At 39.4% G+C, this 259,800-nt stretch overlaps 2 protein-coding genes across 6 annotated transcripts; both read left to right on the top strand.

The window, feature by feature from the left end:
• Window positions 1–24,681: 24,681 nt before the first annotated feature.
• PPP2R5E (protein phosphatase 2 regulatory subunit B'epsilon) lies at window positions 24,682–183,841 on the top strand. 5 transcript variants are annotated; one of them, XM_082619905.1, is made up of 15 exons: window positions 24,682–25,260; window positions 27,735–27,898; window positions 109,901–110,097; window positions 142,539–142,640; window positions 148,946–149,038; window positions 164,663–164,793; window positions 164,976–165,035; window positions 166,230–166,338; window positions 167,782–167,835; window positions 167,938–167,988; window positions 169,722–169,841; window positions 174,112–174,239; window positions 176,341–176,442; window positions 181,366–181,433; window positions 183,434–183,841. In XM_082619905.1, exons 2-15 carry the CDS (start codon window positions 27,742–27,744, stop codon window positions 183,457–183,459), a joined length of 1,398 nt encoding a protein of 465 aa, XP_082476031.1. In that variant the 5' UTR covers window positions 24,682–25,260; window positions 27,735–27,741; the 3' UTR covers window positions 183,460–183,841. The 5 variants fall into 5 exon arrangements, with proteins under 5 accessions (XP_082476031.1, XP_082476032.1, XP_082476033.1 ...); XM_082619906.1 differs by lacking the exon at window positions 183,434–183,841 and having other exon boundaries at window positions 176,341–176,427; window positions 181,366–182,743; XM_082619904.1 differs by lacking the exon at window positions 183,434–183,841 and having other exon boundaries at window positions 24,683–25,260; window positions 27,738–27,898; window positions 181,366–182,743.
• A 56,377-nt stretch (window positions 183,842–240,218) lies between these two features.
• Window positions 240,219–245,038, top strand: GPHB5 (glycoprotein hormone subunit beta 5; the record flags this gene model as incomplete). The annotated part of the gene is made up of 2 exons (XM_082618850.1): window positions 240,219–240,422; window positions 244,850–245,038. The coding sequence occupies 2 exons, from the start codon at window positions 240,219–240,221 to the stop codon at window positions 245,036–245,038; spliced, it is 393 nt and encodes a 130-aa protein (XP_082474976.1).
• Between the last annotated feature and the right edge of the window lie 14,762 nt (window positions 245,039–259,800).

Below are 259,800 nucleotides of genomic sequence, written 5' to 3'. Positions count from 1 at the left end.
AAAAACAGGTGGTTTGGGCTGTGTTTTTTAAGCTCAATTTTTTACATCTTCATTATTTATAAAACCAATTCAGACTGTTTCTTCATTCGAGAAGCTCCTACTTGCTTAATACATATAGATTACACTGGCATATTTAAATATAAATATTCTAATGAGTTTAAATAGAATTAAACCTTTTCAGAAATAGTGATTTGCATTTTTTGAGAAAAGTATATTTAGTAAATATTTGCATCCACACTTTAATATTGTTGATTAAACAGTAAACAGGTGTTTCACTGATGAAGAGGAAATTACCTTGCAAAATTCTTTTTGAGACTCAAAGTGAATATACAAAAACAAAAGTATTTATGATAGTAGAATGACTTTTTATTTCAAAATATTGCAATATTTTGTGATAAAATTTTCTTCTATAGTGTATCATCCATCCATAATTTTAAACTTGAATTTTTGTTCACTGCTAATTTTTCCATCCTTCCTTTTAAATATTTCTCTAAAGAATCTTAATTAAAAAGTTGATCCCTCTAAAGGTTTGGTATCTTATCTCTGAGACTGTAGCACTGGGGGAAATTTTTCTATAGAACATTTGTAACTTATATTTAGATATGATTTAGCCTAACTCAAATGAGCCTGAACAACAGGTAAGTTGTTGTTCTATTAAATATATTAAAAATACATGTTTCTTATTTGGAGAGATTCAGCTATTCTTGGTATTGTCCAAACCATAAACCTGAGGGTAATATAGTACTTTTCCTTTTTCCCTTAACCAGTCAATCACCAAGTCCTGTGCCATTCCACCTCCTAAAATCTGTCAGCCTGTTCTTTTGCCTTTACCCCCCGGCACTACTGCCTTAGATAAGACTTTCATCATTTTTCTCCTAGATTATAAACTCTGTCTCTAATCTGCTCCAGTTCATTCTTCCTACTACTTCTAGACTGAACATCGAAAACACAGATTTGATAATGCCTCATGCTGCTTAAAATCTTTGATACATTTTGACCTTTTGATAGAGGACTGTTTAAAATGAAAAACCATGTTTTCAAGATATTTAGGATATGAGACAATGCTGACTATGTTGTAAGTGGGAAAAGTGGTAAAAAAGACTTTCAGAGACACTGCATTTATGCAATAACAGGAAAGGCAACAGAAGTTATAAAACAGCAGAGCTCTTAAAAATATTTAAAATTCAGAAGTAATTATTAGAGCTGTAAGATGCAAGTGAGGAGATACCTCTGAAAGAGACAGAAAGTGAGAGAAAAGATAAAGGCCGCAAGAGAGGTCTAATATCAGACTGATGGTGTTAGAAAGTGAAAAAAAAAACTTTTTAAGGGGTGGGAAGGGATTATTAAAATGAAATAACATAAGAGCCTATCCCAGAACTTCATTCTTTAGGTTGAAAGGCCCAACAAGGGTGTCAAGTGTAATGAATGAAAAAGACCCACACCAAGGCATAGCACTGTGAAGTTTTAGAACTCTAAGAATAAAGAGAAAATCTTAAAAGTTTTCAAAGAGAGGGTAAAAATACAATCACTTAGGAACAAGAATAACATCTGCATTAGACTCAGCAAATCTGGATGACAAAAAATGGTAGATCAATGCCTTCAAAGTTCTGAGGACATATTCCTGCTATCTGAACTTATGCTCTCCAAATTCATGAAGATTACAGTAGATTCAAACTATTCAATCTAAACTCGGATTACAATAAATTTTTTTGACACATCCCTTGCTAAGTGAACACTTCCTTCTTGCTCTCTGAAACTCAGGAACCAAATTTATTTAGCTAACAGTATTCGTTGCTAACCAAACTCAGTGGCTGAACCTAGGAAATAAAAGAGATTTGGATTTCAGGAGATACTTGCTTTTCCAACCTATAATTCTGTGACCAAACTACCCTCATGTTTTATACTTCAAGTTTAAAACATGAAGAGAAGTTTAAAACATTTAAGACATACAAAATTTTAAACTTTAGTTTCTATGCAGCATTTCTCCAAAGAAGATATACAGATTGCCAACAAACACATGAAAGAATGCTCAACATCATTAATCATTAGAGAAATGCAAATCAAAACTACAATGAGGTATCACCTCACACCAGTTAGAATGGCCATCATCAAAAAATCTACAAACAATAAATGCTGGAGAGGGTGTGGAGAAGAGAGAATCCTCTTGCACTGTTGGTGGGAATGTAAATTGATACAGCCACTATGGAGAACAGTATGGAGGTTCCTTAAAAAGCTAAAAATAGAACTACCATACGACCCAGCAATCCCACTAGGCCTATACCCTGAGAAATCCATAATTCAAAAAGAGTCATGTACCACAGTGTTCATTGCAGCTCTATTTACAATAGCTAGGAGATGGAAGCAACCTAAGTGTCCATCGACAGATGAATGGATAAAGAAGATGTGGCACATATATACAGTGGAATATTACTCAGCCATAAGAAGAAACGAAATTGAGTTATTGGTAGTGAGGTGGATGGACCTAGAGTCTGTCATACAGAGTGAAGTAAGTCAGAAAGAGAAAAACAAATACCGTATGCTGACACATATATATGGAATCTTAAAAAAAAATTGGGAATAAACACGCAGACCTACTAGAGAATGGACTTGAGGACATGGGGAGGGGGAAGGGTAAGCTGTGACAAAGTGAGAGAGTGGCATGTAGATATACACACTACCAAATGTAAAATAGCTAGCTAGTGGGAAGCAGCCACATAGCACAGGGAGATCAGCTCGGTGCTTTGTGACCACCTAGGGGGGTGGGATAGGGAGGATGGGAGGGAGTTGCAAGAGAGAGGAGATATGGGGATATATGTATATGTATAGCTGATTTACTTTGTTATAAAGCGGAAACTAACACACCATTGTAAAGCAATTATAATCCAATAAAGATGTTAAAAGAAATAGAAAAAAACAAAAATATGAGCACTTGCAAAATAAATAAGTTGTTAACTGTGGCAAAAAAGAAAAAAAAAGGCTCATCTAGGAAAAAAAAAATAAAAGTCTACTGGAGGATGTAGTCCACAAAAAATAAGGGAGTAAATCAAGGGAGGCAAGAGATACCAGAAATCAGTGCCCCAACCCAGTATAGTGGCAGGATAACATTTGCAGCAGGCCCACAATATTCAGTCCAGATTGGAGGAGGATGAGCTATGGGGAGGGAGATGTCCAGGGAAAAAAATGAACTGACAGGTTACCCAATGCATTTGACCATGGGGAAAATGGTATAAGCGGATTAAACTCAATTACAGGAGATCCTATATTGAAAAATTTTAAGTGAAAACCTTTAAAAATAAAAGTTTTTAAAAGATTAAAGAAAAGAAAAGCAATAAATAAGATTCACTTAAAGGCATAAGTTAAAAGGATGAGGAAAGGTATACCAACCCACAGAATGGTAGAAAATATTTGCAAATAATAGATAAGAACTTGTATCAAGAACTTATTAAAAAAAATCAAAAAAAAACCTTGCCACTCAGTAATAAGACGACCCAGGGACTTCCCTGGTGGTCCAGTGGTTGGGACTCCATGCTTCCACTGCGGGGTGTGCAAGTTCAATCCCTGGTCAGGGAACTAAGATCCCACATGTGGCGCCGCCAGAAAAAAAAAAAAAAAAAGGAAAAAACAAATCTATTAAAAATATAATAAGACACCAATTTTTTGACTGGTCAAAGGATCTGAATAGACATCTCTCCAAAGAAGATACACAAATGGTCAGTAAACACAAAAAGATGTTTAACATCATTAGTCATTAGGGACATGCAAATTGAAACCATAATGAGATACCATTTCACACCCACTAGGGTGGATATAATAAAAAAATATTGGTGAGGGTGTAGAGAAATAGAAAGCTTCATATACTGCTGTTAGGAATGTAAAATGGTAGTTGCAGTCTGGCAATTCCTCAAACGATTAAACAGAGTTGCTATTTGATACAGCAGTTCCACTCCTAGGTATATGCTGAAGAGTGTTGAAAACAGTCCACACAGAAACTTGTACATGAATGTTCATAACAGTATTCATAATAACCAAAAGGTGGAAATCCAAATGTCCCGTCAACCGATGAATGGGTAAAAGTATATATGTACAATGGAATATTATTCATCCATAAAAAGGCATGAAGTACTAATACAAGCTGCAGCTTAGAGGAATCTTGAAAACATGCTAACTAAAAATAGCCACAAAAGACCACATGTTGTATGAGTCCATCTACATCAAATGTTCAGAATAGTCAAATCTATAAAGAGAATATATATATATATATATATATATATATATATATATATATAGTGGTTGCCTAGGGCTGGGAGGTGGAGGGGAATGAGAGGGTGTGAATGATAGCTAAAGGGTATAGGATTTCTTTTGGGGGTGATGAAAATATTCTAAAATTGATTGTGGTTATGGTTGCACAACTCTGAGCATATTAAAAACCATTGAATAGTACACTTTAAATAGATGAATTGTATGGTATGTGAACCATATCTGAATAAAGCTCTTGCCAAAAAAAGAAAAAAGTATATACCAGACAAATATGAACCCAAAAGCCCAGATTGCAATCTTAATTATTGACAAAATAGAATTTAAGGCTAGTGTTGATTTCAAAACCAGACGAAAATGAAGAAAAAGGCCCATTTTGTTTATGAATATATATTCACAGTTAAAAATACTAGCTACCAAATCCAATGGTGTATTTTAAAATACGTGACCAAATAGGATTTATCTCAGGAATACCAGGATGACTCCACATCAGAAAATCTATCAGAATAATGGACAAAAAAAGAAAAAAAAGCGTGATTATCGTAAGTGATATAGAAAAGCATATGGCAAGGTTTCACACCTATTATGAAAAATACAGCATCAAGCCAGCAATGGAATAATTTTTTAACTTGGTTAAGGTTTATATATAAAAAATCTAAACTAAATGTTATTCTTAGTGGAGAAATGTTATTAGATTAAATGCATTTCCTTCAAGACCAAGACAGTGGGTAAGCCTATCATAGTATGGATTCTGTCTAATACCATAAGGAAAGATTTTTTAAAAACTATAATATGTAAGGATTGTAAGAGAAGAGGGGAAAAAAACTCTGCAAAAGATAAGTACCTGAAAAAATCCAACAATCCACAAATTATTTGAACTATAAAGAGGTTCAGCAAAGTTGCCAGAAGAAAGTCAGCCTATAAAAATCCAAACATCATTTCACAATAGCAAACGTTAAAAACTATCAAGGAATTAACCAAGAATATAAGAGATCTATTTGGAGAAAACTCTAAAATTCCAATAAAGACATAGAAAATGATCTAAGAAACATTCCATGCTTCCAGTGAGATGACAATATTAAAAAAGTGAACATTCTAAATTTACTCTTAAAAATTAATCCCAACCAAATTCCAGTTGAATTTTTTGCAGAATCCAAACTTACTTTAAAATTTGTATGGAAGAATGAGGTCCACAAATAACTAAGTAAACTTTAGAAAGGGGGATTTTCCCTATCAGATATTAAGATATTCCACAAACTCATAGCAGTGAGAACTGATATGGCCATAGAACAATGCAAATGAATAGAGCTCAGAGACAGCATGGATATATGGCAACTTAATATTTGTAATAATAGAAAAGGAGAGTTTTTTATTAAGTGGTTTTGAGGATACTAGCTCACTATATAGAGAAAAATAAAGCTAGATTCCTTAAATGATAGAATTAAATGATAAAAGGTTATAACTATAAGTTTACAAGGAAGCATGGGAGAATATCTCTAACTTAGAGGGTGGCAACTGGCTTCTTAAACTTCAAAAGTATGAAGTATAAGACAAAACAAAAGGAATTTGATTATATCAAAATTAAGCATTTCTGGTCACAGAACATCTATAGATAAATGACAGAATGGGAGAAAAGATACTTGAAATCAATGAATGATTAAATGTAGACTATAGAAGGAATTCTGCAAATCAATAAGGGAAAACAATACCAATGGAAATATGAGCAATGAATATGAAAAGGCAAATTTCAGAAGAAACCAAAGAAATCATCAAACTCCTTAGTAATTAGAAAACTGAAAAAATAATCACCTTGTATCTTTTAGAATTACAAAAGTTAGGAAATTAAATGATACCAAGATATTGGAGACGTGGGCATATAGGAACCCTCATGCACCGCTGATGGGAGTGTAGACACACAGATACAGCTATTCTGGAGAGCAAAAACGTGTTCATCTACCCTCTGACCTAGGAATAACACTGCCTGTTGTGATATCCCAAAGATATTTGCATACAGGTCCATTGTCACTCATTAGTTGTGATGTCATGGAGTTGGAGACAACCTGGATATCCATCCCTGGGAGACAGGTAAAAATGTGGTGGATGTACACAATGAAGTACTCTGCAATACTTACAAACCACAGACTAGATATACTTTAGCCATATGGCTTGATCATAAAAATATAGTACCAAATGAAAATAGTAAGAAATTGAATACATGTGTGGGGAAAACCATTTATATACGTTTAAAATATACAAAAAGCAATTCACATTTTGCAAGAATATACAGACAATTATACATGTTAATCACGTTAGGGTGGTTGCCTGGTATGGGGAGAGAAGGGAATGGAAGTGGGTTTAGAAATAAAAGAGGAAGAGAGAATAAGAGAGGAAGGAGAGAGAGATAAGACAATAATTTTAGTAGGAAAGAGAAAATCTCTTTGAAGGGATAGTACAACCCCACTGGAGAGTTTGAGAACTAATCATAGGCATATGGAAAACCATGCAAATGAAGAGGCAGGGGATAATTTTTAACTCCAAGTGGGGAAAAATTGTATGAGAAAAGAAATGGGATCGTAGCGTACTGCTTGACCCCGTCGCGAATAATATTTATGTGGTCATAGTGTAAGGACAATATTGATTTAATCAAAACTTGTAAAACTATATTGAGAGCAAGGAAGGAAAGTGAAAGGGGTGTGCAAATGCTTAGCTTTCCTTTTCCATTGTAAAAAGTCAGCATTCTTTCTATGGATAAGTCAAGAAAATAGCCATATAAACATATGTTTTTAGAAGTATGTAAGTAAATCACCTGCCAAAACAGAAGAGTTGAAAGTGGTTCCCTCTGGAGAAGAAAGGCAGAAAAGAAAGGATAGGAGACTGCTGTTTTTGTTGTTCTTTGATTTTTGTTATATGCATACCTTCTGGTAGAATATCAGGATACTTTTGGCTGCAAATAACAGCTCAATTCAAATTAACCAAATAAGGAACATATTACCTTGCATAAGTTCAGGAGTGAAGCATTCCCAGGGCTGGTTGTTAGCAAGAATGCAAATTCTTTCCATTTTTCTGCTCTGCCAGTTTTCATCTTGTCAGGTTCAAGTTCACAAGATGACTACAATCAGCCAATGAGCACATCCATACTCAACAAAGGTTTTTTTTTTAATATATAAATTTATTTATTTAGTTTTGGCTGCGTTGGATCTTCGTTGCTGCGCACGGGCTTTCCCTAGTTGCGGCAAGCGGGGGCTACTCTTTGTTGCAGTGTGCGGGCTTCTCATTGCAGTGGCTTCTGTTGTTGCGGAGCACAGGTTCTAGGCATGCAGGCTTCAGTAGTTGTGGCTCATGGGCTCTAGAGTGCAGGTTCAGTAGTTGTGGCGCATGGGCTTAGTTGCTCCACGGCATGTGGGATCTTCCGGAACCAGAGCTCGAACCCGTGTCCTCTGCATTGGCAGGTGGATTCTTAACCAGTGCGCCACCAGGGAAGTCCCCTCAACAATGTTTAATGGAGACATTTGCTTGTGATTCTTTTTATTAACGATTACACACACTTTCTGAGAAGCCGTGCAGCAAGTGTCATTGGCAGAAATTTCATTATGTGCCCAAGCCAAAAATAGTCACTAGCCAGAGAAATAACAATCACCACCAACTGACCCAATCATGACTCACTGCCTGTGGTTTTGTAGATAACATATGCCCCTCTGAAGCACATGGGTTCAGAGACGAGTATGGAAAAGAAGGTTGGAGTTGATGAATAGTTCTTCTACAGGTACTAACTACTTCAGTTATGTGTATGTGTTACTTCAAAATATTTTTCACTTTATCATTGAATCAAATAAGTAAATGTAAGATATTTGTGAGGGGAAAAAATGGTTCTGAAGAACCTAGGGGCAGGACAGGAATAAAGACGCAGATGCAGAGAATGGACTTGAGGACACAGGGAGGAGGACGGGTAAGCTGGGACGAAGTGAGAGAGTGGCATGGACATATATACACTACCAAATGTAAAATAGATAGCTAGTGGGAAGCAGCCGCATAGCACAGGGAGATCAGCTCGGTGCTTTGTGAGCACCTAGAGGGGTGGGATAGGGAGGGTGGGAGGGAGACGCAAGAGGGAGGAGATATGGGGATATATTTATATGTATACCTGATTCACTTTGTTATAAAGCAGAAAGTAACACACCATTGTAAAGCAATTATACTCCAGTAAAGATGTTAAAATATATATATTTGTGAGATGATTAACTTGCACTGTTGTAGTGATCAACATGCATTAAATGCAAACTATTATATCTATATATCTATTATATCTTTATTGGACTATTGTTTAGAAGAGAGGTAGACATTTAAAAAATTGAAAGGAAAACTACTATATACAAAATAGATAAACAGGGACTTCCCTGGTGGTCCAGTGGTAAAGAATCCGCCTTGCAATGCAGGGGACACGAGTTTGATCCCTGGTCAGGGAACTAAGATCCTACATGCCGCAGGGCAACTAAGTCTGCGTGCCACAACTACTGAGCTCCTGCGCCTCAACTAGAGCCCACATTCTGCAAACTATAGAGCCCACGCACTCTGGAGCCTGCACACAACTAGAGAAGAGAAAACCTGCACGCCACAGCTAGAGAGAAGCCTGCGCACCACAATGAAGAGCCTGCATGCGGCAAGGAAAGATCCCACATGCTTCAGCAAAGATCCTGCATGCTGCAGCTAAAAATAAATAAATATTTTAAAAATATTAAAGTAAAAAAATAAAATAGATAAAGTCCAACTGTATAGCACAGGGAACTATAATCAATACTCTGTAATAAACTATAATGGAAAAGAATATGAAAAAGAATATATATGTATAACTGAATCACTTTGATGTACACCAGAAACTGACACAACATTGAAAATCAACTATACTTCAAAAAAAAAATTAAAAGAAAAATTGAAAAATGTGCCAGATGATTTTTGTTGTCTTTTTCGCAAAGTTTATGTAATCTGCCACTGCAATCAGTAATATCATATTGAATTAGTTTATTATTCAATTACTGTCTCATTAGTAAATCCATCTCTCGGATCCACAAACCAATCTCAATTGTCTGGCTTTGAGATTACTCACACATTATGTCTTCTGCACTTTAGTGCTGCCTGGGTTTTGTGCTTTTCACTGCCCATTATCTTTTTGATCACGTGAAGTGTCAGAATTAAAATCATACGACTTTGCAGCCTTATCACCCTCCATTCCTCCCACTCTTACACCTTATGCATAAACCAAAAGAAATTACTTGAAATCCCTGAATACCCCATGAAAATAATGCAACCACACTTTGCATCAGTTTTGTTATCTGAAAAATAAAGATGAGTATGTGACAGAACCTGCTAATTGTCTCCCATTATCTGTTCTCCCTTTCCATACTTATGGAAACCCCACATTTCAGGTGGGGATGTAACGCCCGGAATAAAGATTATATTCTCCAGAGTCTTCTGCAACTGTTTGTGGTTATAAGACTATGTGGGGTTGGGAGTTCCCTGGTAGCCTAGTAGTTAGGATTCTGGGCTTTCACTGCCATGGCCTGGGTTCAGTCCCTGGTTGGGGAACTGAGATCCCACAAACCACATGGTATGGCTAAAAAAAAAAGACTATTTTGGGTTAGTGAGACATATGTAGAACCTCCATAAAATGACCATTGAGTTCCCTGTGCTCCCTCCTGCCATCTGGAATGTGGATGTGATGGCTGGAGCGTTAGCCAACATCTTGGACCAGGAGGATGATGGCCACAACTAGCTTCTAGAGTAGTTGGCTAAAAGGAGCCTGGGACCCTGAGGTTTTGTGGAGAAAGGAACTATTAAACTACTGCTTAAGCCACTGTTATTTTAGGTCTCTGTTGCAAGCAGTGGAACCTAACTGATAACATTGTATAAAGTTTTTAAGATTGTTCAAAACATTACGTGAACTGATATATGTCAAAGCTCTTAGAGCACTATCAGCTCTTAGAGTGAGTGCAAAGTAATATTTATAATGTTATACTATTTCCATGCTTTGGTAAGGTTGTTCCCTCTGCCTAGAGGTTTATTTGGCAAACTTGTATTTGTCCTTAAGCCCCAGAATAATCATTTCCTTCTCTCTGAAACTTTTTCTGATCCCCACCTGGGGAGTTAATCCTTCCTTTGCTTTATACTGGTTCTTAATCTTGTGTCTACTTTTATAGCAACTTGATATTTCAGTTTACACATTTGTCTCCCTATTAAACCACTCTTTCTCATTCAAAACAAAACAAACAAAAACAACTGGAATTCTCTCTCAATAAACATAAAAATCTCATGGCTCATGTAGATTCTGATACTGCCCCTAAACCTATTTAATATTTTACAATATTAATATGCCAATCCTGCAAACCCCTCCTCACTCCCCGCCCCTGGACCCCTGCCAAAAGATCCTGATGCACCACCCTTAGAGGAGACATACCCCTCCTCCCCTCTCCTGGCCGATTCAGTTGATCAGTTAGGATAAATATCTATTGGACTGGGCACTGTAGTAGATGATGCTGGAGAAAGAGATTTGGTCTCTGTCCTCACAGGGCTTGCAATGTGCTAGATGAGATAGAGTCTCTAATAATGATAATACGATGTACAGAGTGCACAAGTAGGAGGGATGGGAATATGATTCATTCTATTCTCAGGCTCAGGTTAAGAATAGATGATGCCTGGACTGTATTTTGAAAGAAAAATAGTTTACCTGATAGACTGGAGAAAGGGGAGAAAAGAGCAACAGAAGATAAAATGGGCAGAAGGAACAACATGTGCACAGGCGCAGAGGCACAAAATACGTGGTTAATTTTAGTCATGAGCGTCGGACTCAGGTCTTCCTGAGTTTCTCTGCAAACACGTTCACAAAACACTTCTTAGGGTGAGTTACCTCCACAGATGGCTCATCGCATCTCTTACGTCTTGATTTTTCACTGTTTTAATTCTGAGGACTGTGTTTCCCTGAGCCTGTTTCCTAGCCTCAGTACCACTAGATAATAAGTGTAGTTGTTAATACTACTCTTCTGGTTCCAGTTCAGGGCCTCGCCGTTGACTCATCCTGCAATTGTGCACATTCAGAAGCTCTTCCTTCTGAAGGCTCATGCTCATCTCTGACATTCAGAACATTTGCAAGATTGCTTTGTAAAAACTTCCTGGTTAGTTTTTAGCTTTTTGTTTCTAGTTAATGCCAGGTTTGTTAGTTTTCTACCCTCTGTCTTTAGTCCCTAGCCTAGGGGGCAATGCTGCATTCATTTAGCTTCAGTCTTCTTGTTTATCTGTTTTTTGGTTCCAGTAGCCTCCTCATTGATTAAATTAGACTGTATTTACGAAGTGGCTTCTGTTCTGAAAACTGGTAACATCCTCTCGGTTGTCTGTAGGAGGCAGTAATGTGATCTGTGTGGTTAAGAGTGTGGACTCAGATGTCAGATTGCCTGCGTTTAAGTCCTGGCTATGTTAATTATTGCTTCTGTGGATTTGGGGGGCAAGTTACATAACCTCTCTGTGCCTGGGCTTCCTCATCTGAAAAAAATGGAGCAATTAATAGCCTTTGCCTTTTGGGTTGTTATAAGAATTAAATGAATTAATATGGGTGAAGCACTTAGCATAGTACTTGGGACAAGAAAAGTCCTCGGTAAGTGTTAGCCATCAACATCATCATCATCGTCGTCACTGGAACCGAGTTCGTCAGGTGGCAGAAGTCAGATAAAATGAGGCCCACGGCCATTAGTCACTGATCACAAAAATTTGTGCTTGCACAATGTTCAACAGTCTTCGAAGACCTTTCACATTTATTATCCCGCCTGATTCCATCACTCTATTGGCTGGTATAGCCAGTTATGCCATCTTCATTTTATGGATTCATTCAACACTACTTAGAGAGGCCTCTTATGTGCCAGGCACTGTTATGTTCTGAAAATTCAAAGATGGAAATGTATGGTTCCTGCTCTTTGGTTATCAAGAGCTGTCTTTGGGAGTGGGTTTTGAGAGCCCATTTTATTTTCTACACTGTGTTTGAATTTATATGATAAAAGTATATTAATTTTACAGTCAGAAAAATAAAAGGTGTGGTGCAAGGGAAGAGTCTAATGGTGAGGCAGGGATGCAAATTACTAATTATAATACAGTTGTCATTGTGGAGGTACAGATAAGGATCAGTGGACATATAGGAATTCCAGGAGGAAGGTCAGAGGAAAGTGGCACTTAAGCTGGGACAGGAATGTTGAGAAGTTTGCCAAGTAAATGAAGAGAGGAAGGTATTCAAGCAGAGGAAGCTTAAATGACTATGGTGTATCTTGAGGAAACTACGGACCATTCAGTGTTGCCTGTCACGAAGTGAGGGGCAAATGATGTAAGTTAACGCAGGTTAGGTAAGCAGGAGTCCGATAATGAAGGGATGTACTAGACAGAGGTGTTCAGAATTTGCCCTATAGGTGATGGGAGCCCATAAAGAATTTTATGTTAAGGAGTGACAATGATGAGATTTGTATCATTCTGTTGGCAGTGTAGACAAGGGGGACTGATAATTCTCTGAAGGGCTAAAGTGGTCAAATCAATACCAATATCAGAACTCAAGTCTTTTTGACCCAAGTTTAGCAGATTTTCCATTAAACCATGCTGACCCCTCTATAGAGCAGTGTATAAAATGTCCCACTATTTACTGTATTGATTTGCTAGTGTGAATTTAAATTCTTAACTAAGAGAATGGGAAAAAATTTCACAAAATCACTGAACAACGTAACCTTGTCTTTCCTCCCTTTGGAAAGACATGCCTATTAGAAGATACTTTTCTCTTGAATTCCATCTCCTCATTAAAATGGAAGAGAGCTACAATTCATTCATTCTTCAGACATGTGCAGAGCACAGATTCCACTGAGCAATTTGTTCTGGTGCCTCTATCCTTTATAAATTCGTGTAATTTTTTAAGTCTAAATTTAATTTTCATTGATATAGTATAATCCCATTTCTCCTTTCATAAGATTATATGTTAAATCCAAAGATGTATGGACAGCAGCCTTTAACAGGAGAGCTTGCTTTCTCATTGAGACAATAACTACCCTCAGTGTGTTTAATCCTCTCTTTGCTTCTACACCCCTGTCCCCAATAGAGGGCATCAGTCAGCCTAATGCACAGCAAGCTGGCCAGCAGAAAATCTTCCGCTTGGGGTGGCAATGCTTTTGCTTCTGATGCTCTCTACCCAGGGCTCATGCTGTCTGGCAGAAGAGCAGGGAAATACAGTCCTGCACTATTAGTACCCTCTGTTGGCTTTTCCTACCTAGAGCACTGTCCCATCAATCTGGCAGACCTTAGAATTCCAAGGGTTCTCTGAGCTCCCCAAGTCCTCTGAGCTCCCCAAATCCTTGTGGTCAGTATGATCCTACATTATCAGCAGATATTTAGTCTTATCAGCAGAGATTTAGTCTGAATTCATCCTAGGGATGTTATCATCATTCTGGCAAAATTCATGTCATTGAGTGTTTCTTTGCCATCTATGTTCTACTTCCTGCTTGCTGGAACAAGAAGTGCTAAACTATTCTCTCTCATCAAAGACAACACCCACTTCTGGGTTAAGTTCAATTTTTCAAACTATACCCAGAAACATGGTCTTTTGTTCATGTACTTATTCATTTATCCATTTTTAAATAACATTCCGTTTTTTGTTTTTGTTTTTTTAAATTTTATTTATTCTTCACTGCTGCATGCTAGCGGGGGCTACACTTTGTTGTGTTGCGCGGGCTTCTTATTGCGGTGGCTTCTGTTGTTGCAGGGCATGGGCTCTAGGTGCATGGGCTTCAGTAGTTGCAGCACGTGGGCTCAGTAGTTGTGGCTCGTGGGCTCTAGAGTGTAGGCTCAGTAGTTGTGGCGCACGGGCTTAGTTGCTCCACGGCACGTGGAATCTTCCCGGACCAGGGCTCGAACCTGTGTCCCCTGCATTGGCAGGTGGATTCTTAACCACTGCGCCACCAGGAAAGTCCCATTTATCCATTTTTTGAGTGCTCATTCTATTTCAGCGACTGGATTAGTTACTTCAAGCACAGTATTGGACAAAACAGATAGGTCCTTCCATCATGTATCTTCTGATCTAGTGACCCTGATAATTGGGGGGGAGGTTATTAAAAGTGAAGAGTGGCTTGTCAACTGAGAATGGGAGGAAATGGAAGTGTCTACAGTTGCCAACATTGTAATTGATGCATCTTAAGTAAGAAGTTTAAACATACTGTAATGGTTGTATATGAGCATGATTGCTATTTTCAATTTAATTAGAGGGAAGGCAATATGCCGCCTCTTAACATGTTGCAGGAGAGTCTGTGAGAACGGGGCTATTTGTTTACAAGATAACTGGTTCCTTAAAAAACTAAATATAGAATTACCATGTGATCCACTTTTGGGTATATATTCCAAAAGAATTGAAAGCAGGATTTTGAAGAGATATTTGCACCTCTATGTTCATTGCAGCATTACACTATTGCCAAGAGGTGGAAGCAGCACAGGTGTCCATGGACAGATGAATGCATAAAGAAAATGTGGTATAAACAAACAATGGAATATTATTCAGCCTTAAAAAAGAAGAAAATCCCATCATATGCTACAACATGGATGAACTTTGAGGACATTATATTGAGTGAAGTAAGCCAGTCACAAAAGGACAAATACTGTATGATTCCTCTTATATGAGATATCTAGAACAGTCAAAAATCATGGAAACAGAAAGTAGGATGGTGGTTGCCAGGAGCTGAGGGCGGGGAGGAATGGGGAGTTGTTTGATGGCTAAAGAGTTTCAGTTTTGCAAGATGAAAAAAATTCTAGACATCTATTACAGAACAAAGTGAATATAGTTAACACTGTTGAACTATACACTTAAAAATAGAGGGAAAATTTTATATTATGTGGGTTTTTTGCCACAATTAAAATTTTTTAAAAATAATTTTAGGGGACTTCCCTGGCGGTCCAGTGGTTAAGACTCCATGCTTCCACTGCAGGGGGCATGGGTTCGATCCCTAGTTGGAGAACTAAGATTCTGCATGCCTTGGGGCTCAGCAAATAAATAAATAAAGATACTTTAAAAAGTTAACACAGTTATCACGGAAACAACCGTGGGTGTGATAAAATGAGTGGTGAGAGGGCTTCCCTGGTGGCGCAGTGGTTGAGAGTCCGCCTGCCGATGCAGGGGGCACGGGTTCGTGCCCCTGTCTGGGAAGATCCCGCATGCTGCGGAGCGGTTGGGCCCGTGAGCCATGGCCGCTGAACCTGTGCGTCCGGAGCCTGTGCTCCGCAATGGGAGAGGCCACAACAGTGAGAGGCCCGCGTACCGCAAAAAAAAAAAAAAAAAAGAGTGGTGAGTAGGTTTCAGTTAGAAGGCTGGAGTTGTAGACCTAGCACTGCCAATTCCTAGCTGTTTGACTGTGACCTTGGAATTGCATTAAACCTCTAAGTCTCAGTGTCCTCCCTGGTAAAATGGAGATCATGTCACTACTTCAAAGAGTTTTTCAGGGTTAAATGAGATGATGTGTGTGCAAGTTGGCAGACCCTAAAGCACTGTTTTATGGTGATGATGTGGATTTCTCTATTATCTGGCTTCCCCACTGTTGCATCTGGCCATACCCAGGCATGGTGGGATGTTGAAGCACCATGAGAGATGTTGAGCTTCTGTCTTCCATTTGTCCTGCTATTTTCTCCACTACCAGATTACAGATTTTAAAAGTGGAATGCCTAACCTGGTTGCTGATCCTCTTACCAGCAACTGTTCTTACCAACTTCTCTCCAGGCAAGTTCTACTTGCCTCCCTTTTCTTATTTTAGTTAATGCAATCATAGAATTGGAGAGACTAAATACAAACACATGAGAAAATTGAATTGCAATGCAAGATAGTGGGATAACTCCTGACTAGGACTCTTAGAGTAGTTAAGACCCCTTCCTTCTTCTTTGAAGGAAGGAAAAGTCTTGAATAAACAAAATAAGGGAACGGAAGGAAGGGTTAGCATTTCTGGCGGGAGGGAACCTCATGAGCAAAGTTTGGAGATAAAAATAGATGACGAAAGCTTAGGGGACAAAGAGGACACAGGCCTGCTTAAAATGATGAGCCTGAAAGTTGAGAAGAGATTACAGATATTGGGGGGACTTCAGTAGTGGTTGAGGATACTGGATTTTGTGCAGTGAGGAGTTTAGTCATTTCAGTTTGACAGTGGAAGAATGATCTGTTCAGTGTGGGTTTTAGGCTAAAATAGTTCTTGGGCCTAATGCAATTGCAATCAAATCTCAGTGAATTATAATATTTAGGAGAGCTCTACAACATGATACCAATATTCAACTACACGAGTCATCAGGTGAGAATAAGGAAGAAAAAGACTTAAAAGTGTAATGAAGAAAGACTTGTGACAATAAATGATGGTGGGAAAATTGATTATTTATAAAAAATCAATTTAGGTTCTCATTTTACACCATATACCAAAATTAATTCAAGCTCAAATGGTATAGTGTAAGAGAAAAATTTTTAAAAATTAGAAGATAATGTAGATAAATGTCCACATTCTGGATGCGGAAGGATTTTTTTGGACATCAGAATCTCCTGTATACTGCTGGTGAGATTGTAAATTTGTACAAACATTTAGGAAAGCAATATGCTCCTATCTTGTGAAGTTGAAGAGCACATACCCTATGACCTGATGCCACTTCTAGATACACACACTGGAGAAACTACTGTACACAAGGAGATGTTCACAGCACCACTGTTCAAGATAGTAAAATGCTGGAAACAACCCAAACATCACAAAATAAGAGGATGAATAAACTGCAGAACATTTGTAAGTAGAATGCTATATAGCAGGGAAAGTGAATGATCCAAAGTACCTCTGTCAACATGGTTAAATTAAAAACACATCATGTTGAATGAATAATTATGTTACAGAAGATAATGTACAGTATAACACCAATTGTATACAATCATAAAATATGAAAAAAGTACTACATGCTGTTTAGGAAAATGTACTTATTTAGTAAAAGTATGACATCATGGGAAAAATAAGCTCCAGATTCAGGGTCATGGTAACCTCTGAGATAGAAGGGATGTGACCGGAGACTGTTACATAGGAGACTTCCACCAGGTTGGTGTTTATTTCTTGAGTCGTGTGGTTACACTATTGTTATATTACTCATCATGGCTCTTTGTAAGTCTAAAATGTTTTGTTAAATAAGATTTAGGATGATGCATATTCCTTATACAAATTGAAACAGTATCTCAGTATATAATTTAATCTTTACTACCTACCTCTGACCCATGCCCCAAAATATTCACTGTTAACAGTTCCAAGTATATTCTTCCAGACTTTTTCTAGATATTTACCTTTTCTAGATATCTATATATCTAACTATACATCAGGTTTCTCCTAATATAGAGTACTACTTAACCTAAAATTTTGTAATTCTTGCTTTTTTCACTTAATGCCATAGATACCTTTCCATATGAGTACATATACATCTCCCGTATATTTAACGGCTACATAATATTCCATAGTATGAATGTACCATAATTTATTTTACTATCCCTCAACTGATACATATTTAAGTTGTTTATATTTTTTGTTATTAAAATTCTTCAGTGAATATCCCTGGTAAACCTTAGGAGTATTTTTGTTTGAAATATTTCCAGGGGGAGGAATTTTTAAGGCAAAGACTTTCTAAGAATTTATGCTTAGCAATGAAAGAAATCCCAAAGGAAATCTGGTATACTCCTGTATGTAAAAATCAATGTGTAGAAAGCTCATGTAAGTAAATCACAAAAGCATTAAAACTGTAATAGAAAAATAAGCTATGAATGCTAATAGACAATTTGCAGGAAAAGAAATATAAATGACTACTAAATATGTGGAAAATATTTTAACTATTTTAGCTCTGTAATTAAAGAGATGAAAGTTATGATTAGTTTCAAATTTGGGGCCTATCAACTTAGACAAGATGAGAAAGGGAGTGAGAGTGTTGGCAATGTGGTGGAACTTAATCAAGGACTTAAGGAATATTCTTATCCCTAGACCATTAATTCCACTATTATAAATTTAATTTGAGGAAAAAAATCAAAGACGTCCTAAGTAGACAATCATTGCATGTGTTCTGGGGCAATGGCTCTTTTTCTTCTTTTTCTTTCCCAGCACACATCGAAACAGCAGAGAGCCCCAGTCACTCATTTTGTGCAACACGCCTCTGATGTCCTGACCATAGTTGATTGGACCAGACATGGGTACCTGACCTAGGCTGGACCAAAGCCCCCTATCCAGGGATTCTAGCCTAACTTCTGGATGCTCTCTTAAAAGGAGCCAATGAAAATGTGAGAGCTTGATCTGCTGTTTTGCACCATGTAGCCTTGTCCTCAGAGAAAACCCCTCTTTAATGAAAGAAAAAGATAGAGTACAATCACAGCAAGGGACAGAGACAAAAAAAGACCTCAGGGCTTTCCTGTCCTGCTGCTAGTCCCTGCTAGCTGAGGCTGTGTGTCCCTGCCCAGAATTCTAACAATTCCTCCCCTTTGCTTACACCAGCTAAGTCCCTGGTAAGGCTCCTGTTGCTCTGACTCAAGAGAGAGAGCCCTAGATTCTGCCCTATCCCTCAATATCCCGGCACACAGAGAGTGAAGGGTCATGAGTATCCTAATTCTTAAATCTGAAGGTGGCCTAGGGAAGATGTGAAGGAATGGAAGGAAGAATTCAACCCCGGTTGAGCACTTATTAATAAAATGAAAATAATCTATGTGACTCATTTGGATAGTTCCTGGCCTATAGTAACGAATAAACAAATGAACAAATAAGATGTCAAGCCAGGAGTGAATGAGAGCTCTGAGTGTCACAAGGTTCAGCTTATATATCATGCCCTCTTCTTCCTTTAAAAATTTTTTTTCCATTTCCCCCTCCTGGTCACAAGGTATTACACTGGGCTCTGGGCTCCCATAATAATTAGCTCTTGATCATAACATCTTGTAATACACTAGAGTGATAGTACTTATTATGTCTTATTCATATTTGAATTTTCCCAGAGCACAGAGTAGTTACTTAAATGTTTGGAATGAATGCATGAGGGAATGATTAAGTGAAATAATGAAAATTTGGTTAGGAAAGTTCTCTGATATTAAATGTTTGAAAGGCTTATTGAAATGTACTCACCATGATGATCATGATGATTTCTCTTGAAGCTGAGAACTTGCTCCCATTTGCCTCTGAGGCCAGTGACTTTTAGTTAATTATAACTTTTTTCCTCTAAAGGTCAAGAGAGCTGGAATTTTATACTTTGAATGAGTCTCTTCCAATGCTTGTTCTTCAAAAATACTTTTTCATAAATAGTTTGTTCCAGTTGCCAACTGGTTTGTTAACCAGGTCACTAACCATCCAAATCTGAGAATAGAAGTTTGTTTTGTTTTGTTTTGTTTTGTTTTGTTTTGTTTTGTTGTTTTTGGCCGCACCTCATGGCATGCAGGATCCTAGTTCCCCAACCAGGGATCAAACCTGCGCTCCCTGCAGTGGAAGTGCAGAGTCTTAACCACTGAACCTCCAGGGAAGTCCCAAGAATATCAGCTTTATTGACTTTGAAACCCACCAGACAGAACATTTTCAAATACTACAGGTGACTGCTGCCATTATCCCTGTTTCAAAGCTCTTTAAGACTAAGTTTTCCAAAACAAATCTCTTCAATAACAAGAAGGTTGATTTGGATCCACACTGCAACCTAACTCCACCAGCAAAGTGTGCTTCTCACCAAAGACATAATGGGGCTTCTTTGTTATTTTGGAAAAAGGCTTAAATATCCAGGGAAATGAGCTAGAAAGGTTTCATGTTTTCTACATATTCTACACAGCACTGTATACAAACCAGATTGTATAGACCATTTCCCAGGGGGGACAGGCAGTAAAACAGTTTTGACTTTCAGTGCCTGTCTTCTAGTCTTAACTCCTGCCCAAATTCTGCCACTTACTAGCTGTATGACCTTCGAAAAGAAAATAAGCTTTCTGTATCTTAGTTTCTGTACCTGTAAAATGGGATAAAATTACTTACATTAACAGGTTCTTTTAAGAATTAAGAGAATACATGTAAAATGCCATTTTTCCTGGCTTATAGGGTGGGAGTTCATGTTGATGATGATGGAAGACTTGGCCCATCGTTTATGCTTTTTTTTTTCTTTATGACATTGTATAGGACATTTAACCTCTGTATCTTATTAGTCTTTCCTTCTGTAAGATGGAGAAAAGAGTAGCCTCATATTCAGTTACTTGGCCATATCATTAGCAAACAAGGATTTAAAAATAGAGGTAACTTGGTACAGTGTGAAGAGGACTGGCCCTTGGAAGAACTGGATACAAACTGTGGTTCTACTAGTTACTAGCTGTGTGGCACTGGAAAACTTCCCTAATACTCACTTTTTTTATATAAATAAGAAAATAAACAATAAATAAAATGGAAATAATATGTATCTACAGAATTAAGGTTCAATTAAGTATTGCATAGGAAAGTGAGCTAAATTGCTATGCACATGTTTGCAGTTATTATTACCAGCACAAGATTGGATATATTGTCCTTATTGTTTTTTATTGTTGTTGTTGCTTTCTTGCTTGTTTTAATAACAGTGTATTCAGATTTCAGTTCTCACCCTCTTTTGGTTGTCTTGCCCCTTGAGAACATTTTAGCAGTGATTTACCTTATGTTCATAGGTTTTACCCAATTTTATTGATATGTTAAAAGCAATGTTTGCTCTCTATGATAGATAGATAAGAACCTTAGATGCAATATTTAATCATAGGCTGCACCTTCTAAAATATGGCCTTGGTGTTTTAAGTGATACAGTAAAAATAACCTAGTGAAAAGCAGCAGTTTGCTAAGAATAAAGTTTATTTTCGTGTTTGGTAGGTCACTTCACCATCTCTCCTCATGTAAGTGTATTCTAGGGGAACTTAACTCTGTAGGTGCAATTCTTAAGAATATCTGCCTTGAGTCTTTAAATAAAGCCCAACAAATAAACTCACCTTGATAAATTACATTAGGAAAGAATTTCTAGCAGGGTCACTTTAAATGGTTTTCTTTCATGCTTAGAATTAGATTTCACCTAAAGATTTCATTTAGTTCAACCAGTAGAAAACCCCCGATTCAGGGCCTAAGAGTAAACTGAGGTTTGGAGAGGTTTAGTGACTTGGCCATGCATTATTAGTAAGGATTTTTTTGGGTGTAGGTTATAGACATTCGACTCCAAAGTGGCTTAAACAAAAAACGGAATTCACTGGGTCATACAACAGAAACTAGCTTCCAACATAGCTGAATCCAGCAGCTCCAATCATGTTCTTAGAACTCAGCATTTGCCAACGTTTTCCCCACAGTATTGGCTTCCTACAGTATGGAGGAGAGGGAGGGAGATGGTCATAAGTAGCTCTAGCTTACATCATTTCTATGGTTTATGATCCAAAAGGAAGAGAGGCATCTCTCTCCCAGCTTTCACAGAGCAAATTTCGTGGAAGATCAAAGTGATCCCCTTGGATCCAAGAGAGATAACCCATCACTCTTGGTCAACAGTCCCACCAGGATCACATGAAGTGAGGATTGTGGTCCTCAGAGGGAAAGTGGGGATGCGTGGGAAGCAGATATCCACCACACCAAGGCTAGGGCATTATTAGGGTGGGGCTAGGACTCAGTTCTAGTGCCGTTCTGAAGGTTGCGGTGAGAAAGAGAAATAGGTAAGCTTAGAGCAAAATAGTTTAAGCCTCTCTTAAAGGTGTATGAATTAGAAATGAAGATAAAGCTCTGAAGTGATGTTAAGTCAAATGACCATTTTTTTTCTTTTACTTTCAAAAGTATATGGATATTGTAAAATGCAAATCCCTGTTATTGCTAATGAATGCTCCTACACGCACTTGATAATTTAGTGTGGAAGTGGATTGAAAGGCATGCCTCTCATTTCCTTGCTCCTTGTTTTCTTCCTGTCACAGAGGGGTATTCCGGAATATAATTTTGAGGGGAAAAAAAAGACAAAACTTAAAAGAAAAATTTCTAAGTGGATAAAAAGTATTAAAATGTGAAGAAAATAGGGCTTCCCTGCTGGCGCAGTGGTTGAGAGTCCACCTGCTGATGCAGGGGACACGGGTTCGTGCCCCGGTCCGGGAAGATCCCGTATGCCACAGACCAGCTGGGCCTGTGAGCCATGGCCGCTGAGCCTGCGTGTCCGGAGCCTGTGCTCCGCAACGGGAGAGGGCACAACAGTGAGAGGCCCGCGTACCGCAAAAAAAAAAAAAAAAAGTTTTCTTTTTCGATTAGAACTAAGCATAAATAGATGTCCTCATATTTTCTTCTCCTGCATCCCAAATGGACTGACTTGCATTCTTCCTGGAATATACATACCCCTGGGATGCACTGCATGGACCTCCTTTAGAAACTATTGGTCCAAGGAAAAATCTCTCACATAGGCAAGGATGTTTCCATTTAAAAGAGACCTACTCGTTTCAGTTACTCAGCCATTTTACAGAAAGTGAAAGAGTTTTGAAATGAATCATCTTCACAGAGATTCATAATTTGCCAGCAAAATCCCCACTCTACAAAATGTGAAATGTTCTAAGCAACAGCTGTGAGCATTTCAAACGTGCACTACTCTTGGACAATTCAATTGTTGCCAAGGGAAATTGAGTTGGCTTTAAAATCTTCCTTGGTTTGAATTCTGCATTTACCCTTAATCAGAAATTGAGCAAACAAGTTCTGCATGGCTGGGGCACTGAACTTTTCATGAAGACTGGTATGGGAAACTGAGATGTGGAAATGTAAGTTCCTTGAAGGTGGGAAGGAGACTGGTATTCTAGCCAGTTTTGTAAGGCCTAGGGGAGGTGAACTTTTCAGAGCAAACACAGACACTATCTATACAGTGACCAATCACCTGGAGTCAGTAGAGGAAGCCTGCTTCCATATAAGAGCACCATCTTTTCCTGTTTCCCATTTCAGTTCAAAACAGGAATTAAAAAAAATTTTAATGGCACAAAAAAACTTCTTCAAGATCCATTTCTGGGGATGTGCATAGAAATTTGCAACACCTGAGTGCTAAATAACACAAACGAGAAATAACAATGCATTTTTTGGTTATTGTCAGTTGTATATATGTTAGTTTTATTTATATATAGTTCTATTTCCTAACTGTATAGAAAACATGATATAATGCGAAGGGGAAAAACTACAGAACGGAATACACAATTTTAATGAAAAAAATACTGGACAGAGGTACACCAAAATGCTAACAGTGGTTATCTCTGGGTTGAAGGATTATAAACGTTATTTTTTGTACTCAGCATTAAGAATTTCTTCCTTCCTTCCTTTTTTTTTTTTAACCCTCTCAAAAGACATACGTAGAATCCACTCAAATAGAGCAAGAGTCCAAGAATATTCTCTGGAAATGCACCACTTGGCCTAGGACTCACTAAGGATGCAAACATATCTCTAAATATTTTATCACTTGTTCTAGCTAGAGTTAAGTGAAGCCTTCTCCATAAACTCTTTCGGATCCAACTTGCCAGTGAAGAGCTCCCAAGCTCCCGCAGTTTGAAGCTGGGTTTCCCTGAGCTCTGTACAGCGGGTGGGCCCAAGAGGTTGATCTCAATAAATGATCACAGAGCGTAGTGACCGCGTTCCCACCTGCACAAGTTACACCGAACTGGCCCCAACCAGGCTTGCAGGAGCTCCAGGGAGCTGATATTCAAAACAGAGGTTTAGGGAAAAGGAGACTAGGCGAGAGAGAATTCGAAGCGATACCCAACCCTTGGCCGGGCTCCAAGGGTTCAGATTTCCGTGCCAGGCCTCCCACAAGGTGGAGCGGAGAGCGACTGCTGGGGGCTTTACAGCCCCGGGCTGCGAGGGGCCCATCTACAAAGGCAGCGGCGCACGGGCTGCCTTTCTTTCTATGCGGCGCTGGTTCCCGTCCGAATGGGATTCCTCGAGTCCAGAAGGGCCAGCCTCGCCGCTGAAAGGGGCGGAATCAAGGGCCAGGGACGCCCCCACCCTTAGCCGACCCTTGCCCTGGAATCCTCAGGTTGCAGACTGCCGCCGCCCAGAGGATCCGCACAGCGCGGAAACCCATCGCACTGGTGTCAAGCGCACCCCTCCGGGTTTAAGGAGCTCCTCTCAGGCCTGGCGGCGGCGGCGACTCCCCGCTTCAGCCTACCCCACCGCCTGGCGGAAGCGGCGGCAGCGCGGCCGGAGATCGCGGTTGCATCCGGGTCCCTCTCGCCTCAGCCCAATCCTCGGCCTCCTCTCTTCCCACCCTCCTGTTTCTCCGCCCCCCCGCCGCCAATCCCCGATCGGGTCTCAGCCCAACATGCTGACAAGGGAGTGAAGGCGGACGCCGGCCAATGAGGCCTCGCTTCCCGTTTGAAGCCTCCAGTGAGTGGGCGCTGGAGGCGGGCGCTGCTGGCCAGAAGGTTCGGTTGCGAGTGTGCCATGGACTCAGCTGCCCGGTGATATTGACAATAGGAGTGAGAAAGGGGCATTGACGGGGACCTACCGCGGGCACCGAACGGCGGCTCTGGCAGCGGCGGCTCCAGCCCCAGCGGCTCCTTCTTCTCCTTCCTTCTCCTCCTGCTGCCGCTGCGGCTCCAGTCTTCCTCCCTCCCTTCCCCCCTCCCCTCGTCGTCGCTGCAGCCGCCGGGTCCGGGGCAACGAGCAGAGGCGCCGCCCGCCGGGAATGTGAGCGAGGAGCCACCGGCGGAGCCGCAGCGGGGTCGGTGCCGATTTGATGGGACGGGCCCGCGGGGGAGGATCGTGAGGCCGCCGCCGCCGCCGGAGCGCTGAGGTTCAGGTCCGGCCGTGAGGCCTAGAGGCGCCGCTGCCGCGGAACCGGAGGGACGCCGCGCCGGACAGCCGTCGCCCCGGGCTCCCTGCCGCTGTCCGGACCTCCCCCCGCACGCCCCGGTCCCGCCACCCGCCCCCGCTGCGGCCCTCTCTCCCGTCTCCCGCCCCTCCGAAACCACAGATCATCTTCGGATTCTTCTCCAGAAGCTTCAAGGTAACTTCGTCCCTCCAGCACCGCGGCTCGTTTGCTTCCTTTCCTCCTTTCCTGCCTCCTACCCGACCTTCTGGGGAACCTGCAGGGCACCGGCTTGGGGAAGGCCTGGCCTGGGCCGGCGAGGGGTGCGATGGGGTGAGGTGAGGGAGAGGGAGCGCCGGTCCCACTTGTCTGATTTACCTGCAAATGCTTCTGAAGATGCCTTTCATTCACTCTGCCCTCCACCCCCCTTTTTCTCCACCTTCCGGCATTGGAGGCGTATTCTTGTCCCCCTTTATCCACTGACGGGGGCGGGGGCGGGGAGGAAAGGGGGATTGGTGTAGTGAGAAGGATTCTGTAGCAGCTTATCTTCTCCAGGGCTTGGGGTGGCGCGGGGTGGGGTGGGGTGGGTGGGAGCAAACGGAGTATGTGAGCATCCCTACAGACCAACCTCTTCTCTGTCTTTCTCCTCCACCCCAGTACCCCCTTTGGGTTATCCTGTGCCATGGAAATGCCCCGTGCCCAATGCTTAGAGGATGATAAAGCTTCGGGCGTCCTAGCCCAGGGCGAAACCTGTTTCCCCGGGCTTTGTACGGACCCGCTGCTACTGCACGTTCAATTCTGCAGCGCTTTAGGGTTGAGATCCTTGACGTTTACCCTGGGCCGCGGGCAAAAGGGGCAAATGATTAAAAAAAATTTTTTTTTGCTACCAGTAAATCATCTTTAGAGATGGGAGATAAAGAATAAAGGAGAGACAAAAAGAGTGGAGGAGGAACAGGATTTACGGAAATCTTGTGTTGTGAGGGTTAAATGTAGTCTAAATAATTCACATACCAGATTGGAAAAGCAGCCCCTAAATTTACAACATACAAATGTGATGTGGAGCTTCTTGCAGATGCAGTGATTATAAATTTTTAAGTCATCTTACTTCTTCTATAATCATTCATGGTTTGCAATTCCTTTTTATCTATCACATTTTATTTAAGGCTAAATTAGATTGCTAAAAACTTTTTTAAAAAAGAGTACCAAACAGGACTTCAAGATTCCAAACCTCAACGTCATATGGTTTTGTTTGTTTTTTGTTTATGTTTTTGTTATTTTTACTTTGTCAGAATCCAGCTAATCCAGGTAACTTTTTATTCTCACACATTCAGGAAGAAACTCCCTTACTCTTATTTAGAGGTTAAAAAACACTTATGTTATGTATTGGAATGACAGGTGAGTAATTGCATTTCAGCATTTCCCCCATGTGCGTTATTTCTATTCAAGTCTGCCATTAATCTTCCATGGAGCATGGGGCCTCGAGCCTCAGTGCCATAGAAGTGATGGCATCTGTTTAAATTGGTGAATGAAACTGAGCTTAATCCTTGTTACTTTTAGGAAATAGCCTTCATTTTAATGATTTGAGAATGTTAAAAAAAATCCCAAAGAACTGTTCAGTTTCATTAGTTTGATAGAATGAAAATTAATATTTGATGATGAACTTCAAGGGAACTCAACTTGGTTGTCTAAGTAGGCTGTGAATTTGTTTTTATTTCAACTTTGGTGTACCATTTCATCATAGTTTTGTTTATTAAGCTTTAGTAACTTCAGATGGCTTCATTCAAAAAGAAGACTTCTTTGAAATGATTTTAATTATGCCTTTTATGTGTTCTGTTTAAAGTAACCTAGCTTGTCCTCCTTTGTGGTGTGGTGTAGTTTATCATAGCTAACACAGCACATTGCATTAGAAGTCATGGTAGTTGGTAGTTGAGAATGTCTTGGTAGTCTTGGTAGTTGAGAAATTGTAAATTTCACCTTGCTGTGATACAGCGGTGTAGACTCTTGAAGTACCATAAGAGTTTCAACTCTAGAGCCCATTCATAATATTAACTATCTTGGGAAAATGTTTGGATGGAAATTTTGTAACTGCAGAATAGTTCCTCAATTACTTCAGGATCTCAAGATGAGAAGAGCTGTGCAGTTAGAAAATGAGTAGATGTTCAAGTATAAATGAACATCTTTTTTTGTTTGTTTTTTTGTTTGTTTGTTTGTTTTGCGGTACGCGGGCCTCTCACTGTTGTGGCCTCTCCCATTGCGGAGCACAGGCTCCGGACGCGCAGGCTCAGCAGCCATGGCTCACGGGCCTAGCCGCTCCGCAGCATGTGGGATCTTCCCAGACAGGGGCACGAACCCGTGTCCCCTGCATCGGCAGGCAGACTCTCAACCACTGCGCCACCAGGGAAGCCCTAAATGAACATATTAAATGCATATCGTAGTGGGAGTAGCACAATGCATTAGCATTACAATATTGCTTATACAGTACTTATATTCTATTTTCCACCAAGTTTTTCTGTTTTCCCATTGAACATGTGACTGCTCTTAATTGGCTTTATTTGCTTTCTTTTAAACATATTCCCATTTTCAAAAATAGTGTATGGGAATTTTAGAATTTGAGTAACTCACTTGTACGCTTCTACCTCGGGAATGTGTTGATGATACTTCTTTCTTTTCAGTAGGGATATGTCCTCAGCACCAACTACTCCTCCATCAGTGGATAAAGTAGACGGATTTTCTCGGAAGTCCGTCAGAAAAGCCAGACAGAAGAGGTCGCAAAGTTCCTCACAGTTTAGGTCTCAAGGCAAGCCTATTGAGTTAACACCTCTGCCGCTGCTAAAAGGTAAGGCTCATGACCAGGTGATGGATTCCTTTTCAGTTGATCTTTTTGTATCTGTATATAATTTTCTTTTTTGTAGAGTTCCATATTTGTTAAAATTCCGTGTTGCAAATTGAAGGGATGGGAGGTTTCCGACATGTTGAAGTTATTGGTGTGTGATACACCCACTCCCCCTTTTAAAGGGTTCAATTTAATATAAATAGCCATGGGCAAATGAAAAGAAACTTATGATCAGAGAATCTCTCACATTGATAAGTAGAAAAACTGAATGCCACAGAAAATTTATGAGGTCTGGGTCTGTGTTTTTCTTATTGTCTTCTGCTGACATTTAGATGTATACATCGTATGCAGTGACAACTACAAATTGTACAGTTTTAATCACAGGAGGTAGACCTAGTAGAGGAGATGGTGCCATTAACTTACATATAGAAAATGATGTTTGAAATAATTCATTTTTTTAAAATGAGAAAAAATTATCAGTAATTGATTACATGCATTTTTGTTTTCAGATAGTACAAATAGAAAAAGTATTTGATGATCGTATTGTTTATGGAATTAATATGAGACCTTTTTTTTCTAAATTAAAGCTTTTACCTTTTGTTTGAGTATGTGGGTACTTTTTGTTCCTTTTAATTTTTATCTATTTACTTTATGTTTATGAACAAGCATTGTTTGAAATGTATCCGAACATAGCATTTATAGCATGGAGCTATTGGAATCTATCGTTGAAGGTAGATTTTTGTCTGCTGAACACTTAAGAGTGAGGAGAAAGGGGACGTGAACAATACAATGCGCTTTAGTGGCTCAGAGGAAATCAAAAAACTTGGTTGCTAGTTAGTTAGTGAACATTTATTTCTGTAACAATTTGTGAAATCAGAAGGTATTAAAAGAAAAACTGGAGTGTGACTAGAAAAGATCCTCAAAATGTAGCCTAGGATATTTCAAACTTCTGTTTTTCCCGTATGAACATTTTTTTTTAAGGGAGGGAGATTCATAAATGAGATTTCCATGTTTATACTTGAAATTGGTAAACATGAAATGAATACTATTTACTGTAACGATGATATATCAACAGTTAATGAAGATGAGCTCATATGAGTTTGCGGGGAGAAAATTTTGACTAAAGTTTTTGCTGGTAAAAATGAAAAGAGTCTTTATGAGGCTTTGGAAGAAAAATGAAGGAAAAACTCGCTAGGGATAAAAGCAACAGTACTTGAAATACAAAGTTGGGAGGTATATTGGATTCTTTAGTAGTTTATTTAATCTGAAATAGACATGTAATAGCTATTAGCGTCTATATCTGGCAAAGGACTTTATTCTGAGGAAGCAGTATAAACTTTCTTAGGGTTAGAACAAATTTAAACTTTGTTATATTAATTTCTTGGGGCCCATGGTAAACATTTAAATTAGAACTTAACTGACCACTCAGAGCCATGGTGTTGGTTTTGTGGATAGTGAAAGAAGCATACATGAGAAGAATTTGGCACATGTTTTAATATTTTGTTGTTTCTTATCTCATTTTAAAAAAAATTGTAATATATATATATAACATAAAATTGACCATTTTACCTATTTTTAAGTGTGCATTAAGCATGGCATTAGGTACATTCACATTGTTGTACATCCATTACCACCACTCATCTCCAGGACTTTTGATCTTCCCCAGCTGAAACTCTGTGTCCATTAAACACTAACTCCCCATTATCCCTCCCTCTAACCTCTTTGCAACCACTACTGTCTCTGTGAATTTGAGTACTCTAGGTATCTCCTATAGGGGGAATCCTACAATGTTTGTCTCTTTTGTGGTTGGCTTATTTCACTTAGCATAATGTCCTCAAGATTCGTCCATGTTGTAGCATGTGTCAGAATTTCTTTCCTTTTTAAGGCTGAATAATATTCCATCGTGTGTGCGTGTATGTGTATGTATATATATGCCACATATTGTTTATCCATCTGTCAATGGATACATGAGTTTCTTCCACCTTTCAGTGATTGTGAATAATGCTGCTATGAGAACATGGGTGTACAAATATCTTTTTGAGCCCCTGCTTTCACTTCTTTTGGGTATATACCCAGAAGAATTGCTGGAGCATATGTTTAATTTTTTGAGGAATTGCCATACTGTTTTCCACAGCAGCTGTACCATTTTACATCCCTACCAGCAATGCCCAAGGCTTCTTCCAATTTCTCCACATTCTCACAGACACTTGTTATTTTCTTTTCCTTTTTTTTCTTTTTGATAATAGCCATCATAATGTGTATGAGGTAGTATTTCGTTGTGATTTTTATTTGCATTTCCCTAGTGATTAGTGACATTGAGTATCTTTTCATGTGCTTTTTGGCCATTTGTATATCCTTTTCTCATATTTTAAGTGGAATCTGATAGTATTGTAAAATTTCCAAGAATTCTGCTCTCCAAGAATATGATTTCTGTGAACTTGTATGTTTTGCCAGCATAGGAGCATTGGAGAGCAACAAGATCATATAATACTAGATACATCCACAAGCTTAAATTCCAGACAGACTAAAAGTGATTCTTGTGTAATAAGCACGTTCTGGGAAAATATTCCGGGAAGCATTCCATAGATTTCCATATCTGTAGAATAACAAAGAAGTACAATCATGTATAGACTTTAGAAATGTGTATTTGTTCTTGATTATTATAGTGAATGTAAAGAGTTTGTTGAATGACATTTGTTTTCCTTACAATGGATTGACTTTTATTTGTGTGCCTTCTCACAACTTTAGGAGGTGGTTTATGAAATATAAGGAAAACATAAAAGGAATTTTTTTTTTTGCCATTTCCTTAGGAAAAACCAGAGTAAATTATATATGCATGCCAAAGGGTAGTTACTGATTTAATTTTCTATAGAATTGTTTTGACTGAATTGGAAGGTTTAAGTTAATTTTATTTGGGGGTACAATATAAACTGTAGTTGAATTTTGGGGGTTGCTTTAAAGAGTAAAGAAAAAACATGTCCTTAAGGTCTAATTTTAGGGGAGTTTGAAAACGGAAATTGTGTAAACGTAGTAATTATGTAGCTCATCTTTTTAATATGTAAGTTTTGAAAGCTCAAAAATTAGGTATTCACTAATGATCACTTGTTTTGTGTGTCTGCCTTATAAGAATGCTTATTATATGCATGGTAATATTTGACTGACTTATAAGTAACACTGCCATTATTTCTTAACATTTTAAAAGTCTCTTCACTTGCAGAACTGTAACAAAGTGAAAGGAAAGTTTCATCTCTTTTGCTCTTTTCCTAATAGGTGGGGTTTTGAAATTTGTATCAATGATGTTATTTTTCTGTAGACAGCAACACCAGCATGTAGTTCTGTGTAAATATATCAGAGTGACCTGGCTTTTCCTGCAATTTTGAAATTGCAGGATAGTCCTTGACATGTAGACATTTGAGTTTTCTCCGTAAAGTACTTCTGAACATATTTTCAGAAGGTCCTAAAGTTTTTGAGCTTGAAGGACTTTTACTCATTTTCCTGATAAGGGAAATTCAGTAGAGGTTGAGTGCCTTATGTGCTTGATAAGAAAGTAAAGACTTGGATGCTTTCTGGGTGCCTGCACAGCAGGGCATAAAGCAAGCTTTGACAGTTACCTAGGTAAGTCGCTGAATAAGGACAAAATAAACACTTAGGCAAATAGACACACACACATTAATAATAATAGCAATAATAATAATAACTACTAGGGGTAGTCGTATCTGTTTAGGCGGTTTATGTTTTCTACCCACGCCGTATTTCCTTCTCTTTTTAACTTTAAACGATTATATAAGTTTAGATTTGAGTGAGATGTTTTTGAAAGCTACCACCTCTTTGAAAATGGGATTATAGTGAAAGTGGCATCATTGTTGCTAGCCTCACCATTCATCATGTTTCAAAAGCATTTTGCTCATAGTTTGGACAGTCAGTATCAAACATTCCAAAAACTTTGATGGCTGGAGGTGCTGTTCAGCAGAAAGAAACTCTTTGCCCCTTGGTGTTGAAACCTTTAGATTGGTAACGTATTTCTGTAACACTAATTCTCTGATGTTTTTTAACTCTACACCTATGATTCAGCTTACATTTTTATTTTATAGGGTGACAGTTTGTAAGGACTTGAAAAATTCTAAGTTAAAACTAGTTTGTGTGCTTTTAAAATTATTGGATGGGATAATTCATCTCTTTCATCTTTATCTGCTTTGTGTAGTATAAAGGAGCATACAGATAGAATTCCCAGTTTTATAATGGACTAGTGCTCTAAACTGTATTTATAATGCGAATGATCTAAGAAATAATGTCCTCGATTTTGGTGTTCACTGTCTTCCTTGTAGGTTATGCCGCGGTGTCTCATGGGAGGAGGTACACGGGCTTTGTTGCCTGCAAGAGTCCTGGCTAGCTCACTAGCTGTGTTGCCTGGGGCAAGCGAGTTAGCCTTGGAAAGCTTGGTTTTCTTGTCTGTCAAATGGGGATGGTAATAAAAATCAAGAGACGCGGCAGTACCACATTCAATATATTACTAACTGTTGCCATTTAACTGGGATTTCAGAAGTTACAATATGAATAATGTGAAATTATTATATGACTTTTTGTATTTTCCTAGCAAAAAAGTTGAAACTGGAGATTTCTCTGAAAATTATGAAACAAGAGCATAGTTTTGAGGTCATGAACCTTTTTCAACCCCCAAATACGAAGAAACAGTGTGCAAATGTGTTGAATTTAGTAGACTAGTTATTTTAAACATCTTTACGTGGCTGTTTTTCACCTTCTGCATTGGTATCCTGCCACATTTTTTAGTGTAGTGCTTTTTGACTTATTCGTTTTTTGAATAGATAATACAGTTATATGGTTCAAATTCCGAAAGATACAAAAGGATGTATAATGAAAAATCTTCCTCCCAAGTCGGTTTTCCTAATTAGCTCCCCTTCCCAGAAACAGCCAGTCATAATATACTTGTATTGTAGGTACAGGCATTCTTAAACCCTTGAATGAATTTGAAATGCATTGAGCAGGCTGAAATTATATGTACATTTTGTATGCATTTGTCCATTTTTAAGTGGGATAATTCCATAGCATTTTCAAATGCTCAAAGGGGTGTCTGAATCAAAAAAGTTAAGAACCATTGATCTAGTTTGTACCTTAGATTAACGATGTATGTTCTTTTTTTTCTTTCCCATTATAGTTTATTACAAGATATTGAATATAATTCTTTGTAGGACCTTGTTGTCGTTTATCTATTTTATATATAGTAGTTTGCGTCTGCTAATCCCCAACTCCTGCTTTATCCCCCCCTTCCCCCACCTGTCTTCCTCTTTGGTAACCATAAGTTTGTCTTTTATGTCTGTGAGTCTGTCTCTGTTTTGTAAATAAGTTCAGTTGTAATTGATGTATATTCCTTAGGCAACTAAATTGTAGTGTGAGTGTATGCGAATGTGTGAATGGTTTTAAAAAAATAATCATAAGCTTTGCTTTTGAACCAGAAAAACATCTGTAAGTTAATAGGTGTTAACATTCAGCTTTGCAGCCTTTGAAGCAATGTGGTAATATATTTCTTTGGGGGAAGAAATTATAAGATCTTGCACAAAACCAGTATCAAATGACACTGTATCATGTGTGAAAGATTATACTAGTTGTAGTGAAGAGGCATTTCATTCACTTTTAGGTGAGAATTTTATATATCTGTATCTCCTAATAGTTTGTTTCTGTGGCATAGAGAAAATTCCCATACAAAGTCTTATGTGGGCCAAAATAAATTGAGAGTAACCGTTCCTGATTCGTGAATCATTTAAAAGTAGGGTAAGCAGCTTGCATTCATATCTGTCCCATCTGAGTGTGATAATTACTGCTTAGTTCTTAACTTAGGGTTCATGGATTTCTCATTGGGGATAGGGTGTGTGCATCGTGGATGGGCTTCAAGTTTCTAAGAACCTCCTAAAATTATATGTAAAGTTTCTTTGTAGGTGCATTTGGGTTTTTTTTTTTTTTTTTTTTGGAGGATAGAGTTCATTGCTTTCATCAACTTCTCAAAGATTTAGCTCTACCATTCCTGCTCTTTCCCCAGAGTTAAGAGCTTTTGGCTTAGACCAAAAGATTGGGAATTATTATTATTATTGTTTTTCCTGAGTATCATGTTAGCTTTATGTGTGCGCAGATGCATTGGATACTTACCAATAAATATTGTAAGCTTTAAATAGAATTCATCATAAAATGGGTCTCTCCAGGATATAACCCATCCAGGGCAGAAAAATTTTAAGGTGCCAAATGAAACCTCTCCTAAGGTGAGGTGGTCCTTTTCTACTTAGAACTTTCTTCTCTTGACTTTGTATCATTTTTCAAGTTTCAGCACAAATGGGACCTTCTTAGGGACCATCCTTCATCACTTTTAAAAATAGTCTCCTTTGACGTTTCTATCACTGTTGTTTTCTGCATCATATTTATAATCTGAAATTACTTTATCTTTGTTCACTTGTATGTTATCTGTTTTTCCTCCCCAATGAGAATATAATCTTTGGTGTGGAAACCTTGTTTCTCTTATCTCTAGGGGCTAGATCAGTGCCTCATACATAGTTGGTATTCAATAAGTATTTGTTAGTAAATGAATGAACATTGTTAGTTGAAAACATCGAGGTTATTAGTAATAGCACTATAGACATTTATTTTTCCTTTCTAAATATTAAATTTTGCCCCCCAAACCCAGGCCATGCAGATTTTATTTTAACTAGTAATTTACACAATTTTTTTTTTTTTTTTTTTTTTGCGGTACGCAGGCCTCTCACTGTTGTGGCCTCTCCCGTTGCGGAGCACAGGCTTCGGACGTGCAGGCTCAGCGGCCATGGCTCACGGGCCCAGCCGCTCCACCGCATGTGGGATCTTCCCGGACCAGGGCACAAACCCGTGTCCCCTGCATCAGCAGGCGGACTCTGAACCACTGCGCCACCAGGGAAGCCCTACACAAAATTATAAACTTGTTTAATGAAGACTTTTTATTTTTAAAGGATCAAATTGCTGAGTGTTCACTTAAAAAGCTGAGAGTGGTTTTCTTCTCTGGTAATTCTGCATGTTTCAGGTTAAAAACAAGTGCTATCTTGTGGAGAGAGGATGGAGTGGATTTTATGTATGACAGACATTCCTTTTACTTAGGGGATTCATCACTTTCATTTTGTAGAAGTTAAGATATTAAGTATAGTGAAATTTCTTTTTTCTGCTGGTGTTTGGGGACTGAATTACGGGCTGATCAGATCACCAGGCTTTCTTTCTTTATATAGTTTAAGAGAGAATAGCATATCTGATATTATAATGGACTTTCAGAGCAGTGTTTTATGGTCAAATTTTCTCTTGTCTTTAAAACTTTTATAATAATGTAAGCTCTTAATATTAACTAGATTTTGTAGTGCTTGAAAAAAAAACAGTAAAGTTTCTAGATATTACAAAAAGGCTAACTAAAGGAGTTCTTTGGTTTGTTTGCCAGTAATGACACTCTCTTTTACCACTTAAAAATATTTTTCTACCTTTTGTGTTGTAAGATTTCAAAAAAAAAACAGGGGTCTTATTTTTATATTATAGTAGAATTATGCATAAAGGAACTTATTAATTAAACAGTATAGTATATTATTACCTAATATATAACAGTATATACCTAATATATGTAACATATTACCCGAGGGAGGCAGGTGGCCTCTCTGATGTAAGAATGGAGACTCTGGGGTCACACACACGTAGGTTCGAATTCTAGGTCCACTCACAGCCATGTGACTTCCAAGCATTGGTTTGTTTATTTCCAAAATTGGGAGAGGAACCCACTTAATAAAGTCAGATTAAGTGCTATCAAGCAGGTAAAACATTTAGCTCAGTGCTGACGATGCTGTAGGAGTTGAAGAATATTAACTATTATAATTATAGGAAGAACTGTGTAGTGGAAAATGTATACCAGTGTTCTTCAGTTGATTATTTCTTTAATACATTACATGAATTATTTACACTTAAGGAAGAAAAATATGGAGTATGTGGAGCTGTGAGAATTAGACTTTGAAAGCAAAAAGGAGAACTGGTTCTTGTGGAACAATCTCAGCATTACTGTTTAGTCAACATTAGTTTGAAACTGACTTCTCATTTCAGGAATAAGAACTTAAGGTGGCTAATGTGATTATTTTCAAGGGAAATTCCATTTGTGGAGAGTTAACCAGGAGAAATTATTGTTAGGTAAACTCATTTTGGAAGTTGTCTAGTAGGACAGGATCTGCAAACTTTTTTTGTGATTGCTTACTCCTATCAGTAAAAATAATGTATATTTCTGTTTTTATGTTGTACACACGTGCTATTATATGAATATCTAATGCGTGTTAAGAATATACACAGACATAGAAAGTTAAAAAGGATGATACTGGAAAATAAAATGTGTAGATGTTCTTAATACTTAATTTTTTTACCTCCTTTTCCCTTGCCCACCCTTCCAGCACATTCACTAACCCTGAACACATCTTTGTTTTGACATTTTGCTTCATAGAGAGAACCTTCTCTTCAGGTTTTGAGCCTCGTTAATTTTGTAGCATTCTGTTTTGAGCCAGAAAGAGTTGACATTGGAGCCAGATGTGGAGAGTGAATGAGAAAACTTCTTTCTTTATCTTCTTGAAGTTTTTGTCTAGGCTTTTGAATCTATTGCACCTTATAGAAACAAAATCTGAATTGAGGATTTTGCCAGTTTAAGGAGTATCATAGAAGGTTCTTTGTCGAGGGCTCTTATTTTGCTGTTGATGGGTGGGTTTCAGAGTGTCCTTAACCCTCTTGAAATTCCAGGCAGTTTTTGTGTCTCTGTGCAGATTGACATTTTTTGGGGGCAGAGGGTTTAGAGCTTTCATGAGATTCTCAAAGGAGTTTCCCTAAAGGCTAGCAACCATTGCCTTGGGTCGTAGGTGTCAGTTTCCTCACTCAGAGCAGAGAGAGAGAATTTGTCACATAATTCCTTTCTGTAGAAGGGAGATCTCATGTCAGGAGGTTTCTCCTGCATGTGTTTTCTGATTTTTAATTCTTTTTGATACCAAACAGAACTTTAAAAGGTATTTGAGGGTAGAAGTTACTACATGACTCCAGTGTGGTTGTTTGGAAATTTTTGATCGGTGTCATTTGAAAAATTAAGCTGGTTGAATAGAACTACCATTGGTAAAATTGAGAGTGCCTGTAAAATAGCATTTTCTCTGGAACAGCTGTGGACCTGGAAGAAGTCGGGAGGAGAAACTCAGGTTATCTTTGCTGGTGAAGAAATAATTTAGTAACCGGTGAAGGAGAAGAGAAGCAGTATCTCTTGGTCCTGCTATGTGCCAGGTGAGGTACCACATGGTGTCGCATTGAAGCTTCCCAACAACACCAAGAACAAGGGATGTTTGCTCTTGACTGCGGGTGGAGAGAGCCTGAGTTGGGACCCCAGTTCCATCTGTTCCAAAGCCAGGGCCTTTTCCATTATGTGCGTTAGTGGTGGATGAACACAGGTGAGCACTGGAGCTAACAGCCTTCTTGCTCATGCTGTGCTGGGATGATTTATTAAGTGAATCATCTTACTACCTCTTGTAAGAACCCTGAAAATTGTGAGGAGACTGAGGTGATGAGAAAGGGAAGTGGAGAATAGAAGCAGGGGGAGCAGCCAGGCTGGCAGTGGCACTGTGGGTGGTGGATGGTGACAGGGAAGAGTTGAGGAAGAGCAGCAGGCCTCACAGACTCAGCTCCTTGGAAAGGCCAAGGCAGTGCCACCAAGAGGCAGACAGGAAGGATAGCCAGCACCTCACGTTGGCAGGGAGGGGGAGCTGCCTCTCTGGACCCCTGTGGGACACAAATGCTGTCACCATAAAGGTGGGAGAGTTAGAGTTTGGTAAACAGGTAGCATTCTGGCAGTGGTATTTTTTACCATCATCTTCCCATCTTTGGGAACTAGCATATTGTAGGAAAGGATATGGGTTCAAGCCTGGGTGATAATTCTACCTGTGTGATTTGAGATCAGGTATTTAACCTCTTTGGAGCTTCAGTTTCCTCTTTTGTAAAATGGGACTCATACATCCCAAGGTGGTTGTAAGAATGAGATAATGTGGGTAAACTGCTAATGTGTGGTCCGTGGCCTAATAAATATTCCTTCCCTTGTCTGTCTGTTTGCCATTGATCTTTCTTTGAGTCACTCCTGTGGGCCTGCATCGTATTTCAGAATACACAGTGTTGTGAGGGAAGGGGTCTGGCAAAAGTTCATCCATTTATGTAGGCACCATGAAGGACTTTCATCTTAAGGTGAGGTTACATTTTATGTAATTAACTCGCCGTTGCTAGTGCCTGGAACACTGTTCAAAGTAAAACGTTAAAACATTAAAAAGAACGTGGAGAAAATTGGGACTTGCCACCATTTCAGGAAAAGTACTGTCTTCTGACAAGGAAGATGAATGCTTTGGAATTAGCCTTTCACCAAAGCAAGCCCAGAAGACAGTATCTGGGAGTGGAGGGGTTGCACCTTTGCCATACCTAATAAGGATATACAGTGAGAGTTCAGAGCAGTTTCAGGCTCCAGAGGACCTCTCATACATTCTTACATTAGCAGTTTGGAAATCACAGCTACATTGTACCTTCCACATTATAGGCATGTACCACTTTTCTTTTTGAATGAGTATTTTGAATTCAAGAACATTTGTAGCAAAAATGAAGCTTCTTTTGCGGGTCAGAAGGCTATTTCAACATTTGACTCATCAAGTTAATTTTTCGGAAAGATATAGTGATGAATCAGAAGGATTGGTGATTTTCCCTAATTTGTGAGCAAAAGTCAAAATGACTTGAAAGCAGTTTGATACAAGAGACTTTCTAAAAAGTAAAAGGATGTTTCAGTACTCTCTGTTCTGCCTTGTCTTGCATGCATTCATCTGTGTTTGCCTTTTCAACTACATCTACAAGTGGTATAACTAACTGGTGTTTTTAACGATACCTAATCATTTAGAAATAAATAAAGTTCATTTCACTTTAAGAAAGCTTAAAGATATTTTAATCAATAACAGTTAAGATGAAGTTCTAAAACTTAGTTCCTTCAATTTGGGATGTGGCTGGTTCTTGGAGGTTTATAAGTTTTTAGCTATGAGGAACCTTGATGTAACCTTTGGCTGTTGAGAAAACCTTGTGCTTTACTAGCTAGAGTCAGTTATTTCCTAAAGATTTTGGATAGAGCTATATTTTATTGTGTTTAGATTTATATTTTGACATTGTAAAAGACATTTCAACTAATGGTGGAATTTGTTTAGGCATTTCTGGTTTAGTGGTATGTTCTAGAAATGGTATATACTTTAAATACCCTTGAGCTTAGGAGTGGTAGACCCTGTACTCCTACTCTTGAATTATGGTGAGACTCGAATGGAATAAATGGTGTGCAAGTATTTTTCAAAGTATATATGAAGCAAATAGCTATGAAAGGAGTCTGCATATGACCTGGCTAAATCAGTCACATCCAAAGGCCTTAAATTCTCATTTTTGAAATTTTTCTGTGGGCTCTGTAATTGAGTTCATTCATTCATTCATCAGATTTCTACTGTGTGGTGTGATGTACTAGGCACTGTCCTGGGAACACAGTGATGAGCAAAACAAGAAGATTGATGAGGTACTTCTGAAAAGGCCATTGTAGCTGGAGGTCAGAGACTGATGGAGCTATTTAGGTCGTTGGGCCAAATCATCCAGGCTGGGTTAAAGTTTGTCCTTGACCCTGAGGGCATTTGTACATAGCCGTAAATATACAACGACAGAGTATATAAATCACCCACAAACCTCCTACCTAGTCATGAGTATTTTTCCCTCATGTTTATATATTCTTGTGTTATGCTTTAAAAAATTTTTGTTATGTGTAATGATTAATACCATTTTAATTACTTTGAGATATTCTTATTATTGGAGTTGGAATTTTAAAAAGTTCTTTTTTCTTGTTGTGGTAACATCATGCTTGTCATCTTATGATACTGAGGTTTCTTTGAAAACTAATTGCTTAATCATTGCTTGCTTTTTGAAAATTATTACCAATGTACTTTCACTCTATAAACATGAAATGTACAAACTGTAAAAAAAAGATATCAAGTCCTTTAAAAACTAAATAAAATGCATCTGTAGGTCCAGCTACATACTCTGTAGATGGCACTGTGTTATTAAAGTGCATGATCTTAAGTTTTCATGTGTTTTAATTCACTGTTTTATGAACTGCTGCTTGGAATAGTGGGGAACATAATACATTAGATTTAATTCATTAACAGAAGAAAGGTTTAGAAAGATCCGAGCTAGAACTATTGTCAGCACCACTTAAAGTTCATTAAATGAGAATGCAGGCAACAGTCAAACCAGTTAGGCAAAGCAATTAACATTAGTGTTATGGTTACTGTAAAGATTGAGAAAAATAAATAATTGAAAGTATTTTAAATTTGACAAATTGAATGAAGTTAAAAATCGAATCCACCTACTTGTCATTTGCTAATTTAAAATTTTCCTGAGCTATTATGACTTAAATTATTGAGTGTTATCTGTGCTGCATTCTGTAGGTGGTGAAAATTGAGCGGAGTGAGTGCTTTTCAGTACCAGTGCTTGAAGCAGAACTGAATTTGTGATGGTTTACATAAGGAAAAAGCATCATCTGTGATTATCTCAGACTGTGACTTGTGGGGAAATCCAGCAAAATAAGTAAAAGAACTGTAGAGTCTGGAGTTTTTGACAGTCAGGGCTTAAAGGACCACTCTTGGACCTTAGTGGTTAACGAATTTCAAAATGATTTTAGAATCAATGTGCACACCTCTAAGTGCAAATCTATATTTAATATTAATATACTCTTGGTAAAATTATATTTTTTTACAGTTTTACTTAATGGAATATTTTCTTTTATGTGTTAAAGTAGGTAGGACACTTTACCCACATACATTTCCTGGCTAGAAAGATATCCTTTTTTTATTTTGTACTGTCTTTTAAGAGAATAATTTTACATCATAGCATCATAGTTAATGATTTATACTCATTTCTCCATAAATGCAAGGATAATTAAGTAGTTATTTGCCTCTTTCTTGGTGAGAAAGTCGTGATGTTTTGCTTGACTCATTTGGAAATGATGAGAGATCAAGAACTTCTCCACAGGGTGGTTTTGAGGATTGAATGAGTTAATATAGCTAATGCTCAGAGCAGGGCCCAGATCATGGCAAGTATTATATAAATGTTAGCTATCTTTGTCGTTGTTACTGTTATTATCATTTATTTATAAATACTACTTAATTGTTTGTATCTTAAGGCTTGGGTTTCAAGTGGATCCTGTAAAGATGATCTATTTTTGTATACTATGTTTGGGAAGTGGGTGTTTTGTTTTTTAAAATCTATTTAGTCTATACATAGACAAAATTGTTTAAGTAAAACAGTATAGCACTATGTATTCCATTTGCTAATGGACTTTAGAGAACATTTAAAATGAATTTTTGAGTGAAGTAACATTTGGAAGCTGTCAAAAAAAAATTACTGAACCCAAGGGCTGGTCTAGCCAAGAGTGAGCTGCATTGGGCTTCCCTGGTGTCGCAGTGGTTGAGAGTCTGCCTGCCGATGCAGGGGACACGGGTTCGTGCCCTGGTCCGGGAAGATCCCACATGCCGCGGAGCGGCTGGGCCCGTGAGCCATGGCCGCTGAGCCTGCGCATCTGGAGCCTGTGCTCCGCAACGGGGGAGGCCACAACAGTGAGAGGCCCGCGTACTGCAAAAAAAAAAAAAAAGAGTGAGCTGCATTGCATTATGTTCACCTAGAGCACTGTGTTCACCTGTCTTCCCCAGCTGGTGCTTTGCGGGGAGTGTGGGTTGGGGAGTTGCATGTGTGTGATGACACTGAATGAACATTGTCCCTGTGAAACATTAGGAGGGACCGTAGGTGGTTGCTAAATGGAGTTAAGATGTTGTTGGATGCTACCTGGACAGATAGGAAATAGCTATCAACCTAATGTCTTTCATTTAGTGGGAACACTGAAAAATTGTAAAACAAAACAAAACACCAATCCCCGCCCCCCACCGCCCACCCCAATCTAAAGAGTTTGCTAGGAGTTTTGCAAAAGTATCTTTGGAACAAGTGGCTTAGAATATGAGTTTCATGTGTATTAGAAGTTTTTCTTCACCTGTGAGTTTTTACCTAAAGCTATTTTTATGAACTGAAATTATGTATTTGTTGTGCATGTGTAATTTTGATTAACAGTGAAACCTGTATTTAGTCTTTATTCAGGCCTAGACCTAGAAAGTTTTCTTTTTCCCCCATGGGAAGTTGAGGTTATTACAATGTCCAAAGCACTCTTTTCTCAAACTTAACTCAAGATAATGAGTATTCTCATTGATATGTCTTCAGTTTCTGTTCAGAAATAATGAATTCAAATAAAATAAGTGATCGTGAATTGAAAATATTCATAAAAGCAGAGTGTACATACATTTGAAGTAGGTATATAATGAGGGAAACCAAGGCTCCAAGAAATCACTGGCAGTTCAAAGTTGAATTGGAATGTTCATCAGAAAAGAACTCTCTCTTCCAAGTTACCTATCTCCTTGAGCTGGTAGATGCTGCTGTTTCTGTTCTACTTTGAATTTTTACTTTTTATCTTAAAGATTTAAAATAAAGACTCAAAGACTGAAAAAAAGAAAGCTTCAGTCAAGGCAAGGCACTTTATGTGTATACCATACTGCTTGACTTCAGCTTTATTGAAGCTTGAGACAGTTCCCAGACTTTTTTTTCCCATCTGTTTAGAAAATTTTTAAAAACAAAATTTCAACATTTATTTTTCATTCTCTGTTTCTCTTGCTTAGTTTTTTTCTTCAGGTGGGTTTACTTTAGGCCATATTGAGCTATGACCAGGTCAGAAGTACAGAGGTAGCATGGGAAGCTAGGGAGACTGATGATTAAAACACAAAGATGTTGCATGTCTAGCAAGGTAGAGTTAATGGAAAGAGGGTAGATTTGTGAGCCAGCAGCCAAAAGTCTTGGAATTCCAGTCAGTTTTCCTTGCAAACTGGGTGACTGTGGACAGATGACCTTCTCAGAGCCTCAGTTTACTCATCTGTAAAGTGATAATATCTGCCTTGCGGGACTAGTTAGAGAGGCCATGTCTGTGATATGTCTAGACCAGTACCTCATACATGGTAGACACTTGGTAATTGACACTCGTCATGATATTTCCATCCTTGGGGTCAGGGACCATGTCCATTTATGATTGTATTCCCATTGCCTAGGATAGTGCCCCCCCCACCCCACATCTTCCCTGCTCATTGAGTACCTGTTGACTGAAGCCATCCTTCAGGTAGGAAAGGAATTCTTTATGTATGTAAAGCAGTGCTGACTCATTGCTTTTTGTTTTCTGATTTGTATCTTAAATATTCTTTTAACAAATGTATATATCAGTATATATTTTAATGTGTAATGTAGTTGTCTAATAAACTGAGCATAGCTTTAAAGACAAATGTTTATGTAAGTTAACCTTAAAAATGCATTCCAGTATACATTAGGTGCAAGCAAATCCTGTTTGATTCCACTTATACGAGGTACCTAGAACAGTCAAATTCACAGAGTCATAAAGTACATTGGTAGATGCCAGGGGCAGGGGTGGGGGTGAGGGGGTAGGAAGAGGGAATGGGGAGTTAGTGTTTAATGGGGACAGAGTTTCAGATTAGGAAGGTAGAAAATTTGGGAGATGGATGATGGTGAGAGTTGCACAACAATGTGAATGTACTTAGTGCCACTGAACTGTACAGTTAAATATGGTTTAAAATCATATGTTTTATATTATGTGACTTTTACCACAATAAAAAAAAACAAACAAAAAAGACAAATGTTTATGATTATGGCCCACTCTGGTTAGCTGAAAAGGTGCTGCTTTGGACAGAGCACAGTCTCTGAAAGGATTATCAAAAGTTGCTAAGTGCTGGACTTCCTTGGTGGCGCAGTGGTTAAGAATCCCGCCTGCCAATGCAGGGGACATGGGTTCAAGCCCTGGTCTGGGAAGATCCCACATGCTGTGGAGCAACTAAGCCCGCGTGCCACAACTACTGAAGCTCGCATGCCTAGAGCCCGTGCTCCGCAATAGGAGAAGCCACCGCAATGAGAAGCCTGCGCACCGCAACGAAGAGTAGCCCCCTCTCACCGCAGCTAGAGAAAGCCCGCGCGCAGCAATGAAGACCCACCACAGCCGTAAATAAAATAAATTTATATTTGAAAAAAAGTTGCCAAGTGCTTTGAAAGGCTTCCTCTTCTGGTTTTATCTTCAGTCTCTGCAGCTGTGATTGAGAGCTGGCTGTGACATGGAGTGAGTGTTTATAGAATGAATGAATATGGTGGTCGTTAAGATATCAAAATTTCGTGGGGTCTTCACTGGGTGATTTTTATTTGATCAGCTTTGAAAAGCAGAAATAGTATGCAAACATTAAATGAATTTTAGTACCTCCTTGACAGTAAAACCAACTCAGTTTCCTGTCACATCTCGGGTTTGGACCAAACAGAGATTTGCTGGTTCACAGTAATTGCTGCTGGCACTAACCTGGCACTTTGCTGCTCTCCTTAAAATACACCATAGAGAAATTTCCCCTGGGCTAGAACCTAGGACCCGAAAAGCATCACGTGTGTATAGTCTCCTCTGGATGGGGGATGTTTGAGTGAAAGAGTGAGCTGCGGGAGAGAATGTGGATGTTCTAGTCTTTTCTCTCACTTTGGCCCCTCTTGCCTTGTAGGGATTTATGTCAGCTCAGACACACCGGTTCTGGCTCACCATGATTAATGAGAGAGAAGTGCTGTAAAAGTTACTACGCTGGTCCTCTGTGTAGTTTCTCTTTCCTCTTAGGTGGACTTTTTTCTTCACCCAGTCTGTCTTTACTTTTGTTTGGTGTGTGTTCAGGAAATCTAAAAAGCTTATTTTAGTTCTAGCCTTAAGCAAACATAATTAACAAGGAAAAGTTTCTGTTGGCTGTTGCAAGAAGCCCTCCCTGCTTCTACCCCCTGCCTCCCACCCCCTATATATGTTTTTTAATACTCAGGAAGAAGTGAATTTTAGGTTATTCATGTTTCTATCCCTTCATTAGTGAGTATAATTAAGAGGTGCAAGGATTTGATGTGGCTTGCTAAAGTTTTAAGTAACATGAGAAGCACACTTCATGGTTCATATTTTTGAAAATCCGTACAGTATTTGGGAAGATTTTCTTTTACTAGAAACCTCATTTTCTGGGCTCTTCATTTTGCTATGCGTACTTTGATAAGACTCAATGTATCTGTCCTTGTCCTTTGTACTTGAAAGGAGATGCAGTGTATATTCTGAATAGAGCAGTCTGTGACCCTAGGAGGCCTTTCTTTGGTGAGCATAGCTTCAGAAACGGAGGTAATCAGGATCTGTCACCCGGAATTTCCTTTCTTCCTGAAGCCCCATTTCCAAACGTCAAACATAAACTAAGCCCCTAAACTCTGGCAAGCTCTTTCATTTAACCATCTAAACAGTTTCTGTTTCAGGTCCAAAAAAGGTGATTTGCCATCACCCATTAAAGACTTAGGTTTCAATTTTTTTTTTTTTTTTTTTTTTGCGGTACGCGGGCCTCACTGTTGTGGCCTCTCCTGTTGCAGAGCACAGGCTCTGGACACACAGGCTCAGCGGCCATGGCTCATGGGCACAGCCGCTCAGCGGCCATGGCTCACGGGCACAGCCGCTCCGCGGCATGTGGGATCTTCCCGGACCGGGGCACGAACCCGTGTCCCCTGTATCGGCAGGCGGACCCTCAACCACTGCGCCACCAGGGAAGCCCAGGTTTCAAATTTTTAAAAAAATATTTTGTGAGCGAGAGTGGACTGTTAACAGTGATTATCTGTGGGGAAATAGGAATGGTTTCACTTTCTACCGTGACATTTAAAAAAATTAATTAAAAAACAGAACAGTAGTCCTGTGTCTGTTTTCCAAACTAGTGAAAGTAAGCAAACTAGTGGGAATAAAATGATCCATTTAACATTAGTGATCATTAGATTAAGCCTAAGTAGTACCGTGAGAAAATATATTCAGGAGTCTTTCCGTACAGCATAAATGTTTATACTGAAGGTAATTAATAATCGAAAGTATTATTGATGTATATATGTCTGTCCTTCCATCCTTCCATCGTCCATCCACCCATCATCCATATACCCATCTGTCTGTATCAGTCAAGGAACTGTGACCTCAACTTGTGATCTCTTTAATATAATGGGTTTCTTTTGTATAAGGAAAGAACTTTAATTGCTCATCTACCTGGATAACCTTGAAAAAGCATTATTTTTAACGTTTAGAAGGAGGGTAAAGTACTTGGTAATTTTCAGAAATGGTCTGTAGGACATTCAAAAGATAAATTCTATCCGTGTGAAATCTTTTATTCTCACAGTTTTCTGAGATTCTTATCTTGGTGATTTTATTTCACAAAGAACTCAGCTCCCTGGCTGTCATACACCACACTTTAATGAGCTACACAGTAATTTGTGACTTGTGCTCTCTCCTTTTCTAATCAGCTTATCAGCTGATCAACATCATACCCACTCTGTATCAATTTACTTTATTTATTTTTTTTACATCTTTATTGGCGTATAATTGCTTTACAATGGTGTGTTAGTTTCTGCTTTATAACAAAGTGAATCAGTTATACATATACATATGTTCCCATATCTCTTCCCTCTTGCGTCTCCCTCCCTCCCACCCTCCCTATCCCACCCCTCTAGGTGGTCACAAAGCACTGAGCTGATCTCCCTGTGCTATGCGGCTGCTTCCCACTAGCTATCTATTTTACGTTTGGTAGTGTATATATGTCCATGCCACTCTCACTTTGTCACAGCTTAACCTTCCCCCTCCCCATATCCTCAAGTCCATTCTCTAGTAGGTCTGTGTTACCCCTAGGTTCTGCATGACATTTTTTTTTCTTAAACTCCATATATATGTGTTAGCATACGGTATTTGTCCTTCTCTTTCTGACTTACTTCACTCTGTATGACAGACTCTAGGTCCATCCACCTCACTACAAATATCTCAATTTCGTTTCTTTTTATGGCTGAGTAATATTCCATTGTATATATGTGCCACATCTTCTTTATCCATTCATCCGATGATGGACACTTAGGTTGTTTCCATCTCCTGGCTATTGTAAAAAGAGCTGCAATGAACATTTTGGTACATGACTCTTTTTGAATTATGGTTTTCTCAGGGTATATGCCCAGTAGTGGGATTGCTGGGTCATATGGTAGTTCTATTTTTAGTTTTCTAAGGAACCTCCATACTGTACTCCATAGTGGCTGTACCAATTCACTTCCCACCAGCAGTGCAAGAGGGTTCCCTTTTCTCCACAACCTCTCCAGCATTTATTGTTTCTAGATTTTTTTGATGATGGCCATTCTGACTGGTGTGAGATGATATCTCATTGTAGTTTTGATTTGCATTTCTCTAATGATTAATGATGTTGAGCATTCTTTCATGTGTTTCTTGGCAGTCTATATATCTTCTTTGGAGAAATGTCTAGGTGTTCTGCCCATTTTTGGATTGGGTTGTTTGTTTTTTTGTTATTGAGTTGCATGAGCTGCTTGTAAATTTTGGAAATTAATCCTTTGTCAGTTGCTTCATTTGCAAATATTTTCTCCCATTCTGAGGGTTGTCTTTTGTTCTTGTTTATGGTTTCCTTTGCTGTGCAAAAGCTTTGGAGTTTCATTAGGTCCCATTTGTTTATTTTTATTTTTATTTCCAGGTCCCTAGGAGGTGGGTCCAAAAGGATCTTGCTGTGATTTATGTCATAGAGTGTTCTGCCTATGTTTTCCTCTAAGAGTTTGATAGTTTCTGGCCTTACATTTAGGTCTTTAATCCATTTTGAGCTCATTTTTGTGTATGGTATTAGGGAGTGATCTAATTTCATACTTTTACATGTACCTGTCCTGTATTCCCAGCACCACTTATTGAAGAGGCTGTCCTTTCCCCACTGTACATTCCTGCCTCCTTTATCAAAGATAAGGTGACCATATGTGCGTGGGTTTATCTCTGGGCTTTCTATCCTGTTCCATTGATCTATATTTCTGTTTTTGTGCCAGTACCATACTGTCTTGATTACTGTAACTTTGTAGTATAGTCTGTATAGTCTGAAGTCAGGGAGCCTGATTCCTCCAGCTCCATTTTTCTTTCTCAAGATTGCTTTGGTTACTTGGGGTCTTTTGTGATTCCATAAAAATTGTGAAATTTTTTGTTCTATTTCTGTGAAAAATGTCAGTGGTAGTTTGATAGGGATTGCATTGAATCTGTAGATTGCTTTGGGTAGTAGAGTCATTTTCACAATGTTGATTCTTCCAATCTAAGAACATGGTATATCTCTCCATCTATATGTATCATCTTTAATTCCTTTCATCAGTGTCTTATAGTTTTCAGCATATAGGTCTTTTGTCTCCTTAGGTAGGTTTATTCCTAGGTATTTTATTCTTTTAGTTGCAGTGGTAAATGGGAGTGTTTTCTTGATTTCACTTTCAGATTTTTCATCATTAGTGTATAGGAATGCCATAGATTTCTGTGCTTTAATTTTGTATCCTGTTACTTTACCAAATTCATTGATAAGCTCTAGTAGTTTTCTGGTAGCATCTTTAGGATTCTCTATGTATAGTATCATGTCATCTGCAAACAATGACAGCTTTACTTTTTCTTTTCCAATTTGGATTCCTTTTATTTCCTTTTCTTCTCTGATTGCTGTGTCTAAAACTTCCAAAACTAAGTTGAATAAGAGTGGTGAGAGTGGGCAGCCTTGTCTTGTTCCTGATCTTAGTGGAAATGGTTTCAGTTTTTCACCATTGAGGACGATGTTGGCTGTGGGTTTGTCATATATGGCCTTTTTTATGTTGAAGAAAGTTCCCTCTATGCCTACTTTCTGGAGGGTTTTTCTCATAAATGGGTGTTGAATTTTGTCGAAAACTTTCTGCATCTATTGAGATGACCGTATGGTTTTTCTCCTTCAATTTGTTAATATGGCGTATCACATTGATTGATTTGCATATATTGAAGAATCCTTGCATTCCTGGAATAAACCCCACTTGATCATGGTGTATGATCCTTTTAATGTGTTGTTGGATTCTGTTTGCTAGTATTTTGTTGAGGATTTTTGCATCCATGTTCATCAGTGATATTGGCCTGTAGTTTTCTTTCTTTGTGACATCCTTGTCTGGTTTTGGTATCAGGGTGATGGTGGCCTCATAGAATGAGTTTGGGAGTGTTCCTCCCTCTGCTATATTTTAGAAGAGTTTGAGAAGGATAGGTGTTAGCTCTTCTCTAAATGCTTGATAGAATTCGCCTGTGAAGCCATCTGGTCCTGGGCTTTTGTTTGATGGAAGATTTTTAATCACAGTTTCAATTTCATTACTTGTGATTGGTCTGTTTATATTTTCTATTTCTTCCTGGTTCAGTCTCGGCAGGTTGTGCCTTTCTAAGAATTTGTCCATGTCTTCCAGGTTGTCCATTTTATTGGCATAGAGTTGCTTGTAGTAATCTCTCATGATTCTTTGTATTTCTGCAGTGTCAGTTGTTACTTCTCCTTTTTCATTTCTAATTCTATTGATTTGAGTCTTCTCGCTTTTTTTCTTGATGAGTCTGGCTAATGGTTTATCAATTTTGTTTATCTTCTCAAAGAACCAGCTTTTAGTTTTATTGATCTTTCCTATTGTTTCCTTCATTTCTTTTTCATTTGTTTCTGATCTGGTCTTTATGATTTCTTTCCTTCTGCTAACTTTGGGTTTTTTTTGTTCTTTCTCTAATTGCTTTAGGTGCAAGGTTAGGTTGTTTATTCGAGGTGTTTCCTGTTTCTTTCTATTTTTTTTTTTTTTGCGACACGCGGGCCTCTCTCACTGTTGTGGCCTCTCCTGTTGCGGAGCACAGGCTCCAGACGTGCAGGCTCATCGGCCATGGTTCACGGGCCCAGCCGCTCCGCGGCATGTGGGATCTTCCTGGACCGGGGCAGAAACCCATGTCCCCTGCATCAGCAGGCAGACTCTCAACCACTGCGCCACCAGGGAAGCCCTCCTGTTTCTTAAGGTAGGATTGTATTGCTATAAACTTCCCTCTTAGAACTGCTTTTGTTGCATCCCATAGGTTTTGGGTTGCCGTGTCTCCACTGTCATTTGTTTCTAGGTATTTTTTGATTTCCTCTTTGATTTCTTCAGTGATCACTTCGTTATTAAGTAGTGTATTGTTTAGCCTCCATGGGTTTGTGTTTTTTACAGATCTTTTCCTGTAATTGATATCTAGTCTCATAGCGTTGTGGTCGGAAAAGATACTTGATACAATTTCAATTTTCTTAAATTTACCAAGGATTGATTTGTGACCCAAGATATGATCTATCCTGGAGAATGTTCCTTGAGCACTTGAGAAAAATGTGTATTCTGTTGTTTTTGGATGGAATGTCCTATAAATATCAATTAAGTCCATCTTGTTTAATGTATCATTTAAAGCTTGTGTTTCCTTATTTATTTTCATTTTGGATGATCTGTCCATTGGTGAAAGTGGGGTGTTAAAGTCTCCTACTATGAATGTGTTACTGTCAATTTCCCCTGTTATGGCTGTTAGTATTTGCCTTATTTATTGAGGTGCTCCTGTGTTGGGTGCAGAAATATTTACAGTTGTTATATCTTCTTCTTGGATCGATCCCTTGATGATTATGTAGTGTCCTTCTTTGTCTCTTATAATAGTCTTTATTTTAAAGTCTATTTTGTCTGATACGAGAATTGTTACTCCAGCTTTCTTTTGGTTTCCATTTGCATGGAATATCTTTTTCCATCCCCTCACTTTCAGTCTGTATGTGTCTCTAGGTCTGAAGTGGGTCTCTTGTAGACAGCATATATATGGGTCTTCTTTTTGTATCTATTCAGCCAGTCTGTGCCTTTTGGTGGGAGCATTTAATCGATTTACATTTAAGGTAATTATTGATATGTATGTTCCTATTCCCATTTTCTTAATTGTTTTGCGTTTGTTATTATAGGTCTTTTCCTTCCCTTGTGTTTCTTGCCAAAGAAGATCCTTTAGCATTTGTTGTAAAGCTGGTTTGGTGGTGCTGGACTCTCTCAGCTTTTGCTTGTCTGTAAAGGTTTTAATTTCTCCATCAAATCTGAATGAGATCCTTGCTGGGTAGAGTAATCTTGGCTGTAGGTTTTTCTCCTTCATCACTTTAAATATGTCCTGCCACTGCCTTCTGGCTTGCAGAGTTCCTGCTGAAAGATCAGCTGTTAACCTATGGGGATTCCCTTGTGTGTTATTTGTTGTTTTTCCCTTGCTACTTTTAATATGTTTTCTTTGTATTTAATTTTTGACAGTTTGATTAATATGTGTCTTGGTGTGTTTCTCCTTGGATTTATCCTGTATGGGACTCTCTGTGCTTCCTGGACTTGATTAACTATTTCCTTTCCCATATTAGGGAAGTTTTCAACTATAATCTCTTCAAATATTTTCTCAGTCTCTTTCTTTTTCTCTTCTTCTTCTGAACCCCCTATAATTTGAATGTTGGTGCGTTTAATGTTTTCCCAGAGGTCTCTGAGACTGTCCTCAGTTGTTTTCATTCTTTTTTCTTTATTCTGCTCTGCAGTAGTTATTTCCAGTAGTTTATCTTCCAGGTCACTTATCTGTTCTTCTGCCTCAGTTATTCTGCTATTGATCCCTTCTAGAGTATTTTTAATTTCATTTATTGTGTTGTTCATCATTGCTTGTTTCCTCTTTAGTTCTTCTAGGTCCTTGTTAACTGTTTCTTGCATTTTCTCTATTCTATTTCCAAGATTTTGGATCATCTTTACTATCATTATCCTGAATTCTTTTTCAGGTACACTGCCTATTTCCTCTTCATTTGTTAGGTCTGGTGGGTTTTTATCTTGTTCCTTCATCTGCTTTGTGTTTTTCTGCCTTCTCATTTTCCTTATCTTACTGTGTTTGGGGTCTCCTTTTTGCCGGCTGCAGGTTCGTAGTCCCCGTTGTTTTTGGTGTCTCTTCTTAGTGGCTAAAGTTGGTTCAGTGGGTTGTGTAGGCTTCTTGTTGGAGGGGACTAGTGCCTGTGTTCTGGTGGATGAGGCTGGATCTTGTCTTTCTGGTGGGCAGGTCCACATCTGGTGGTGTGTTTTGGGGTGTCTGTGGACTTATTATGGTTTTAGGCAGCCTCTCTGCTAATGGGTGGGGTTATGTTCCTGTCTTGCTAGTTGTTTGGCATAGGGTGTCCGGCACTGTAGCTTGCTGGTCGTTGAGTGAAGCTGGGTGTTGGTGTTGAGATGGAGATCTCTGGGAGATTTTCGCCATTTGATATTACGTGGAGCTGGGAGGCCTCTTGTGGACCAGTGTCCTGAAGTTGGCTCTCCCACCTCAGAGGCACAGCACTGACTCCTGGCTGCGGCACCAATAGCCTTTCATCCACACGGCTCAGAATAAAAGGGAGAAAAAGTAGAAAGAAAGAAAGAAAGAAAGAAAGAAAGAAAGAGGATAAAATAAAATAAAGTAAGGTAAAATAAAATAAAGTTATTAAAATAAAAAAATAATTACTAAGGAAAAAAATTTTTAAGAAGTAAAAAAAAAACGGATGGCTAGGGGCTTCCCTGGTGGTGCAGTGGTTAAGAGTCCGCCTGCTGATGCAGGGGACACGGGTTCGTGCCCCGGTCCGGGAAGATCCCACATGCCGTGGAGCGGCTAGGCCCGTGAGCCATGGCTGCTGAGCCTGCGTGTCCGGAGCCTTTGCTCCGCAACGGGAGAGGCCACGACAGTGAGAGGCCCGCGTAATGCAAATAAATAAAAAACAAAACAAACAAACAAAAAAAAACGGACGGATAGAATCCTAGGACAAATGGTGAAAGCAAAGTTATACAGACAAAATGTCACACAGAAGCATACACATACACACTCACAAAAAGAGGAAAAGGGGAAAAAATAAACCTTGCTCTCAAAGTCCACCTCCTCAATTTGGGATGATTCGTTGTCTATTCAGGTATTCCACAGATGCAGGGTACATCAGGTTGATTGTGGAGATTTAATCCGCTACTCCTGAGGCTGCTGGGAGGGATTTCCCTTTCCCTTCTTTGTTTGCACAGCTCCGGGGGTTCAGCTCTCGATTTGGCCCCGCCTCTGCGTGTAGGTCGCCGGAGGGCGTATGTTCTTCGCTCAGACAGGACGGAGTTAAAGTAGCCGCTGATTCGGGGGCTCTGGCTCACTCAGGCCTGGGGGGAAGGAGGGGTACGGAGTGCGGAGCGAGCCTGCGGTGGCAGAGGCCGCGTGACGTTGCACCAGCCTGAGGCACGCTGTGCGTTCTCCCGGGGAAGTTGTCCCTGGATCCTGGGACCCTGGCAGTGTCGGGCTGCACAGGCTCCCGGGAGGGGAGGTGTGGATAGTGCCCTGTGCTCGCACACAGGCTCCTTGGTGGCGGCAGCAGCAGCCTTAGCGTCTCATGCCCGTCTCTGTGGTCCGCGCTGTTAGCCGCTGCTCGCGCCCGTCTCTGGAGCTCGTTTAAGCAGCGCTCTTAATCCCCTCTCCTCGCGCACCAGGAAACAAAGAGGGAAGAAAAAGTCTCTTGCCTCTCCAGCAGGTCCACACTTTTCCTCTGACTCCCTCCTGGCTAGCCGTGGCGCACTAGCCCCCTTCAGGCTGTGTTCACGCCGCCAACCCCAGTCTTCTCCCTACCTCAGACCGAAGCCTGAGCCTCAGCTCCCAGCCCCGCCCGCCCTGGCGGGTGAGCAGACAAGCCTCTCGGGCTGGTGAGTGCTGTTCGGCACCGATCCTCTGTGCGGAATCTCTCCGCTTTGCCCTCCGCACCCCTGTTGCTGTGCTCTCCTCCATGGCTCTGAAGCTTCCCGCCTCCGGCACCCGCAGTCTCCGCCCGCGAAGGAGCTTCTAGTGTGTGGAAACCTTTCCTCCTTCACGGCTCCCTCCCACTGGTGCAGGTCCCGTCCCTATTCTTTTGTCTCTGTGTTTTCTTTTTTCTTTTGCCCTACCCAGGTACGTGGGGAGTTTCTTGCCTTTTGGGAGGTTTGAGGTCTTCTGCCAGCGTTCAGTAGGTGTTCTGTAGGATTTGTTCCACGTGTAGATGTTTTTCTGATGTATCTGTGGGGAGGAAGCTGATCTCCGCGTCTTACTCTTCCGCCATCTCAATTTACTTTAGAATTGAAATTTTCTTTTTGTGTAATGCCATTAGAGAAACCAAGAGAGGTTAGTGGTTTGTTTTCGATTTGTGGGGGGTAAAAAGATATTGAATCAGCTTTTGCTGTTTAATAAACCATTCCAAAACTTGGTGGCTCAAAACACAGCCCGTTATTTAGCTCACCAGTCTGTGGTTTGGCCGCTGGGGCTCGGTTCCGCGACGTGATGGTCCTGGCCTCTGCTGGGCTCACTCTTGCACCTGCAGTCAGCTGGAGCATAATGGTCTCATTCACATACCTGATGGTTGGCTGACCGTTGATTGGCTGTGGCTACAGCGGTGTCTGGGCTGTGTGAGTCTCAACATTTGGCAGGTTAGCCTGGTTTTCTTTACGTGGTAAGTTGCGGGGTTCTGTGAAGCAGTGAGGGAGGGCAAGCTTTAAGGCTTAAGTACTTTTCAGATCTCTTGCGTTATGTTTGCTGTTATCCCACTGGCCACAGCAAATTACAAGCGAGCTGAAATCCCAAGCGTGGAGAAAGACTCCACCCCTTTGTGGGAGGAGCTGTAAAATTATACTGCGATGTCATGAATACAAGGAGGAAAAGAATTTGTGGCCATTTTTGCAGTCTGCCACAGATACTCTGAGGACTTCAGATCTTGGTTCAGTGGATATTGTCTCCCTTTTGAAATACACGTAGAATCTACCGCCACTTCTCACCACTTCTGGTGCTACCTCTTAGTTCAGTCCATGATCACCTTTTGCCTCCTTACAGGTCCCTTGCTTCCACCCCTTCCCCCTGTGCTGTACACAGCCGCCAGAGCAAACTTTTGGAATAAAAGTCAGATCATGTTCAAAACCTTCCATTCGCTTCCTATCTCTTTCAGAATAAAATTTAAATTTCTTACTAAGGCTGCAATACTACACGATACAGCTCTTTCTCTGACCTCATCTTACATCACTCTTCTCCTCACTTATCCTATCCTATCCAGCTACACTTCCCTTCTGGCTGTTTCTCAGATACACTAAACGTGCTCCTGTCTCAAGGCTTTGCGTTTGCTGTTTTTTTCTGCCAGATATCCTGCATTGCTCCCTCCTTCACTTCTTTTAGGTTTCTTTTATGTGTCACCTTCTCAGAGAGTCCTTCACTGATATCCCTACGTACAATAACAGTCTTTCCTACCAATCTCTGTCTGGCTTTATTTTACTCCCTAGCACTTATCACCACCTGACGTGTTTGTTTTCTCTCTCCTCCAGTTAGAACGTGAGCTCCTTGAGGGCCGCAACTGAGTGTTTATCCACAGTGACTAGAACAGTGCCTGGTGCAGGGTATATGCTCCCTGAGCCTCAGTGGAATGACTGTTAAGTGAAATTCATCACCTGGTCTCAGTGGTGGCTCTTCCCTAGAGCTGGTGATACCTGTGTCCTATCGTTGCTGGGCTAGAGGCAACGTCTCTCCTCCCCTTGCCCAGTGCTCAGCTGGACTGGTGCAATGATATTCAATGAAGTTTTTATTCTATTTCCCTTAGAAATTTTTAAACAATTGAGATTTACTGGTTTTCGGATCATTTTTCTTTATAAATGTCTATCTTCATGGACTCAGAAATGTAATTATTCTATTTTATCCTGATGGCTTAGGTAAATACATAAATACTTATGTTTTTTTGCAGAGGGTGGCACACAGCAAACTCACTGGGCTAGATGTGCAGGCTCAGTTGTTGTGGTGTTAATACCTTCTTCTTGTACTCTTGAAATTCCTTCAGTCCCCAAGCCCCTTTTTCTTAGGCCTGTGTACCAAATTCAGGTCCTACTGGGCTAGGCTTCCCCTGAGCTTTAGCTAAGCCAGGCATAGGGTTGCTGTCCTTCAAGTGTAATTTGTCTCTCAAATGGCTTTCCTGTAGCTGCCTCTCAGGCCTTGAATCTGAATTGTTAGTCCACAGGAGTTTACCATCTGCAGGTATGTGTTTGTAACATAGAGTCAAACGTCTAATTTGGAATAATGAGATGGGACGGGAATGAGTAGGAGGAAGGGCAGTCTGGCTTAGTGAAGCCTCCAAATCACAGAATACTTAAAGACAATTATATGATTTTTAAATTATAGTGTATATTATAGACTAATATGTAACTGAGACATAATGAGCTGTGCGAGCAGCAGTATGGAAATATTCACAATTCACAACAGGCCTACAGAATAAGCTAAGAATGGTAAGCAGCAAAGTCTTTGTGAGGGTTATTTGACTCAGAATTTGAAGGCTAATCCAAAGAACCTGAAGAATCATAAATTTCCTGAAAGCTTTGATTTGAAAAAGTTACTGATTTTTGTATAGAGCGTTCCCAATTAGTGAAGACCTGAAAGTATGCAGGTACAGATGGACTTGTACTTGATCATAATCACATTCTTCAAGATTAAAGTGGAAATTTGGAAGAGGAGGAGCTGTGACAGGAGGTCTCACTGCCTCACCTTCCTTCCTTGGACGTTCAGGTAATCCTCTGTGGAAACATCTTCTCCCATCCTAGAAAGTGGGTGGATACATATTAATTTCTGTTGCCCCAAAGCTGGTTGAGTTAGGAAGTTGGAAAGCAAAACAAGAGGAATTTTAAAATAATTTAGTGGAAAGAGTGCTCATAAATGGCAGCAGGGATTGGGGGACTGTTCTGGTCTCTGGCTTCTTTTTTTTTTTTTGCGGTACGTGGGCCTCTCACTGCTGTGGCCTCTCCTGTTGCGGAGCACAGGCTCCGGACACGCAGGCTCAGCGGCCATGGCTCACGGGCCTAGCCGCTCTGCGGCATGTAGGATCTTCCTGGACCGGGGCACAAACCCGTGTCCCCTGCATCTGCAGGCGGACTCTCAACCACTGCGCCACCAGGGAAGCCCATGGTCTCTGGCTTCTTGTGATGGTATGGACAGGGTTAAGAACATGCACTTTGGAGACAGACTAAGGTTTTAGTCCAGATTTTGCCATTTACTGTTTGAGTGATCTTAAATTATTGAACCTCTCTACATCTCAGTTTCCTTTGTCATAACGGGGGTGCTGATAGAACCTATATTTTAGATTTTTTGTAAGGAATAAGTGAAGTTAATGTATGCAAAAGGCTTAGTACTAGAAAGGCACATAATATATACTCAGGAAATGTTAGCTAATATATAGAGAAGGAATACTTTTTCAAGAATTCAGAAAAATGATGGTACCAGAAGGGCTTAAACATGGGCACGAGGACACAGTCTTTTGTGACGTTTTGGCCCCTATGAAAATATTGAATATGTGCAGTTTGTGAGAGGGACAGGGCGAGTGGTGACAGGGAGAGGGAAGGGGTTGTCATAGCATTACAAGGCCTGCAGCTGGGGTGGGTAGCTAGTGGTTTAGCGAGGACTGGGCGGGGCCTTTGATGTGTGCAAAGTGGCTCCATAGAGAGGAGTGTGGGGTTGTGTGAGGAGGGAAAAGCGTATGTGTGGTAGTGGGGGCAGAGAGCTACAGGGGCAGGAGGAGAGCACTGGTGTGTTGTGTAGGAGTGTGTTGGGGACCGGGTGGGAGTGGAGTAAGGACTTGCAGGCTTCAATCTGGCAATTACATTTGATGGCAAAGGCATTTAGGAGCCATTCAAGCTAGGCCTCTACAAGGAGGGATGATACAAACTAAGGCTCTCCTGTTGGTTAAAGACAGGTCAGTAGGGTAATGCTCAAATGTATCCACTCAGGTGCCACTAGGCATAAGAGAATTGCCCTTGCTACAATCCTGCAATTTCTTTGAAGTCTTGTTTTTTACTTTACAAATTCAGAGATTTTTGCATTCCATAACATATTAGCTTCTTTTCATTCTAAAAATTGGTGTTTTTAGTAAAGTTTATGGCTCCAGGGAGATGTGCCATGTTTATCCTATGGCTTCTGGAATACACTTGCACTGCCCTCCTTGGATCAGTCCAGGAGCAAGGTAATTAGTAAGTAGGGTATTTGGAATGCGAGGGCCAAGGGCCTTTAGGAGGGCTTCACACTCAACAGCCTGCAGGCAGGCAGGCGGGGTCCCTCATTTTTCTTCTTCCAGGCCTTGTAGGCCCCAAATCCTTTCTGTAAGGCATCTAGAGAGGTTTTGAAAGCCCACTAACAGTGCTTTAGTGCTTACTGCTTCCCCACCTTTTTTTTTTTTTCTTCTCTTCCCATGACCTAAGATACCCAGCCTCTTTCTTACTGCTTTTTTCAAGAAATTTTATTGAGATATAACTTACATACTGTACCGTTCTCCCATTTAAAGTGTTCAATTCAGTGTTTAGTGTGTTCACAGAGTTGTGCAACCATTACCGCTGTCTAATTTTGGAACATTTTTGTTCCTCCTAAAAGAAACTGTATCCATTATCAGTTATTCCTCATTCTCCTGCCCCCACCCCTGCCACCCCTAGTCCTTGGCAACCATAATCTACTTTCTGTGTATAGGTTTGCCTATTCTATTCACATAAATGGAATCGTACATTATGTGGTCCTTTGTGACTGACTTCTTTCATTTAGCATGTTTCCAAGGTTCCTAATGTTGTGACATGTATCTGCTTCATTCCTTTCTATGGTTGATCATATTCCATCGTAACACATTTTACTTATCCATTTGTCAGTTGATGAACATTTGGATTGTTTCCATTATTTGGCTATTACGAGTAATGCTGTGTTTTTGTGTGGACATGTTCTCAGTTTTCTTGGGTAAATACTTTAGGCATAGAATTACTGGATCATATTGTAATTCTGTGTTTAACTTTTTGAGGAGTTGCCACACTTTTTCACAGTGGTGTGCCATTTTGCATTTCCATTAGCAATGTATAAGGGATCTGATTTTTCTACATCCTTGGCAACACTTGTTATTCTTTTGTCTGTTTTTTTTTTTTTTTTGCGGTACGCGGGCCTCTCACTGTTGTGGCCTCTCCCGTTGCGGAGCACAGGCTCCGGACGCGCAGGCTCAGCGGCCATGGCTCACGGGCCCAGCCGCTCTGTGGCATGTGGGATCTTCCCGGACCGGGGCACGAACCCGTGTCCCCTGCCTCGGCAGGCAGACTCTCAACCACTGCGCCACCAGGGAAGCCCTCTTTTGTCTTTTTGATTAGCGCCATCCTGTTGAGTGTGATTTGTATTTTCCTGATGGCTCATGATGTTTAGCATCTTTTCATGTGCTTATTGGTCATCTGTGTATCTTCTTTGGAGAAATTTTTGTTCAAATCATTTGCCCATTTTTGGTTTGTCTTTTTGTTATCGAGTTGCGAGAGTTCCTTTAATATTCTGAGCGCAAGTTTCTTATCAGATACATGATTTGTAAATATTTTCTCCCATACTGTGGGTTGTCTTTAACTTTTTTTTTTTTTTTTCTTTTTGCGGTATGCGGGCCTCTCACTGTTGTGGCCTCTCCCGTTGCGGAGCACAGGCTCCGGATGCGCAGGCCCAGCGGCCATGGCTCACGGGCCCAGCTGCTCCGCGGCATATGGGATCCTCCCAGACCGGGGCACGAACCCGTATCCCCTGCATCGGCAGGCGGACTCTCAACCACTGCGCCACCAGGGAGGCCCTAACTTTTTTGATAGTGTCTTTTGAAGCAGAACATGTTTTTCATCTTGATGAAGTCCCATTTATCTCATTTTTTCTTTTATTGCTTGTGCTTTTCTTCCTGTTTTTTAAAAAATTTCCTCTTCTTTTAAAAAAATATTTATTTATTTGGTTGCACTGGGTCTTAGTTGCGGCAGGCAGGCTCCTTCGTTGTGGCATGCAAACTCTTAGTTGTGGCATGCATGTGGGATCTAGTTCCCTGACCAGGGATGGAACCCGGGCCGCCTGCATTGAGACCACAGGGTCTTAACCACTGTGCCACCAGGGAAGTCCCTCTTCCTGCTTTGTAATCCCAAGCTATTCTGTGGGATGTTGGGATAGGAACAAGAGAACCTGGGTTTTAGTCAATTTTACCACTAATGAACTGATTGACTGTGGGCAAGTCACTGTCTGTTTGCCCTGCTTACATCATTCTGTCCTCCACAAAAGAGATCTTTTTCTAAAAACTCCATGCTGATCGTGTCACTTCACTCTTCAGAAATGTCTGTGTGTTTCTTATTGCCCATAAAGGATAAAATCTAAACACTTAAGTTTGACATTTAAAGCTGGCCCTCTATTTTTTTTTTAATTAATTAATTAATTAATTAACTTATTTTCGGCTGTGTTGAGTCTTCGTCTCTGTGTGAGGGCCCTCTCCAGTTACGGCAAGCGGGGGCCACGCTTCATCGCGATGCGCGGGCCTCTCACCACCACGGCCTCTCTTGTTGCGGAGCACAGGCTCCAGACGCGCAGGCTCAGCAGTTGTGGCTCACGGGCCCAGCTGCTCCGCGGCATGTGGGATCCTCCCAGACCGGGGCCCGAACCTGTGTCCCCTGCATCGGCCAGCAGACTCTCAACCACTGCGCCACCAGGGAGGCCCCAAGCCCTCTATTTCTTTAGCACATCCTTTCTAGACATGCTGAGTATCTCACCAATGTTTAAACCTATGCTGAATATCTCACCTATGTCATACTCTTTTCCTACTTTATGACTCTGCTTGTGCTTTTTTTCTTGACTAAGAAATCTTTCCCCATCCCCTGTTCCTCTTCATGTAGTAAACTCCCTACTTAGTCTTTCAAGATCTAGGGCAAATATTCATTGTTGTGCCCATGTGGTGCCTGGTACATAGTACATGCTTAATAAGTAATTGTTGAATGAATGAATGAACCACTATATTTTCTTGAAAGCCTTGCCAGGCTTTTTATACAAAATTGTTAGTTCCTATTTTGGATTTCTAGAGTATATGCTTTTTTATGTCTGTGATAATACTCCCACACAGTTTTGTAATTTGTTTGTAATATTTTTCTCTTCCATCCAGTGATACCTTGGAAAGCAGGTGATATGTCCATTATGTTCCCAGCTAAGTTTCTCGCATGTGCAGCAGGATAGTATAAGGTGATAAGTAAATGTTGCCTGTGAATGGATGAGTTTCTCTGGGGAACTCTGTAAATTAAAGAGGGGATATAGATTGTTGATTCTCAGCTTTCAGAAACCAGGTTAGAGAAAGATTATAAAGCGGATGTAAAAGGATGTGAGGAGTTAAATCCTCAACAAAAGATATTCCTTCAAACTTTGACAGAGACTGTTTGGAGACAGGCTGGCTCCATGGACACAGCCTCCCTTGTCTGGTCTTTTGAGAGTGAGGAAGGATTTGGGGGGGAGAGTGAATGGAAAGAGTGTGTGAGGAGGTGGTTATTACTACGGTTCCATAGTCCCCACTGTTTATGTGGATTTCCTCAATTTTAAAGTAGTTACTACTGAGTTTAATTATCTTTTTAACCTTAGGGATGTAAAGCTGTTTTTGGCATCTTTGGAAATTTCCTTGGGAGTAACCAGATTACGTGATCCTGCTAATGCTATAATAAGATCTTTTCCAGCTCTAAGATTTCATGGTTCAAGACTCTGTCTTACCCATGAAGTATTTCTTGATTACTTTAGTCCTCAGTGATCTCTGTCTTCTTATCCTAAGTCATGCAAGACATATTTATGTGTACTGCACCGTATCATTCATTCATTCAGCAGACTTTGTACTGGAAATGTGCTAGATGTTGGAGTGACCAAGATGACTAAAGCAGCATCTATTTAACAGCATTTGTTGAACATATATTTTATATGATATCCTGGGGACAAAGTGTGAATAATACAGGCAAGGCTCTTACATGGTACAGGCTGTTGCTTTTCATGGGTGTTGGTTTGCTCTCCCTAATTAGACTGTAATTTGTGTGTTTTGTATTTCATTCCTGCAGTTATCTTAATACCCTGAACAAGTAGTTCTCAAGAGTTACCTGATTGACTTCTTGGATGGGGTTCTTTTGATTGCCAAGAAAAATTCTGCTTGCCAAGAAAACAGGAGGGCTGTTTGGTGAAATCAGAACTTTGAAGTTTATAATGTATACAGTGTGTCTGGGTCTCGCAAGTGGCTACCCAGGTAGTGTGATAGGAATAATCCATACCTATAGCTGATTTTCCATTTGGAAGAAAAAAAAAATTTGGAAGTAGCTCATACTCCCTGGCTGTTTACCCAGATTTCATTTCTGAGTAATGAACTTATGTTTTCAAATTTGGGACTCAGGACCCTGGCATGTGATTTTGGTGCTGCATGCTAAATCAGAACTTCAAAGAGTTTTTCTGTTTTGTTTTGTTTTTAAAAACAGGGCAATGCCCTTCCTAGTAAAGCAGAATTTTTTTGTTTGTTTGAGTTGATTGGGGTTTTTCCAAATGTTTTCCCTTGCAATCTGCTATTAATAAGGGCTTTCAAGGCCCTCATACAATTCTCACAGTTTCATTATACCTAAGAGGAGATAGACTATTTATGATTGTCATATCATTTGCAAATATTTTCTCCTATTCCGTAGGTTGTCTTTTTGATTTGTTGATGGTTTCCTTTGCTTTGCAAAATCTCTTAAGTTTAATTAGGTCCCATTTGTTTATTTTGGCTTTTGTTTCCTTTGCCTTAGGAGACGGATCCAAAAAAATATTGCTATGTTTTATGTTAAAGAGTGTTCTGCCTATGTTTTCTTCTAGGAGTTTTATGAATTCCAGTCTTACATTTAGGTGTTTAATCTATTTTGAGTTTATTTTTGTATATGGTATGAGAAAATATTCTAATTTAAGTTTTTTACATGTAGCTGTTCAGTTTTCCCAGCACTGGTTATTGAAGAGACTGTCTTTTCCCCATTGTATATTCTTGCCTCCTTTGTCATAGATTGACCATAAATGTGTGGGGTTATCTCTGGGCCCTCTGTTCTGTTCCCTTGATCTATGTGTCTATTTTTGTGCCAGTACCATAATGTTTTGATTACTGTAGCTTTGTAGTATAGTCTGAAGTCAAGGAGCAAGGAGTGTGATCCCTTCAGCTCTTTTCTTTCTCAAGATTGCTTTGGCTATTTGGGCTCTTTTGTGTTTCCATACTACTTTCGTATTTTCACCTTACTACTAGCTTTGTATGTGATTGATTTACTACCTTTACTGTGTTTTTGCCTTTACCAGTGAGCTTTTTCCTTTTGTAATCTTCATGTTCTAGTTGTGGCCTTTTCTTTTTTGCTTAGAGAACTCCCTTTAACATTTCTTATAAAGCTGGTTTGGTGGTGCTGAACTCTTTCAGCTTTTGCTTGTATGTAAAACTTTTGATCTCTCCATCAAATCTGAATGAAATTTTTTGGTTGTAAATTTTTACCTTTCATCATTTTACATATATCATGCCACTCCCTTCTGGCCTGCAGAGTTTCTGCTGAAAAGTCAGCTGATAGCCTTCTGGAAGTTCCCTTGTACATAACTTGTTGCTTTTCCCTTGCTGCTTTTAATATTCTCTTTATCTTTAATTTTTGCCATTTTAATTACAGTGTGTCTTGGTGTGGTCCTCTTTGGATTGATCCATTTTTTGTGACTCTCTGTGCTTCCTGAGCCTGAATGTCTGTTTCCTTTCCCAGGTTAGGGAAGTTTTCAGCTATTGTGTCTTCAGGTATGTTCTCTGCCCCTTTCTCTCTCTCTTCTCCTTCTGGGACCCCTGTAATGTGAGTGTTAGTACACTTGATGTTATCTCAAAGGTCTCTTAAACTGTCCTTGTTTCTTTTTATTCCTTTTTCTGTTCAGCTTCAGTGATTTCCACTGTTCTGTCTTCCAGCTTGCTGATTCATTCCTCTGTATCATTTAATCTACTGTTGATTCCTTCTAGTTTTTTAAAAAAAATTTCAGTTACTGTATTCTTCATCTCTGATTCTTCTTTATATTTTCTAACTCTTTTAAAAAAATTTCTAACTTCTCACTCTGCTCATCCATTCTTCTCCCAAGTTCTTTGATTATCTTTACCATCATTACTTTGAACTCTTTACTGGGTAGATTGCCTATCTCCACTTCAATTAGCTCTTCTTTTGGGGTTTTATCTTGTTCATTCATTTGCAGCATATTCCTCTGTCACCTCATTTTGCCCAATTTGCTGTTTTTATTTCTATGTGTCTGGTAGGTTGATTATGTTTCTTGATCTTAGAGAAGTGGTCTTTTGTAGGAGATGTCCTATGCGTGCCAGCACCCCACTTCCCTCTGGTCACCAGGGCTATATGCTCTAGGAGTGCCCCCTATGTAGGCTACATGGGTCCTTCTGTTGTGGTGGGCTGACTGCTATGGGCAATCTGGTAGGTGTGGCTGGCCCCCAGCCCAGTTGGTTGCCAGACCTTGCCTTGTGTGGAGGCTGCTGGCCACTGGTTGGCAAGGCCAGGTCATGAGGTAGCTGTCTGCGGAACCCCAGGGGGTGTCCCACAGCTAATGTTGGCTCACTGGTAGGCAGAACGGGGTTCTGGAGTGAGTGGTTACAGGACCAGTGTTCCTGGATCTAGTGTCGGCCTGCTGGTGGGTGGGGCCAGTTCTTGTCCTGGCTGCTTGTGGGTTTTGGGGTGTTCCAAAGCTGGTGCTGGCCTGCTGGTGAGTGGGGCTGGATCCTGGGGTGACTGGCTGAGGAGTTTAAGGTTATTTCAGAGCTGGCGTTTACCTGCTGATGGGTGGGGCCGGGTTCTGGGTTCCCTGGCTGCAGGGCCTTGGGGGTTCTGAAGCTGGTATCAGCTTCAGATAGTGGGTGTGGCTGCTGGCTGATGGGCCCAAGGTGTCCCAGAGCTGGTGTTGGTCTGCTGGTGGACAGGACCAGGGCCCTGGGGATCCTAGGGCTTTTGCCAGCCTGCTGGCATGTTGCATGGGTCCTGATATGTCAGTCTGTGGGGCTGCAGTGGTCCTGGGGCTGGTGCCTGCCCACTGGTACGTGAGGTTGTTTCCGGTCTAGTGCTGACCTTCTAGTAGGTGGAACCAGGTCCCAGAGTCTCTTTGACTATAAGCCTGGGGGTCCCGGAATTGGTGTGTTGCTGGTGGGTGGGGCTGAGGCCCAGTGAGTCTTGGGGTTGATACCTGCCCACTGGTGGGTGGGGCTGCGTCCTGGGCCCTCTGGTGAACAGGGCCCTGTCCTGGGGTAGCTGTGGTTTCAGGGGGTTTTAAGGCAGCCTGCCTGCTGGCGGGTGGGGCTGTGTCCCTGCGCATCTAGTTGCTTGGCCTGAGACTTCCCAGTACTGGTGCTGACAGTCTGATAGGCAGGTCCAGATCCCCAGTGCTAATAAGCTAGAGGGAGGATTCCAAAATGTTGCTTGCCGACACCAGTGTCCACATGGTTGAACAAGCTCCCAATAATGGTTGCTGCCAGTGTTTGATGTCCCCAGGGGGAGCTCCAGTTGCCTCCTGCCTCTCTGGGAGATTCTCCAAGATCAGCAGGTGGGTTTGACCCAGGCTCCTTTCAAATGACTGCCTCTGCCCTTGGTCCCAGAGCATGTGAGATTTCGTATGTGCCTTTTAAGAGTGGAGTCTCTTATTTCCCACAGCCCTCTGGGTCTTGTGGAAGTCAGTCCCACTGGTATTCAAAGCCGGACATCCTGGGGGCTTGTCTGGTGCAGGATTCCCAGAGCTGGGGAGCCCGATGTGGGGCTCAGACCTCTTGCTCCTTGTGGAGAACCTCTGCAATTGTAATTATCCTCCTACTTGTGAATTGCCCACTCAAGGGTATGGGTTCTGACTATATGGGTTCTGACTATACCGCAACCCTGCCCCTCCTACCCATCTCATTGTGGTTCTTTCTTTGTATCTTCAGTTGTAGAAGATCTTTTCTGCTAGATTCTGGTCTTTCTTATCAATAGTTGCTCTGTAAGTAGTTGTCATTTTGGTGTACCTGTGGGAGGAGGTGAGCTCAGGATCTTCCTGCTCTGCCATCTTGCCCAAGCTCCTTGAGTATGTAATTCTTGATGTATGGGGTGTACTGCTTATTGGACCATTCCCATATATTGGACTGCCTTACTAGTATACCTTTCAGGGCTCCCACGTACAGCTTCACAGATTTTACACTCACTGCATAATGTACAACCTTTTAATATAAAAAATTGTCCATTCTCTCATTAAGATTTCAGTTCCTTGAAAGTAGGAATAATCTTAGATTTTTATGTTCTCCATAGCACCCAGTTAATTGTTTATATTCAGCTTATTTCTTCTAATATTTTTATCAATTTCATATAACAAAAATATGGTGGTACTATTTTATCTTTTATTTAGGAAAGAACTGTACTAACAGAAATGATTTAAGACTAGTCACAGAGTCTTAAATTTGATGAAAGTTCTTTTTTAATTTTTAGAGTTCTTTTGCCACCAGGGCTTCATTTCCATTATAATTTAGTATGTGACAAGTAATGTTTTAATAACCATTAAAATTAAAGTACTATTGATTGAATATTGTCTTTTGGAATATACAGTTGCTAAAGGAGATTTTGACATAACAATTCCAGTTAGAAGCCTTGAGCTAAGTTTTTCTGAACCTCCCCCCACCACCCTCCAAATGTACAAATTGTTCCTCTGTGAATAGTTGAATGTGTTTTTTGGTCTTCTTCTGAAAAAGAAAAAAGGAAACTTTTTCAGAGTTATAAAAGTCATGCATATATCATTATAGAAAATACAGATGAACATTATAGAAGGACATAAAAATAATCACCTATTCTCAGCTCCAGAGATGATTACCATTTCAAACATTTTGTTGTATGTTCTTCAGGCTTTTTGGAGGGGAGGGGGTGACTCTGTGTATGGGCTCATGGTCTTGAAAATAATTCTGAATTTATTTATTTACTTATTTTAAAATTTATTTATTTTTACTTATTTGTTTTTGGCTGCGTTGGGTCTTCATTACTGTGCACAGGCTTTCTCTAGTTGTGACGAGCAGGGGCTACTCTTCGTTGCAGTGCGCAGGCTTCTCATTGCGGTGGCTTCTGTTGCGGAGCATGGGCTCTATGTGCGCGGGCTTCAGTAGTTGTGGCACGTGGGCTCAGTAGTTGTGGCTCACGGGCTCTAGAGCGCAGGCTCAGTAGTTATGGCGCATGGGCTTTGTTGCTCCACGGCATGTGGCATCTTCCCGGACCAGGGCTCGAACCCGTGTCCCCTGCATTGGTAGGCGGATTCTTAACCACTGCACCACCAGGGAAGCCCCTGAATTTATTTTTAAATTAACCCTACATTTTTTGGGGAAGGGCTAATTCTATCTTATCCACGACTGTGAGTAATTTATATTAATTTGCCTTTTTTATCAAGTTACATCAAGTAATTGACTTAGCCAAATAGTAGTATATCTCTTGGTTAGATCAGTGCTTGTTGAGCAACAAGACTGAAATATAAAGAACAGAAAGCTGTGCTACTAGAATATTAGGTCATATGTCCTCTGCTTCATTCGACTACCCATTTTGGGAACCACTGACTTTTTTTTAATATTGGAAACTGAGCCAGAACATTTTTGCTTGTAGTTTGAGGAAGGAGAGTACTCATGCTCAGCTTCTCTGCATTTTGGAGAATGATGATTTATGACATAATGTGTACATTTCTCCAGTTCCCTTCTCACCCTTCCCTCTTCCTGGCAGAAGGAATCCAGATAACTGCTGACTAATGCCAATACAAAGATTTCTTGTATTCATAGAGGGAGTATGGGGGAGTGGAAGAGAACAGGCCTTGGTGGTTTGCTGCTTTCTACCTGTGTATGACCCTTGGCAAGAACTTCACCCTTTTGAGTCATAGTTAACTCATCCATTAGAGTCTTTGCTCCAGTGGTCACCTCTGCTGTTATCCTGGCTCTTTCCTCACCTTACATTTCATTTGGTTCTCATGGCAGGTGAGGGAGTGAGGAGGATGGGTATTATCATCCTCATTATTTAGATAAGGGAAGTTGCAGGTGGTAGGACGCAGGCCCAGCACCTCATGCCTCTAGCTCTGGTACCTTCTACTTCATGCTGTGTTGATGCTTCCATTAAAGACAACAACAACAACAACAACAACAAACCAGAACTTAAAATAATTTTAGATTTAAAGTTGTAAAAACAGAGAATTCAAATTGCTTCCCTAATAGTAGCAATTTACATAACCGTCATCTCCATTTTTTTCTACTGAATATGGTTCAGTTTTGAATATATTTCCCCACCACCTTTTCTTTTTTAAACAGCTTTACTGAGATAAACAGTTGGCCCTCCCTACCCTTAGCTTCCAAATCTGTGGATTCAACCAACCATGGATTGAAAATATTCAGGAAACAAAAAATTCAGAATGCTCTAAAATGCACAACTTGAATTTACTTCATGCTAGCAACTATTTACGTAGCATTTACATTGTATTTACAACTATTTACATAGCTACTTACATTACGTATTATAAGTAATCTAGAAATGATTTGAAGTTATAGGGGACAATGTGCATATAGGTTATATGCAAATACTATGCCATATATGCAAATACTGTGCCATTTTACATAAGGGACTTAAGCACCTTAGGATTTTGGTATGTGGGTGGGGTATGTGTCTTAAAACCAATTCCCTGAGGATACCGTGGGATGACTATTATATGCATACCATACAGTTTACCCATTTAAAGTATACAGTTCACTAGTTATTTAGTACATTCACAGATTTGTGTAACTATCACCACATAATAATTTTAGAACATTTTTTAAAAAAATTTATTTATTTATGTATTTTGGGCTGTGTTGGGTCTTTGTTGCTGAGCGCGGGCTTTCTGTAGTTGTGGTTAGCGGGGGCTACTCTTCATTGCGATGCACAGGCTTCTTATTGTGGTGGCTTCTCTTGTGGTGGAGCACGGGCTCTAGGCATGCAGGCTTCAGTAGTTGTGGCACACGGGCTCAAGAGCACAGGCTCAGTAGCTGTGGCGCATGGGCTTAGTTGCTCCGCGGCATGTGGGATCTTCCTGGACCAGGGCTTGAACCCGTGTCCCTGTATTGGCAGGCGGATTCTTAACCACTGTGCCACCGGAGAAGTCCCTAGAACATTTTTATCACCTCAAAAAATAACCCTATACCCATTAGCAGTCACTGTCCATTCCTTTCTCTACCCCTTCCCCCAGCCCCAGGCAACCACTAATCTACTTTCTGTCTCTCTAGATTTGTCTAGATATTCTGGGCATTTCATGTACATTTTCCACCATCTTTGCGTCTTGTTAGCATTTCCTATACAGCCTCTAGAGCTACACTTTCTGAGTTTAAATCCCTTACTAGAATCTGACCATGAACTCATCATTTAATTTGTCTCTGCCTTGTTTTTTTAGTTTGTAAAGTAGAAGATAATGATTGTACCTACGTATGGGTTTTTTTGATATTTATTTGTTTATTTGGTTGTGCCGGGTCTTAGTTGTGGCAGGTGGGCTCTTCGTTGTGTCTCGCCAGCTCCTTAGTTGCGGCAGGCGGGCTTCTTAGTTGTGGCAGGCGGGCTCCTTAGTTGCGGCATGTGGGCTCCTTAGTTGTGGAATGTGGGCTCCTTAGTTGTGGCATGTGAACTCTTAGTTGCGGCATGCATGTGGGATCTAGTTCCCTGACCAGGGCTCGAACCTGGGCTGCCTGCGTTGGGAGCGCGGTGTCTTAACCACTGTGCCACCAGGGAAGTCCCCCCTACATGTGGGGTTTTAAAAATTAAATGAGTTAACATGTGGAAGGCACTTAAAATTGTATCTATCCCCAATAAGTACTCTGTAAATTTTAGCTGTTGTTATTGTGCTACGACCTGTCATATTTCTGATTAATTCATTTTGAAGTTTTCTTTATTAGTATTTATTGTTTCTGTGTTGTTAACAGCTAAACTTAAAGTGTATAAAAATTATTCAGGTCAGTTTTAGTATTGGGTCCTAACTCCAGAGTTTAGAATTTAGTCATTGTAAACTGTTTCCTGTCCCAGAGACTTAGTTGGTTTAAAAAAAAAAAAAAAAGCCTGCAGCATTTGGCAGTATAATTATGCATCTTCATTTGGCACCTTGATGTGTTTATTTGAATGGGAGATGATGCACCCATCTGATTTAGTTAAAGTAAAGTAAATCTAGGTCATTGGTTTCTGAAAACCAAATTGGACTTCATTAAAGTAAGTTTGTTTCTTGAAAAGTTGCATTTGAAACTGGTTTTTTGGACACATTTGTTTTTCATATGTTCTTAGAAGAAAAACTCACAGTGCCCAAAAAACATATCCACCATCACCACTTCCATAGATGGGTAAACTCTGAGGCTCAGTTTAAATGATCTGCAGGATAGTAAAATGAAGTGTGAGAAAGTCTGTTTAAAGTAGTTATCGTTGTCAAAATAATTTTCAACATAAATGCGAATCAGATCTAGATTAGGACATGTGAAAGGGATTGTGAAATACCAGATAAGACACTAGAGATGCTGGGCTAGGAACCAGAAGTTCTGGGACTACGACTTGCTGTCAGTTGTCAGCTGAGCAACCTGGAGCATGCCACTTATGTACTTGAGTTTTCTCATCTGTAAAATGAGACAGTGGGTCCAGGATAGATGGTCTCTTGGGACTCATCCAGAGCAAAAATTCTTTGGTTTATTTCCCATTTGCAGTAAACAAGATACTACCAAACATCAATCAATTCTCCGTGCATTAGTAAGGGAAGGATAGGGCAGAGAAGTCACTATATCTGTGTTTTTATTTCTCTTTTCCCCATTCTTATCATTACTACCACAGCTGTTCTAGTTTCATGGTGAGATGGCTGTTTTATGTTTGTATTTATGCATTTCTGCCATGTGTAAGCAGCCCTGACTTGTGATACCTTCAAAATCTTATTAAGATTGTAGTTACAGATGGTCTGGCCAGGCAGTGTAGCTCAGGACTAAAATCAACCTTGCCTCGGTGGTGGTAGAAATGGAAGCTGCCTTGTCCTGTGTTCCAGGGTGTCCTGAAGCCTTTTTATGAGTAATTGCATTTCTTAAAAATTGCCTATGAAGTAAATGCTTGTATGTAAATTATTTTTGTGACTAATTTTGATTTTAAATTTGGAATTGTGGTTTTAGAGGGAAGAAGCATATTCATACCTAACACAATAAATTGTCACTTCAGATTCCAAATACTTACTGTAGAGATCTATACTGTTTGCAACTAGGCAATTTTGTATTTCATATTCTCTGCCAGTGGTTCCCAACTGTGGGCTTTAAAAGATGAGTGATACATAGTTATTATAAGGGGTTCAGTCATCTATGCAAACCCCTAAGCTGCCAACTAAATAAATAGGCCTTGGGCATAAATGTACTAGTGTTTTTCAGATGTATGTAGGTGCTTGTGATTAATAAAGCACAAATTTTTTTAAAAACATGTACTGAATTCAGAAAAATCTTTTGTCCTTGTATTTTCTTTAATGATACAATTACTAGCATGTAAAGATCCACAAACACTTAAAAGCCTTCCAAAAGTTCATGTATGTGAAGCTTGGAAAACATTCTTCTCTAAAACCATGTCAAGAAGGTAGTGAAATGGTCAGCTGAACCCACCTGATATAGATTTATTTAGAAACATGTATATATTAAGTAGTTTCTGTTTTAAGTAAAACGTAATTTAAGCAAGCTTTTGCCTTTTCACTTAATAAAACCCACATTATTTGTCTGTTTAATGGATTTAGGGCATTTGGTCTCAAGACAAAAAGACAAACATTCAAATAGCCCCTCAAGACTTGGTTGATCCTAACTAAAAAAAGCTATCTAACTTATAAGGGAAAGATATTAACTTCATTTCTAAGATGATTATTTTGTTGACTGAATTGGTATCATGCTTAAAATAAGACATAAGCTATAGAAACTGAATTCAATTATTGCCAAAGGTTCACTAAATGTATTATCTTCTCCTAGGTGAATAAGGAAATGAGATTTATTGATATTTGTGACAAAAGAAATATGAACAATAGAGATGTAATACCAGGTGTTGCCACTAAAATGAGTGTGTTTCTGGCCATAAAAGGAGCAGTGTTCTATGACAGCTTGCAGCAAGCATTGAGTTACTTTCCAGTTTCTGGGTAAACTTTGAGCAGCTTCATGTGTTTCTACCCAGTTACTTACCCTGTACTCTGTTAGTTACCTTTGGAGAGTGAAGGGCTATGGTTTATCTAGAGATGGTGCTTGTCAAGAAAGAAAAGGATTGTGACCTTTTTTTTTTTTTTTTTTTTTTTTTTTGCTGTACGCGGGCCTCTCACTGCTGTGGCCTCTCCCGTTGCGGGGCACAGGCTCCGGACACACAGGCTCCGCGGCCATGGCTCGCGGGCCCAGCCGCTCTGCGGCATGTGGGATCTTCCGGGATCGGGGCACGAACCCGTGTCCCCTGCATCGGCAGGCGGACTCTCAACCACTGCGCCACCAGGGAAGCCCAGGATTGTGACCTTTTGATGTGGACTCAAGTTTTATGAAATCCCATGGAGCCAGTCTTCAGATCCAGGGTTCTAATTGAATAAAGACCTTCAAGGCTCTGTTGTCATATTGTTCCTTAAATGGAAAGGAAATAGTATCACACTCATATTTATGCATCTCTGTGTAAAATATTTAGAAATGGTATCGTATGGATGTAGTATATTTGTGATAAATGCCCGAATAAAGGTTAAAATGTCTTGGGAAAATGGGAAAGCTTAAGCAGGAGGAAATACAGTTTATTTTTATAATTTAGAATGTTCCATTTAAAAGCAGTTAAACTGGTTAGAGCTGAGGGTAGAGGGAGGGGTGCTAGGATGGTTTAAAGGCCATAGCTATTACGGTGAGTGCCTGACATTTTGTTTTGAACTGTGTCTTCTCGTTTATTGTAGAACCAGAAATTTTCTACCATGCACCCAGATAAAATAGTTTGTTATTTAAGTCTAGAATTGAGGTTTTAATTTTTATTAATCATCAGGTCTGTCAGTCCTTCACATGTTTGACTTTGGTTATTCATTGGAGATTTAAGTAAGAAAGGAAAAGCCACATCATTAAGTATTGATCATTTAGATCAATAAATTGAAAAAGAAAATTAGAATCAAATTTAAATTTGACTGCCTGAGATCAGAGTCTGCTAAATTAAACAATAAAACATTTATTAAACATTTCATAAAAGTTAAAAAAAATTCTGCTAAATTAAACTACTTCTTTCTGGATATGTTCTGAGTTTTCAACTGGTTATGGTTCAGGAGGGCAGCTTGGTGAGGTTTCTTACCTCTTTGAAGCTGGTTTGGCAAATTGAATTAAGCCTTATGTGACTTGCTTTGAAGGCATAACAATGTCAGCATAATGTTGGTGAACAAACAGTGGACACCAATACATCCCAGTGTATGATATAGAATTATCCACAAAGCTTGATTTATCGAAGAAGTGACACACAGAAAAAAAACAGGTTTTAGGCCTTAAATTTGAAAACTGAAGATAGCCCAAGTCTAATTTTAAGTCTGTGTCTTGAAATTTACTGTTAATGGCTTAAAAAAGCACATACTTGTCGAAAAAATGAAAACAAGTTGGTGTATATTCTTTCAGACTTTTTTCTTTGTCTGCATCTACACAGATATATACATGTTTATTTTTACAAACATGAGACCATACTCTTTCTCTATATATATATATATATATTTCTTTGTACATTTATTTTCCACTTAACAGTTTGTCTCATTGTTGCTTTTTTAAAGAAAAATAACTGTACAGTCTTCCAAGGTGTGAATATACAGTAATTTACTTAAAATTATTTTCTATTGACATTTGAAGTATTTCCAGTTTGTTGCTGTTGTAAACAGTGCTGTGGGAACTGCTTAATGCATACCTCTCCTCGTGCAGAGGTGAGCACATCTGTAGGATAGATTCCTAGAAGTGGAATTTTGAGTAAAAAAGTTTGGTAGATGCTGCCAAATTGCTTTGTAAGTAGCAATTTACATTCCTAGAAGGGTATCTGAGAATACCTGTTTTCCTACAGTTCCTGGATGTTCTCAGTCCTGTTAATTTTTTGCTAATTATATGGGTCACAAAGTTGTACCTTATTTATTTATTTATTTTTAAAAATACTTGGAGACTTTTTTTTTTTTTTTTTTTTTTCAGCACGAGGGCGTCTCACTGTTGTGGCCTCCCCCGTCGCGGAGCACAGGCTCCGGACGCGCAGGCTCAGCGGCCATGGCTCACGGGCCCAGCCGCTCCGCGGCATGTGGGATCTTCCCGGACCGGGGCACGAACCTGTGTCCCCTGCATCGGCAGGTGGACTCTCAACCACTGCGCCACCAGGGAAGCCCCTTGGAGACTTTTTTCTCTCTTCTTTCTTTCTTTTTTTTTTAAAATTTATTTATTTTTGGCTGCTTTGTGTCTTCGTTGCTGTGCACAGGCTTTCTCTAGTTGTGGCGAGTGGGGGCTACTCTTGTTGTGGCACGCGGGCTTCTCAATGCAGTGGCTTCTCTTGTTGTGGAGCACGGGCTCTAGGCGTGGGGGCTTCAGTAGTTGTGACACGTGGGTGCAGTAGCTGTGGCTTACAGGCTCTAGAGCGCAGGCACAGGCTTGGTTGCTCCGTGGCATGTGGGTTCTTCCCAGACCAGGGCTCAAACCCACAGGCAGATTCTTTTTTTTTTTTTGCTGTACGCGGGCCTCTCACCGCTGCGGCCTCTCCCGTCGCGGAGCACAGGCTCCGGACACACAGGCCCCGCGGCCATGGCTCGCGGGCCCAGCCGCTCCGCGGCATGTGGGATCCTCCGGGACCGGGGCACGAACCCGTGTCCCCTGCATCGGCAGGCGGACCCCCAACCACTGCGCCACCAGGGAAGCCCACAGGCAGATTCTTAACCACAGCACCACCAGGAAGTTCATGATACCTTATTTTTATTTAAAACTATATTAAAAAAAATAACAATCTGAGTTTAGGTGTTGGAACATCATGTCTTCTGAATAATTATTATTGGTTAATCTAATAAAGAAAAATGTTTACAAACTAAATTAGTTACTGAGGCAGGAAGCTTCACTTACACTGTAGTTGAAGAACCTTGTGTCATGTGAAGCTCGGCTCGTTCCGATCCCTAGAGTACTTCATTAAATTGTTATCCTTCATGTTTGGTCATATCAGAAACTTCGTCAGGAGTATTTCTTACGAGGTGCGCAAGACCAGCTGTTTGAGTACAACTTAAAACCCTACGTACAGAGAAAGCTGCCTTTGATTTGGCGACTACTGGAGCTTTTTCCAGGTGCTTTTGCTCTCTACCAATGATTCTTGGCCAGGGGCATTTTTGTCTCCCAGGGGACATTTGACAATGTCTGGAGACCTATTTGGTTGTCACAACTCGTGGTGGGGGTGTGTGGGAAGGAGATTACTACTGGTATCTAGTGGGGAGAGAGGCCATGGGTGCTGCTAAGTATCCTACAATTCACAGAACATCGCCCTCAATAAAGAATTTTCTGGCCCCAAATACCAATAGTGTGAGATTGAGAAACCCAGCTCTACACAAAGAAGTTAGGATGTTTAGCCTTAACAACTATTTGATTCCTTTTCTTAAACTGTACCCCCATTTCTTGCAGCTTCATGCCAGGTCTATCTTTAATATGTCAGGATTCCTTACTTAGAGTGACTGGCTGGCGGGTGAACCTATGGCTACCCTTAGCTACCTTTGGGGACTTTGTTAGAATTTCTAGCTTCTTCCTGTTTTGCTCAGACGTAGAGACAGGCAGAGTTAAGTAGAGCTTGACAAAATAAAGCCTGGTATAAAGAGTCGACTTCTGAGTTCTGGTGAGGACTCTGGTAATTTCTGCCTTGGAATTGGCTATTATTATTTTGCTATTATTTTCCACTCAAATGGAGAAGTAAAACAAATACTCCCCCTCCCCCAACAAAAGAACAAAACCCAAAAACCCAACCAAACAAAAAACTCCCAACAAACAAAAACAAAACACCTGGTGAACAAGGAGAGCCTAAAGTAATTATCTTTATCTCACATTTCAAGTTTGTACTTGACTTGGGCTAGCATAAAAGAAAACTAACTGGTATGACTGTCCCGAGGACATTTCCAGTGAAGAGGCTGGGAGAGTCCAAAAGAATGTTTTGAGTCATCAGATCCTTTTAAAATGCCAGATTCTTTCTGTGGGGTTAATTTAAACCTGTTGTGACCCTTTAAAAAATCTTCACAAGAGGCCTCAGAGTCGTAACAGCATGGAATACTGCTTGTTTAGTAGAAGTCTTTCTAAAGGGCACCTTTATATTTGGCCACATTTCTTACATTATTAACCATCACTTAAGAGAAAAACAGATAGGAATTTTGGGGTCCTTAACAGGAAACAACAGTTGCTTAGGGTAGATTCTCATGAAGTACATTTCCTTTTGAATAAGAAGGAAGCTCTCCCATTGGAAAATAAGGTATATTCTTCTTTCTTCCTTTTCCCTGACAGTTTAGGTTTAGGCTAAGTGTATGAAGTGTCTATCAATGTGCAAAAATTCATTGTGCTGTTTATTTAAGGTTTGCCTGCAATTCTTGTTCAGAGGTAGAAAGCTGTAAGTCAGGTTATTGAAGAACCGAGAATGGTTGGGTTTCTTTTGTGACCACAGAGTAGAAAGGTTCTGGGCTATTCCAGGTCCAAGGGAATGGGGGAAGTTTTCCCCTTTGTTTTTTGTTGTATCAATTTGTCTCTTTTTCTTTTGCTGCGTTAGTTTAGTGCTTCCCCCCCAAAATAGGATGCAAACCTCAAAGTGAACCACATACATAATTTAAAATTTTCTAGTAGCCAGATTTTAAAAAAAAGGAAAAAGAAACAGGTGAAATCAGTTTTAATAATGTTTTCTTTAACTCGTTATCTAAAATATTATCATTTTAATATGTAGCTGTTATAAAAATGAGTTATTTCTTTCTTCATACTCAGTCTTTGAAATCTCATGTGTATTTTATATTTATAGCACACCTCACTTAGGACTAGTCATGTTTCAAATGCTCAATAGCTGCATGTGGGCTACTGTATTGGACTGAACAGTTTTTTTTTTTAACTGAAGTATGATTGACAAAAGTTATATGCATAATTAAAGTGTACAATGTGCTATTTCGATACATGTGTGCATTGTGAAATTACCAGTCAGGCTAATTAACATATTCATCACCTCACATAGTTACTGGTTTTGTGTGTATGTGTGAGTGTGTGTGTGTGTGTGTGAGTGTGAGAGAGAGAGATGAGAACACTTGAGATCTATTCTTTTAGAAAATTTCAGGCACACATTATTATTAACTGTAGTCACTATATTACATACATTAGGCCTCCAAGAACTTATTCATCTTATAGCTGGAAGTTTGTTCTCTTTGACCAACATCTCGCCATTTTTTCCACCCCCTGGACAGCACAGTTTTAGTTGATCTGTTTCAACTCTGTAAGAATTTTTATTACTTATTAATTACAGGGCATTCAGACAAAGACAGTCATATACTAACACATATAATTTAAGAAAAAAAAATGTAACCACTCTTGTTTAGGATACTCCAAATGTGTCTGTCATGTTTCAGCATTGTAGTTGATGGCATAAATTGGCCTGGATTTCACTGTGTTTGCGGCTGTGCAGTTTTCCTGTGACAGGTAGTCTTTAAAACCAGTTGTAAAGCTGAGAAAAGCGTCATCTAAGGAAAAAATGACTTCTACTTGAATTAAATTTTAATGTACTGTGATAGAAACATTCTAAACCTCAGTGTCCTCAGGAACTTATTGATAATTAAAATTAAGAATTTTGGTATTTGGTAACCAGCATTGAGTATGGTCCTGTAATACAAATCCATAAAGAAGAAAATGGATTCTGCCTTTATTAAGACTTTACAAATTGAAGATAGGACTCAGTTGGATTTAAACTTACACTTCTGTAAATGAAACTCTGAGTTTTGAGACATATAATTTGTCCTGGATAAGGGTATGTGAAAGGCAGTGGCACTTTAAAAGTGAATCAACAATATTTTATGCTCATCTTTTACTTTCCGAATATTCTACAGTGAGCTTGTACTATTTTTATAATCAGAAACACCCCCCCCCCCACCAAAAGGGGAGCAAAACCTAGAAGGGAAAAGAGGCACAAAAACAAAAAACCAAAACCACCAGTAGTACACAAAAGTGAGGAGGTTTGAAGACCTGGTTCTAATCCTGGTTTTGTTGTTAATCATCTATATCATTTGGGGCAAGTCAGTTAACGTCTTTGAGTCTCTATTTCTTCACCTGTAAAACCAGAAATTAAGTTGATTAGTTTCTTTAGGTCTTTGGTCATAGAGTAATATAATTCCTTGGCAGTTTTCATGTAAGAGTTTTGGGAACATTTTTAGAAGGAATATGTAGCCTGAAGAGGGTCTTGAGAACTCCTTCTGAAGTCATACACCGAATGAATATTTATTAAGTGCCTCCTAAGTGCCATGCAGTGTCCTTTAGCTCTAAAGAATTTGGAAAACATTGTCCTAAGTAGTAGTGGTGATGGTTGAGATGGGGGGTGGAAAGGAGGAATGAAGGACAAAAATGAGAACAAATAATAGAAAAAAAAGTGAGTATGTACATAGTATTGTATAAATTTAAAAGTACTTTTTTGTTTAGTATCTCATTTAACACCATTTAATGTTTTGGAGACATGGGAGAATATATGGAAGTAGTTGGGACCGTGTAAAAGGTAAATAAATAAGGGGAAATTATTAAGAAAACCTTGAGTACTATAATAAAGCAGTATTTGGAATAATCTGAGAAAAGAATATTTTGACTGAATCTGAGAGAAGAATTAAGAAAAAATGATTGTGTTGAGCTGACAAGTTCTGAGGATGGAACCCTGAAATTAAGTGTTGTTGAATTTTAGAAATAACAGGAAAGGTTCTTCGGGACAGTAAATATAGAGAGAGTATACAGTTGATTTATTACTGAGTTTAAAGAGTTTTGAAAGCTGAATGACCAACTGGTGAAGTAGAAAGGATTAAAATTACAAATTTGTGAAGACCCTCAAAACATATTCCTCCCAGGTTCATATAGTAGTCTCTGAAATGCTTTTCAGAAACCACTGGATTGATTTCTAAACGCCCATATCGTTGGCACCAACCCTGTCCACTTATCCACATTTAACCACTGTGCTCCCCTTCTGCTTTTTGTCCTAATTAATTAATTTATCATTATTATTATTATTATTATTATTTCCGGTACGCGGGCCTCTCACTGTTGTGGCCTCTCCCGTTGCGGAGCACAGGCTCCAGACGCGCAGGCTCAGTGGCCATGGCTCACGGGCCCAGCCGCTCCACGGCATGTGGGATCCTCCCAGACCGGGGCACGAACCCGTGTCCCCTGCACCGGCAGGTGGACTCTCAACCACTGCGCCACCAGAAAAGCCCTAATTAATTAATTTCTTAAAGTTTGTTTATTTATTTATGGCTGTGTTGGGTCTTCATTGCTGTGAGCGGGCTTTCTCTAGTTGTGGCGAGCAGGGGCTACTCTTCGTTGCGGTGCGTGGACTTCTCATTACGGTGGTTTCTCGTTGTGGAACACAGGCTCTAGGTGCGCGGGCTTCAGTAGTTGTGGCACACGGGCTCAGTAGTTGTGGCTCGCGGGCTCTAGAGCTCAGGCTCAGTAGTTGTGGCACACGGGCTTAGTTGCTCCGGGGCCTGTGGGATCTTCCCGGACCAGGGCTTGAACCCGTGTCCCCTGCATTGGTAGGTGGATTCTTTATCACTGCACCACCAGGGAAGTCCCCCTTCTGATTTTTAACCATTTTCAAGCCCCTTTTCTTCTCCAAATGACTAAGCTGAAGAAGAAAATCCTCTGTTGCTCTGGAGAAAGACCAAACATTTGAGAGAGGCAGGATAAATGGTTTTAATTGTTTAATTATTTTAATTCCAAGTCTGATTTCCTTGTGGAATATATCACTTTTCTCTTATTTTAAAATGTCTTAACAACTTGAGCTAATATTTATTTTCACTTTCAAGTCATATATTTAGTTGGTGGCATTATGGAAACTGAGGCAATGTGTTAAAAATACTTAGGATACTGGTTTTGTATTACTTTTCTGAACAAATAACTTGCTTCTCAAAGAGCCGGGGTACCCGTGCAGCTTTATGGGTAGCTGTATTTAAAATAAGTTATTTGCTACAGAAACACGTGGGTTTCAGACAGCTTAGCTCTATTCATGTTACGTGTTAGTCTCATAGGGGCTACAGGGTACAAATATAATTAAATATAATTCCAAGAGGGCAGATATTATTTCATTCTGTAATCTAGTTGAGTGCAGTAAGAGAGGTACAAGCAAGGGGGCCCTGCAGTTCAAAGGAGGGGAAAGATCACATCAGGTTGAGGGAATCACCAGGAATGGCTTCATGACAGAACATTGTGAAAGTGACATTTGCAGATGGATGGAGATAGTGCCTGGAGGGGGAAGGGGCCAGAACAGGGAGAGTGAAGACTTGCTGGGGGCCTTTTAACTGAAACACAGGTAACAATTTGAATGGGGCTTGGAGTTTATATGGGATGATGGGGAAGGAGGAGGCGGGAAAGCAGAGGAGGGATAGGAAAGAAAATGGGAGGGGAAGGAAATGGTGGAGCATGGTGGATCTCATGATTTTTCCAGTTTTATATTCTTTTATATCCCAAATGATGGTGTTAGTAAACAGTTTGTGATGAGAACTTACAGTGTGTAACTTAGTATGTACATCTCAAAATAATGTTGGCAAAATGTAAAATACTAGCACATATACATAATAGATCTTTCTGTTTGAGAGAGAGGCGAAATGCGGAAAAGAGTGTGTCTTTTGGATTTGTTAGAGAACCTCTCATTTGTGCAAATGTTTCCACTTATAAGCATCTTGGAAAAAAAATTGCTTCATGGTGAAAATGTTAAAGAATGTGTGTGTGTGAGAAAGAGATTGGAGGAGTCGGAAGTTAGGAGAGGGTGAGGGGGAGAAAGGTGAGGAGGAGAGGAGAGAAGTGAAAAGAGCAGGTGGGGAGCGTAGCTAGTACTAAATGTAAAGGGGACACATTTTTTAGAGGAGATGCCTTTGGGAGCCTTCTCCACCACAGAAGTTTGTCAGTATACACACAGATTGCAAATTAATTACAAGTTATATGTTATTAAAAATGGAAACAACTATAGCCTTTTTTTTCCTACCTTAAAAAAAGGTAAGAGAAACATGGAAGAGAGCATTCACATTTCATAGTTCCTCTTGTTGAACTATGTATGTAAAAAGTATGTTTTTACTTGAATACTGTAGCAGTACCAGCTCTTCTGTGAGTCAGAGAGATAGCAGGCCAAAACCCTACAAAAGGAATTGATGCTTCTTTTGGATAGAACATTTACTTCTGTGAAAACAAAGCATGTGCAAAGACTATTTAAAGACGTGAATGGTTGAGTTTGGATATAATAATGGCTTTTTTTTTTTTTTTTTTTGTGGTACGCGGGCCTCTCACTGTTGTGGCCTCTCCCGTTGCGGAGCACAGGCTCCGGACGCGCAGGCTCAGCGGCCATGGCTCACGGGCCCAGACGCTCCGCGGCATGTGGGATCTTCTCAGACCGGGGCACGAACCCGCATCCCCTGCATCGGCAGGCGGACTCTCAACCACTACGCCACCAGGGAAGCCCAATAATGGCTTTAAGAGAAAGATTTTTCCCCCCTTCTCTTGACGTGCTGAAAAGTAGTTTTTAAAATAAGAGGTGGGGTTCCATTGTCCCTTCCTACAGGAGTGTTGTCAGGAGTGCTCCCTCTGAGGAGAGATGAGCAAAGCTGCCCAGTTTGCTGCGGGCAGCTCTGCTTTGCTTCCTTGGTCTCCTGCAAATTTAAAAGAATTTGTTGGCTTATCTGTTTTCATTGTAAATTACTGAAGTATTAGGCCATAAAAGTTGAACTTCACTGTGCCCTGGTAGTGTTTTTAAACTTCTTGTGTCTTTGACTAACCTGAGAATACTCTGAAGGGCTCAGCAAATATACTTGGCCTAGATTTAGAACATTGTTGTGTCTGGCTTTCCTGATCTTTTGAGTAGGTTCTGAAAACTTATCATTGGTTTGAATTATAACATTGTTTCTTGTGGTTCCGAAAACTGTCTGTAATAGCCTCATTCTTGTCATTGCCTCATTCTTTTTTTTTTTTTTTTTTTTTTTTTTTTTTTGCGGTTCACGGGCCTCTCACTGTTGTGGCCTCTCCCGTTGCGGAGCACAGGCTCCGGACGTGCAGGCTCAGCGGCCATGGCTCACGGGCCCAGCCGCTCCGCGGCATGTGGGATCCTCCTGGACTGGAGCACGAACCCGTGTCCCCTGCATCAGCAGGCGGACTCTCAACCACTGCGCCACCAGGGAAGCCCTTGCCTCATTCTTAAGAAATTGCTTTTTGCTTTGGGGTAATTGTGGGTGTTTGAGACAGTGCGTGCTTAGGACAAATGAAAAAAATATTAAGAGTAGTGTTGTTGCAGGCTACTTCTTTCTGAAAAAGGAAATGATTAGAAGTCGTTGGTGCTGTCTTTATAATTGATATAATCGTGTGTGTGGGGGGGGGGAGGGAGAGAAAGGAGGGGGGCAGAGAAAGAGAGAGAGAGAGAGAGAGAGAGATCCATTCTGATGCCTTCAGCTGCCCCTCCCAGGCTAGAATTTTCCCTACTCCAGATCTGCATTTCTAGCTACTCTGTGGTCCCTTTCACGGGTACCTCACATTGAGCGTGCCCCAAATCTCTCTAGGGTCTCTTCTGAGTTTCCCCATTTTAGGAAGTGGCACCTTCATCTCCATTGTGGGCCTCACTGCATCTATTTGGGCTCCGTCGCTTCTACTTATAGCTGCTCAGTAGATGTTTGAGTCTGTCCTGTCCTCTCCTTTCCCCATCACTGCCTCTGCTCTTTCATTTCTTGCCTGGTCCCATGTGAAGCTACCTTTCAGAGCTGCCTGTATGAGCTTTCTGTAGCACAGCTCGGTGGTAGAAAGCCCCCCTGCCCCAGAAGATGGAACCCCCCTGCTCTGACCCCTGCCTGCCTCTCTGGGCTGCCTCTTCCCCATCATGTACACGAGGCTTTGTCCCGGGAGGCCGCCTGCTCCCAGCGCTCTGGGATGTTGCTTCTCTCTGGGCCATGGCACATGCTGTTCTCTGGGCAAGGGGAGCCTCTTGTCCTCTTGTGCTTCTGGTCACCTTCTCTTGCTCTCTCAAAAATTGACTCAGGGGCTTCCCTGGTGGCGCAGTGGTTGAGAGTCCGCCTGCTGATGCAGGGGACGCGGGTTCGTGCCCTGGTCCGGGAGGATCCCACATGCCGCGGAGCGGCTGGGCCCGTGAGCCATGGCCGCTGAGCCTGCGCGTCCGAAGCCTGTGCTCTGCAACGGGAGAGGCCACAACAGTGAGAGGCCCGCGTACCGCAAAAAAAAAAAAAAAGAAAAATTGGCTCAGATGTTCTTTCCTCTGGGAGGCAGAATTAAGTGCCTCCTCCTCCTTCCCTCTGAGCCTTGATCAAATCTCATGTAGTATCTATCACATTGATGTCATAATTAGGTAAATGTCTGTCTTGGCCACAAGTCTATGAGCTCACCCTACTTAAAACTGTAACCACGCCGCCCTCCCCATTCCTCTTTCATTGTTTTCTTTTTCTTTTTCTTTTTCTTATTACACTTATCCCCTTTTAACATACTAGCTAATGTTCCTATTTATAATAGTATCTGTGCCCGCTGCTAGAACATAAACCCCACCAGGGCGGGGCTCTTCATCTCTTTTGTTCACCGCTGTATCATCAGTGCATAGAGCAGTGTCTGATACACAGAAAATACTCAAGAAATATGTGTTGAAGAAAATATGTCGGGGCCCAGCTCACAACAGGCATTGGATACGTTAAACAGTTGATGAATAGTTTATTCTGTTATACTTGTCAGGAGGTGTATGCCTGTGCCCTTGTCTGGTACGTAGAAGTAACTATAATTAAATACTTTTTAGGATTTTTATGCATTCAAATAAATTTGCTCTTTTGTAAAAAGCTGGCTTACTCTCTGTTAGTTTCAGATGTCCTAGGTGGTGAGATGTGTTTCGTGCCAATTTATATTGACCCCCCTTTCTTATATAAGCCCAAACTCAACAACTAAGAAAATATTTTACCAAAACTCACGCTTTCAGAATACCCTCTATATAGAGTCCAAAATCACACATACCCCATGGCAACACTTTTCAAACATTTTTAGTCATATAAACCTGATAGAATTTTGTAGAACATTGAATTTTTGAATTGATTCTGACAAGTTTATCTTGTATGTTTAGATAATTACATAGTGTGTAATTTCCAGGATATTATAAGTATTGACATTTAGAGAATGTCAGAAAGAGAAGTTTGATGATGGGTACATGGGGGTTTATTATATTGTTTTTCCTTTTGAGTATATTTTAATACAAAACAAAAAGTAAAACAAGACAAAGCACGTGTATTCCGGTGTGAGACCACTGTCCTTTGATGCTACTAATACCATTAGTCTCAGTGCTGTTAACAAAGTAAGGCATTCTCTTAGGTTGAACCAAATGAAATTGCCTATATTTCATATAGGCCTAGGACCACTTTTGACTTATAAAAATGATAGTTTTATATAATTCGACATAACAATATTTGATCGTATGTATTGTTCCCTCCATACCACTTTCATTTCACTAATTGGGACAGAGCTTGATGGCTCAGGGAGAATTTTTTTTCAGGGTCTTTAATCCTTATAGACAATTTTTTTAGTTAAAATTTGTCAAAAAGATTCTTAATTTGCTGTCAGTATGGTGCTAGGTGCTATATAGCTTGAGTTAAACATGTAGCCTTGTCTTACCTCTATGTACCAAATACTTAAGTTACGTTTTGTTCAGGTCTTTATTCCTAAGTGTGGGCAAACAAATGGGTCAGTTCATTTAGTGAGGTGTTAAGTGAACAGAAGAGAATGTTCGGGGCCAGATAGATGGAGCTGTCACCTGAATAGTACCTGACGAGTTGACTTTAGAGAGAAATTAATCTCCTAAAGAGCTCAGAGTGTGTGTCTCTGTGTTTTTGTCCTTGTTGTGAAGTATGGGAATAACAGACTGGAGATAGATCCTGTTCTTAATGTTTTCTTTAGCCAGAAGGAGATAGGGATCTAGAGAAGGTAAGTGATTTAGTGTGCTATCATGGTAAATCAGGGATAGAGTCAGCTTCTCATGGGTTCACAGTGTTGTATGCTCCATACCCTAGACTAGTTATACTCAAGAGTATGTTGCGTTAGCCAGCTTGGTCCTTGTCCCCCAAGAATTTCCTGGCTCTCTAGTTAAATGTGTTACTTTTATACTTTTTAACTTAATAGAGGATAAATATTAAGCATTTACTACATTTTTTTTTTGCCTAGTTAGGTATCATATGGCACAAATTACAACAAAACTCTGGCTTTTGTGATATATAGATTTAGACTCTGAATTTTCTTTTTCTTTTCTTTTTTTTTTTTTCTTTTTGGCCACACCGCACAGCATGTGGGATCCTAGTTCCTCAACCAGGGATCGAACCCAAACACCCTGCATTGGGAGCACGGAGTCTTAACCACTGGACCACCAGGGAAGTTCCCTGAGTTTTCTTTTTAGAAAGCTCAGTAGAGAGCTTTGCCCACAGTACAATTTGCTTTGATACTTTAGCCTCACTATAGAGAATCTCAGGCATATCATATGATGATTTTGTGGTATCTCACAAAATAATAATAATGCTCAGAAATTATCTTGAGTTTATAGTAAAGTACTTTTTGTGTTTTGGATGGGACAGAAAAGTTACTATGGTTTAGAACTGCTAAGCCGTATGACTTTAGTGTCAGCTGAGTTTTGTAGGGTGACTTCCTTGGTACAGGTTTGGATGTATGTTTCAAGTTCTAGGTTTCATGTAGGTACCATGTTTGTATTTTCAAAACCAATAGTTGGAGCTTAGGGTCTGGCAAAGATTTAAGTTTTCTTCATGATTTTTGATACACATATGTATAAAACTCAGATCCTATTTAGTTAATATACTTCATTTCACCTTTACTGAAAAATACAAGATCACATAAAAGTAGAGCTATCCTAGAAAATCTAAGATGGTGTTTTTCTGATTTTGTGCTGCCTGCAGTAAAGAATTCATTTTACAGTTTGACCACAATATATGCACATCCCCCCCAATTAATGCAACAGTGTACATGTAACCAATATAAAAGTTAAATGAAGTAGAACTTATACTTACTATGTTAGATGCACTTGTTTATTATGTTGTTTCTGTTCCACTTCATTTAAAAATACATGGTGTTGCAATTCCCTAAGTTGATTTTGAAAAAAACAATGAAATGGTACATATTGTTACTGTACGTATGGTATAAGTGCCTTTTAGAAGGAATTTTGAAGAACTGTATTGAATATCAATTCTTCTGTTCATTATTTGTGTAATCTTTCTTTCTTTCCTCCCTGCCTCCAGTATTTAATGGCTACTCTATGCCAGGCCCTGTACAATACCAACTGTCTAAGGCAGATACAGTCCTCTCCCCCTAGAAGGTTGTATTCATAATGATAACAATGATAACTGTCATCTTCTGAGCCACCTGCAAGGAGATTGGAGTAACATTAAAACCAATAGCTACCACTTATGAGTGCCTATTACTTGCTAAATATTGTACCTTCTGTTTTCTTTATTTCTCATCACAGCTTGCTGGGAGAGTGGTATAATTCTCCCGTTGGATAGTTAGTCAGTGAGGGAAGCAGGATTCTACTCCAAGTATGTCTTATTCCAGTATGCACTTGCTTTCCACTGGACTGTTTGGCTTTTTTGTGAGACTTAACCACTCTGGGTTTCAATTTCCTTATTCTTTTTTTTTTTTTTTTAAAAAGGGTTGGATGTTGGATATTAGGTTGCTGAAGACATTTGATGTTTAGCAGTTGAAAACAGTAGTCTCAGTGTTCAATTATACAGGGTAGGTGTCCACATCATAAAAATCTTTATTTGATTTTCCCTTCTTTGGTTTCCTTATTATTGTTTCAACAGATGACCAAGTATTAAATGAACCACGTATTAAATGAAATTGAGCTATGTCTTTTTTTGTTGTTATAATTTCGACATTTGAGGCAGGAAAGCAGCCTCAAGTAAGTATTGGAAGGATCTCAAGGCTAAATCAGATTGATTCATTTGCCCATGTTTTGCTTAAGAGCAGTACCAGTTGGAATTCATTGTTTCTCTCTTGTAGATTTTTGGGCTTTTAACTCTATTATACACGTTAATTAAGTGCTTTTTCTGTAGGATCCAGTAGTGGATAGATTAGAGACTTAACCTTATGGCTATTCTATACTTATACTTTCTTTGAAAGCGCCTGCCTTAAAATGAGGATTTACATTTATTTGGCAGTTAATTTTTACAGGTAATGTACCTAACTTCTCTTTCCTTCATTTTCCTTATTCCTTCTTCTCCCCTTTCCATTTCCTTCTTCTATCACTGCATTTTTTTTTTACATAAACAAATCAGTAAAATGAAAGAAAAACACATTTTATTACAAAGAGATAAACCTTTGGACAGTCATCATTGAACTTGGCCATTCTTTCTGAAAGCTTTGACTTGTTTCTTCTGGAGGTGTTATCTATGGATCTATTTCCTTCTCTCTTCCCAGTTTCCTTTTGCCTTCCTTATTCTTTTCTTCTACTGTTTTTATTTTACTTGATTGTTATGAAGATTGAGTAATATTGGTAACAATTATTAGCATTTATGGAGTGTTTATCATGTGCTAGACATTGTTCTGAGCACTTTACTTAAATTAGCCCATTTCACCTGCACACGATGAAGAAGGAACAGAGGCTCTGGTGGTGGGTTTCTTCTTGACAGCCAGTGTGACCTTAGTCTCTGGGGATCTTAGTTTCTCCGTTTGTAAAGTGTGGTGTAAGGAGGTCATTTCTGTAAACCACAGAGAACATTGCTTGGCTCTCTTTAAAGGCTCAGTAAATGTTAGCTGCTATTATTTTTTTGTTATTGTTAAAGCAGATTGACAGTTCCTGGAATGTATCAAGTGCTCAGTAAATAGTAGTTATTCATATTATTTAATATTATTGCATTGTATATTTGCTTTTAGATGGTGTATCGAGTTTGGCTGAGGCAGATGTGAAGTACTAGTAGTTTTATATGCTGTCTTAATTTCTAAATGAGATTTTATTGTTTCTTAGGAAATGATGCAGATGCTGGATCATGGCTATGATCCAAACATATTTAGTAGATATTGTGGACTTCATAAAGGATACTTCTGAGAACAGCCATTAAATTAAATGAGAAGTAGGGAGAAGATTTGATACTGGTAAAATGACATTTCAGGTTGCAAATCTAGGGCTGTTTGAATCATAATGTATTTCCATGCCCTGTGCTCTCTTATTTCCCTAGAGCAAGAGTGTGAATAGCAAAGCATTGGGGTCCTGAAAGGGGAAGCAGGAAGGCGTCTCAGTGGAGAAAGGGAGAAGAAGAGGAGCATTAAGAACAAAGTTCTGGCACCTGCTAATTTTGCCTGGAGCCTTCCTTGATTCCTTTAGATATGCTCTGTCTATTATGGTAGCCACTGTATGCATGGTACTATTGAGCACTTGAAATGAGGCTAATACAAATCGAGATGTACTGGGAAGTATAAAATACACACTGGATTTTGAAGACTTAATATGAAAAAAGACTGCAAAATATCTCATTAATATTTTTATATTGATTACATGGTGAATGATAATATTTAGATATATTGGGTTAAATAAAATGTCCTATTAAAATTAAAAAAAAGATTTGATACTTGTAAATAAGCATTTTAAAAAGTAGAGATCTATTTGATTTTTTTTTTTTTTTTGGTGTACGTATAAGTCACAAAACAGACCCTCTAATACTTTACAATCTAAATGATTCACCTCATTCTTTAATTTTCAGCTATTATTGGGCTCTTAGTTGAGTTTGTGTTAAATATATTGATATGATCTTATGCCTGAATGTCATGAATGAGTAATTTATAGATTACTTTATGACTACTGATTGTTAACGGGTTTGAAATCAGTGGAACTTCTAAGAAAGGATGGAAACACAGTGACCACCAGCATTCTTATAATGAGTTCATTAGGAAAAATAATAGCATAATGAATGAACTGTCAAAATTGGCTTTCTGATAATATACCAGTATAGGAGGGCGTCTAATGCCTCAGAACTGATAATCAATGCCTGGTTAATATTATTACTTGGGTGAATAGAATAGTTGAGTCTGTTTTAGAAGTCACAGTATTTTATGTGATATTTGAACCAATTCCAGCAGGGATTTGAAACCCTTTAATTAAAGGCTATATTAATGTAAACTTTGGTATAGGGAGAAGTGGACCTCTTGAAGCCTACAAGACATAGATTTGAATGTGGTCCCTGTTACCTCCTATGTGTATAATTTTGAGCAAATTGTGCATCTTTGGTGCAACTCAGGTTCCTCAATTGCAAAATTAGTATCAAACCTAGCCAGTCTAACTCATAGATTTGTTAGGATCACTAAATGAAATAATATATTTTAAGGATGCCTCGAAAATCTTTTGAGTACTATACAAATGTAAGTTAATGTCAGCTCTACTTTCAAATGCAAAGGTATTGTTTGAAGAGTGTTCTGGCTCCAGCTTGTGTTTATGGTTTTAATTTTTTGTTTAGGTTCATCAGTGAGAAGTGTAAGCTTCAAGTATCATGATCCTCTATTTTTTTGACCACTAATTGAAATGAAGGATGTATGCATTTGTGTCTGGCTATATAGACAGACATAAGTACATGATAGCAGTGCTGTTCATGACACTATAGTTAAGCATTTGTCAGAGTTTCCACTGTAAACTTCCCTTTAGATGTTTTTTTTTCTTCTTTTTTTTCCTTCATTTTAGCTTAGCTTTCCTGTGGGATGAAATTATAGGGCCCAAATGTTTTTGGTTGGAAACTTTTTATTTTTCCTTTTTAAAATAGGGAATGAATGCATGCTATTAAAAAACTTTTTCTTGCACTTTATAACATTTTATTGTAAAAGTTTTAAAAACACATGTACATATTTTTTCTTTAATGATTAAAAAATGTATTAGATAATTTCACTCCATATTCATAAATAGTTTTTCTTTGCTGTTGTAGTTTTTCCACTTAAAATGATCACTGTCTTCAATGTATTATCCAAGGTAAAAGAATATAAATCGTTTTTATAAACTTATGATAAGATCTAAAAACAATATCTTGAACACCTGTATGCTTATCCCAAGTTAAGAAAAAGTAAACTGCTTATAATATATAAACTTTCTTAGACCTTCATCAGTAAAAATATTCATTGATCTTTGTTTTAAATTTGAGTAAAGTATATTAGAGACAGACCAAGACTTAGAATACCCATTATATCTGCAGACCCTCTTCTAAAGGATGTCATGTAGAACCTTGTGGTCTGGTCTCAGATGATTGGATCAGTGGCCACCTGACCCAAGACCATCCAATGGATAGGCAGGCCTTTGACCCAGGCAGTAATCCTACCCAGAGTCTCTATCCAACAGATGAGAGTGATGTGTTGTATCAATCAAAACCCCTAAGTTTGAACTTGGCACAGAGCAGTTGAAGGCAGGAATAGAAGCTGAAAACACAAGAAAAAACAGTTATGTTTACAGTGGGGCCATAGGGTAGGATTCCATAAATTCTTGCTGTTGTGTGGTTCTACCTTTATTGTTGCTTTATTGAAATTTCTTGTCAAGGCCACCTCCAAATCCTGATGAACACATGTCTATCCGCAACACCTGATAGTTGTCCACATTCTCCTTGGGGAGACATACTCTTCTTTGGCTTCTGTGACACTCCTCACATTTTCTTCCTACCTCTCTCTGTTTTTTCTCATCTTCTTTGCTGGTTCTTCCTTCTCTACTCCACTTGTATGTGTTATATTTTTCAGGGCTCCTTGTACTTCACTTTCTGCACTCTCACCATAGGTGATATCATCTATGCCATTGGCTTTAAGACCATTTATGTACTGTTGGCTTCCACATTTCTATCTCCAGCTCTGACTTTACTTTAAACTTTGGTCTTGTATATACAGTTACTGACTGGACATCTTCAGGTGTGTCTCCTAAACATCTCTAACTTAACGCAGTCTCAGTGGAACACTTGATTTTCCCCCACCAAACTATTTCTTTTTTACTTAACGACTCCTCTGTTCATGCAGCTATTCCAAGCAGACAACCAATAGTCATCTTTGATTCCTCTCTGTTTCTCACTTTCAAGTCACCTTCATACCCTTCCCCCAGAACGGTTACTATCAGCAAGTACTTTTGGTGCCACGTCCAATATATATCTCTAATTTGTTCACTTTGTCTCCAGTCTACAGTCTCCAGTCTCCAGCAACAATAAGACAAACTGTTACGTGGAAAATAAATGTACAAAGAAATATATATATATAGAGAGAAAGAGTATGGTCTCATGTTTGTAAAAATAAACATGTATATATCTGTGTAGATGCAGACAAAGAAAAAAGTCTAAAAGAATATACACCAACTTGTTTTCATTTGTCCACTTTGTCTCCAGTCTCCAGTGTCCCCATCACTGAAATACATGAGCTTCCTTTATAAACCCTCTCTGATGATTCCATTTTTATCAGCAGTATCATCATTCTGTCAACCTGGAAACATTAGTAATCTTTTTTTTTTTTTTTTTTTTTTTTTTTGCTGTACGCGGGCCTCTCACTGTTGTGGCCTCTCCCGTTGCGGAGCACAGGCTCCGGACGCATAGGCTCAGCGGCCATGGCTCACGGGCCCAGCCGCTCCGCGGCATATGGGATCCTCCCAGACCGGGGCACGAACCCGTATCCCCTGCATCGGCAGGCGGACTCTCAACCACTGCGCCACCAGGGAGGCCCAACATTAGTAATCTTTGACTGTCTTTCCTTTTCATTATATCTAGTATGACCCAAAAAAATCCCTTTGTTCCCGTCTTTTAAACGTATCTCAGACTTCCTTTACTTCCATTCCTCCATTGCCATCAGTGTAGTGTAGGCCGTCATAACTCTTCATGCTTGGTTTTGGTGACAGAGTTTTGGCTAATTTAATTGCCTCTGTCCAAACCTCTCTAAAGCACTTATCGTGTTTGCTCCTGCCCAACAGATCTCTGTTGTCAGCTGCATGAAACCCAGATTACCATGTAGATTGTTATCCTTTGAGGCCAGGTCTGTTCTAATTCTTCACTCTGGTTTCCTACTCTTCCCAATCAACTATCTCCTCTATCCAGTCAGTCTTGCATATCTTCTCATATTTCCCATATAATGTGCTCACTCTTTTCTTTTGTTTAAAAAAATTTATTTATTTTGGCTGTGTTGGGTCTTTGCTGCTGCACGCTGGCTTTCTCTAGTTGCAGCGAGTGGGGGCTACTCTTCCTTGCGGTGTGCGGGCTTCTCATTGCAGTGGCTTCTCTTGTTGTGGAGCACGGGCTCTAGGTGTGTGGGCTTCAGAAGTTGCGGCATGTGGGCTCAGTAGCTGTGGCTCACGGGCTCTAGAGCACAGGCTCAGTAGTTGTGGTGCACGGGCTTAGTTGCTCTGTGGCATGTGGGATCTTCCTGGACCAGGGCTCGAACCCATGTCCCCTGCATTGGCAGGTGGACTCTTAACCACTGTGCCACCAGGGAAGCCCCAGTGTGCTCACTCTTAACCTCCATGTTCTTCCTGCCTAAAATGTCGTCTTACCTTTCCTTTGTTTATTCCTTGTCCTATTTGTGCTTCCCTTAAGTCTCATTGCCATCTACCTGCTGGATGTCCTCTTGACCTTAGGCCCTGCCAGTGATAACAAAGGGTTGAACACTCAGTTTGACTCATCTTATCAAAACATATGAAGGATCAACAAATGTCAGGTGTTCCAGAACAAAATGCAACAGCTAAACCTCTGTGTCATTACATTTCCCTGAAAAGTAAATTAAAGGCAAACGGAAAGAATGTTGAAGTCTTTAAGGTAAGGCAGGTTAGGCGCAAAGGAGAATGTTGGAAGGCCAGAGAAGACTTGTAATCATCATTTGAGAGACTTAACACCAACATAACGAGGTCCTTTAAATATTAACAGAAATAACAAGCCAGCTAGAGAATCTGTATAACCCCTGGTACTTGCATTTTGTTTGGTCACAGTGGAGATAGATCACTGAGCTCATGCCTGCCTCAGTCTATATTAAAGAATCTATTAAGAGGATTAACCTTTTCAGATGGTCCCTCTAGTGTATGTTGTAGGTATGAGATGAAAAAACAAAAGTGGTTATTGATAAGCCAACTCATGTTACTCTCTAGCAGAGGTGATACAGTGTACAGGTGCCAGATTGCCTGAGTCTGAGGCTCAGCAGGGCTCCTTTCCAGCTGTGTGACTGAGAGAAAGTTACTAAATCTCTCTGGGACTCAATTTCCTGTTATGTAAAATAAGGATAATAATGCCTCCTGCACAATATTGTAGAAAGGATTACACGAGTTAATACATGTAAACTGCTTAGAATGGTGACTGTCTTAGAGTAAGTGCTTACTAAGTTCTTACTATTATTATGTATACATGATATGGCTGGGAAAGGGTGACTCATTCAAGATTTTCAGAAAGATCTATTTATTGTGAAACAGGAAATGGCTCTTGAAAATGTGTTTCTTCTATTTCATGCCTGATCTGTCCTTGGTGATTCTTGTTTATTTTGATTTATTCATTCATGAACTAATATATTTTGACATTGTTTATAGTGTTGCAGATCCTAAAAGAGCAGATTGTCTGTAGGAGATCATGGTATTTTCAATAGAGGATGGATTTTGAAAAATACTCTAATGAGAGTTGTGTGAATGAGGTTCTCCTGGCCCATCTGGATCCATGAACAATCTATATAGATAAAGCATCTGGTTTTATTGGAAGTTGGAAACATACACATTTTAGCATGTGCTTTCTATTCCCACAGAGAATCTGGTGCATGTATATATATATATTTTTTCCAATTTAGGTAGTATGAGAATTTCCAAGCTCTGGATGAATGTCATTCAAAACTCTGCTGAGCTTGCTGCACTTTACCCTTTCAAAGAGACACTGTCGTTTGCATGCTGGCTTGGTAACTCTCAAGACTTTGGACTTCAGGGAGGGGCAATGGCTCAGAAGCTATTGCTTGGTTAACTTTGTGAACTCAGTGTGCACTAATGGTATGAACGAACAATGTAAATTTTTTTTTTTTTTTTTTTGCTGTACGCGGGCCCATCACTGTTGTGGCCTCTCCCGTTGCAGAGCACAGGCTCCAGACGCGCAGGCTCAGCGGCCATGGCTCACGGGCCCAGCCACTCCGTGGCATGTGGGATCTTCCCGGACCGGGGCACGAACCCGTGTCCCCTGCATCGGCAGGCAGACTCTCAACCACTGCGCCACCAGGGAAGCCCCAATGTAAATTTTTTAAACTTCAGAATAGATATTTCATCTTTTTAAGGCTGAGGTGAGTGAGGGTGAGGGAAGGGAGAATTGGGTGAAGGCAGCCGAAAGGTACAAACTTCCAGTTATAAGATAAATAAGTACTAGGGATGTCATGTACGACATGATAAATATAATTAGCCCTGCTGTGTGTTATATGTGAAAGTTGTTAAGAGTAAATCCTAAGAGTTCTCATCACAAGAAAATAAATTTTTTTCTATTTCTTTAACTTTGTATCTATATTAGATGATGGATGTTCACTAAACTTATTATGATGATCACTTCATGATGTGTGTAAATCAAATCATTATGCTGTACACCTTAGACATGTACAGTGCTGTATGTCAATTATATCTCAATAAAACTGGAAGAAAAGAAAGATATTTTCTCTTTTTATCAAGATGTGCTCTTTTATTCCTGCCCAAGATCTGTTGATAAGGCTTGCCTTATGATGACGTGAAAGTAATACAGATGTCGCTGGAGGGGCTCCAAGTAACTTGCCCATTTTGTTTAAAATTTCCATTTTTCAAATTAGACCATTGGATGAAGCCATTTTGTTATTGTTTATGAAGTCTTTGCAATAGTATAAATATGTTTCTTTGTGGGGGTAAACCCATTAGCCCTTTAGCATTCAGGGTAATCAACCATATTTTCAGAGGACAAGGCAGATATTTGTAAGTGTGGAAAGGTCGTGAGCACAGGGTGTGATTGTGAAAATACCGTGTGCCTTGGAGGGTTGGAGGTGGGCTGTAAAAAGGGAAGTAGAGGATGAGGAGGACAGATTGATTGCTCTGGTCTCCACATTCCTGTTGCCACATATATCTGTCCAAATTAATGTCAAAGAAGGATTCCATTTTGATGTAAAGTTATCATACCTTCTGGTTCTGTATAATGAAACTGCTTCTATACCACGGTTATTGGCCCATACTAATAAAACTGAATATCTTGCAGCCTCAGTTTTCTTACCTGTAAAATGGGAATATTAATGCCTACCTTTCAGGATTTTTGCAAGGCCTCAATGAGAGAACACGTGGAAGGACCCTGGCTGGAATATTTTAGGTCCTTGCTAAATGCTTTTACTTTCCTGTCTTTTAGTCCATGAAATTTAGGTACTTAATTGCATTTTTATTATATTTTTTGCCCTTATTTGCATATGTTAATCTTGCTTCCCACCAGACTGAATTTTTTGGAGGATAAGCAACATTTCTTTTTTTATTCTCTGCAGTATATGCTCTTATAGTACCTTGTACCTTTTCTTCATAGTGCAGCCTGTTTTATGTTTATGTATATGACCATTTAATTAGGTTTTCTTCCTTTTCGGTCTGTAAGCTTCATGAAGGCTAGAATCTTGTTTGATCTTGCTCAGAAATGTGTACTTAAGGCCTAAACTAGTGCCTGGCATGTAAAAACTGTTCTGTAAATATTTGTGGAATGAATGAATGAATGATTGATTATTAAGTTAAACATAGTAGATTCTAAGTGAATACTTGTTCTGGGAAGGCTGAAACTACCTATCATATTCCTTCCAGACTTAGCCTGAAGCCTTGTAGGAGGCTATAAAAAGTTTGCAGAATTTTAGCTAACACCTTAGATCTTTAAATAACAGTGTGTGGAAAAGAAAAAAGGTTTACAAAATACTTTGAAGTGGTTCAGTATTTGATGTTATTTTAGTGGGAGGTCAGTAATGTTTGTTATAAATATGTTATTGTAAAGAACATTTTAAGTGTAAATTACTGTTATTACTTTTAACTAAAATTTATAAGTATTAACATCTGTGAATACTAATATTATTTTAAAATTTAGGCTTGAAGGACAAAGCTGTGAAACACTGTTTATTTTTCTTTCCTTTGTGAACTTTGCATAAATCTGATTGTATCTGAAGGGGTCTTTGAGAATGTGTGAGAACCTGGGGTGTCCTGGTCTTGGCAGTGCTCCTCCAGTTTGTTGTACTTCTCATAAATTCTTGCTTTTCTGTTCCCAGTGCTCTGTTAGACCATCATTCATTCATCCAAATGCTGACTCTCTTCACCCTTCAGGATTTTGACACATTGCTGATGCATGTCCTGATGGCAGAATCATTTCACATATTGAATTGAGTCAGCATCTTCACCTTTCCTCTAATCAAATTACAATTTTATTGCGAAGTAATCTCACAGGATATTAGTAGGTCAAAAGTTCAATATTATTTCCTTCAAATATGGCTTACACAATTAGACACACACACAAAAGGGGAAGAAGGAAACCCTACATGTGTCATCAATTTATGTTGTTCATTTGTTAGGTATTTTTTAGAAAGCTGACATTTATGGAACATTTTCCATGTGCCAGGCATTGTGTGAAACATTTTATGTATTATCTTATGAAATGTTTGAGCTGTCACTGTGACAGAGCTACTCTTCCTAGATTCATTTTGCAAAGGATAAGCTCAGCAGTGCTTTTTAACAACAACAATGTAACAGCTAAAGTTTATTAAGCACCTAAAGTGTTCCAGACATTGTTCTATGTGTTTTTATTTTTATTCAATCACTTAATCCTTAAGTCAATCATATGAGATAGGTATTACTCTTATGCCCTCATTTACATGAGGAAACGAATGCACTCAGTCTCACCTCTGGTTTTCCACCTAGGAAGTGGCAAAGCCAGGCTTGGAATCCAGCATTCTGGCAGTCTGATTTTGTAGCCCATTATCTTAACTGCCATCCTACTCCCCAAATTGCCAAGCTGGTACACCGAGGAGCCTGATTAGAACCCAGGCCCCCGACTTCAAAGTGTGGGACCTGAAGAATAATCTCAGCCATTTGGAAGAATGGAGAATGAGTTTATATTTTTTTCAAGTTTCCAATTTTTAATTGTGCTGAAAGAAATCAACTTAATTTGGCATTGTAAACATTTCTGTGATGTTCCTCCAGAATTACAACTGACAAACTTTTGAGATAGTAGACTTAGGTGCCCTGCTTAGTGTTAATTTTATTACTCTTATTAATGCCAGATCTTATTTTTCATATTTGGTCTGGCTCCTTAAGTGGAAGATACAGTTGTAGAATATGTTTCCTAAAAGTCATTTTTAGTATAACTGAAGAGAAAATGTTTGTACTACCCAGTGGCATATTTAGCTAAGCCCTGGGGTACCACATTGGGTATAGAATACTGAATTATATCTAGATTCAGTAAAGAGGCTTGTGCTTAGAATTGCCTCATTAGCAGGCTTATCTTCAAGTTTCAATGACTCTTGCTACCTTTGGTGACAGATATTTGTGTCCAGGAAATCAGTAGCAAAGAAGGGACTTATGTCATAAATATTCTGGTTCTAACTCGTATCATATCTTACTATTTAGTGTTTTAAAATGCTTCTCTGCTCTGAAGGTGTTAGGCTTTCCAGATACATTCTTTGTCTTTTACAAAATTTCTGTACTACTTTTCTCTAAGTTTCCATTTTGGAGTCATGCACTCACAATTATGCATACATATGTACATAATACATGAGTACATACATGTAAGTTCCTGTCTCTGTTGTTTTATACTTGACAGTACTGTTTTTATACATAATAAGAAATAAGGTTTCAAAATGGATTTCATTTTTCTTAGTATGGTATTTCAAATCTGAATTTTGGATTTCCTCAAACCTTATATATGGGCTTTACATTTATATTTAATTTCTGTTAATTTGTATGAATCATAGGCACATTCCATAATTAGTGTTGTATACTACATGTCATCACTGGATTTTATTGCCCAGATTATGACTTTAATTGTACATATACACTCTTTATTACTATTGGGATTAGAGGCCATTCCACTGTACTCACTCAGTCCTCTGTCACTCTCAGGAGCTTAAGGTCTCATGTTTAAAACTCCCAGCTGAGGTTCAGAAATAGCATCTCTAAGCTGGCATTGCAACATTGAGTTGACTCTTTTCTGTACTTTAAATCTTTTTTTTAAAAAAGTTTAATGATATCTTTGGTGTCAGCTATAAGTCGTGAAATACCAGACATAGGCTTAATTGATGTTAATGTGATATATATCTATTTAATTTGTTTTTTTTTTTAAGATGTTGGGGGTAGGAGTTTATTAATTTATTTTTATTTTATTTTTGGTGTGTTGGGTCTTCGTTTCTGTACGAGGGCTTTCTCTAGTTGTGGCAAGTGGAGGCCACTCTTCATCGCGGTGCGCGGGCCTCTCACTATCGCGGCCTCTCTTGTTGCGGAGCACAGGCTCCAGACGCACAGGCTCAGTAGTTTAATTTGTTTTTAAACCTCGTATCATACTGTTAAAATAGCTGAGGTTCATCTCATTCTGAACTGATTCCCCCTGATGTTAATCCTCAAAACAAATGGAAAGTAGATAGGTCATTTTTATCCCTTGCAGAAGTAATCCCTTGGGAAGGGGTTTGGGTGGGGGTGGGTCAATTAGCTGAATACTTGAAAATAATGTGTTCTTTTATTGCAGTTTTTTTTTTTTGGTGGGGGAGGGTCAACTGAAGGATAAGTGTTTGCTGAAAAATCTGTAATCCCATTAATTTATTTCTTACCTTATAATCATGGCACAAGTGAAAGTAGTCTTTTTGAAGATTTTTGTTGCTCATACTTTTGAACCTGGCTGAAAATTGGGCTTTAACAGTGCTGACTCTTGGGCACATCCCAGAAGTTTGTTCTATTAATTATTTTTTAATCAGATTATGATTTTATGATTTACTCCTTATCTTAAAAGCCAAATGTGGGAGAGAAGACAACTTGTGGTTATCTGAGGGGTTTTTTTAAATAAATTTTTTTTATCATTGTGTTCTGAATTCATAGCATTTAAAAAAAAATTTATTTATTTTTAATTTATTTTTAGCTACGTTGTGTCTTTGTTGCTCTGTGCGGGCTTTCTCTAGTTGCGGTGAGCGGGGGTTACTCTTCGTTGCGGTGTGCAGCCTTCTCATTGCGGTGGCTTCTCTTGTTGCAGAGCATGGGCTCTAGGCGCGCGGGCTTCAGTAGTTGTGGTGCGCGGGCTCTAGAGCACAGGCTCAGTAGTCGTGACGCATGGGCTTAGTTAAGCTCCTTGGCGTGTGGGATCTTCCCGGATCAGGGATCGAACCCGTGTCCGCTGCATTGGCAGGCGGATTCTTAACCACTGTGCCACCACGAAGTCCCTATCTGAGGGTTTTAAATAGATGGCCTTTGTTTAATTGAACTTTGGTATTATTCGATAAAATTTCAAAAATTTATATTTCTAAAACTTTATTTAGAATTTATTTTGTAAATGCTTTTAAAGTAATTTTGAAGATGTACCAAAAAAGTAAATGTAAGTCTTTCTCTACAGAAAATAGTTTTAATAGGAGTTATAAAATAGGGAATTGATTCCATACTGTATGTTGTAAATATTTGATAGACGTTTGTCAAATAAAGGATAACTTTTTGAAAGTACTTTTGGAAAGCACTCTACAGCCTACAAAACACTTATTCATTTACTTCTCACTCAACCCTGTGCAGTACATTTTCTCAGTTTTACAGATAAGGAAACTAATGCTCAGAGAAGTAAGTGGTTTGTCCAGTATCTCCTAGTAAACCATACAGGTGTGATTCCATTTCAGAACTGGAGTGAAGGACAAAGTCCTTACAGTGTTTCCCAAGGCCCAACATGATCTCCTACACTCCTCGTCCCTTACTCTTCTGACCCATCTCCCTACTTTCCGCTCAGGCTCCAGCCATGTTCGCTTCTTTGCCGATGCTCAGATTCACCTGCACACTCCCTGCTGCCAGAGTACCTTTGCGTTTACTATCCCTCTGCTCAGGCACTCTCCCCCCAGATACCCTCTTGGCTGACTACCTCACCTCCTTCAAGTATTTGCTCAAATGCCATCTTTCAGGTTAATATTCCACTTAAAATCATACCTTCCAACCCAACATGTCTCATCCCCCTTGCCCTGTATATTTTCCCCCAGAGCATATACCATACAATGTATTTATTATTTTTAGTTGCAGTTATTTGTCTGTTGCTGCTGGAATGTAAAGCTCTGTGAGAGAAGGGGTTTTTGTCTCTTTTCTTCGTTGTGATATCCCTGCAGTGCTTAGACCTCAGTGAGTGTTCAGTGAATATTTGGTGAATGAATGCAAAGCCTATGCTCTTTGCACCAGATCTCCACTTTTCATTTATTAATGATACACTTGACAAAATTATTAGTATATTTTTGCTACGAAGGGCATTCCAAGTAATACTACTTCATTAGTTTTGTGCATTCACCTTCATTTTGAATATTTTTTCTGTTGCATTTTTCTCTCATCTGTGAATATAAACCACTCTGTTTTTAAAAGTCAGCCAGATTTTTTTTTTAGAAAATGTTTGAAAGTAAGACATTATCTTTTTGGATATTAATAGGGGTAGGTAGTTCAAAGAACTAAGGAATCGTGCATTTTTTAGTTAGGTTTTTGTCAAGTCAGCTGGACTTTTTTTTTTCTTTTTACTTTCATAAATGTATCATTAAAAACCATCCTATTTTAAAATTTTATTTATGTATTTCTAGTTTTCTTGAGATATAATTGGCATATAACATTGTGTAAGTTTAAGGTATACAGTATGTTGATTTGATACACTCATATATTGCCAAATGATTACCACCATGGTGTTAGGTAACACCTCCATCTGGTCACATAATTATGATTTCTTTTTTGTAGTGAGAACATCTGAGATCTACTCTTTTAGCAACTTTCAAGTATATAATATAGCCGTATTAACTATAATCACCATGCTGTCATCAGATCTCCCAAACCTATTCATCTTATAACTAGAAGTTAATACTCTTTGACCAACATCTCTCCATTTCCTCTACCCTTCCAGCCCTGGTAACCACCATTCTAGTCTCTCTTTCTAAGAGTTTGACTTTTTTAGATTTCACATATAAGCAGTATCCTACAATATCCATCTTTCTCTGTCTGACTTATACTTAGTCCATCTTAGTTGTAAAATTTGCATTTCATGACTTGGTATTATTAAAATATTAGGAAATAATTTATTCTATTAAATATGTTATATTAAACCTTTTTCTCTATTCAGTATAATTTTATTTCTAGAGGAATAAAGTTCTAATTTATGGTTAAAAATATGGGAAAATAAGATTCAATATGTAGAATTTATTGACTCAACCTGCATTTATTATGTGCCTACCATATTCTAGAAACTTCTTTTAGGGGCTGGGTATTAAAAGAAGAACAAGACACGATTCATCGGTTAAAAAAAAAAGGTCCCAATGTAATGTGGCAAGTCCTTGAATGGAGTTATGTATAAAGTTTTATGAGGATTTTTATGTTACAGGATTTCTAAGGGCTCCATGGCTGCCATAGAGTGAGGTACTCCTATACTAATACAGGGTATATGATTATCTTCTCAGCTTTTACAGTCGTCTAAATACAATGGAAAGTAGTACTGTCATTACAGCTGGACATCTGTTATCCATGCTAGAAATGTTGGAACAAAGGAATGATGTGGCTCAGAGAGTCCCAAATACAGACTAGTGGAAAAGTTGTTACTGGTACTGGGCAAAGTGAAAAAGAAGTAGAAGGGAAGCAAGATCGAGAGAAAACGCATCTCTGTGTGTGTATGTGCTCGCATGGGTGCAGGCACGCACGCGTGTGTACCTGTGTGTGGAGGATTACCACCCTCCTTTTTAAGGAAGGATTTCTAGGTTTGTCCTTTCTCTTCTTTTACTATCCTAAAGGTCCTTTTGTTTTATGAAATTATAGTGGAAATAGGTGGTGGCTAGTTATTATTTTAATTCCTTTTCCTGAAATAAAAAAAAGTCAACCTGCTCTTTTTAATAATCTTACTGGTAAAATCCCCAGAGGGAGCCACTGTCAGGGATACTTTAGAATACTGTATAATTAATTCTTGCAGCCCTTATTTATTTATTTATTTTGGTATAGCCCGGCATGCTTCAGGAATTCCTTATACTCAAAAGGCCCTGGTCCCTATCCTCCTGGTGTCTCAGCTGTGCAAAGAAGCCCGTAGGTAATGAATTGATAGTAGAGAGATCGACTGTGTTAGAAGCTGTGGTGGCTTCTATCCTGTTGATAAGTTTGGTGTCAGGAAAGTAATGCAATACCTATAATTAGGAACTGATCAATTTTTTAAAATAAATTTATTTATTTTAAAAAGAATTTTTGGCTGTGTTGGGTCTTCATTGCTGTGCGTGGGCGCTCTCTAGTCGTGGTGAGCGGGGGCTATTCTTCGTTGCGGTGCACGGGCTTCTCATTGTCGTGGCTTCTCTTGTTGCGGAGCACGGGCTCTAGGTGTGCAGTCTTCAGTAGTTGTGGCACGTGGGCTCAGTAGTTGTTGCTCGCGGGCTCTAGAGCTCAGACTCAGTAGTTGTGGCGCACAGGCTTAGTTGCCCCGCAGCATGTGGGATATTCCCGGGCCAGGGCTCGAACCCGTGTCCACTGCATTGGCAGGCAGATTCTTAATCACTGTGCCACCAGGGAAGCCCCTACGCATTAATCCATTTTTAAATGCTTTATTTTTCTTGTCCTGACAAGTTTCAATGACCACCTTGGCATTAGAAGGTAAAGCATGAGGCAGAATTATGAAAGGTTGGAAACAGAAATATTTATTAGAAATGTGTATGTGTGTGTGCATGTGTGTTTCCTATTTTTTCTGAGTAGAACATAGTGTCAAAACAGTGTGAAAGCTCTGAATCCTGTGATTTTGACGCTGAGGCCACTATTCTGCATTAGTGGACACCTTTGGGTTTTGCTTATAGACTGGAGTGTACCTATTTGTCAGCTTTTGGGAAAGGATGACTGGAGAGATCCATGAAAGAATAATAATACATGTTGCTTGTCCAAGCTGGGAGGAATCATTAATATATTATTATTATTTAAAACTTTAATTTACCCACCTACTATTGTTCACTCATTTAAGGCTAATTTTGTGCTGTTTAAGTTTTTTTTGTTTTTTTTGCTTTTTTTGTTTTTTGTTTTTTTTTTGCGGTACGCGGGCCTCTCACGGTTGTGGCCTCTCCCGTTGCGGAGCACAGGCTCTGGACGCGCAGGCTCAGCGGCCATGGCTCACGGGCCCAGCCGCTCCACGGCATGTGGGATCTTCCGGGACCGGGGCACGAACCCGCGCCCCCCTCATCGGCAGGCGGACTCTCAACCACTACGCCACCAGGGAAGCCCTACATCTTTTCTTAAACAAATAACCAGCCATGACAGTTTACCCATTGCCCCAGTGGAGGTGGTGGTTGTTAGCTGCTACTGTTTATCACAGTCATCATCATCATCATCATCATCATTATTGTTATTGGTGAGGGCACTGGAGTAAGACTACCTGGGTTCAGATTCTAGCTGTGGTCCTTAGTAGTGGGTGATGCTGGGTAAGCGACTTAGCCGTCTGGGCCCCTGTTTTTCATCTGAAAAACTGGGATATTAATAGTGGCCACTCATAAGGTCTTCTGAGGATTAAAAGGGATAATGTGTGTCAGGAGCTTAGCACAGTGCTTTGCAGTAGTGAATGTTCGTTAACATTGTCATCATTCTTTTTACCTTGAAATATCAGTACTGGCCTTATCTGCTTTACGGTTTGTTGTTTAATTAATGCACCTTGGTTTCCTTCTTTTGATACTATTTTTATGGTGTAGTAGTTCTACGAGACATGTTTTGACCCTAAAAAAAAAAAGGTGTATGCTAATAATCAGCAAAGTGTTTTTCGATCTTCCTAATAGACTGCGAAGAGTTCTAAAAGCAGCCAATTCTACATTCACATATTTATAGCCAAGGCAGAGAAGGAATGCTTTCACTGTTGTAGGTGTTGCCAACGACCTGCCTTTGCTTGAAAATCAGAAATTTTCCCTGTTAGCTTTAAATAAACTGAGAAAGAGAATTTCAAAGGTGAAGGAGATGAAAGAAGGATTTTAAAAGTTATTACTTTAAAAACAGTGGTTTTCAGCTGTGGTCACACATTGAAATCACATGAGCTGCTTCTATAAAATACAAATACCTTGTAGTGGAAACACACCCCACTACCACCACTATCATCAACTACAAACTTTTTTGGAACCCCTATTTTGAATACAGTAATAAAGTAATTGGAACGGTCAGGTATTTAATACTTATCTTAGCTCACATGTCAGTTTCTTATTTGCTTATTAACATGGAACTATCTTGTGTAACCAACATGGTATACTTGGGTTCAGTTCATAGTACATGAAGCCTAATTTTCTTATCTGATTCATTGTAAGGATTTATAGTGGTCTTCGTGTTGTAATGAAATATTGTTGGCTATGTCTGTGATTTTTTTTCTCAAGTGTCAAAAGCAATTCCTAATGGAAGCATAGTTCCACAAATAAAATAGGATTCTTTTTAGGTTTTTTGAAATAGGTACAACAAAAAGGGAATGCTACCTGTTGTATCTATGTTTAGAAGTAAAGTTGGTGGCAAGGGTTTAGACAGACCACATGGACAGGCTATTAGGCATTTTACCACATGTGCTAACATATCACACTTTAGTCCTTCAAGGCTAAGTCAACTTAATATTTTAGTGCTAAGCTCTTCTCTGTGCTGTGAGACTAATTTTCTGTAAATATATTCTCATATGCATATGCAGGTACAATTTTCATTGACTTTGTTGAAGTTTTGGAGGGTCGTTTGTGAGGGACTGATCGCATACTTGGATGGGGATGTGTTCACCTTAAGGAAAGTTCTAAAGGATGAGGTGGAAGGGATCAAAGACCACATTTACATGCTCAATCTCTGCAGGTACCTTTATTTTTTGTGAGAATAGGGGAAATGGATGTAGAAGGGCTAAGTGTGTAATATTGTAGGGCATTTTCAGGTGAAAAGTATTGTTAATTTAGAAGAATATGTTTTCCATTTCTTTTGAATGGGAATAACCAGCTATAAATATTGTTCATCAGGAGCTCAAAAAATGTTACTGCTTAGCTTCCAATGCAAACATGACCATTTTATGGAAATTTTATCTGTATGCATTTAAACAGCTTATGTGTAAATAACTTATCAGCCCACATTTTTTTTTTTTAAACCAATCTGCTTTCTTCCTGTGATATTGTGTCTAATCAGTTTAATGTTGTGGGCCTTCTTTATTTCCTCGGTTGGCACATTTGCAGGTTGCAATGATTTTCAACAATTTCATTTGACTGGAGTCCCAGAGCACCAAACCCGAAGGACATTGGGCTCATGTTCTATTTCTTGTACCTTTGCTACTTTCTGCTTTGCAAAGTCTTGACTGAGTCAGGCCCCAAGGGAAGATGGGCTGATACTGGATCCATGACTGTATGCCCCAAACTTTAGATGGGATGGAACAATGAAAGCTCTTGATTAGGGAGGAAGGAGCTTCTGCCAGTTATAAACAAATAAATAATAAATAAACAACCAGCCCTTAAAATCATAATGAGGGTGAGGGGACAGGTGTGTGTGTGTGTGTGCGTGTGCACACGTGCACACGTGTATGCCTGTGTAACTAAATGTATATAATGCCTGTTGACTGTTCTTTAGACACAGGAGAATCTTTGTCCCTTAATCTGTACTTGCAGCCTCCCTCTACTGTTGAATTCTGTGCCCATTTTTCCATTACCTTTTGCACTTGTAAATTTTAAAATTATTTGGGTATGAACACCTTGGAGGTGAGAGTAATCATTTCCCCAACTTACGGATGAAAATTGATAGGAGGCTGTTGAGAGATGGTGATAGAAAAGCACGTGTGAGAAAATGACTAATGCTGAAAAGGAAAGAGAAGGACAATACAGTGAGAAATGCACCTGCCAAGAGCATCGACCATTTAGCTGGTCAGTACATTATTTCCTTGGGTGAGAAACATATTCTGGAAATTAAATTAATTCTAAGAGTTTTTCCAGAGCAGTGGAATCTGACCTTATGGAATCTTATCAAGCTGGGATCATTAGATCAGTTACTCTCCCCTTTAAATGAATACTAACATTGGATGGATGGGTTGTTGTGCTAATGACCTGCATGGTATTATATAACCACTTACTGATTCCTCATTATTTATGGTTATGATTCTGTGGGATCCCTCTCCTGCTGTTAGGGACGGCCTGTGCAGGACAGAGGTTTCCATTGGAAGATAGATGACACAAGCATCCATTGCCTGGTTTGCTTTGGGATTCTGCGATGACCCTTAATTTTTCTAGTTTACATTTATTTTGAACGTCTATATATATTTTTCCTTCACTGAAGTTACTAAACATTTAGATTTTCAGGTGGCTTGGATTTGGGAGGTGGGTAGCTTTGAGTTGTTAAAATCTAGTGTTACTGCATGTGGTCAAAATGTACTGCTTGTCTGATTTCTTCTTTTTGTCATTTATGAGATTTTCTTTATGGCCTAGTACCTGATACATTTTACAAATGTTTTTTTTTTTTTAACATCTTTATTGGAGTATAATTGCTTTACAACGGTGTGTTAGTTTCTGCTTTATAACAGAGTGAATCAGCTATACACAAATGTTTCTTTAAAAAGAATATTTGTATTGCTACTGGGACTGGTTCCATAGACATTAAACTTGTATCACTGGAACCTTCTGCACTACTCAGAGTGTTCCTTCTCTGATCCTGGCTGGTCCTACCTTTTCACATTCTACTTTTTTTATATCCCACTGGGTCTAGGGAAATGAGGGCAAGGAGGGTGGGAGCAGCACAGCCATGTGGGGCAGTCTGAGGGCCAAACATTATAGGAAGAGCCCTATGCTTGGACTGTTGTGAATTAGGTCATCTTTCAGCATGAATGCAAACACAATTTTAAAAAGTTGTTGTAATGGAATTGGCTCTTTCAGGACACCATTCCCCTTTTTTCTTTTGGTCAGTCTTGATTACTTAAATTCTTTAATTTAGGTGAAGGAAGTTATTTTAGAGGAATTTAGTCTGTGATAAAGGATAAAGCATAGCTTGTTGCTGTATGTGTTAATTTCTGGGGAATGGGCTAGAGGGGTTCAGCATGATAGTTTATAATGAGGGCATGTTGGAAATTAATTGGCTGATTTCTTCCTGTGTTCTTCCTCTTTTCTCTTTGTACATACCCTCTTTTATGGAATATGGTATTACTCTTGTGTTTCACTGAGTTTGATTGTTGCCCAGTGGTGAAGAGTTCAGGCTTTGGAGCCAGTTTGCCTGAGTGGGAATCCTGTCTCCACTGCTTATTAGTTCTAAGACTCTGCACAGGTCACTGACTCTCTCTGTGTCTTGGTTTTCTCATCTGTTAAATTGAAAATAGTACCTACTGCATAGGGTTGTTGTCGGGACTAAATAAGATATAATATATGTAAAGTGCTTAGAATAGTACCCAGTAATAGTGCTCAATAAATGTAAGCTTTTATCATTATTCCATTGGTTAGGTAGATAGCCTGCCTCACATTTGTCTATGACATTATATCAATTTGGATAAATAAAGAATACATTTCAACTGTCTAACATTAAGAAAAAGAGCTAAATGTTAACTGCCTGAAATTTTTTAAGTAGCCAAATGTGAATCTCTTGAGTATCATTGCAGTGACCACAAAGAGTAATCATTGTTGTCACTGCTTAAATGATGGTTTGCTTTTTGGAGGAAAAACTGTCATTTATAGATGCTTTTACATATGCTGAGTTAAGGAGTTCTCCATGTACATGGTCTGATTTTTTTAAGCATTATTAAAGTTACTGTATCAAAAGTAGGATTAATTAAAATTTGTCCTGAAGACTTTAATGTTACATTAATAAGCCTTTTCTTGTTCCCTGTGCATTGTCAAAACTCCCCTTCAGATTTGAGGTATAGAATCTGATTTAGAACTTAGAAGACTTCAGTAATTAACCATGATGGTCGTGTACATATAATTAGCCATTGGTTAATGATATAGTCATGTTGATAAACAGCCTTGTTTAGTTTTTGTTTGTTTATGTAAATACCTGAAGCAAATAGCAATGAAAGGGAAAGCTTGGTTTGTCTAAATTTAGTTCTTATAAAGCTTAAATGTTTCAGAAGTGATTAAGTCTAGGGTCATAGAATAAGACATATGTCATGGCTGAACTCAAGTCCCCAATTCTTTGACTATAAGATACATTAGGCCTTTGGGGATTTATGGGGTGGTGATGGAAGGGGCAACTCACTGGTTGAGAATAATTTCTAAATATGTAACTTGTTTTTGCTGAGAGTAGCAGTGGTGCTATATACCTTTAAAAACATCGACTACTTCTTGTTCCCTTATATCTGGTAGGGAAATGCTATACTTTCTGATGCCCATTGCACCTCATCTAGGTTTACCCCAAAGTTGATATCAGTAGGTGGTGTTTGGGGGGAATTATCCATGAGGTCCTGGGTACATGGGCTGGCGCTTGGGTTGTGGGCTGTGGGGAGGCAAGGGGGTTGTGCGCTGTGGGGAGGCAAGGGGGTTGTGCAGAGGAGTCATGTAGATCCTGTGACTAGGAATCTAGCCCTCTCTCCCTGCTGCTGGTGGCTGTAAGATGGGTGCTGTTAGCCGTTGCACTTACCTCCAGGGAGCAGGTGGCCCACGCTGTGAGGCCACTGTAAAGCACTTACTGGGAGGCTGGCAACTGAGGATGGTAGCAAGTGACAGGCCAAACATTGTTCAAGTCCTTCTTGAGTCGTACAGAAGGAATGTGGGAGTGTGGTTAGAGACCCAGGTGCTGAGCCCAGCTTCATAACTCATTCATTGTGGGACCTCCATGATTGTCTCTAACTTTCTCTGTGAAAAATAGAGAATAATAATATGATGCCACCTGCTTACCTCAAAGAGTGTTCGGAGGATTAATGAGTTAATCGCCTTGGATGAAGGCAGCAGAGGTTCTCTTGTTATAATTTCATCGCCTTTCCAGAGAAGCTCCAGTTTGGTGGAATAAAGTAGTGGAAAGAAGATAAGAGTGGAAAGAGCTATCGACAACTTAGTTGGTGTCTTTCAAGTCTGACTGTAGGTCAGGTTTCCATTCTCGCTGGGGAATTTTAGTGTAAAATTTCTACATATTTTTTAGAAACGACACCAAACCAAATGTCTGACCTGCTGCCTGTAGGAAAAGAACAGATGTTTATTCTGAGAACATATTAATAAAAATGTTAGTGGTTTTCTCCCCCCCGTAAATGAAGAAGATGGGTCAAAAGGGAGAGCCTAGATTTTAGTAGAGTTTGCTCGCATTGTCCCATTACTGACGTGCCCTTTTTGAGAGAGTTGGTATTGCTTGATTTTGTTGATTTTTCGAGTTTCTTTGACAAAGAAGCGTCATAGATATCAAGCCAAAACAAAACAAGAAATATAAACTCACACACCCAACAGTTGCTTTAAATACCAAGGATGTCAGCATGAAATTAAAATGAATCAACTGACATTTCTGCTTTGAAATTATTTTAGTAAAATTAATTTAAACCAACAGTGAAAACTTCTGTATCTACCTTATAATGGAAAGTTTGACCTTTTTCAGTGTTTTTGGCTTAAGGGTGTTGACATTGGGGTGTTTTTGGTTAAAATTTGCTTCAACTCTCTAACAGCTCTTGGGATTTTGGTCAATCTTTGGTGGCTGAATAGCAAATGCTGTCAATTGTGTTGGTACCATGTAGTTTCCAAAGACAAGGTCTCTGAAGTAGTGGATATGGTATCCCCTCCTGCCCATGTGTAACTGTTTAAAAGAACACTGTTGTCATGTGAATTCTTATTTTTTTGAGCTTGCTTTTGAAGTTAACTTTCACAGAGAATTCCTGTTACCTAGAAATTGATGACAGACTTACACCATTTCCTTTTTTTTTCTTAGACGTTCCATCCTCAGAGCAGCCTGAACTGTTCCTAAAGAAACTTCAGCAGTGCTGTGTCATTTTTGACTTCATGGACACGCTATCTGATCTTAAAATGAAAGAATACAAGCGCTCCACTCTTAATGAACTGGTGGACTACATTACAATAAGCAGAGGCTGTTTGACAGAGCAGACTTACCCTGAAGTAGTTAGAATGGTGAGTTTCTTTTTTTCGCCGCGGACACATTTAAGCACCTTCCTTAGGGACTCACAGGTGTATTTACTGCAGGGTCAGGTCACTGGAGGTCACCTCCACAAATGAGAGCCAACCTTCTGAGAGCTAAGCACAAGTAGTCGGCACAATACTAAAATTTGAAGAGCATGATTTCATGAGAATGAAATCCAGAACTTTTCATCTACAACAGTATTGGAGGAATCAGTGACTTCAAAATACGAAGCAAAGATTGCCAGGGTGTTACTGGATTTCTGGCATTGGGAAAAGAAAAGACACAGGAGAATCAACAAAAGTTTTAGATCTGTGTCTGAAAAATATTCAAGCCTGTTGGATGTCTTGATTTTTTTTTTCTCCCTATTCACTGTGGTATATTAGAAATGGCTTTAAGCTTAATGAAATCGTGGTATGTAGAATCTAGGTAAAGCCTCTCTTGGCTTTATAAACTAATCATTCTCTTTATAATCTTAAAAACAGGAGTGATGTCTTTCATTATTTTTGAACAGCGTCTTGTAATTTGTGTGGTCGTTAAGAGTTATGAGAAGAAACATTGTTAGCATAATACAAGTAATTATATTCTTATTGTGTCAATAATTATATTAGTTTTTCAGAAGCTGAGCCAAAATATAGTTTTCTGTTAGATTTCTGTGGGAGGGTTGCCTTCCTTGGCATCCTAGAAGATCTTGGACCTAGAGAGCACATGATATCTGGAGGAGGTGGGGCTGGTCTACTAACTTGAGAAGTTATGCTGAAGAGATCCAAGGGGGTCAGTGCATCATGGGAAGCCCACTGGGGAATCTCGCCCACCCTCTGTGTACTGCTGAAAATGTACTTAGCCTTTCTTTTTCACTTTTATCACTTGTATTCAACAAATGCAGAAAAGAGACATCTGTGATGGGGTAGTTATGGTTAAAAATGAATAGTTCAGATTTGGGAAGGGACCTGAATTATCACAACTTGAGAAACTATGACAGATATATGAAGGTCATTTCAAAACAATGTCCAATATATTCCTCAGATCCATATTGGAGTGTATATTGCATTTGTTAATTTATAGGAACGTAAAACAGGGTTTTGTATGTTAAATGTTTATATTGTGGTTCTTGAGCAGTGGCTCTCAACCAGGGGCGATTTTCCCTGCCAGGGCACCTTCGCATTGTCTGGAGACATTTTTGAGAGTCACAACCAGGGGTGGGAGGTGGGGTGCTACCAGCATCTAGTGGGTAGAGGCCAGGAATGCTGTTAAACATCTTACAATGCACAGGACAGCATTGTACAACAATTTTGTAGATTGTTCTACAACAAAGAATTGTAGATAATTCTACAACAAAGAATTATCTGGCCCCAAATGTCAGTGATGCCACTGTTGAGAAACCATGCTCTAGAGTTTGCATGTTCTCTACACCTCTTACCCTGATACTTAAGATCTTCTCTAGCCCACCTGCCTTCTGCAGAGCACAGTCCCTTGGTTTTAACCTACCCATGTCCTCAACTAACGGAGGTATCCACCATTTGTAAATTTCTTCTATATCTTTCCATGGATAGTCCATGAATATTGAAGCATATACAAGCATATATGTATAAATATTGTTTTTTGTAAACACACAAATGGTAGCATACTATACACACTCTCTGTACCTTGCTTTTTTTACTTAGCAGTATATAATGTACATCAGTACATATAAAGCTGCCTCATTCATTTTTATAGCTGCATTTCATTGTGCGGATGTGCCATAATTTATTTAACCATGAGCCCATGAATATCCTTGTACACACCTCAGTTTGCCCTTCTGCGAGAACATCTGGGTATTTGTGGATTTGTTTTGTAATAGCCCCTTTCCCTGTTCCTGGACCTTTGTGAATTCCCTGCCGTCCTGCCTTTAATTCTGATTCCCCCCTTCCTTTCAAGATCTGGCTTACAGTGCTACCACTGGTTCCTGAAAAACCCAGAGTTTTCTCCTTCCTTCACTTCTACCACTTCTTGGCAACTCACCCTTTTAGAATTTGTTCATTTGCTGCTATTTAATCCTTTCACACGTTTATCTGATTTTTCTAATTAGGCTGTAAGTACTCCTAAGCAGGAACTGTTTGGAGTTGTCCTGCACATCTCTGTGGCCTCTGTAATACCTCCTAGCCCAGGCCTACCTGGAGATTGTTGAATGAATAGATGAATTCCCTCTTAAAATAGGGGCATTTTAGGCTCTCAAATTAGGATGAAGATATTGGATGTCATTGGATTATATTCAGCTTTAAACCCAGTAGCTGGCGTAATCCAAAAACCCATTCATTCCTGTGAACCAACTTGGTCCTAAACCAGCTTGAGTCTCTCAAAGGAGACCATTTTCTCTTCTTACTACCTCCTCCCATGCCCCTCTACCCCAACAAAAGAACTTTTAACAAAAGACTCCTGGACTTCCCTGGTGGTGCAGTGGTTGGGAGTCCGCCTGCCAATGCAGGGGACGCGGGTTCGTGCCCCGGTCCGGGAGGATCCCACATGCCAGGGAGCGGCTGGGCCCGTGAGCCATAGCCTCTGGGCCTGCGCGTCCGGAGCCTGTGCTCCGCAAAGGGAGAGGCCACAGCGGTGAGAGGCCCGCGTACCGCAAAAAAAGACTACTGTCATTCGTGTGGGAATGTGTACTTTAAAATGTACTTAAGCCCTACTTTAGGAAGTATTGAATCTGTAGCATGCATGCTATTCTAGGGCATTAGATAATTGACTTTCTGGGTGATAGTTTAGGGTTCTCAGAGGTGTAATTTATTTTTCATATTTTGTGATTTGTGGAATTGCTACCTACTAATTTTGCATGGTTCCTAGACAATCTGGCATTTATAGAGAAGGAAGTAGCGTGGCAGAGTAGAAAGAGAAAGGGCTTTGAAACCACACAAACCTGGGTTCAAATGCCAACTCCGGCCATACTTACTTGCTTCATCACTTCGGACAGAGCCCTCCATCTTTGGAGTCCTCAGTTTTCATGAGGTGCTAAGAGGTATGTGGCATTGGGGGAAGGGCAGCCACAGTCCCTCCTGCCCTGCTTCACGAATTGTCCACCTGAGGAAAGTCGTGCTTTGTTTGTACATCAAGGTTCTCACCACCTCAGACACACATACAACCTAGTAAACAAGGATTTATGTCTCTTTAAGAAGGGTTGGAACCAAGTCCCAACTTGCCCTCTACTCCCTTCTGTTTTGCCACGTGTGAGCCCCTTGTGTGTAGAAATCCTGGTGCTATTACTGCTCACTTTCCTCATCTGTAGTGTACCTACCTTTTGGGTATTTTGTGAGGATTGGCGATGATGTACGTAAAGCTCTTAGAACAGTCGCTAACACATGGCAAGCATTTAATCAATGATACTGTTACTATATTTTGTGATTTCATTATTAGATACTTGACTTTATAATCATTGGGGGAAACCCAGAGTTCCTGTTTGTGGACTTAAAATGCTCTATTAGCTCGATATGCTATATCCCATTGCCTCAGTGGTCCTCAAATTCTGTAATTCCAATCCTGCCTGTTGAATAGTTACTGTCCCCACCTATTCCTCTTTCTTATTACTGTAAAATGAAACTGCTTCACTAGGATTAGTGAGGGAAATGGTAGTGCTTTTAATGAAATATCAATGAAGCGATAGCTAGGTTTTGCAAACCAGGATGAGTGATGACTTAAGATGGCATGTTCTGATGTCAGTATTATTACCAAAACCTGATGAGACTGTACTTTGAGAGTTGCTATGCCTGTTAGGGTAAGAAAAGAGCAGAAGATGAAAGTAGTCTATGAGTGTGGAAACCATTTTTAGCATTTAAAAAAAGTCTAGATACCACCTACAGACTCTTAGAATTAAGAAAGACAAATAACTCTTTATGTGTAAACAAAATAAAAAAAACAATATAGCACCTAACTCACCTGCAGAAGTGTAGTGTGGGGTAGTGGAAAGAGCCCCAGAGAGAGAAAGTAGAAGCCACTGTCCTCATTTCTCATCTTCCACTTAACTAGTGGTGAGACTTGGGTTCCTCTCTAAGCCCCAAGTCTCCGCTTGTAAATGGAGGGAGTTGGTGGTGGTCTCTCACATCCTTCCAACTCTGAAAAATACCAGCTCTTTCATCAACACAGTGTAAGAAATTTAGAATGAATTCTGCCATTCTTTTTTTTTTTCTTTTCTATTATTATTATAATTTTTCGCCGTGCTGCATGGCATGCAGGATCTTAGTTCCCCGACCAGGGATCGAACCCGTGCCCCCTGCAGTGGAAGCATGGTGTCTTAACAACTGGACCGCCAGGGAAGTCCCTGGATTCTGCCATTCTTAAAGTTTACAGAACACTGTCCAAAGTAGTTGCTCTACTCTGTAAGTGGTTTCTTCCATGTGTTTCTTTCTCATGGGGTCACATCTGATGGAAAAATGAGAACCAGGACTGTTAGTTCCTTAGGCTTTGGCACATTTTGCCGTGTATCATCTCAAGTGTCAGGCTTCTGTCTTTGAGGCAGTATTTTTACCATATTATGCTCATGTTTTGTTTCTGGTTCTGTTGCCACGCGTCCATTTAAAAGATTTCTTAGAATTTCTAGCTCTCCAAGTAATTTTGGGTTAATTTTTTTTTTTTTACTCAAACTTAAACTGTATTTTATACTCTTTATATTCACACCTCTTCCTTTTCAAAACCATCTCTTTGGGGGATAGTTCAAATGTGAGAGGAAATCTTAACGGGTGAAGACATCATTTTAATTAATTCCAAGTAATGTTTATTGAGTGATTTAGAGCCATGTTTTTACATTTTGATGATTAAAAAAAGACAGGACCCTGCTCTGTCAACAAACTCACAGTCTGGTAGAGAGGGCACTCATGTGAACGAGTAATAAAATATGTCATACGTGCATTAATAGAAGTATGTAGAAGGCAGGGAAGGAGTGGAGCAAAAGGGGGGTTAATCCGAGGAAGGTAGCGGTGGTCAAGGAAGGCGTTACAAAGCGAGGAAAGCCCGAGTGTTAAAAGGTGAAAACATGTTTTCCAGGGACTGAAATCGTGTTGAAATGAAAGAGAGAATTACACGATGCAAAGGAATTCCCAAAGCGCAAGATATATTCAGAGGAACACAAGCAGTGCTGTGTCGTTACAGCATTAAGTGCGCGTGTGTGGGTTGGGGAGTGAGAGGAGGTGAGTGGTGGCAGTTGAAGATGCAGATGTGGACCAGAAGATCCTGCAAGAACCTCACAGACAGTGGGTAATCACTGAAAAGTTGTAAGCAGGGGAGTGACACGGTCAGCTTTGTACTGTAATGGCAGTGAGCCAGGTAGATTGGAGGGGGCTGAACTTGAAGGCAGAGAGGAATTGATTAGGGGCCTGTTGTATTAGAGAAGTTGTAAGAGGGCCTCAACCAAGCACGGGGTGAAAGTAGAGAAGATGAGGAAAGGATGACATTTAAGACTCACTAGGAGGTAAAACTGAAGGCACGTAGCATTTGCATTGATGTTTGGAGTGAGAGAGAGAGGAAGGAGTCTAGGATAGCTTTGGGAATTAGGTAGTCACGGTGCTCCTATTTGAGAAAGGTACAGCAGGAAGGGGAGCAGGTTTTTTGGGTAGAAGCTGAGTTGATTTTTGATGTGTTAACTTTTTTTTTTTTTTTTTTTGCGGTACGCGGGCCTCTCACTGTTGTGGCCTCTCCCGTTGCGGAGCACAGGCTTCAGACACGCAGGCCCAGCGGCCATGGCTCACGGGCCCAGCCGCTCCACGGCATGTAGGATCCTCCTGGACCGGGGCACGAACCCGTGTCCCCTGCATCGGCAGGCGGACTCTCAACCACTGCGCTACCAGGGAAGCCCTTGATGTATTAACTTTGAGGTTACAGGAGTCCTAGATGGGAAAGTTGGAGATGGAGATTGAGATTGGTAATTATTAGCATGAGGGTAGAGCAGGGGGGAAAGGGAACAATACTGGGACCCCAGGTGATGCAGAGAATCATTGTGCTTCAGTGCAGTGGTTCGGGGGAGGTAGTGGGTTGTATGTGAAACATGAGGAAGTTGAAATGACGGCTGTAGATAATGATTGCACGTACAGCGGTGGAATCTTGGGTGTACTGTCCTCATTAGAGTAAAACCCTATCACTTCTTTCCTGCACAAAGTATACCTTGTTGCACTGGTCGTTTGCTGTTATTATTTTCATATTTTCTCTTTATATCTTGGCTTTTCTTGATTTCAGAGTCTGCCCTATTCCTACCTCATCTGTGGTTAAATCTCTGTATATCTCAAACTGTAGAATATATGATTTTCCAAAGCGAATGTAGTTTTAAGATAAAATATGTTGTACAACTCTTTCTTCTTTTTTCTATTGAAATCTTTCCTTGAGTCCTTTATATTGTTTCTTGGCCACACATTAGCTTCATTTTTTCCCACTCTCAAATTATATCCTGTCACTTGGTTATCTAAGTGCTTTATCTTTTATACATTCTGTGACTTAACTGGAAATCACAGCTCTGGTTAGCCTCTTAATAGGATAATATGGATTTGTAGAAAAATATGACGTCGCAATTAAAGGTCTCAGAGTCTGCGTACACAGACTCTTAGGAATGCTTTGTTAACTTCATTGCATCCTCTCTTGGCTAAAGGATGGAGGATTTCTTTTCATAAAATAACAGCTATCTAAAGGTAGCCTTGGGAATGATAACTACCAGGGGGGATATGAAATTTCCATTTTTCATCCTCTTGCATCTGATAAGGAATATAACTGTACATCCCGGCCAGAATTTGCCTTGGAGGTGATTCTTTAGGCCCAAAGGAGATAAGATCTTTTGGTGTGAGCCATGGATGTGGGATGGGGGAAGGTGGGCTGCTTACAAGATTGGAAATATAAATAATGGGAAAGAATTGAGTGACATCTGGGAAAGTCATTTAGGAAGTGATGAACTTATTGGGGAATTTTTATGGATAGGGTAAGTCTAAAAGATAGGACCTAAGAATTAAATTAGAAAAAGAATTCCTTGGTACTTTGAAAAGAATTTAAGGTTATGATGATGAAGATTACTAAAAGGTATTTTTAGAATGAGGTCAGGAAGAATTAGCATCTTTGGGTGTCCATCAGTTGGTTTCATAGGGGTTAGTGGACCTCCTGATGTTGAGTGCAAAATTTTGTGTGTTTTGCCTATTTTTGTGGGAGACGATCTGTAGCTTTTGATTAAATTTTCAAAGATATAATCTGACTCCAAAATGGTTTAAGCTCAATTTTTACATATGCAATGCTCTGCTTGATGCTGCTCTGTTGGAAAATATAGGATGAGATTGGAAAGGAGCAGGGTCTTCCCATTTATGGCAGTAGCTAAAGATGAAAAATGAAGTTGTAAGAATGATTTCACCAATGAAACCATCCGGGCCTGGAGTTTTCTTTATGGGAAGGTTTCTGGCAGTAAATTCTTTTTTTTTTTTTTTTTTAATTTATTTTATTGAAGTATAGTTGATTTACAATGTTGTGTTAATTTCTGCTGTGCAGCAAAGTGATTCAGTTATACATCTATATATATATATATATATATATATATATATATATATACACATTTTTTCCATACTCTTCTCCATACGGTTTATCACAGGATATTGAATATAGTTCCCTGTGCTATACAGTAGGACCTTGTTGTTTATCCATTCTCTGTATAATAGTTTGCATCTGCCAATCCCAAGCTCTCAATCCATCCCTCCCAGACCCCCTCAATTTCTAAAATACATGTCTGACTATTCAGATTTTTTGTTTTACCTTGTGTCAGTTTTTGTAGGTTTTTATAATGGTTATACAGTTTAGAATTGTGGTTGAATACTTAATCCTTAGAGGTTCTTCATAAAGGCGTGCACCAACAAAAGAAGGTCACCAGCACCTGTACACCTTCCATTGTTAGCAGCATAATAATCTGCAGCAACTACTGTGTGGATGAATTCAGTCTTAACAACAACCTTGTTTTGTATTATATATTATATAATTATTTTATTTTATATTATATTATATTTTGTTAGAGTATTATTATATATTATTTTATAGATGATGTAAAGGAAGTAGAGAGGGGTTAAGAAACTTGCCCAAAGGTACTCACCTGGGTAACTGGCAGAACTGAGGTTTGAACCCAGTCTGTCTGGCCGCAGGGCCCATCCTCTTAACTGCTGTGCCGTAATGCTCTCCTGGGATCAGTCTTTCTAATAGGAATGAAGACTAAAATCTCTAAATGTGGACTGTTGCCTCAGTACTGTGTTCTCTTCCTGAGCCCCTCTAAATAGGTCATAACGCCTTGATGCTCTCCCTCTACCTTTTCCTTGCTTGTTATTTTATCAAATAATAGGCTCTGGGGTTAAATGTTTGTTTTTGCTTAAGAAACAGCTTCCCTTTCACTCCGTCTCCCCCCACCACCTCACTGCCCTATATATAATAACTACATTGCCTTTGTGTTATTCTCCAATTAACATTTTTTCTCTGCCCTACCACTCCTTCCCAGTAGGCATGAGTACGTGGTGAATGGGGGTGAGGAGGACCTCAGGAGGAAAGCTGTGTAGTTCAAAAGTCTCCTCTGTTCCATCCTCGAGATGGTCGTATCCCTCAAGTTCATGTGCTCCCGCCATGCTACTTCTCTCTTTGCCCCACTGTTAGAAGCAGGCAAGCTATGTCAGCAGCCAAGGGATCCCTAAATTGCTTGGTTAGCTTGGATTGGAGCAAGGGAGCTAGATGACTTAAATGTCCCTCCATCTCTATGATGGCCCCTGATCCTTGGAAGCACTTAACATTTGTACAGCCTGCTTTTCCTTTTTGTGGTCCTCCCTGGGTCTGTGATATAGATGGAATGACCTGGGCCACTTACCTAGCCGTGTGATCTTAGCTGAGTCTTAATCCTCTTGAAGTTGTTACCCACTGTAGCTTTATAAAGGTTGTTGTGATGTGGTTACTGTTACCATTATTCATAGTACCACCTTTGCCACCTCTGCTAGACTTAACCTTTTTTGTTTGGATGGATTAATCAGTTTTTCTGGTTACAGTGAAGTCTTGCTAGCCTGAAAGCTTTTTTGTCTCTTTAAGATGACTTTCCATATCTTTGACTGCTGATTTTAAACTTTAATTCTCTCTGGGAAATTTTATTTTCAAGTCCTTTTTTGAGGGTGTGGGGAGAGACCTGTAAATCTGCAGGTGCCTGTGTGTGTATAACTATATATATACATGTGTATATATGCTGCCCTCAGTTCACCTACATAAAATTTTTCCTGATATTACTTACATAGTAATGTCCACACTGTATTAATAATTTACCACTTCTCTCCTGCAAACATTCTCTCTTAAAATATCAGACAGGGATTTTAATGGGTTTAGTTTTAATTTAAACATTTTAAGGAGCAGATTTTTACTCAGGAAGCAATGAGCTACTCATCATTGCTGTTTGCTTCATTTACAAGCTATAGTCCCTGTGGCTTAACTGCTTTACAGATTGTTCAGAGTTTTCAATATACTTAAAATGGTTTGACAGCTGTGACTTGTCTAGCACTGATCTATCCAATACTATCATTTCACTGAGATGAGAATATTCCCCCTCTTTCTCCTCCCCCCACACCCCCAAGCTGGCAGCAGAGTTTTGCAGGATAAGTTACAGTATTGCATTCAAGTTTTGATTCCTCTTTTATCCCACCTTTTAATTTAACCTTGAAACTGAAAATATGGTTAGCAGTGTAAGCAATACTTCTGGAAAAATCTGCCAAGAAAATGGATGATATAATGATTGGGAAATACTGCCTGTGGTATATATAAGTGGGTCTTAACCTCTAGCGTAGGAATTGATGTTAGTTTATATGGCTCAGTCTTCTCTTTACTGAGGAGAGACAGAAATGAGAGAGAGGTATTTATTGGTTGATTCTCTAAGGGGAAAGCCGGTTATGCCACAGTCGTGCATTATTAGCAGGAAGAAACTGAGAAAATGAGTGTCCTCCATGTGGCATTCTCAGAGACAGTAACGCTTGAGGCAAGAATTTGGCAAGAAAACAACGCAGGTCATTTCCAGGAGGTAGGTGGCTTCTGACCAATATTAAAAGCCAAACTTGATCTGTAGATGAAAACAAGAAGAAATATGCTCTCTGGTGACTTCTGCAGAGGAAGTTGCCTCTGGAAAGTGAGGGTAAGATAAGGGACTTTAGAGTAAAAATGCAGTTACAATGATGAATAGAGAAAGGTGCGGGTTAATGTGGCAGTGGAAGAGGGAGAACGGGAAAGACCAGAGCCTAAGGCAGCGTGCGGGGGGGTGGGGGGGGTGCGGAGGAAGCAGTGCCAGGAGGGCAGAAGGTGACATACAGAAGAGAGATTGTTTCTGAATAAAAATAGGACCTGTTATAATTATTTGGTAAGTTGGAGAGTGAGTTTATTGTTTAATAAAATGGATAAGTAAGGTATTCTGGAGAGTATAATGTTTCCTGGCCCTACAGAAAGGTGGGTTACAAACAGAGAGCGGGGGCTGGGCAGGTGCTCCATGGGCTACCTTGAAATACCATGGAATTCCCCTTCCTGAAGAACTTAAGGCGTTTATGAGAATAGAGTGGAACATTCTGGAATAATGCAGGCCTCTTCCTTTTGCGGGACGTTTGGCTTTTTCTCTTAGAAGTTAGAAACATTTGTTAAGCTTAGACAGTAGATAAGGTGCTAGAAAGTTGAGTTTTGTATTTGTGCTGCCATCAGGTACAAAGTGGGGAGTTTGTCATGCCCTATTCTGGAAAGTAAGTGTAGTTATTTGAAGGGTGAAATAATTGGAAGGCAATGGTCTTTAAAAGCACATTGAAAATGGAAGCTAGGGACTTCCCTGGCAGTCCAGTGGTTAAGACTCTGCACTTCCACTGCAGAGGGAATGGGGAACTAAGATCCCGCATGCCTCGCGGTGTGGCCCTCCCAGAAAAAGGAAGCTAAAAGGGTTGGTGAGCAGTACCTGCCCCTAGAACCCTGTCTTGGTCCCTTTCCCAGGAACTTACACCCACGCTCCTCTCTCCCCCTCCAAGATGAGGCCAGCGTGCCTCAGTGAGGCTGGTGAGGGAGAGCTGTCTGTCTGGAGGGGTGTTTCTTACTCAATTTATTATGAAGCAGTAGTATCTGGTAAAGGGTGATGTTAATCTCTGGTCAAATGTAGGTCAGGTGTGTTTTGTTTTCACTGCTCACCCTTTAGCTCAGGGCTTTATTTTACTAATGAAGGGTCACAGAGACAGAGACTTACACACAGACACAGAGTAAGGTGCAGTGACAGTTTTGACAGTTCCCCGTTTATTTTCAGTGATTTCATATAAGAACACATACTCAATAGCCAGAAACTCTGCCTCAGGAGCCTCAAGTGTTGTGTGCGTTTTTTTAATTCAAAATTCAAGAGGTTTAAATTTTCTTTTAGCATTACCTGATTTTGAACCGTAAAGTGTTTAAAGCAGATGTTAAAGGACTATACGTGTTCTCAAAAAAGCCCCGTGTTGTTATTGTTTTATCAACTTGTGCACTTTGGGTCTTACCAAAATGACTTAATTTACCAGTTTTAGTACCTTTCTGGGATGTAGGATCCAAAGTCCATGCATAATGATATGTAGCAAAAACCTGGTATCACAGGGCTAGCCTGTGTGTGGGACGTGAGTGCTTGACTGCCAGCAGCAAGATGGCCTGCTCCGTATTTATACACAGTAAGCACCGTGACTATTGCAGTGTTTACACCTCTATTTTTGGATTCCAAGATTTAATATCAACAATCTTCACTTTTGGATTCACTGCTACATTTCCAATTTTGGAGACAGTGCAATATAGTTGTCTCTCTGTGGGAAATATTTCCCGGTGATGGTTCGTGTGGGGATAATAGAGTCTAGAGAGAATTAATTTAACATTACTGTCAGCATTTCAGCAGGTAAAAAGTTGCCTCTTACTTTGAGCAAAGTTTAGTCTTGAAATAGAAGCCTAATGGGAGTGGAGGGTTCGTGGTTGGAATTTGTGGGTAATAAGATGGAGTGGCAGGGATGGGTCTAGATTACAGAGGTCTTGGCAAACTAAGTAGAAGAGGTTAGACTTAATCTTGTGGACAGCAAGCAGAGAGTTGCTAAGGTTTTTGAATAGGAGGTGAAATGTAAACGATATTCTTATTTTTCTTTCTCCTGCCCCACAAAAAAAGCTTCCTGCCAGCTCCTTTACAGAGATTTTTGGCTGGCATAGTTAACCCAGGATGGCCGGTGGCAGAAGGCTGTTGTCCTAATCTTGTCAGATGGTAGCAAAGGAAGAGGAATTGGAAAAGAATATGTAAAGGAACTCCCCATCTTCCCTCTTTTTTCCTGTGCTCATAAAAGAACATTTGGAAACCAGAGAAAAAAATGATCCATAGTTTCATTATTTAAATTCAATCATTGTCCACCTTTTGGCCAGTTTCCTCCTAGTCACTGTTTTAAAATGAGATTTTTCCCTTAAATAAAAAATTTTTAGATATGCTTTCATGGAATACAATTTTAAGAACAGGGCTTAGGCAGTGAATGTTCAATGAATTTAACAATTCTATACACTCATGTAACGATAATGCCAGATCTAGAACATTGCCGTCACTTAAGAAAATTTCCTTGTTCCCTTTCCTGTTTTCCCTTGTTAAAATTTTTTTTCTAATCTTACTACGTATTTAATTTTGCATTAAAAATTTCTTTAGAATTATGATGTAAACATGCTTTCATGTAATTAAATATATTTTAAAAACATCGTTCTAATGTCTGCCTCATACTCCATCATGTGGATATACCATTGTTTACTTAATGGTTTTCCCATTTGGGTACATTTAAACTGTTCTCAAATTCCACTATTAAAAGTAACACCGGGACTTCCCTGGTGATCCAGTGGTTAAGACTTCGCCTTCCAATGCAAGGGGTGCGGGTTCCATCCCTGGTCTGGGAGCTAAGATCCCACATGCCTCGTGGCCGAAAAACCAAAACATAAAACAGAAGCAATATTGTAAGAAATTCAGTAAAGACTTTAAAAATGGTCCACGTCAAAAAAAAAAAAAAAAAAAGTAACACCACCATTAGACCCAAGAGACATTGTGAAGGAATAAATAAAATGACTTGTTGATAAGTTGCATAAAGCAGATAGCGGAGAGGAAGAGTTAAAGAAAATTCCAAAGGGTTAGACAGATGAGAAAGGTGAGAAGAGAATTCTCTTTCAGGGGGAAGTAGAGGATGTGATTGGTTTTGACTAGAATGAATTTGAGATCTAGTGAGATGTCAGAATTGCTCTGTACATAATTGGAAATAATGGAGTTAAGGACATCCTAGTGCCCTGGAAACAGAAGTCATAGTAGAAGAGATGACAGAGAACTGAGTATTGAGACAAGAGCATCATGCCAAGGATTCAGCTTTGCTCGACCTTGAGTTGTAGTGCTGATTTTTCTTTTTTTGAGATTTGTGTACTTGTTCATTGGGTGAAATTGATGACTTTGAGGCATTCATTTGACTTCTTTATTCAGTATTCCAAGATCCAGAACGTGCTTTGCTTTCTATTTTGATTCACACTAAGACCTTTTACTGTGATTGGTGCTAATTCTGAGAAAGAAAAGTTGATGTGGGCATCTCTCACTTTACCTTAGCTGAGGTTAGAGCAGCTGCCATTTAGTTTTCTTGTCGTTCTGCTGGATTCTTTCCCACTAATGGGGGATTGACATTTTTGCATAAGAAAATTAAATTGCCTGAATTAGAAGAAGTTACTGGAGAATGGAAGAAATAATTTAATAGGAAACAATTGCTAACTTTTGAGTAAATAGTGCGAATTGAACACATATATGCGTATGTTTACTTCCTTTATCTCTGAACCCACACAAAAATTACTGAAAGGAAATAAAGCCCACAGGAACAAAGCAAAATGGAGAGGACATCTCAGACTCAGCATTTTGGAAACCAGAAAGCAAATGAACTGGTGGTCACTACCTTGGCTGATTAGAGACAGTTGAACCCTAAGCAACAGCAAGGACAGTTCAGAAGTAGCCAACTCATACCGTATTAACCCCTGGAAGGTGCAGAAAGGTACTTTTCAAAGTAAGGGTGCATGGGGGCAAAAATAGGAGACTTGGTGGAAGGTCTGTGTAAGAAGTAGCTGGAACTCCTGATCCTACCCACTCCCCGCAAACCAGGCAGCCAGATGACTGCATCTCCCAACTCCCAGCAGAAGACTGAAGGGCTCCGCTCTGGAGAGGCTAAACTGGAGGGAATCTAGACTCAGGGATATTGGGCACAGTTCAGAGCAATCGTCCCTTTCTGAAAGCAGGGAATCATGCTGAGTGGAAGGATCCTTAACCCTCTTCCCCATCCCAGCTCCCAGATCCCTTTTGCTGCTACTCTGGAGATGGATGTTTCATTTCTGGAGAATCAGACAAGCCCAAGAGAAAAGACCCAAAGGCACCAATAAAAGGAGAGTTCCTGGGAGGACGAAAGGGGGGTCGTGGTAAGGAAATGGCCCGGCCGGTCTCAATGCCACCCTCTCATACAGGGCTCCCATTTTAATATGCCCGGATGTGGCACTGTGAGTAAGAGCGCTGATTTTGTGGGTTTCAGTCCTCTCTCCTTGCTCTGTACTGGCATTAATGCTATTAGTTAGTTTTGTGAGATTTTGAATTTTATATAAGTGCACACGGAGGGGGCTCTGCTCAGATATCCTCCTCTTTCCCTTGCATCCCCCTACCCTCCCGATCTCTTTTCCTGCTATTGGCGCATTGCTGTCTTCTGATGGGCATGTGGTAGTTCAGAGAGAATGGAACAAAAGACAGAGACCTTTCCTTCACGCACTTTCTCCCTTTTGTCTCCTTGTAACTAAATGTTGATGTTATTCCTCAAAACTGTACCTAGTATTTACATTTGATATGTATTCAGGTTCTATTGATTCTCTGGTCTTAATCTCTCATGGACAGATCCCTTTCTTCCTATGCAGTTGTCAGTGCTCTGATCCTTCTAGAAACTGATTGTCTAAAGGGATCAAATTATTTTCAGAAAACTCCAGTTACACCAATTGATCATAACAATTGTCAATTAAATACTGCCACCACCAACAGCAGCAGTAATAACATCAATGAAAACAGGGGTTTTTTTTTTTGAAAGAAACACTTAATGAAGGAACTATAAGTAAAAATGATGGTATCCTTGTGACTTAGGAAAATAGTACATGACCAGAATTTCTATTACTTTAATCTTGTCTTTTGAATTTGTCTACATATTTAAAAATTCTAATTGGGCAACATAAATTTTTAAACTTCCTTTTTTGTTGTTTGTTACTCTCTTTCTTCAACTGACTGCTAAGCTTTTCATCATTTTAAGATGTTCTTTCTACCTCATTTCAGAAATCAGGTTTAATAGAATGGCTGCTATGTCCTAGAAAGCCCTGTTAATACAGACTTAAGGTATGAAAGTGAATGGATAACAATAATTAGGTTGTAATCATTGACTTTAGAAATCTTTTAAATCCTCGTCTAGATTTCCGAATGTTGTAAAACAAACCTCACAACTGTCACAAGTACGTGTTTCTTAGTCACGTGGGAACAGTGCTCTCTGTCTTTGGTTCTGGTTCGGTGAATATTTTCTGAAAGGTATAGAGCTTTGTCCACAAAGGTGGTTTTATGATAAAAACGTGAACAACCTTGCTGCAGTAGCTTGACACACCTGTGTATCACAATATTTTAGTCCTTACTGTGTCGCTAGGACCTGTGCTTGTGGCACACACCCCGGCATTGCCGAGGTGGTTTTGGTTCAAGGAATCATATTTAACTCAAGTGAGCGTGTTTGAATAATAACTTGTGGAAACGCTTGTCTGAACATTTTAATTGTATTGATAATATTACATAGCAATGACAGTTACATGTTTAATATATTAGAGAATAAAGTGACACCTGCAGTGGATGGCTCATAATCTAGGAGGTTGTCATACTGATTTAATTAAATTTCTGCTCTTTAGAGTTAGTGCTAAGGACTTGTCTTTATGCTAGAATAAGGGATTTTAATGGTTCCACAACTTTTAAACAGCCTCATCCATTCGCGTAGACAGTGAGGTTTAAAAAGAGAATTTATACTTAGTCTGAAGACTACGGTAGATTTATTGTGGTAATTAAAAGACATAGTTTGGCTTTAGAAACAAATTATTGATTGAACAAATTGCCAGTGAATTAAATTAAGTGCTAATTGAAAGTTTGAAAATGTTGCCATTTGTTTCCTAATCAGAGCATCAGCTTAAAAGATATTTATCTGCTCTAAATTCCTTGAGTGTAATTACAAGTGCTTTGGGATTTCCCCCCTTGTTTTTATTTATGAGTAATTATTTATCTATAATTACTTTAAAAGGGGTTGAGAGTCAGGCTTGAAAGGTTCTTTATCATTGGGACCATTAAGAATTCTTAAATTTGGTGCTACCAAAAGTAACTTGACATTATGTGTATAAGCTATTTATTACTTTGATGTTATAAAACATACATAGCATAGCAGGGTATCTAGGCAAATTTTATTGGAATTTTAGTTCTGATTCTTAGAGTTTGAATATTTAATACAAATCCTAGTATGTTTGGAAATAGTCTTCTCTGTTCAAACGTCTGATTTAGAGATTTAAAGTAAGTTTTGTTTACGTTCACACTTTTGTTTTAGATGTAATTGTTTTTGAAAATTGCATCCATGGTAAATGTTGATGAACTACTTATGAGATTTTCCTATTTTCTTTCAAGATTTAGTTTTACTATATCTATTTAGATGCATCTATTGGGCTAACACAAAATACTATGAAAGTAATGCATGATGACCTAGCTTCAACATTGCATTTACTGGGTCCTCCCTCTGATTATAAATGCTGGATTAAATCATTTGTTTCTTTTCAATAGATGATGGATTATGGAATGAATGAATGAAGAACTGGATGAAAAACTCGGGGATATCATTGAAATTGTTACTTGCATGAGGTCTTAATACAAATAGTGCTAGAGGAATAATGGCACTTTGAATTTTGCTTGAAGGTTCTCTATTTAACATTCTTCATATAGTTCTTTTTTGTTAGAAAATTTGCATCTTAGATAATCCCAAGGAAATGTATTTTATAGCTATGATGTCATTTTTATATTTACAGTTGGTATACTTGCAGTATTGCATAAGTGTATGAAATTATAGTTTCACAGATGAAAGAGGGAGAAATATTTTTGATATCAACAAGTTCACCTGCTTTTATCAATGAAAGATGGTACTTAATCATCTAGAAAATATTTTAAAGCACAGGGAAGATGATTTAAGTTGCCTTGTTATGCTGTGGTGAAAGTGGTCCCTGATTACATTACATGCCTGGTTTTCCCAAGCCTTAAGTCTTAATAGTGCTAACAAATGTATAACTAAAGGAAATAAAAAGTATTCCTTTAATACCTTTAAAAAATACTTTTTAATAGTCCTTTAAGTTACATAGTTGTGTTTTTTTTTTTTAAAGTAATACTCACTCTATTGTCCTTACCTTCTGTTTTGTTCTTTATTAATCCTGGCAGATGTTTAGTGACTAGCTACTAGGTGCTAACACATTCTGTTCTTTTATAATGTGCTAGTTATTTTCCTTAAGCAATAACAACAGCAAGATGTCGACCAAAATCATGGTGTAAAGTTAGTAGTTTCTATGGAGAGGAAGGGATTGAGGACAGTTGAGTTTTTATTTATTTATTTATTTTTCTGCAGTGTTTTAAGTAACTAAAATATTAGTAGTTGTATTTTAATATCACAAGTTAAAAAGTAATAAGTTGTTTAATCAAAAACTGATGAAAGTATGCCTAAACACTTCTTGCTCTTTTGCTTATTGGGCCATGCACTTAGGAACCTTTTAGTCTTCTCTTTCACGTTTGGCCAAGGCTTCGAAATTTATTTTTTTATGCCATAGTTAACAGTAATCAGCAGGAAACTAAAGAACTGAAAAGTAAGAGAGCAGCCAATCCTTCAAAGCAAGCCCCTGTTAGGTCCTAGGCCTTGCCCGCAGCAGTATCCCCCTCTCCTCCTCTTCCCTCGTATGTTACAGCGCCAGTCCTGAGTCACAACTGAGTTGTAACCAGTAGAGGTTCTTAATTAATATTGGTGTTATTTTAGGGTTGTCGGATTTAGGAAATAAAAATATAGGGCGCCTAGTTAAATTTCAATTTCAGATAAACGATGAATAATTTTTTTTTCCCCTTGCAGTATGTGGGACATACTTGAGCGAAAAACTATTTGTTTATGTGAAACTTAGACTCAACTGGTACACTGTATTTTATCTGGAAACCCTATTTATTTCCATTCATTGTATATCAGGCTCTAGGCATTCAGAAATTAGTAAAGAGCCCCTGAGGGTCTCAAAATCTAATTGCGCAAGTGAGAAGAAGGGATGTGAGGAGCAGGAACACCAGAGAGGAAACCACTGCTGTCATCAAAGTGTTTGATGATGCGGAGCTGAACCAGACAGCAGGCGTGCAGAGCGTGTTTTATTTCTCTGTTAGTGCCGGGCAAGGTCATCAGCTTAGGCCTGAATGCTCTCCGGTAAACAGTGCCCATGGATGCCGTTGAGGGCCACTGACAGGCCAAAAACCTAAGAAGGGGGTGATGGGAAAGGAGGATGGGAAAATGAGAGAGTAATAAAAATGATAAAAAGAAATGATGAGGGGAATCAGAGGAAGAAGAGAGGGAGATATAAAGAAGTTGGGTCCATACATGGTCTTCAGGGGTTGGGGTGGAGGTGATGTGTCAAGGAAAGAACCCCCAGAACTCTCTGTGCAGATCACGGCACTGTGTTACCTTGAAAAACTCACAAGCTCTTTGGACGTCACTTTTCTTATTTCATACAAATGGAGCTGGATTAGGTAGTCTGTAACATGATGTGATTCTAGAAGCAACTCAGTGGAACCCTTAATCCTAGGTTTGCTGTCTTTGAGGAGGGCTTTTAACATTCCAGATTTTAATACCCATTCCTCCCATTCCCCCAGCTTTGCTTTCTGTCCTTATCGTCACTTTCTGGAGGCCAGGCCAGTGCCTTCAAGCCTTCAGTTTGATTCCAACATTCAGTGTTTATTGGAATATCATTGAAATGAAAATGAATTAGACTACCTCAAGGACACTTCTTTCTTTCTTTTTTTTTTTTTTTTTCTGGCATCACAGAAAGATTTTTATTACTTTTTATTGTTGTTGAACGAGAAGGAAAAAAAATTAAATGGTTCAAGTTTAAATGGATGGTTCTTAAGTAATCATTTGAAAGACCAATATATCATTTTACACTGTGAACTATGTGCACATATGTGTGAACTGGAAACCAAGGGGAAGGGACACTTATTTCTTAATTTTTTTTCTTTGCATTAACCCCAGTGTAGATTAAAATAAAATAGTTGAAAAATAAATTCTTCTAACATACTGTAAAAACTTATTTTGTTCATTTTTTTAAAAATTGGAATATAATTGCTTTACAGTGTTATGTTTTTACTTTCTACTGTACAGCCAAGTGAGTCAGCTATAGTATACATATATCCCCTCTGTTTTGGATTTCCTTCCCATTTAGGTCACTGCAGAGCATTGAGTAGAGTTCCCTGCGCTATACAGTAGGTTCTCATTAGTTATCTATTTTATACATACTATCAATAGTGTTTATATGTCAATCCCCATCTCCCAATTCATCCCACCCACCCGCTTCCCGCTTTGTATCCGTACATTTGTTCTCTTCGTCTGTGTCTGCTTTGGAAATAAGATCATCTATACCATTTTTTTTAAATTCCACATACACGTTAGTATACGATACTTGTTTTTCTCTTTCTGACTTACTTCACTCTGTATGATAGTCTCTGTGTCCATCCACATCTATGCAAAAGACCTCACGACAGTGAGAGGCACGTGTACAGCAAAAAAAAAAAAAGTGAATCAGCTATATGTATACATATACCCGCATATCTCCTCCCTCTTGCGTTTCCCTCTCACCCTCCCTATCCCACCCCTCTAGGTGGTCACAAAGCACCGAGCTGATCTCCCTGTGCTATGCGGCTGTTCCCACTAGCTATCTATTTCACATTTGGTAGTATATATAAGTCCATGACACTCTCTCACTTCGTCTCAGTTTATCCTACCCCCTCCCCATGTCTTCAAATCCATTCTTTATGTCTGCGTCTTTATTCCTGTCCTGCCCCTAGGTTCTTCATAACCTTTTTTTTTTTCAGTTTCCATATATATGTGTTAGCATACGGTATTTGTTTTTCTCTTTCTGACTTACTTCACTCTGTATGACAGACTCTAGGTACATCCACCTCACTACAAATAACTTAATTTCGTTTCTTTTTTATGGCTGAATAATATTCCATTGTATATATGTCCCACATCTTCTTTATCCATTCATCTGTCAATGGACATTTAGGTTGCTTACATGTCCTGGCTATTGTAAATAATGCTGCAATGAACATTGCAGTACATGACTTCTTTTGAATTATGGTTTTCTCAGGGTATATGCCCAGTAGTGGGATTGCTGGGTCATATGGTAGTTCTATTTGTAGTTTTTTAAGGAACCTCTATACTGTTCTCCTTAGTGGCTGTATCAATTTACATTCCCACCAACAGTGCAAGAGGGTTCCCTTTTTCCACACCCTCTCCAGCATTTATTGTTTGTAGATTTTTTGATGATGACCGTTCTGACTGGTGTGAGGTGATACCTCATTGTAGTTTTGATTTGCATTTCTCTAATGGTTAGTGATGTTGAGCATCCTTTCATGTGTTTGTTGGCAATCTGTGTATCTTCTTTGGAGAAATGTCTGTTTAGGTCTTCTGCCCATTTTTGGATTGGGTTGTTTTTTTTTTTTTATATTGAGCTGCATGAGCTGCTTGTAAATTTTGGAGAATAATCCTTTGTCAGTTGCTTCATTTGCAAATATTTTCTCCCATTCTGAGGGTTGTCTTTCCATCTTGTTTATGTTTTCCTTTGCTGTGCAAAAGCTTTTAAGTTTCATTTAGGTCCCATTTGTTTATTTTTGTTCTTATTTCCATTTATCTAGAGGGTGGGTCTGAAAGGATCTTGCTGTTATTTATTTCATAGAGTGTTCTGTCTATGTTTTCCTCTAATAGTTTAATAGTGTCTGGCCTTACATTTAGGTCTGTAATCCATTTTGAGTTTATTTTTGTGTATGGTGTTGGGGAGTGTTCTAATTTCATTCTTTTATATGTAGCTGTCCAGTTTTCCCAGCACCACTTATTGAAGAGGCTGTCTTTTCTCCATTGTATATTCTTGCCTCCTTTATCAAAAATAAGGTGACCATATGTGCGTAGGTTTATCTCTGGGCTTTCTATCCTGTTCCATTGACCTATATTTCTGTTCTTGTGCCAGTACCATACTGTCTTGATTATTGTAGCCTTGTAGTATAGTCTGAAGTCTGGAAGCCTGATTCCTCCAGCTCCGTTTTTCTTTCTCAAGATTGCTTTGGCTATTCGGGGTCTTTTGTGTTTCCATAGAAATTGTGAATTTTTTTGTTCTAGTTCTGTGAAAAATGCCATTGGTGGTTTGATAAGAGTTGCATAGAATCTGTAGATTGCTTTAGGTAGTATAGTCATTTTACCAGTGTTGATTCTTCCAGTCCAAGAACATGGTATATCTCTCCTTCTGTTTGTATCATCTTTAATTTCTTTCATCAGTGTCTTATAATTTTCTGCATACAGGTTTTTTGTCTCCTTGGGTAGGTTTATTCCTAGGTATTTTATTCATTTTGTTGCAATGGTAAATGGGAGTGTTTTCTTAATATCTCTTTCAGATTTTTCATCATTAGTGTATAGGAATGCAAGAGATTTCTGTGCATTAATTTTGTATCCTGCTACTTTACCAAATTCATTGATTAGCTCTACTAGTTTTCTGGTAGAATCCTTAGGATGCTCTATGTGTAGTATCATGTCATCTGCAAACACTGACAGCTTTACTTCTTCTTTTCCAATTTGGATTCCTTTTATTTCCCTTTCTTCTCTGATTGCTGTGGCTAAAACTTCCAAAACTATGTTGAATAAAAGTGGTGAGAGTGGGCAACCTTGTCTTGTTCCTGATTTTAGAGGAAATGGTTTCAGTTGTTCACCATTGAGAACGATGTTGGCTGTGGGTTTGTCATATATGGCCTTTATTATGTTGAGGTAAGTTCCTTCTGTGCCTACTTTCTGGAGGGTTTTCATCACAAATGGGTGTTGAATTTTGTTGAAAGCTTTTTCTGCATCTACTGAGATGATCAAATGGTTTTTCTCCTTCAATTTGTTAATATGGTTTATCACATTGATTGATTTGCGTATACTGAAGAATCCTTGCATTCCTGGAATAAACCCCACTTGATCATGGTGTATGATCCTTTTAATGTGCTGTTGGATTCTGTTTGCTAGTATCTTGTTGAGGATTTTTGCATCTATGTTCATCAGTGATATTGGCCTGTAGTTTTCTTTCTTTGTGACATCTTTGGTTTTGCTGTCAGGGTGATAGTGGCCTCATAGAATGAGTTTGGGAGTGTTCCTCCTTCTTCTATACTTTGGAAGAGTTTGAGAAGGATAGGTGTTAGGTCTTCTCTAAATGTTTGATGGAATTCACCTGTGAAGCCATCTGGTCCTGGGCTTTTGTTTGTTGGAAGATTTTTAATCACAGTGTCAATTTCAGTCCTTGTGATTGGTCTGTTTATATTTTCTATTTCTTCCTGGTTCAGTCTCAGAAGGTTGTGCTTTTCTAAGACTGTGTCCATTTCTTCCAGGTTGTCCATTTTATTGACATATTGTTGCTTGTAGTAATCTCTCATGATCCTTTGTATTTCTGCAGTGTCAGTTGTTACTTCTCCTTTTTCATTTCTAATTCTATTGATTTGTCTTCTCCCTTTTTTTCTTGATGAGTCTGGCTAATGGTTTATCAATTTTGTTTATCTTCTCAAAGAACCAGCTTTTAGTTTTATTGAACCTTGCTATCGTTTCCTTCATTTCTTTTTCATTTATTTCTGATCTGATCTTTATGATTTTTTCCTTCCACTAACTTTGGGCATTTTTTTGTTCTTCTTTCTCTAATTGCTTTAGGTGTAAGGTTAGGTTGTTTATTTGAGATGTTTCTTGTTTCTTGAGGCAGGATTGTATTGCTATAAATTCCCTCTTAGAACTGCTTTTGCTGCATCCCATAGGTTTTGGGTCATTGTGTTTTCATTGTCATTTGTTTCTAGGTATTTTTTTGATTTGCTCTTTGATTTCTTCAGTGATCTCTTGGTTATTAAGTAGTGTGTTGTTTAGCCTCCATGTGTTTGTATTTCTTACAGATTTTTTCCTGTAATTGATACCTAGTCTCATAGCATTGTGGTCGGAAAAGATACTTGATATGATTTCAATTTTCTTAAATTTACCAAGGCTTGATTTGTGACCCAAGATATGATCTGTCCTGGAGAATGTTCCATGAGCACTTGAGAAGAAAGTGTATTCTGTTGTTTTTGGATGGAATGTCCTATAAATATCAATTAAGTCCATCTTGTTTAATGTATCATTTAAAGCTTGTGTTTCCTTATTTATTTTCATTTTGGATGATCTGTCCATTGTTGAAAGTGAAGTGTTAAAGTCCCCTACTATGATTGTGTTACTGTCGATTTCCCCTTTTGTGGCTGTTAGCATTTGCCTTATGTATTGAGGTGCTCCTGTGTTGGGTGCATAAATATTCACAATTGTTACATGTTCTTCTTGGATCAATCCCTTTATCATTATGTAGTGTCCTTCTTTGTCTATTGTAAGAGTCTTTATTTTAAAGTCTATTTTGTCTGATATAAGAATTGTTACTCCAGCTTTCTTCTGATTTCCATTTGCATGGAATATCTTTTTCCATCCCCTCACTTTCAGTCTGTATGTGTCCCTAGGTCTGAAGTGGGTCTCTTGTAGACAGCATATATACGGGTCTTGTTTTTGTTTCCATTCAGCCAGTCTGTGTCTTTTGGTTGGAGCATTTAATCCATTTACATTTAAGGTAATTATCGATATGTATGTTCGTATTACCATTTTCTTAATTGTTTTGGGTTTGTTATTGTAGGTCTTTTCCTTCTCTTGTGTTTCCTGCCTAGAGAAGTTCCTTTAGCATTTGTTCTAATGCTGGTGTGGTGGTGCTGAATTCTCTTAGCTTTTGCTTGTCTGTAAATCTTTTAATTTCTCCGTCAAATCTGAGTGAGATCTTTGCTAGGTAGAGTAATCTTGAATGTAGGTTTTCCCCTTTCATCACTTTAAATATGTCCTGCCACTCCCTTCTGGCTTGCAGAGTTTCTGTGGAAAGATCAGCTGTTAACCTTATGGGGATTCCCTTGTATGTTATTTGCTGTTTTTCCCTTGTTACTTTTTTTTTTTTTTTTTTTTTTTGCAGTATGCGGGCCTCTCACTGTTGTGGCCTGTCCCGTTGCAGAGCACAGGCCCCGGACGCGCAGGCGCAGTGGCCATGGCTCACGGGCCTAGCCGCTCCATGGCATGTGGGATCTTCCCGGACCGGGGCACGAACCCGTGTCCCCTGCATCGGCAGGCAGACTCTCAACCACTGTGCCACCAGGGAAGCCCTCCCTTGTTACTTTTAATATTTTTTCTCTGTATTTAATTTTTGATAGTTTGATTAATATGTGTCTTGGTGCGTTTATCCTTGGATTTATCCTGTATAGGACTCTCTGTGCTTTCTGGACTTGATTAACTATTTCCTTTCCCATATTAGGGAAGTTTTCAACTACAATCTCTTGAAATATTTTCTCCATCCCTTTCTTTTTCTCTTCTTCTTCTAGGACCCCTATATTTTGAATGTTGGTGTGTTTAGTGTTATCCCACAAATCTCTGAGACTGTCCTCAATTCTTTTCATTCTTTTTTCTTTATTCTGCTCTGCAGCAGTTTATTCCACTACTTTATCTTCCAGGTCACCTATCCATTCTTCTGCCTCAGTTATTCTGCTATTGATTCCTTCTCGAGAATTTTTAATTTCATTTATTGTGTGTTCATCATTGTTTGTTTGCTCTTTAGTTCTTCTAAGTCTTTGTTAAATGTTTCTTGTATTTTCTCCATTCTATTTCCAAGAGTTTGAATCATTTGTACTATTGTTAGTCTGAATTCTTTTTCAGGTAGAATGCCTGTTTCCTCTTCATTTGTTTGGTCTGGTGGGTTTTTACCTTGCTCCTTAATCTGCTGTGTGTTTCTCTGTCTTCTCATTTTGCTTAACTTAACTGTGTTCGCGGTCTCCTTTTCACAGGCTGCAGGTTCATAGTTCCCGTTGTTTTTGGTGTCTGCCCCCAGTGGGTAAGGTTGGTTCAGTGGCTTGTGTAGGATTCATGGTGGAGGGGACTAGTGCCTGTTTTCTGGTGGATGAGGCTAGATCTTGTCTTTCTGCTGGGCAGGACCGCCTCCGGTGGTGTGTTTTGGGGGTGTCTGTGACCTTATTATGATTTTAGGCATCCTCTCTGCTTATGGTTGGGGTTGTGTTCCTATCTTGCTAGTTGTTTGGCATAGGGTGTCCAGCACTGTAGCTTGCTGGTGATTGAGTGGAGCTGGGTTGTAGCGTTGAGATGGAGATCTCTGGGGGAGCTTTCACTGTTTGATATTACGTGGTGCCAGGAGTCTCTGGCGGACCAACGTCCTGCATTCAGCTCTCCCACCTCAGAGGCACAGGCCTGACACCCAGCTGGAGCACCAAGACCCTGTCAGCACACGGCTCGGAAATAAAGGGAGAAAGAAAGAAAGAAAGAAAGAAAAAAATAAATAAAGTTATTAAAATAAAAAATAATTATTAAAAATAAGAAATTTAAAAGTAATAAAAAAAAGAAAAAAAAAGAAAGAAGAGAGGAGCCAAACCAAAAAACAAATCCACCAATGATAAGAAGTGCTAAAAACTTTACTAAAAGCAAAAACAAAACCAAAAAAAAAAACCGGACAGACAGAACCCTAGGACAAATGGTAAAAGCAAAGCTATACAGACAAAATCACACAAAGAAGCATACACATACACACTCACAAAAAAGAGAAAAAGGGATAAAAAAATATATATATCATTGCTCCCAAAGTCCACCTCCTCAATTTGGGATGATTCATTGTCTATTCAGGTATTCCACAGATGCAGGGAACATCAAGTTGTTTGTGGAGATTTAATCTGCTGCTCCTGAGGCTGCTGGGAGAGATTTCCCTTTCTCTTCTTTGTTTGCACAGCTCCCGGGGTTCACCTTTGGATTTGGCCCCGCCTCTGCGTGTAGGTTACCTGAGGGCATCTGTTCTTCCCTCAGACAGGACAGGGTTAAAGGAGCAGCTGATTTGGGGGCTCTGGCTCACTCAGGCCGGGGAAGGGAGGGGTATGGATACGGGGCGAGCCTGCGGTGGCAGAGTTTGGCATGACGTTGCAACAGCCTGAGGCATGCCGTGTGTCCTCTCGGGGAACTTGTCCCTGGATTACGGGACCTTGGCAGTGGCGGGCTGCACAGGTTCGCGGGAGGGGAGGTGTGGATAGTGACCTGTGCTTCCACACAGGCTTCTTGGTGGCGGCAGCAGCAGCCTTAGCGTCTCATGCCCGGCTCTGGGGTCCGCGCTGATAGCCGCGACTCGCGCCCGTCTCTGGAGCTCCTTTAAGCAGCGCTCTCCTCGCGCACCGTGAAACAGTGGTCTCTTGCCTCTTCGGCAGGTCCAGACTTTTTCTCGGACTCCCTCCCGGCTGGCTGTGGCGCACTAGCCCCCTTCAGACTGTGTTCACGCAGCCAACCCCCACCTTCCCCAGCGGGTGAGCAGAGAAGCCTCTCGGGCTGGTGAGTGCTGGTCGGCACTGATCCTCTGTGTGGGAATCTCTCCGCTTTGCCCTCCGTGCCCGTTGCTGTGCTCTCCTCCGTGACCCCGAAGCTTCCCCCCTCTGCCACCCGCAGTCTCCGCCCGCGAAGGGGCTTCTAGTGTGTGGAAACCTTTCCTCCTTCACAGCTCCCTCCCACTGGTGCAGGTCCCGTCCCTATTCTTTTGTCTCTGTTTATTCTTTTTTCTTTTGCCCTACCCAGGTACGTGGGGAGTTTCTTGCATTTTGAGAAGTTTGAGGTCTTCTGCTAGCATTCAGTAGATGTTCTGTAGGAGTTGTTCCACGTGTAGATGTATTTCTGATGTATTTGTTGGGAGGAAGGTGATTTCCATGTCTTACTCTTCCGCCATCTTGAAGGTCTCCCTCACATGTTTCTTTTTGAATTATGGTTTTCTCTGGGTATATTCCCAGTAGTGGGATTGCTGGATCATATGGTAGTTCTATTTTTTTTAATTAATTTATTTATTTATTTATTTATTATTTTTGGCTGTGTTGGGTCTTCGTTTCTGTGCAAGGGCTTTCTCTAGTTGGGGCAGGTGGGGGCCACTCTTCATCGCGGTGCTCGGGCCTCTCACTATTGCGGCTTCTCCTGTTGCGGAGCAGAGGCTCCAGACGCACAGGCTCAGTAGCTGTGGCTCACAGGCCCAGCTGCTCCGTGGCACGTGGGATCCTCCCAGACCAGGGCTTGAACCTGTGTTCCCTGCATTGGCAGGCAAATTCTCAACCACTGCGTCACCAGGGAAGCCCTATTTTTAGTTTTTTAAGAAACTTCCATACTGTTCTACATAGTGGCTCTACCAATTTACATTCCCACCAACAGTGTAGGAGGGTTCCCTTTTCACCACACCCTCTCCAGCATTTATCGTTAATAGATTTTTTGATGGTGGCCATTCTGACTGGTGTGAGATGATACCTCATTGTAGGTTTGATTTGCATTTCTCTGATGATTAGTGATGTTGAGCATCTTTTCATGTGCTTCTTGGCCATCTGTATGTCTTCTTTGGAGAAATGTCTATTTAGGTCTTCTGCTCTTTTTTGATTGGGTTGTTTCTTTTGCTTATTTTCTATAATTTGTTTTTGAAGGAATAAAATAGAAGGCTTAGGGCTAGAGCCTCATATATTTAAATATATTAATAGAGATAGTTTGTGACTTTATAAATACCTGGATGCATTTTCTTCTAGCTATATAGACTCTTTACAATACTTCTCTGTGGTGAGGAGTAATGCTGGTGGTTACTTTTGGTCATGATACATTTTCATAGCATGCAACTACCATTACCTATTTAATAATGTTACCTACTTAATAATCCATTTAAAACTTGGGCTATAAATCAGAAGTGGCTGCCATGATAAAGGAAGATTTAATGGATGCAAATTTATTATTTTGTACCATCGTTTTTAACTATTTTTAGATCTTCTAAGTCTTTTGAAAATCTTGTGAAGTCAACTGGATCTTTTCCCCAGTTGGGCTCACACATACAAAGTGTTGCAGAAAATTCAGGGGATTTAGAGGACTCCCCTCTCCCCCGCCCCTTTCCCCCAGCCCATTCAAGGATGACCCAATTTTAAACTCATGACTTTGGAGCTCAAATGTATAGTTAAAGTGGTCCAGTCATTCAGTCCTTCAACCATTCATTCACGAGCTAGACTCTAGGCATTGTGAGAGGCACTGATTTTTAACTCTCCTGATGGTAATAATCTTGTTCAAATTCAAGAGCGCATTTTCATCTTGAAATTAAAAGCATAACTCACATACTGCATGTCAATAACTTATGCTTTTTATGGATTTAGGACTAACTTGGTGTGTCCCAGGAGGATAAACAGCAACTACTGAGTTTCATCCATATTTCTCTTGCTTTAATACAGCTTTTCTTAATTTCCCTTTAGTTATCCATTTTCATTCTTATCTTTATAATTATAGTCACACCATTATAGTCACATCATCTTTCCCCCTAAATCTTTATTTCTAACATTTCTTTGTGCTTCAATATAGCAATCATCTTCAGTGCTACACAGTGTTCTACTAAATAGATGTACGTCTCTAATGTTGGACATAAAGGTTATTTCCAATTTTACACTCTTTGGAGAATGTTGCAAATGACTGCTTTAAGTAGTTTTTTCAGTCTTGTCTTAGATTAGTTTCTTAGGATAGATTTTCAAGGATGAGAGCAATGGTTCATTCATTCATGACATTTTTATTAAGCACCTGTTATGTGCTAGGCAGGGTCAAAGGCTTGGCCTTTTCCATGACACTTGATTTGCTTTGACATTCTTTCCATTTGTGATAGAGAACTACTTAACCAGTTGAGTTGACTATTAATTGTCCAGCCTAATAGATCCTTGCTTCCTCATTACTCATGGTGAATGTTTAGAAGTACACTAAATGTTTAGAAGTATACTAAAGCGTTGTAAGGAAGGCAGATCTGAAGAAATGGCAGTGTGTGGCTAAGTGAGACATACATGCCTTTAGAACTATTTGCTGTTTGGATTATTTACACAATTCAACATTCTTTTGATGTGATGATAATTGAGAGATGAAGCTTTGACCAAAAGAGAGGTTTAGAACACTGTGCAGAGTTAAACATCTTAGGTTAAATAACTTAGGTTTATTTAAATCACTCAAAAATGTAAATTGAAATTTGGTTAAAGCAAACCCAAAACATACAGTTTTATTATATATCCAAACCTTTATTTTGTGAACATCTATTGGATGCCCCATATGTGCCAAGAAAACAAATGTGAATATGACGTTGCATATTCCTAATAAGTGGGAAGAGACATATATGTAAGCAAATACTTGCTGCAGCCCATGGTGGGCACCATAAGAGTGTTAATGTGTCAGAGAGTTCAGAGGAACAGAAGTTTGTGTCCTTTTACCCAGATTTTTAATTACAGAAGACATTCTTCTCCTCCCGTCCCCTCCCCTCCTCTCTCCCCTCCTCTCCTCTCTTCCCTTCACCCTCTCCCTCTCCCTCTCCTGTTTTCTCTCTCTCTCTCTCTTTTTTTTATTAATTTTTATTGAAGTATAGTTGTCCTTCCTCCCTCCCTCCCTGCCTCCCTTCCTTCCTTGGTTTACTTTCACATCTTGGGAGAGGAAAATAAAACTTGTTACAGAGTACAGTAAGTATAAATGATGCACTTGGGATGAAAACTCAACTCAGTTTCTGAAATATACATATAGTTTAATGAAGATTCAGAAAAAAGTAATTAAAAGATCTTTGCTCTTTTGATTACAGTATGACTGGCTGGTTGAAGAGAAGTCATTGGTTGATGGTTATTTGAAAAGCCACCAGTTTCTTTGTAAACATAATTTTTAATAATCATTGGCAGGGACAAAAGTAAAATAATATAACTGCATGCTGTAATTAGCCATAGAAAAAATATTCTAATATGATAATTTTTTTTCAGTCATCTAAGCTAAAGGAGAGCAAAAGAGGTAGTCTGCCCACTTTTCTAGAACACTATAGCGGAGCCTGACAGCCTGGGTTCAGTCATAACTGCTGGTTACTACTGGTAACCTCAGATCTCAACATCCATGCTTCTAGTTCCTCAGCGGTAAATTGGGGAATGATAGTACCCACTTCAGTGCTGCTCTATGCTCATCTTAGTCTACCTCAGAACAACATTTGCTGCTGTTGTCCACTTTTTCCTTCTTAAGACACTCTTCTCTCCTAGCTCCTAAGACCCCCAAACTCTACTGTTTTTTTCTCCTACCTCCTACTCCTTTTCATTTGCCTTTCTTGGCCTTTTTTTTTTTTTTTTCCTGCCTGGTTTCTAAATGTTGGATACCTCAGGGTCTTTCCCTTCTTTCTATTCATTCCTTTCCAAGGAGATCCCTTAGTCCCATGGCTTTAAATATCATCTACATGCTGATGAGTCCCTGTATGTCTCCAGTCCTGACCTATCCAGCTCTGAGGTACAGATTCATGTGTCTGATTGGCTCCTGGATATTGTTCCTTTAACATATTTCTAACTGGATCTCTGGATCTCCCCACCAAGGCCAGGAAACAAAGAAAACTTCCCTTTCCCAGTCATCTCCATCTTTGGTAAATGACCTTATATCTGTGACTCATCCTCGAATCTTTCCTTTCATTCACCCCATACATCCAAGCCAGCAGCAAATACTACCTTCAGAATATATTTTGAATCAGTCTATTTCTGTCTTCTCTGCTAGCCATCATCGTGTCTTGCCACTTCCACAGACTTCTAACTTGTCCCCTTCCTCTTGTCTGTTCTATACATAGCTGCCAGAGTGATTTTTTTTTTTTTAAGTAAAATTCAAATCATGTCACTTCTCTGTTTAGATCCACTGGTGGCTTCCCATTGCGCTTAGAATAAAATCAAAGAAAGCTTCTTTCCAGAGCTTACACATATGGGTTCAATTTCCATATCTAGAAAATAGGGATAATCATGACTTTAACTAGAATATGAACTCCTGGAAGGCACAGATTTTTATCTGCTTTGTTCATTGCTATTGTCCCAGTGCCCAGACAGTGTGTGCACATAATGGGCACCTAATAATTATTTGTTGAATGAGTAAACACATTCAGATTATATGGGCCTCCAGAAGCCTTTCTTTCTCCCTCTTTCAGAGCAACATATCATAGCTTTGTATTTTCTACTTTATACCGAAAGCCCAGTAAAGGCTTCTGGTGCAATCTCTCCCCCTGTCCCTCCTTTTTTTTTTTCTGGCCTGCAGCGGCAGCTTGCAGGATCTTAGTTCCCCAACCAGGGATTGAACCCCGGCCCTCCGCAGTGAAAGCTCAGAGTCCTAACGACTGGACCACCAGGGAATTCCTCCCCACCCCTGTTTTATTTTTTAGATCTGAGGATACATTTGGGTCATTAGGAGAGGATAGATAAATAATAGAACAAGAAACAGAATAGAAATTGGAAGGAACCCTGGGTAGGTTACTGCAAAATAGTAGCAATAGCATTTTAAAAATAAGCATTTTACTATAGAAATCTTGGAATATGTACAGAAATAGTAGAATAGTATAATGAATCCTCGTCTCTTCATAGCCCAGTTTCAACAGTTATCAACTCATGGCTGTTCTTTGAGCATCCAGGATTTAATCTGGAAATTTCCCATGGTAAAGAAGTACCTGGTCTATAGAAATTTGTATTACAGATGTATCTTACCCTGGGCATTGTTGCTATTTTGTAAACCAACTGAGAACAGATTAGATATGATTTCAAGAACTTCAGGTTCTGAGATATCTTTTCTGATTTACTTTTTGTAGATGCCTGAAATTTTACTATTAGTATAACTGTAAATTTGCAAATCGTGAATAAGCCTGAGAAGGGAAATACATGAAGCCCATTAACAGTTATTTATATTTTAGTGTAAACTGATTAATTAGGAGCATGCTTGACTGGTAAGTAACGAAGCACAAGCTTTGATAGAAGGCATAAGATCACAGGGACCTGGGGGCGGAAGGCCTTATAAGGACTACAAGTACTGGTCAAGAGGGTGCTGCTCGGCTATTTTCCATCTTTTCCTGGAGGTGGTTCTGGCCTCAAAGCCTATAGAAAGAGTTCTCCTTCCAGTCTGGTGGTGTTCCTGTCATCTGTCATCTGGGTTCCCTTCTGCTGGCCGCAAAGACCTTGTGTAAGTCTGCTGAGGAGGTGATTCCATTCCAGCTAATTCTGCTGCTTGTTTATTTTTAGGTGTCTTGCAATATATTCAGAACTCTCCCTCCTAGTGACAGCAATGAATTTGATCCAGAAGAAGATGAACCTACCCTTGAGGCGTCGTGGCCACACTTACAGGTACTTTGAACTACCATTTGTTATAAAAGAAAGATCCATTAACTCATTAGCTGATTAGCATGGGAATTCCTTGAAGGCCTTATTCACCAAGAAATCAAATTAGAGTACATTACTGGAAAGCTAGAGAATGCTTTTTATGTTTCTTACTGTTGATAATTAGGATGCCAAAAGAATAAAATAATAAGCATTATAATGCTTTAGGGTGGGCCCTCCTGGGTTGCATGCTCAGCCAGCAGTTTTTATTAGAGCTTCTATGTGATCCTTCCTGCTGGAGGCTCAAACAAGAACAGAACTATTTTCACATTAATATTAGTTAGATGTGATTAGGTCACAGAGTACGTACCTCGTTTTCAGCAGTTAGGTACCCGGGGGACTTTGAATGCCTGTCTTCATGATAACCACAAATGTGTTTCTTTAGCCTGGAAGGGCAAAATCAAATTGCAATAGCTATTTCATAGTGTTGTAAGGAAGAGCAATAGCTAAGAAGAATCTTGTGCAAAGGCCAATTTTGCACTCTTGCACTGAGAAGGCCATGTTTTCCAATCATCCTCATGTGCCAGGACAGATTAGGACCACCCCTGCATCTCCTTTCCCAGCACCAGGCCCATTTGTACTGTATTTACTTCTCCATACCAGCCCCTTTCCATCCTCCTTTCCTGGCTGCCTTCTTTCAAGGCCAGCATTTCTCAAATGAGTAGAACAAGGAAATGTGAGTGCAATGAACCTCAAAGCCATTTTTCCATTCAGTTAGAATGTCCTTAGAGGCTGGGTGACAGCTAGTGAGGAGGGAAGGGAGGGTAGAGAAGGAATATGACCTTGTCCATTTTCACCCTAAGGCAGAAGTCACTGCATCTTTGTAGAAGTGTGCTCACGGTTACTAGTTGACTTTCTGAAGGGCAGGAAACTATGCAGCAGGGAGATAAGGCCTAGAGATATTCTAAGGGTTTATTTTTTTCCCCACTTCAGAATTATTGACATAAATTTGCAGCTTTCCCTGTCCTGCTCTGGCAGCTCAAGGTTGCTGCAGATATACATGTAATGCTCTTTCCCCTAGTTATGTGGAGAGCTTTCAGGGGCTGTGTTTTCTCAACTCTTACCTAGGTATGTTATACATATGTATTCCTGCTACCAATGCCAAAATACAGAGTAAATTAGTTAAAACATTGTAGTTGATTTACTATCTTAGATGCTTGATTTTTTTATAAGGTGCCAGACATACTATCTGTAATCTAAGAAATTTGCAAAACTACTTGTGCTTTTCATGGTGTATTCCAGATTGTGACAAAAAGTCCAAAAAGAAAACAAAAAATGGAATTACTGTTTTGAATGGATGGACTTTTTGTCATGTCTTATTCTTGATGCTTGGCACCAGTTCACAGAAGTGCAGTATAGTCTGGAAGAAATTTAAAAAACAAAGCAAACAAAAAAGATACTTTTCTCAGAAAAGTCCTGCATCTTGTGGTTGAAAAGACGGAAGGATATGTCTTCAAAGCTTCAACTTGTTGTCTTGTCTACATCTCGAAGAAGAGAGAGTAGACCATTCTTGCCATTTGCAGGAGCTTTTTGAATATTCTAAATCATGATCGCCATAGATATAAATTTCCCCTAAAGTATGATAAACTTTATCATACTCAATATTTAACTCAATATTTCAGTTAATCCTTCCTAAGCTTAATGACTCTATAAAATATGGGTCTAGGGTTTCCCTGGTGGCGCAGTGGTTGAGAGTCCGCCTGCCGATGCAGGGGACACGGGTTCGTGCCCTGGTCCGGGAAGATCCCACATGCTGCGGAGCGGCTGGGCCCGTGAGCCATGGCCGCTGAGCCTGCGTGTCCGGAGCCTGTGCTCCGCAATGGGAGAGGCCACAACAGTGAGAGGCCCGCGTACCACAAAAAAAAAAAAAAAAAAAAAAACAGGGTCTAAATTAATTTCTAAAGCTATTAAGCAGAATTCTGCCACCAAAAATCTTGAGCTTGCACTGTGTCTTTACTACAGGAACATTAACTATTAGTTCATCTGCAACGCTTAAAACCAAAGCAACAGTGAGGAGTGATGATGAGACCTGTACCCTTAATGGATCTAAAGTCACAAACTGTATTCCAAAACAGGCTGGTTTCATCTGTGTTGACATCTTGTTTCAGCCTGTAGTCCTCTCTCCCCTTCTTTAGCTCAGGGGGAAACATGACATAGGCTGGATCAGGTAAAGAAGCCTGTAAGAGAAAAGAATGAATATATGTATATGTATAACAATCACTTTGCTGTACACCTGAAACTAACATAACATTATAAATCAACTATACTCCAATAAAATTAAAATTAATTAAAAAAAGAAATCTACTCTTAAAATTCACAAATCAACCTTCATTCATAGCAAAGGCCAAGTCAGAAGGCACTGTCTTTTGCTTTATGGAAGTATTTGTACTGGCTCCTGACTTGTCTCACGAATTCTGTGTTTTCTTTGTATATTCTGACTCCACAAATCAGTCACCTTTCCATTTTCACTAATAAGTGGTTTTAGTACTGGCAAGAGCCCTCGTTGAATGTTTAAGAAAACTTCTTTTCTGTTTGTGATAGGTCGTTCATGTCGTGGTGACCCATCACTAAATTCAACATTTTACTTTATGATTGATCCAAGAATCGATTTTTCCAGACCCAAACAGCACTTTCTTCAGCCTTTTCACTTTTTCTTAACTCCAGCATTAGCAGTGTGCTGCTGATTCTGGCCCACATTTTGCAAGGAAGCACGGTGTTTATTACCAAATCTCTGACAATAGTAGAGAACAACAAAATCACATTATGGTTGTTGGGTGGTTGGCTAGGCTCATTGCCTCACTAACTGTCTGCTCCTGCACACTCTGATTTTAATTGTGGCTCGTATAGAATTACTCATTACAACAAATCATGGATCTTTGAGGATATTTAAAAATAAGAAAAAGTATTAAGTCTACAAATTTTTAGTTCACGTATGTCAAAAGGTCTACTGTATGTGTGTCATTTGGTCTTTTCTATTATCTGCGTTGGTATCTTTTAAACTGGTATCCCATGGTTACCATGGTTATTTTTTGCGTATTTTTTGAAATTGGGTCTATTTTTCTAGTAGAATACGATTTTGTAGGACTTCCATTTACAATTAAAGGATTGTTTTTAATGCTTTACGCTGGAGACTGAAAAACCAGAATACTAAAGTCTTTTTACTCATGTTCCTTGAAGAATTCACTTATGTCACCTTGAAAAGTAATTTATCCTCCTCAGTCCCTAGTCTTTCCCTTTAGAAACTCAAGGGAGATTTTTGATTCTGAGGTAAAATCTGTCTCTTAAAGTAGAGAACACTTATGCATATTAATTAATATGTCTGAAGTGTTTCCATCAAATTTTTAAAACCATAACTGCTTTCAAGGGACCAGAGGGGAGAGGACATTTTGCCAATCCCACCGGAAAGCCCTGCTTGCCCACAAGTCAGGCCTGGAAGATGAGAATCTCTCCACTTTGTGGGAATCAAAAGAGAGATGAAACCCCTTTTTATGGGTTATTTGAACAAGGCTGATGTTCTGTTTGTAAAACCAAGAGTTGAAAGATTAGTGTATTGGAAAAAGAACACTTCTTCTAGGGGGTGTTTGAACTCAGGCATTATTATGACTAGAAGTACAACTTGGCAATGTTCAGATCACTGGGAAAGAAGTTTCTTCTGAATTCAGAGTTCCAGAGAGAAAAATACAGTTTTATAAAGAAGTAAAATCCTAATGTGAATACCTAATATTAAGTGTTAGAGTCTGAAGTCACAAGGTCACTATGTGACACATTTAGGTTAGTGTTATCTGTAAACCCTTAGGGGGGGCCTGAGACCTAATTGTCAGTGGCCTGCAAGGTCAAAAGTAGTTTTATAATAATACTGTATTATTTGCCCCTTTCACTGTGTTGACATTTGCATTAATATTTGTAAAAGCAGTGGTGGTTGAAATTGCTGTTGTGTCAGCACAAATAAGGCAGTTGTGCCCAACTGGTCTAGTAGTCATATTCTTCACTGCCATGCACTTACAATTTAAAAAAAAAAGCCAATTTCAATCAAGAATGTCCTTGAAGAAGCAGCAAAAAATATTAATTTTATTAAATCTTGACCTTTGAGTACACATTAAAGATAATATTCTTCATGATGAAATGGGAAATATGCATAAAGCACATCTGCTGCATACTGAATAGTTGTCTTGTGCTAAAACATTTGTGTGATTGAGCTGCAAGCTAAACTAGCTGTTTTTTCATGAAGTGTCATTTTTACTTGAAATAATACCTGACAAACTATGGTTGTTCTGAACTGGGTATTTGGTGGATGTTTTCTCTAAAACAAACAAACAGTTGTTTTACTGCTGATAAAATTAAAGCATTGAAGAAAAATTTAGAATTAGAATTTTGGAAAACCTTATCTTTCCTTTATCTGTTACCTTGAGCTTTACAGCTCCCCAAAGCTTAAAGCCTTTTTTAAAAATAAAGTTGGAGATATTAAGGAATGTGACTTTTATTGATACTATGTAATGAAATGTGTCAACATTTGAAAAATCTCCATAACTCAGTGAACCAATATTTTCCAGTTGGCCAATGAATGATGTTAGGCAGTCATGCATGGGTAAAGATCATCCAAAGTGCAAGATAAATGATTGGAATTTAGTTTAATGGTATGAAAAATTCATTGATACAGTTTCAGATTCTACAACTGCAACTTTTCTTCAAGAAATGACTGTCAAGTTCTGGTGTAGTATCAAAGAAAAGTATCCACAATTATGTGAAAAAACTAAGAACATACTCTCCCTTTTTCATACTAGTAGATTTGTGAGAAGCTTGATTTTCTTTAGATACTTTAACCAAAACAGTATATTACGACAGCTTGAACATGGAGACAGATAAGATTCTGTCTTTTCATATGCTGTTAAAGAGATTTACAAAAATAAAAAAACAGTGCTTCTCTTCCTAGTAACTTTTTTGGAAAATAAATTTGTTTTTCACAAAAATATGTTAGTTATGTTAACATGTGATATATTTTATTGTTCTAAAATAATAAAAATATTAAATTTTCTCAATTTTTATTTCTACTTTCATATATATATCTCATGTAAACAGAAAGCTTTTTTGAGTCTTCAGTAATTTTTCAGTGTAAAGGAGTGAGACTAAAAAGTTTGAGAATACTGTTTTAGGCAATAATGACAGTAATGACAGTGGTGATATGTGTTAATCACTGTGCAGAGAGCAATATATTTATAAAAAATCACATTTAATCTCAGGGATTATCATCCCCATTATACAGTTGAAGCAACAGACTTTTAGAGAAATTAACTTGCCTAGGGTCACACAGTTAGTAAGGGGTAGAGCTAGGCTTTCAACCCAGTGTCTACCTGTCTCTTGAAAGTCCTGGTTTTGATATACTGTTGTATACTACACCAGGATTTAATGTATACTTTAACATAGATTTATTTTGCAAAGAGCGTAAACAGTGATCCCCCACGGTTTATCAAAACGGTTATTTGAGGTTGACTCTGCAGATGAGAGTATTCTTACTCTTTGCAGATGAGAATATCCTGATACACCATCATATATTGCTTAGAGGAGTGTAAATTGCCGTAAACTCTCTAAAAGGAAATTGGTAATGACTGTTGAAAATCCTGACATGTTTGGATATCTTTTGATCTAACAATTCTACTTTTAGAAATATTTCCTCATGAAATAATTGAACACGTGCACACTGATGCATGTTATATAATGTACATTCTGGCATAATTTAATAGAGAAGTAATTTAAAAACTACTTAAGTGTCTAAGCATAGGATATTGGTTAAATTAATTATGAGTATTGGAATTATTCATTATAAATATGTATAATAGACTGCTTGTAGCTTGAGAATGATGGCTTAGATATTGTTGGCATAAATTGTCCACAGTATATTGTTTAGATGGTAAAAGTAGTTTTAAAGCTATATTATTTATATATATATATTTATTTATAGTACACTGGTATATTTTAGAAGTATAGAGAAAAATTGGGAGTTTTATACATTAAAGTGTTAACAGTGGTTAACTCTTAATGGTGAGATTATGGGAGATTTTTATTTGCTCTCTTTGGCTGTGTTTCCAGATTTTAAATTTAAAAAGTCAAAAATCATAACAGCAGCTGTGAGCTACAAGAAAGGCTGGCACTGCTAGTTGAATGATATTAAAACCTACTAAACCCCTTGTCAATTTTAGTATTAGAGCTTTTTAAAGTTTTTGATACTATTCTCAGTGAATTATATTTTGAAATTAACAATAACCTATTTGTTGCAGCTTGTATATGAGTTTTTCATACGATTTTTGGAAAGCCAAGAATTCCAACCCAGCATTGCCAAAAAATACATAGATCAGAAATTTGTATTACAGGTAAGCACATTATTGTGGTTGCATGTATTTGTTTTTCAGTTGATAACACTTTATCTCATTTTCTCTTGATGTTTGTTACAAAATCTTACAGTGACAGTTATATCACCCTGTAAACAAATATATACACATAAGTTAGTTTTCATTATTGCCCATTAAAAGTAATAGATACCTCTTTAATTTATTGTGCTGGAAATTAATTACATTTTAAACAACAAGGAATGCTAATGCCTAAATCCCTGCAGTTTTCTTTCTTAAAGTTTAATTATAACGGAATTTCATTTGTGTAACCCTAGTTTGTGTGAATCTTTATGTAAGCTTGAAAACTTTTATTTGCTTAAGGATTTTAAACTATTTCATACATCTGTTAAAACTGAGTAGGCATGGTCTAGAGCATAGGTAAGCTTTAATAAATAATCAAAGTCAGGGTACTGGTGAGCTTTCACAACTAGGAAGTAGCACAGTTTAACACCTTAAGATTCCCTTGAAGAGACTAACTCTCATCTATCTGTTTGGAACTTTTCAGGATACCTACGTACTTTTCTTGATTTGTCATTTTACATTTTATAACTGTAAATCATATATTTTTACCCCGGAATTGGGTACTTTCATGGCCCTGAATATTTAAGTAGTATCTCCTTGCTCTTGTTAACATTCATCTATAAAAATGCATACTTGAGGGCTTCCCTGGTGGCACAGTGGTTGAGAGTCCGCCTGCCGATGCAGGGGACACGGGTTTGTGCCCCGAGCCGGGAAGATCCCACATGCCGCGTATCGGCTGGGCCCGTGAGCCATGGCCGCTGAGCCTGCGCGTCCGGAGCCTGTGCTCCGCAGCGGGAGAGGCCACAACAGTGAGAGACCCGTGTACCACAAAAAAAAAAAAAAAAAAAAAAAAAGGAAATGCCTACTTGAGCCAACTGATGTATGGATTGTTGTAACTCCTTTCTAAGTGATTAATGAGATGCCTTATGTGGAAAAGAATAAATATCTCCTAGTGAGCCAATATGCAGAACTTCAAATTTAAAGCATTACTTTGGAGAAAATTGATCTCCTATGCCTTACTTGGATAAAGGTTGATAACCTCAGTGATGACCTCATTCCTTAAATTAATACATTTAGAATTCTGGACATACTAGGTTGAGAAGCCTTGGAAAAGTGAGATTTGATATATAGCTAGAGAGGTAGTAGATAAATAGGTAGATTCATGGATCACTGGGAAATTGATCCAGATCCAGATTGATCCAGACCCTTATCCCAAGTAGGTAAAATGCATTTCAGGCAAAACAAAAGCAAGACATAACAGGTCTGTGTTTGTATTGGAAAGTCCTTGCATTTCTGTAGCACTGTATAGTTGTCAGAGCACCTTTACATGCATTATTTAATTTGATTTATACAGCGATCTAGAGGAGACATGGCTAAGTTTTGTGCCCATTTTATAGATGAATAAATCTGAGGTCCAGAAAAGTTATCCAGGTTTCCCCAGCACATTTTCTATTCTGGTTTTCTGTCCATTAAACCATGATGCCTCCTTGTGATTCCCTTTGCCATAACTTGGAATCACTCCAACGCAGGAGTAGCCCCCGTCTCTCAACACTGACGAAAAACAAGGTTCTCTTACATTTATGGTAAATTAAAGTGCCGGAGAGGATCAGATAATGATTCAACAGTAGATACTGTGTTTAGTTGACATGGAAACAGTAAATCCTGCAAAGGGCCCAGTCAGTGTGCTCTCCGTGGTTGATGGGTACTGATAAAGCTCCTAAAATTAAAACAATAGAGAAACCCAGACTTGGAAGGGACATTTTGGGTTGTCTCTTCTAGTTCTTTACGCTGTGAATCAGTTTTCTTTGAGACCCTGATGAGGGGTGACCTCTCCTTGCCCCTTTTCAGTGAGGAAGGGCCACATACTCAGGTAGATTGTTCCATTTTTGTCAGAAAGTTATTTTTTATGTTGAATCTCCCTATACCTGATAGCTTTTGGCCTTATTTCTTCAGAAGAGTCCCTTAGTATATCACTAGCCCAGGCATAACCTTTCAGGTCTTAGAACACAGCTTTTGTATTTACCTCTTGCCTCTTTTTCTCTAAAACAGCAGTTACAACTCAAATGCCTATAGGCTCCTTTATAATAGTCTGGTGGCCAGATGTCAGACAATAGGAGGCAGACCAGCTCCTACTGAAGGGAGCTTTGACTATACCTCTTTCTTCAGTATTGCCAGACTTTTTTTTTTTTTCCAAGAGAAATTTTTTTCTCCCAAATTCAGTTTTTTTTGTGAAATTTTCTGATAGTTTTAAAATCCTGTTCAGAATGAATTAAAGCCATCTGCCTTCTGGATCTAGCCTACCAGCTGTCAGTGTGTGTTCTCTGCTCTAGACTGAGCCCTTCGTTCTGTCAACCCTGTCTCATTTATCAGTTTTTGGTCTTCAACATGTGTCCATTTGTCTTCAAGGATGACATCTATGTCTGAACACAGTGCCCTGAGCCTGGTCAATCCAATGCAGCTTAGAGTTGGGGGTCTCCATTCGCTTGTCTGGATGCTAGGGTTCTTAAAGGGGAAGTCTCATTAGCTCTTCTTACTGTTCCATGACACTGCTAACTTAGGTTAATAAGCTTGTGATCTTAACTGACTTCTAATTTAGTTTTACACATGTTGTCATAAACCCGTTTTCGTTTTCCTTGTTCATTTTACAGTTTGCTTTTTTATCTAGGTGTAGGATCTGACATGTATTCCTATGGAATATCTTATCTCCCCAACCTTCTGATGTCTTTCTGGATCTTGCTTCTGTCATCCACCTTATTCACTGTGCCTTCCAATCACATCTGTGATTACTAGCGATTGGTCTCATGGAAGCCATTGATTAAAATTGTTAAACTAGCCAGGACTCAGGATAGAGGCCTGTGGCATGCCTTTAGCAACTTCCCTTTATTTTAGGACAGATTCACTAATAACAGTGTTTGGATTCCCTCCTTGAGCCGGTTAGAAATTTACCCTAGGATGGGGGCTTCCCTGGTGGCACAGTGGTTAAGAATCCGCCTGCCAGTGCAGGGGACACAGGTTCGAGCCCTGGTCCAGGAGGATCTCACATGCTACGGAGCAACTAAGCCCATGCACCACAACTACTGAGCCTGCACTCTGGAGCCCACAAGCCACAACTGCTGAGCTCACGTGCCACAACTACTGAAGCCTGCACACCTAGAGCCCGTGCTCCGCAACAAGAGAAGCCACCACAATGAGAAGCCCGTGCAGCACAATGAAGAGTAGCCCCCCCACCCCCGCTCACAGCAACTAGAGAAAGCCTATGCGCAGCAACGAAGACCCAACGCAGCCAAAAATTAAATAAATTTATTTTTTTTAAAGTATCTTTAAAAAAAAGAAAAAGAAATTGACCCTAGGATGTCCTCATCCTCGCATTTAAAATTTTTGTTTATAAGGAGAGTGTAGAGACTTCATCAGATGTGATGGTAGAAGCCAGGACTTCATGTTTACAGCATTCCCCTCCTCCATGGGCCTTGGAACTTTATCATAAAAGGAATGCCAGAATTCCCTGGCTCTCCAGTGGTTAGGACTCTGCACTCTCACTGCCAAGGGCCTTGGTTCGATCCCTGGTCAGGGAACTAAGATCCCTCAAGCTGCGGGCACGGCGAAAAAGAATAATAATAATAAATAAAAAGAAATAAAAAGGGACGCCATTCGTCTGCCACGGGGCATTAGTGAACTTCTGGGGGCTACTATTGGTTTCCTGGTAATGTTGCCCTAAGTACTTGAAAATCATGGCATTGATCATCTGTCCCCAAGTTTTGTGAGAGACAAGTAATAAAGTATAAATAGTGAAGCTCATCTACTTAGGCTTTATGTTTTCAGTCCCTGCCTCATTTTTTCAATTTTTTTGCCTTCTTTATATTCCCTTTGCTGGATCTGTTGATGAACTCAGCCTTTAGACCAGGGCTCACCTCAGTGCCTGCATCAGTTATGAAAGGGTCAGTCAGGGTATTGGTGGAATTAACCTCACCACTGAGTGGTACTTGAATGTAATCATGTGACTAACCAGTACACTATATTTTCATGTTGGGGATAAGCTCTGGTTGCCTATCAGCTGCCATCTTCCAAATTACCCTGTTCATTCATGTTCTTAACCTGTAAAGTTGGCCTCCTATTCCTTTTCCTTCCCTAAGTTTGCCCCAACACCTTCTAGGAGTGGGGACTCAATCCCCTGCCTGCTCCTCCTAAGCTTCCTTCTTCAAGAGCTTTGGTCCTGACTTGAGACCTGATGGCAATGGGTGAGCCTTTTGGAGGTTGAGCATCATTGCTGAGATTCTATCCTGTTATCCCCCATCCCACCCTACCGTCCTTTTCCTCTGAACACCATGCCTTAACTGTCCTTGAGCTGGCAGGTCCTTCGTATGTCTGTACCGTCTAGTCAGCTCATTCATTTTGCACACCCTCAGTTTTCCCTCTTTTTTCTCTACCGCAGGGACTCCCAGGGTGCTACCTGGTCCTAGCCTGGTTTTCTTGTGCCATGGGAACCCTCATACTTTTCCCTTTTGCAAATCAGGAAGACATTCACCTTATTCCTTTTCTTTGAGCAGATTTCTTATTCTCTGTGGATTCTCAAAGATCTCAAAAAGAGTTTTCAACTCAGAACTCTTTTATTTAGTAAGACATAATTTATTCTAGCCACAAGATTTACACTTACTTCCTGTAGCAGCTAGCTGTGTTCTTTAGAGTCTGTTCTGACTCTGATTCCTGCATCCCCAAAAGCAAAATAAGAATTGGGCTATTTTGGGCTTCCCTGGTGGCCCAGTGGTTGAGAGTCTGCCTGCCGATGCAGGGGACGCGGGTTCGTGCCCCGGTCCAGGAAGATCCCACGTGCCACAAGCGGCTGGGCCCGTGAGCCATGGCCACTGAGCCTGCGCGTCCGGAGCCCGTGCTCCGTGATGGGAGAGGCCACAACAGTGAGAGGCCTGCGTACCGCAAAAAAAAAAAAAAAAAGGATTGGGCTATTTTAACAGGATGTAGTGAAGAGAAACTTAGAAGGCTCTGGATTGGAATCCTTACTCCCCTATGTACTCTAAGTATATTTTAGGAGCTAAGAATATGAGCTGTGCAATAAGAAGAAACTGCATTCAAACCCTGGCTTTTCTGCTTACTTGCAATGTGACTTTCGGCAAGTTCATACACTTGCTACCAAGCACGAGTTTCCTCATTCATGACATGGGGATAACAGAATAAGTGAGATACTGTTCAGTAAAATAAGATATACCCCCAAACTGACAACTGTTAAATCTTCTTAATTGAATTGGCACTATGGATACAAACACAGGCTGCCTACCTTCAGTCTTAAACAGGTCCTGAAAACTTGGGCAGATAATTGACTATTCTGAGCCTCAGTGTTTTCTTCTGTAAAATGACAATAACAGTCGTCTTTCTTACAAGTTACAAAAAAATAGGCTGTTATGATGATAAAATGACTTGTATAAATGTCTGCTGGTAGCATATATGGGGCCTAATAGTTGCTTATTAAATATCAATTCCTCTTTTCACATCCTCATATTATATTACCTGTCCACATTGGTAGGATGTCTTATTTTTCTTGATTCCAATATTAGTTTTAAAACCTCCACCTTTTGAAACAAAATTTTAAAATTTATGTGAAACTTACAATAAAAATTTTGCAAAGAAGTCTTGAATAAATGCAGAAATGTAACGTAATCCTAGGTGGGAAGACTTGCCATCATAAAAATGCCCATAGGCTCTCCAAATTAATCTGTACATTTAGTGTAATTCTAATTAAAATTTCAGTATTTTTTCTATTTGAAAATTTCAGAGTTCATGAAATAAAAGGTTTTTGAAAAAGAAAACTAGTGATACTTTATTAGACATTAAAACATACTGTAAAGGTACATTAATTAAAACAGCATGGTATGGGTACAGGAGGCTGGAACATAGTAGAGGCTTGGGTGGAAAAGACCCTTTTTAGTATGCTATAAAACTCATAAAAAAATATGAATAAATAGATACGATAGATACCTACCTACATACATATATATTAAATTGGTATAATGCTCTGAAGAGGAGATCTGATAGAATTCTATTGACTCAGATTGTGACTGAGCAATTCCATGAGAAGTAGATGTGTACACGAAGCAATATGTACAAGGATATTGAATGTATCATTGTTAATGATTATTAGAAAATTGGAAACAATTTAAAAGTTCTTCAGTAGGGGTTGGTTGAATAAACTGTGGACATTCATATGATGAAATATTCATCAGTCTATAAAAAGAATGAGATAGAGCTACACATGATCTGTTTTTAAGTGAAACATGCACATTATGGAGCAGTATGATATTTTGAACCTGAGTCTGTTATTTTAGGGAAAAGGAATGTTTGTCTCTGCACTAAAAATTTTGGAAGGAGATACACCACGTTTTTATTAATTGTCTGGTGGGGTGTAAGATTATGTGTGATGATCTTTACTTTCTATTTTTTGCATTTAAAAAATAGTGAACATGTATGTTATAATCAATAAGAATAGTCAAAATATTTCAATTACAGCTACATTCTCATTTTGTTGCCTTGCATTTTTTGTAAAACTCAGCTGATTCTGTTCATTAATCTTCCTAAGACTATTTTTTATAAGACTATGCCATTCTTTTATACTTAACTTTTTTTTTTTTGTATTTCCTTCCTTTTATCATTTGTGCATGTCCTTTTAAAGTCTGAAGCTCCATGGCAAGCTTCCTGTGTTGCCTCAAGGGCCTCTTTCAATACCTCTCGTTTTAATTCCTCAGCAGGAAGCAATATAGATTAGTGGTTAAGTGTATAGACTGGTTTGGATTCAGACTCTACCATTTTTCAGTGCATGACCTTGGGCAAGTTATATAACTGCTGTATGCCTCAGTTTCCTCATCTGGAAAGTAGATGCAAAATATCCATTATATGATAGTAATTATGTTGTAAGGTTCTTGTGCAGATTTAATAAGCGTATACATATGTAAGCACTGGGCTCCCCTGGTGGCGCAGTGGTTGAGAGTCCGCCTGCCGATGCAGGGGACACGGGTTCATGCCCCAGTCTGGGAAGATCCCACATGCCGCGGAGCGGCTGGGCCCGTGAGCCATGACCGCTGAGCCTGCGCGTCCGGAGCCTGTGCTCCGCAATGGGAGAGGCCACAACAGTGAGAGGCCCGCGTACCGCAAAAAAAAAAAAAAAAAAAACCATATGTAAGCACTAAGAACAATTCCTGATAATAGTAACTGTTCAGTAAATGTTACACTGCTGCTGTCACTACTATTTTTATTAGGATCAGTTCTTGTGTTTAAAACTTTTTTTACCATTATTTTCTAGAACAGCCTCAATGCAGGAAGTTACGTGATGTTAGTCTGTCATGTCTTACCTAGCATGTTATCAATTTTTTGAAATCTAACTTTTATCATTCTAAAAAATCAAAAAACCCTTTGGACTCTGCTTATATGGTCCTTCGTGGGCTGTTGGGATTTTTAAAGGTGTTAAATATGGTCTCTTGTCCTTGAATTCTCATCAGTTCCACTTCACCAACTGATTTCTTCCAATCAGTGTTAGAAGTAAATGTTTAATTAGTGCCAGGAGCATGTACTTTTTAGTGTGTAAGAACCAGGGAAAGCGCATTCAAATCTTTACAGAGGCCAGACAAGTGATACATAATGAAGTAGTCTGGGTGTAACAGAAAGGAGTTGATGGAAACAGTGGTGACCTAGAGAGCTCGGACCCTGCTACCAATCTGTTTCTGTTAACTGTTGGCTGATTGCTAAGTGGGCCAAGTGTTGCTAGATTCTTCTGATTTTTTAAGAGAACCTGGAAATCTAGATTTTTGTATGGGCCAGTCAAAATCGTCAGTGACTTGTACCTTTGAAGGGTTTGCTTTTTTTTATTTCAGAATGGACTAGTTTGTTTAAATTTCGTAGTAATTTTTGTTAAATCTAGATTTACATAACCTTTAGCATTTCTTACGTACTTAAGTCTTTACATAAGGAAGCTGTCAGAGACTTATCAAAGATAGTCGATTGATTAAATAGTGCCCTTGTGTCCATGGTAATGTTGTTGATTTTAGACTTAGGTAACTTAGCTATAAGTGTGTTGGCTTGCGTAGGCTTTGGAAACAGCCTTGTCTTTTCCCAGTAAAGATAATTTTCATCTGCCTTAGGGTGGTTGGGAAAATGGTTTCTTTATGACACTTCCCTCCCCCAAGACCAAAAATGAATTGCCAAACCTTGAATCATGTCACTGGGTGAATTGTCGTGGTAAGAGTTTAGTAGCATATCTCTAAAGACTGCTTTCAACCACTCTGCAGGTCTGAAAAGTAGTCAGTGGTTGCTAAGAGATGTACTATTCAAGTATATCCATAAACATATGTACTGCTGGAGATGGCTCGTTAGTAATTTGTACTTCACATTTGTGGTTATATTTAGTTGAAAGGTACTGTAATTATCATGCAAATTATGCAAATCATCCAGCCTGTCCTTAAAAGTGACCTTTTGTTATTGTGTTTTAAAAGCTGAAGACAAATTGGACATGATACAAAACCAACCCATGAAAAAATGTTAGGTTCTTAACTGAAATAAAATTCACGAGGCCTTGAATCTCAGCTCTAATACAAAGAACTATTTTCCAAACAAGTTCCTTGAATATGTCAAAATGCTTACATTTCTCTCTCAGAGTCTATAGCAAATAAAACTTTAGAGAGTTTATTTCTACCAGGAATTTTATCAGATACACATTACCAGTTAACAATAAATTGCCCCATCCCATCCTGTCCAACCTATAACTCAAAAACCTTAAAAAAGGGCTGTACTGCTCTGACTTCTGCATCCAGAGCCAGCTTGGTAGGCAAGCAACTCGTGGAGGGTGGCGGGCCCTGTGCTTAGAAGGATGTTGTTCATGGTTTAATGATTTGCTGTTGCTGTCTTGAAATTCTTAGTACTTTTTGAACAAGGAGCAGTACGTTTTTGTTTTGCGCTGGGCCCACAAATTATGTAGCTAGTCCCTGCCTGTATCCCACTAAGTGCATCATTATGTACCATAACAACTGTTTCTTGAAATGCTGACCGAATTAAAATTTTAAATCGCAGGGTTTTCTTGAATCAGTTGGAATAAATGCTTGAGGGAGAATAGAATGGACTTCTCTACTTTGTAGGAAAAATGCTGAAATTAGGAGAGAAATAAAAGCCTGTGACTTGGCAGAGTTGTTCATGTTTGTATGACTGACACCTTTGAAATTTTTATACTGAGTTATAGGGGTCCTGAAGTCAGAATTGCTAGAAGCTTATAATGTGCAACCTTTTGATTCCTTGTCCATGCTGTGCTTGCTCAGTGGTTGCCCACAGGTCAGTTCATTTCATACGTTGGTCCTCTTGAGTTGTTATGATTCATGGGAGTCAGGCTGCCGCTGGCTCTTCTTTTTTGGTTCTGGGCTATTTTCTCCAGGTGCTTTATTACTTGATCGAGGTGAAGGTATTAGGAAGATAATTTTTTTTCACCTAGCGGAGTAGCTTAAGTGAAAAACAAAGCCAGACATGTAGGGATCTGATTTTAGTTTGGTTTAAAACATTGAGAATACTAATTTCATTGATTATTTACTCTTTCTTTACGTGAAATAGCGCTGGGCAGTTGCTTCTTTATGTAGAAGAGGGTAATGGGCTTTTTGTTTCAAGTCTTTTGCTCATATGGTTTATAAAGAAAAATAGCCAGCCCTGCCTGGGGCTTCCTTCCCCAGCCCAGAGTCTCATTCCCTATAGGTAACCACATTCAAGTCTTCTAGCCGTTTCCTCATATGTATCTCCGTACTTCTAAATAGCACTCTTACTGCTGTTTGTTGATTTTTTTCATCTGTTCCTACTATAAGCCATTACATGTCTCCCTCTGTATCTCCCTCCTTTATGTCTGTCCAATGCAGTTATGTCACAAATTTTAATTCAATCAAATTGTAGTGTTTGCATTAGTATGACTGTGTATATGTTGTTCAGAGCCAAGGCACACATTATGCTATAATTACATTTCTTTTCTTGTAGGGCTTTTTTTTTTTTTTTAACCCCTAGAATTAATAGTTACCTTATTTTTCACTTGCTTGCTTTCTTATGTAGTCGTCATTAGTTCATCCCTTAGTTCTCTGAGAGCACCATACAACTCTTCCCAGTCTGGCCCACACTGATAACTAGTCTTTTTTTTCTTTCTCTTGGAAGCCTTTTTTCTGGAGCTCCAGTCATCCTGGTCTAGTTGGCACTGGTTGCTTTCTCTAGGCTGTATCTGCAGTGGCCATCCAGGGACTTACCTTTTCTGGACTATGTCTTTATTTCCTTGGTTTCCTCTCTTTCGTTTTGGTGGGAACATACTCTAAATGCTTCCTAAGAAAGCATGAATGGGATGTAAATTTTTTGAGCCCTGCTTCTCTGAAAATGGCTTTATTCTACCCACATACTTGACTGATGTTTTGGCTAGGTTTGGATTTCTAGGTTGGAGCCCATCCTCCCTCTGCAGTTTTAAGGAATTGCTCTATTGTCTTCTAGCTTTCAGTGTTGGTGTTGAGAAGGCCTGTGCCAGCTGAATTCCTTATCCTTTATAGTGACCTGTTTTCTCTGTAAGCTTTTGTGATCTACTCTTTGTCCACAATGCCCGGAAACTTCAAAGTGTTGTGCTTTGTTGTGAGTCTTTGTTCATTTATTGTGCAGAGGACATAATGGCCCTCATCTGTATTGAAACTCATGTACTCATGTCCTTTTTTCCTGGAAAATTACATTGAATTATTTCTCAGATAATTTCCTTCTCTTTATTTTCTCTGTTTTTCTGTCTCTGTACCCATTTAAAATGTCTGTTAGTCATGTGTTGGACCTTTTGGATTGATCCTTTAGTTTTCTTATCTTCTTTCTTCTGTTACAATCTTCATCGTTTGGTTATACTTTCAGCATAGATTTGCTCATTTTAATGCGCCAGTCCTTCTGAAACTTTTATTTCTGTTACATCTTGAATTTCCAAAAGCTATTTTATTTTCTGAATATTCATCTGTAATAGCATTCTGATTTTGTTTCAAGTATCTAGTAGATTTGTTTATTTCTGGGGATGTTATAGGTTCTTTTTTTGCAGTTTTTTTCTGCTCCTTGCAGTATGGCTATTTCCTCTGAGTTCTTTATGATGGTTTGTTTTGGTCTCTATCTTTTATGTTAGAGTGTTTGGTGATCTTTGACAATATTCATAGTTATACGTTAGTCCAAAAAAAGCCTCCTAGAGGGCTTCCCTGGTGGCGCAGTGGTTGAGAGTCCGCCTGCCGATGCAGGGGACACAGATTTGTGCTCCGATCCGGGAAGATCCCACGTGCCGCAGAGCGGCTGGGCCCGTGAGCCATGGCTGCTGAGCCTGAGCGTACGGAGCCTGTGCTCTGCAACGGGAGAGGCCACAACAGTGAGAGGCCTGCGTACCGCAAAAAAAAAAAAAAAAAAAAAAGCCTCCTAGAACCTGTGTCTGTGAGTGTGAGTGTGAGTATGTGTGTGTGTGTGTGTGTGTGTGTGTGTGTACGCGTAAGTGGGAGACACTTGGCACATTAGGCAGAGGCCTTGCCATTTCATTGAGAAACCTTCAAATATTAGTATATCTGCAGGTGTTTTCCTCTTGAGGCTGTCAATTTCCCCAAAAAGGGACCGTCTAATCTCCTGCCTCAGTCAGAACTGAGAGCTTAGTCAGGGAAGGGCCTGGCAAAGGTCATGTTCTTCAGCATGCAGAATTTTATTAAATCCCATTATTTTCAATAACTGTTTTACTTTAGCTATATCTGATGTCCCCAGGACTAGAGACTTGCTCATTTATTCCCTCCAGACCTTGAGTTTAAGTCTTCAGTACACTGCATGGGACAGAGGATCTGGGAGGTCTTGTTACTCTTTCTCCAAGCTTTCAATCAGTTCTGCTGTTTTAGCTCCTCACACCCTTGACATCAAATATATCTGGTGCCTTCAATTCTTATGCCTTTTAAGGGTTCCCTGGTGTGAATTGGCTTGCTTCTTGTTGGCGTCCCTCCCTGCTGGCAGAATGGAAAGACATTTAGCAGAGTGGAGAAAGAGGAAACCTAAGATAGTTACCCCTTGCCATCTACTTTCCATCTCTGAGAGACGTGCAAATTTGTCTAATCTGCTCTCCAATCCTTTCTGCCCCATGGATTTCTTCCATTTTTATTCTTTTTACTCTCACTTCAGAGAGTGTTCAAGAGGAGAGACGTTCAATCCCCCAAGTCTAACTGAAAGACCCTAACTACCTTTTTCATTTTGCCCTTTTAATTTCACTGTAGATTTATTATGAGGTTCAGGGGAGGTTCTTTGGCTAAATCACTAGGCAGTTCATCTCTGTCTGTTAGCTTCAGGAAGGCTGATTTTGTAAACTAGGAGACAGCATGTTGACAGGTCTGTCTTTGCTCTGTAATCACCCTGGAAACTCCAGCTTCGCTTCTTTGACAACAAGTTGCCTGTTACATTGTAGGGAGCATAGTCTACCTAGGCATTTACAGATACAGGATTATATTTTTCATTGCTTTTTCTTTGTGGGGAGTGTTTGAAGTGTATATATGACTAAGCACACAAATATTACTTTGTTTTGGAAATTAGAGCTCATCCCACTCTCTCCTCTTTTTGGGACTATGCACTGTTCTACCTTTTCTTTTGTCTCATACATCATGAAATCATCAAGAGTGTGTTCTGTAGAGCAGCAGAGAAGTAGTTTATATTACTGCAATTCATCTTTCTCAAAGAACATAGAATATATAATATTTGTGGCTTTAAAACTCACTCAGGTTAGGTGCCTGGTAATACATTTTCTTTGAGGGCCTAATGGAAACATTAGTTAAATAATTTTTGTTTAATTATTATGCATTCATTAAACTCTTAAAGGTTAACAGTACATAAGCATGGTTGATTCAAGTTTTGCTAAAAGTACACCCCCTCAAACCTCCTCCTGCGTTAGTTGCAAATTACTCATTAAGCCCTTTTACAACACTTGAAAATAGAAACCAACTAAAAACATAGAACTCAAAGGTTAATTATTTCTATTAACAAGGAATGGAATGAGTAGGTTAGAAATCTTCTGTCGTTTTATGCAGGCATTAGGCAAGAGATACCTAGCCGGTGGGGCGTTTTTTGCCCATAGGGTTCACATCTTTCTTTCTTAGACCGTTTCTTGTGGAAATGTGTCGTTGACTTGCTCATTGCTGTCCTGTGGACTCCAAGTTTGTTCGTGTGTGTGTGCACGCGTGCATGCGCGCAGCAGAGAGGACAATCCCTGGTGCGTGCAGAGATTGACTGATTGGTTGATTGATTGCATGACAAAGTAGGCAGAGAGATGGCAGGTATTTTAACCACATCTGCTGTTTAGATAGGCTGCTGGTGAAGGTATGTGTTATTGAATCTAACATGAACACTTCCTTCACCTCTAACTCCTAATTTCTTCATGGATGTCACTTCCTATAGCAGCCTTCCCTGATCACTCCACTTCTCCCAAATAGAGTAGATGTGTCTGCTATGTATTTATATAGTATCCTGAGCCACTTACCATGCTGCTTATTTCTCTGTATCCCTCATTGCGTTAGGCTCTGTAAAAGCAGTGCTGCTCATCATTGTATCCCTGACACCTTGCCCAGTGACTGGCGACATACTCATTTGAAATATTTATTTTTTGAATGGATGCATGACATTGTGCAGTCAAAAATTTTGTTTGTCTCACTGCCCAGTTTTTTTTTTTTTTTTTTTTTTTTTTTTTTTTTTTTTGCGGTATGCGGGCCTCTCACTGTTGTGGCCTCCCCCGTTGCGGAGCACAGGCTCCGGACGAGCAGGCCCAGCGGCCATGGCTCACGGGCCCAGCCGCTCCGCGGCATATGGGATCCTCCCAGACCGGGGCACGAACCCGTATCCCCTGCATCGGCAGGCGGACTCTCAACCACTGCGCCACCAGGGAGGCCCTCACTGCCCAGTTTTGAAGACTATTCTTCAGTTTGTGCTTTCTGCCATTATGTAAAGGGCTTTTTTTTTTTTTTTTTGTCTGTAACTCTGTCTTTTGTTCAAAGAAAAACACCAATGTAGATGATTTATTTGATTACTGCCCACTGAGTTCTTCTGCTGTCGGTCTCAGCCTCAGTCTTAATCACCTGAAATCATGCTTTAGTCCGTCTTGATAGCTTTTTTTGGTAATTAGGGTAGTCTCTTCATTTGTATGCTATCTATATGCTCTTGAAATGTTTTGCTATAAAGTCAACATTAGAACTATGAGTTTTGTTTTATTGCAATGATAATGAAGGTATGAAGAACTCCGTAAAATTCAAACCAGTCTCCAAGTTTGTTCTTCAGCTAGAGGAGCCTGCCCACTATTGTTTAAAAAAAAAAAATAGCAGCCTTATTGAGATATAATTCATATACCATAAAATTCAGCCTTTTAAAGTTTACAATTTGATGTTTTTTAATATATTCCACAGAGTTACGTAACCATCACTGTTACATAATTGCAGCACACTTTTTATCATTTCCCAAAGATACACCATACTCATTAGCAGTCACTCCTCATTCTGCTCTCTGTCTCTATGGATTTGCCTCTTCTGGATATTTCATATAAATGTAATCATACAATATATGGCCTTTTTGTGTCTGGCTTCTTTCGCTTGGCATGATGTTTGAGAGGTTCATCCATGTGGTAACATATTTTTGTACTCCATTCCTTTTTATGGCTGAATAATATTCCACCGTAAGCACACTTTGCAGCAGTTGATGGGCATTTGGGTTATTTCCACTTTTGGGCTATTACGAATCATGCTGCAGTGAACATTCATGTACAAGTTTTTGTGTTGACATATGTTTTCAATTCTGATAAGATGTGATCTTATCAGGATTCAGTTATTGCCTTTAGATTACAAATGATTGGGACCTTAAAAATAATGTTATTCATGTATAACATAATATGGAAATCGTAAGTGTTTACCTCAGTGGTGAACACACCCATGTAATAAGAGCCAGGATCTAGAAAGAGAACATTGCCAGTACTGTTGGGAACTTTGATGCTTGCTTTGGTGTGGGTTATCTAAATTTACTTGAATGCTCTGGCAGAGCTGAAAGCTTAACTATATATTTGGAACATAAGCTCACTAGATGGCTTATTGTATAGAATTGTGGTGATTGAGGTAATGGACTCTAGGGTCTCAACTGCTTGGGTTCAAATCCCAGCTCTACTGCTTGAGACCATGGGCAAGTTACTTAGCATCTCTCTGTCCCAATTTCCTCTTCTGAAAAATGGGAATAAGACTACCTCATAGGGAGTATTAATATAAGTAGATTGCTTAGAAAATTGCCTGATGATCATACTAAGTGCTGTATATGTGTTACCTATTATGATTATTGTTATGATTGTTATTATTGTGTATGTCTTCTCTAGAGTATAAGCTACCCTTGTCTGACTTATTTATCACTGTATTCCCAAAGACTAGCACTGTGCCTGGCACATAATAGATTTTCAGTAATTTTTTGAGGAAGGAAGGAAGGAAGGAAGGAAGGAAGGGATTTTAAATGAGTGGCGGAATTCCTAAATCCTTTTCTGAAACTGCTTTTGACAGCTACACTGTCTTTTATTTACAACAGCTTTTGGAGCTGTTTGACAGCGAAGACCCACGGGAACGGGACTACTTGAAAACAGTCTTACACAGAATTTATGGCAAGTTTCTTGGTCTTAGAGCATTTATCCGAAAACAGATTAACAATATTTTTCTAAGGTAAGTGGAGTGTGGGGGGAGAAGGAGAAGCAAAGTTGGTGGTTTTATAGAAGTATTAAGTCAACCTGAAATATTTGACCATAGTGTACTGACTTTTTCTCTTTTTTCTTTTTCTTTTCTCTCCTCTTCTCCCCTCCCCTCCCCTCCCCTCCCCTTCCCTCTTCTTTTCTCTCTCTTTTTAGGTTTGTTTATGAAACAGAACACTTCAATGGTGTAGCTGAACTGCTGGAAATATTAGGAAGGTAAGCACATTTTTATCTAATTGCTAATCTCAGGTGAATGTCGTTGTGACAGGTTCAGGTGGCACAGGGAAATGCTACCCCAAATCCCTTGCTTGTATGTACATCGGGTCTCATCTGTGCTTATGACATGTTTCCCAGCTGACTCTACAAGACACAGTTTTGTGTTTCCCTTGTTCCATAATTATGAATTGCTATTTTTTTGGGATGACTGAAAAAGCTAACAGTTTATTCATTATTCATCTAATTGCAGTCAGGCCAGTTACTCCAAAACATCTTATTCTTGTCAGTTTCGTTTCTAGGCTACCTCTCCTCTGCCATAATTTTTGAAAGTAAGTTTATAATAAGTTAGAAAAATTGCCATTTTCAAAGGGTCCATGTACCCAGGTGAAGTTCTTGAACAGCTGCTGCCTGGAGTAGTGGAATGAATTGGAAAGAGACAGCTGTTGTGTGGGTTTCTACACACAAGAGAGCTAATGTAACTGGACGATGTGATTACTTAGTCTCTCCTCCTAATATGAGGAGAGAGGGAAGGTGGAGCCACACGGTTCTCTCTGGGACTTCCCATAGTTGGGCTCTTTACCCAGGGGTATTCTTGGCCTGGGCCAATTTCAGGAATGGGAAGGAATGGTGTCTGGAAATGGAAAGGGTCATCAGTGAGCAAGGCAGGCGATTATTTGGGGAAGGAAAAGAGGGAAGGAAAAATAAAGAGCTGTTGATACAAAAGCTTTTGGGTACTATCCAACTAGGTGTAAGAGCTCAGGAGCCTTTGCTGGGATATTAGAAGCAAATTTCCTTCTTACTTAAAGATACTCTTTTTTATTTTTTTTGCGGTACGCGGGCCTCACTGTTGTGGCCTCTCCCACTGCGGAGCACAGGCTCCGGACGTGCAGGCTCAGCGGCCATGGCTCACAGGGCCCAGCCGCTCTGTGGCATGTTGGGATCTTCCTGGACCGGGGCACGAACCCGTGTCCCCTACATCGGCAGGCAGACTCTCAACCACTGCGCCACCAGGGAAGCCCCTTAAAGATATTCTTTAAAGCAACTAAGAAGTCTTGAATGCCACTGGGGTGGGTTTTGGGTTGTTCTGGACTAAACATAAACTGATTAAGATTTAACCTAATCTCACAAGAACAGTGTCTCAATTTAGCTTGTTGTGGTAACCTTGCTAATTCATGTCTCTTTTCTTTTTCCTAGTATTATCAATGGCTTTGCTTTACCTCTTAAGGCAGAACACAAACAGTTTCTGGTGAAAGTGTTGATCCCTTTACACACTGTGAGGAGCTTATCACTCTTCCACGCCCAGGTAGAATTTTGCACAACTACTTCTGGAAGCAAAATAAAGTTTGTAAACCCAGTGTTTCATTGATATTGTTATTTACTTAATTTACACAAACAAAACGCTTGTTAAAGTTTAAAATATTCCCCAAGGCAAATAAAGATGTGTATATATTTTCCTATGTATAGGAGTGTCCTGGGAATATTTTTCAAGTGGGAGAAGCATTTGTTTAATCATTTTACAGAGAGAACTTAGATACTTGCCCAAGTTCACACAATTATATACTGAACAGGTTGCATATAATAAAATGTAATGGGCTTTTCAGATTTGTACCTTTGGACATGTGTAATCATTTTGGGATGTTCTTGAATCTTTTAGCTCATCCTCATTTTGCATTAGTCTATCCTTGCCCTTTGCCCCCTCTTCTAGTTCATTCACCATTTCTTTCTCACTTTCTGTATACAAATAACACTCTCACAAGTAAACAAATCAATCAGTATTTTCACTTACTTTTATTTTTAGCCTCCATTACTTTAAAAAGCACACCCTGTCTAGTCCCCACTCTCATTTCCCTGCTAACACTGCCTTGCATGGTAAGCGTGTCACTAGGAGGTAGATAAATGATCTAGTGGCATTTTAATTTTACCAGTTCAAACCTCTGGCGCCCTCCTCCTTGCAATGGGAATGTTTTGAGTTTGCGTAAAAATGTAACACATTTTTCAGAGTGGTGTTCCTCTTTAAATGTGAAATGCTGTGTTTCGAGGAAAAATTAGTCCATATGCTTCTAATTTAGAGCACCATCAAAATGTTGTTTTGCAAGAGCGGATTTCTTGTCCAAGAATCTTTACGAGCCCTTTTGCAGAACTTGTCTCTAGTTTTTGAAACAGGATATCACACTTCATGATCATTTACAAATTCTTACCTCGATGAGTTAGCATCAGATGTAGAACTCTTCGTGTTTGTCCAGGGCTCTACCTGTGGCAGGTACAACCTTTTATCTTTCCATGAAGCTGCTTCAGTTTGCGTGTGCCATTTCATGCCACCAGCAGTGTTTTTAGTAAGTGCCTGCTTCTCATATAGGACTCTTCTGGAAACACAGTAAAACCCAATACTGTTGGTGTTCCAGCAAAGAGAAAAGAAGCCCATGAGATGTAGCTCAAACTATATGTAGATGAGATACTTTCAGAATATACTGGATGTGCTGTTTCACCTCTGCTTTTCATTAGCTGAATATTTCATGTCCCAATATTCTTTTTAAAAAACTTTCCCTGGAGCCTTGTTAGTGTCAATCTTTGGCTTGAAAAAGTAGCTTCATATTTTGCTTTATATATATTTTATTTTAAAAATGAATTGAATGCGAAGTTATTAAAACCAGACTCTGGAAACTTTTTAGGGCTTTTTAATAATACATCTTTGAGCCCTGAGTATATAGAATTTCCAATTTTGTCTTTTGTCTGTTTGTTTCTCCAGCTGGCATATTGCATAGTACAGTTTCTGGAGAAAGATCCTTCACTCACAGAACCAGTAAGTATTTTTCCCATAATTTCAAAAAACTTCAGAAAGACCACTTTTCATGGCGTATATAAGAAAATTAAATGCAATTTGTTTTTCTCCTTTTCATTTTAGGTTATTAGGGGATTAATGAAATTTTGGCCCAAAACATGTAGTCAAAAAGAGGTAAGTGCTCAATGTCAGTGTGTTAATAGCTTACTAGAGCACTGAGATAATTAACATGTGTAAAGATGCATTATCTCCTCTTAATCCTCATTGTAACTCAGCAAGGTAGGACTGTAAATATTCTCATTTTACTAGTTATGAAACTGCTATTTAGAGGTTAAGTAGCCTGCCTGGGTATGCTAAGTACAGGTGATTAGGCCACAACCTGCCTCCCTGATTCCTGAACCCTGGGCTTTTACCCTGGGCTGCTCAGCCCTGGGTAAGCCCAAGGCAGACCCCAGTCATGTGTCCAACTGTCTAACTCTACTGATGTCCCCTTCCTAGTGACCACCTACATAATATGAAGGTTTTGCTGTCACTGTTGATAGATGCTACAGTAAGCTGCCCCAATACCTACTTTAAAGCATCATGTAGGTGGGATCTTACTATGTACAATCTTAAAATATATTGCAGACCTTTAGTTTCAGCTATTCACAAGTGGCCCTGGAAATCTCTGATCTACAATCATTTGTACTTTTGCCAAGACCTAAGTGAGCGTGTGCTGTGTGAGGTTTCTGTGGAGGAAGTGAGGCTCTTAGCTTCACAGTGAGCCTAGCTGGGCACCAGATCTGCACCCACTTTTCTGAAAGGTTAGAAACCATATGGAAAATGACCCAGAAACAAAGGTCAGCTGTTAGTTTTTCATCTGGAGAGTATTTTGGAAGAACTTCAGAATGTTCCTTAACAAATGGCAAGGCTCAACTATATTTCGCTTTTAACAGAAACACCCTCCTTCTCAAATCAGCTACAATTCTCCAAAACCCTACTTTACACATTTTCAGAAAATCATCTAATTTCTTAATACCTGTTAGGTAAGATTAAACTATGCATTGCTACCCAGAGGCATCTCAAGATATGAAAACGTCATGTTTCATACTTTAATTGCAGGCTTAATTTTTTTTCTAGGCAGTTATTTCTTCATACCTAAATAGGAAAGTGGTTTTTTATTTCTCTGCCAGTTTTCCATTATATTGAAAACGAGTGACCCTACTATTGATTTGACTCCATTTTGTGATCTAAAAGCTCTGGTTTCGGAGGCAAGTGGTACTGAGGTCACAAGATTCATTGTGCTCTGTAGTGAGTGAGTGTGTTCATATGTATATGTGTGTAAGTGTGGACATTGGGTCTGTGTGTGCTGAGGGGTTTAAAGTGGTGTGTGTGTGTGGCTGAACCTCCTCATTTGTCTCTCCGACTTTGTGTGTTCTGCGAACTGGTGTCTCTTAGAGGAGCGCCTAGCTCATAGCAGGGGCTGTAAATGTTTGGCAAATATCTGCATGTGCTGCCACTGTGAGCTTTGTCCATCGTGCCGGAGGGCCACTTGCCCACTGTTTTAAAAATATGGAGGAGGGGAGGAGAGCCCCAAAGGGATAGTCCCGTTTCCCAGGGCCCTGCTGCAGTGTGTAAGTACCCCTCATTCTGTATAATAGATGTAGCACATAGAGTATTTTTTCCAAAGTAAATAGAATCACATTTTCAATGCTGTAGGGAATTTGTTCTTAACACGTACTTTCTGGTGAATTCCTTGTGAAATGAACATCTAACATAAGTTAAACCCTGATTTGTTTTGTTCATGTTTGGTTTTATGTATAAATTTTCATTATATTAAAACTGTACAAAACCCTCATTATTCCTCATTGTCCGTATGGATTTTTTAATCAAGCACCTGACACTTTGTGTTTTGCCTGTACTTCCAGGTTATGTTCCTTGGGGAGCTGGAAGAAATATTGGATGTGATTGAACCTTCACAGTTTGTCAAAATCCAAGAACCCTTGTTTAAACAAATTGCCAAGTGTGTCTCTAGCCCCCATTTTCAGGTTAGTAATAAGAGGGCATGAGCCAGAGTGGCTTATACAACATGTATTATTTTGGTAAAGTTTCATTGGTATTGAAAGAAATGTAATGGACACTAGCTACCTGTTGTTTTTATTGGCTGTTTTTTCACACGATAACAATACTTTTGGTAATCACCACCTTCATCTTGAACACTTGTTACATGACAGCCGCTGTGATGGTGCTTTCTGTCCAGTAACTTGAATTCTCATGACCACTCTGCAAGGAGGGCATTATGATTTTTACAGATGTAAACACTGACCCTCAAAGTGGTAAAATAACATGTCTCAAGTAAAAGGGCTGAATAAGAGGTGGACTGGTAGGGCTTCTATAGTGTGTAAGAGAGAATGCTGAATAAAGCTTAAAAGAAAAAGAGAATGCTGATATTCTGTACTGTGCTAGATATTTTACATACATTACTCCTAACTTCAAATTATCCTCTGAGGCTTCCCCCCCCCACTTTCTAGATGAGAAAAATGAGGCTCAGAGAATGATTTGCTCAAGTTCCCCAGTTAATAGAGAGTGGGGAGTCACATAGGCGTCGCTTCTGGTGAAAGCCCGTGCCCTTCCTGTGGCACCACTCTGCCTCCTTGTGGCCGCTCTGGGAGAACACAGGGAGGGTGAGCCTGGGCAACCCTTTTCTTGACTGGGGACATTTTAGCAGGGCTGTGGGACCTACACTGGAGAGAAGAAGGTGATCTTGGGTGAAACACGTTAGGTTTTATACTTTGGCTGTCTCACCAAAGGTCCAAGTTACATACCTAGAGAACTGACTCTATATACTGCCTGTTGATTTGAAGAGACTGTTCAGATTGTATTTGGCAGCACAGAACCCCATTGCTAACATGGGGGACTTGATGGTGGACTTTTCTCTGAGCTGTCATTATCCTGCATAGTTAGAGACACTGGCTGTAGTTGTTGTTTTAATTTTTGACCTAAAGACATCTTAGTATGTCAAGTCAGTGATCTTATGACAACTTTGCAATTGTACCACAAAGCCAAAACAAACAAACAAACAAACAAAAAAAGAGTAGAAACCATTACATGAACCATTACCTTCAGATCTTATGACACATCTAGATTTTTTTTAAAATGCGGGACACTATGTAGATGTTTTACATATTACACATGGCCTGTGGTGCTCAAATACCTGGATTGTTTACCTTATTTTTCAGTTTTTATCATGTGTTTGTGGTAATGGAGGGTAAAGAGCAGGACTCTCTTTTCAAATGAGTACCACCAGGGAGCCTTAAATGAAGCTCAGAAGCTTAGAAAGGAGACAGTGTCATAATTAGCTAGGGCTGTGTCTTAGGGCTACTCTAACAAAATACCACAGACTCTGGTGGCTTATAAACAACAGAAATTTTTTCTCACAGTCCTAGAGGCTGGCAGTCTGAGATCAGAGTGGCAGCACCATTGGGTGAGGGCTCTCTTCTGGGTCGCAGACTTCTTGCTGTATCCTCACATGGTGGAAGGGGCTAGGGAGCTCTTGGGAGCCTCTTTTAAAAGGCACCAATCCCATCATCTTTGGAGGTTAGGATCTCAACGTAGGAGTTTTGGGGGGACACAAACATTTAGACTGCAGCAGCCTTCCATAACAAAACACCCCACACTGTGTGGCTTAAACAACAGGAATTGATTTCTCATAGTTCTGTAGGCTGGAAGTCTGAGATCCAAGTGCCAGCGTGGTATGCTTCTCTGAGGGCTCTTTCTGGCTTGCACATCTTCTCACTGTGTCCTCACATGACCTTGCCCTCCTGCATGCTTGAGGAAAGAGAAGGAAATCTCTCTCTTCCTCTCCGTATAAGGCCACCAAGCCTATCATATTAGGGCCCCACCCATGACCTCCTTTAATCTTAATTAACTCCTATCTCCAAATGCACTCACACTAGGGGTTAGGGCTTCAGCATTTGGGTTTCCTGCAGGAGGGGGAGACGGGGATGGAGGTAGCGGGGTGGGGACACAATTCAGTCCATAGCAGAAGGAAAAAGAATTTTAAATTCCTTGACAGAAGTAAAACTGAGAACAAAAGAAAGAAGGAGAGTAAGGAGGCTCTTTGTTCATTCGTTGAGTGTTCATTGGTTCATCCAACAAACATTTATCGAGTGTCACTCTGTGTAGTCAGATGCCGCTCACTACTTGCCCAGGTGTGGCATTGGGGTTAGAAGGCTCTGAGCTAGAGACACTGCACTGTGTGTGTGCGGGAAGACAGTGGGTCCCAGGAAAGTAGTGGTTCTGTCCTGCTGTCAGACATGCTAGTTTTCACTTTGCATAAGCAGTGCCTTTCCTCTTTAAAGGGCTTTGCTGGATACTGACTTTCTTTCTGTAAGTGATTTTACATATTGATAAATAGATACATAGAGCTTAGGATACTTATTAGCATTAAGTAACAGGTAAACATTAGACTCATAGTTGGATCTAGGAAAAGCCTAGGTCTCTCTGCCTTTCCTAGCATCCTCTTGTGGTCTCTTTAAGAATTTCTCCTATGGGTTGTTTTCAGAACAGCCTCATCCCATTCCTCCTGTTCACCCTGCCCTTTCCTTACCTTGTGCTCTACCTGCCTCAGCCACATGTGCTTCATGTTTCTAGACACATTGTCCATGTTGGTACCCCTGCCCCCCTTTCCTGTAATTCCTTTGGCCTGGAATGCCCTTTGCTTCTTTCCTTCATCCTTCAAAGCCCAGCTTAGATGCTATGGCCTATGGTACATTTCTGCCACCCTTCCTCTCCCCCGAGTCATCTGGATTGTTCTTTCTGCTCTCTCCTCTGGCACTTTATTTCTAGATCTGATACAGCATCTATCACAGTTCATGTTGGATTGGGGATCGTGGAACCCCCTTTCCCTACCAGCACACGAGCTCCATAGGGATAATAGAGTGAAGAGGTTAAGCAGGGACTTAGGGTTCTGTCACTTGTAGCCACGTGACCTTGAGGCAATGGCTTATCTCCTCTGAGCCTCAGTTTCCTCATTTGCAAAATAGAAATAATGGTACCTACTCTGTGTGTTGGTTGTGAGGATTAAATGAGAAAATATGTAAGTGAAACACTTACCACAGTGCCTGGCATATAGTAAACATTCAATAATAGTGAATTATTTTCTTTGTACTCTCAGTGTCTAGTGCCTTATGAGACCCAGGATTTTTTTGTGAACCAAATTGAATAATGTAAATGGAAAGGTTCTAATTTCTCAGAGTCTATTGGTGGGCACAGGTTGTACCATTTTATTAAATTAAATGATTACATTTAAGTTAAATTTAAATTTATTTAATTAAAACATAATTTCTTAATCTGTATGAATAAAAGAAGCTGCTCTTTTCCCCCTTTCCCCATATAACAACTCTTTTTAGAGGTTTTTAGATTTTTTTTTGAGACTTTGGTTTATTGGAATTATTATTGTTATTTTAGATTAATTTTTAGATTTTTTTTTTGAGGCTTTCCTCTGAATTCAGAGAGTCAGTTGATAAATGTAGCAGTCAGAAAAAAGGGGTCTGAGATAGCAAGCGAATGTACATACAGCCAGTGTCCCTGAGTCCTAAACTGAGTGACTTCCTCCTGGCTTAGCCAGTTCAAAGGAAGGGACCAGAAATGAACTCTAGAAAGAGTCTGGGCACTAGACTCACATCCCAGTTTATCATTGACTAGCAGTGTGACTGTGGCCAGGTTCCCAATCTCTCTGAACCTCAGTGCCCTCTTCTGTACAGTGGTTCCCACTCCTTGGATGGTGGTAAGGATGACACATTCTGCCTGCAGGGTGGGCACAGTGCCTGGCCATAGGAGGTGCTTAGCAAATGCGCCTGCTCTGCAGGGATAGGCAGCTGGGTTTTCTTCAGCAGCTACTGACTGAAGGCCAGCCGCGCGCTGCGCCTTGTGGTTGATCTACAGTGTGTGGGATGAAAGAGGTGATCCAGGAAGGGGATTAAAGTGATGGGGAAAACAGTGTAGCATATAGAAGTAGGGTGAGGGTGTCTGGAGCTTGCGAGCTGTGTAGGGAAAATGTGGAATCAGATGAAATGGGCATTGTTAAAGGAGAATATAAATAAGTAGGTAGGAAAACTTCTTTTTCTTCCCCAAATTGATGAACCACTTTGGAACTTTCTGAAAGATTTTAAATCCACAAAAATGTAAAGTGTGATTAATATTTAATTTTATACTTGATTGAATGATATTAAGATGGTCTTAAAATACTTTTGTTTGAAGAGATTATAATTTTGTTTTATCTTTCTCTCTTAATATTTTATTTTTCTTTTCTCAAAGGTGGCGGAAAGGGCACTCTATTATTGGAATAATGAATACATCATGAGTTTGATAGAAGAAAACTCTAATGTCATCCTTCCCATCATGTTTTCCAGTCTTTATAGGATTTCAAAAGAACATTGGAATCCGTAGGTTTTCACAGTTCTCCCCCTCCGTCCCTCCCCCCTCCCCTTCCTTCCTTGCTTGCTTCCTTCCTTCTTCCCTCCCCCCTCCCTCCATCCCTCCTTCCCTCCTTCTCTCTCTCCCCCCTCCTTTGGCCTCTCTTCCTCCCTCCTTCTCTTTTGCTTAATAAAATGTCTTGCATGTATGCTATGTGTCAGATGCTGTGCTTGATGCTGAAGATAGATATGTGAAAAGATAAAATCCCTACATTTTAGAAATTCACTGACTGGTTTGGGAGACCCACAAATAAACAGATATTTTATAAAACAGTGTTTTAAGTGCTCTTATATTCAGATGTCTGTTTACTTGAGGGCTTCTTGACCTGTCTGTGAATGTAGCTGAGGTATTTTGGGGATGCTCTGGATCAAGAGGAGAAGTCTGTGGATATTGCTAGGGTGATGATGCTCAAACTGAATCTTAAAAGAATTTGGCAGGTGGATGGGATGGAGAAGTCCATTCAGATAGTGGGTCTACCCATCACATAAGAAACGCACAAAAAGGTAAGAAGCACCTGTCATGTTCTGAGACCCGTGAATTTGGGAGGGCTGAAGCACAAGGTCATTTGGGGAGGTTGCTGGAAGGTAGGGTTAGAAAGTGGAGTGGTGCCCGCGTGAGTCTTCACCTAGTGGATGATGAAACACTAAAGAGTTGTAAGAAGGGAAGTGCTCTGAACTGATTTGCGTTTTAACAAGATCGGTTTCTTAAAAACCAGTTCAGTCACTATATGGGTTCTCTAGGGGGAAAAACATTTAAAAATGTTCAAAGAGGAGTTTATCATCTAGTCTTACGAAAGTTAAAGCATTCTGTATTTGAAGAGCTTTACATATTTCTCTGTGGAATAGAAAGAAAATTTAATGTGGCCTTAAAAATTAGAGATAATTTAGTATATTCGTAGTATGTCTAAAAGTTTTACATACAACTATAAAATGCCATATTTCTTACTTTTCACATTTGTCAAATTTTATGACTAAAACTTATAAAGAGCTAGCAAACAAATCTCATTATGTAGATAGCCTCTTGAGAACCTAGAGAGTGGTTCTAGCAAGTGTCTGTAACTGCTCAGTAGATTGTATTTGGCTCTTCTCCGTCACTGCCCATCCTATTTGAGAAGGTCGTTCCCCATAAGTTTCCCTTTTAATGGAAACACAGGGCAGAAGCAACACAGCAAGTCCACTTTCTTACAAATGTTTTAGAAACATCAAACCCAGGGTTTATTATATGGCCTAACTTTTACCAATGCCTTCTTCAATGGTATTCAAAACACACTAAAGGGAAGTAATGTCGTGTAGTTTTGCAAAGGGCAGTGTTATTTAGACTCTAGTCTGAAGATACCAAGCCCATCACGGCAGAATCCTCACGTTGCCAAGAGCTTTTTCTTCCACTTGATAAGCATAGGCAGCCGTTTGGCTCTTTAGCTGTTTAGTATTCCACAGCTGGTAGCAGCCATCACCAGCTTGCCAGTTACCTTACCAGCCTGTGTATTGGGTCAGCAAGGGGACTAAGGAGTGGATGGACTGATGCAAATCCCAACTGGAGACATAACTTGTATTAAACTGCCCAGCTTACAGAGGCTTGGTATCATCTTTGAATATGATTTATAGATATATAAAATTTGTTACCATGGGAACAGCCTTTGATTTTGATGAATTATGTATATTATCACTTTAAAAATAAAATTCTATGCAAATTCAGGTCTCGAAGGTTGGTCCTACCACAGGTGCTCATTTTTAGGGTGAAGTTGCTTTATTTTTTATACTTGCCTTTTTATTAAATTAAATTAACAAGTGCCCACAGGCAAGTCTATTCTGGGTACCCATAATCAGGAGGGCAAAATTAGATTTTGTTTTTCTAATCCTGCCAACCCCTCAGAAAGATATCTTACCTAAAGAATGTAGCTCTCTTGATGTGGAAGTGAATTGTAGGTCATTTCTAGTTGTTCCAACTAAAAAGGGATGGAGATTGCAGTGTGAGGAGCTCATTCAGATAAAGGCTGTACATCCGCTCTCTTCATTCAGCTTCCCATTGTGTAGGACTAACCAATACGTTCCCTTCTCTCTGTGCTTCCAGGGCTATCGTGGCATTAGTGTACAATGTGTTGAAGGCATTTATGGAAATGAACAGCACCATGTTTGATGAGCTGACAGCCACATACAAGTCAGATCGTCAGCGGTAACTTTTTAAAGCTTTTTTGTCAGCCGTGCATAATACTATTGAGTTCTTTTTTTGCTCTTTGCTGAAGTTGCCTAATTGTACCTGAAATCCTAAGCAGTGAATTTTATTTATTTCCATATTCATTTTCACATGCTCATTAGCTGTGACTTTATTAGTCTGCCACTGGGTAACAAAGTGTCACTTTGAAAAAGGCTGCTTTCCCTCTTCCCTTCCATAATGTTTCTCTTCTGCCTCAGGGTTAAGAGCCTGGCACATAACTGGTATTTCAGGTCCACTTAAGGGGACCATCAGGTAGTTTGCCATCTGGAGTCACTCCCATTCTGAACTAGATTCTGAACTGATTTGTACTTCACTCCAGCAGCAGGAGAGATGAGGCACCGTTTTTGTTTAGCTCTTTGGCCCAGAACTTACTTTCTATACTAAAACCCAACAAATTCCTTATGATTTAGAGAGCAGTGAAAAGAAGGAGTAGGAGGTAAAGTGTATTATACAGATCTTGAAATGTTTAAGATCAAAGGAGAGCAGAAACCAGTTGAACTCTTTATAGTAAATGCTCTGGTTTAATAGGCCTTTCTTGAGTTCATTTACATGATTCTTCACTTTTGTTATTTCTTGTTCAATGTGTTCACTTTCCAAAAGATGTGTCTTAGTCCGTTTGGGCTGCTATGACAAAAGACCACATTATGGGTATTTTATGGGTAGCTTATAAAGAACAAAAATGTATTGCTCACAGCTCTGGAGTCTAGAAGTCCAAGAGCATGGCACCAGCATGGTTGGATGAGGGACCTCTTTCTGGTTCGTAGCTGGTCTCACTATGTCTTCACATGGTGGAAGGGACGAGGGATCTCTGTGGGGTCTCTTTTATAAGAGCACTAATCCCATCCATGAGGGCTCCACCCTCATGACCTAATCACTTCCCCAAAGCCCCACCTACTAATACCGTCACCTCTGTGGGTTAGGATTTCAGCATATCAATTTTGGGGGTACACAGATATTCAGACCCTGGCTTGATATACTTGGAGAGATTGAGGAAAGTCTGGAGAGCTTGTTAGTAGTTGAGCCTCTGGGTTGGCTTTTCTTATCCAGAAGAAAATGTCAGCTTTGTGTATATCATAAAACCACGGACCTTCAAGGATCCCAGAGTTTTCATGCTCAACACCTGGCTGAACCTCCTGAGCAAAACTATCTGTGGTTCCCTTGCATCTTTGCCCAATTTTTAATGTGTTACTTGGATTTTAGATAAAAAGAGCAATGAAAGGAAAGGTTTGGTGGCAGGGACAAAGGACCTTCACAGTGATTTTTTTTTTTTTTTTTTTTTTTTTTTGGTACGCGGGCCTCTCACTGTTGTGGCCTTTCTCGTTGTGGAGCACAGGCTCCGGACGCGCTGGCTCAGTGGCCATGGCTCACGGGCCCAGCCGCTCCACGGCATGTGGAATCTTCCTGGACCGGGGCACAAACCTGTGTCCCCTGCATGGGCAGGCGGACTCTCAACCACTGCGCCACCAGGGAAGCCTATTTTTTTTTTTAATTACCAGGATGCAGTATAGAAAAGCGACTTAATTGTGGAATATGGCAAGTGTTTAATGGTAGAGAGAAGAGACTGAGATTTTTTATGCCACATTGAAATAAATACCAGTTATTGGATATGTTGTACCATACCTAAAGAACTTTTAATTTACTATACAGTATTTATAGTTTCTGCAGATCATTAAATTTATAGTAACCCTCCATATTCCAAACTTAAATTAAAATCTTTAAAAAAATGTTATTTAAGTAAAGGAGATACAGGACACATTTTTATACTGTGACATACAATTAAGGAGTGCATTGTACATAATATCCTTTCTTTTATGGTAAGTAAAAACCCATTTTTATTATCCTAGTTGAATAAGGATTAAATCTGTAGAATTCCATTAAGACTATTAAAGACCTTATTTCTAAAATATTCATATCAATTGAATTAAATTCATTCATTTCTGTTGAATTTCAGAACTGTTTTCTGATCATTTATCATTTAAACTAAATAGGCCAAACTCTTGAAAAAGATAAGAATGAACCAAGGGGACCAGGAATAGACACTATGAAGCTGATTGTGATAATCTGGTATATTAAAGCGACTTATAGTGAGTGGACTTTCTTAATGACAGAGGGTTTTTTTAAAGCCAGGGTAATATTTTGTCAAGTGAGCAATATAAGGTTGTATTGAATAGTTGGAAATACTGGTCTTTCCATGGATGTGGGAAGAGAAAAAGAGACTAAAGAGATTTATTTGGTATTGTTAGACAAGAAATGAAAGGAGGATTTCACTTCCGGAAGGCAAGAAGTAACTAACTGTTTCAGTTCAGATAAAAATTTTTTAAGTATTACAAATCTGAAAACAGGTGGGTGGAGTAAGTAACAGTGATAGATATTGATACATATGCCACCATTAGTGCTCTGTGAAATTGAAACTGGAAGAGAGTTTGACATTATCCCTAGTATGACAACTTGGTGGAGTTTTAAATTGCCACCTACAGGGAGAGAGAAAAGTGGGAAAGAATGGGGGTGACAGAAGCTATCTCAGAAATATTTAGGATTTTTGAAGATAAAGTTGTCAGTGTAAAAGATGTATGATAACTCAGCAAGAAGTTCATCTGGAAGAAAAGCCCCACAGGATAGACTGTGATGATTGCCATGCAACTCTTGATCAAAGACTCATGAAATGCTTCAGTAACAAGATGAGTGTTTTAATTATGTCAGCACTTAATTTAAACTGCAGATTAGGGCAGTAAGAACCTAACGTATGTTTAAGCTGTTTTTTAGTTGGATAAGTTCTCTAAGCCCTTGCTTACCATCTTCTTCCTCCTCCAAATAGGAAGATCAATATGCATTGAAACTCAGCAGGATCTGTAGAATTTACTTTTAAATCAGTGTTCTGTGATAACATTTATTTAGACCTAATATTATCCCCAGACTGTACTGAGAAACCAAAAGTGATAATTTACCAAACAGCTTGCTTTACAGTTAAGAATCTAGTATCCATAATAGTTGGAGAATTATCTAATCTTGCCCTTGTTACCCTATAAATAAAGATTTTCAGGATCAAAATTACCAAGTAGGTAACTGTTTGAAAAACTATTACACTCACTGAAATTCATATTGTGTAGATTGTATTTGAGCTGGTTGGAACTAGTTGTAGTAAACAAGGCTTAAATGACCAAAATAATAATTATAAAATGATAATATTAATTACCATATTATATAATTAAATGTTCCCTCAATACTCTAGTGGAATGAGGTTATAAAATTCCTTAGATATTTCTAGAGACATTTTGGCGGGGGGGTGAAGATTAATTTCTGTTGCTGTAGATACCAATATAACCTTTTAAAAATTGGTGACAATAAAAAATATGAGGCAATGGAATTATATACACATTTCACTTAACCTATGTGGATTTCCTTCCCTGAGTACATATTGTACTGTAGTAAAGTACAAAATTCTTACTAAGTGAAGTTAAATTCTTACCAAGTGAAGTTGCATAAGGACCATAATCTTCTATGCCTGGGGTGGCAGAGCCCCTGTTTTCAGGATTTATCTGAATTTATGGATTCACAAATGTTATCTGGGTCTGCTGTTTACTGGTTCATCACAACATGAAGAAACTAGGGACAGTGTAGTGAATTATTTTTAATAAATATGAAATTATTTAATGTATAGTATAGCCGTGTGTTCCTGGTTTGTGTACTTATTACTTCATTGATGTTAAAGTTAACATTCTTTATTTTATAAAAATATGGTAATCTAAAAGTGTCCTTGGCAAAATAAAATTTGTTTACCCTATCTATCTATCTATCTATCTATCTATCTGTTTATTTTTGGCTGTGTTGGGTCTTCGTTGCCACGCACAGGCTTTCTCTAGTTGTGAGTGGGGGCTACTCTTCATTGAAGCACGCAGGCTTCTCATTGTGGTGACTTCTCTTGTTGCAGAGCACGGGCTCTAGGCACACGGGCTTCAGCAGTTGTGGCTCGCAGGCTTTAGAGCGCAGGCTCAGTAGTTGTGGCTCTGGGGCTTAGTTGCTCCATGGCATGTGGGATCTTCCCGGACCAGGGCTCGAACCTGTGTCCTCTGCACTGGCAGGCAGATTCTTAACCACTGCTCCACCAGGGGAGTCCCTACCCTATTTTGAACATCTAGTTTTTTGGTAAATTTTACCAAACAGTGAAATCTGAAAAGTCTGGAAGTCATTAGTCAAATTGATATTGAGCCAAATTTGAAGGCTTGGAACATTAAAAATTTAATACCCAATAATATCAACAAAGTTCTGTCCAGAATTAAAACTGAAATCACAGAAGAATGTTTAATTCGTCCATATATATAGGTATAAAATAAGTTAGTAATGTGGATTTTGTGGTTTAAGACTTATAAGGACAAGATTCTGCTAAAGAGTTTACATATACATAATGTAAGAAAAATGGCATAATAAAGAGGAAGTACATTTTCTTGACCTACTACATTCTTTGTATCAGTGTCGTCTCTAGCAACCCTTTTGAGAAACTATTTGGAGACAAAAAGAAAATCAGATTTGAACTAGACCAAAGTAAAAATGAATAATGTACCATTGGTTTTAGGATAACAGATACATAAAAGTGATCATCATTTTTCTTTCTTGGTAATTTTGAAGTTAATTTTCTTTATTAAGCTAAGTATAAAGGAATATTAATGTGAAATATTAAAATATTCTTGTCATCTCCTACTCTATTTTATGTCTATATAAGTGTCAAGAAAAAATAAAAAGCAAGAGAGAGAAAAACTAAAAATGCCAAACTTTTCAGAGACCTTTTAAAAAGTCTGGGGGAAAGTATGTCAAAGGGGCAGTTATTGTTGGATAATCTCTTTAAACTTTCTCAGTTGTTTACCTATTATTCTATTTTTTCCCCAGTGAGAAAAAGAAAGAAAAGGAGCGTGAAGAATTGTGGAAAAAACTGGAGGATCTGGAGTTAAAGAGAGGTCTTAGACGTGATGGGATAATTCCAACTTAACAAAAATAATGACAACAACCTTACTAACCTGTGGAGTCACACATTTATGTAGTAGAAGATGGAGCAGCAGTTTTCTGTATTGTGCAACTTTACAGTAGATTTCACATTTGTTTCATTATTACAACAGCACTGTATATACCTGTCTCTAAGTAAAGGAAAAAAAAATAAGGACTTCAGTCCAAAGTTTGGACAGTAGATGGACTTCTCAGAACTTGGCAAACATAATCATTGTTCTAACCCTCTTTAAAAAAAAAAAAAAGCAGTCTACAAAGATCTGTCAATGAAATTTGTATATTAAAATTCCATTATTGGGAGTTCCTTATTTATCATTAGCAGAGAGTATGAAACAATTTTCAAATGTGAACAATCTTAAATTTAGCTTGTCTTTCTGCTAAGCTGTTAAGTGTATTTATAGTAAAGGAAGGGGAAAAAAAAGACTGTCATTTCCTTATAAGTTTGTATAACATCCTCCTCTGGGTAACTTGACTGTAATTTGACCTCTTTTCCTTTTGCACATCTTCATGAGTTGAATGTCCACGTGGAATGGGGCCGTGAATTATAAAGGCCCCTGATAAAAGTTTTGTTCACTGGAGTGAACATCTTTCCAGTAAGCAGGTAGTCCTGGTACTCCTTTAGTTTTCAAATTAGGAGTAAAAGAGAGCAGGTGATAAACATAGTAGGGAAGGGAATTTTGGATTCACGCATCAGTTTATGGTGACTCCAAATCAATGTCTTGAATCCTTTGAAAACAGGCACTGGGACATCATAGGGTTCAGTACCTGACCAGTATTAGTTATGTATGTCATTGAACACACAAACCAGAGATGTTTTAGAAATGTCAGAAGACATCCTTTTGGACCATTTTGAAATAAGAAAGACAAACACTAAACAGTACAACCATGAAATTGATCACCAGGATTGCGAATCTAATTGGGAATAGAGTTGAGCAAACAGCTTGGACTGTTTGGAGTTGTTGCCTTACTTTTTAATATGTATTTATAAAGTATTCCAGCAAAAGAGGATGAAGCCTCTGGGAAAAAAACAAACATATTACAGTGTTTTTTGTAGATTCTCATTCTATATCCCATCACAGCGCCAACCCTGTTTTTAGCCAGAAGGGATTCAGGATAAACATTATTATGCATTCTGAATTGAATGCGTATTCCTAACTACTGTATTTGTTACCAAAAGTGGTTCTACAAATGCTACTGAAAAAATCTGGAAATTCCTAATGTCCTGAGTATTAATAATAAAGTTTAAAAATGCTTTTATATCAAAGGTGCATTGTGACCAAATTGTTTAAGAAAAACAAAAAACAAAATCTAAGGCTGTATTATAGATCTATCTTATTGGCTCTCTGCTTTGTATTTAAAAGAGGAAGCTTACATCTTGGGGAGTTAAAATGCTGATAAAACTTGTGTACATTATGTACTTACCTAAAGCAGTTGCATTATTATGTACTGAAAGGTATGTGTTTTGGGATTTATTTCCAGGATGCTTTTGCTTGTTATGGACTTGGCAGCAGTGAGTTGATAATCCTAAACAATCCCTTCCAGCAGTATTCGTGGTATAGAGCTGATTCTGCGTTCATGTGTTGAATTGTGATAGTAGCAAACAGGAACATATGAACTGTTGTTGCTCTTAATAGAAATGTGGTATCAATATGGGCTTGTATATTTTCTTCCTTCCATTTAAAATATAAGGTAGAATATGCAGTTTTATTCTTTATAAGAAAAAAGGAAAAAAAGAAGCCACTGACCCTTTTCCCCTATTAAGTGTTTCAGGATTATCAGGTCACAGTTTATGCATAAAAGTCAGCTGATTATGGATATTGTCATCTCAATAACTTTGTAAAACAAAAACAAAATTTGGCATTGTTAATTCTGAAAAAGAAACAGCAGTAAAAGAGTCATATGCAATACCAAACACAACATGGTTTAATGGAATTAATAGATTTTTTTTTTTTAGAGAACATTAATGGGAATTCAATGTAAAGCTGGCAGAGGCTGCCAAAGATGAAAACAACTTAACGTTAAAAGTAATGGAGCAAAGGTGCAAGTTCAAATGCTAAAGATAAAAATAAATTTGTAACAAATCATCTCCTTTAGCCCTTGAATTTTAGCCTGTTAGTTTTAACTCTGCTTTACATTTAATTTTGATAATATAAACTTTTGTTTGCCATTAATTCATCTTTTTAGATTGAGGACATTACAATCACAGGTTTATGAAATATCTCTGCCCATTAGAATGAAATGCAGTCATTTGAAATGAGAAAGACGAGGATCCTTTTTTGCACCTTACCCTGTCCTCAGAGTTAAGGTGAGAGCTACACCGATATCCTTGATGTCAATTTCATATGTTGATCATTCCAAACTGGGAAGAATAAAGCCAAATTTTAGACATATTTAAAGAAGTTATTATAGATATATGTCTAAAATTCATAGGGCAACTTCTGAGAAGAAACACTGTCTTTTCTTTTTTAACTGAAAGTGACAATGTGGCATTTGTCATGTTGTGTCCAGTGATGCACAGTAACTGAGGTAATCTGACTGTTGCACTATGTGACATATTTAAGGACGTACTTGCTGCATTTGCAGCAGCCCTCTCTTTGTCCTTTCCCACATTTCTGCTGTTGCTGCAACTTGAGTTAATTGTGACAAATGCATCTTTGTGTTATATTTTGTTTGCTTCCTAATTTCCAGAACTATATATAAATATATTTTTTAAATAGCAAATATTGTAGTTAGTGAGTGATGATCACTCCAACCTTATCCCTACCATATTGGTTTCAGGGGTAGGATTAAGAGTGTCTTTGGAAGAAAAAATAAAAAACAATAACAGAACCCTGTGGTTTAGAAGGATGCTGAGGCCTTAGGCTGTGGGCCTAGAACAACCATGTGAGTGAATTGACCCATCTCATACTTTGAATCAAGCATGCATTCCTTTTCTCATTGTGCAGGTGTCTCCAGTTGTTTTCCTTCAGTGTTTTCGTCCTTTTAAATTTTATTATATTTTGCTCTCCCTGACATCTGTTTTTTATAAAATAAAAAATAAAAAAAGTAAGACATAGATAATACCCTCAATGCCTCTGGATACTCACAAGCAGGGTTATGCTCCTTCATCTTGGGCTCACTTGCCTAAGTGGAAGGGTTTAATTTATTTTGTACCTCCTCCTATGCGTGAGACAGTCCAGGGTGCAGAGCTAGGAATTGCTTATAATTGCACCTGCTATACTTAAATGTATAGCCCTAGGCTCAATCACACTATGGAAAGAAAAAAAAAAGTATATTTAGAGCTTTAAAAGCTTTTTTATTTTTTTGTGGGGATCGGGGGGTGGGAAAGGGAAGATGTATGGATGTTATTGGCATTTTTAAATGTTCAGAGGTTTTTGTTTGTTTTGTTTTGTTTTGTTTCTTCTGTTTTGTTTTTTCTTCCCTTTAATTGGATGCACTGACCTGGCCCAAGAATTGAAGAGATTCTCTCTTTTGATGCTATTACCAATGTTACAACAAAGTGACAGTCAACTATAGCAAAAAGGTGGCACCAGACATTATCAGTGATATTTTATTTGCACATCAATATTTTTATTTTTATATTCTGGCTCAGCTGCTTCTCTGAGTGGAGTTAAGGAATGAGCCACAAAGGATTTTTGTAGTAGCTATATTGGCAATGCATTTTATATTTCTCAGTATTTAATTTTGAAACTCTAAAAGGATTGTGCATCTTGAGAGAAAGTTGAGCAAATTTTAATCTAGTGTTAATTTGTGCTGCTTCTTGTGCACGATAGCAGCAGTAGTATCTCTCTTGGAAATAAACATCCCATATTATGATGTCTATGAATATAGGTTTCCTTTTCTACCCTCCCTCCCTCCCTCCTTCCTTCCCTCCTTCCTTCCCTCCCTCCTTCCCTCCTTCCTTTCTTTCCTTCCTTCCTTCCCTTCTCTTTCTTTACTTTTTTGGAAATCACTTATTGTATATAAGTTGTAATCCAGACCTCATGTATCAATGGGGAACTTTCAAATATAAATATTACCAATACATTTTCTGGTTGTTGTCTGATTTTTGATTGAGGTATAATGAGAATGACATGTCCATTGCTTTTGGTTTGAGGATTTCGCTTTAGCTTCATAAATCTTTTGGTATTTTAGTATTTCATTGTTTTAGCAGGAGAGGGCAGCAAAAGTTCATTTTCCCTGTTAGAAATGCTGTGGTTCATGATTGGTTTTAAATTTAGTTGTGTGTGTGTTTTTTTAAACAGCATCTGTTTGTGGGTAGAGGTAAAAATGAAACATTTTTGATATGAAAAGTTGCATATGAAAATTATAGACTGGTTCAACCAGACAGTGAAGACTTCTGATCCACATTAAAGTTAAAATGCCACAAAGCGATCTTCCAACGCTGGCTAAAATATGCTACTTCCTTTTCAAACACAACAAAATGCAAGCTGAGTCTTAAAACATTTGGATTTTTAAAATGTCTTTCTTTGAAAATGATTTACTTTCTTCAAAGTGGTAACAGAAACAAAAATGAAGGTGCTCCCAAAGGGAAATGTAACCTTCCCCTTTCACAGGTGTGTGAGAGGTTCTGTACTGTGGGTGCATCCTAATAAAGAAGCAGTGAAGAGTTTTCAGGTGCTTGGCTGTGTGTATTTGTTTGTTTGTCTGTTTCTGATGTCCATGGCCTTTTTGAACCATACTAATGGTAGGTTTGATCAATGTAGCTGTGAGGCAGTGGGGGTTGGTATGTTCAGGCTTTCAACTTGAGAAAATCAGTTTGTGATTAGGGAGCGGTCCAATGTCTATTGCTGGATAACAAACTACCCCAAAACTTGGTGACAGAACATTTGTTCACAAATGTATGGTGTGGGCAGGACTTGGCAATAATGTCTTGTCTCTGCTATTCAAGTGTCAACTTGGGTTTATCAAGTGGGATAGGAGAATTTATTTCCAACATGGTTCACTCATATGGCTGTTGGCAAGTTGGTGCTGGCTGTTGGCTTGGGGTTCAGCCAGAGGCCTCAGTTCTTCTTGACATGGGCCTCCTTATGGGGATGCCTTCTTGGGCTTCCTCACAGCATGACAACTAGGAATGAGTGTTTTAAGAGGAAGTAGACACTGCCAATACTTTAAGGCCTGGGCCCAGAAACTGTCCTGGCATCACTTCTGTAATATTTTCTTGGTCAAACAATGACAAGGTCTGCTCAGATACAAGTGGAGGGGACATAAGCCTCATCATGATGTGTTGAGAGGAGTGTCATCTGTAGCCAACCATGGGATACTTTCTTTGTAAAGCATTTGATTTAGGTGTGCTTTCCTCTCGGCTAATTAAATCATATCAGATTTGGAACCATGTAGAGTTAACCAATTACTGTTTCATGTTCAGTTAAACTCTGACTTGGGGAGGGAAAAATCTTTGTAAATTTAGCAGTTTTGTATTTCAAAGCATAACCATTTTAACATCTGAAGTTCGTAAGTTATTTACCAAGAAGAAACCTGTAACAAAGAAGGGTTAAAAGAAATTTAGGGTTCAAAGAAATTTAAGAGTTGATTTTCATGGAATATCTAATCCTTTCTATAACATTGCCTCCTGCCTGTAAACACTATATTATAATGGAGGTAAAGTTAATGTACAGTCCAATTCCTATTTCCTGGAGTTTTATATAATATTGTGTCCTGGTGGTTTCTCTGAGATGAAATTCACATTAGATTTTTTTTTTTTTTAAACAGAGACTAACTATGGGATAGTTAACCAAGACTAACTGTAGGATAAGGGGAATTAAAATTAGATTTTTTTCTGATTATGATACATGTTCAATGTATAATTTATTCTTGAAAAGGAAGATTTTAAAAAACAAGTTTAATAGCTACATGCTGTGCCCCATACCTAAAAGTCCACTGCAAGTCATGTGCATTCATTGATTGGAGCAGTGTTTATTGATTACCTCTGTTCATAGTCTTGCCCATTCTCTGATGTGCAGATTTCCTGCCTCTTTCATGTCTCATTTAATTTATTTCACCTCTTGCAATCAAAGTCTGAATTAATTGTACAATTTGAGTCACATTTTGCTGCTATCAGATGATATGAGGCCTCAGAACCAGGATGGATATCAGCCACGACCACCTTTGTCCTCCCCAAAGCTCTTCAGGCAAGATGTCTCTGTCTGGAGTCACCCAAGGTGATGGCCGTGGACTTGGAAATCAGAGACTCTTGGGATCATTTGGCTTCTGACATTTATCAGCTGTGTGACTTTGGGGAAATCGCTTGATCTAAGCCTCAGTTTCCTTTGTAAAATGCAGGTAAAATGGTGCTTATAGTGTTGTTATATTCCATTAGGTAATATATGTAAAGTAGTTAGCATAAAGCTTGGCACATGGTAACCTGAAAAAATATTAATTATTACCTTTAATAAATGCTTATTTTATTAAATCCAAAAGTTAAGCCCAAAGTTAACAAAAGGATAGAAGTAATAAAGATTAGAGCAGAGTTAAACAAAATAGAGAATAGAAATCAATGAAACCAAAAGTTGGTACTTTGAAAAGATCAGCAAAATGAACAAGCCTTTAGCTAGATGGACTAAGTAAAAGAAGACTCAAGTTACTAAAATCAGAAATGAAAGTGGAGGTATCACTGCTGATTCTACAGAAATAAAAAAGAGTATAAGAGAGTACTATGAATGATTATATGCAAAAAAAATTGGATAGCCTAGATGAAATGATTAAATCACAGTGAAATAGAAAATCTGAATAGACATGTAGGTAGTACGGGGATTGAGTCAGTAATCAAAAATCTCCCAATAAAGAAAAGTCCTGGTCCTGACGGCTTCACTGGTAAATTCTACCAAACATTTAAAAAAGAATTAATACCAATCCCTCTCAAATGTTTCCAAAAAATTGAAGAGGAGGGGACACTTCCTAACTCATTCTGTCAGATAAGCATAACCGTGACACCAAAAATAGACAAAGATACTACAAGAAAACTAAATGCCAATATACCTTATAAGCATCAATGCAAAAATCTTCAGCAAATTACTAGCAAACAGAATTCAGCAGCATATTTAAAAGGTTTATACACCATGACCAACTGGGATTTATTCCTGGAATGCAAGGGTGATACAACATACAAAAGTCAATCAATGTAATACACCACATCAACAAAATGAAGGGGAAAAAAACCCCACAAAATCATCTCAATTTATGCAGCAAAAGCATTTGAGAAAATTCAACACCTTTTCATGATAAAAACACTCAACAAAATAGGAATAGAAGGAAACTACCTCAACATAATATTGGGTGGGCCAAAAGTTTCGTTCCTTTTTTTTTCCCCATGAGATGGCTCCAGTAGCACTTAGTGGTCTTTAGCTTCATTCAAAACAATTTGTTAGATTGTGTGTGACAGCTATAATATCAGTGTGCATTTAAAAAAAGACATAAATATTGGTGAATTTTTGTGTAGCCATTTTAATATTGAAGATGGAAGAAAAAAACATTTTCAACATATTATACTTTATTATTTCAGGAAAGGTAAAAATGCAACTGAAACATACAAAAAGATTTGTGCAGTATATGGAGACGGTGCTGTGACTGATCAAACATGTCAAAAGTGGTTTGTGAAATTTCGTGCAGGAGATTTCTCTCTGGACGATGCTCCATGGTTGGGTAGACCCCTTGAAGTTGATAGCGATCAAATTGAGACATTAATTGAGAACAATCAGCTTTATACCATGTGGGAGATAGCTGACATACTCAAAATATCCAAATCAAGTGTTGAAAATCATTTGCACCATCTTGGTTATGTGAATCACTTTGATGTTTGTGTTTCACGTTAAGTGAAAAAAACCTTGACCATATTTCTGCTTGCGGTTCTCTACTGAAACGAAAGGAAAACGTGCGCTTTTAAAACAGATTGTGACGGGAGATGAAATGTGGATACTGTACAACAACATGGAATGGAAGAGATTGTGGGACAAGCGAAATGAACCACCACCAACCACACCAAAGGCTTGTCTTCATCCAGAGAAGGTGATGTTGTGTATATGGTGGGATTGGAAGGGAGTCCTCTATTATGAGCTCCTTCCGAAAACCAAATTATTAATTCCAACAAGTACTGCTCTCAATTAGACCAACTGAAAGTGGCACTCGACGAAAAGCATACAGGTTTTGTCAACAGAAAACACATAATCTTCCATCAGGATAACACAAGACTGCATATTTCTTTGATGACCAGGCAAAAACTGTTACAGCTTGGCTGGGAAGTTCTGATTCATCCGCTGTATTCACCAGACATTGCACCTTAGGATTTCCATTTATTTGGGTCTTTACAAAATATTCTTAATGGAAAAAATCTTAATTCCCTGGTAGACTGTAAAAGGCACCTGGAACAGCTCTTTGCTCAAAAAGATAAGTTTTGGGAAGATGGGATTATGAAGTTGCCTGAAAAATGGCAGAAGGTAGTGGAACAAAAGGGTGAATATGTTGTTCAATAAAATTCTTGGTGAAAATGAAAAATGTGTCTTATTTTTACTTAAAAAACCGAAGGCAATTTTTGGCCCACCCAATAAAAGCCATGTGTGAAAAATCCACAACAAACATCATATTCAATGGTGAAAGACTGAAAGCTTTTCCTCTAAGATCAGGAAGAAGGTGAGGATGCCCACTTTAACTACTTGTATTCAACATAGTGCTGGAAGTTCTATCCTGAGCAATTAGGCAAGGAAAAGAAATAAAAAGCATCCAGATTGGAAAGGAAGAAGTAAAATTATTTGTTTGCAGATGGTATGATGGTATAGAAAATCCTAAAGACTCCACAAAAAGTAGTTAGAACTAATAAATGAATTCAGCAAAGTAGTAGAATACTAAGTCAACACACAAGAATCAGTTTCATCTCAAAAAAATGTTTGGAATCTTAACCAAGTTTTTTTCAGAAAATAGATTTAAAAAAAATTATTCCCAACTTTTTTGATGAAGGTAACATTACACTGATACTAAAACTAGTCAAATGTATTAGAACACTAATAGTACAGAATACTACAAACTGTTAACTCTCATAAATGTTAATACAAAAATGCTTAATAAAATATTTGCAAATAAAATTCAGCAATATTTAAAGGAAAAAATCAGTTTCATCTCTATACACAATAATTTGAAAAGGAAATTACAAAAACGATTTCACATACCAATAGCATCAGAAAGAATAAACTCCTTAGGAATTAACCAAAGAGGTAAAAGACTTGTACAATGAAAACTATAAAACATTGCTGAAAGAAATTATGATATAAATAAATGGGAATATATTCCATGTTTATGGACTGGAATACTTATTATTGTTAAAATGTCAGTACTACCCAACATGATCTACAGATAGAATGCAATCACTATCAAAATCCCCATGAAGTTTTTTTGCAGGAATTAAAAAATATCCATTCTAAAATTCATATGGAATCTCAAAGGAGCCTGAATAGCCAAAACAATCTTGAAAAAGAACAAAACTGGAGGATACACACTTCTTGATTTCAAAATTTACTATAAAGCTACATTAATCAAAACAGTGTGATGGTTTTGGCATAAAGATAGATATATAGACCAATGGAATAAAATAGAGAGTCCAGAAAGAAACTCATATATATGGTCAAAAGATTTTTAGTAAGTTTCCAAGACCTTTTGAAAAGGATAGCATTTTCAAAAAATAGTGCGGTGAAAACTGGATATCCACATGCCAAAGAATGATGTTGGACCCTTATCTAACACCATATATGAAAATTAACACCAAATAATAAAGAACCTAAATGTATGACCTAAAACAATAAAACTCTTAGAAACATAGGACAAAAGCTTCATAACATTGTATTTGGCAATGACTTCTTGGATATAACATCAAAAACACAGGTAACAAAAGAAAAAAAATAGACAAATTAGACTTCATGAAAATTTTTAAAAAGCTTGTGCATCCTAGGACACTATCCACAGTAAAAAAGCAACCCATAGAAAGGCAGACAATATTTGCACATTATATATCTGATAAAGTGTTAATATCAAGAATATATAATTTTCAAAAACTCAACAATATAAATACCAAACAACCCAATTCAAAAATGGAGAAGGATTTAAATAGATATTCCTCCAAAGAAGATAAATGAATGACCAACAAGCACATGAAAAAATGCTCAACATCACTAATCATTAGGAAAATGCAAATCAAAACTTCAGTGAGAAAACTCCTCACACCCATTAGTATGGCTACTATCAAAAATCAGAAAACAATAAGAGCAAGGATGTGGAGAAATTGGAACTTTTATGCACTGTTGGTGGGAATGTAAAATGATGCAGCTGCTGTGGAAAACAGTATGGCAGTTCCTCAAAAGATTAAAAATAGAAATACCATATGATCTGGCAATTGCACTTCTGAGTATATACCCAAAAGAAGAGAAATCAGGTTCTCAATGAGATATTTGTACACTCATGTTCATAGCATCATTATTCACAATAGCTAAAATGTGGAAGAAACCCAAGTGCCCATCAACAGATGAATGGATGAGCAAAATGTGGTATACACATAAAATGGAGTATTATTCAGCCTCAAAAAGGAAGGACATTCTGAGATATGCTACAACATGGATGAACCTTGAGGACTTTATGCTAAATGAAATAAGCCAGTCTTAAAAAGACAAATACTGTTTGATTCCACTTACATGAGGTACTTAAGTCAAAAATTACAGAAAGTGTAATGGTGGTTGCCAGGGGCTGAGAGTAGGAGAGAATGGGGAGTTATATTTTAATAGGTATAGAGTTTCAGTATTATAAGATGAAAAGAGTTATGAGGATAGATGGTGGTGATGGTTGCCCAACAATGTGAATGTATTTAATACAAATGACCTGTACACTTAAAAATGGTCAAAATGGTAACTTAATTTTATGTGTGTTTTACCTCAATAATTTAAAAAATACTACCAAACCATTTTCTACAGTGGACATGACATTTCACACCCTCACCAACAACGTATGTGAATTCCAGTTGCTTCACATTCTTGCCAACATTTGGTGGTGTCACTTTTTATTATTTTAGACATTCTGGTGTATGCATATAGAGATGCCTTATTGTAGTTCTAATTTGTATTCTGATGACTAATTATATTGAACACTTTTTTTATGTGTTTTTTGGCAATTTGTTTATTTCTTTTGTGAAGTGTCTGCTCAAATCTTTTGCCCATTTTGCTTTATTGTGTTGTTGATCTTTTTATTATTGAATTGTAGGGGATCTTTATATAGCCTGGATAATAATTCTTTTCAGATAGATGTTTTGTGAATATATCACAATGTTTTGTGAAATTTTCTCCCTCCCTGATGATGAGCAAAAGGTTTAAATTTTGATGAGACCTAACTTAACTTTTTTTTCTTTTTATGATTATTGTTTTTTGTGATGTATGAAGTCTTTCTCTTCCCCTGCTTCCTTTCCTCCCTACCTGCCAGACCGAATTATACTCTCTTATGTATTCCCTTTAAGAGCTTTATAGTTTTTACTTTTATGTGTAGGTTCATGATTCACCTTGAATTTTTTTTTGTGCATAGGTTTTAATATAAAAATCTAGATTCTTTTTTTCTGTATGGATAGCATATTATTGCAGCATCAATCATTGAAAATTCTTCCCAAATAATTGCTTTGGTGCCTTTGTAAAAAAAAAAAAAAATGGCTACCGTAAAAGTGTGGATCTAAATTTAGGTTCTCTATTCTATTTCAATTGTTGACTTATTGATTTTTATACCAGTACCACAGTCATGATTACTGTAGCTTTAAAATAGTCTTGAATCAAGTTGTCTAAGCATTTCAATTTTTTATTTCTTTTTCAAGATTGCCTACTATAGGTCCTTTGTATTTTAACATAAAATTTAGAAGAAACATGTCAATTTCTACAAAAGAAAAAAAAACCTTGTGGGATTATGATTAAAGTTGCATTGTATCTCTAGATAATTTTGGGAAGAATTGACATCTTCATAATATTGAGTATTATAATCCAGGAACATGGTATTATTCTTCATTTATTTAGTCTTTAATTTCTCTCAGCACTTTTTAAATTATTTTCAGCATAGATATCCTGTACATCTTTTGTTAAATTTATTACTAAGTATTTTATGTTTTTTGAAGCTGTTATGAATTGAATTGTTTTTTAAATTTCATTTTTCAATTGTTTGCTGTTAGTATATAAAAACACAGTTGGTTTTTGTAGATTAACTGCCATCATTAAACTTTGCTAAAAGCAGTTATTAGTTCAATTAGTTCTTATAGATTGTTTAGAATCTCTATGTAAACAATTATGTTATCTGCAAATAGCAAGTTTTACTTCTTTATTAATGGTCACTAAATTTCTATTTGTTTTATTTCCTTTTTCTTGCCTTGTTGCAATGGTTCAGACTTCTAGTATAATATTGAATAGAAGTGTTGAGACTGGGCATCCTTGCCTGATCTTAGAGGGAAAGTGTTCATTATTTCTCCATTAAATATAATGTTCACTGTAGGTTTTTTGTAGATGCCCTATATCATATTGAGAAAGTTCTCTTCTATTTCTACATTACTGAGAGTTTTTATCATGAATGAGTGCTGAAATTTGTCATATGATTTTCCTGAATCTATTGAAATGATCCTATATTTTTTTCCTTTATTCTATTAACATGGTGAATTGCATTGCATTTCTGGGATTAAAGATATATATAGTTTATACATTTATACAGTTGACCACTGAACAACCTGGGTTTGAACTGCACAGGTCCACTTATAAACAGATTTTTTTTTTCAGTAAAAGATACAATACTATATGATCTGCAGATATGGCGGGCTGACTATAGGACTAGTGGATTTGGTTATCCACGGTGGGTCTCGGAACCAATCCCCTGCGGATACTGAGGGATGACTGTAGTTATATGTATCCATGTTAATTTCTGATGACAATGCAGTGTTTATTCAACTTGATATTTCTCTAAATATAATGTGTCATTTCTTCTGGCTATTTTCAGGATTTCCTTTATCTTTTGTTTTCTATTTGCTTCTGATGTGCCTAATGGTTTGCTTCATAATTATCATGCCTGGAGATCACTGAGTTACTTAAATCTCTACATTTATATCTGTCACCAGATTTGGTAAATATTTTGGTCATTATTTTTCAGATATTTTTTCTGTCCCATTCTATTTTTTTTCTTCTGTGATGCTAATTAATATGTACTTAAATCTTTGTTATTATAAGTCACAGTGGTACTACTGTTCAGTTTTTAAATTATATTTTATTAAGATAGAATTCACATAAAATTAACCATTTTAAAGTATACATTTTACTGACATTTTGTACATTAAATATACTGTACAACCTTCATTTCTATTTCGTTCCAAATTTTTTTCACCACCCCAAAAGGAAACTCTGTATTCATTAAGCAACCACTTTCCCATTCCTCCCTCCTAATCCCACAACCACAAATTAGCTTTCTGTCTTTATGTATTTACCTATTCTAGATATTTCATATAAATGGAATTATATAATATGTAAACTTTGTGTCTGGCTTCACTTAGCATATTCTTTTTGAAGTTCATGTTGTTACATGTATCAGTACTTCATTCCTTTTTATTGCTGAATAATATTTCATTGTATGATATACCACATTTTGTTTAGCCATCATCAGTTGATGGACATTTAGGTTGTTTCCACCTTATGGCTATTGGGTATAGTGCTGTGATGAACATTATGAGTTTTGTTTAAATATGTGTTTTCAATTCTTTTGGTAAGTAGGTAGGAGTGGAAATGCTGGGTCATATGGTAACACTATGTTTAACTTTTTGAGGAACTGTCAAGCTGTTTTCCACAACAGCTACACTGTTTTACATTCCTGCCAGCAATGTATGGGGGTTCTGATTTCTCCACGTCCTTGCTAATACTAGATATTTTCTGTTATTATTCTTTATTATAGTGACCCTAGTGGATGGTCTGTTCATCTCTTAAAAATATCTTTTTTCAATGTTCTTTAAATTGAATAACTTATTGATCTACTTCAGGTTCACTGGCTTTTTCCTCTGTCATCTCTATTAACTATTATGCTCCTATAACAAATATTTTTCTTTTAGATACTGTATTTTTTTAGTTTTAGAATTTTCTCTTAGTTCATTTTTCTATTAGATTCTATTCCTCTGTTGAGATTTCTATGTTTTCATTCATTGTGAATATGTCTTTCTTTTTAAAATTTATTTATTTATTTATTTATGGCTGTGTTGGGTCTTCATTGCTGTGCACAGGCTTTCTCTAGTTGTGGTGAGCAGGGGCTACTCTTCGTTGCAGTGCACAGGCTTCACATTGCAGTGGCTTCTCTTGTTGTGGAGCACAGGCTCTAGGTGCACAGGCTTCAGTAGTTGTGGCATGTGGGCTCTGTAGTTGTGGCTCATGGGCTTTGTTGCTCAGTGACATGTGGGATCTTCCTGGACCAGGGATCAAACCCATGTCCCCTGCATTAGCAGATGGATTCTTAACCACTGAGCCACCAGGGAAGTCCCAATGAGTATGTTTTTCTTAATATCATTAAGCATAATTATAGTAGCTATCATAAAATTCTTGTTGGCAGATTCTAATATCTGGGCCATCTCAGGACCTGTCTCTCTCTCTTTTTTTTTTTTTTTTTTTTTTTGCGTTACACGGGCCGCTCACTGTTGTGGCCTCTCCTGGCTCCGGACGCGCAGGCTCAGCAGCCATGGCTCACGGGCCTAGCCACTCTGCGGCATGTGGGATCTTCCCAGACTGGGGCACGAACCCGCGTCCCCTGCATCGGCAGGCAAACTCTCAACCACGGCGCCACCAGGGAAGCCCAAGGACCTGTCTCTTTTAATGGTCTTTTTCTTGAGAATCTATCACATTTTTCTGATTCTTCATATGTTGAGTAAATTTGAATTTTTGTCCTGGATATTTTGAATATTATGTTATGGGAACTCTGGATTATGTAATATTTCTCTGAAGAGTATTAATTATTTTGTTTTAGCAAAGACTAATTTGAAAGGACTCAAACTACAAACTCCAAACTCCAACTCTTGGGCAGTAGCTCAAATCTTAGTTCAATTCTTTTTTCCTTCTCCGGAGTTTGTCCCATGCATATGAGGGTTAGGCATTAGTCATAGGTTTGGGTTGAGTTATACACAAGATTTGGGCTCCTACTGGCTAGTGCTCTCCTTTCTGTGATATTACCCTCACTTTCCAATGGCTGTGGTTGCTCTGAACTCTGTCCTCTGGTTCTTCAGGGAACAAAAACAGTTTTTTTTATTGGTGTTCTCCTGCTTCACCTAGTATTGACTCTCAGGCTAAAATACATTAAAAGGAAGATTTACCCAGTGTCATCTTTTTTCCCAAGTGTTGACTTTCCTCCAGAATATGACTTTTAGTGCTTTCCAATTGTTTTCCTCTTGCTCTCGCTCTCTCTGTATTTTGGCTACATTTTCCCATTTTAATCTGCATGAGGAGGTCTAGCAGAATTTTAATCAGATATTCTTAAAGCAGATCTTCATTCAAGGGCTATCATATGGGGACACATGATTCCCTTCCTCCCCCACCCCAACATATTCTGCATATCAGGCATTGTACTAAGTTAAGATTAGCATTTCCCACACATCAGTGATTTATATATCACTGTCATGAATTTTGCCACTTGTAACATTACACTTGCAATTTTTTTTTTTTTTTTAACCACGCTGTGTGGCTTGTGGGATCTCAGCTCCCTGACCAGGGATTGAACCTGGGCCATGGCAGTGAAAGCCCGGCATCCTAACCACTAGGCCACCAGGGAACTCCCTACCCTTGTGATCTGTTAGCTATTTTTAAATGAATCATATTTTCATTCAATTTTATTTATTTACTTGCTTTTTAAACTTTTTATTTTTGAGATAACTGTAGACTTGTATACAAGGGTTGAAAAATATTACTGTGAATTCCTGGATACCCTTCTCGCAACTTCCCCTTATGTTAACATCTTCTATAACCATAGAACATTTATCCTTGGTGCAAGTATCCTAGGTATAACACTATCAACTAAAATACAGCATTTATTCAGATTTCACCAGTTTTCCCATTAATGTCCCTTTTCTCTTCTAGCATCCAATCCAGGACTCCATATTATATCTAGTTGTTACGTCTCCTTAGTCTCTTCGACTCTGTGACACTTCCCCAGTCTTTCCTGATCTCTCATTACTGTCAGTTTTGTACAGCACTGGTCAGTTGCTTCTTAGAATGTCCCTCAGTTTGGGTTTTCTGATGTTTTCTTATGGCAAGGTTGAAGTTATATGCATTATTTCAGGATATTGATAGGATGATTGAGAGATGATGCTCCTCCCTCAGTGCGTGATATCAGGGAGTACATGATGTCACTGTTTATTATTAGACTATAGAGAATATTTATATACTCATATTAATGCAGTCCCTGATTATTGATTGATTAATTATTGATTATTGATTAAAATAGTGATATATTGGGAGGATGGGAGAGGGGAGACACAGGTTGTGCAAAACTGAGCTAAATCCTTGACAATGTCTATAGAATTTCCAAATCAAGAAATAGCAGAAGCCATTGGAAATGTGGAACCTATTTTACTGATAGCTTACAGAGGTAAAACTGGCTAAAAGTAGTCAAGGGGAGAGAGAGAAGAGACATCATGAAGAAGAGGCATAACTGTCTTTTACCAGAGTCTCAATGTCTGAGAAATAGGTCAAATAAATAGTGTGCATTCTTTTTTCAAAAGCTCAGTGGAGCAGACCTTAGAAAACCTCCCCAGCAGATTGAGACATGTCTGTTGGTATAAAAGGGGCTTTCTTCAGGCCAGGGTGATTACATATGTACAGATAAAGCAGGTCCAGGTCAAGCATTAAGAAGTAACAGGCCGAGCTGATATCCCCCAAGACACATAATTATTTTTTTGAGCTTTTGAGAATGCAGGGGTCAGGAATTGACCTCTGCCACTGTTTACTCTATCCCAGATTAGAAAAAAACCTGGCACAGATAGACTTCTACTTTGCTTGAATGAGGAAATGTGAACATCAGATGGTGTTAATTAGTTAGGCGTTTACAGGCTATTTCACTGACACAAAAAGGATATTATCGCTGTTCCCCCTTGCACTTCAGCACCTGGATTGCCTCAGACAATAGTGAATTCACATAACAAGCAATCTGAAATGGTAAGTGATGATGATTGAAAAAATTGGGCTTGTGGAATCTCAAAGGCAGGTTCATTTCCTTGTTAGAACTCTGGAATAGCACTGTCACTTTAGAAAGCCTACTTCTGGTTCCAGAAGCTCCAGCGATCCAGGAGGGGGACACCTAGAGGGGCCTGAGAAGGGGCAGTCAGGAGAGGGAGAAGAACTTTCATTATTGCTTCTGCAGACTCTGAAAATCTGAGGGAGCAAATGTCACGAGGCATCCTTGTGGGGGCGGAGTCCTGCACTCTTCTTATTGGTAATTTGATGGGGAATCATCACAGGGAGAAACATCTGAAGATCCATAAAACACCACATGAACAGTTTAGCTAAATTATAGCAGTGGGAGAGGGAAGGGAAGTGCTGGGGAGAATCATTTTAAAAGCTCACAAATAAAAAGCATATCAATTTTGCAGGTTTTATTTTCATTTTGAAATTATATGTACCCTTTCATTTTTACTATTTATTGAGGTATAATATCCTTGAAGAAAAGTGTACATGTCACACATGAACAACTGCATTTTTACTCATTTCTTTTTAGAGATAAAAACAAGAAACCAAAGTGAGAAGTAGAAGACAGGTTGAGAGAGACTATATTCTGCTGTCACCATCTAGGGACAAGTGGCTTGATGCTCTGATGTATACCTAATGGCCAGGTGTGGCTGCATCTCCCTGGAATTGTCTCCACTCCTCTAAGTACTAATCAGGATTGCCTCAGGCATGACCCCGTGAGGATGCCCACAGCAACGGTAGTCCTGCCAACTTTGTGGCTGCACCCAGCAACACCTGGGAAGACAGTAAGTCTTCATGTATAGGCTATAAAAGAAATAGGACTATGAGTGATTAAGGGAATAAATACAAAGTCCCTGCTATGGTTTTTCCAGGAGCCTCATGGTTTGTTTCCATCCCATGACACATCACTGATTCAGATAAGTGAAAGAAAAGGCAGTGGAAGAAAAGGCAGTGGAAGCTGAAGAAAAGGCAGAGGATTGCTCTGAATATCAGATCATGTCGATCCCCTTCCAAAAAAGTTTCCATGACTGCTTGATACATTAGGAATAAAATCTAGACTCCCAAGAGTGGTCTACAAGGTGCCAATTTTTCTGGCAGTACCCAACTCTCTGACGTTCTCACCTGCTACTCCCTGTCTTTACTCACTGATCCTAACTCCACTGGTTGCCATCCTGTTCCTTGTTTCTGCCTCAGGGCCCTTGTACTTGCTGTTTCCTCTGCCCTAGGAACTTTGTATTGTTGGCTGCTTCTCACTTTTTAGTTCTTTGCTTAGATGTTACCTCATCAGTGGACTCCCCTGACTGGTCTACATAAATGAAAGAGTCCCTTCTTCCAAATCACTCCTATCTCATCATCCTCTTTATTTAATGAATAACTTACCACAGCTTGAAACTATCTTTTATTTACTTGTTTATTTTTTCACTTGCTTCTTATTTTTATTGCCCCTTTCTAGAATGTCAGTTCCATAAGGGCAGGCTTTATCTGCTTCACTGATGGCTATAAATTAGCCCCTAGAATAACAGTGCCTGGCAGTAGCTGGTGCTAAGCCTGTATTGAGTAAATGAGTAAATGAATAGTGAACAGTATGCATAATAAACATATCTATTAGGCTAAGGTATTTGCAAGGAATGAGCCAATGCTCTTCTTATCTTTGGAAGCCCCCCCAACCGGGGTGCTGAGCATAGAGATCTGAGTGCTGTGCTCTACATGTAGAATTCTGGAAAGCCCAGGCTTGGTTACTAAACTCTGTATTAGTTATCTATTGCTGTGTAACAATTTACCACAAACTTAGAAACTTTAGAAACTTGAATCACATTTATTAGCTCATAGTTCCTTTGGATTAGGAGTCTGGGCATGGCTTAACTGGGTCTGCTGCTCGGGATTTCTCATCAGGCTGCAATCAGGGTGTGGGCCTGGGTTGTGGTCTGTTCTCAAGGACTGACTGGGAAAGGAACTGCTTCCAGGCTCACGTGGCTGTTGGCAGAATTCAGTTCCTTGCAATTGTAAGACTGAGGACCTCAGTTTCTGGCTGGTCATCGGCTGGTGCTGTCCTCAGTTTCTAGTTGGTTGTTGGCCAGAGACTCTCCTCGGTTCCTTGTTATGAGGGCCTCCCCAACCTGGCTGCTCGCTACGGCGAAGACAGTGAGGGAGAGAGAGTCTGCTACAAGATGGACATTACGATCTTACATCATGTAATCGCAGAAATGACAGCTCGTTTCTGTTGCCATATTCTAGTCTAAAGCAAGTTACAGGTCCAGGCTGCATGCTAGGGGAGGAGATGACCCGGAATGTGAATGCCAGGAAGCAGGGATCCCTGGGCCGTCTTAACATCTGCTTGTCACTGTCCAACTTCTGGCTCCCAACGGTTCACACCCCACCCCTGCGCATCCCTCCCACACACAAAATACATTCGCCTCCTTCCAAGAAGTGCCACGAGTCTCACCCATTACAGCATCTGTTCAGAGTCCAGCATCTCATTATCCAAATCAGAAACTGCACTCTGGGTAAAATTCCTCTACATTTATCAATTTTTAAAACTAAAGAGACAATGTGGGAATAGAATCTAAAAAAGAGTGGATACATGTATACATGTAACTGATTCACTTTGCCGTACAGCAGAAACTAACACAACATTGTAAATCAACTATACCCAATAAAACTTAATTAAGAAAATGAGAGAGATAACTTTATCCACCTCTTGCCCCTACCCCCTATAACGGTGGAATATAGGCATAGAATAATAGCTACAGATATTCCTGTTCAAAAAGAGGGAAACGGGAGGTAGAAAGGAGTGCTAGGAATAATTCTCATTGGCTCTGTCCTTTGGGTTCTTGCTTTTATCCTCGGAATGATCCTTTTTTTTACTACTGTAGTAAAATGTATGAGGAGACAGGTGAATTGGATGGAAACTGTTAAACCAAGAAACAAGACTTAATGATTTTGAAAATTATTAGACTTATATGTCAAAAGATGTTAAAATTAAGAAATGTTTTCCTTGCACTGTCAGAAAAACGTGGCCTGGAATAAAAGCCAAGTCAATTTAGGTTTTCTCTCTCATGTGCCTCAAAATTCTTCCAGACTCCACACAGCTCCAAAGCCATGCTCATATTTTCAGGTATTTGTCACAGCAGCACCCCACTTCCAAAGACCAAAATCTATATTGATAAATTTTGTGTATGACTCTCACCAACCTGAGTTAAGGGAAGATGACAGTTGACTCACTTTGATTCCCCAAGAGCTGAGTAAAACCTACCATACTCCCAGCAGCATGTTAGGTGCAAGAAAAACTCCTTGGTGGCAGTTACCTTTTTGGGCAAGGTTGATTCTGTTGTCCTGACTCTGTTATTCCATCACCGTAGATAGATTTCTTTTCTCTGCACATTTATATGCCTGTGGGGTTCAGTCTGTCTCTCTCTGCTGAGTGAGTAGAGCAAATTGAAGCCAAACCACTGGGTGTAGATATGGGCTTGGGGTTTCCGGGAAATATTAGCAGCAGGGAGGACACAACTAGGTGAGAGTGGCTTAGAGGGGTATTAGGGATGGACCGTTTGGTGGTGGGTTTGTGCTTTGTGATCTTCAACCCATTTGAAAACGTGGATTCCCCAGCAGGCTATTGGGCCCCTGCCTGCATGTTTCCTCCAGCAGTCTGACCTTTGAGAGGATGAACACTTCCTATAATGGCTGTCCCCAGGGGTGGCAGCCAGAGTACCTAAGCATCCTGACACATGATAAAGATGCTTCAGGCTAGAAGACCCTACTGGCAACCCTGTTGTGCTGCTAACAAGCCAAGCTGGCAGGGGGACTCCATGACTTTGTCCACTTCTGGGGATACACCCTGAAGATGAGCCTTGGGATCCCAGCTGGAGGTCTCCCACAGTTTAAGAGTGTTGCTTGGCATTCATGCTTGGTCCCTACTAATCTGGAATGTTTCTCTATAGCAAATACCAGGATGACAAATATATAGACATTTGAGTGCCTTAAGGATCATGCCTGTCTAACTTGTTACGTATCGCATGAGCTTAATTCAGCATGATCTCATGAATGCCATGGGCATGCCTTATATCATAGTGTCTTAACATTTCACTTGACCGAGTGACTCATTCTTCTGCATGGAAAGTTGCTATTGCATGTGCAGCATCCATCCTTACACATGTTTCCATTTCATCTAGGTCAATATATTCCTCAATTCCAGCCAGGATCCTATTCTCCGCTGTCATGTAAATATATTCTTTCTCTTTTGAAAGATTCATTTTTACTTCTTCTTTATTAGGAAAGTGCCCTCAATCATGGGTGGCCCTGCCTTATAATTATTCCTAAGAGCCTTTGTCCAACTTTCTGATAAACTCTAATTAAAACTCATTGTCCGTTTTACTTTTCTGGGTGGATGAGAGGCAGGGTTCCCAGGGACAGGGAAACAAAAGTTTCAGCTGATGTGGGAAACAGGCAGTCTTAGAGTCTCTTGCTAAGTAGAAAATGCCAATTCTTTAAAAAAAAAAAAAAAAAGACAAAGGTACTTTTTGTTTTATTAGCTCTGTTGGAGTAAGTTCCTATTCAGGTCAAGTTATATCACATTATTTTTGATCATCTAGCCTGGAGTGTCACTTGTCCAGAGGCAAAGGATAAGCTGTTTTAAGCAGAGGCAAGTATACCATTTCTTCATTCCTGCCCGCCTCCCTTCAAGAGAAGTTAGCTCTTCTCACTTCTATTTTCCTAGCGTGTAGTGAGTTGTATTATGCCCCCACTCAAAGATATGTCCAACCAGGACCTGTGAAAGAATGACAGACAAACTGTGGTTATTTATTTATTTAACATATTTTTTAGAGTATAATTGCTTTACAATGGTGTGTTAGTTTCTGTTTATAAAAAAGTGAAACAGTTATACATACACATATGTCCCCATATCTCTTCCCTCTTGCATCTCTCTCCCTCCTACCCTGCCTATCCCACCCCTCTAGGTGGTCACAAAGCACCGAGCTGATTTCCCATTGCTATGTGGCTGCTTCCCACTAGCTATCTATTTACGTTTGGTAGTGTATATATGTCCATGCCACTCTCTCACTTTGTCACAGCTTACCCTTCCCCCTCCCCATATCCTCAAATCCATTCTCTAGTAGGTCTGCGTCTTTATTCCCGTCTTGCCCCTGGTATTTCTGACCACTTTTTTCTTTTTACATTCCATATATATCTGTTAGCATACGGTATTTGTTTTTCTCTTTCTGAATTACTTCACTCTGTATGACAGTCTCTAGGTCCATCCACCTCACTACAAATAACTCAGTTTCGTTCCTTTTTATGGCTGAGTAATATTCCATTGTATATATGTGCCACATCTTCTTTATCCACTCATCTGTTGATGGACACTTAGGTTGCTGCCATGTGCTGGCTATTGTAAATAGAGCTGCAATGAACATTGCAGTACATGACTCTCTTTGAATTATGGTTTTCTCAGGGTATATGCCCACTAGTGGGATTGCTGGGTCGTATGGTAGTTCTATTTTTAGTTTTTTAAGGAACCTCCATACTGTTCTCCATAGTGGCTGTATCAATTTACATTCCCACCAACAGTGCAAGAGGGTTCCCTTTTCTCCACACCCTCTCCAGCACTTATTGTTTGTAGATTTTTTGATGATGGCCATTCTGACTGATGTGAGATGATATCTCATTGTAGTTTTTTTTTTTTTTTTAGTTTCTGCTTTATAACAAAGTGAATCAGTCATACATATACATCTGTTCTCATTGTAGTTTTGATTTGCATTTCTCTAATGATTAATGATGTTGAGCATTCTTTCATGTGTTTGTTGGCAATCTATATATCTTCTTTGGAGAAATGTCTATTTAGGTCTTCTGCCCATTTTTGGATTGGGTTGTTTGTTTTTTGATATTGAGCTGCATGAGTTGTTTGTATGTTTTGGAGATTAATCCTTTGTCAGTTGCTTCATTTGCAAATATTTTCTTCCATTCTGAGGGTTGTCTTTTCATCTGGTTTATGGTTTCCTTTGCTGTGCAAAAGCTTTTAAGTTTCATTAGGTCCAATTTGTTTATTTTTGTTTTTATTTCCATTTCTCTAGGAGGTGGGTCAAAAACGATCTTGCTGTGATTTATGTCATACAGTGTTCTGCCTATGTTTTCCTCTAAGAGTTTGATGGTGTCTGGCCTTACATTTAGGTCTTTAAACCATTTTGAGTTTATTTTTGTGTATGCTGTTAGGGAGTGTTCTAATTTCATTCTTTTACATGTGGCTTTCCAGTTTTCCCATCACCACTTATTGAAGAGGCTGTCTTTTCTCCACTGTATATTCTTGCCTCCTTTATCAAAGATAAGGTGACCATATGTTCATGGGCTTATCTCTGGGCTTTCTATCCTGTTCCATTGATCTATATTTCTGTTTTTGTGCGAGTACCATACTGTCTTGATTATTATAGCTTTGTAGTATAGTCTGAAGTCAGGGAGCCTGATTCCTCCAGCTCTGTTTTTTCTTTCTCAAGATTGCTTTGGCTATTTGGGGTCTTTTGTGTTTCCATACAAATTGTGAAATTTTTTCTTCTAGTTTTGTGAAAAATGCCAGTGGTAATTTGATAGGAATTGCATTGAATCTGTAGATTGTTTTGGGTAGTAGAGTCATTTTCACAATGTTGATCCTTCCAATTCAAGAACATGGTATATCTCTCCATCTATTTATATCATTTTAAATTTCTTTCATCAGTGTCTTACAATTTTCTGCATACAGGTCTTTTGTCTCCTTAGGTAGATATTCCTAGATATTTTATTCTTTTTGTTGCAATGGTAAATGGGAGTGTTTCCTTGATTTCACTTTCAGATTTTTCATCATTAGTGTATAGGAATGCCAGAGATTTCTGTACATTAATTTTGTATCCTGCTACTTTACCAAATGCATTGATTAGCTCTAGTAGTTTTCTGGTAGCATCTTTAGGATACTCTATGTATAGTATCATGTCATTTGCAAACAGTGACAGCTTTACTTCTTCTTTTCCAATTTGGATTCCTTTTATTTCCTTTTCTTCTCTAATCGTTGTGGCTAAAACTTCCAAAACTATGTTGAATAGTAGTGGTGAGAGTGGGCAGCCTTGTCTTGTTCCTGGTCTTAGTGGAAATGGTTTCAGTTTTTCACCATTGAGGATGATGTTGGCTGTGGGTTTGTCATATATGGCCTTTATTATGTTGAGGAAAGTTCCCTCTATGCCTACTTTCTGGAGGGTGTTTCTCATAAATCGGTGTTGAATTTTGTCGAAAGCTTTCTCTGCATCTATTGAGATGATCATATGGTTTTTCTCCTTCAATTTGTTAACATGGTGTATCACGTTGATTGATTTGCATATATTGAAGAATCCTTCCATGCCTGGAATAAACCCCACTTGATCATAGTGTATGATCCTTTTAATGTGCTGTTGGATTCTGTTTGCTAGTATTTTGTTGAGGATTTTTGCATCTATGTTCATCAGTGATGTTAGCCTGTAGTTTTCTTTCTTTGTGACATCTTTGTCTGGTTTTGGTATCAGGGTGATGGTGGCCTCGTAGAATGAGTTTGGGAGTGTTCCTCCCTCTGCTATATTTTGGAAGAGTTTGAGAAGGATTGGTGTTAGCTCTTCTCTAAATGTTTGATAGAATTTGCCTGTGAAGCCATCTGATCCTGGGCTTCTGTTTGTTGGAAGATTTAAATCACAGTGTCAATTTCAGTGCTTGTGATTGGTCTGTTCATATTTTCTACTTCTTCCTGGTTCAGTCTCAGAAGGTTGTGCATTTCGAAGAATTTGTCCATTTTTTCCAGGTTGTCCATTTTATTGGCATTTAGTTGCTTGTAGTAATCTCTCATGATCCTTTGTATTTCTGCAGTGTCAGTTGTTACTTCTCCTTTTTTCATTTCTAATTCTATTGATTTGAGTCTTCTTCCTTTTTTTCTTGATGAGTCTGGCTAATGGTTTATCAATTTTGTTTATCTTCTCAAAGAACCAGCTTTTAGTTTTATTGATCTTTGCTATCGTTTCCTTCATTTCTTTTTCATTTATTTCTGATCTGATATTTATGATTTCTTTCCTTCTGCTAACTTTGGGGCTTTTTTGTTCTTCATTCTCTAACTGCTTTAGGTGTAAGGTTAGGTTGTTTACTTGAGATGTTTCCTGTTTCTTAAGGTAGGATTGTATCACTATAAACTTCCCTCTTAGAACTGCTTTTGCTGCATCCCATAGGTTTTGGGTCGTTGTGTTTTCATTGTCATTTGTTTCTAGGTATTTTTGGATTTCCTCTTTGATTTCTTCAGTAATCTCTTGGTTATTATGTAGTGTGTTGTTTAGCCTCCATGTGTTTGTTTTTCTTACAGATCTTTTCCTGTAATTGATATCTAGTCTCATAGCATTGTGGTCAGAAAAGATACTTGATACAATTTCAATTTTCTTCAATTTACCAATGCTTGATTTGTGACCCAAGATATGATCTGTCCTGAAGAATGTTCCATGAGCACTTGAGAAGAATGTGTATTCTGTTGTTTTTGGATGGAATGTCCTATAAATATCAATTAAGTCCATCTTGTTTAATGTATCATTTAAGTTTGTATTTCCTTATTTATTTTCAGTTTGGATGATCTGTCCATTGGTGAAAGTGGGGTGTTAAAGTCCCCTACTATGATTGTGTCACTGTCGATTTCCCTTTTTATGACTGTTAGTATTTTCCTTGTATACATATTTACAATTGTTATATCTTCTTCTTGGATTGATCCGTTGACCATTATGTAGTGTCCTTCTTTGTCTCTTGTAATAGTTTTGTTTTAAAGTCTATTTTGTCTGATATGAGAATTACTACTCCAGCTTTCTTTTGATTTCCATTTGCATGGAATATCTTTTTCCATCCCCTCACGTTCAGTCTGTAGGTGTCCCTAGGTCTGAAGTGGGTCTCTTGTAGACAGCATATATACGGGTCTTGTTTTTGTATCCATTCAGCCATGGTGGGAGCATTTAATCCATTTACATATAAGGTGATTATTGATATGTATGTTCCTATTAACATTTTATTAATTGTTTTGGGTTTATTAGTGTAGGTCTTTTCCTCCTCTTGTGTTTCCTGCCTAGAGAAGTTCCTTTAGCATTTCTTGTTTAGCTGGTTTGGTGGTGCTGAATTCTCTTAGCTTTTGCTTGTCTGTAAAGCTTTTAACTTCTCCGTCAAATCTGAATGAGATCCTTGCTGGGTAAAGTAATCTTGTAGGTTTTTTTCCTTCATCACTTTTAATATGTCCTGCCAGTCCCTTCTGCCTTGCAGAGTTTCTGCTGAAAGATCACCTGTTAACCTTATGGGGATTCCCTTATGTGTTATTTGTTGTTTTTCCCCTTGCTACTTTTAATATTTGTTCTTTGTAATTAATTTTTGATAGTTTGATTAATATGTGTCTTGGCGTGTTTCTCCTTGGATTTATCCTGTATGGGACTCTCTGTGCTTCCTGGACTTGATTAACTATCTCCTTTCCCATATTAGGGAAATTTTCAACTATAGTCTCTTCAAATATTTTCTCAGTTCCTTTCTTTTTCTCTTCTTCTTCTCGGACCCCTATAATTCGAATGTTGGTGCATTTAATGTTGTTCCAGAGGTCTCTGAGACTGTCCTCAATTCTTTTCGTTCTTTTTTCTTTATTCTGCTCTGCAGTAGTTATTTCCACTGTTTTATCTTCCAGGTCACTTATCCATTCTTCTGCCTCAGTTATTCTGCCATTGATCCCTTCTAGAGAATTCTGAATTTCATTTATTGTGTTGTTCATCACTGTTTGTTTACTCTTTAGTTCTTCTAGGTCCTTATTAAAATTTTCTTGTATTTTTTCCAATCTATTTCCAGGATTTTGGGTCATCTTTACTATCATTATTCTGAATTCTTTTTCAGGTAGACTGCCTATTTCCTCTTCATTTGTTAGGTGTGGTGGGTTTTTGCCTTGCTCCTTCAGCTGCTGTGTGTTTCTCTGTCTTCTCATGTTGCTTAACTTACTGTGTTTGGGGTCTCTTTTGTGCAGGCTGCAGCTTCGTAGTTTCCGTTGTTTTTGGTGTCTGTTTGCAGTGGCTAAGGTTGGTTCAGTGCGGTGTGTAGGCTTCCTGGTGGAGGGGACTAGTGCCTGTGTTCTGGTGGATGAGGCTGGATCTTGTCTTTCTGGTGGGAAGGCCCAAGTCTGGTGGTGTGTTTTGTTGTGTCTGTGGCCTTATTATGATTTTAGACAGCCTCTGTGCTAATGGATGGGGTTGTGTTCCTGTCTTGCTAGTTGTTTGGCATAGGGTGTCCTGCACTGTAGCTTGCTGGTCGTTGAGTGAAGCTGGGTCTTGGTGTTGAGGTGGAGATCTCTTGGAGATTTTCGCCATTTGGTATTACGTGGAGCTGAGAGGTCTCCCGTGGACCAGTGTCCTGAACTTGACTCTCCCACCTCAGTGGCACAGCCCTGACACCCGGCTGGATCACCAAGAGCCTGTCCTCCACACAGCTCAGAATAAAAGGGAGAAAAAAAGAAGGAAAGAAGAAGATAAAATAAAGTAAAGTAAAATAAAATAAAATAAATTTATTAAAATAAAAAATAATTATTAAGAAAAAAAATTTAAGTAAAAAAAAAAAAAAAGCGGACAGACAGGCCCCTAGGACAAATGGTAAAAGCAAAGCTATACAGACAAAATGTCACACAGAAGCATACACATACACACTCACAAAAAGAGAAAAAGGGAAAAAAATATATATCCTTGCTCCCAAAGTCCACCTCCTCAATTTGGGATGATTCATTTTCTATTCAGGTATTCCACAGATGCAGGGTATATCAAGTTGATTGTGGAGATTTAATCTGCTGCTCCTGAGGCTGCTGGGAGAGATTTCCCTTTCTCTTCTTTGTTCGCACAGCTCCCTGCATTCAGCTTTAGATTTGGCCCCGCCTCTGCGTGTAGGTCGCCTGAGGGCGTCTGTTCTTCGCTCAGACAGGACGGGGTTAAAGGAGCAGCTGTTTGGGGGGCTCTGGCTCACTCAGGGCGGGAGTAGGGAGGGCTATGGATGCGGGGCGAGCCTGCGGCGGCAGAGGACGGCGTGACGTCGCAACAGTCTGAGGCGCGCCGTTCGTTCTCCTGGGTAAGCTGTCCGTAGATCACGGGACCCTGGCAGTGGCGGGCTGCACAGTCTCCCCAGAAAGGAGGTGTGGAGAGTGACCTGTGCTTCCACACAGGCTTCTTGGTGGCGGCAGCAGCAGCCTTAGTGTCTCATGCCCGTCTTTGGGGTCCGCGCTGGTAGCCGCGGCTCGCGCCTGTCTCTGGAGCTCCTTTAAGCAGCGCTCTTAATCCCCTCTCCTCGCGCACCAGGAAACAAAAAGGCAAGAAAAAGTTTCTTGCCTCTTCGGCAACTCCAGACTTTTCCCGGACTCCCTCCCGGCTAGCCGTGGTGCACTAACCCCTTCAGGCTGTGTTCACGCCGCCAGTCCTCTCCCTGCGCTCTGACCGAAGCCCGAGCCTCAGCTCCCAGCCCCGCCCGCCCCAGCGGGTGAGCAGACAAGCCTCTCGGGCTGGTGAGTGCTGGTCGGCACCGATCCTCTGTGCGGAATCTCTCCGCTTTGCCCTCCGCACCCGTTGCTGCGCTCTCCTCCGTGACCCTGAAGCTTCCCCCCTCCGCCACCTGCAGTCTCCACCCGCGAAGGGGATTCTTAGTGTGTGGAAACCTTTCCTCCTTCACAGCTCCCTCCCACTGGTGCAGGTCCCGTCCCTATTCTTTTGTCTCTGTGTTTTCTTTTTTCTTTTGCCCTACCCAGGTACGTGGGGGAGTTTCTTGCCTTTTGGGAGATCTGAGGTCTTCCGCCAGCGTCCAGTAGGTGTTCTGTAGGAGTTGTTCCACGTGTAGATGTATTTCTGATGTATTTGTGGGGAGAAAGTTGCCCTCTGCATCTTACTCTTCCGCCATCTTGAAGGTCCTCTCTAGTAAGAATCTGGCCCTGGGTCCCAAGGACTGTCGCGGCTTCGGCTGGTTGGTCCCCTCTGGAGCCGGCAGCCTCAGTGAGGCCGCCCTCCCCTCGGGCTCTGGAGCAGTTCAGTCTGTGGTTATTTAGAATTGGGTATGTGACAGACATTTTCTGCCAAAATTTCAAGTGAACCTGTCACTTCAAGGAAAATAACTGACGGTATTTGTTGGCAAAATGAAATTTGAGATTTTAAGGGAAAATTAGAAGTTTGAAAAACTTGTATCCACTACTGTGAGCTTGTCAGTTTCCAAAAAAATGTAAAGACTTTTCTGATGAGAGTGCTGGTGAAATTAATGAATGTGATTTTTTGATGTTGTATGATAAAATGTATGAACACTTGAAACATTTGCACAATTTAGTCAACTAATGTTTTCTAAATGACCAGTGCAGTATGTGACAATATCATGCCTGGGTAAATGATGCATTTAAAGTGCAAGAGAGACAAATGGATTTTAATGTAACTCATTATGAAAAGTTCATTGATGTGGTTTCAGATTCTACATTATAACCAGCCCTTAAGGAACTACCACTTGTTGAGTTTTGGTTTTGTATCAAAGAATACACATTATCATCACAGCAATATGTTTTTGGATCCGTCTTCTAGAGTAATGGAATTAAAAACAAAAATAAACAAGCGGGACCTAATTAAACATAAAAGCTTTTGCTAATTATTAGAGAAATGCAAATCAAAACTACAGTGAGGTATCACCACACACCAGTCAGAATGGCCATCATTAAAAGGTCTACAAATAATAACTGCTGAACAGGGTGTGGAGAAAAAGGAACCCTCCTACACTGTTGGTGGGAATGTAAATTGTTATAGCCACTATGGAGAACAGTTTGGAGGTTTCTTAAAAACTGAAGGTAGAGCTACCATATGATCCTGCAATCCCACTCCTGGGCATGTATCTGGAGAAAACTATAACTTGAAAATATATGTGCACCCCAATGTTCATAGCAGTTCTACTTATAATAGGCAAGACATAGAAACAACCTAAATGTCCATTGACAGATGAATGGATAACACACACACATACACACACACACACAATGGAATATTACTCAGCCATAAAAAAGAATGAAATAATGCCATTTGCAACAACATGGATGGACCTAGGGATTATCATATTGAGTGAAGTAAGTCAGACAGAGAAAGACAGATATCATATGATATCACTTATATGTGGAATCTAAAAAAACTATACAAATGAACTTATTTACAAAACAAAAATAGACTCACAGACATAGAAAACAAACTTATAGTTACCAAAAGGGATAGCAGGGGTGGGGCGTGGGGGAGGGGAAGGATAAATTAGGAGTTTGGGATTAACATATACACACTGCTATATAGGGAATAGATCATCAAGGACCTACTGTATAGCACAGGGAACTATATTCAATATCTTGTAATAACATAATGGAAAAGAATCTGAAAAAAACAGCTATATGCACATATGTATAACTGAATCATTTGGGTGTACACCTGAAATTAACACAATACTGTAAATTCACTATACTTCAATAAAAAAGTTTTAAAAATACACATTATTTGAAAAGAGTAATAAAGTATTCCTCTCATTCCCCACTATGTATCATTATGAGACTAGATTGTCTTCATATACATCAACAGAAACAATGTATCACAGCAGATTGAATGTAAAAATACTTATGAGAATCCAGACATTTCTATATTCCAGCTATTACAGCAATTTGTAAATGTGTGAAACAGAGCAGTTTCTGTTACTACTTTTTTTTGGAAAATATATATTTTCCCCACAAAATGTGTTATTTATGTTAACCTGTAATGAGCTTACTATTGTTATTTTAAAACAAATTAATAGCCAGATATTAAAAATATTTATGGATATTTACCATGGTAGAAATGAAACTAAGGATTTAATGGATAGAACATACATAAACAAAAGCTCTTGGGAGTCTTCAATATTTTTAAGAGAATAAAGGGATCCCGAGATCAAAGAGTTTGAGAATTTGTGGTCTAGAAAAAGCCTATGTTCCTTCATATGCATATCCAGTATTACTCTTGTGCTCAATGATTTCAAGTTAGAAAGTCTTTAATTTCAAAATTCTCAGTTGAAGTGAAACACAAACTAGTAGTTTATTATTTGGTGGTTTATTATTGGTAGTTTTTTATTATTGGTAGTTTATTATTCTCTCTTCCTGTAAAATGGGGTTAACATCACCAATTTTATGGGGTTGTTGTATGTAAAATGCATGGCATGATTCCACTTGCCTCTCAGTGTTCTTGATTATCATTTTTCAAGTAGACGTCTAAATATGCTTAAGTATGTTGACTTTATCTGGGAATTATATTCCTCTTTTTTTTTTTTTTTTTTTTTGCTGTACGTGGGCCTCTCACTGCTGTGGCCTTTCCCGTTGTGGAGCACAGGCTCCGGACGCTCAGGCTCAGTGGCCATGGCTCACGGGCCCAGCCACTCTGCGGCATGTGGGATCTTCCCGAACCGGGGCACAAACCCGTGTCCCCTGCATCGGCAGGTGGACTCCCAACCACTGCGCCACCAGGGAAGCCCTATATTCCTCTTTGATGGCTTTACTGGCACATTCCTGTGTGGTGTCTGTAGTCCTGCAGCCCTCCCCTCATCATCAAATGAAAATTCCATATAAGGAAAATTCTAGATATTTTTCTTCATGCCCTATAGGGAAAATGAGTCCAAGTGGTAACCTCTGAGCAACAATTGTTGCTTTTCTAAACAGAAAAAGTGATGAAGGCTGCTACAGAATATTCCTTATGGAGAACTGGAAAACCTGCTAAGACACCACCTTATTCTAAAGCCATCTTGGAACCTTAGTGAATTTGAGTGACAAATTCTTAAGAGGAGAGATTATGCAATTCTATTATTGCATTGAAAAATCCTTACTCATAACCTTTTCTTTTTCCTTCCACTTGACAAATTATTCCTAAAAACCATTGCCATTACTACTATTTTCTGATTCACCTACAACCCCTCTCAAAAATCCTTGGCTGTGATGTCTGAGATTTCAGAACAGTCTGGCTCATTATTGTGGCTGGAAACCAGATAATGAAATTTATGTTTGGCTTAACTACCAGGGAAAAGAACATGGAGAATTAAGCCACATGTAGTCCTTCTAGTATTTTCCTTTGATCAAGTGTCATAGTCATGAATAATAGAAATCCTGGTTTAGTTGGAAAGTTGACTAAATAGCACAGAGTTACTATGTTATTCTAAAGTAAACAAATGTGTCTTTTGTTGTCTCTTTACAGATGGATTTTAAAAAGTTTTATATTTTAATGGTATGGATTTCATTACCATTGATGACATCTGATTGGCAGCTTACGAACATGAGTTGGAAGAAGATTAATTCTCTAGGGGAAATTTTGGAAATGACTTGAGAGTATTTGGTTAACAGGTAAGTATCCTTTCTGAAGGAAACCTTCTTAGTATCTAGTCATGGGAGAGGTGAGATAGAAGCCCACTCAGAGACTGCTGGAGAGAAATTGGAAGAAACTTATATAAAGTTTAAGTAAATATTAGCTTAAAGTAAGCTAATATTTTTCCATATTAGCTTATTCTAAGTTGGCTTTGTTTGCCTAAGCACTAATTTATTCTAACATTGGATTATTGAAGTCTTTTATTTTTTTCTGTCTTTCTTTTACTTTCTGATATTTGTATATTTCATTACTCATAAACATTTACACCAAAGGATGAGATTATAACAGAGAAGAAATTTACAGCAAGATGGAAGTCTGATGGTTACTTTCAGCTTGCCTTTCCTCATTTATAAAATGATAATGATAATATTCCCTACTTCATAGTGTTGTTCTAAAGATTAAAGAGTTAATATGTGTAGAGTGCTTAACATAGCGGCTGGTACAAGGAAGATCAACACATATGAATTGCAAATCATTTTATGTGGATTGGTTTTATAGATTGAGGGGAAGAGGGGGTCAAATTATTGGCTGAAATGAGGCTTAGATTTTATCTATGTTTCCATCAGTTTCTCCTGAATTAGATGGTCAGAAATATTATCAACAGTATACTAATGAACTCACCTAAGTTATTGTGCTTCTGAACTTTCTGACTTAAATACATGAATATTTCAATTTAAGTGAATTCAATGCTACCTCCTTGTTACAGCAGTGTCATGTGAGTTACAGCCTACAGTTGAGTGATTCTACTCTGTTGGTTTCATTGTATCAGGTGAGATGGGGCTGCAAAGAACAGAAAATTGGATTAACAGTGGCTTAAATAATGAAAATACTTATAAATTCACATAATAAGAAGTCTGAAGATTGATTACTTTAGTGGAACAATGGGATGCAGGGACTTCCATCATCACACTGCTGTCCTCATCACACTGGCTTTTGTTCACAAGCTTGTCTCCTCCTGTTTATAGAGGGCTGCCTCAGCTCCAGGCATTGTGTCCTCATGTTACTGCATCCAGAAGAAGGAAGAACAATTTCTCTTTATAGATCTCTTTTCATTAGAGGGTAAATTCTTCCCTAGAAGCCTCCCAGGAGACTTACCTGCCTTTGCTTGTGTTCCACAGAATGCAGAGTCTGAGCGTCAAAGTAGTCGATCTTAAAGGGTAGAGCAAGGGAAGCAAAGAAGTACCCATCTGAGGCAGCAAGAATTAACAAGGATGAATAATAATGGTGAATTTTGTCTAATGATGACCCTGGTCTTCTAGTGTATAAGACTGTCTCTCTTTCTCATTCTCTGTGTTCATCTGTTTGTGTGTACACTCATGGGTGTGTATGAATTCATTCCTCCATTTCTTTCATTCATACATAAATTCAATATGTACTGAGCATTGACTATGCTGTTTGCTGGGATTCAGAGACAAATATGAAACAACCCTTGATGCAAGGACTCCATGGCCTGTCAGCTCTCCCTTGTCCCTACTCACTCACGCAGGTCAGACTACTGCTTCACTTCCTCATCCACTTTGTTGACAACCTCTCAAGCCACTGCCTTTTAGCAGTCCTGGAAACCTCCCAATCTTGCCTCAAATTGACTCTCTGCTTTCTTTTTTTTTTTTTTTTTTTTTTTTTTTGCCGTACGCGGGCCTCTCACTGTTGTGGCCTCTCCCATTGCGGAGCACAGGCTACGGACGCGCAGGCTCAGCGGCTATGGCTCACGGGCCCAGCCACTCTGCGGCATGTGGGATCTTCCCGAACCGGGGCACAAACCTGTGTCCCCTGCATCGGCAGGCAGACTCTCAACCACTGCGCCACCAGGGAAGCCCTGACTCTCTGCTTTCTGCAGTTTGGCTGACCTTGGTCACTGATTCCTGCTGAATAAAATCATGCAGACCTAGGGATTAGTGTCTCTACTAATGTGTATTTTCAGTCCTATCTGAACTAGGAATAGCTGTGATTCTTTGGAGCAACTTTAGTTCGGATATATCTATATAGATCCTTAGGGATATACACAAGTATGTCCTTATGGATGTTTAAATCTTCCTTACACCTTTGCTTTGGATGAAAGAAAATTCAGAGCTGAATTTGTGCTTTACTGTAGCACACGAGCAGGAGCTCACCGTGTGTACAGAGAGACACACCGGAAAGGGACTCTGGCTGCCTGGCTGAGGGGAGAACCTTCCCTTGGCAGGAACATTATAGCAGAAGGAGCCCTGGGCTGGGCATTGGCACCCTAGAGGGTGGTCCAGTTCTGTCCCTTGATGGTTGTATTCTGGGGCAACTCGTATCAAATTTCCTGGCTAGTAATGCAATATTGTGCATCTTCAAATCTTCTACTGTTCCCTCTCATTCATTACGAAATCAGTTTTGGATGTTTTTCATGAAAGAGCTTATAAATGCTGGATAATATTCAGGCTCAAGTCATGTGAGTAAACAGTAGCCCTTTTGAAGAAGACACCCTTGCAAGACAATTAGAAAGAAGCAAGAAAGTTTTACTCAAAGTCTTGCCTTTTCTGTGTTAGAAACAAAAGGCTTGCCTTTGCTATGGTTGTTTGCAGCCTCCAGCACTGGGGGTCAAGAAGGAGGCCAACTTACAATAGTTTGGACATATCTGATGTTGAGAAAAACAGCATTTTCAAGACATGTGAAATAGTCACTCCAAAATGTCTTAATATAGTTAGTGACTACTCAACAGCTTATTAAAAAGAAAATAATTATATGGGACTTAAAGTATCTCAGTGAAGGAGTCACAATGTAAAAAAATGATCGAATATTTTTCAGGAAGGATACATTAGAAGTTGGTTTGTGCTTTTGCCCCAGGTTAAATAGGATATTGTGACACTGTTCAAATGGTAGGCAATACTTCAGATGGTTTTCAATGTCTCTTTGAGGCTCTCTTTCCTAGGAGATCACCCTAATGCAAGAATTGAGCCTGGAGCAACTTTTAATCAAACTATTGGTTTCCCAGTTTAGGGTATCTGGCTGGTGATGTGTTCTCAGTAACTTACAGCCGGGCTCATTTTGCTGACAAAATATTTTCTCCTGTGTTGAATTGCTACCTTTCTTCACGTTGCCTGAATGTGAATTAAATGACCTTTAATTTCTGTGGAGGAATATTGTACTTTGTAGATGCTTCATGTTTTGATACTGATTTGCAAAAAATGCTCTCTGGTGAGATGTGTTTTGCACTGCAGTTTCCATCTCCTTCTCCCTCCCAAGAAAGGGGTATATTTGGCTCTCTTTCTCCCAGTGCTCAGTCTCTCCCAGGAGGAAAATTTTTGAGGCAGTTCCCCTGTCTAAGAGTGGTACTTTACTCAAGACATAGCACTCCCCCCACCAAATGATTGTGTTTTAAGACCCCAAGAGGCTAGTTACTCTATCAGAAAGGGTTCCCTGGGCTTGAGGAGTTCTCTGAAGTCAGAGATTGTAGTGGTCATGGCTGGTTGTCTAAGACAAAGATCCACCCACTCCTTCCTCCTGCAACCCATGTGAGGCAGTGGAGGCTGACTCCAGCCCTTCTCCAGGGGTGGGTCCTAATTCATGTGAGCCAAAATTGGAATTCAACCCTCCTTTTCAGTGATTGGTTCAAGGGTGGGCATGTGAACTAAGGGGGCTCAATCAGACCAAAGGGAATGACTTTTATTTCATGATGGGGGGGCGATCATAGTTAATTTTATGTGTCAACTTGAGAGAACTCTGACTAGTATAGGGGGAGAGTCTTGCTCTCTCTCAAATGGACATGAAAGAGAAAGCACATTGCTCCAGGTGCTGCTGCAGCTATCTTGTGACCATGAGGGCAGGCTCCTTCTGAGGATAAAGCAGGCTTGCTGAAGAGGGAAGACCATAGAGAACTGCAGAGAAAGAGAAAAAAAGCCTTACTTTTTCCTGGAGCTTGTCCTACCTTGGGGATTTAGCTTTGTGAGAAAATAAATTCCTTAATTGTTTAAATCTGTGTGAGTCAGATTTTCCTATTTTTTTCAACAATGTATTTAACATATTACCTACTTAGCAGCTACTGTGAGCCAGGCGCTGTCCCAGGTACTGGTGAAAAGCATGGTCAAAGTCATGAAACATGCCTTCTGTTAACAGAAAAAACAATACACACATTTATACATAATATGATATCAGGTAATCAAGCAGGGTAAGGAGGTAGAGAGTGTTGATTGGGGGTCATATATCTGAGAGGTATGCTATTTGGTCAGGGAAATGAATAAAGTGAGGGAGTGAGCCATTAAAACATTTGAGGAAGGAACTTTCTAGGCAGGGGGAACAGTGAATTCAAAGGTCCCAAGGCAGGAATGTGCTTGGTATGTTTTAGGAAAAACCTAAAGCACTGGTACAGCTGAATGAGATGGAGACTGGTGGTAAGAAGGAGGCAGTGGTGAGAACATGTGGGTTGATAGACTTGGAACTGCCTGTCTATGTGAAGCAAAGCTATTGGAAAATATTGAGAATGGGAGTAATTTGCAGCTCAAAGCAGCCTAATGGGTATAGAGGTAAAGTAACTTGGATCTGAATGTACAGTCTGCAAAGATCAGGACACACTGATAGCAGGATTTGCCTTTGAACCTTTGAATAGTCATTGCACCCATTTAGTCTTCAAGGAATTCATCAGATCAACTAACTGTTGTTGCATTCTTATAGGTCTAATGACCTAAATTCAATATAACTATGCACATATGTGTAGATATAGAGATGACATTGAGAAAATACCTATCTTTCCTATTTTACTAAGAATTTAAATATTAGTTTAAATTAGGAATAACTGTTGTATTTGTTTTGTTACATGCAGCCTCTGTTGAGATGACATCATGTGTTTTTCCTCTTTTGATCTATTAATATGGAGAATTATATGAACAGATTTCCTGTTACGGGATCATCCTTGCATTTCTGGAATAGACCCAATTTGGCCATGGTATATTATTTGTTTAATATGTTGCTGGATTCAATTTACTGATATTTTATTTATCATTTTCATATCAGTATTCATAAGAAAAATAAGATTATAGCTTTCTTTTCTGATGCTCTCTTATCCCGGTTTTTGTATTAGGGCCTTTGTAAAGGCACTTTGTTTTTCTTCTCTCTCTGGGATTATTTAAATAGTTTCAGAATTTTCTTTCCTTGAAGATTTGAAATAATTTGACTTTTATGGTGAACACAATCTACTCAACTTAAAAATTATTCTTAGTATGACTTTCCAGTTTTTGTCCACAGGTTGGCATAATTGTTAAACAGATATAGTTATACTAATATTTATTTTGTACAATTTTGCATTCTGATTTCTTCCCCTTAACTTTGTTTCAAATGCTTTTCCACATGCTACAGTCTTTATAATAATTTTAATTGATAAATATTATTCCATTGTGTGGATGGACCATAATTTAACACTTTCCTATCCTTACATGATTAAGATATTTCCTGTTGCTATTTTTGTAAAATAATGCTGCAATAAAGGCACTTTTCAAAGTTGTATTCTAATTTCAGATTTTTTTCCCCATTAGGATAAATTCCCAGGAATGAGAAGGTAGAAAATTTTCTATGACTTTTAAGACCTATGGGCAAATTATTTTCCAAAAGTTTTGTACAAATTTACAAGGTCGCCAGAATTTTGATGCGTTATCTGCACAACATTTTTGTCAGCTTTGGATGTTATTTATATATACTTTTTCTGTTGTCAGGTATGAAATAGCATCATAAACATCTAGTCTCCAGTCTCAGGGACAGGAGAATGAGGAGAGTACTTTCCATTAAACGCTGACCTTCCCACTGAGATTCCAGGGTTGATTTAGTTGCTGTTGTTTCTTGGGTGTAATAAGAGTTAGTTCTGAGCTTTGTCTGAGACCAGGACCCCAGCTCTTCGCTGCATTGTACTGACTGAAGCCAAGGTCCAGTATTCAGACCTGGTCACCTTTTTGTTTTTATTTGTTTTGCTTTTTAGTTAACATTGATTGAGCTCTTACAATATGCCCAGCACAAATTCTTAATTGCATTTTCTTTTTACCAACCAGGACACATGGCTGGAGAACATGAGGACTTCTTTTTTTTTTTCATATTTAAAATTTTTATTTATTTTTTGAATTTTTGAATTTTATTTTATTTATTTTTTATACAGCAGGTTCTTATTAGTCATCCATTTTATACATATTAGTGTATACATGTCAATCCCAATCTCCCAATGCATCCCACCACTGCCACCACCCACTCCGCCACTTTCCCGCCTTGGTGTCCATACACTAAACATGAGGACTTCTGCGGGCACATGGAGCAGCAGCCTGCCTCTGGGGGCCTCTTTTCAAAGGCAAAATGCCTTCCAGCTTTACTTTCTCTCAAACTCAATTTAGTGACTATAAACACAGATCGCTGTCTTCTGAGCAGGCTGGTAGCTGGCTCAGGGAAGGGAGAAAAATCTTGGCTCTTTGACACTGAACTTGAGGTTCTTCCCCAGTTACTCTATGTAAAATAAAACACCACTTGCCACCTCAGCAGAGGAGACCTCTTATTTTTGTGAAATCAAAGTACTTTGTAACCATGACAAACTTCCGATGTCAGTAAACTGTCCCCAGAGAGAGGTTCTGATTACAAAAGCCTCACATATAATAACCATGCTGCTGGAATTGTCACACAGGTGCTGGCCCCAGGAGGGAGTCCGATCTCACTGTACCTGCCAGGGGCCTTAGAGAAGGATTAACTGAAGAGCAGAAACCAATTAAGACCATTTCTATGGTATTTAAATTTAGTTTTAAAAGTGAGCCCAGGCAATTCAGAAAAAGAGAATACTCCTGTTTTTATGAGGATTGGAGAAAAGCAAGTGGTAGAATCTAGAAACCAGATTTCTGCTCTTAAGTCAGTTAAGAGAATGAGGGGGCAGAGAGAAGAGGTATGCTCTTAGATTAAAATTCTTCTTGAGTGACATGCTAAAGCCTGGTGTTTTCCTGAATTTGAAGCACATCAGACTTGCTATTTTTTGCCTCTTCCATAAACTATGAGTATACAATCATTGTTTAATAATCACTTATTGAACATGTAGAATATTCTTAATTATGTATGTATTTAATCCTAGGGATATGAAATCAAATAAGATTTTGTCCTTACCTTCAAGCTGATTGTGTCTAGCACAGGGGAAAAAAGTACATAGTCATAACAATGATGGATGTTAGGTCAAAATGCTGTGGGAACCTTGAGGAGATAAATACTTCGGTTTAGATGAGCCAAGTATTAAGCTCTGAGGCTCCTTATTTGACTTCTTGCCCCTTATGTTTTTTTTTAAATTTTATTGGAGTATAGTTGATTTACAATGTTGTGTTAGTTTCAGGTGTACAGCATAGTGATTCAGTTATACATATACATATATTCATTCTCTTTCAGATTCTTTTCTCATATAGGTTATTACAGAATATTGAGTAGAATTCTCTGTGTTATACAGTAGGTCCTCGTTGGTTATCTATTTCATATATCGTAGTGTGTGTATGTAAATCCCAATCTTGTCCCTTATCTTTGCTACATATCTTTTCTGGAAGATCTTGTTCACCCCCAAGAGCTTCCACCACCACTTGTGTGCAGATGATTCAATTGTTTTCTCTCTTGCCCTGATCTTTCTCTAGATTGCAGACCTATGTGTCTACCCATGAATGGATGTCTCTATACAAGTGTCTGGCAGATATTTCAAAGTCAACCCAAAGTGAACTCATCTGCCCCCAAACCTATTCCACACAGTACCCTGCTAGCCAATGCTACCACCATCTACCGAGTCACAAGGCAGACACTTGGGCCATCTGAGATGCTTCTCCTCCTTCATCCTTTATACCTAAATCCTGTTGAATTAACCTCTCAAATAGATTTTAGTTGCTCTCCTTTTTTTATCTATACTTTCATTGCCTTAGTCCACACTTGGGATTCTCCCCTCGTTACCTCAGTGGTCTCATGTCCGGTCAGAGTCTTCTTTCTCCAATCTCACCCTCCCTCCCCTACCACACACACTTTAATTCCCTGGGTCAGAGGGATCTATTTGAAACTCATATCTGATCATATCACTCTTTTGAATAAAATCCTCCAGTGTGTGCCCAGCAGAACCTGGCCCTTGTTCCCCTTTGGCTGTGCCCTCCATCTCCTGTCCTTCCTCCCTATGCCCAAATGACTTTTGATTCTCTGACCCTTCTGCATTTTCTTTCACTTCTGAGCTTTTTCATGCTCTTTCTTCTACCCAGAATGCCGTTTCCTTTCCCTTAACATGTTCCCTCCTGTGTCCTTCACATGATTAAAGGACACCTCTTCCCAGGAAGCCTATCCTCCTTCCTCCAGGATGACTTAAGTGTCCCTCCAAACCTGTAGCCCTCTATGCATATCATAGCCCTTATCACTGTTGAAATTACTGACTTATTTTTCATTCTATTCCTCTAGACTAAGAGCTCCTCAATGGCAAGAACTGATGATATGTTCTTCATGTCTGTCCCCGCCCCCCATACTTAATGGTGCCCAATAGATGACAACAGGATGAATGTTGTTGAAGAGACAACTGAAACTCCCACATCCAAAAAACGTGGTCAAGTATTTAGGACCAAGTAAATGACAATCTAATAGACCTTACAGAACTAACAGCAGAACCATTGCTAGAGAACTTCTGGAAGTTCTGGAAGAATAGCAGAACCATTGCTGGAGAACTTTTGGAAGTTTCTTGGCTCTCTTGCTGGACAGCAAGAGAGCCAAGAAACAAATGTTGCCTGAAAAAAATCAAAAGGTGAATTATTGAAATTAGACAGGTAAGATTGACAGATGTGCCAGCACTTTTGAAGGCAATACTTATGGGTGACCATCATGAGCTCACCAAACAGTCATGTCAAACTAGATAAGGAGGATATAGAGCATAACGATTTCAGAAAAATGCCTAGAATGTCTTATTTTTCCTTTTTTGGCAAGATGGAGGAGAGGTCCAATATGGGTGGTGGTCACTAGTGCTATTACAGAGCCTCTGTTCATGGCCTCATCTGTTTTACCCTCTTCCCTTGAACCTACTCAGGCAGGGGGGACCACTGACCAGTATTTTAAAAAAGAATTGGATGAAAGGGAAAATACTCTGCTAGCGGGTTCAAAGAAGTTGTCATATTAATGCACATTTGCCCTGTCCAATTCTTACCTTCTTGACATTTTTGAGGCCATCATGAGGTCCTTGGGGGAAGCTTTGGGTAGGATGAAGGAAAAGATTATGAAAACTTCTTTATCTCTCTTTCCTCTTTGTTTAAAAAATATGTAAGTTTTTAGCCAAGAAATACATTATATGGTTAAAAACTCAAATACTATACCAAGAGTTAGAATGAAAAATGGCATTCCCTTGCTCTACCCTGCCCCACTTCCAAGTTCAGCTATCCTAGAGCAACACTTTTCAACTCTTTTAAACTGTTTCTTTTGTAACTTACTTCTCCATTTCTAAGTAATATGCCTATACTGTAATTTCTAGATTTATAAATTTTAGATATTATTTTGTTGACTTCATATAATGAAGATGAGGGAGCAGGGTGGTATAATAGAGCACATTTATATCACCAGCCCCCTTTCCCTTTCCCCACCTTCAAATGGGGTCACTATACACCCTTCTTCTCCAGTTTGAGTTTGTTGTTCTCTGGGCCTTCTGTATGGCTATTATTTCTGGACTTCTCTTCAACTCTCTCCTGCCTTGGATCCCAGATTTCTGGATTTGATGTTTTCCTCTTCCTTTATTTACTTCCTTGTTTACATTCTTTGGTAGCTTCCTGAGAAAAGGTACATGGGGTGTATACTTTTTGAGATGTTGCATGCCTGAACATTTCCTTATTCTACTTTAAGGCTAGATTGAAAATTTGTCTAGGTGTAGAATTTCCTAAGATGAAAATACTTTTCATTTGAATTTTGAAGGCATTTTTTCCATATTACTGTGAAGAAGCTCTGGTGAAAACAATATTATGTGTTCATCCAATTTATTTCATTTTCTTCTTGGGCATGCAGGACGGCCTTGTTCCTCAGCCTTATTTGCAGTTAGGTCAGAGCCATAAGATTGAGTTATGGCCAATGGGATGTGGGTGGAGGTGATGTGCCCACTTCAGGCTGCACTGTCCCCCAGGCTCTCTCTTCCCCTTCCATGGTGGTCCTCCAGGCCACACCTTGAATATGGTGTTATCGTAAGATGGACCCTCTGTCCCTTAGTGATGGCAGAGCCTTGTCCTCTGCTTCTGCTGACTGTGAGTGATTTTATTTGGTAAGCCGTTGAGATTTGGGCACTTTTCTTAGCTGATTCTGATTAATAAGTAAATCCTATGCCATTCTGATTCTAGTACCTTCTTATGTGGCTTGTTTTCCATGTGACCTATTTTTCTCTTTGGAAGACGGATGGGAAGAGCACAGCATGGATATGACATCTGAGCACATGCCTGAAGGAGGAGTTGGAGTCTGCTGGGCAGAAGGAGCTGTGTAAGGTGGAGCACTGCAGCTTGGTTGTATAATAGAGTAAGAACGTTTGAAGAACAGTGAAAAGTCCGCGCAGGAAGTCATTCATTCATTCTTTAAATCTTCATTGAGTGTCTGTTTGCTGTCAGATACAATATTAAGGAGTGGGAAGACAATGGCCCTTATGGATTAGTGGTAGAAATAGAATTGTAAATGAAAATTAAAAAAAATATTTAAATACTGTAGAGGAATATAACATAGTGGTCAAGGGCATGGGCTCTGGTTACAGACTGCCAAAATTCAAATCCTGACTCAATTACTTTTAGCTGTGTGACCTTGGCAAGTTACTTAACTCCAGTTATTTTCATATGTAAAATGGAGATAACATTATAACAATATTCTTGTTGTGAGGGTTAAAAGAGACAATGACATGTAAAGTGCTTCATATGTATTGAGCACAGAGTAAGACTAAAAACATTAGCTGTGAATGGAGGCTGATGCTAGGACCTTTTATAAGCTGTGTCAAGGCGTTTGGGCTGTATCCTGTAGACATTAGAGATCGTTTCAATGCAGAGATGAAGGAAAGATCCATTTTTAGTGCCTTGTCATTCTGCTTGTCTTAACAAAACTCAGTTTCAAGGGAATACCAATTTTCCTAAACTCTCATAAGCCCATTACATGGCTACTCTGAACAACAGGCTTGGGGCATATTCACAAGTTCCTGTTTTTATTAAGCCTATTTTTATTAAGTTTGAAGCCTTTTATTAAGGCTTCAAACTTCATCATTATTTACTAGTTTTGATACCTTAAGGCCAATGTAAGTCAATGTGAGTAAAATTGTTTCCTTTCATAACATTTCTTAGGCTGATTGTGATTTGATTCACTGCTTGGAGACATTTGAATGCACGGTCATAGGGCCATAGACTATCCGGGCTGGAAGGGGCTTCGGAGATGCTCTCATCCAAACCTCTCGCCTTGCAAATAAAGAAACTGAGGGCGGTGGTTTATTTTTCTATGGTCAACTGTGCTCCTGGCAGTAACTGTTAGTGTTTGAGGGTAATAAGTAATCATGACTCTCTCCTTGCTCTGAGCTTGGAACTAATAGAAAGATAGGACACAGGAATCTGACAGGAGGAGGTACAAATATTGGCTTTCCTACTGAATGAGGTTAAATTAGAGAGCACAACTTGACATGGCCTTTGCTCTGACTCAAACCAACACATGTGACAGGCACTGGTGGTTGTCTACCTGACACACCAGTAGGTGCCTTTCTCCCTTATGAGCAAAGCTGGTCTTCCAGCTGCAGACAAGGTACTCCCATTCCCAGCCTTCCTTACAGCTAGTGCATGATTGTGTGGCCTGATTCTGGCCAACGTGATTAAAGAGGAAATTGGAGGAAACTTCTGGAAGACGTTTTCTCCCTTAAAAGAGAATTGCTGTGACAAGGTGTCACACTTTCCTCTCCTTATGCCCTTTCTTTCCTTCCTTCCTTCCTTCCTGTTTCCCTCCTTCCCCCTCTCCCTCTCCCTCCCTCCCTCCCTTCCTTCCCTTCTTCCTTCCTTTTTGCTTTTGGACACTGTTGCTTAAGGACACTAAGTTTGGAGCTGGGGCAGGTCATGAAGGGAGGCAGGTCAACACACTGGGGATCACAGACCAGATGAATGAGCAGCACCTGGGTCCTTGATGACACTGTTGAGCAGCCACACCAATGCCGGATCGTCCTGACTCCGGGTTTCTTGTTACTTAAGCTCAAGTATACTTATGGTACCTTCAGTGGCTTGTTATTTGCAGCCAAAACCATCCCAAGTGATAAATCTACCTGAACTGTAAACCTCCAGGATGCTGAGTCACCTTGTTTATTTCCCAATCTCATCATTGGATCAGAAAGACAGAGGGTGGGAGTGTGGAGTAGAGAGACAGAGGGCTGAATTGTTTTATCCATTCTCTCCTCTTGCCCACTACAGACAAGTGAGAATGGGAGATAAGCATCCCTTCCTCCCAACTAACCCCAATCATAACATTGGAAATTGGAGTCTAAAAATACAAGGGCCTTGTAATTTTTTGAAGAGTTAGATCCATGATTTTTACGTGATGAACAGAGTTGAATTTGTGTGTGTGTGTGTGTGTGTGTGTGTGTGTGTGTGTGTGTTCTGATAGTACTTCTAAAGTTTCACGGGCTCAGTCTTTTGCAGGCCTCAATGGTCTTCAAGGCAGTGTAGAAAACAGAGCATCAACAACAGTGTCAGGCATGCCTGAAATATGCATCTCGTTTCCAGCGTCCTGCACATGAACAATGCAGAAAGGATGAACCTAGCGACCACATATTTGAGGCACAGTAATTTCATTATGAAGTTTCCTTCTTTACTTTTGCCCCTGAGGGGAGAGGATTATTAAAATTATGTCATTGCCCATCAGGCTATCAGAAAAGCCCAAACTCCTTTTTCCAAAGAGAGCTATAGAATAGTAGAAGTGATCGAAGCAAATAGCTGGCTGCCAGTCAAATCTGATTTCCATAGTCTCCACATTTCTTTGATGAGATATTTCAAGCTGCAAAGAAGGAAAATGTTTTTTCCTTTCCAAGTAATTGAAGTTAGTCATAAAACTCAGCCAAACAGACCAAGGTGCTGAGGAGTTCCAAGAAGCAGATATGTGCCCTGCCTGACCACTCACGTGGAAGAATCTGTTCATATTGGTAGGGGGTGGAAGCCAGCAGGTTTAGTATCCTGTGATGGGAAAGAAGATAATGGGGAAGTGGGTGCTGACCCTACTTCCTGGGCCTAATGCTTCCAGAACTGCTTGTTGCCTGGTGAGTCCACACCCCTACACGTGGGCCACACATTGCACTAACTCAAACCTCGTAGCATTTCATGATGACCCTGCACTGTCCCACTGAGTTCTCATTTAGATACGGGAAGGCAGATCTTGTTGGATTGACTATTTGCTTTTCCAGAAATATTTGCCAAACTTTAATGGAGGTTCACAAAGTTTTGAGTTGGGGGAAAATGGGAATAAGTGCTATTTGGTGTTCTCCACAAGCATTCAGTTTTCCTCATTTACTTAAGTGTTTATTGCCTATTCTGTACAAGCGCTGAGGATGGAAGTGTGAACAGGAGAGTGACAGGGCAGCTACTTAGAGCTTACAATATAGTAGGGGTTGGAGACAAGTGAACCACTGATGATGGTCTCATATGAAAGGAGCTGCAATAAGGGAGGCACAAGGCATGATGAGAGCTCAGGTCTTGGGCATCCATCTCAGACTCTGAGGATCAGGGAAGGCTTCCTGAAGGAAGCAAGCAGCTAAGACAAGTCCTAAAGGATGAATAGGGGGTGAAGCAGAGGTAGGGACTGGGGAGAGGAAAGGGCAAGTGTGAAGGCCAGATGGGAGAGAGGGTGGTCCTTGGCTCATGCAGAGAGACCTGAACTTGGAGTGAGAATAGGGAGGGGCTAAGGAGAGAACTTTGTTAAAGAGTTTGTATTTTGTCTTGGGTGCCATGGGGAGCAGTGATGAGTTTAAACCAGAATGTACAAATCATATTTAGACTGACATTGACAAAAGATCTTTTAGGTACAGTGAAGAGAGAGGAAGGAGTCAGAGGCATAAGTAAGAAGGGTCTTCAAGGGTTTTGAATTAGGAAACTGAGTCACAAGGTATTTAGGAGATAAAACTGATAGAATTGTATGTGGAGGGGAGGCAGGGAGGTGCTTAGAATGAATCTCAAAGGGTTTCATTTACAGAGATGGAAAATGCCAGATGTAAGGGAAAGACCCTGGAGAGAAAGATAAAGAACTTTGTTTGGGACATAATGAGTTTGGGATGTTTCTATGACATCCAAATAGAGAGGTCATGTAGATAGTGAGGAAGTCAACAAATGGTATTAGACGTTTGTGTACTTAATATTCAGACTGTTTCAGCTTCATGTTCTCGGCCTTAGTTGGCTTTCTATCCATGGCTTGTTAACTCAGATTCATGGGTTTGAGACTTTTACTTTATTCAGCTCTTAAACATCTCAAACTACATCTCTAATCCTTGGCCTTGCAAATGTGGGTCACTTGTTCCAAGAGACACCCAGGGCCCAGGGGCCACAGCTACAGAGAGAAATGGGTCTTAGGTCAGCCTTAGAAATACTGCTGTTCACTATATCCATAGCCATCATGGCTTCAAGATCTTATATTGTATCTTCCTTCCCCTCAGCCTTTGCCTGTCCAGCTTATCCTTTAGTCTGGTGATTTTTTTTTTTTTTAAATTATTTTATTTATTTATTTATTTATTTATGGCTGTGTTGGGTCTTCGTTTCTGTGCGAGGGCTTTCTCTAGTTGTGGCAAGTCGGGGCCACTCTTCATCGTGGTGCGCAGGCCTCTCACTATCGCGGCCTCTCTTATTGCGGAGCACAGGCTCCAGACGCGCAGGCTCAGTAATTGTGGCTCACGGGGCTAATTGCTCCGCGGCATGTGGGCTCTTCCCAGACCAGGGCTCGAACCCATGTCCCCTGCATTGGCAGGCAGATTCTCAACCACTGCGCCACCAGGGAAGCCCCTAGGCTGGTGATTTTTTTCAAAGCCTATCCTTTATTATGAAGTTCTTCCATTCCCTTGATTATATTAGTGTCCCGTCTCTGGACCTGAATACCATTCTGGCTTCATCATTCACTAAATGTCAGGGCCATCTCTACTTAGAAGAAATTTCTCCCCATAATTTATTTTGATGTGAGCTCATCAATGAGGTTAAGGTAAGAAACAGTGATTCAGTTAGGCAGACCAGCACATTTCTAAAGACTGAGACTCTCAGATCAAGTAATTAGGCTCAGCAGATCAGAAATCAGGTTCTAGATAAATAAGCATTTTGGTAAATTCTGAAAAAAAAATCATCTCTTTTATGGACTCCTTGCTGCTTCAAGCTTTGAAATTTCACATGCATCAGCTGCACGAGCCCAGTTGGAGAGGGCTCAGATGTTTCCATGAGATTGATCTTATGATCCCTCACTGCAGGCCAAGGTTTCTCACTGGAACAGCATAATAAAGTGGCTAAAGCAGCCACATAGAGGAAAAAGCAGTCAGTCAGAGCTGAATTTGAATACTAGCTCCATCACTGAGTAGTTGGAAGGCCATGGTCAATTTGTTTAACTTCTTTGGGGCTCAGTTTCCGCATCATAAAGGTAGATAATAATACTTCATAGGATTGTCATTGCTGTTGTTGTGAGAATTAATAGTCATGCCACATGGAAAGGGTCTAGAAGAAGTTCAGATAGTTATTCCTTGCCACTGGGTAGCACCATCTATGCATTAGACCTATGCTGTTCAATATGGTAGCTAGGGCATGTAGCTCTTAAGCACTTGAAATGTGGCTGCTTTGAACTGAGATACGTTGTCAATGATACATATCAATACAGATTAGACTCCAAAGACTTAGTATAAGAAAAGGATGTAGGGTTTCCCTGGTGGTGCAGTGGTTGAGAATCCGCCTGCCGATGCAGGGGACACGGGTTTGTGCCCCGGTCCAGGAAGATCCCACATGCCGCGGAGTGGCTGGGCCCGTGAGCCATGGCCGCTGAGCCTGCGCATCCGGAGCCTGTGCTCCGCAACGGGAGAGGCCACAACAGTGAGAGGCCCGCATACCACAAAAAAAAAAGAAAGAAAAAAAAGAAAAGGATGTAAAAAGAGTATAAAGAATTTCATGAATAATGTTTTATATTGATTACATGTTGATTATATGATAATATTGGGTACAATCTTATTTCTAGAGTTTAACACACTGGAATTAATTATTATAATTAATTTCACCTTTTCCTTTGATTTTCTTAATATGGCTACTAGAAATTTAAAATTGCGTATGTGGCTTGAATTCTATTGCTATTGGACACCTCCGTTTTGGACATAGGACTTATACTGAAGGACTTCTAACATACGAGACTCTAAGCAAAGGACTCACCTGGATCACCACAGCAACCTCCCCAGCTGGTGTCTTAGTTCCAGTCTGTCTCCTCACTATGCTCACAGGATCTTTCTTGGCTCCTACTTTATGTTGGAATAAAGGTTGAACCCTTCAGAGTACCTGACCCGTAGCCCATCTTCTGCTACCATTCTCATCCCTGTCTATCCTCCTAAACACACTCTATGCTCAACCATGATGACTCCTTGTAGCTTCCCAAACTCACCACATCCTCTTCCAGATCTTTATTATTCATTCAGTGAACAGTTTTTGTTAATTAACTGTGAGCCAGGCAGTGTTTTAGACCTTGGGGTAATAGCAGTGAGCAAGACAGATGAAGAGTCTGCTCTTTTAAAATAATTTTTTTTGGAATATAGTTGATTTACTATACACAGTAATGTTGTGTGTTGTTAATTGCTGTATAGCACAGTGATTCAGTTATACCTATACATACATTCTTTTTAATATTCTTTTTCCATTATGGTTTATCACAGAATATTAAATACAGTTCCCTGTGCTGTAGAGTAAGACCTTGTTTATCCATTCTATGTATACTACTTTATATCTGCTGACCCCAAATTCCCACTCCATCTCTTCCCCCTCCCCTTGGCAACCACAAGTCTGTTCTCTATGTCTGTGAGTCTGTTTCTGTTTCATAGATAAGTTAATTTGTGTCGTATTTTAGATTCCACATATAAGTGATATAATATGGTATTTGTCTTTCTCTTTCTGAATGACTTCACTTAGTATGGTAATCTCTAGTTGCATCCATGTTGCTGCAAATGGCAATATTTCATTCTTTTTTATGGCTGAGTAATATTCCATTGTATGTATGTACCACAACTCCTTTATCCATCCCCCTGTTGATGGACATTTAGGTTGTTTCCATGTCTTGGCTATTATGAATAGTGCTGCTATGAACATAGGGGTGCGTGTATCTTTTTGAATTATAGTTTTGTCCAGATATCTGCCCAGGAGTGGGATTGCTGGATCATATTGCAACTCTATTTTTAGTTTTTTGAGGAACCGCTATGCTGTTTTCCATAGTGGCTGTACCAGCTTACATTCCCAACAGTATAGGAGAGTTCCCTTTTCTCCACACCCTCCCCAGCATTTGTTATTTGTAGACTTTTTAATGTTGGCCATTCAGATTGGTGTGAGGTGTAGTTTTCATTTGCAATTCTCTAATAACTAGTGATGTTGAGAATATTTTCATGTGCCCTTTGGCCACCTGTTTGTCTTCTTTGGAGAAATGTCTATTTAGGTCTTCTGCCCACTTTTTGATTGGGTTGTTTGTTTTTTTGTTGTTATTGTTGAGTTGTATCAGCTGTTTGTATATTTTGGAAATTGTTGGTCGCATCGTTTGCAAATATTTTCTCCCATTCTGTAGGTTGTCTTTTCATTTTGTTTATGGTTTCGTTTGCTGTGCAAAAGCTTATAAGTTTAATTAGGTCCCATTTGTTTATTTTTGCTTTTATTTCGATTGCTTTGGGAGACTGACCTAAGAAAACATTGCTAAGATTTATGTCAGAGAATGTTTGCCTATGTTCTCTTCTAGGAGTTTTATGGTGTCATGTCTTATATTTAAGTCTTCAAGCCATTTTGAGTTTATTTTTGTGTATGGTATGAGGGAGTGTTCTAATTTCATTGATTTACATGTGGCTGTCCAACTTTCCCAACACCACTTGCTGAAGAGACTGTCTTTTTCCCGTTGTATATTCTTGCCTCCTTTGTTGAAGATTATTTGATTGTAGATGTGTGGGTTTATTTCTGGACTCTCTATTCTGTTCCATTGATTCATATGTCAGTTTTTGTGCCAATATCATGATGTTTTGATTACTGTAGCTTTGTAGTATAGTCTGAAGCCTGGGAGGGTTATGCCTCCTGCTTTGTTCCTTTTCCTCAGGATTGCTTTGGCAATTCTGTGTCTTTTATGGTTCCATATAAATTTTAGACTTACTTGTTCTAGTTCTGTGAAAAATGTCATGGGTAATTTGATAGGGATTGCATTAAATCTGTAGATTGCTTTGGGTAGTATGGCCATTTTAGCAATATTAAGTCTTCCAATCCAAGAGCATGGGATATCTTTCCATTTCTTTGAATCATCTTAAATTTCCTTTATAAATGTTCTATAGTTCTCAGCATAAAAGTCTTTTACCTCCTTGGTCAGGTTTATTCCTAAGTATTTTACTTTTTTTGATGTGATTTGTTTTTTTACATTCCCTTTCTGATATTTCATTGTTAGTGCAAAGAAGTGCAACTGATGTCTGTATGTTAATCTTGTATCCTGTTACCTTGCTGGATTTGTTTGATCAGTTCTAGTAGTTTTTGTGTGGAGTCTTTAGGGTTTTCTATATATAGTATCATGTCAAAAGAGTCTGCTCTTAACTCTAATGGTGGAGTCGTGTGGTTTCCTCTGCTTGAAATGAATTATCTCCCAACTTGCTAGAGTCACCTCGATAGGAAATAATCTAAGATCTCCTAGCACCCTATCTCCATTTTTACCACTGCACTTATCCCACTTAATGTTATACTGATTTATTTTTTTAAGCTTCTAATTCTTTTTATTTCTTAACAGTAATACTTAAAATTAACTTTATTTTTTTATGAAGAATACTTTTTTCATTAAAAAATTGAGATATATTTAGCATTAACATTGTATTAGTTTTAGTGGTACAACATGGTGATCTGATATATAAAATGATTACTACATTAAGTTTAGTTAACATCCCTCACTACACATAGTTACAAAATTTTTTTCTTGTTATGAGAACTTTGAAGATCTACTCTCTTTTCAACTTTCAAATATACAATACAGTGTTGCTAACTATAGTCATCATTATGAACATTACATCCACAGGACTCATTTATTCATACAGAGACATCCTGTGTCCCATTCATCCAGTTTCCCTCAGTGTTTTTTATACTTAAAACTGTAGTACAATATTATATTATCAGGGTATTGACATTGATATAATCACCTATCTTGTTTACATTTACTTAGTTTACTTATATCTGTGTATATGTGTATATTTAATTTTATGCAATTTTATTACATGTTTTGTTCATTTATTTACCACCACGGTCAAGAGCAGAACATTTCTATCATCACAAAAATACTACATTTGCCCCTTGTAACCACACCCACGTCCTTCCTATCTCTGGGTCTCCTTGACTACTGGCAACCACTAGTCTGTTCTCCATCTCTAGAATCTTGTCATTTCAAGAATGTTATATAAATGGAATCATACAGTATATAACTTTTTAAGATTGGCTTTTTCACTCCCCACGATTCTCCAGAGATTCATGAGTTGTTGTGTGTTCGTTCCCTATTATTGCTGTGTAGGATTCCATGATATGGATGGACCACAGTTTGTTTAACCATTCACCTGTTGAAGGACACCTGAGTTGTTTCCAGTTTAGGGCTATTATGAATAAAGCTGCCATGAACATGTGTACAGGTTTTTATGAGAACATAAATTTCCATATCTCTGGGATAAATGCCCAAGAGTACAATATCTGGGCCATATGTATGTTGATTTATTTATCACTCTCGCTAGACTTTTGACTCTGGGGGCAGGTCCTTAGTTCTGTCCATATTTGCATCACATGTACTTAGCATGTGTCTGACACACGGTAACATTCAATAAAATATGGAAGGACAGAAGGAAGGAAGAGGAGATAAAGAGAAGGAGGAAGGAAATCTATCATTACTCTTAGTTGTTAGCTATTCCACCTTCATGCCTCTCAACATCATCTTTTTATTTATTTATTTTTAATGAACCCAGTGACTTCAGTGCTAGACAGTGCCTGGCACTTGGTAGTAGCTTAATAAATATGTGTTAAGTTATATAATGAGAACTCTGGAGAGTAGAACAGCTCTCCTCTTCTCTGTCTCCACTCTCCCATCACCCTGCTCCATCTCTCAAGCATAAGCATTGGCGCACACAGGCACACGCACGCACTCTGGGGCCGTGATCCTAGGAAACTTTTCCTGGAACAAAGCCAATAACTAACAAATGAAGTGCTGTTGCTTCAAAGCTTAGCTAACAACAACCTTGGCCTTGTCTGTGCGACCGCCTAGGGAATTACAAATGAAGGATTTGGGGACCCAGCAGCTTTGTGGACTCATTCCAACGAGAATACAGGATGCACTTGAAATAAAGAATGATTCTTTGTGACTCATTAAGCTCCTTTCTGTTCCTCTCTATTGGGCATGTGTCTGCCATGCCCTGCAAATCTATGACATTCAAAAGTGGAAGAGTCAGGCGGAAATAAAAACATTCCACTTCAGCTCCTAAACCATGTTCCCCTTAATCTGAAATAAATCTGTGACAACTGACAGATACTTCTTTCAGAAAGTTGTGGAGAAAGGCTTGACTTGCCTTAGTAAATCAGACACAGCCTTCATTATTTTTAGTCTCTTAGAAAAAACGTTACCATAGCAACTGCACCATCATCTAGGGCAAATGTTATCCCTTTAAATCAATAAAATGAAGAGCTGTCCCACAAATGCCCAGTGCTTCCAAAGGAAGAAATGACTTTTCAATAAAATTAATTTCTTTCAAGACTTCACCATTCATCTTCATTTGTAATCCCAGAGTTTTTTTCCCATCTAAATAAGGGATATTAAAAGCAAAATTCAACTTTGTAAAATCCAAGGCTGACCTTTCTTGTATCTGTTTGCAGAAAATCATTAATTCTATTACTTCCTTGAAACATACAGCTTCATTTGTGGCTTTTTTATTCATCCACAGAAGGCATCATGCTAATTAATTTGGCCCTTGGACAGAGCATTGCGAATTCTGAGAGGACAACGTGGAGAAATGTATCAGAGCACGCATGTCTTTTCTCAACTCTTAAGAGATCATTGTAAGTGATGCAGCAGACAGCAGAGTTCTTGTGGGCCCTCACTTAGTACCTGTGGGACAGAGGTTGGCTCAGTTAGTTTGACTCCATCCTTGGTCAGAACTGAAATTGTTTGGGAGTATTCATGACGATTTATTAATATATTAAAACTTGGTACTGTGGTAAAGTTTGCATCCACGAAGTGTGAGATTTGGACCTTAAAAATTAAAACTAATATGTCAGACCTTTTTTCCTACTTAAAAATGTGTCAATTTTAGTGTCAGCTCAAAGCACCACAGGCTGTGGGGAAGCATGGTTGGTACCTACCCATGTCTCCTGGTTTCAGAATGCTGAGAAGGTCTCCTAGCCTCCAAAGACTTTGCTTCCTCTATTTTCAGACTCGTATTTTTTTTTCACATTTAATACCTTTGAAATCAGGATATGCCTAATAATTAATGGACATAATTTTTTATTGGCAGATTTTTATTTCTTAGAGGTACACACAATGATGATGGGGAAAAAAGTAAAACATTTATTGCCTGTTTATCAGATATCAAGCACTGAGATAAGAAATTTATAGATATTATTTTGTAGGAGGCTCACATGAACCCTATGAAGGAGGCATTTTCAGTTTTGTAGAAAACAAACTCAGTGTGTTATGAGACTCCAAGATCACAAGCTGGCAGGTGTCAGAGTCAGACAAACACAAATCTAGATGACTTTATGATAATATGAACCTTTGGATTCTCCATCTGACTTGCCCTCAGCTTGTTATCTTCATAAATAGTTTTGCAAACCTTTAAATTCTGGTGCTAGGAAGGACCTTATGAGTCATAGGGTCCAACCCCATCATGTTGCAGAAGAGGAAACTGAGGCTGAGAGAATTAACTTGCCCAAGGCAGTCACAAAAGAAGTTGTGCCACTGAGAATCAGCATGGCTAGGCCAGGGAAGGGAGCTACCAGGCTCTTGCAATATCTCCATCTCCTGCACAGATTGTACACTCCCTGGTCCTCCCTGTCTGGGGCTGCCCACCCTGGACCAAACCTCAACCTTTCAAGGCACTGACACTCAGCTCATTCCTCTGTTTACATGCTCCCCTAGACCTCAAGATGATTGCTCTCCTACACCCCTTCTCCCCTCTCCTTACCCCTAGTGAACTTGTATCTTGTGACTCATCCTCCAAGGTAACAATGAATCCATGTGAAGATAATGGAACAAGATGAGAGAAGATTCCCTAGGGCCTGTGCTTGGAGACATTGAGCACATCTTTGCTACAACAAGAGAGGGACTTTAGTGGTGGGCACATCAACAGGAATGGAAGGGAAGGTGGCAGATACAGGCTAAATGGAAGGGAAGGTGGCAGATAGAGATCCTGAGATATTCTGCATGTATCAGGGCCTTAAGTAGCCTTAGAAATCACACAGCAACCTTTCACTGCCTCTAGAGAGGCAGGTGGCATGGCACAGTGCATGGATTGCAAAAAGATGGCATCCATATACCATTCCCCTTTCCTACACTCATGATGATGTTGGTGGGCCACAGCCTTCTGCTCTGGGAATGGATTCAAGGGTCTTTCTTTTTTTTTTTTTTTTTTTTTTTTTTGTGCGGTACGCGGGCCTCTCACTTCTGTGGCCTCTCCTGTTGTGGAGCACAGGCTCTGGACACGCAGCCTCAGCAGCCATGGCTCATGCGCCCAGCCGCTCTGCGGCATGTGGGATCCTCCCAGACCGGGGCACGAACCCGTGTTCCCTGCATCGGCAGGCGGACTCTCAACCACTGCGCCACCAGGGAAGCCCCTCAAGGGCCTTTCTTAACACAGTGTTCCAGGCGGCACCTTCAATTGACTGCAGTTGATTACGGGGATGAAACAAACCTATTTGCCATCCTCAGTGCTGTCAAAGGCTTTGAAGGTAGGTAGCTTACAAAATAACTGAGCCTCCATTTCTCCCAGTGGAAAAAAGGAGATATTAATCTTTGATTTACAGAATTGTTATAAAATTTAGAGATAACATATGTAAGAGCACAGCAGATACCATGGAGTCTGGTACATAGTAGGTGCTCAGTGACTATAAGTTGTCATTCTTATGAAGTTAATGCTGATGGAGACTAGTCAGGATGCCACAGCTTTGCATTATAAGGAAGTTGGGGATTGTGAAAGAATGGTACTCTTGGCCTCCCTTTGTTGTCTTTCTTTATCTTGTGACATTGCAGACAGAGGTATGAAAGTTTCAGGTCTCATCTAAAAGGGTTGAACAGTCTCAGGTCAGGATGGCAGCTCACCGCTGATTGGCTAGCTCTTGGCCCAGCAAGTTAGGACTCTCATGCCAGGTAAGCAGTCTGTCCCTATAGTACCCCAGGTCTGGTTATGCTACTCACAGGCTGAAGGGCTGAAGAAAGTCCTTTATTCCAAGCCTAGTTCAATTTCTATAAAATATATATAATAATCTGACCCTAGAGATGGGTGTATTGATGGTATAGTGATAGATTCACTAAGGGTTATTATATGTTTTTTTTTTTTTTTTTTTTTTTGCGGTACGCGGGCCTCTCACTGTTGTGGCCTCTCCCGTTGTGGAGCACAGGCTCCGGACGCACAGGCTCAGCGGCCATGGCTCACGGGCCCAGCCGCTCCGCAGCATGTGGGATCCTTCCAGACCGGGGCACGAACCCATGTCCCCTGCATCGGCAGGCGGACTCTCAACCACTGCGCCACCAGGGAAGCCCTATTATATGTTTTGAAAGAAAAATCAAACCCTTAATGAGTAGCATGTTTATTTAAAGAACACCTTTCTTTGCAGAAAATAGAAATGTTTTAACTTCTTTATTTTGTATCATTTATTTATTTAATGTGCATCTTAAATGTCTTGGGCTATGTCATTATTAGCTACGATATGTAAACTCCTAAAGGCAAGAATGATGTTTGCTTCATTTAGTTTTTACAGCACCCCGAATAATGCCATGAACAATGAGGTTTTTTCATCCATTTACATGCTACAGTTGCAGACTGGAATATAAACTGTATCTCACACTCATAAGGAATACCATTTCATTCTTAGTTTAGACTTTTAAGAACCTGAAATCAAATGAAACAGTTCCATTACAACAGCATTGAATATCTTACATGCAGCACAAATGGATACTTATTGGTTTATTTTAATTTTTAAAATATCAATATTAATTGACTTTCTATTACAAAAGCCTGTCCCAAGTAGAAAATGTGAAAAATGCTGAAAACTACTTAGAAAAAAAGTCATTTTTAAGTACCATGATGGAAGATAATCATGTTGAACATCTTAATATTTTTTTCCTGTGTGATTCATTTTAAAGTGTTATTAATATGGTTTAATCCTTAACTCATTTTAAGACATTCAAATGTTTCTTCTCACTGTGATTTCCATCCTTTCAGTTAGTGATCCCATGTTCTCTCCAGGAAGAATTATTGTTTTGTTATCTTTCAATATATTGAAATGTGTTGTGAGTTAAGGGAAAGAGTTTGCCATGAGCTGCTAGTGACTGCCTCCTGTCTCAAAGGAAAGTTGTGGTTACGGCGAAGGAAAATCTAATCCATCTTGCCCCAGTGCACTTGGTCTCCCAGAGCCAGGTGAACTACCTTTGACTGTTTCCCTAGGATTATGTCACCCACCAAGGTAACTTTCTGTCTCAGTAGGCGATGTTAAGAAACAAAACAACACCCTTTATGTTAATCACTTTTGGAAAATAGAGAATGGCTTTATATCCCAAGGCTTTGATGTGTTTAGTGGTTCCTGTAAGGCTCTGCCTCCCTTTTGTTTTGATTGACGAGACCTTTCCTATATATTTGAGCAATCAAGCAGCCCAGTAACAGAGGGTAGAGGCATTTACCCAGAGCAAACTTGTACCACTCATTGTGACTTCCCAAAGTCTTGGGTGCAAGTTTCAGCTTTAAAGAAGGGGTAGCTCCAGTAAAATCAGGTAAGTGCTTCTCCATACTTGTAACTTCATTCTACTTGAGGGTAAGTCCAGATAGCCTTGCTAAGGTGACAGGTCAGAAGTAGGATCTGGGAGATCAGCTTGGGAATAAATAACTTTGCAGCCAGTTTTAAGTCATAATGAATTGGGGGTGTTCTGTAAGTGTAGTGTCCACTCTCATTTCAACATCCAGGTATGTTCTGTGTGGTGGGCCAAGCATGAAAGGAGTGATTCTGGCTCCTGAAAAAGCACAGGAAATGACCAAGACCCAGAGAGGATAGACAGTAGATTGGTAGTTGACTGGGGTTATGTTTTAAATACCCGTGATGCTTTCCATCATTTGGCTTTAAATTCACTCACTACGAGGTGCCTATGAGAGTGGAGGTTAGACCAGAGGGAATTTGTAGCAAGTAGGACACATTCTTATGAATGGCCACCAAGTCAGGTGTGAGGGTTCACATCTGCGTATCCAAGTTTTGTGGTGGGTTGGGTTAGTAGCAATACGTATGGGGCATACAATTATTGCTTATTTACCTCCCCCCTCCATTCCCCATCCGTGACATTGGAAATATAATTGTGAGCAAAGCATGTAACATAATTCCAAATACCCTGATCTGAATAAAAAGAACTTGTTTATATTCCTGTATTATGCTAGGATATGCATTACTTTTGGTGTTACTCATATTCTGTGTTCATTTTGAAGAGACGATTGGGACAAACTTCTTTCACCCACAAGTCAAGTCCAGCAGGTGGAATGCTATAAGGAAAAGCCTGAGGATGCCCTTGGAGGGTTGGATGTCTAGTGAGCTCAGTGGGTCCATGGAATCCATACTGGAGCCCCTTGGAGGAAAGTTTGGGCATTTGTGTTGGAGTTTGTGGGCATTTACAATTTCTTGGCTCATTTCTCCTGAAATGCTAAGAGCGATGTCCCTTTGATAGCGACCAACACATTGATGTCAGTCCCATGGAGGCAGCTGGATCTGTTAATAAACTCTCTTTCCTCTCCCTCTCGGGGAACAGCATGAGGCTGGCATATCTCTTCCTTGGCCCCGCGGCCCTCCTCCTCCTGGCTGGCTGTGGCTGTGTCCTCAGCACCTCCGGCGGGAACCTGAGCACGTTTGTGGGCTGTGCGGTGAGAGAGTTTACTTTCCTGGCCAAGAAGCCGGGCTGCAGGGGCCTTCGGATCACCACGGATGCCTGCTGGGGCCGCTGTGAAACCTGGGAGGTGAGTCCCAAGACAGGCCTAGGTGGCAATGCCTTCAGGGTCAGCCCCTTGGCCTGGTTCTTAAGTATTTGCTTTTTAATCAAATGAGATAGAGCTGGGGTATCTACATTTTCCTGTGGGTCAAACAAACAAACAAACACAAAACAGCTACATGGTATCCTCCAAAAATAATCTGAAAAAACCAAGATACTGCCCTTCTAACAAAGCATTGATAAAATGAATAATTTGATTGACACAGGGTTGTCTATTGGGGAATCATCTCTGGGAGGTCAAGATGTGCTATCTTTCTACCCATTTTATAGATGACATGGAAGAATTCAATTAGTGGCTGACTGCAGAGTCATGTAGGGGGTCAGTGGAAAGCTCAGAGTAAATTCTTGGGGCAAGCTTGTAACCCAGACTCTTCCCTGTATTCCTCCACCAGTGAGAAAGCCAGCCAGTTACCGAGAGAGGCCCTAAGCTAAATAGCAGGCGAGGGCGGGTCCTCAGCCCCTCCTTCAGTGTCTCATCCACAGCCCTACTCTCTTCCCACCCCCTAGAGTAATTCCTGGGGCCCCTCAGGGATTATCACTGACAGATCCGTTAAGGCCCTTCATATACTATTATATCCAGCTTTTTAAGAGACAATACATTTAAAATGGGATAAAAATCTCAAAATTAGAACCCTACTGAGCCGAGAGGAGGAGTTGTTTGAGGTGTGAGGAGAAGCAGGGCCTTTCAGCATCCCATCAGGTCACACCGTATAGTGACTGCTGCCTCTTCCCACTAGGGCTGGAGTTGGCTCTTAATGAAGCACTAGATCTGGTTTTGTCACCCTGACTCCAAAAACTGTTAATGACTACTAAGTACTGCAAATTCAATAACCAACTTTTAAGGTCCTCAGCAATATGGCATCTGCCTATTTCCCCAGTGACTACACATATTCTTAGTTCTGCCTAAGAGATTGGATTTTTTTTTTTTTTTTTTTTTTTTTTTTTTGCGGTACGCGGGCCTCTCACCACTGTGGTCTCTCCCGTTGCGGAGTACAGCCTCCGGACACGCAGGCTCAGCGGCCACGGCTCACGGGCCCAGCCGCTCTGCGGCATGTGGGATCCTCCCGGACCGGGGCATGAACCCATGTCCCCCGCATAGGCAGGCGGACCCTCAACCACTGTACCACCAGGGAAGACCTCTTTGTTTTTTTTAAACGTCTTTATTGGAGTATAGTTGTTTTACAATGGTGTGTTAGTTTCTGCTGTATAACAAAGTGAATCAGCTATATGCATATGTACACCCCCATATCCCCTCCCTCTTGCGTCCTCCCACCCTCCTTGTCCCACCCCTCTAGGTGGGCACAAAACGCCGAGCTGATCTCCCTGTGCTATGTGTCTGCTTCCCGCTAGCTATCTATTTAACAGTTGGTAGTGTATATATGTCCATACTACTCTCTCACTTCGTCCCAGTTTACCCTTCCCCCTCCCCGTGTCCTCAAGTCCATTCTCTACGTCTGTGAAGAGACTGGATTTTAAAGGTTTTATTCAATGCTCCTCATGAAATCATACTTTTGGTCCTTTTCTCATATTCCTGCTTGTGTTTATTCCTCGGTGCCTGTCTCCAGTGCCCACTCCTCTAAGCCTTTTCTGACTCTCTGCTCAGCCCATGGCCATCGTCTACTTTTTGTCTTACTTCCTGCCCACTCCCCACAGTAGGTTTTAAGTTTTTTGAGGGTAGAGGTTCATTCTTGTGCCTTTCACAGCTCTTGTCAAATGACATGTACAAACAAGGCATTCGATAAATGTTGAACTATAAGGGATGGATCCCCTCCTGGAGTCATACGTCCTCTCGCCTAACTGAGCCAACTTAGAAGCCCACAAGCACCATGAGAAGACACTGCCATTAGGAAAAGTATCCTTCTATTCAGGGACTCAGAGAGCAACCTGCTGTCACTTGGGTAAAATTATGGCCCCGTGATTGGAATTGGATTATGGTGATGAAACCTCTAACTTAAATGAAATGACCCCACCAAGTTCGCTTCATTTTTTTCCATCATTCGGGGGCTTGAGACCTAACAGTGAGATGAAAATTCGGTTGTTGCAGATACTGTGGCTGTCACATGACATCAAACTTATGCGGGAAACTTTCTTGTATTCAGGGCGTGGTCTGGCAGTGCCTTCCCCTGCTCACAGCTGTGTCAGGCTATTTAGAGCTCTCTGTGGGCCAAAATCTCAAGTTACCATTTCCCCTTAATTCAACCCATCTTCTCTTGCCCTTATAAATCAGTGAACGGCTTTAACTGGGTAATGGTCACCCGCAAGAGGTTACGGACTCTGCTCTCATTGGAGAAATGGAAGCACTGAGACTATGAAAGAGCGAGATTCTCCTTAATGTCAGCCAGCTTTTATTTATGCCTTTACTGTGCTCTGAAAAGGGAGGTTACATCTAGAAAATAAATAAAAGAATGAGATTTAGTTTCCCCACAATCTGAAAGTTTCTGAGATACAAAGCACTTATTTTTGGTAATTTAACTGGGAAGCCTGTCTGAAAATAAGGGTGTTCATGACGACAAAGTGGCTGGATTTACTTTGAAGGTGGAACTATTGCTGAAAATAGCCTTTGTTCCTGGTCTGGGTTTAGGGTTACCAGAGTTAGCAAAAAATCCAGTCAAACCAAGCCAGGAGGCCACTTAAATTTGAATGTCACAAAAACAACTGTTTTTTTCTTTTTGATATGTCTGTCCCATGCAATATTTGGGACATACTTATACTAAAAAAAAATAGTTGTTTATTTGTTCTTCAAATTTTACTGGGCATCCTGTATTATATCTGGCAATGCTGCCTGGGATTCCAGATTACTGAGGGTAAGAGTACATGAAGTGAACTGAGAAAGGGTAAAATGTTACCTGAGAAATAAGAGGAAGAAGTGCATATTGAGTTCAACTCTTCTACATGGTCCTTGACAGAGGCAAAGCCATTACTTCCATGACATGCATGTAAGAACTTCATCCTGGGCCTCCATTAAACATATGTCATTTGCCCAGGACAAGTGAAGCTGTTGTCCTCTGAAAGCTTGTTGGTTGTTATTTTTATTATTATTGAATACTTCCTTACTCTTATAATTGCTCTGATAAGAACAATAGATTACTTTTACTGAACACTTACTTGGTGCTCGGCAGGTATTACATACACCATCTTACCTTATCTCTACAACAAGGATGGGAGGTAGGTATTTTGTTTTACAGTTGAGGAATCTGAGGCTTCAAGAAGTTAAGTGGATTTTCCAAGGTCTCCAGCAAGTGGCAGAACAGGGATTCAAGCTCAGTGGCTCTGACTGCAGGGTTTGAGATTTTAACTACTACTTTGTGCTGGTTTCCTGATCTATATGCTCTGTTTATCAAAATGAACTTTGGATGCACGACTTCTAAAAGGTGAAGGAAGGAAGTGAATCCCTCGATGATCAGAACCAGCGCACAGGGCATTCAGGAAGCTGCCTTGCTCTGTTTTCTTTCACTGATTCAACAAATAGTTGTTGAGAACCTCCAGGATGCCAGGTATCTCTAGGGAGTAGAGGCACAGCAGTGAGTAAAATGGGCAGAAATCCCTGTCTTAATGCAGTTTTCTTTCTAGAGTGGGAAAAATACAACACAAATAAATAAAATGCATAATATGTCACAGGGTGTTAAGTGCTGCGAAGAAAAATAAAGCAGGAAGAGCGAGAGGAAGTGGCAGCGTGGGAGGGGAAACTTGGCAACTTTAAATAGGACAGTGAGGAAAGGCTTTCCTGGGAGGGTGATGTTTGAACAAAAACCTAAGTTTGAAGAAGAAGTGAATCACAAGGGAGAAGAGCGTTCCAGGCAGAGGGACTAGCAAGGGCAAAGGTCCTGGGGTGGCACTGTTCCTGGTGGGTTTGGGGAAAAAGCAGGAGGCTATTGCGTCTTGAGCAGAGTGAGGAAGCCAGTAAGATGGGGTCATTGGGGACATGTCAGAGGTGAAGGTGCAGGGAAGATGATGTAGGGTCTTGAGGGTGATTGTAAGATCTTTGACTTTTGCTCCAAATGACATAGGAAATCATAGAGGCTTTGAGCAGAGGGGAGATAGGATCTTACATTTGAAAAGGATCTCTTGGGGCTGCCCTGTCATAAATAGACTATGGGGGTAAAAGAAGAAGTGAGGGGACCAGTTAGAAGGCTTTTGCAATGATCAAGACTATTCATTTGCTAAGTATTTATTTAGGACCTACTCTGTGCCATGGGCTCTTCTGGCAGTTCAGGATACGTGAGTGAACAAAACCACCTTCCTGCTTTCAGGAATTTGCTCTCTACTGGGAGGAAACATGTTAACAAGTAAAGAAATGAATAACAAGCTAGTCTCTGATAGTGATAAATGGTGCCAAGAAAATGAAACACGATGCTATGTTCTAATGGGTTTTCTGTTTTCTACCTGTGGGGACAGAAGCCCATTCTGGAACCCCCCTACATTGAAGCCCATCATCGAGTCTGTACCTACAATGAGACCAAACAGGTGACGGTCAAGCTGCCCAACTGTGCCCCGGGAGTCGACCCCTTCTACACCTACCCCGTGGCTGTCCGCTGTGACTGTGGGGCCTGCTCCACTGCCACCACGGAGTGTGAGACCATCTGAAGCTGGGCGACCCTCAGAACACAGCTGGCGGCCTGCAGCGTCACGGACCCACCTGCACGGGCAGCACAAGCAGCTATACCCCCTGCACTCAAGGACTGTTTAATTTCGACCCTACTTGTGGAGGAGTTTGCCTGTCTCCCTGACCCGCCCTCAGGCGCAAGGCCGAGGCAGCATACTTATGCTAAAAATGCAAAACAACATTTGTGCCTTCGCTAAAATAATTTCTCTGGTCCACACACTGCAAATTAACTTTTCTTTACCTTGAGTCTCAGAACATAATTCATATATCACAACCCTCCTCCAATTTGGATTTTTAATAAGCCAATATTTTAAATGCATTGGGCATAATTAGGAAATGGGCCTAGAAAGACTTTAAATTCTCATGTCTTATATAATGACGGGTCTCCAACTGGATTTATGATTAAAGCGCCGGAAATTAATAAAACCAATGTTTTAGTCCTCATGGCCTCCAAGAAAATCCAATTGCAAGCTCCCTTAGAGAAAATACTTTCTTTTCCTTTTAACTGAGCAATTACCGACACAAGAAACAGAGACTGCTCAGATTAAAAAAGGGAGGACGATAGAGGCTCAAACTGAAAGGTGTCTGGATTTGGGTGATTCTTTTCCCAAGAAAAATTCCCAAAGTCCCTTTAAGATCCTTATAAAGAGACCCCTTTGTGAATTAAAAAAACTCAGAAAAAATATGTAATCAGAGCTATCATATACGCTTAAAAAAAAAACTTATGAAACTAAACTCATGTTTTTAGACTCATGTGATGCTCTCCCAAAGCCATGTCCCAAATGATCAATCACAATTATCCTTTCCAGCTGGGCATATTTTAAATTTAAATTGTAATTTTTTAAACTCAAAAGTTTTGCATGTTTGTAGGGGTAAAACTGTACTGCTGACTCAGAGGAAAAAGTCTGTGATTGTCTAGCTCTTGCCCTTGCTAAAATCTTACAGCAGCTGATTCTCTGTGACTTTAAGAAAAAACACTCTAATGTTACACAGGTGTCTTTAATTCTGACATTTTTGGGGTTGAAATGAACCTTGTTCCTTTTTCACATTATGTCAGGAAAGTCTGTATTAATGTCAATAAAGCAAGTCCTCTGTCTTCTGAATTCATGAAAACTTTCAAAAAAGTCTTTTTCATCTTTAAGACCCTTGGAATAACAAAAACAAGCACACTTAAAATGAACTGTGAGATTATTTTTACTTGCACATTAATTTAGGATGTCATATTTAGTAAGGGACACTGACAGATGACTGGGTACCATGAGTCCCAAAGGTGACTCAATCTGTATTCACATCCCTGGCATTTCGTCACTAGGAACCAGGGGTCCTCCTTGAATGAGGAATCAATGAGTCCCCATGAAAACAGTAAAGCAAATGTTAGGATTGATGGTCCAGGACTGGGATGCTGAGGTGGATGACCAGGAACAAAGGACAGGAGGAAAATCCATCCCAACCTTCAGTGCAGGTCTGTTCATAGGTAAGAGAGCCACTGTAACATGAAAAGCACTTGAGTGCCTTGGGGTCTCTGCTGGGGTGGAGGATGGGGATTAAGGATAATACTAGATGGCACCACTCAGGTGTTTTCAACCCACCCCTAAGAACTTCCCTCAGGAGTTTCTGGGAGAAAAAGCTGCTTCTTAAAGAAACTTAGGGATAAAAGCCGAAGCAGGAAGGGCTTGCCAGAATTTGAGAAAAGATGACTGTAGCATCCTAAAGGTTCCTGGTGGGAAACAAATGATATACTGTGGTTGCATATTGAGGAGAATTCAATGAAGAGACTATTTACAAATGTGAAGACAGAGTTAAGGAAACCCACAAGGGGGTGGTGAAACACTCCTAAACACTTGTTTGAAGCAATGGGTAACCTAGGGTGAAGGACCAGGAAGAAGTGATGATCAGGCCCCAAAGACAACTGTAGGAGGGGAATGCCTGACAGGAGCTGTGGCTTTTCGTAGGAGGATGCAGCCGTTACCAATGTGAGGCCTGGGAAGGAGGGAGGTGAGCAAATACTTCAGCCTCACTCTGCTCCCACGCCCTGATCTTCTGACGAAGCAAATGGGAAGGCAGAGAGTAAGGGAGCCCACTGGTTCAGCTCATAAATGTTGGCAGCCTGGGAAGCAGGTAGGAGAAGAGTGGATCTAAGGGGGCCAATGGATAAAATCACCCATAGTTATCTTTTGGGAAGCTTAGCCGGAATGCCATAGGCAGTCGTGTTGGCCGCGAGAGCCATAAATCCTGCAGCATCACAATTACTAAGACTCCTCTGTGATGAATTGGGATGGGATACACGTGGAAAGGTATGTGCTGGCTAGTACAATATTGACAACATTTGATCGATGTGGGAACAATGGTAATCATCAGGACTGTGGATTAATTGGTTGTTGAGTGCAATCAAAGCACTCAGGGCTTTGATTGCCCTGAGTGAAAGGGCAATCAGGCTTCAAATGAAAGCCTCATTTGAAGAGCCTCTTCTCCTGAAGCTGGAGGGCAGACTGTGCTGAAATTCAGGCCTCAGACCTAATGGGAAGAGCCGGTGAATCATCAAAAAGGCTGAATCCATCACCATGGCAGTCTCCTATACTTAAGGCCCTCATAGGGAGGGAGTGGGACACAGAGACCTGCAGTGGAGACAACCCCTAGATGAACTTGAGGTTCTCTTGCGGAAGGGGCCAGCTCCTTCTTCCTAGAGGAGCCCAGCCTCCGGTGCCTGGAGACCAGGCTGAGGCCCCATCCGAGGAGGCTGCTTTACATGATGATAACTTGCCCTCCTCAAATACCATCTGCAACCCTTCATTTATTCTACATGGATAGTTAGGGTCAAGTCTCAGGATGACCCGGCTGGGGAATGACTTTCCCTGTGGTGGGAGGAATGAGATTTTCCACTGAAGGAAACTCAGGACTTGACTAATGCAGACATGGATCCGGGGAATGCACTTGGGAACGGATCTTAAGGGTGTCAGATGGGATGAGGGGGAGGGTGGCAGAATATAAGCCCAGATAAGAAGAGTTTATTGGGGCATTCTCTCATGACTCAGGATTTAGCATCTTCATAAGGGAAGCTGGATCTCGTTCCAGTTTGCTGTTGGGATGGCTCCCTAAAGCTTGGAGGAAATGGTGGCTTACATGAACGAAGAGAAGACGCCAGACTGTCCTGGCAGAGTATTTGAGGACTAAAGGCTCAGAGAAGGGGGCCTGCTATCTTCACCTGGAGAGTTAATTGGATATTCCCCTCTCTAAAGCCATGAGGAATGCACAAGTGAAGGACTTCTGCATCACAGAAAAGCCTGATAGTGGCTGTCCTTTGTTGACTGGGTTGATGGCAGGAGGAACTGCCATGGACCGGGCTTCCTGGTATCAGCAGAGGCGAGAGGGGTCTGGAATAGCAGAGACCTGGTGGTACCATGTAGCTGTCAGAGGCAAGGTGAACGTAGTTGCCGTTAACAGGCAGAAAAGCTGCAAAAGCAACTGGAGGGCTCTAATCCGCAGGATCTGTGGTGCTGGCTAAGAGTCCATGGTGTTCCCAGTCCATGGTATCAAACAACTTCTACAGTAAGTATTTATTACAATCAGAAACATTATTAATGAAAAGGGGGAAATGTCTGTCACTGATAAACTTGAATCTGTTTCAAATCTCTCTCTTCCCTCTTCCTGTCTTCTTCTCTGTCATTCTCTTTTTCTCCCTCCCTCACTTCCACGATATTTATGAACTATAGTTTTGTGCAAGGCACTGTGTTTGGGAAGTAAGATATAAATATTACTACCATTTATGGATTTCTTACTATAAACAGGACCCTTTATATTAATTCTTTGTAATTCTGTGTCAACCATGCTCACAGGCATTGTAATTGCCATTTTACCATCACCATTTTACAGATGATGAAACCAAAGCTCAGAGAGGTCAAGTAACCTGCCCAAGATCAGACAGCTGATTGGCAGCACATGCCAGGTTTCTCTGAGCCAGAACTAAATTCTTTCCATTGGAGCATGATGGCTTTTTGGAGTGTTCCTTCCAAGTTGTTCCTTCCTGGAGAAGTCTTTGAGTTTACTGATGTTGGACAGTCTCTCACCATTAATAAGCATGTGTGCAGTCTCTTCTGGAGGAAGCTCAGTGCAAGCTCGGGTTGTTTTATGGAGATTGTCATTTTTCTCTGGTTTCCTTTATAACCTCTAGCAAGATAGTGCTTTGCTACAGCTCAAACCAAAGCTTATAACAGGAGAGACTGAGGGAGAAAAGGAGCAGGGCCTCAAAGGGAAATTCAAAGAGACTGCTGCGGAGATGAAGGCTGTATGCTCTCAACTCATCTCCCAGGCAGTGTGGACACTGGCAGAGGGATGGTGGCCCAGTGCCTATTGGGGGAGCTCTAGGTAAAACCAACTCTCAGCAACTCCTTACTCTTGGAAATATGTTTAGTTTGCAATTAACAAAAGGTAAAGAGAAGGAGAATTTCCTAGATTTTTTTTTTCATAAGAGCATTTTTCAACGGAGAATGTAAATGCTCACCGCTCATTCTACCTCTGGGCTTATTAGTTCCATTGATTGAATTCATGCTTTCCTCCTTCCACTGATCAGGAAATGAATGAGCCACCAGAAAAGCACCAAATTCTGCTGAAGTGACTCAAAGAACTGTTCAAATTAATTAGGTTTTAAGTATACTAGAAAACATTTCTCAGATAGTAAATAAACTGTATATCTAATCGAAAATAATGTGGCATTGATAAAAACAAATTGCATTTCATCAAGTTTTCCAAGAGGACTGATTGCTTTTTTCATTCAGGAGACATTTTCTTTCCTTTTTAAAAAAAAAATAAATTTATTTATTTATTTTATTTATTTTTGGCTGCATTGGGTCTTCACTGCTATGCACAGGCTTTCTCTAGTTGTGGCGAGCAGAAGGTACTCTTCATTGTAGTGCACATGCTTCTCATGGTCGTGGCTTCTCTTGTTGCGGAGCACAGGCCCTAGAGCACGCGGGCTTCAGTAGTTGTGGCTCATAGGCTCTAGAGCACAGGCTCGGTAGTTGTGCTCCGAGCCAGGAGACATTATCTTAAAAATAATATGTACCTTATCCTTTTTTGGGTTTTGTTTTCTTCAAAATATTAAAGCAAATTATTAAGAAGTAACTTTAAAAGGATTCTTTAGCAAATTCTGAAAATTTTATTTTCTGTTGAAAATTTCTACTAGAGAAACAGTTTACTGCATTAGAAGAATTTGGTCCTTATTGGCAAGATGAATCTTCTGGCATTTCTTTTACAATGATCTCCCTTTGTTTTAATGAACAGGGTTGTTTGGAATTGTGTACAGGGAGATCTAAAAGGCTCAGTGGTTGGTTGTTGTGATCCTGAAGTATCTGAAGGGGGTGCTAAAGACCTCTGAGTAGTTGATGTCTAACAACAGGAAGAAGAAACAGGGAAAGAAAGGATGAGAAAAAGAGGAGCAAGGGCACAGCACTGTAGCCGGTAGTGTAAGCAGAGACTTGTTCCAATGTTAAGGAATTTAGAGTGACTATTCATGTCTCTAGGTCCTCATTAGCAGGAGAAAAGCAAACAGTTCCTAAGCTCTTTGGCTTTATTTTTGGCTCTAAGTTCCTCTGGCTGTCTTTCTTTAGCATATTGAATTATTGAGTTTTTTAAAAAAAGCTTCCTGATACAGAAGATCAATTATATGCTTTGACCTTGACTGTGGGCCATTGGGGCTTCTGGAAAGTCATTCAAACCCCAAATACAACCTCTCCCAAACAAACAATCAATCAAATACACACACACACACACACACACACACACACACACACACACACCTTCCCCAAAAGAGAAAAAACATTTTGCTTCAACAAAGAATATCAATATTACCAAGATGAGAATGGTAATTTTTTTTTTTTGGTGATGCTGAAGATACGATTACCAGCAAGGGATAAATATAAATATCCTTGAGTCACAAATAATATTATACAACTTAAAATCACTTGAAAGAGCATTTATTCACTTAAACTCTCTATATACACAATAAAGGATATTGATGAATTATTAGTCATTATCTCTCTGAAGTACACATGCAGAATTATGCACTTAAAATAGAAATTTAATCCTGTGAGTTTGCAAGTTCTTTCCACAGGAAATGCATGAACAGATCACACTTTCTTGGTCTCACTCTGTTGCTCATGCAGAGATTATCAAGATATGGAGAGGTGCATCCTCAAAGGAAGGTGATCTAAGCTTCTAAGGTTGTTCTGAGCCTCCATCTTCCATTATCCTCTTGGCATCTGTGTATCAAAATTAAAATATTTGGGGGGACCAATTTTACTGAGTGGAATTAAGACATCCAGCATTTAAAAATATGTTGTCTTTAAGAGGAAGATTTTGCTCAGCTTTTGGCTCCTGTTAGAACAAGCTTAGGAAGCTAATGCTGAAAATCTCCCCATTGAAACATAAGCACTAGTTAATGAGAAAGTCCAGTTGAAACTGGTGGCAAATTTCAGCATGAACAAAATCTGAGCCACCTTCTGGACAAACCAAAAGGAACTAATGTACCATAATTTCCCTCATGCCTGTCTCTATGCTGCAAGTTGCAGATCAGTGGAGTAGAAGTAAGTGGGCTCTGATCAGGGGGCTTCTCTTCTTTGGCACTTGATTATTTCAATGTGCTTAATTCAGTAGAGGGCTTTCTGATTTCTTGGGCTGGGATTCTGTTTTACTGTTGCAATAAAGGACTGGGAATCAAACATTTAAAAATGATAAGTAAATGGATTCTTAAAGAGAGATTGATTGTTGATGCCAGTTTTCTTGTCCTATTAGTTTCTTATGAAGAAGATAAAATAGGCTTTATTTTGCAGCCTGGGGAAGGGAGTGAATGGGTGGAGGTGCAGGGCTCCAGGAGGACGTGCAGTCCCTGGGGTAAGAAGCACTTTTTGGCACCTTGCACTGGTGGTTATGACCAAGAAGTAAACGGTACATTTGCAATAATGAAAATCATCTTTCTAAGACTTTGTTTTTGGATTTGACTAAATTCTTCCAAGAATGCTAGCCACTTTGGGTAGCCAAGCTGCTCCCAGATGTAAAAGCTGTCCCACTTTAAAAGCTGTACCCAGTTTAAGGATATCTTGGGACCCAAGTGTTTTCCTGCAGCCTCAAGCATGAAGGAACAGCTGACTGACAGGACCAGAGTCAGAGCTGTAGGAGGCAGAAGGTTGTCCTTCTCAGAGGAAGCGGTCCCTTAGTGACAGTACCTGCACAGTGACATCAGGTTCTTATTCTGGGATGGAATCACTGATACCCTAGCTAAAAAATTAGTAACCCATTTGTAGGTACAAAAGAAGTGGTAATCCTTGTGCTCTTTCTTTCTGTGTTTGAAAGTAGGTATGATTTCCTTCAGAACTTCTGCAGCAACAATGGAATTTGAATAAGATAATAGGCTTAAGCGTGTGTGTGTGTGTGTGTGTGTGTACACTTTTCAATCTTTAAAGGGCCCTTGTACACAAGGTGGGGTATGGGTGGGGTGAACAAAGCATGGTCCCCTGTAATGTTTAGTAAAAAACATGTTGAATAAGTGATAACAACTCTGGTCTGTGCTTAGGGCAATAAAGATATAAATCTGGGAGATGCCCTTTGTAGAGGACAAGCTACAGTCAATCCTTACTCTGGCCTCTAGAGCACTGTCTAGAATATTGTCTTAAGCAATGAAGAACAAAGCTTTACTAAAAATTTTATACCTCAGAAATTTGTTTTATCTTCATTTTATAAGTTTACATTACATGATATAAATCTTTCTTATTTCTTTTTTAAATTTTATTTATTTTTTAACATCTTGACTGTAGTATAATTGCTTTACAATGCTGTATTAGTTTCTGCTGTATAACAAAGTGAATCAGCTATACATATATCCCCATATCTCCTCCCTCTTGCGTCTCCCTCCCACCCTTCCTATCCCACCCCTGTAGGTGGTCACAAAGCTTCGAGCTGATTTCCCTGAGCTATGCAGCTGTTTTCCACTAGCTATCTATTTTACATTTGGTAGTATATATAAGTCCATGCCATGCTCTCACTTCATCCCAGCTTACCCTTCCCCCTTCCTGTGTCCTCAAGTCCATTCTCCACATCTGGGTCTTTATTCCTAACCTGCCCCTAGGTTCTTCAGAACCATTTTTTTTTCTTTTAGTTTCCATATATATGTGTTAGCATACAGTGTTTATTTTTCTCTTTCTGACTTACTTCACTCTGTATGACAGACTCTAGGTCCATCCACCTCACTACAAATAATTCAATTTCATTTCTTTTTATGGCTGAGTAATATTCCATTGCATATAGGTGCCACATCTTCTTTATTCATTCATCTGTCAATGGACACTTAGGTTGCTTCCATGTCCTGGCTATTGTAAATAGAGCTGTAATGAACATTGTGGTACATGATGCTTTTTGAATTATGGTTTTCTCAGGGTATATGCCCACTAGTGGGATTGCTGGGTCATATGGTAGCTCTATTTTTAGTTTTTTAAGGAACCTCCATACTCTTCTGCATAGTGGCTATATCAATTTATATTCCCACCAGCAGTGCAAGAGTGTTCCCTTTTCTCCACACCCTCTCCAGCATTTATTGTTTATAGATTTCTTGATGATGGCCATTCTGACTGGTGTGAAGTGATACGTCATTGTAGTTTTGATTTGCATTTCTCTAATGATCAGTGATGTTAACATCCTTTCATGTGTTTGTTGGCAATGTGTATATCTTCTTTGGAGAAATGTCTGTTTAGATCTTCTGCCCATTTTTGGATAGGGTTGTTTGTTTTTTTGATACTGAGCTTCATGAGCTGCTAGTAAATTTTGGAGATTAATCCTTTGTCAGTTGCTTCATTTGCAAATATTTTCTCCCATTCTGAGGGTTGTCTTTAAATCTTGTTTATGTTTGCCTTTGCTGTGCAAAAGCTTTGAAGTTTCATTAGGTCCCATTTGTTTATTTTTGTTTTTATTTCCATTTCTCTATGGGGTGGGTCAAAAACGATCTTTGTGTGATTCATATCATAGAGTGTTCTGACTATGTTTTTGTCTAAGAGTTTTATAGTGTCTGGCCTTACATTTAGGTCTTTAATCCATTTTGAGTTTATTTTTGTGTATGGTATAAGGAAGTGTTCTAATTTCATTCTTTTACATGTAGCTGTCCAGTTTTCTCATCACCACTTATTGAAGAGGCTGTCTTTTCTCCATTGTATATTCTTGCCTCCTTTATCAAAAATAAGGTGATGATATGTGTGTGGGTTTATCTCTGGGCTTTCTATCCTGTTCCATGGATATATATTTCTGTTTTTGTGCCAGTACCATACTGTCTTGATTACTGTAGCTTTTTATTATTGTCTGAAGTCCAGGAGCCTGATTCCTCCAGCTACATTTTTCTTTCTCATGGTTGCTTTCGCTATTTGGGGTCTTTTGTGTTTCCATACAGATTGTGAAAACTTTTGTTCTAGTTCTGTGAAAAATGCCATTGGTAGTTTGATAGGGATTGCATTGAATCTGTAGATTGCTTTGGGTAGTATAGTCATTTTCACAGTGTTGATTCTTCCAATCCAAGAACATGGTATATCTTTCCATCTGTTTGTATCCTCTTTAATTTCTTTCATCAGTGTCTTATAGTTTTCTGCATAGTGGTCTTTTGTCTCTGTAGGTAGGTTTATTCCTAGGTATTTTATTCTTTTTGTTGCAATGGTAAATGGGAGTGTTTCCTTAATTTCGTTTCAGATTTTTCATCATTAGTGTATAGGAATGCAAGAGATTTCTGTGCATTAATTTGTATCCTGCTACTTTACCAAATTCATTGATTAGCTCTAGTAGTTTTCTGGTAGCATCTTTAGGATTCTCTATGTATAGTATCATGTCATCTGCAAACAGTGACAGCTTTACTTCTTCTTTTCCGATTTGGATTCCTTTTATTTCTTTTTCTTCTCTGATTGCTGTGGCTAAAACTTCCAAAACAGTGTTGAATAATAGTGGTAAGAGTGGACAACCTTGTCTTGTTCCTGATCTTAGAGGAAATGGTTTCAGTTTTTCACCATAGAGAACAATGTTGACTGTAGGTTTGTCATATATGGCCTATATTACATTGAGGTAAGTTCCCTCTATGCCTACTTTCTGGAGGGTTTTTATCATAAATAGGTGTTGAATTTTGTCGAAAGCTTTTTCTGCATCTATTGAGATGATCAAATGGTTTTTCTCCTTCAGTTTGTTAATATGGTGTACCACATTGATTGATTTGCGTATATTGAAGAATCCTTGCATTTCTGGAATAAACCCCACTTGATCATGGTGTATGATCCTTTTAATGTGCTGTTGGATTCTGTTAGCTAGTATTTTGTTGAGGATTTTTGCATCTATGTTCATCAGTGATATTGGCCTGTAGTTTTCTTTCTTTGTGACATCTTGTCTGGTTTTGGTATCAGGGTGATGGTGGCCTCATAGAATGAGTTTGGGAGTGTCCCTCCCTCTGCTATATTTTGGAAGAGTTTGAGAAGGATAGGTGTTAGCTCTTTTCTAAATGTTTGATAGAATTTGCCTGTGAAGCCATCTGGTCCTGGGCTTCTGTTTGTTGGAAGATTTTTAATCACAGTCGCAATTTCAGGGCTTGTGATTTGTTTGTTTATATTTTCTATTTCTTCCTGGTTCAGTCTCAGAAGGTTGTGCTTTTCTACGACTGTGTCCATTTCTTCCAGGTTGTCCATTTTATTGGCATAGAGTTGCTTATAGTAATCTCTCATGATCTTTTGTATTTCAACAGTGTCAGTTGTTACTTCTCCTTTTTCATTTCTAATTCTATTGATTTGAGTCTTCTTCCTTTTTTTCTTGTTGAGTTTGGCTAATGGTTTATCAATTTTGTTTATCTTCTCAAAGAGCCAGCTTTTAATTTTATTGAATCTTGCTATCATTTCCTTCATTTCTTTTTCATTTATTTCTGATCTGATCTTTATGATTTATTTCCTTCTGCTAACTTTGGGCTTTTTAGTTCTTCTTTCTCTAATTGCTTTAGGTGTAAGGTTAGGTTGTTTATTTGAGGTGTTTCTTGTTTCTTGAGGTAGGATTGTATAGCTATAAACTTCCCTCTTAGAACTGCTTTTGCTGCATCCCATTGTTTTGGGTCATTGTGTCTCATTGTCATTTGTTTCTAGGTATATTTTGATTTCCTCTGATTTCTTCAGTGATGTCTTGGTTATTAAGTAGTGTGTTGTTTAGCCTCCATGTGTTTGTATTTTTTACAGGTTTTTTTTTTCCTGTAATTGATATGTAGTCTCATAGCATTGTGGTTGGAAAAGATACTTGATATGATTTCAATTTTCTTAAATTTACCAAGGCTTGATTTGTGACCCAAGATATGATCCATCCTGGAGAATTTACCATGAGCATTTGAGAGGAAAGTGTGTTCTGTTGTTTTTGGATGGAATGTCCAATAAATATCAATTAAGTCCATCTTGTTTAATGTATCATTTAAAGCTTGTGTTTCCTTATTTATTTTCATTTTGGATGACCTGTCCATTGGTGAAAGTGGGGTGTTAAGGTCCCCTACTATGATTGTGTTACTGTCGATTTCCCCTTTTATGGCTCTTAGCATTTGCCTTATGTATTGAGGTGCTCCTATGTTAGGTGCGTAAATATTTACAATTGTTATATCTTCTTCTTGGATTGATCCCTTGATCATTATATAGTGTCCTTCTTTGTCTATTGTAAGAGTCTTTGTTTTAAAGTCTATTTTGTCTGATATGAGAATTGCTACTCCAGCTTTCTTTTGATTTCCATTTGCATGGAACATCTTTTTCCATCCCCTCACTTTCAGTCTATATGTGTCCCTAGGTCTGAAGTGGGTCTCTTGTAGACTGCATACATACGGGTCTTCTTTTTTTTTTATTAATTAATTAATTTTTGGCTGCATTGGGTCTTTGTTGCTGCGAGTGGCAGCTACTCTTCATTGCGGTATGCAGGCTTCTCATTGCAGTGGCTTCTCTTTTTGCAGAGCATGGGCTCTAGGTGCATGGGCTTCAGTAGTTGTGGCACGCGGCCTCAGTAGTTGTGGCGCACAGGCTTAGTTGCTCTGCGGCATGTGGGATCTTCCCAGACCAGGGCTTGAACCCACATCTCCTGTGTTGGCAGGTGGATTCTTAACCCCTGAGCCGCAGGGGAAGCCCACGAGTCTTGTTTTTGTATCCATTCAGCCAGTATATGTCTTTTGGTTGGAGCATGTAATTCATTTACATTTAAGGTAATTATCGATATGTAGGTTCCTGTTACCATTTTCTTAATTGTTTTGGGTTTGTTATTGTAGGTGTTTTCCTTCTCTTGTGTTTCCTGCCTAGAGAAGTTCCTTTAGTATTGTAAAGCTGGTTTGGTGGTGCTGAATTCTCTTAGCTTTTGCTTATGTGTAAAGGTTTTAATTTCTCTGTGGAGTCTGAATGAAATCCTTGCTGGGTAGAGTAGTCTTGGTTGTAGTTTTTCCCCTTTTATCCCTTAAATATGCCTTGCCACTCCCTTCTGGCTTGCAGAGTTTCTTCTGAAAGGTCAGCTGTTTACCTATTGGGATTCCGTTGTATGCTATTTGTTGTTTTTCCCTTGCTGCTTTTAATATTTTTTCTTTGTATTTAATTTTTGATAGTTTGATTGATATGTGTCTTGGTGTGGTTCTCCTTGGATTTATCCTGCATGGGACTCTCTGTACTTTCTGGACTTGATTGACTATTTTCTTTCCTATATTAGGGAAGTTTTCAACTATCATCTCTTCAATGTTTTCTCAGTCCCTTTCTTTTTCTCTTCTTCTTCTGGGACCCCTATAATTCGAATGTTGGTGCATTTAATGTTGTCCCAGAGGTCTCTGAGACTGACCTCAATGCTTTTCAATCATTTTTCTTTACTCTGCTCTGCAGTAGTTATTTCCACTGTGTTATCTTCCAGGTTACTTATCCATTCTTGTGCCTCAGTTATTCTGCTATTGATTCCTTCTAGAGAGTTTTTAATTTCATTTATTGTGTTGTTCATCATTGTTTGTTTGCTCTTTAGTTCTTCTATGACCTCGTTAAGCATTTCTTGTATTTTCTCCATTCTATTTCTAAGATTTTGGATCATCTTTACTATCATTACTCTGAGTTCTTTTTCAGTAGACTGCCTATTTCCTCTTAATTTGTTAAGTCTGGTGGGTTTTTACCTTGCTCCTTCATCTGCTGTGTGTTTCTCTGTCTTCTCATTTTGCTTAACTTACTGTGTTTTGGGTCTCCGTTTCACAGGCTGCAGGTTTGTAGTTCCCGTTGTTTTTGGTGTCTGCCCCCAGTGGCTAAGCTTGGTTCAGTGGGCTGTGTAGGCTTCCCAGTGGAGGGGACTGGTGCCTGTGTTCTGGTGGATGAGGCTGGATCTTGTCTTTCTGGTGCACAGGACTGCATCTGGTGGTGTGTTTTTGCGTGTCTGTGACCTTATTATGATTATTATGATTTTAGGCAGCCTCTCTGTTAATGGATGGGGTTATGTTCCTGTCTTGCTAGTTGATTGGCATAGGGTTGTCCAGCACTGTAGCTTGCTGGTTGTTGAGTGGACCTGGATCTTAGGGTTGAGATGGAGACCTCTGGGAGAGCTTTGGCTGTTTGATATTACATGGAGCCGGGATGTCTCTGGTGGACCAATGTCCTGAACTAGGCTCTCCCACCTCAGAGGCACAGCACTGACACCTGGCTGGAGCACCAAGACCCTGTCAGCCACATGGCCCCTACTATCCTATGAAATGGTAAATCGGGGGAACTCCCTGCTGGTCCAGTTGTTAAGACTCTGTGCTGCAACTGCAGGGTGTGTGGGTTCCATCCCTGGTTGGGGAACCTGTAGTTTTGGGGCAGTCGTTCAGGTGACAACTCCATCAGCTCCCATCCAGCCTCCCTCTTTCATCTTCTCCGACTTGTGGGCTAGGTAGCAGTTTAATATTGTGACGAAGGGCACAAGCTTCTTTTGCAGATTGCCTGAATTATCAATGTTAGGTGACTGGATGATTGGAGGCTGCTGGTTTTGGAGGGTCTCCTGCAGAGGTAGGGGCTGCAGTGCCTCAGTCTGGGGACAAGGACACTGGTCTCTTTCTTATTTCTTAATGCAAAATAATTTTGGAGGCTATTTTTTCTCTCCCTTAGAAACACCAGAAAGACTTTCAGAAAAGAAGTACTCTAGATTTATCAGATCTTTCAAACCAGATGCTGCTTTTCTGCCTTTGATTCCAAAATATGCTGTTTCTGCAGCTGGGAAGCACATGACAAGTAAAAGAAAGGACTCCTGGAAGCCTGTTTATTCATCCAGTAAATGTGAACAGCTCAATATTAGCCTAAGGAGTACCCAAAAGGTAGCATCAGAGAGACAGGAGAAGCTGGTGATTTCGTCATCTTGGCAGCTACATATTTGCGTGTAAAGACTGATGAAAAACTTTTTGTTGTCTCATAGGCCAGTATTCTCAAATTTTAATGTGCACATAAATCACCTGGGGGTCTTATTAAAATACAGCTTCAGATTCAGTAGGTCTGGCCTGGGGCTGAGATTCTATAGTCCTAACTATCTCTTGGGTAGTGCCCATCCTATTAGTTCCCAGACTACACTTTGAGTAGCAAATTTCCCATTCTAACAGACGCCTGGGGAAGGCAGTTTTCTTGAGTGGCTGGTAGGGACACCCTCAGATAACCCAGAAATGACAGTAGGAAAAAAAGACTGTTTAATGAATTAAAAGAACATGGCACAAGGTAAACTGCAAGGTTAGAGTACACGA

Source organism: Mesoplodon mirus, assembly GCF_964341445.2.
Source record: "Mesoplodon mirus genome assembly, chromosome: 4".
Taxonomy (NCBI): Eukaryota; Metazoa; Chordata; class Mammalia; order Artiodactyla; family Ziphiidae; genus Mesoplodon; species Mesoplodon mirus.
This window is presented reverse-complemented; position numbering and strand designations above follow the sequence as displayed.

Excerpts from the sequence above, each read along its gene's own strand:
- PPP2R5E (XM_082619904.1), top strand. The coding sequence starts at position 27,742 with ATGTCCTCAGCACCAACTACTCCTCCATCAGTGGATAAAGTAGACGGA. Across the intron at positions 164,794-164,975 it reads ATTAACAATATTTTTCTAAG|GTTTGTTTATGAAACAGAAC; the intron begins GTAAGTGGAGTG and ends CTCTCTTTTTAG. Across the intron at positions 167,836-167,937 it reads ATCCTTCACTCACAGAACCA|GTTATTAGGGGATTAATGAA; the intron begins GTAAGTATTTTT and ends TTTTCATTTTAG.